This window comes from Pelobates fuscus, chromosome 4 (assembly GCF_036172605.1).
Source record: "Pelobates fuscus isolate aPelFus1 chromosome 4, aPelFus1.pri, whole genome shotgun sequence".
Taxonomy (NCBI): Eukaryota; Metazoa; Chordata; class Amphibia; order Anura; family Pelobatidae; genus Pelobates; species Pelobates fuscus.
The window spans coordinates 361,507,655-361,767,080 of record NC_086320.1 but is presented as its reverse complement, the minus strand read 5'-3'; the positions used below and the strand labels follow the sequence as shown (position 1 = coordinate 361,767,080).

The window sequence follows — 259,426 nt, the reverse complement described above, 5'->3', positions numbered from 1 at the left end:
TCCAGAGGGCGTGTGAAAGTGTATACTGAGGAAACCATGGTTAGAGAGCAGACGTCTTCCCAGAGGTCTGATAATTAAATTACTTGTCCGAGAACAAGCAATTCCTATTTTCACCACTAAGTGGCACTTTGTTTTCTCGGACTTTAATGCAGATAGTTATAATGGACTCTGAAAAAGTTCGTGCATCATTCAGAAAATTGATAAAGAGGATATTTGTCTCTTAATTAGGGCCTCCATCTTGTTAATTGTGGTTATTATATTTAAAGAGGCTCTGTCAGCCTATACTTACCCAGGATCTGGCCACATAAGTCGGCTACTAGTTGTGTTCTATAACGAAACGGAAGCCTCTGCCGCTCAGCTCCCACCTGGGGAGTTTTCGGGCTCTCACCTCCCCGGCCAGCAGCCTGTGCTGACCGCATCGATATTCTTTATACCTATGCCTAGAGGAGCCTGTCCATTCCGTGTGCCGGGACAAGAACAACTGGGGAACCTTGGAGGTACAGGGGTAATAAGGGAAGCGGCAGGCGGGATCTCAATTGAATATTTAAATTTTGGGGGGAGCTTCTTGTCCACTGGAGAAGATACAACCCACTTGCTACAGTACTGCCACTATACTAAGGAAAAGGGAATTTACTATAAGTACAATTACTGTTTTTTTAAATGTTTACATTCTTAGCTTAAAGGGACACCCCAAGCAACATAAATACGTGCAGAGGAGCTCTTCTGCATTCTGGGTATTATATGCAGATTAATTCAGGAGAAAAGAAGCAGCCTACTCTAGTTTACAGTGCTCGGTTAACTCCTTCATAACAAGCGTGTTGGCATATCAGACAAGTCAGTTTGTTTGTTCTCTCCCAAAAGAATACGACAATTTATTAAATGCATTTGTTTGACATATTTAGAGCACATTCGTTTTAATTTTGGAAGATAAGTAGCTTTAATTAGTGAGATAAAAATTATCAAACCACTTGAATCAAATTAAAATTCTGCAAAGAGTCAGGATATCCGAACTCTAGATGTCTGAATAACGTTCTTTCTTTTTTTTACTTTCATTTTTCAGGTTCACAGTAAAAAGAAAAAATGCACAGAAGAAAAGGCTGTAAGTATTTTACTTAAAGGGGGAACTGTGAAATGTGGGAGTTTAACACCCCGTTAGCTTGTTGCTAGGTTTGTATGCCACAATATACATTATTGAACCCTCGTTATGTTGTGCTCAATAAGGGCAATTGTTTATATTTGATGCTTTGGAAAGAATATTCAAGTGCACGTGCCCTCCTATAGCATCATGGGACAGAAGCTGCAACGGTAAGTATGTTTTTATAGTTCTGCTACACTGCTCACTCAAGTGCTTTTAGCAGTGTTTACTGGAATGTGTGAATGAGGAACTATTGTGATTAACAATTTACCGTTCCTGTTTATATTTTTATGATTCTTTATTTTATTTTTTTTACATTCCTGTTTTTAAAGTAAGGTTTTTTTTGTTTATTTTCTGTTTACATATTGTACCAGCCATACTGTGTGTATATGTATCTAAGTATGTGTGTATGGCATATGATATTGTTATGACATTACAACTCCGCAATGAGAGAGAGAAATATTCTGATTGGATCGTTAATTGGAATGTGTCATCCTTGTTGACATTTTGATTAGTTACTTTGACCACTATGACAACTCCTGCTTTTAGAAGTGGTTGTGCTGGTGGGAGTCTGCATCTTTTTTTTGCTTGATATGTGCACTGTTGTGCCGATGCCTGGTTATCCCATCGGAACACGTGACTTAGGCAGCTCAGAAGTCTGTTACGGGCAGCCTAATATCAATTCTATGCAAAAATACATCTAATGCTGTAAACTAATCTCCTTGCAAATCAGCTCTGGGAGAGTCCCTGTGCAAGGGGATGCTTGATCTGCCCTCCTTCCCTTAATTGTGCCCCCCCCCCCTCCCGCTGTCCCAACCTTCATATAGTACTTGATATTTATTTTTATTTTTTTCGGTTGCACCTATCCTCGATCATAGGAAGAATAGTTAATCAATTCCGTCACTCCATTAAATAATGCTCCTTCCCAATGGTGAGTGCATTTCCTTCTACTAGTATTGCTGGTAATATTATATCATTGACAAATAGAGTATATTTACATCTTGTTTCCAGTGGGGCTAAGCATTATTATACTGGAATATGTGTTCAGAAGACTTGACTACTGTGACTAAAACCAGTTCTAATAATCTATTGCCATCAGTTGTGCAGGATCTGTGTTGTGGTTTGTCTGCAGCTGCCCTGCTTGGCTGACAGGTTCCCTTTACATCTGACACCCGAGGGTCTTGCTCAATGTTTGCTCTGTTGGTTTTGTAGAATGAATTGCTGTAACATGCCGAGTATTATTTTACAACCTGTTTTTTTCTTTAATAATAGGATAAAGTAAAAAAGAAAAAGAAGCACAAGAAACATAACAAGAAGAAGAAGAAAAAGGGTATTAGCCCAAGCTCGGATTCTGGATAACACAATAATCGAACATGTGCATTGATTGAAACTGCGTATATACCAGGAGAGTGATGCAAAATGTTTATATACCCCACTAGGCACTAAAATCGTTAAAAGCTCAGACTGTGAAATGGGCTGGCATGCATTTTTTGTTAATGTTGTTCGGGATTTTATAGCGAACACTTGATTAACGTGCATATTATGGACTTTTTTTAATTTATTTTTTTTAAGGATCCACAAGGAATGTAGGTGATAGTTCACTACAAGTAGGTATATGCATAATCCGTACACAGTGCTGGCAAACGCATAGATTCAAAATGTTTGAGAATCACTTTTTCTTCTGACAAGATGCTCAAAAATGGAAAAGAAGTAGATGTGCATGCAGCCGCCTGTCCTCAAATGCCCTAATGCACAATATATCGGTCATTTGTGGACGAGGATGCTGCGTTGGCATCCATTTCTGGTGGCTATCTTTATACTGTTCTATTGCCAATAATCATGGCACCAGAAATGAACTGATTGGTGAGTTATTGCATTTAATTGTATATGTGTCTTAGCTTTTAGATGAACCAAACTCTTCATTACCTTACACTGCACCTGTCACATAAAGTAGAGAAACTTTGTACATAACCAGATTGCATCTACATATTGTGTTAGTCTAACGTAAGCAGTTGTATGAAATAGACATTATCCTGGGATTTGCTTAGGTTAATACCAATATGCTGTTCCCATAAATTTAAGGGATAAAAACACTGCCAAAGCCATGAACCAGAGAGCAAGGGTGAAGTACACAAGGTATGTAAAGTACCATAGACCTGCTATATCGGTCACACAATTCTATCCATGCATTGTGTAAGCCAATCTCCTAAACATAGCTTGAAGAAAAGGACCATTTCTGACCTGTTTTGGAGGTAAATGAGCCATATTTGTTGGAGGAAAGCAAAGTTCAGGTGAAGATGTCTGTATAATAATTTAATTTGTGCTTACAGCTGACCACGTCCTCCAAGCTTTATGTGAGACAGTGTTTGCTCTAATCTAAAATATAATCTGCTCCAATAGTAAAAATAATTGCTGCAGAAATTTACAAACTTGTAAACCAAATGTTAAATATGGTCAAGTCACTTGATATTGACTTTCACAGTTGAAGGTGGTTTATTTAATATTACTGCAGCTTTACTGTGCATTTATTTACTTGAGGGCAGGTCTTCGAAACATCCATTTGTTTTGAAATGCAATTGGGAAACTTCTTGTCACTGAAACACAATTAACAGATGCAATAATAAGCTTTTTGTTTGTTTACTCTTTTAGGGAGGGTGGGGGGTCGGTAAGTTATAAATTCTGCTGAAGTGAATTTTCTGGTATGAAGCCCAACATAATCTAATAGTAGGGTATTTCTGGTCTCTGGAGTGTGTGGGGAGACTGCAACCACTATATCTGTTAATATCATTGGTCTCTGATTCTTGTGCTGTTTTCTTCTGCAGGAGAGAGACAAAATGTAGACTCCCAACAGTACTAGAACTACAACTTCCATGATGCTTTGCTTGCTCCAATTCTGGCAAATTGTTAGATGTCAGTTTCATGTTGTAAGGGTTTGTTGGTTTTTTTTTTTGGGGGGGGAGGGGGGTGGAGGACCATCTAGCTCTTGCAGAAGTAAAGTTGCATCATGTGGTCATTGGTCATTTTAGTTTTACTTCGGATGTCACTCATTCTGTGTAGGCTTGAATGTTTAGTGTTTAATGTGCATTGTGTACTCTATGTACAGAGTAAACCAGTATTCATATTTTTAGGTGCTTATTCATAGGACTATTCTAGCTTTGATGTATAGCAAGTGAAAAGGCTAGTATGTAAAAAGCTGTTATTTTTTATTTTTTTCCCTTTGGTTTTTTTTTTTTTAAATATGTAAATAAATTGTATATTAAACAGCTTCATATTGAAGCTGACCTACTTCGATATGTTTCGTTACCAGGCCCACCACTCACAGAAGGTGTCCTGTTTTTATGACAGTGATTTATGACTATAAATAAAAATTGTCTAACTTGTTGGTTTATTGTGTTTTTGTGTATACACCTTGATGACAGTGTTAATTTCAATTTAGTTTTAGTCATAGCCTTTTGACTAAAAAGCTGTTTTAGTTTTAGTTGTATTTTAGTAATATGAATTGTTTTGAATCTCCAGTAGATTCAACATGACTAAAATCTAATGTGTTTAGTTAAAGCCTCTGTCTTTTTTGCCCCTTCCCTAGTCCTTCTGTGTTTTTTCTTCCCAGCGCCTCTACAGTGAGGGGGGAAAAGTATTTGATTCCCTGCTGATTTTGAACGTTTGCTCACTGACAAAGAAATGATGAGTCTATAATTTTAATGGTAGGTGTAACAGTGAGAGACAGAATAACAAAAAAAAATCCAGAAAAACACAGGTCAAAAAAGTTATACATTGATTTGCATGTCAATCGGTGAAATAAGTATTTGACCCCTTCGACTTATTACTAGGTGGCAAATCCCTTTTTGGCAATTAGAGGTCAGACGTTTCTTGTAGTTAGCCACTAGGTTTGCACACATCTCAGGAGGTATTTTGTCCCACTCCTCTTTGCAGATCCTCTTCAAGTTATTAGGGTTTTCGAGGCTAACGTTGGCAACTCAAACCTTCAGCTCCCTCTACAGATTTTCTATGGGATTAAGGTCTGGAGACTGGCTAGGCCACTCCAGGACCTTCATGTGCTGCTTCTTGAGCAACTCCTTTGTTGCGCTGGCTGTGCGTTTGGGTCATTGTCATGCTGGAATACCCATCCACGACCCATTTTCAATGCACCGGCTGAGGGAAGGAGGATCTCCCCCAAGATTTGGCGGTACATGGCACCGTCCATCATCCCTTTGATGCGGTGCAGATGTCCTGTCCCTTTAGCACAAAGACACACCCAAAGCATAATGTTTCCACCTCCATGTTTGACGGTGGGGATGGTGTTCTTGGTGTCATAGGCAGCATTCCTCCTCCTCCAAACACGGCGAGTTGAGTTGATGCCAAAGAGCCTGATTTTGGTCTAATCTGACCACAACACTTACCCAGTTCTCCTCTGAATCATTCAGATGTCTATTGGCAAACTTTAGACGGGACTGCACGTGTGCTTTCCTGAGCAGGGGGACCTTGCGGGCGCTGCAGGATTTCAGTCCTTCACGGTGTAGTGTGTTACCTATTGTTTTCTTGGTGACTATGGTCCCAGCTGCCTTGAGATCATTAACAATATACTCCCGTGTAGTTCTGGGCTCATTCCTCACCGTTCTCATAATCATTGAAACGAGGTGAGATCTTGCATGGAACACTGGACCGAGGGAGACTGACAGTTATTTTGTGTTTCTTCCATTTGCGAATAATTACATCGACTGTTGTCACCTTTTCACCAAGCTGCTTGGTGATGGTCTTGTAGCTCATTCCAGCCTTGTGTAGGTCTACAATCTTGTCCCCGACATCCTTGGACAGCTCTTTGGTCTTGGCCATGATGGAGAGTTTGGAATCTGATTGATTGCGTCTGTGGACAGGTGTCTTTTATACAGGTAACGAGCTGAGATTAGGAGCACTCCCCTTAAGACAGTGGTTCTAATCTCAGCTTGTTACCAGTATAAAGACACCTAGGAACCAGAAAGCTTGCTGATAGGGGATCAAATACTCATTGACATGCAAAAACACCTTTTACTTTGTCATATGTATTTATGGATTATTTTGTTCTTTTTCTCACTGTTAAAATACACCTACCATTAACATTTTTGACTGATCATTACTTTGTCAGTAGGCAAACGTTCAAAATTAGCAGTGGATCAAAACCTTTTTTCCCACACTGTAGGTGTCTCTCCTCTTTTGCCCCTTCCACAGCCTTTCTGTGCACTGTTCATTTTGGCAAACTATGACTAAAACTAGATTTCAATTTAGTTTTAATAATTCTTTTGGCTAAAATGCCATTTTAGTTTTGGTCATCTGAATTGTTTTTGGTTTTAGTCGAACTAAATTCCAAAACCTTTAATCGACAAAAATAACACTGCTTTATGATAAAAACTCAAACAGGGAATAAATATTCAGAGTATATAGTTCTTTTACAGAGTAAGACCTGGTCCACTCATCAAAGTAAAAACCATATTAAAAGGAGTTTTAAAGTAGACTGTTATGATTTGAAGAGAGAAAAGGGGGGGGGGGGGAGGAGGGGTGATAATGGTAAAATGTATATTTTAGTTTAAAGAAATGCTCCAAGCACCATAACTACTACAGTACACTGTAGTGTTGATTAGTAGCAGGATGCCACCAGGGTTTCTGCTTTTGATTACCATTTTTTTAATCAGGTGCTTCATTTGGAATAACCTTTAAAGGGCCCCAAGACTTGAGTCAATTTATTACTAATAAATCAAGGAAACTGAAAAAAAAACTGATTGTTGGATGACTGGGCTTTAGGCCTCGTTTAGTGGCAGGTTATACTTTATCATTTTAAAGACTTGAAGTAATCTAGCGGGGGTCAGAATTTAATGATCTGATTATCAAATTGGAAACTGGTTACAGGACATAAAAAATAAAATAAGCTAAATAACCAACACACAAAATTAGCACTAAAATCATACTAAACTTTACTGGAAATGAAGTTCAAATTGACTCCAAATATGGCTTTACTGCATATGGATATGATTAATAGAGAGTCTAGACCAGTTATCTTACACATCTAAATCGCTGTCAAAACGTCAATAGCCAGAAACTGGAAGTCTTCAAGGGTGGATAGCTGGCCCAAGATTCATTCTCAAAGCATCATACATTGTAAAATGGAACGGGCTATTACTAACTTTGCCCCAAAGAAGGGCCATTAATATAGCTGTTAGGATAGATGGATAAAATAATAAAAATTAGACCCTGGACAGTGAATTTATTTTTACACTCACTTTTAGTCGATTAATTCCTTTTCAAATTAGAAATTATGTGGACACCCCCCTGCCTCGAACCCTTCACCTGTTTTTTTTTTTTTTTAATATGGTTCCGGAGCACTGCGATCAAAACAAATGTTTGTCTAGGTTAGTCTATCTGTATTTGGTTGTTAAATAAAATTGTAGAAAGATTGGATAATTAAAACTGGGAGATAGGAAGGTATATACATCTGAAAGGAAAAGAGACAGAAACAAAACAAATGATGATTTGATATTGTCAATTCTGATGTTTACAAAGCATGAAACAACAAATACCATGTTCTGATGTCATTAAAAATAAAAAGGAAAAGAAAAAAAAAATCATACTTAACTACTAAAACCAAATTAGTAAATCACAGGTCCTGCAGAGTGTTCAGGAAGAATAAAGTTTAATCAGTAGTAATGGTAGTGTGTTTCCAATATCTGAATATGGAGTAACGGAATGTAAAGGCATGAGAGCAGCTACATCTGGAGCAATGGAAGATTATGCTAGCTTTTGTGTACTAATAGTCTTCATTTTAGTAAAGACTGGAGGCGAGTATATTGCATATCTTTCTTTAGTTATTCCATAGCAGGAAAGAAACCCTATAGAAAAAAAAAAAACAAGACCCGATCAGAAATAAGTATCTCATCTGTCTTTATGTCACAGGCAAAACATTGAACAGAAAAACAAGAACTTCTGGAATTAACATCCTGCAGAACAAGGATTCCAACCACATCAGAGCAGCAAATACGTCCCCAGAAGCAAGTTCAACATAAAAGAAAACGTGTGAGGCTTAGTCATGGAAATAAACTTGTGAAATAACGAAAAAAATGCAATCAACGAATCTCAAGCATACACGCATCATAGCAGGATCGAAGCATTACCACTTAAATAACCAACACACAAAATTAGGACTTAAATCATACTAACCTATTAAAACCAAATTAGTAAATCACAATAAATACACCCCACATGACAACAAACCGCGAAACACTCGCCTACTGTCAGCATATTCTTCAATTTCACAACATGAGAGGAGGTTTCATATTTAGCATTTTTCACACTAAGAGAAGAGAAAATACAGCATTAGAAGAGGAACGGAAATAGAAAGTTTGAGAAGTATCCTCCTGAGACCAATCTGCCTCACTTACAAATCCACAAGCGAAGCACCCACTGAAATAAACTAAAGAGGCCGCTTCCCCCTCCGAACGGAATGCACACCGATTGAGGAAAACGGCTGTAAATGGATCGATATCCCATTCCACACACCAATCCGTCATGAATTGCATGCGGAGTGGTAACACCGTCTTGTACTAGAGGCCAAGGAGCTGGCAGCTTGTGTTAGTTCACTAACCTGCCAGGGATCCCAGAAAGTACTCTTCTAGGAGCAACGGGTCCATGAGGAGCACCAGGTACGACTGTAGGAGGAGTGGGTCTTTGCAAGACAATTCCAGAAGGTCTGGGAACCGAGGTAGGTGTCTCAGAGTACCCAACGTTGAATCGCTCTCGAACCCTAGGAACTGAACTGTCTGTGAGGAAACCAGCGTGGATATGGACTGATTCACTATGAAACCTAGAGATTTCAGTAAATTCACCATATATCAGGTTTGGTGCCTCAGTCTCATCCTTCAGATAAATTAAGCAGCAAACCACGTAAGCCCGAAGATGGGTGACCACCGGCTTTAGGATCTTTGTGATGTAGCAAGGGGCTGAGCTAAGTCTGAAGGAATCGAAGGAGTCCATGGTTGTTGACATGAACTGGGACGGCAAGGTAGGCATGCTTTAAATCTAGGCGTGTAAACCAGTCACTGTCTTGGAGCAAATCCCGCTAGAGGTGTATACCCTTCATCTTGAAGTGAAAGTAAACAACGTGAGCTTCATCCAACAGGTTGATCATTGGTCGAAGACTATATTCCAGACCAAGAACATATAGCTGAAGAAGCCTCCATCCCCCAAGGTGGGTTAGATGGCAACTTACCCAAATCTTGAAGCTCCTGGTAGATAAGGTGGGTGTTAGCGATGCAAAACAGTTTGGGGCGGATGCCACTGCACAATGATGTCCTCAAACTCGATCACATATCCCCACATGGTCTGCAACACCCACATGTCTGCAGTGGCGGATCCAGAAGCTAATCTCGGGAGGGGCACTGGCAGATTATTTTAAGAAACAATCCAGGCACAATAACCACTACAGCTCTCTGTAGTGGTTTTGGTGCTAGGAGTTGCTGTGGCACCCTCACAGAGTAAGTCGTTGCCCCCCGCCCCCCCCCCCCTCCCCCTCCCCCTGGATTCGCCAATGCATGTCTGAGGATAAGTCTTCCTATTTCTGGAAAAAAATTGAAAGGTGGGCAGAAGTCAGAACAATAGAGATTACAGGGACCAAATGGGAATTACCTGAGGAGAATCTTTGCGTGAGCACGCCCACGTGTGCTACAACCTCTGTCCAAACCCCTAAAGTAGTTGAAACCTTGTCCACCACCCACTTCTGGGTAGAAGGATTGTGGTCAGGAAGAGCGGGGGCCTGATGGCCAGAAACAGCTGGCGGCAGAAACTCCTCTGATGACATTACCCCTGAAGACTTTTTTTTTTCTTTGTGGAAGATTGCGCCAGGGGCATGAAAATTTTCACATGTTCATTCAGCTCTTTAAAGGCTTCCCTAAGGAGCTTGCCCTTTTCCTGAGGACCAAGTTCTTTAGCCCCTAATATGCAAATATAGTATAAGTGGAGCTCTAATGTACCTAAATAATGGTATTGAGGATGGATGCACTTGGTGTAGCACTTCACAAAAATCTGTGAATAATATATAACACAATAATAGTGCAGATGGTTTGAACAATAATAATAAATAAATCTGGATGAGAAGATTTTCAACTCACAATGAAAGAGCCAATAAGTAACCTGGCTCTGGTGTATAACGCCCTTGGATCCTTATGGGGATCCACAGTCCTCTTTTAGATCTCTAAAACCCAAATAGAAGAGGGCAATGCTCCGTTCTCGCGAGAGTGAACTCTAGCCTGAGCTGCAGGATAGAGTTCACTCCCCCACTAGAACCACCAGGGACTGGAAGAGAAAGCAATGTCTCCCCCTCCCTCAATACCATTATTCAGGTATATTAGAGCTCCACTTATACTATATTTGCATGTCAGTTTGATTTTATTGTGGGGGTTAAGGGAATCCCTCTCACATGTGTTGAGCCTATCCCATCCATTGTATTCTTTTGTACACCTTTTTATACTTATATTGTCTTTATCCCCTAAGTCTACCAGTTTTCCATCAATGCAAAAGAGTTCTGCTTTGCGACTCTCCAAACAGAGTGATATATTTGTGTTTCCCGAGAAAAATAAGCACCTTTGTGCTTACTCTCTAATGTTGTGCACTCGTTCATGCCCAATGCCCACATTAAATGAGCCAGCTCTAGGATAGGCATCATCTGCCAGATACATTATGCATGTGAGGGGCTCACCAGCATCCAAGAGCTTGTCCTGCGCACCTTTGAAATCTTTTTTTAACCTCTTTATGTGTGTCTCGGCCTCCACAGCCTTGAAAGCCAACATCAGCTGGTGAAATTATGACATCAGGGCAACTTTGTACGGCAATGAAAGCCACACATATACAGTCTGTAAACTGTTGTGGACCTCCTTCTCCAATGGCTTCCTTAGCCACGTGTGTATACATTTCTAGAGGCAGTGTCCAATCCACAGGGGGGGGGGTGGCATATGGTGTGCGGGTTGAACATACATTGGCCCGTAGCATCTAGAATGACCTCCGCGTCTACCTGGGAAGGTGCCTCCTCCAGCACCTGGGGCTCACCCAGGAAGGTGTCTTACAAATATGGAATTCAACCTCATGGTGAAACCCCAAGCGTCAGCGTCTGATTCAGAGGTGTTGTAGCAGTACTCACCCGACCCGCGAGCCAGCCAGGGTCCTCCACAGGCTTGTGCAATCCCGCCTCCACACGAGCCGCATTCGGCTTGATAACATCTCCTCCTGAGCAGGCGTGGGCACCGGCACCAACCATAATGAACGGTTGTGCGGCCCACCTCGCATACCAAAGATCGTGTCCGGACGAACCAGTGGCCCAACACACAGAATTAAGTCAAACACGTAACAAATAACAACAGTAACAACGTATTACGGGGCCTTAGAATCGCTGGATTTAACGTAATAGAATAACCACGAGCCAAGACCAGGAATGCAGAAATGAACAAATATGGTAAGAACAAAACCAAAGGGTCAAGGATACCAAAAATACAGGAAGTCAAGCCAAGATCAATAACCAATAAACAGTATCAGGAATGCGCTCTTGGATAACCAACAGGATGGAAACCACGACAGGGCACTGACCAACTGCAGGTTTGGGTTTAAATAACTCAGTAAACCCTGCTATTTGCTAATTTGGGTCCCATGACCCCAGAACGTGCATGCTTGGCAAAAACGCACTAGTGATATCATTCTGGGCCGCTCTATCATATAACACCACCTTGCAGCGGCCTTCCTAATGCTGGACCCGGACGCTGTATTAGGAGCTGCATGGAGGAAGAGGCGATGGAGGTAAGGTGAGTAACCTCTCCCTCCTTTAGTGTGACCACATCGATCAGATGCGGTCAGATCGCTGCTCGCAAACATGAGCATGCTCTTAAATGGGCAAGGTGAGCCCCAAGTTATTTCCGGCTCCCATTGGTCTATGTCATTTCGGCCCCCTATGCATGCACATTTTGGGGGCGCAGGCATGAGGTGGAGCAATCAAATGTTACTTAAAGGTATTTAAACCTCCCTAGCCATGTATACTGTGCCCTATTTTGGTTTCTATCCCAGTACTTTTAGTGTGTTCTCTTGTATTAAATTCTGGTATTGACCCTGGCTTTGTTACTGACTCTGCATTTTTTCTTTAACCCTTTCCTGAGTTGTTTTCCTGTCTGATTACCGTGTACCTGACTCTGGCTAGTTCTCCTTTTTACTGTATCTCTGTTACCCTGACCTCGGCTTGTTACTGACTATGCTTTTTCTCTATCTAACATTAAGTCTGGCCATTCTAAGGCAAGATAATACTTTATTTACTTATTTTGTCCCTTGCTGTCCTGAACACTGCGTGTTGGGGTTTAACACTGTGCCACTCGTCAAGTATCAAGAGGGACTGGGGTAGGTCGTTGTCCTCATCCAAGGAGTGATCATGTGGCGAGAGCGAAACAGGTTGTGCTTTTTGCCCTTGGATGAAATAAGCAAGCTCCTTCACCCTTCTAGTGGTGTTTAGTGGGGTGCAAGTAGGAGTCAGAGCCATCAGATTCAGCCCTATAGTGGGCATACATGGTGGTATAGGCAGCTTTAGCAGGGTCAGAGCTCACCAAGAACACCTTTGAAGGTTTCTTTTCTACTGACGCAGCCACCGTTACATTGATCATGGCCTGGAAATCTACCACGTGGTTTGGGTGTCCTCCATATTCAAACACAATCACAGACTACTGGGGCTCACTCAGTGTACAAAAGTACCACAAGAGCAACAGTATGTAGGCAGATAGACCACAACACCAAAAACAGTATGGACCAAAGTGTATAGACAAACACACACAAAAACAAGTCCAGAAATAATCCCAGATCCAGCCAGATTTGCTCTAAAAAGCCAAAATGTAAAGGTATCACAATGCACATAACATATTTGAAATTAATATACATACTCACCAGTTAGTGAACAGTGCAGTGCAGTCCAGCATCCAAAGCAGGGGTAGTAAATCCCAGAATGAACTAATTCAGGGGAATCACAAGGCAGATGCCGGCTAACACCCAAAATCATGTAGAAAGCAGATGCAGTTCATGAGAAAATAAAACAAAACATTTATTGAAACAGTCTAGAAAAATGAACACATTTAAGGACATAGCAGCAAAAAACCAAAGCATTTTAACGCATTTAGTGCGACATGACTCGTAGTCTTTTTTTTTTCCGCTGTGCTCAGAATAGCAAACATTTCCGCTATGCCACAACATATTATAGCAACACAAACAATAATATTTAGTAATACAGTGTGTGGCAGTTGAAATCACAGCACAATGTTTTTAAAAAATTTTTAGTTAAAGTGTAAAAACAACATATGGTCTAAGATACATGAAGCAAATACAGGAAGGTACACATACTAATAGTCTAAGAACGGTCGATTATCAGACATAATTATCCCCCTAGGATGCCCCCCAAGTAGAGTAATAGAGACGTAATCATGTGAGAGCAGAGAAGTGCGTAGACCAGCATAAGTACAGAAAAGCTATAACGATATAATAGAAAAATTCCAGCAGGGGACACAGCAACAAAAGCAATGTGAGAAGAATCACTGTGTAAGCTATGCCACAGAGTAAGGTGAGTGACAATGAACACTTAGGAGTCCCGCCACACAGCCCATCTCAGCCTATGCCATTAAGAGACAGAGCTTGGTCCTACAGCACAGAGAGACTCCTGAGGCTTCCTCTCTAAACCAAAGGCTTCCTCTCTAAACCCAAGGAAGGCGAAATAGGATCTGCGGGGCTGTCCCGATTCTCTTTGACATCCCAACTTCCCGGAGAGTCTCAGTATTGAGTCACAGTGTGTCTCATCTTTGCTTCAGCCTGCACTTAGGCGGGGGAAGTCACTCTCTCCACCTCCATGTTCTGATCCCCCCTGAAGAGCTACGACGGGGATGTGAGAGCAGAGGGTGAGGTGATTGGTCGCTGTGTTCCCACGGAGCAGACTGTCTCATGTGGTGTCTCAGTTTCCACCAGAAGTCGTTGAAACGTGGTCAAAACTACCATGGATCACCCAGTTTAGGAGACAGCAACAGCAGGCTCCCCTTAACAGTTAAATTACATGTAAGTAATAAGGGGTCAACCTCTAAACCAGTAGGGCAAGCAGCACCTACCACTCAGGTAAAACCTTCCAGGGTCAATACACTGACTTTAAATTCAGTCCCCCACACCCAGGCAGGTAGCGTTGATTGCAAATAGGAACAAACTTGCTGAATACTCAGCAGGAGCGGTGTTACAGGCAGGCACTGTGTGAAGGACCAATCAGCCTGTCTCTCTCTCTCTCTCTCTCTCTCTCTATATATATATATATACCTAGAAAGAAAAAAAAAAAAGGAGAATTAAATGCATGTATGCGTTCATTGAGGGTATGTCTACTAAATAGAGGGGTTGTGTTTTTCGTGTCAATCTGTTTTTATTGAGGTAACGTTTATCAGAGATTCCGTAAGCATACGGTGTGTAAAACAATACAAGAGTACAGTACATACATGAGTAACAATATTTTTCAAAGGTAGACTTTGCTTAAGAAAAGTGAGTTCCGTCTGATTGCTAGTTAACACCCGTGGGGAAGGGAATTTGATAGGCCTGTGGATTAGTAAGAATGGGCCTTTGTGGCCGGGCGGCTTTCCCCTTTAGGGTCAGCGGACCATCTGGTGCGGTTATGGCTGGGTGTTGGCCATCCTTGTGTCACTGCCTAGTACCCTAAAGTATTCTCCTTGTGTTCACCCGTTATCTGTTAGGGTCTGTCTATAGTAGGTGTTGTGTTGGGCTCCCGTGCCCTCTTAGTGAGTTTTGGGTCAGTTCCCTTAATTAGGTGTGGGTAAGTATAGATGTCCAGCAACCCGGTGGCATTGTGTCATCGCGTATTTGTACGCCGCCCCTCGGCTTGTGTGCCGGGAAGGGCGAAGGCCTGCTTTGCCGGGCTAAGTCTGTCTGTGGCGGTCATTGTGGGTGTAGATGTATGTTGTGTGTGTGTGTGTACGCGGCTGAGTGTTGTGGCTGTCTATGTGTAGTTTGGCGAAAGCCGGTTTATCCTATGCATCTCGAACTAGGTACGAGTACCGAAATATACAGGAGAGAAAGAATGAAGGACAGAATAAGAGAGGAAAAGAGAGAAAAAAAAAATATATAATAAAAGTAAAATAAAAAAGGGGGGGTGGGGGGGAAGGTAGGGGAGGGAGGGACTGTGAGGTGGGGGGGACATGGTGTATAAGCTGCGTGGTCCATCCTCCCCGCGGTGGTGCGGGGTCTGTGTGGCCCTCAAGCCTCGGATCGGGTCATCTAACCCGTGCGGGGGCTCAGATCTCTGGGGACTCAAGCTACGCCTCTAGAGATGTATAGTCTCCATGGGTACCATGTCAAGGCGCACTTATCCGAGCGCTCTCGCAGGGAGGCAGTCAACGATTCCATGTCGTAGATACTCTCCACCCTATCTATCCATTGCCTGAACGTGGGTACCGAGGGGCCCTTCCAGTGTAGGGGTATGAGCGTTTTCGCGGCGTTAAGCAAGTGGATGGTCAGGGAGTTTTTGTATGCCTGCATGGGAATAGGTGTGTGGTGCAGGAGCATTGGTAGCGGCTGTAGGGGAACGTCATCGCCCGTGATCTCTTTGATCTTGGCCTTGATCATCTGCCAGTAAGGTTTGATACGGGAGCACGACCACCAGATATGTAAGCTAGTGCCCCTTTCGGTGCCACATCTCCAGCATTCGCCCGCGTCCGACCCGTATATGTGTCTGAGAGAGTCTGGTGTTCTGTACCATCGTGTTAACAGTTTGTATCCGGTTTCTTGAAACTTCGAGCTGATTGAACATTTATGGGTGAGGAGGAATATTTTGTTCCATTCTTCTTCAGTTAGCTGGGCTCCGGTCTCTCTCTCCCATTTGCTCGTGAAACCCAGAGGGAGGCTATCTCCTGACCTCTGGATCATAGCGTATAGGAGCGAAACCCCGTGGTCTATATGCCGTCTGTCCGTGCACAGTCGTTCGAATTCCGTGAGTTGGCGTTGGAGTTGCGTTCGCCCCTGTTGTTTGGCATAGTACGTCCTAACTTGGTGGTAGTGGAATTTGTCTAGTTGAGTAGGTTGTCGTTCCACCATCAGAGCCTCGAGTGGTAGGAGCGTTCCCCCCGGACTCCATTGGCGCATATAGAACCAGTCTGTCTGTCGGAAGTTGTGTAGGGCGGACGGTTGTAGGCCCCCCGCCAGACCTGGGTTGTGAGTAATGGGTGTAAGCGGGCTTGGGGAAGTGGTGAGTTGATGGGCATACCGCTGTCCGCACCAAACCCTGAGGGTGGCGTCTATCATCGGGTTCTTAGTTTGGAGATCCGAGAAAGTGGAGCCCCCGAGCCAGAGCCTGGATGGGATGGTGCCCCGGGACTGTTGTATTTCCATGGATACCCAACGTTTGGTGGTGGGACGCGCGTGCCAGTCCACTATTCGGTGCAGGTGCGTGGCCCTGTAGTACGTGAGCACTAAAGGAAGCCCCACCCCTCCAGCCATCTTCGGTCTCTCCAGGATCGACCTGCGAATGCGCGGCTGTCCCTGGTTCCAGACAAACCTGCGGATAGCTGTGGACACTGATTTAAAAAACGTCTGGGGGATGCTGGAGGGCAGCGCGGCAAAGAGATACAGCAGCCTAGGAAGGACATTCATTTTGACCGCATTAATGCGGCCAAACCAGGAGATGTATTTCTGTGTCCATCGCTGGAGGTCCCGTTGGATGGTCGCGAGGATAGGGAGAAAGTTCAACCTGTAGATCTGCGTCAGGTCAGCTGGGAGCCAGGTACCCAGGTAACGTATCTTTGTAGCGCACCATGAAAAGGCGAACTGAGTACTGAGCTGGCGGACATGCTCCTCCTCCTGCATTATCGGCATAGCTTCGGATTTTTCCACGTTTAGTTTCAGGTTGGATACCTGTTGATAGGTTTGAAATGCCTGTAGCAGGTTGGGCATGGAGATCCTAGGTTGTTCCAGGAAGAAGAGCATGTCGTCGGCATAGGCCGCCACTCTGTGCTCCTCAGCCCCCACCCTCACCCCCGTTATACCCCCGTCCTGTCTGACCGCCTCCAGGAATGGTTCTAGAGTGAGGGCAAACAGGAGGGGGGACAAGGGGCAACCCTGGCGAGTCCCATTGCATATCGGGAAAGACTGCGTCAGGGCTCCATTGATACGGATCCTGGCCGTCGGTGTGGTGTAAAGTGCTAACACCCATGTTCGCATGTGGTGTCCAAATCCCATGTGACGAAGTGTTTCGTCCAGGTAGACCCAATCCACCCTGTCGAACGCCTTTTCGGCGTCCGTGGAGAGGAGGACTGTGTCGCGTCCCGAGGTCCTCGCGCTATGTATGACGTTTAAGGCCCGTATCGTGTCGTCCCTAGCTTCTCGTCCTGGGATAAAGCCCACCTGATCTGGATGTATGAGATCCGGCAGGATCCGTGATATCCTCCGGGATAAGGCCTTTGTGAATAGCTTCAGGTCTGCATTTAGTAGGGAGATTGGTCTATAGCTCGAGCAATTGGAGGGGTCCTTTCCCTCTTTGGGTATGACCGTGACTGTAGCTGCTAAGGAGTCCGTGGGGAATCGTCCCCCTTCTTGTATGGAGTTTAAGCCCCTCAGGAGGCGGGGCAGTAGGTTGTCCTGGAATGTTCGAAGGTAGGCTATAGGAAGGCCGTCTGGGCCTGGAGCTCTGTGTGGTTTGGAGCATTTCATGGCAGCGGTCAGTTCCTCCAGTGTCAGGGGTTCGTCGAGTTCCTCAGCTAGTTCTGGAGTGAGTGTGCGGGACACGTGTCGCGTTAGGTATTCTGAAACTCTCCTGCGGTGGTTTTGGGCTGCAATCCCTTGTGTGAGCTTGGATTGGTTATATAGGTCCATATAGTAGGTCCTGAAGGCAGCCATAATGCCTTCAGGCATTCTGGTACTGTGACCGGGGCGTGTGTGTATCTGGTGGATATGTTGGGTTCTACGTTTCTCTCGGAGCACTTGTGCGAGAAGTCGACCGCTCTTATTTGAGTGTTCATAGAAGTGTCTGGTGGATTTCCGCATGGTGTGTAGTAAGCCCTGAGATAGGTGGTCTCGGAGTGCTCTGCGTGCCTCTGTAAGCCGTAGGTATGTGTCGTCTTCTAGGGTCCGTTTATGGGAGTTTTCTAGGTCGGCAATCTGTGTTGTTAGTTCTAAGATGTGACGGGCTCTGTCCTTCTTGCGTTGCGTGCTGATGGATAGGAAGTGACCTCGAATAACGCATTTATGTGCTTCCCATAGCGTCAGTGGCGGCATGTCGGGAGTGTCGTTGTTGTCAAAGTATTGTGTGATAGCCTGTAGTGCTGTGTTGCGAGTCTCCAGTTCGGTCAGTAGAGTTTCATTAAGTTTCCATTGGCGCTCGGCGGGTTTAAATAGCGGGGAGCTCAATATCACCGATATCGGGGCATGGTCCGAATGGTTTATAATCCCTATATCCGCATCCTGGAGTAGAGCTAAACTTTCTTGGGGCATAAATACATAGTCTATCCGACTGTAACGTTTGTGTACTGATGAGTAATATGAGAAATCTTTATCGTCCGGGTGGGCCACTCTCCAACAGTCGACCAGTCCCATTCCGTGCAGGGCTCGTCTTATTGAGCGTAGGCAGTGCGCTGGAATAGTGCTGGTCCCCCTGGAGGAGTCGACTCTCGGGTCCAGAGGAACATTGAGGTCCCCTGCCACTATGAGCAGGCCGGACCTGAATTTTTCTAATTTGGCTAGCGTTTTGGCTAGGAAGACATGCTGTCTGGTGTTAGGGCTGTATATACACGCGAATGTGTAGGTTTGGTGGGCAATGGTACCTTTCAGGAAGATATACCTCCCTCCAGGGTCCGACATCGTGTCTGTATGTTGGAATGGAACGGAGCTAGCAAAAAGAATCGCCACCCCTGTTTTCTTAGAGTCTGGGTGGTTGGCATAGAACCCCTGCGGGAAGCGACTGTTCTCCACCTTTGGCGAGTCTTGGCCCCTAAAGTGCGTCTCCTGCAAGAGCGCAATGGACGCTTTTTCCGCCCAGAGCTGGCGAAGAAGTTGGGACCGTTTCTCCGGTAGGTTTAGCCCCCGTACGTTGTTGGACCATACTTTAAGTTGTGCGGGGGTGAATCGTCCCATGTCTCTCAGGCGTGAGTCTCCCCCTCCGGGCCCTGTTGGGTGAGGCATGGAGCAGCAGCCCACACGTGGATTAGGAGAGGAAGGTGGGAGGGGAAGACGGGAGAGAGAGAAAGAGGAGGAGGAGAGTGAGATGAGAAGAAGAGAAAAAAAAAAAAAAAAAAAAAAGGGAAAAGTGAGCAACAATGAGCCTCGGTCGGATGTAGTCGTTCGGTAGCTGCTCTTCCGCAGTCCTGCCGAACTCCGACCAAAATATATACAGTGGGTCTGTTGCGTGGGGTGCGAGAAAGGTCACCTACGGTGTCTGTCGCACGAACGTGAGTGTTGAGTGTGTGGCTGTCCCCAGGGGCTCCCAACCCGCCGGTCGCAGCTATGTGATGAGTGTCGTAGTCTTCCCGTTATACCTCAGAGTATGGGGTGTCCCGGTCAGTTTGTCCGCGTCATCGTCACTCTATGTCTCTGGCCTGTCTCTCGTGGTATGTGGGCGGACCCTCTACTGTTTCTCTGGCCTATCCCTTGTTAGCAGCCCCCCGCCTCTCTACTAAATGGCTCGCCTGTGTCCTCTACTCACTAGGTCCTCCTCCCCTCTGGCCCATCTGTCAGTCAATCTAGTCAAGCTAGGTCCTGTGTTGGCCGCAGTCCCCATAACTCTCGTGGTCCAGGTCAAGTCTGGGCATCCAGCTTTATAAGTGACGGTTTGCAGTGGTGAATAAACAACTGAACCAATCAACCAGTAAAACAATTTAACCAATTGTAGCGTGCCTCCTGGGCATAAGTTTGTGCTCCCTCTCGGAGCCTCCCGGGACGCGGACCTCCCACCCCTCTCCAGCCCCCCACCCTAGCCAGGGTGGGGGAGAGGCTAAGGTGCCCTTGGGCCGTGAGGGGTGTGACGGGCGCATAACCATCTCTCCCTCCCCTCTCTCCCCTGCCATCCTGGCAGGCCACGGGCCCCCCCTCCCCAACCAACCCCCAATCTTTAAGGCCGCCTGCCAGCAAGCAATCCGTGAACCCATCCATCCCCCGTAGACCTTCAGCCCCCAGGGGACAGGTCATCAACAGCTAGCTGTAAACTCTGAGGCAGTCCGGATGATCCCCGCAAGTTCCCAAAAACATCTCCCCATGGCTGCCCTCCTCCTGGGTTTTCGGAGATTGACCTCTTCTGCTATATGAGCCCAGGCCCCCGGGAAGTGGTCACCACCTACCCCCCCTGGGGACGAGGCCCACCCTTGGGATCCATCGGGCTGCTGTGAGCTGGGGAGTGTGAGCCCGACCCCCGAGCCCCCCTCCCAAACAAGCTCATACCCCCCTGGGACTGCTTGAGGCATTGGTGGCCTACCCTTCCTTGCCTCTCTCTGTATGCTTCCCCTTCTCGGCCCATACCCCACCCAATTTGTGACTTCCAGGGGGTAAGGGAGTGTTCGTGCAGCGTTAGGGACCCTTGGCCTGGGGGGATCACAGTACATACCCAGGTCGATAAGTCTCAGTGTCTCTGTGTACAAACGCATTCCCAGGGAAGTTGGGTCACTTGCGGTATTCCGGTGTGATGGTCACAGGGGCCCCTGGGCCACCAGTCCGGCAGGAGCGCTCCGATGGGACCCGCGCCCGGGGAACCCCTACCTTCTACTCCTCTGAAGCATTGGGGCCACCTCGGCGCGTGGAAGAGCTAGGCGGATCCCCTTCAGCAAGGTTGTCAGCCGGGACAGTAGGGCCCGCGGGCCTAGCTGGCGTGTTGTCAAGTATCCAGTTAGGGATAGGAATCTCTGGGAGGCCCGCAGCGCGCAGGAATCGGGGAATGTCATTGGGCCATCTTACAATGAGCCAGTGGTTGTCTATTCTTGCTTGCAGACTGAAAGGGAATCCCCATTTGTACGGGATCCGCTTCTGCTGTAGGAGGCCAGTGAGTGGCCGTAGCGCCCTTCGGGCATCGAGGGTCAGGGTGGAGAGGTCGTGGAACAGAGATACTTGAGAGTCCATGAATCTAATGGAGCGACTAGCCCTGGCAGCTCTCATAATAGTCTCCTTTAACTGGAAAGATTGCAGGCAGCAGATCAAGTCTCTGGGTAATCCGTCCCTCCTCGGTGCTCTGAGAGCTCTATGGGCCCTTTCCAGGCAAAAGTCTGACGGTGCTTCTTCCCCCAGGAGTTGTGTGAACAGGCCCTCTAAAAGTTCCTTTGGGGATTCCCCATCGGATTCCGGCAGGCCTCTAACGCGGATGTTGTTGCGCCGGCCGCGGTTTTCGAGGTCTTCTACCTGGCGTCTTAGTTCTAGGAGGAGGTTACCCTGTCGTGAGGTCGCCATGTCGGTGGCCTGTTGGTGGTGGTCAGCTTGCATGCGTTGAACCTCCAGGTCATCCACCCTGTGTTCCAGCGTGGTCAGGTCTCTCCGAACCGCCGTTATTTCTTCCCTAATAGCCGTGCGGAGTTCGGCTACCAGCTCCCTCTTGTCCTGTCTGGTAAGCATATTTGCCGATATGGATGCCAGTTCTGCGGACATTCGCGTGAAGGCGTCTCTCTGTGGGGAGTCTTGTGTAGGGCTCGCCCGGCTGCTCGGGGACGCGGGCGCCATTTTGTCAGGGCCTCGAGCTCCGGTTATGCCTTGTGGGGTGGAAAGATATTCATCCATCGGCCCGGCTTGCTGGCTCATGGTGGTCTGTCGTTGACCAGGGGTAGCCCCCCTTTTCGGTTTGCCCATATAGACGGGGACAGTTGCTATGTTTAATGGGCTTTGGCGGGTTGGGGCCTAGGAGCTCTCACTGCCTGCGTCCTACTCCATCGGCAGCCTAGCCACGCCCCCGGGTTGTGTTTTTCAGTGGATTGTTCCTTTAGAGCAGTGGTAGTCAACCTTTTTCTAACTACCGCCCACTAATGCATCTTTTTGGTTGAAAAAATTTCCTTACCGCCCACCAGTTTTCGCGCAATTGCGGAATATTTTTTTCGAAAGGAGGGTGTTTTAAAAAAAAAATAAAAAATGTACGTACATTTATCTTTTTATTTCCAATTAATGCATGTTTATAATGTTTTTAACTTTATAAAGTTTAATGAGAAAACAATAAAGTAAATTGAAATTACCTTTACCAGTGATTAATGAGATCCTTGAGGCTGATGCTGCAAGACTAAATATTTGATATCTGGTTCGATTTTCGTAAGGAACAAACGAAGGTCTCCTCTTTTGGTGATATTCAGACGACTTCTCTGTTTGTGCATAATATGATTTCTCATCTGTGCATCAGCTCCCCTCTTCTCCCTCCTCAATTCCCCTCCCCACCTTTTTTTTTTCCCTTTTTTAAACCTTCCTTATAGCAATGCCCAGTAGGAAGGCTGAGCTAGGTATCCCACTATAACAGACTGGCACACATACATACATACATACATACAGACACACATACATACAGACAGACAGGCACACATACACACACACACACACACAACACATACAAACAGACAGGCACACATACATACAGACACACACATACAAAGACATATACACACATACAGACAGACACAAGAAACATATACATACAAAGACTAGACACACATATATACAGACAGACACACACACACACGACACATACAAAGACACACATACAGACACATACACACAAGACATACATACAAAGACAACAATAAATAGGAAGGTTCCACTTGTGAGGATGGGTCCAGAAAATTGGAACCACTACACTGGTGGAACAGCACCTTGGTGGACACTCCAGGGGTGTCCTGGGGCTTGACCCCTAGTAATAAAGATAGAAAAAGATACTCAAAAAGCTGGAGTAATCCAGACTGGCTGAGTATAGTACTGGAAAAAATGATAAATTAATGGGTAGATAGATAAATAACCATACGATATGGGTACTGAGTAATCTGAATTAAGTATATAAATAGATATTAAATAAACCTAGTGTAATCCAGCCTTAATGGCTCACCTCCAAATAGATCCAGTGATACCTTGGTACCTATTCGCTCCAGAAATCCCCACTGGGTACTGACTTTATTAGACAATTAGGTACGGTCAAGTCCAGTGGCTAGAGCGTGTGGAATAGGTGTCTGTCAGGCGGCTGACATAGGTATCTGGAATAGGTCACTGAAAAAGTCTGGGTAATAGTTAGCGCCGAATGGTTGCTGATTAACTCTACTATACACCACACCTATGTTAGTATGGTTGTAAGTGACTGGTTAAATCAGAAGCCTGTATCGGCGTCAGGGGTGGCATGCAGCTTCACCACTGTAGATTAACCATTAGCATCTAGGTACACATATAACACTAGAATTAACTGCTAAGTACCAGTAACGTTACTCTTGTAGTAGTCACAAGTTCTACTGGGATGTGTACTGCATGCTTGTCAAGATACCCCCATAGTACTTGAGGAAAAATCCTCTACAGACTATAATATGTAAAAAACTGTGACCCAGCAAAAGGAGGTGAAAGAAATAGTTAGAGTGACTCTATGTGCAGAACCATACTTAGAATGTTGGTTGCCTGACGAAGGTGCATCTAAGCAAGCACCGAAACGCGCGTCGGGCTCTATGGGCTCATTTTCACTCACTATTTCTTCTCACTAGGGCTATCTATCACTATGTGCAGGCAACCAACATTCTAAGTATGGTTCTGCACATAGAGTCACTCTAACTATTTCTTTCACCTCCTTTTGCTGGGTCACAGTTTTTTACATATTATAGTCTGTAGAGGATTTTTCCTCAAGTACTATGGGGGATGCTTTTTGAGCATCTTTTTCTATCATACATACAAAGACACATACACACACACACACACACACACAAGACATACATACAAAGACACATACACACACACACACAAGACATACATACAAAGACAAGACACACATATATACAGACACACACACACACAAGACACATACATAAGACACACATACAGACACACACAAGACATACATACAAAGACACATACACAAACAAACACACATTATATTTAAGTCACCCTCCTGTTTCCTGCCTTTAAGGTGCAAGAGGGTGACTTTCCCTGGGGTCCAGTGGTGGCTCAGGTGGATGGGAGTCAGAGTGCCCACTCTGACTCCCTCCTCCTCCTTCCTCCCGCGCGGGCTCTCAGTATGCTGGGAGGAGTGACCGGGGAATCACTTCCTCCCAGCAGAGATGATGTCATCACAGGGGGCCCGGTCGCGCTAACCGGGCCCCCTCACAATCCACATCCATCTGGTGGCCCTGACAGCATGGGCCACCTGATGGACCCCTCCATATGCGGCCCCGGCGGTTTGCCGCCGGGGCCGCAAGTGGTGATGGCGGTACCCAGTCGCAGGGGTACCGCCAGCTCGCACCCGCCCGCTCACCCAATCTGTAGAAAAATTAGAAAATCCCTACCGCCCACCTGGAATCCTGAAACGCCCACTAGTGGGCGGTAGGGACCAGGTTGACGACCCATGCTTTAGAGAGTTGGAAAGCAGGACATGCCTATATATTAAGATGTCTCCCAGCAGCATGGCTTGATTCCAAAATTACTTTTGGCCTATGTACAAATGTGTAAAACCAGAACTCAAAAAACTTCAGGATTCAAATCCTTTGATGATCTATGTAACCTGTCAAACCTGAAATAGCTGGAACGTTTTATATAATACGAGGATGACATGAGGCAAGCAAATACACATTGCATTGGTTGCCATGGAGAGGTACAACTGCATTGCTACAACAATCTGGTCTACAACCCAAAATCCCCCCCCCCCAATCTATGAAAGGGTAAAAAAAAACAACCTTTATTCACTTACCTGATAGCAACACTGATGTCCCTCTGCAGTGGCTTGTGCTCCTTTCCCCAACGTCAGCCGATGAGCAGCAAGCGCCGGACACTTGGTGCTGGATGTTTCACTGAGTCAGACTCCATGAAACTGCAGGAAGCGCCTGTAGTTGCAGTCTTAAACCTGCAATGTAAACACCACAGTTGCTCAATGAGATGAAGTGGTCTGAGTGCCTATAGCGTCTCTTTAATGTAATTGTCTTGCCTTAGAAATTTGCTGTCGTCAACCTGAGTCACTTCCTCTCTTTTTGCAAACCCAGCGATGTTGTAATTGGGCCCCACAGGCTAGAGACTCATTTATTTGAGTCTCTTGACTCTGCCAGCCTTCTAAATTAAGTATACAGAATTACAATAGAATTAGTCACAATTTCATGCATTTTATACCCAGTAACCTTCATCTCGAATCTGAATTTCCTTCGTTCTCCTTCTTTTGCCCTTACTCCTGTCAGTTCTCCATTTGCTCTCACAAACATTTTACCATCTTACCTCAAGCAAGGTTCTTCACTAATTAACCAGGCGCTGTAAATTTTAGGCGAAAATAACTGTCGTAGAAAAAAATTTAAAAAGTTAGGAATTTATTTTTTTGCAGTTTGACTTTGACTTCAAATTTACAATTTTCTGACCAATTACAGGTTTAATGAATCCAGTGAGGGAATTCATAGATTTTATCATGTTAATGTTTTTGAAAGGCGACATATTCCTTTTTGAAAATATAAATAAAAACAGAGCGAGTTTTGTCATCTTTATTCTCGGTTGCTTTTTGCTACGAATGGAGCTCTGCTGTGCTAGTCAGTATTCATGTTTGAAAGCAGTGATGTGTTTCATTGTATCTCAAAGGAAGTATAATTCTATTTGTACGCATTCAGAATGAATTCTCACTATAGCTTCATCTGCACAAAGAAATTAAACATCAACTTGCATAGAACAGTCGAAACATAAATAGAAGCAGACGTCCCAAATAAGAAACAAGTTTAACTACAGTGATAAGCACTCACATAACCAATGTAGGGTGCTTATACGGACCTAAGTCCGCTATCTAGTCAATGGAAAAAGGACATCCCAGAATGTTTCAACCAGTTCCCTGGTCTTTATCAAGTCATCACTTGACTTGAAAAAGACCATTCGGTTAGTCAAAACATTGTCACTGCAGATGTGTATCTGCAAAGAAAGGGTTGCCCCTGGCTCCTTGTTTGGCGCTATATAAATAATAATAGTAACATCCTCGTAAATCTCCATCTCTGTATTAATACTGTGTTTGACACTGTTCTGTATATTAACTACTGTTAATTTTAAAGGTGCAGTTCATTAAAAATTGAACTGGAAAACTATGCACAGCTGCTCTTATCAAGGCAGAATGAAGTTCCACCTGTAGATTTAGAAAAACAGATAATGGAAAAAACAAGGTGAAGAGAAGAATGTGTTGCAAAATGAGAAAATTGTAGAAGTGTCATATTTCTGCAACAATTCTTTCAGGGACACTACAGGCTGTAGTTGACCCCATTATTAAAGCATTTCAAAATATGCTAACAATTTAAAAGGTTTCTTACATTTACATTTGTTGAAGTCGTCAATCTTTGCCCAAACTAGCTTGACATCTCTGAGCCAAATCTAGCTTTCCGATTGTTTTCAATGGGTATTGAGCACATCCCACGAACATATACCCTGTCTATGCATAAGCAGGAATAGAAGCAGACATCCCAAATAAGGTCCAGAAACAAATTGAAATATAGTGATAATCACTCACATACCCAATGTAGCGTGCTTACCCCAAATCCACTATCTAGTCAATGTAAAAAGGACATGTTTTAACCAGTTCCCTGGTCTTTATCAAATTATCACTTGATGAAGACCATTGGGTTAGTCGAAACATTGTCACTGCAAATGTGTATCTACAAAGAAAGGTTTCTTGTGTATGGATTGTTCTTTTTAACAATTCAAAACATTTTTGAGAACAAATGCTAAATTACAAAACTTTATTTCTCTCCCATACCACATCCAGCCGTGAAATAATGCACTAGCTCTTATTATGGGGGAACCTAACTGCTAGAACTGCACAATTCGACTTAAAAAAAAAATAACAAAAAAAGTTATGGTATGTTAGAGGGATTGCGGTTCAATAGTCCCCCTGCACTTTCTTCATTATGGAATTATATATTTTTTTGTTTATTGAAGAACTCCCTTTATTTGCTCTGCCTTACACTACTATTACAAATATGCGATTTTCTAATAAAACGTCAAAAAAAATATTTATAAAAAAAAAAAAAATCCCACCGGAAAATGGTTTGTTTTCATTTCTTGGACACACGCTAGCCTGCAGCCTCCAGTAGCTTGGTTTTTGGAATTATTTTGTCTTTTGCAGTCTGCCAGCCCTTGTTTTCATAGTACTGGGAAGCCCTCGAGAACACGAGTAGAACAATGAGCTAAAGGAGAATCCTCCATTACACTTGGCATTAACCAGAATCTCTGGCAGAAGTGTAAGTAATGTTTAGAGTACGCATTGTGCTAATATGATAGTAGGTAGGCTATTTTGGATTTGTCTGAGACAATGAACGTGTGTATACTTTTAAGCTCCTCTCGATGCCTGGACACTATGATCATATTTCAAAATAATCCAACATCTATTATAAATATTTAGAACTTCCCTCAAAGCCGAATGCTATTTTATAATTTTAGCTATCATAACAAGTTTTATCCCTGTTTACGGTACTTGTTCCTTATCTAAAATGTCATCTTGCAGTTCATATTTCTATTGCGTATTTTACTTCCCAGATCTTGTTATTCAGTAAACTGGCACATTCCATCTTAGAATGAACGCAGAACACTAGATTAGCTGCTATTGTAGGAGATTTTAGAGTTTTATTATATTGGAAACGTTGACTTCACCATTATACCGATCCTTAAAGCAAAGTGCCAGGAGCGGTGAAATGCCTAAAACATGCAAGTATAGTCTAAAATGGGTCAAGGTTAATGGAGAACAGATAACCAACACTATGAGTAGACAAGTCAAGGTCAGGATAGCGGAAAACCGCAGAATCAGAGTAAAAGGCACAAGTAAGAAACCACAATAACCATAAACCGTTCAGCAGTTAGGGTCTATAGTGGGGGAATATTGGATGTAAAAGTGTAAAGGGGATGTTATTGGGGTCAGGGTTTTAATGTGTGTGGGGGTTAGGGTCTATAGAGGGGTAATATGGGCTGTAATGGGGTACAGGAGATGTAATTGGGATAAGGACTATATTGTGTGTATATTGGGGTATAGGGCTGTGGTTGGGAAGTAGGAGCTGTAATGGGGGTATAATGGCTGTAGTGTGGAAATAGGGATTGTAGTGGGGAAACAGGGCTGTAATGGGGTATATAAGATGTAATGGGGAGACAGGGGTTTTAATGTGGGATAAGAGCTGTAGTGAGGGTGTAGGGACTGTAGTGGTGGAAATGGGGGATGTAGTGTGCGAATAGGGGTTCTAGTAGGGGAATACAGCCTGAGCGGATTTTTTTTTTTTTTAAAGTTATACCACTCTCCCTGTGGCTTACCTTGGGCAGGGAGTGGGGAATCCTTGGTGGTTTGGTGATCCCTTGTGATTTGGTGGAAAGTACACTTCCTAGCTTCCTTGGTGGTCCAGTGTATCTGCTCTCGTGAGCTCCGGTGTTCGGCACATTAAACCATCGCAATGCACCAAACACTAGAGCACACAGGAGGAATGCTGGTTTCGACCTGTGTGCTGCTGGGGCCAAGCACTATCCAAATTTAAAGACGGCCACCGAGCAGGCATGGCGGCCATCATACGAAAAAGAGTGCTGTTGCTGGCCCAAAACCAGGGGCATAACTGGGCCTCTCGTTGATACTCTCTATGACCCATTTATATTGATTAAGATACAGAATTTCCAATGCAATTCTAGCTCACACAGAGTCTTTCTTTAGAAGACTTTATTGAACACAATTTAAAAAACTGAAGTTCTCCTTTATACACCACCATGACTGGGCCATCTGAAGTCTTATCCAGCAATTTGAAGGATCCATCCTAATGATGTGTGATTAACCAAAAGTGTACAATTGGCATTACCGTTCAGGCCTCTTTAAATGAATCGTGTTTTCAGCTAGATGCACTGTGCATAATTGCTGATTTACTGTGCTCTGACCTTGGGACATGAGCTGAGTTTTGATTGCTGCATGACTGCTGAAGTTGTGACTAGAATTTCAATACTTTTCTGTATGGACCTTTGCCTGTCACCGTGAACATCATTGTTTGCTGCCATAACCCCACTCTGCATGTGACCCTGGAGTGGTTGGTCACCCCATCGTTGCCAACCTAATGATCCTAGAACCAGTGCCTTCCAGAAACACCTGTGGATTCGGCCTAAAGGAAAACCTGATGACTCCTACACAACTAATGCGGTGGGAATATGTCATGACATACCTCTGCCATTTTGTGTTATGTTCCCACATCTCTTCCCATAAGAACTTGCTGCTAATGCTCTCTGAGATGAAAGCATAGCCAGAAACAAGCACATGATGCACAGACATGCATTCAATGTTAACCTGCCATTTTCCCTATCTAATAAAGGGGTTGCCTGATGTAAAATTAAAAATAAACAATAACTAATAATCTCTTCCTCTTTCTTGCTCCATCAGCGGTAAAGACCCAGGGCTAAAGAGCTCCACAGCCAGGGGTCCAGCCCCCAAAGCAACCCCAGCAATGCCTATGCCTTGAATACACAATGCACAGACAGAAGGAATGCCTCTCTGTACGCTCGCTGCACCTTTAACCTCAGCATAATATTTATCTTTATCCATTTTGCTGACAGTACTTCCAATCAAGTCTTTTGCCGTATGTTGCTTGTTAACAACAAGATAGTGCAGACCACATTTTCATCCTCTGCTGTGGAACCTCTTCATGACAATTCTACTCTTTTATAGAGTCCCAGTGGCCACCACAGTCATAGGGTCCAAAGTCAAACTGTGACTTCTGTGGAAGAGGCCCATGTAAACCATCATGTGGAGTGTTTTTACTCCCGATTACTTGATAGTAACACCAGTTGGGAACAGTTCCTTCATGTCTCCTGATATGGGACACCAGACTACCAACCTGGGACAGCAGGACAGGACCCTGAAACGGGGACGGTCGCATCAGAGGTATGATTTTTTTTGTGATGCTTATTTTGAGTCTCAGAGGAACTAGACTGCTAAGGGACTTGCAATCCAATGTTAGCAGTTTGAATATTGCCCCGGATTCTACAAAAAGTCAGCAGAGAGAATATTTATTGCGTGACAATCAACAAAGTGCAAGAGATAAGGTGATTCTGTGTTTCAAGTCCTGACAATTGCTTGTCATCTTCAGAACTGAATTCGCTACATTTTCTTGTGACCTTGAGTTTTCTTTCAGTCAATGTCTATCCACCTCTTGTCTAGATATAAAGATGACTGTGCTTTGTTTAGCTCTATGTACAAGAGAGCAGAGATCTGGCAGGATGCCAAGGTGTGAATCAGTGCGTTTAAATGCAATTCCTTTGACAGGACTTCTGTTGTAATGAGCAGTGTCACCCGTGAGAAGTCCTAATACAGTCATACCTACTGCAGTCACTCCCAGTGAGACGTAAAGGTGGACATCCATTTTTCTCCACTTCTCACAAAAAAAAAATCAAAAAGATCTATGTAACGTACACTTGGATACAAACTATATTTATTGAACAACCTTTAATTATCAGGTGGGTGACTGTGCATTATAGATACAGCTATAGTCTAAGCAACATAACCATTACAGAGGGGAGCTGTCCCCCATATTATTATTTTTTTGTCAAAATGTTTATCAATGCCCCCAGAGATCTTACTTAGAAATTAACATTGATAATATGGAAGTGTAAATGCTGCATTATCGAGTGCTCTGGAAAGGAGGGAGCAGTCTCGGGGTGCTAGTAAATGCACCTGTTTTTCTTTAAATCTCTTCCAAACAATTTGGAGAAAAACTGGGGGTTGGTAAAGGGTTTATATTGCTTAGACGGCCCATTTAATTTGTGACTAGGACTTCATGAATGAGGGCTGAGTGATATACTATAAAGATTTCAATCACATTTTTACCTCTGTGAATTGTAGTGATAAATATATAATTATTATCACGTGCTTAAATTCTTCGCAAGGAACAAGGTAGAAGTCTGGTATTTTATTATTAAAGAGTAATTACCTTGTGTTTATAGAAGACTTGCTATGAAGTTAATATCGCCTGTAAAATCACGTATATACTAGTTGTCAGTAAAATTTAGAATCCTGTTCAGTCAAAACGTTAAGACTAACTGCACGGTCAGAAAAGGCAGGAACTCATCTAGAATGGGCTAATGTGTTTTATGTGATTGTTTGATGTGTGTGTTGCTGCCCCTTTAAAGGCCCCTGAATTATAAATAAAGGATAATGAAAATCTCAACTTCCATTAATCCCCTCTCTCCTTCACTCACTTCATATTAATAGAAAAGCAAATTGCACCATTTTTCACAGAAAGGTCTACTGGTGAACGGATGTGTCCTGGTTACTTAAGCCCCAGATAAACACTTCTATTTACAATATTATAAAGAAAGATTAAAAGAACACCTTAGTTACTATAACCACTACTGTTTGCTAATGCTTTGCTTCTCTATCAGCAATATCAATTTGGTTCGTTTCTCACCTCTCCATTTCAGGTGATACAATTTCTCTGGAGTTCACTTTATTCACCATTAACCAAAATGAAAGGTAAATGAGCTGAAAGCGTTCAAGCTATTTTCAAATGGGTCCCGTGGCAACGGTGAGATTTGTTTGAAAATAGATCCAGTGGACATCAGCCTAATCAAATCTAATCACACATTAGCCGAACGTGCTCACTGTAATGAAAAAAAAAAGAGATGATGCTAAAGTAAAAGCAGGGCCGGGGGTGGATTCAAAGTTAGGCTATTGTTATGGGTTTGAAGGGATTCTCTACGCACCACAGTACATTATTATTATTATTTTATTATTTATATAGCGCCGTCAGATTCTGTAGCGCTGTACATGTATTGGTTGTGGTGTATAGGTGCTGCCTATTTGCTCAGACATTGTAAAACATTGCCATTCCTGAGAAATGTCAGTGTTTACATTACAGCTTGATAAAGACCTCATTTGAGGTAGAAACGTTGTTGCTGTTACTATATGAACTGGTCTTCATTAAATCTGCCATCTAATTATCCTTGAGTGCCCTGTTCATTTTTGCTTTCCTACTTATGTATTGGGGTTTGCTAGCCCCAGGTTGAGATTTTCACCCTCGATTGATACCTAAGAAGAGTGCAGTTGTCTTCTTGTTCCAACAGAATGTTTATACTTATAGGATCAGGGACACAAACATGTATTCCTGACCCTATAGTGTTAAAACTACCATCTAGCCCCCCTGGGCCCCTCATGCCTCCATAAATATAGCAAAATCTTACTGTATTCAAGCCTGAAGCTGTAACTATGCATGCTGCTTGCCTCAAAAAAAAAACAAGCAGTCTGCTTGCAATGATAATCAATAAGATGGCCAATTAAAATGGCAAAGATGTCTAAACTTGATAAAACGTTAAAATATTTATTTATTAAATGCTAATACAACACTGTTACTGTTTAGTAAACACAAATATCTAATACTAAACTCCAAATTGTTATGACAGTTTATGAAAATAAATGTTGAAAAGGTTGAGGCAATATCAAAGTTAACCAAATAGCATTCCCCTATCTCATGTATGATGGCATGGGAGTTCAATGTATGGAACAGGTGGATTCCCCACTTACCTGATCCTTCTTTAACCTTAATCCCCACATACCTTCATATAAAGGCAGGGAGGCAGCCCTTGGAACTATAATTAAATGCCTTTATTTATAACGCCGTAGTTTTTCAAAACACCATGTAGATTATTGCCCCCCATCCCACAATGCCCTAGTGTTAACCGACCTCTAATCTAGTGGTGAGATGGTCCCTCCTAACATCTACACCCTGCCTCTGGGAGATCATCACTGCTCATGGTGGGGGAATTTATCAAAGTGTTTTGTGCTAAAAAGTGACACATAAATGTAACAGAGGAGAAGTCATAGACTGAATGTTCCTGCTGGTTCCATTAGTTTCCATGGTGACTGACCTACGTTAAGACCATTTTCAGATGAGAACACTTTAGTTATTATTTATAAAGCACCAACAAATTTTGTGGCGCTGTATAACAGGTGGACTAACAGAAAAGTAGAGTTGGATGCACAAGAACAAAGGTTGTTGAGGGCCCCGTTCAAATGAATTTACATTCTGGAGGGAGTGGGGTAAAATAATACAAGAGGTAAGTTAAAGCAGTGCTCCCCAACCTTTTTATCGCCGCGGACCGGTAAACGTTTGATAATTTTTTCGTGGCCCGCTTGTTTTGATTTAATAAGACAAAAAAAAAAAACAGTCACATATATTAAAAAAAACACGCAGACACATACATAGTCAGAAAATCACAAACACAGTCACATAAAGACATAGACTCAAAATTGTGTGTATGTGTGTGTGAGCGGTGCAGTGTGTATGTGAGGGTGGCAGTGTATGTGAGGGTGGCAGTGTGTGTGAGGGTGGCAGTGTGTGTGAGAGTTGCGGTGTGTGTATGGGGGGCAGTGTGTGTAGTGTGTGTATGGGGCAGTGTTTGTGAGGCAGTGTGTGCAGTGTGTCTATGGGGGCAGTGTTTGCGGGGCAGTGTGTGTATGGGGGCAGTGTTTGTGGGGCAGTGTGTGCAGTGTGTCTATGGGGGCAGTGTGTGGAGTGTGTGTATGGGGGCAGTGTTTGTGGGGCAGTGTGTGTATGGGGCAGTGTGTGTATGGGGCAGTGTTTGTAGTGTGTGTATGGGGCAGTGTTTGTGGGGCAGTGTGGGCAGTGTTTGTGGGGCAGTGTGTGTAGTGTGTGTATGGGGGCAGTGTTTGTGGGGCTGTGTGTGTAGTGTGTGTATAGGGCAGTGTTTGTGGGGCAGTGTGTGTATGGGGCAATGTGTGTAGTGTGTGTATGGGGCAGTGTGTGTAGTGTGTGTATGGGGGCGTGTGTGTATGGGGTAGTGTGTGTATGGGGTAGTGTGTGTATGGGGGCAGTGTGTGTAGTGTGTGCTTGGGGGCAGTGTTTGTGGGGCGGTGTGTGTAGTGTGTGCATGGGGGCAGTGTTTGTGGGGCAGTGTGTGTAGTGTGTGTGTAGTGTGTAGTGTGTGCATGGGGGCAGTGTTTGTGGGGCAGTGTGTGTAGTGTGTGTATGGGGGCAGTGTTTGTCGGGCAGTGTGTGTAGTGTGTGTATGGGGCAGTGTTTGTGGGGCAGTGTGTGTAGTGTGTGTATGGGGGGTAAGGAGGGTAGGGAGGCTTTTTTTTTATCTATTTAATTAAAATTAATATATTCATGTCCCCCCTCCCTTCTTACCTTTACTGGGAGGAGGGGGGACATTTCTTAGTCCCTGGTGGTCCGGTGGGGAATCCCTGGTGGTCCCAGCGGTGGTGAGATGAACTCTAGCCCAGTTACAGGGCTAGAGTTCACTTTCGCGAGATTTGGAGCGTTGCCGTGGTTACCGCGGCGACGCTCCAAATCTCGCGAGAGGAGGACCCGGAGGAGCTGCAGGTAAGAGCTCCCGGGTCCTCTCTCACTCCCTCCCCTGCCGGCTGTCAGCACAGTGCCTGCGGACCGGGGAGGGAGATCTCTGATCTCCCCTCCGGTCCGCAGGCACATTGCAGGGCTGGCACTTGGGCAATGCCAGCCCTGCATGAGCCGGCAGGCTCGCACACCCCTGGGCGGCCCGGTACCGTTTGATCCACGGACCGGTACCGGTCCGCGGCCCGGGGGTTGGGGAACACTGAGTTAAAGGACCACTATAGGCACCCAGACCACTTCAGCTCATTGGAGTGGTCTGGGTGCCAGGTCCATCTAGTGTTAACCCTGCAACTGTAAACATAGCAGTTTCAGAGAAACTGCTATGATTACACTAGGGTTAATCCAGCCTCTAGTGGCTGTTTCCTATGGGCGGTTTGAATGCACGCGCGGCTCTTGCCGCACATGCGCATTCAGATCTGACGTCGGCAGGGGGTGGAGAGCTACGAAGCACAGAGGGAGCCCGGCGCTGGAGAAAGGTAAGTGTTTTAACCCCTTCAGCCTAGCAGGAGTGGGACCCTGAGGGTGGGGGGTACCTAAAGACCCTATAGTGCCAGGAAAACGAGTTTGTTTTCCTGGCACTATAGTGGTCCTTTAAGGATGTATGTCATGTACAGAAAAAGTAGTTTACTTGAATAGTTTACAGTGAAGTCTTATAGGACAGTTCCAGGAGAGGAAGCAGGCTGGGTTACCAAGGTTCGGAGAGGGATAAATCTCGCAGTGTTTGTTTGTTTCTTCTCCTCCAATGCAACAAGTGCCAAGCTGTGCCAGGACAGAACTGGATTGTGATGACAATTCCTAAATCTGCAATATAAAATAATATAAATAGGCATATCGTAGATAACACAGGATATAGGTGATTTTCATTGTTTGATTTGTGTGTTGCTGCCCCTTTAAAGGTCCCTGAATTATAAATAAAGGATAATGAAAATCTCAACTTCTATTAATCCCCTCTCTCCTTCACTCACTTGCACAGGGCAGGAGGGGTACAATGTGCCAAGCTAAAGCGCCCCACACCCTTGCCCAAAGTGTGAACCCTGAGTGATCACCACCCAACTCTAAATGTGACCCCTGAGTGATCCCCCCAGCTCTGAGTGTGACCCCTGAGTGATCCTCCCCCCAGCTCTGTGTGACCCCTGAGTAATCCTCCCCCCAGCTCTGAGTGTGACCCCTGAGTGATCCTCCCCCCCCCAGCTCTGAGTGTGACCCCTGAGTGATCCTCCCCCTTAGCTCTGAGTGTGACCCCTGAGTGATCCTCCCCCATAGCTCTGAGTGTGACCCTTGAGTGATCCTCCCCCCCAGCTCTAAGTGTGGCCCCTGAGTGATCCTTCCCCCCAGCTCTGAGTGTGACCCCTGAGTGATCCTCCCCCCAAGCTCTGAGAGTGACCCCTGAGTAATTCTCCCCCTCCCCAGCTCTGAGTGTGTCCCTTGAGTAATCCTCCCCCTCCCCAGCTCTGAGTGTGACCCCTGAGTTTCCTACCCCCTAGCTCTGAGTGTGACCCCTCAGTAATCCTCCCCCCCAGCTCTGAGTGTGACTCCTGAGTTTCCTACCCCCAGCTCTGAGTGTGTCCCCTGAGTGATCCCCCCAGCTTTGAGTGTGACCCCTGAGTGATCCCCCCCAGCTCTGAGTGTGACCACTGAGTGATCCTCCCCCCCAGCTCTGAGTGTGACCCCTGAGTAATCCTCCCCCTCCCCAGTTCTGAGTGTGTCCACTGAGTAATCCTCTCCCCCGCCCCCCCAGCTCTGAGTGTGACCCCTCAGTAATCCTCCCCCCCAGCTCTGAGTGTGGCCCCTGAGTTTCCTACCCCCCAGCTCTGAGTGCGACCACTGAGTAATCCTCCCCCCCAGCTCTGAGTGTGACCCATGAGTGATCCTCCCCCCAGCTCTGAGTGCGACCCCTGAGTGATCCTCCCCCATAGCTCTGAGTGTGGCCCCTGAGTGATCCTCCCCCCCCCCAGCTCTGAGTGTGACCCCTGAGTAACCCTCCCCCCAGCTCTGTGTGGCCCCTGAGTGATCCTCCACCCAGCTCCGAGTGTGACCCCTGAGTGATCCCCCCCCCCAGCTCTGAGTGTGACCACTTAGTGATCCTCCCCCCCCAGCTCTGAGTGTGACCCCTTAGTGATTCCCCCCCCCCAGCTCTGAGTGCGACCCCTGAGTTATCCTCCCCCCCAGCTCTGAGTGTGACCCCTGAGTGATCCTCTACCCAGCTCTGAGTGTGGCCCCTGAGTGATCCTCCACCCAGCTCTGAGTGTGACCCCTTAGTGATCCTCCCCCCAGCTCTGAGTGTGACCCCTGAGTAACCCTCCCCCAGCTCTGAGTGTGGCCCCTGAGTGATCCTCCCCCCCCCAGCTCTGAGTGTGACCCCTGAGTAACCCTCCCCCCAGCTCTGTGTGGCCCCTGAGTGATCCTCCACCCAGCTCCGAGTGTGACCCCTGAGTGATCCCCCCCCCCCCAGCTCTGAGTGTGACCACTTAGTGATCCTCCCCCCCAGCTCTGAGTGTGACCCCTTAGTGATTCCCCCCCCCCAGCTCTGAGTGCGACCCCTGAGTTATCCTCCCCCCCAGCTCTGAGTGTGACCCCTGAGTGATCCTCTACCCAGCTCTGAGTGTGGCCCCTGAGTGATCCTCCACCCAGCTCTGAGTGTGACCCCTTAGTGATCCTCCCCCCAGCTCTGAGTGTGACCCCTGAGTAACCCTCCCCCAGCTCTGAGTGTGGCCCCTGAGTGATCCTCCCCCCCCCAGCTCTGAGTGTGACCCCTGAGTAACCCTCCCCCCAGCTCTGTGTGACCCCTGAGTGATCCCCCCCCCCAGCTCTGAGTGTGACCACTTAGTGATCCTCCCCCCCCAGCTCTGAGTGTGACCCCTTAGTGATTCCCCCCCCCCAGCTCTGAGTGCGACCCCTGAGTTATCCTCCCCCCCAGCTCTGAGTGTGACCCCTGAGTGATCCTCTACCCAGCTCTGAGTGTGGCCCCTGAGTGATCCTCCACCCAGCTCTGAGTGTGACCCCTTAGTGATCCTCCCCCCAGCTCTGAGTGTGACCCCTGAGTAACCCTCCCCCAGCTCTGAGTGTGGCCCCTGAGTGATCCTCCACCCAGCTCTGAGTGTGGCCCCTGAGTGATCCTCCCCCCAGCTCTGAGTGTGACCCCCCCAGCTCTGAGTGTGACCTCTGAGTGATCCCCCCCCCCCCAGGTATGAGTGATCCCCCCCCCCCCAGGTATGAGTGATCCCCCCCCAGCTCCTCAATTACTCTCCATGTCTAGCCCACATGACAGCAGTGGATGGGCGGGGCAGGCCCCTGAGTGATCCTCCCCCCAGCTCTGAGTGTGGCCCCTGAGTGATCCTCCCCCCCAGCTCTGAGTGTGACCCCTGAGTGATCCCCCCCCCAGCTCTGAGTGTGGCCCCTGAGTGATCCTCCCCCCCCAGCTCTGAGTGATCCCCCCCCCCAGCTCCTCAATTACTCTCCATGTCTAGCCCACATGACAGCAGTGGATGGGCGGGGCAGGGTCTGTGTAGGAGAGCTTGACAGACGGCGCTCGCAGCCAATAGCAGTCACTGTGTTCGACAAGCTGGGCGTCCAATCAGCGCGGGCTCCAGCAGCTGTCTGTGACAGTCTAGGAATGGGGGAGGGGGAGGGACTTCCGTTGTCAAGGCAAATGTCCGGAGCTGCTGCTCGGTGTTCAGGGGAGTGAGGAGAAGGAGGAGGAGGCTGCCATCACTGAGGCTCTCACACAGGTCAGTGCAGTGCAGGGCCGGGCACAGCGGGGGATACCGGGGCTCACTAGCCATGGCTGTAGGGGGGCTGCTGGGGATGGGGCTCACTAGCCATGGCTGGAGGGGGGGCTGCTGGGGATGGGGCTCACTAGCCATGGCTGGAGGGGGGGCTGCTGGGGATGGGGCTCACTAGCCATGGCTGGAGGGGGGGCTGCTGGGGATGGGGCTCACTAGCCATGGCTGGAGGGGGGCTGCTGGGGATGGGGCTCACTAGCCATGGCTGAGGATGGGGCACACTAGCCATGGCTGGAGAGGGGCTGCTGGGGATGGGGCTCACTAGCCATGGCTGGGGATGGGGGCTGCTGGGGATGGGGCTCACTAGCCATGGCTGGGGATGGGGGCTGCTGGGGATGGGGCTCACTAGCCATGGCTGGAGGGGGGGCTGCTGGGGATGGGGCACACAGGAGCCATGGCTGGGGGGGGGGCTGTTGGGGATGGGGCACACAGGAGCCATGGCTGGGGGGGGGGGCTGTTGGGGATGGGGCACACAGGAGCCATGGCTGGGGGGGGGGGCTGTTGGGGATGGGGCACACAGGAGCCATGGCTGGGGGGGGGGGCTGTTGGGGATGGGGCACACAGGAGCCATGGCTGGGGGGGGGGGGCTGTTGGGGATGGGGCACACAGGAGCCATGGCTGGGGGGGGGGGGCTGTTGGGGATGGGGCACACAGGAGCCATGGCTGGAGGGGGGGGGGGGCTGTTGGGGATGGGGCACACAGGAGCCATGGCTGGAGGGGGGGGGGGGCTGTTGGGGATGGGGCACACAGGAGCCATGGCTGGAGGGGGGGGGGGCTGTTGGGGATGGGGCACACAGGAGCCATGGCTGGAGGGGGGGGGGGCTGTTGGGGATGGGGCACACAGGAGCCATGGCTGGAGGGGGGGGGGCTGTTGGGGATGGGGCGCTGTTGGGGATGGGGCACACAGGAGCCATGGCTGGAGGGGGGGGGCTGTTGGGGATGGGGCACACAGGAGCCATGGCTGGAGGGGGGGGGGCTGTTGGGGATGGGGCACACAGGAGCCATGGCTGGAGGGGGGGGGGCTGTTGGGGATGGGGCACACAGGAGCCATGGCTGGAGGGGGGGGGGGCTGTTGGGGATGGGGCACACAGGAGCCATGGCTGGAGGGGGGGGGGGGCTGTTGGGGATGGGGCACACAGGAGCCATGGCTGGAGGGGGGGGGGCTGTTGGGGATGGGGCACACAGGAGCCATGGCTGGAGGGGGGGGGGCTGTTGGGGATGGGGCACACAGGAGCCATGGCTGGAGGGGGGGGGGGCTGTTGGGGATGGGGCACACAGGAGCCATGGCTGGAGGGGGGGGGGGGCTGTTGGGGATGGGGCACACAGGAGCCATGGCTGGAGGGGGGGGGGGCTGTTGGGGATGGGGCACACAGGAGCCATAACTGGAGGGGGGCTGCTGAGGATGGGGCTCACTAACCATGGCTGGAGGGTGACTGCTGGGGATGGGGTAAACAGGAGCCGTGACTGGAGGGTGGCTGCTTAGGATTGGGCACACAGTAGCTGGAGGGTGGCTGCTGGGGATGGATCTGTCACCATCTTGGAGACTGTAATATATGGTGTCAGTGCAGAGCTGGCCACAAGTCACCTGCTGCTAGAACTAAGAATCCCATGATGCTCTGCCATCCTTAATATTAGCAAAGCATAATGACAGTTATTCCAGCTGTTGATCTACTCTGTGCATGTCCCTATGTTGCAGGGATGAGTGCTTTTAAGGCAGTGAAAGCTGACTCTTAGCCATCCAGGTATTGTGGAGCATGTTTCCAGCTGTGCTGCATCATGGGAAATGTAGTCTTACTAGAGCGGGAGTGACCAAGGTAGCTGTGCATTCTGGGTAACGTAGGGCTCACCAGCAGGTATGGCAACCTTTGAGTAGCATCATGGAAAAGGCAGTGCCCAAAAACCTATCACATTATTCCAGTGTACCATGGGAACACTGGTCCATCCATGGTGGCGGTGCCAAACCTGTCAAAACATCAAGGGAAATATAGGCCGCAACAGCTGTGCTATCAAGTCGTAGCTGAGCATTATGGGAAATGCATTTCTTAAAATATGGAATACTGATCTGGATGTCTTAATAAACATAGTGTACACCATCTGAAGTGCTGGTCAGCTATCATTAGGTTACAGGCACTCCAGATGCATGGATGTTGACTTCTATGATGCTGGCTATGCATCATGAGAGATATAGCTCACTGCATCCTTGTGGCCAGAGGTTGTTTACACTAGGCATTTTTTTTTTACGCAGCAGGAAGCAATGTTTTGTATAGTTGACTCATGAGAATTCACAGCCAGAGGTTGGCTTTGCTTGTAATATGGTTAATGACATGTTGGCACTGGCTGAGCCTTTTGGGAGTTGTGTAGCCTATTTTGAATGTGCTGATAACCTAGTGACCGATTAGATGTTATTGTTGGCAATGTTTGGGCTGTTTTTTAATTGTCCATATTATTGATTATCATATCTTTAACCGTTATACCTACATAATGTCTGCAGTGCAGCGGTGTGTTTACAAATATTTTTTACGCTAGTTGCATTAACCTTTTGATATTACTCCTGTTCAGTTGCATGCACTTGTACAGCTACGTGACTGCACTGGTTTGTGTGTTTGTGTTTTTTTGTTTGTTTGATTTATACATGATGCTTGTTACATGAGACTATTGCTTCTATTAGGCATGAGATTAAATTACAAGCATATTGCAGGAAGGTGTATACATGGTAATTTAATCCAAAGTATAGTTTAAATAATTGCAGGTGTGTGACAGTTTCCAAATATAGGTACATCCAGTATATGACACATTAATGGGATGTGTAAACATGTAGATTTGTAGACAGCAATTCCTTTATAGTTTATTTTAACCATATTATGGATTATAGAGAACTGAAAATGGATCAACAAATTGTGGCATAAAATAGCCAAGCTGTGAATATAGCCGAGTTGGGACATTTTTTTCCCAAATCCTGCATTTTTCCAGTATACCATATATTATATTGTATTACCCACTAATCTAGGAAAATGGAATTGGAATTTTGGCCAAAAAAGTCAAATTGGAAACATTCTCCAAACATTTTCTTTCCACTTCAGCTGTTATGTTGGGAAAACTCCAAATTCCGTTTGCAATTCACTGCAGTCATTGGATTAGTGCATAAGCCTCATAATATTTCTAGAGTAAAATAAATGGTGCATACAGGCAATGCAGGAAATATGACATGAGAGACATATATATTATTTATTCAATCTGGCTTGTGAATAGCTTGTGATTTTCTTTTTCTCAATAGGAGAAAAGGCAAGTGTCTACATAATGTTATATTTTTTTTACAAACGAATATTTGTATACTTGCCCCCTTACAGAAGGTACTTAAAATGTTCATGTCTTTTTAATGGAGAGATATAGCATACTCTTCATCGATTTTAGCAAATTGCAGTTTTTAAGTGTGACATTTTATATAATAAAATGAGCCATATTTCTGGTGAAATGATTTTGTAGAGAGTGTTCGAACTGTGTCACAATCATGCAGTCACACTCTGTTGCTAAAAAAGAAAGAAGGAAAGGGTGCGCCTTAAAGGAGTGATATTGTAAAAAACACTTTTTATATGAATAAATAATATAATATAGTCCAAGTAACTTAACACTAGTCTAGAATAGTGTGATCCACAGCAGTAGAGAGAGTTCTTTGTGGAACAGCAAATGGGATGGGTAATCACGATTGTAGGCTTGTAATTCAATGGAACATAAAAGAAAAGACTCCAATAGTACAGAATATAGATGCACTTGGATAATGCTGTGGATCACACTATTCTGGACTAGTGTTAAAAGTTACTTGGACTATATTATATTAGTTATTCATATAAAGTGGGTTTTTTTTTTTTCAATATCACTCCTTTTTAAGGTGCACCCTTTCCTTCTTTCTTTCTTTTTTATTACACTTATTTTGAGGGGACCCCTCTCCATTTAGGTGTGCTGCCTATACCCTTTAAACAAGATACTTCCTGTGTCGGAATAGTGCTTACCCTACTTTGATTATTTACACTCTGTTGCTACCATGGTCTGTCATTCTTCCAAGGTTGATTTTATGTATACCATTATAGGGACACTATTCACCAGAACAACTACAGCTTAATGAGTATAGTATGTCCCTGCAGGCTTTTTAATGTAAGCAGAGAAAAGGCAGTGTTTACTTTACTGCCTATGGACACCTCCAGTGGCAGTCAGTTAGACGGGCCTCTGGATGGAGCCGCTGAACTTTCTCCATATGCTTTATTGAAGCAGTGCTGTTTTGTCGCGCATGCACTATATCCTATATGAAATCATTGGATTGCCTGAGATCATAAAATTTGATGACCTCAGCCAAGACCGGACTCCTTCTGATGCTGGGAAAACAGCTGAGTAAATCACCTTTTTAACCGAAGGGAATAGGGGCCAGAACCTAAATAGCTATTTTAGAACTATAGTGTTGGGAATATACAGATTGTCACCTTTTTAAAATTCAATTTCAGATCAATTAATTGCTCATGGTGCTTTGAGTCAGCCTTTAAGTGGGGCTTTAGGTGAGTTTTTCTGTTTGTATGGCAGAATTCCTTGTGAGGATTACATTTTCATTTCCATTCCATTGAAGTCTGCTTTATGTGGTGATGGCATTTTCATATCACTCGTTCCTACCTGTAGCCAGTGAGATTATGTTGATGAGCTGTTATCTGCATCATAGGATTATCAGCTAAGGAAATATGATAGCATTGGTTTGAAAAGCATTATGATTGTTGACAGACTTTTACAATATTTACCAGCTTCCAGATTGACAAATAAAATCGAATTACACTGAAACTAAGCTGGAAATAAATTGGCTCCAAAATGCTCTAAATTATGCCTGAATTGGACATGAATAGCTCGTGAATGTTTTTTTTTTTTTTTTTTTTTTATTCCAGCAAAAATCCCAAACTTATCCATGAAACATTTTTTTTTTTTTTTCGGTTTCAATTTATTTCTGACTAAATTTGGAGGTCGTTTTTTAAATGGATGATAAAAGCTGACAATATTTATACCAAGTTCATAAATAAGACACTTTTCTGAATACTTTGATACATTGTCTCCTGTAGGTTTGGTCCTCACAGGCAGAAACGAGATCTTGTATGCTTTCTGGGGTATTGCTACTGAGTTCCAAGGTCCTTACAAGAGACGGTGGCCATGGCTGAAAGAGGACCCAGCAATTTTCTGTCTGTCGCACTTTAGTTAGGTGTGTTGGGATGTGGTCATGTGACAACTCTGGTGCATTAGGAGTATGCTGAAGCACATCAGTGTTCTATACACCTTTTTATATGGATACAACTCATGTGTAAAAGTAGTTTTACAACCAGTGTTTTTGACTGAAACAGTCTCTATAAACTTAATTCCAGAAATTGGATCAAAAAGTCTGTTAACAAGTAAAAGTGTATTTTTTGAGTAAATTATATTTGATTTATTTTAGCGAACAACATGGAAACCTGTCTACATGTTGTGCACCCCTTCCCCTCCGTCTACCTACCCTGTTTCCAGTTTTGTTCTGAATGCTGTGGCAGGCAGCCCTCAGTCAAGTTATACAGCCAGGCCGCGGAATCCAGTTAGCAGTGTAGTATTGTCAGCAGGTGAGATATTTGACATATATTATTTATTTTAATCAGGAAGCCATTGGGACAATGTATAGCCGGCCGCTTTAACCCTTGGTATTCTATCACCAGCCTCACATACTTGAAATACCAAGTGATTTTCGCAGCTATTTTTCTCTTAAACCATTTTTGAACAGGACACGGTCTTACAACATTCATGTCTTACGACAAAGATTCCTTATTAATTTAGTGTTTGTAGCTTCTTCTGGACCGTTATATTCCATACTGTGCAATGTCATTTGCAATATCTCTCCTAGATCCCACAGCCCAACCCCTCTCCTGACACTCAGTGCAGAAGTAAACTTCCTTGTTAGCCTATTCAATGTTTATTGTAAATAACGTAATGCTAACCTACCCCTGATGCGCTCAGCCAGGAGCTGCCAACCATATGCGTATTGGCTACTGCAGAAATCCACTTTAGCATTAGCCAAGTGTCGTGAACATTACACACACCATAACCTCTGAGTCAAACCATTTGGTAACGGTTTGACTGGTTACATGGCATCCACTGGATGCTATATTCAGCCTCCACTGCGCCCAGGAAGCTCTTTGCTTAAGTTGAGAAAGATGCGGGGACGACGATACGATGGCACTGCTTGCACCATAACACTACAGTGTGGTGGATACTAAAATGTTTAGAGAGCCCCTTTTAAGTCTTTCATCTTATCATAGCAAATAGGGTAAATTAACCACCTCTGATCATTTCTTGTAATTGAATGCACTGGGCAGACCACTGGCATTCAAAGGGTTAGTAATCTGTGTACTTGGTTAAGTATAAGTAAGCAACACGTCTATTGCTGGTGAAATCCTTTTGAACTAAACAGTACTTTTTGAGGAACATGTGCAGAGAGGGTGGTGGCTGCTTAAATGTTTCCCAGTCCAGTTTATTCTTGCCTTTGCATGTCCTCGAGTTTCCATTACGGTGATTGTAATGCTAATATATTGTTATTTTTTTATTCAGTCATTTTTGGGTTGGGATGGCCAGGATTGTTTGTTTTTTAAATGTTACAACGAACATAAATCTTCATAATGTGTATTCGGTAAGAAGGTTTTCATGTTAAAGGGGCACTATCACAAAATGTTCTTTGTTTAAAACTTTATTCTCATTAAGTAATTTTATTTTTATCAACCGATGTATAATACGCTACCCTCGAGTACCAATTGAAGATCTGTATATATGGGGTAGATGTCCATCTTGAAACCGCATCTCAGCCCCCAACCCTCCCCCTTGCTGTTTGAAAAAAAGTTGCTGAGAGTATGTGAAGTCATAGTCAAGTCAGTATTGGTTTTGCAGTAACTTCCAGCTTTCTACTGAGTCCGAAAGAGGAAAGTGCCTTTTAAATCTCTGATGCTGTAAGAAGAAATAGAAAGATATAGTAAGAAATGGCCTCCTCTTGTAGCATATCCTCATCCTTCTCCTCCAGTATCCACAGCATGATTCAGGAAGAAGTCTCTCTCTTTTTTTTTTTTTTTGTCAATCTTTGTTTTATTGAAGCATTGAGTGAGGGTTACAGAAAGGAAGAAAAGGAAATATACATGTCTGGTAATTGATGCAAATGTACAGTGAAGAAAAAACAACATTGTATATTCCCATGGGTGGCTGCTTCATTTTATAGGTTAATGTGAGTCGCCTAGTCTAGTGGGAATCCAATGATTAAATAAGAACATACAGGCTGAACTATACAGGCTAAAGCTGGCCTGTGGAGACTAAATAAAAACAAGGTAAACAAAAGTAATCAAAAGTATTCTAGCCCAACAGTGGGATGTACAGTAATAGCAATGAATGCAGTGTAAATATGCAGGAAATCCCGTGCAGTGTTTACAGTCTGACTGGTAGCGTGTTATCTCGTGAAATGACGTTGACCTCCGCCTAAGGCACCATTTATCATACTAGTCTTAAGACATATTATCAGTAACATATAAATGCGTTAAATCTAGAGCAGGCCCATCAAGTGGCTACTGCCTAACCTGTTACGCATGTACAAGAGCCTGTAGCTCAGTGTTTAAGGCGCTAGCCAAGCCGCACATATGTTATAGAATTGTGACATGGTTATAGTAGAGTAAATTAACACACAGCAGGGCTGAATTATCGTTCATGAAACCCGCTATGCTGTGGTATGAGGCCGTGCAAATGCGATAGGGTATGCGGATATGCTGTGCTCACGGGGTACAAGATCTGCATAAGTAAACTGGTTAGGCTAACTGGTTTAGGCAGTGTTATAGCATATTACTTGCGTGTCAAGAAACCCTATAGGGTCGTGCTGGGCTGGTCAATGGAGGCAATGTACAGGAACAAACTTAAGGAACTCAATAGGCATTGTTAAAAATTTACTTCCCAAGTCCTAGCTAAGCGCTAGTCATGTCGCCAGGCTGTAGCCGACATGTCCGTTAGTGTCTATCAATGGGCTCAGCCCACTCCGCAGGGTATGAGTGCTGTTCGGCTGCCGGGGGCTCGTCTGCTGTGCCTCGGGGTGGTAGCCTCGTGGAGCTCTGCCATGTCAGAGGTCCATTCCGGTCTGCAGATGTGTCTTCTCCGATGGTGAGGTCGGCTGATTTTCGTCGATGCTGCGGTGTCACTGTGCTCAGGGATCGCCTGTCTTCGGCCTGAGGCCTTGGTAGGTGCTCGAGCCCGTTTGCCATTGATCCCATCAACAGGATCGTGGGCCCAGGGTTCCGCCGGATTCCGATCTTTTCCCTGGGTATATGGCAGGCTATGGAGGAGTTCCTCCAGATGAGCGCCCAGCTCGGGTCGGTTATGGTGCTGTGACGGCGGGTGGCTGGAAGACCGTCCGTGCCTCCCATCCATGTGGTCCGCCATTCAGGTAGGCCGCTGTGAGTATTTCTGGTCGCGGATAGTGGACGGTGCTCCTCAGTCGCTTATAAGAGTTCCCCTTCAGTGTGCGATTTAGGTTTAAGTGCTTAAGCCTCAGTTTAGCGGTTTCTGAGCTGTCTTTTTGCAGATTTCGCTTTGATTGTGTGAGGAGCTCCCCTCAAACACGTCCGTCGGCCATGTTAGCTAGGCCCCGCCCCCCAAAAAACCGAAGTCTCTCTTTTAAACCCCCCTAGTGGTAACAACATCTTCCTATTGTGAGACTGAAAAATGGGCTGGGACTAAACTTGACAGGCAGAGGACATGGAAGCAATGCCTTTTTTACGTTCTACTCTTATCTCTGTAAAAACTCATTTTGAAACGTTTGAATTGCCTATTGCCAGGTCTGCATTCCCATAGATAATTTCTGGTCATGACTTTATAACCACTCCCAATGCTGCAGGAGTTGAGAATAAATAAACATGCACCCACATTTACCATCCACATTTGTAGAGAGTCGTGGTACGTTACAGCTTAAGTTATCAGATCGGTATTAAAGGACCACTATAGGCACCCAGACCACTTCAGCTTAATGAAGTGGTCTGGGTGCCAGGTCCAGCTAGGATTAACCCTTTCTGCTGTAAACATAGCAGTTTCAGAGAAACTGCTATGTCTACATATGGTTTAATCCAGCCTCTAGTGGCTGTCTCATTGACAGCCGCTAGAGGCGCTTCTCACTGTGATTTTCACAGTGAGAAGACGCCAGCGTCCATAGGAAAGCATAGGGAATGCTTTCCTATGGACTGGCTGAATGCGTGCACGGCTCATGCCTCGCATGCGCATTCAGCCGATGATGTTAAAAGGAGGTGGAGAGTCCCCACCGCCGAGGGAGCCCGACAGTGGAGAAAAGGTATGTGTTTAACCCCTTCCTCCCCCTAGAGCCCGGCGGGAGAGGGACCCTAAGGGTGGGGGGGGGGGACCTAGAGTCCCTATAGAGCCAGGAAAAACTAGTGTTTTCCTGGCACTACAGTGGTCCTTTAAATCGAACATGGCCAATTCTCCTGATTGCTAGATAAATACAGTCTTGTTTTTGTACGTGCGTTTTTTTTGTTGTTTTTTTTTGTCCTTCTTCAAAGTAATTCAATCATAATATATTTTTTGGCATTTGAAGCGACAGTACCACCCAGACAACTATCTATCTTGAACTTAGGCTGTCTATTGACAATCATCAAAAATAAATAAAGCGATCGATAACTGATAAGTCAATTCTGTGTTTTCTTTTTAATAATGACTTTCTATTGTAATTATAGTGCTTTCTATCTGTAGCCATCCTGGGAAATGGTACACAGAGGAAGATCCCACGAGACCACTTATGCCAGAGTAATCTTCTTGCACAACGGGATTGAATTTACATTGTTCATTGTTGAGAGCATTTTTATCCTCTGTACTATAAACTTAAAACAAGGAAAAAAAAAAAATACAACAGCTGGTAGCTGGTTTTTAATTATGAATGTATATGTCAGGTCTACTTTATTAACGCAGTGTCATGCTTTTAAGGCCTCTACGGGACTACAACGTTCAACATCCTCTCCTATAATATCATGGTTTATATAAAATGGTTAAAGGTCTTATTAGCAAAGCACTTACATCGTTTTACCAAAAATGGGCAAATTGGAATAATTCTCAAATTCAGCTGTATTTCCTGCTCAACTTTTTTATGAATTCAATTTAGAATTCCCGGTGAATTCCCCCCCAAAAAAGTTACATTTAATGAATAACCCTTGGGCAGCTCTATTGTGCTCCATAATATACCATTCTGTTTTAGGAATAGTCTCCCAACTCCATTCTATCTGTACAGTAGATTTTACTCTCTGCCGATGATTGCCATAGAAACCATAAAACCCAAGCAAGAATATTTAATACGTCTTTCAGTATCACAGCCATGTCTTCTGAAAAACTTTGCTCTGATGGTGTGTGACAGAGGCAGGCATTGAACTAAGAGAAGATAAGTATTTCTGTTTTGCTACGATACCGAGCTAAGCTACCTAAGGCCCTCTTTCTTTTTTAAAAATGATTTTCTTTCTTTTTTTTTTCTTTTAATCCCCGTGGCTAAAAGTCTTGAGTAGTTCAGTAGCTGATAACACCGGCTGCTTGCAGGAAGCAATGTCTTTATTGTATTTGTTTTTCCTTTTCTCAGTGGAATGATAGTCTGCTTAATGCCCAAGAGCTCTAAATGCATAAATGAGGAGAAATTAGTTTAAATGATTAAAGTGCTTAATGAAGATGCTGCCTGTTATAAATATTCTCTTTGGGACTGAGATTGAAACTCTGTGCATGTCAGACTGTGATTGTGATCTTTCTTGCAGGGGAGGTTAAAGTGCACCTCTCAGGGAAATATTTTGAGATGGCAAATTGTAGCTAATGCAGTTTTATCAACTGCAGAAAGTGTATAGTTCCAATGCTATCTAACACTTTAGATCCTAGCTCATTGTTGGCTGTGCTTGACACTTTCAAAGTTTGAACGAACTCGCATGACTCAGTCAGCCTTACGCTGGATAGGAACACACTGGTTCTAGCATACTCCAAAATGTCGTTTAACAGAATTCTGTGATGCTGCTGCTGCGTTCAGCTTTGGCACCCGTGTTAGTCATTTTATGTGATGAGTGGAACTGTTGCCAACGGCTAATCTACGTATCCCATAAACTCCAGAAGGGCAGGGGTGTAAGGTGCCCTGTCTATTATCTATAGTAAATTGTTAAACTTCTTGCCTGGTGTCCAGGTAAGTTCCTTTGTGTGGAGTTAAAAGTTTCTGATGGGAGCTTAGGACAGCCAGCTCCTTAGTGGAGAGTGTCAGCTGATCCCACTCAGCCAATAAGCAAAGCCATGCGCACTGCTGAGCATAGCTCAATGACGGAAGCTCCTGCTGTTAGAAAGGGAGTGATGGCTGCATAGTGGACCCCCATGTAAGAAGTCAACCTATTGGCACAGGGCTTGACAAATTTGTTTGGAATCTAGGAGCCAACTTAAAAGAAAAATGCAGTTCTTAAATTAACACTATAGTCACCAGAACCACTCCAGCTTAATGTAGTTGGTCTGGTGTCTATAGCCTGTCCCTGCAGGCTTTTCAATGTAAACACTGCCTTTAGGCTGGCTGGCTTTGCATGTATAGGACAGTAGATGGTGGAACAGACCGAATCAGTGCTACCGTATATACTTGTTTATAAGTTGAGAAATTTTAGTCGTAAACTTCATTTTAAAACCCAGTCGACTTATCCACGGTCAGTGCTAGTTTAGAATTCCGACTCCCGAACGCCATTCTCCTAGCTGTTCGGGAAGTCGAATGGGCAGGGGTACAAGTTTCAGCGGGGTTCGCGGGCTTGCGTAGCCGACTCAGAGATCCATGCCGTCAACGGCCTTGTACCGCTGCCTGCGTTCAGGAGTCAAGATTGTTTGAACACGTGCGTTCGTATATGCGAATGACGGCCACCCAGGGAATGCTTGTTTGTGGTTAACAAGGGTGGTTGGTGATTACGAGATGTTAACAAGGGGGGCCATACAGAGTCTGTTCGGTAACCGAACAGAAGGGGAACAATTCCATTTGAATGCAGAACCCTAGACCACGAGTCATAGCATATTTCACAATTGATGGTCAAAAACTGCACTCGACTTATAGACTCGTGTATACGGTAGGTAGAACAAAGAACTACTTGAATATCTCGAGGGCTTTGTGGTTCTATATTTGGAAGAGGGGCAATCCCGTTTCTCATGCCCTCAGAGGTGAATAGTGTTTACACCAGGGTTGTCCAACCTGCGGCCCCCAGGTGTTGCTGAACTACAACTCCCATGATTCCCTGGCTATCTGTTTCATTGAAAGAATCATGGGAGGTGTAGTCCAGCCACATCTGGGGGGGGGGGGGGGGGGGGATTGGGCGCAGGTTGGACAGCCCTGGTTTACACCATGATCCTGTAGACCTGTGCAGTTGTTTGGTAAGGAACTGTTGGACTCCACCCCCAGGGTCTCTCCTCTTTCCCACCATTTTTTCCCTCTCTGTCTCTCTTGTAGTACTGGTAGTACTCAACCAAGATTATGGTGTATATTTAACCAGCTGTAATCCTTGTCCTGCTTAGAGTACACATCATTTTCAAATGTGTGGACTATCTTTATTTTTATTTTTTTGTTTCTGGCGTTTAAACATTCTTAAATAAAGATTGTAAAAAAAAAAAAAAAGGAAAAGTAAATAAAACTGCGTAATAGATTGCAATAGGTTGGTCGTATTACAATCTATTATCACTTCTTCAGCCAAGAAAAGAAAACCTTGGCAGGCCTGTTGCTGCTAACAGAACTGTTCCAGCACTTAATTTCCTTTTGTGTTATTTTAAAATATAACTGCATGGTTTTAATCAAGTGCTTTTCTGTTCCACAGTGTAACATTTAACCCAGTGAGGAATTGCCATACTAACTAACTAGACTTTTTAAAAACAAGTTTGTGACCAATTGCTGCTTAACCTAACTTGCCTGACTCCTTGTCACCCAGAGCAGTCACAGCAGCAGGGAAGTTAGGTTGAGCAGCAGTTGGTCAGATAACCTCCCCCCCCCCCCCTTTTTTTTTGTTGTTGTTTTTTTGTCCATTTGGGTAGTGGAGGGTCTCTTTAAGCCAATACATTTTCTGTGAAATGTATAGCTTAAAGGTTTAGAAAATTACTTTTTCAGACAAGTTTTTTTTTAGATTGCATTACCATGGTCTAACCAATGTTAATTACCCATGGTTTTTTTTTTTTTTTTTTTCTCCCATCATTTTACTGTGTTCTAAGGACTTGGTGGTCCTTCCTGTCGGTGTTCTTAATACCATTTTTGAGCCTAAATCAATGTTTTGTTAAATCAGCTATGCAAACTGCACAGAGCAGGTTCACTAGTTAAAGGACATTGATATAGAATCAGAGAATTGGAGCATCCAATATAGAAACAGATGTGCATACGGTAATCACAAAGCGGTGCTCTGGTAGACGTAATGACACAGCCCGGTCTGGTACACAGACCGGGTACACAGCCCGGTCAGCTGTGTCTGACACAGCCCTGGTACACAGCCCGGTCAGCGGGAATGCTAAAAGGAAGAATAATACAAATTAGGGGAGTTGAAGCTTTTTTGAATCCATTTTGTGTGTTGAGTTGTTGACCCAGCCTGAAGGTTTGCAAAATAAGAGATACAATATATGTGCAACCTTTTTTTTTTTATTTATTTAAAAAAAAAATGAATGCCCAATTATTATTGTAAACAAAGGACGAATAACACTTGATAAAGTAAATAAGATTTACATTCGTTGTGTCCCTGTGAACAGCAGTCTATACCCTAAATAACTGTTTCATGCATTGTTTTGTGTGCTATTCTTCCTATGTTAAAATACCTTGCTGTAAGCACCATAACAACGACAGCATGTTGTAGTGATTATGGTGTCAGGGTATGTAGTTAAACCTTTTGAGAATGGATTAACAACTTACCTGGAGTCTGCTGAGCCCTGGTTGACTCCTCTACTGGAGCTGGAAGCTCCTGCAGGGAGTTTCCTTTAGCTCCGCCGATCTAAGCCTTGCTGTGCAGGACGACTCATTAGTGGAGGGTGTCTGCTGAGCGCTCTTAGCCAAGGAGCACCTTCATGCACTGCCAGACCTAACACAGTTCCTGGAGCTACTGGCTACAGAGGAGGTGGCAGTGGGTGCTTGGTGGACCGCAGGTAAGTTGTCAAAGCGTTCTATGAGAATTTGACTACTTACCATGGGAGGATATCGGGGCACGCCTGGCAACATAACCTTTACAGCTATTTGTGGTGAAGGGTGTAAACTTTACATTGGTGGTATTGTGTTTTTTTTCTTTCGTAAGGGGACGATCTTTAACATAATGGGATTTACTTACAAACAAACAATAAAATTAATTCATAATTGCACAGTTAATGCAAAAATAGTCACAAAGTGACTAGCTGAGTTGCAGAATTTTCAAATCTATAATTTCTTTGCCTAAACAATAATAATATAAAAGTATTTTGTTTCTAAATACTTTTATATTTTAAAAATATTTTATAATTTCTTGATTATTATTTATATGGCGCCATCAGATTCTGTAGCGCTGTACAATGGGATAATGGCCAATACATTGTGGATATCTTCCAGAGTGCACCATTAGAATTATTTCTCTCCATATTGTAAAAATAATTTCACCGATACCAGTCATGGGTAACCTCGGTACCTTTTTGATAATTTTGAACTCCATCCCCCATGATGCTCCGCCAGCCTTGGAAATGTGAATCAGAAACTTGAAAGTCAAAGTTAGCCATCATTGCTTTATACCCTGACTAAATCATTATCTAGCAGAATTTGGAGACTATTATGGTCATTAATATTACTATTAAGTGTGAATTGTAGGGAAATGAAAGTGAATTTTGATTTGAAATAGCCAAATCATTGTAACTTTTTTCAATTCACTTTTAGTTTCAGCCAATTCACACTTTAGTGAATAATCATGTATTTTGTATTCTGCTATATTCTTATTACAGTTATTCCTTTGAAAACAATAGAGCGTGGGTTCATGGAATTAAATCCAGTTTTAGTTTGTGCTCATTATTTTAAAATTACTCTATAGTGTTTCTGATCGGAAAAAAAAATTGGGCCTCACTTCCTGTAAAATAGAACAACACATTTCTAGTGCCAAAAGTCTCTTCCCTGAGTTCGCTTTCTCTGCCCTTGATACATTCCTGTTCTTCGAGTACGTATTATTTACCGCGTTCCACTGCTTTCCGATTGTTCCCAGGATACTCCTACGTCGGTGATTAAAATCATTCATAAACATTCAGCCCAATCTTGCGTAAAATTAGCTCAGTGGGTTGATTCAGTCCGTTAAGCCTTCTATAATTTCCAAGAAAGAGCACACTATTTTTTTTTTTTTTTTACGGCCCCCACTTTTCCTGGAATCAGTGAAAGCAGTGCAGCATTTAACACCTGAGAAACCATAATATATTATTCTGCCTTATTGTTTCACTACAAAGTAAACTTGCAAACACTTAAGAGGGAAAAAATTGTTTAGAAGTTTGAGTATTGGTGATCATTAAATGAATATTCCAGAACCGTTTAAAGTGTTATTTTATTTATTAGTTTTTTTTAAATCCTTTATTATGTTGCTTTTTGTCCGTATGGGCAGTTCAGCTCTTGTAATTTCATGCTTATCGTTCCTTGAAGTGCTAGCGTGTGGATTTTAGCCTATTGTGGTTCGTGAACAGTTGTGTTGGTGCCTTGTTCCCAGCGTGCCATGTATTTCGGGGGGCTCTCGGCGTGGAGGTAAGGAGCAGGAGGTATTGTAATTCTAGTATTGTGTGATGGGGGACTCTAACTCTTCTCTGTTTTCGTCTGTCAGGGACCTCTGGACGTGGCACCGCAGGTAATCTGCTATCGCGGTTGGACGGTGTTTGGTGTCGCAGAGGTCTGTGTAGTATTGATGGAATTCTTTCATTATCCTGTCTAGGAGCTGTTTGGTTTAGTTCTGATTTTTGTGATGTGGCACATGCACCTTTGTTTTTGGAGCATCCCGGCTAGTAAGTGGCCACGTTTGTTTGAGTGTTCATAGAAATGTTTCCATGACTTGCGGATAGTGTGTAGTAGGCCCTGTGATAAAATTTGACAGAGGTTCTGTCTGTTTTTTAGCAGTTCTCTGTATGTTTCATCACACAGGTTATCTTTGTGCTAGCGCTCCAGGAAGGCCACCGTCGGGCCAGTTCCACCGTCCTGCGTTGATGTTCTTTTTTTGCGCTGTGTGCAAGAGGTGGAGCGTAGTAGATGGGAACGACGTTCGGGTGCATTCAAGCCCCATACATTATTGGACCATAGGCGTAGCGGTGTCAGTGTATAGCCTGTGGCCATGGGTTCGATCCAGGTGTTGCCACTGAGGGTGCAGTTGCAGGTCTGTTAGAGGGTGTCTGTAGCGGGATCACTGTTAAACCGTAAAAGTATTAATTATATTTGCATATGTTCCCCGTGGATTAGTGATTTCTTCTGTGTTTGACCTGCTCCCCGTTCGGGAGACCACATTCGAACAAAGCCTGTTCGTCTCCCGAACAGGGACCAGACCAAAACTCCATTTAGAATGTTTAGTTAGAACTTCACACCTTGCTAACGAGGTGTGAACCATAAACCGCAAGGGAAGCCTCTGCGTGTGGCGGCCTGTTTGTTATACGAACGCCATCCAGGGGGAACATTCGCGGATTTCTTCCAATCGGGGACCTTCCTAGTGCCCTTTGAAATGCTCACACCAATCAGAACATTGGCAATTTGCAACATAAGTGTGAAACCGCAAGGGAAGTAATTGAGTGCTTCCCTGGGTGGCTGCTGTTCGTATAGGAGGTAAACATGGGTCTGATCCTTTATTAATAACGGAGGTAACCAATCCGTCCGTGGAGTCGGTGCTCCCTATTCGAGCTGGTGGTAGCTATGTATTTCCCTGCGTCAGGTTGTTAGATATAAGTGGTCTGGGTCCCGTGCTAGGTGAAGCTCGTGTGTGGTTAGGGAAGTGTGGTCAGACGTGGTCTTCTGGGGTCTGATTTGACTCCCGTGGGTCATCCGTCCACCCTGGGTGCGGGTTCCCGGGACTTTAGTTGCGCTTGTCACTATTGCTTCAGAGTCAAATCCACCCTCTTGGTATGTCTGTCTCTCGGATCATCGGGTTTGTGTCCACCTTGTGGGCCAATGTCACCTTCCATGGTCACCCCCACCTTCCACAGGCCAGCCCGCCACTTCCTGTGGTTCTTTTGGTCAGCCAGTCTGCGCATTGTATTGTGTCTCGCTGTCTGTGCAGCATAATTTGGCATGCACCGTCTTATAGTTTAGAAGCTTTATACAGTAATCAATTTTACAGCATTATACAGCGATCATTCCAGGCCTCTTGGCCACCCCCCGGCACCGCGTGAGATCACGGGATTGACTGGTATCTATTATAAACTAGAATCATATTTTTTTTTCTTTAATGCTCCCCATGTGTAACATGTAGCAGTTGACAGTTTTTTTTATTTTTTTTTTGGTTTATTTTTTTTTAACCAGCAAGCAAACACTTTTAAATAAATATACAGACCAAAATAATGACACCAAATTTTTGAAAAGTACATAATAAACATTTTATAGGCCTACAATAAACTTGATCAGATTGCTTTTATGGGCGCACCTCTCACCCAGGGGATTTTTCTTCAGCCTTCTCCCCTCGCCCTCCTGTTTACCCATCTCTGTTTCAGACCAGTCCTCTCATGTCAGAAACAGGGCATTATTGTGCAAGCAGCAGGATAAAGAAAACCAACACCAGTGCCCCTGGACACTCTTTCTTCTCCCCCTGTCCAGATGTTGCAAGGTGAAGAATGTTTCCAGCTGCACATGTATAAATTTGTCAGGCATGCCCAATGCATTTTCCCACCATTCCTAGGGATATGACACTCATTGGTTAGATCAGTATCCTTTCTGGATTGGGCATGGAAAGCATAAAAAGGAAGAAGCAGGTAAACATGAAAACATCCGATTTACCTACTTTTCCCCCCTCAGGCTGCAGAGTGAGGCATCTGTCTCATTTAAAGGGACACTATAGTCACCAGAACAACTACAGCTTATTGCAGGCTTTTTGCTGTAAACACTGTCTTTTCAGAGAAAATGCAGTGTTTACATTACAGCCTAGTGATAACGTCACTGGTCACTCCTCAGATGGCTGTTAGAGATCCTTCCTGGGTCATGGCTGCCTAAAATGCATCCAAAGATTCAGTGTCTCCTCCCTCTGCATGCAGACACTGAACTTTCCTCATAGAGATTAATTGATTCAATGAATCTCTATGAGGAGATGCTGATTGGCCAGGGCTGTGTTTGAATCATGCTGGCTCTGCCCCTGATCTGCCTCCTTGTCAGTCTCGGCCAATCCTGTGGGGAAGCATTGTGGATCAGGCTATCACTTCTGATGATGTCAGCACACTGCTTGTTTTTCCGAGTCTAACAGCATGCAGAGTTACAGCTTCAGGCTTGAATACAGTAAGATTTTTACTATATTTATGGAGGCATGAGGGGTCCAGGGGGGCTAGATGATGGTGTTAACACTATAGGGTCAGGAATACATGTTTGTGTTCCTGACCCTATAGTGATCCTTTAAAGTAAATGCAATGAAATAAGATGCATGTGCCTGACTGTTGTGTAGACACTGTACTTTGAGAATCCAAACATAAACATCCTCCTGTGAGTGAGGGGTTGGACTTGCAGTTGAAGATAAAAGCAACTGCCCGAGGTCTTTCATCCAGTGTTATGGAAGGAGATTGGGTTGATATTGTGAAAATGTTTATGTTGTGCCTTCTTTGTTCCTAGTATTATTCAAGACCTAAAATATCATCTTGGTAGAAATACTGTTTTATTTGCATTCTGAAAACATTACTTTCTCGTGTTAGAATAAAACCAATGTCTTTTCCTGACTGGATATTTCTGTACAAAATGTATAGCTGTATTGCAGCAGATTTGTCCTAGATTTCTTTAGCTTGAGGCTCTTCTAATTTGACCTTGGAGGCTGTGCTTTTCTGTAACATCTTTTGGATACTTTCAGAAATTAAAAATAGACATGAAGGTGCCTTTAGGCAATAAAGACACGTGTCTGTAAACAAGATGAGAAAAACAAGGGCTTACCTACCCAACAAAAAGGGCTTACTTTGCCATCTGATTCGTCTATGCTTGTATTGTTTACTGGAAACATTTGAAATGCCATGCTATTTTAAAATTAGAAAAATTTCGTTTTTTTTTTTTTGTCTGATATTTTAGATTTTATCACTGATATTGGAGTAGGAATATAATATCCTCCTTCCAATTAGTCAGGCTGGACAGCTAAGTGCTATCTCTCTATCTATATCACACGCTGATATTTGAAATATTGGCCTCATCTAGCCAAAATAAATTCCAATCATGCAAAGAATCCTCTTGGTTTGTACTTATAGGGGTTTATTTGCCATAGAGTTGCAAATATTACACTAAAACAGCATGAATTTGCAAAATATCCAATTCTGGGTTACTTTGGCAAACAAGAATTGGGACCAGGCAACCAAAATCCATAGCTGATCACCAGTTAGGCATTTTATGCTCTTGTTTGGTGTGCATCGGTACACGTTAGTTTTTAGTTCAGCATATTTTACCCTCTCCTTTCCTCACTGATAGAATGAGATGTCTCTCTCCCTCATCTTCTTATATTGTGGTGCTGGGTGAGATGGAGTCAGCCCCCCCAACTACCACCAGGCATTGGGGGCTGGTGAGGGAGCAAGGGGCAGTGGCTTTAGAGAGGTAGTATTATTCAGTGGGATGGCCGGCTTCTAACATTTGGCTTTGACCCCTAGATTTTAGTGAAATTTGTCAACCAGCTTTATTTGGTCATATTTGCTTTTGAATTTCTGAGCACTTGAATACTGCATTGAATAGATTTCCTGCAACTGCAAGTTGAGACATGTCTTTTCTTAAGGCAAACTATAATATTTATCATTTCATTCAGAATACACCAAGAACCTCACCAGCACAAAATGGATAAACACATATTTAAAGGGACACTGTAGGCACCCAGACCACTTCAGCTAATTGAAGTAGTCTCGGTGCTGTTACCCTATTGCAGTTCCGGAGAACAGCAATGTTTACATTGCAGCTCTAAGTCTGCCCTATGTGGCTGTCTAACAGACAGCCACTAGAGGGCTTCCGGAATCCAAACAGACTTTCGGTCCGTTATCTGACGCTGGACATCCTCACCAACCTCCAGTGTCACTTTCCCCATAGCAACGAATTGAATAATGCTTTCTCATGCAGAGGTCTAATGCGCGCATGGCCATTTCTGCGCATGCACATTAGGTCTCCCCTGCAGGCTGTTGTCGGTGGGGGAGGAGCGTGGGCGGATCCTGATCCCGGCGCTGGATTCAGGTAAGTGGCCTGAAGGTGTTTTAACCCCTTCAGCCCAGAGGGAGGGGGGCCCTGCAGGAGCCTATAGTGCAAGGAAAACTGGCTTGTTTTCCTGGCACTATAGAATTCCTTTAATTCAACTGATCCAAATCAATCTCACACAGTAGGTATTTATGATAGATACATTCTACTATTCCATTCATATCTGGTAAATAGTCATATTACAAAAGTAATTTTTTGCGTGCAGCTCAGGTATGTCCAAATAATCTTTGATAAGTTAGTTCACAGCATTGATGTGTGTCACTGCTTCGTTCCTTTAGTTTGCTCGGCACGGTATTCTAAAATAATTCACGCAATAACTATCAATGAGAAGATGTTCTATTGAAAAGTATAGCTTAATCCAGGGCTTGACAAATTTGCTTTGAATCTAAGAACCAGTTAAAAAAAAAAAAGTTGCTCAATGTAGAGGCTCTGGTGTCTATAGCCTGTTCCAGCAGACTATTCAGTGTAAACACTGCCTTTTCAAAGAAAAGGCATTATTTACATTACTGCCCAGTAACACCTCTCGTTGCGGCCACTAAAGTGTCTCTGCATGGAGGCGCTCAACGTTCCCCATTGGGATGCATTGATTTAATACATCTCTATGAGGAGATGCTGATTGGTGCAGCATTTTGCTGCGCATGCTCAATAGCTTTCTAATGTTTTCGTATGGGTTGATAATTGATCTTTGCTATGGAGTTGTGCGAGCCGCGGCGAGATAGGTAAGCTGTTGACCTAAACATACACATTCACAGACACACACATATACACAAACAGTCAGACACACTGACAGAGACACACACACACACACGCATATGTACACACACTCACTGACACACATTCTCTACCACACTCACAAAGTTTTATTTTTTTTATTTGATACACACATACTCACACACACATAATACATATTTTAGCCACCCTCCTGTATCCTACCTTGTGGGCGCTGGATGGTGGATTTCCTGGGGTCTAGTAGAACTGAGCAGCAGGTTACAGTGGGGCTGGATGTGGCTGATGGGAGTGGGCTGCTGGTGGTCCAAACTCCCCCTTCTGTCTATGTATCCCTGTGCAGCTCTGTGTACCTGAGGGAGTGAAGGGAACTGAACTACTTCCTCCCGGTGCCGAACCTGCTCGGGGCAATGGACAGGAAACTCTGCAGAATGGCCGTGCGGGGGCGGCGAGCAGAGACGTCTTTACCTGGTGTTCTGCCAGATTGTCATACCCTGCGCGTCCTTAATGCCGGGTGGAAGTAGTTACAGTTCCCTTCACTTCCTCCCGGCGTGCAGGGATAGAGAGATGAGAAACAGGAGAGGGAGGGAACAGGCTGACAAACCCCAGGCAAATGACAAAATTCTTAGTCGCCATGGTGACCGGGTGCCTGGGATTTGTTGAATGCTGGCTTAATATTTCATTACACAGAACTTTGCTGTTTTTTGTTTTTTTAAGACTTCTCTGCTGTATTCGTATTTCTCAGAGAGAAGCAAAGCTTGTACACCACGTATGTTTTAGGCCAGGTCTAAAATTACTTGTAGGAACACTATAGGTACCTATACCATTTTAATCTCAATGAAATGGTCTGGGTGCCATGTGCCCCTTCATCTCCCCCCTTTAACCCTGCAGTTGAAAACACAGGCGTTCTGCAGGAACAGTGTTACTTTGCAGGGTTAACTTGTCTCTTCTGGCTTTTACTATTACAGCCACTAGAGGCGCTTCCTTAAAATAGCAGAGTAAAACTATTTTATTCATATAGTCTCACAAAACCATCTGATCGGCACAGCACAGTGTTTTGCTGCTCATGCACACTAGCCTCCCAATGCTTTTTTGGGAAAAGCATTGGAGATCGACTTTTGATATTGGCCAAAGGGGTGGAGCATGAGCAGAGCACGACCGGCAAGGTAAAAAAGGTAAATCAAATCTTTTTTTTTTTTTTTTTTTTACATTGGCAGTTCAGGTCTGGTAACATATAAACGACGACTAAGGCACTATTGCGATATGAATACATATTTGTACTCCTAATGCTATAGTGTTTTTATTTTTGCTGGTTGTCTTTAAAAGTGAAAATTAAATTTGAGAGATGTTAGGTAGTGCATGGTAAAATAAGACACTTTAGAATATTGGAAAGGTGCACAATGTGTCTTAACCTCTGGATCGGGATTCAATTTTGTGTTCCCAGTGGTTGGAGTAGGGACATCATATTCATCATCCTCCAGACAACTGCCCACAAAAAAAAGGTCTACTGCAGGGGCACTGCCTTTCACTGTTCAGTGTGGAAGGAGTGTAATTAAACGAAACTTTGTGCACCATAACATCTTAATCCAGAAGCTATGCTGCTGGCTTTCCCCAAAGTGTTGTAATGCAGCGCCGTTTAGCTCAGCGCCTCTCCTTACACTGTGCTTTGAGTTTTTTGAATCAGGAATGCCTTGGCAGGGGCACCACTGATAGGCTAACTGATCACAGTGATGGGCATTCCATTTAACCCCCCCCCCCCCCACCCCAAAAAAAATCCAATGGCAGCATGAATCTATGACTATAATACTGATTAAAGGACCACTATAGGCACCCAGCCCACTTCAGCTTAATGAAGTGGTCTGGGTGCCAGGTCCAGCTAGGATTAACCCTTTCTTCTATAAACATAGCAGTTTCAGTGAACTGCTATGTTTATAATAGGGTTAATCCAGCCTCTAGTGGCTGTCTCATTGACAGCCGCTAGAGGGCTTCCGCGCTTCTCACTGATTTTTCACATTGAGAATGCTTTCCTATGGACTGACTGGCTGCGCGCGTGGCTCGTGCCGCACATGCGCATGCAACCGTTGACTGCAAGAAGGAGGAGAGTCCCCTGCCCGGTGCTGGAAAAATAGGTAAATTTAACCCCTTCCACCCCCTACAGCCCGGCGGGAGGGGTGCCCTGAGGGTGGGGACACCTTCAGGGCACTATAGTGCCAGGAAAACGAGTATGTTTTCCTGGCACTATAGTGGTCCTTTAAGTGTACCGTGTGGAACTTGATGGTTATCTATTTCTGCCTTCAAGCCAACCGTTCTTAGGGTAGACAGTCACTAATTTCATGTTACAGCTTGGAACCAAAAGCCTCATAAGTCTTTTGTTACGGTGGTACAGTCATGCCATAAAAGATACAAAACAAGAAATTACCTTTTCTTGCCTATCAAAAAAACTTCCATCGTTTATGTAAACGTGGGGGAGGGAAAGATACAATTACCAACCCATTATACATTGGGAGGTAAGAATTATTACTAACCGAACAAAGATCAGCTTGACATGTTTAAGGGACCTCCCATGTGTTTTATAAGGAACAACTTGCCAACTGAAAGTGAATCTCTGCACCCCTCCCCAGTCGATTTTATATTTTAAGCTGCAGCAAGCTGGGGAGCGTGTGAGCATAAGGTCAGCTTTCTTACAGAGGATCTTTAAATTTTCTCTCCAGCTCAGTGCTGTGAGTTTCTCTGCAATTAATCTTATTGAATTTTTTTTGATTGGGTAACTAAAATAATGGTGGTGCAGTAGACATTGCTTACCTAGAGTAAGGCTTTTGACACTGCTGCACATAGAAGGCTTATCAATAAATTGCAATCTTTAAGTTTGGAGGAAAGACGAGACGGGGGGGGGGGATATGATAGAAACATTTAAATACATAAAGGGAATCAACACAGTAAAGGAGGAGACTATATATTTAAAATAAGAAAAACTACCACAATAAGAGGGGCAAAGGTTTAAAAATAATTTCAGGAAGTATTACTTTACTGAGAGGGTAGTGGATGCATGGAATAGCCTTCCAGCTCAAGTGATAGAGGTTAACACAGTAAATGAGTTTAAAGGGACACTATAGTCACCTGAACAACTTTAGCTTAATGAAGCAGTTTTGGTGTATAGAACATGCCCCTGCAGCCTCACTGCTCAATCCTCTGCCATTTAGGAGTTAAATCCCTTTGTTTATGAACCCTAGTCACACCTCCCTAAATGCGACTTGCACAGCCTTCCATAAACACTTCCTGTAAAGAGAGCCCTGTTTAGGCTTTCTTTATTGCAAGTTCTGTTTAATTAAGATTTTCTTATCCCCTGCTATGTTAATAGCTTGCTAGACCCTGCAAGAGCCTCCTGTATGTGATTAAAGTTCAATTTAGAGATTGAGATACAATTATTTATGGTAAATTACATCTGTTTGAAAGTGAAACCAGTTTTTTGTTTCATGCAGGCTCTGTCAATCATAGCCAGGGGAGGTGTGGCTAGGGCTGCATAAACAGAAACAAAGTGATTTAACTCCTAAATGACAGCGAATTGAGCAGTGAAACTGCAGGGGAATGATCTATACACTAAAACTGCTTTATTTAGCTACAGTAATTTTTTTTTTTTTTAATTCTTTATTTTTCTTGTGCATTAGAAAACATAACAGATGGTCCTGTAGTGCCACGACAGCTAGTACAGGCATTTCAATAGCAATCATTGTCATAGCAGAATAATACAGCACATTTTTTATAGTTATGAGATTTAACAGACTAGGACTACATGAATAGGACTATATTAGCGTAGTTAGTCTACGTATGCATGCTTGTATATTAGTAACGGGTTCAATAGTATTTATAAAAGTTAAACGTGCACAGTTTTAAAAACAAAAATAGAACAGGCAAATCAGTATTTCACTTGTAGTTTTGAAATAGTGTGTTCAAGTTGTATAGGTTGTATAGTTGGGGTAAGAGGGTAAACATGAGGTACCTATGTCTAGGTGCAAGTTAAATTCTGACTAATGCCGCTAGATTATATCGTTAAAGGGGCCTTTTTTTTTTTTTTTCCCCCAAAGGGTTGTAGAGGAACTGCTTGGGGGTCATGCTCCCCTATAAGTAGGCATAAAGGTATTTCCGGCTGTAAGGCGATGTCACCGCAAGGTGCAAAGTGAAACATATATTTATACGGTGTTATAAAAGAAAGGGTATGTATTTAAGCTGGTGCATACATGGAAAGCCTGTCAGCGTGAGGGGAAGGCTATGTGTGTCTCACCCATCTGTGGTTATCAGCATCCGGCTGATCTTTGCAGGTCGTTGTGGGTCCCTTGAAGCCGTGGGTTAGCGGCGGGAATATGAGTAGTGAACTAAATATTTAAATAAAAACATCTAAGCACTTCATGAAAACATGTAGACATTAAACAACATATATGTTGAACTTTTGTCGGGCAGTCGGTATGCGGCTACCCTCCGATTGTCCTGACCGCGTTTTGGGAGCAAGTGGTGTGCGGTCTGTCCTCCGCTGCGGGCAGTCTGAAATCTCCGCCCTGTGCCTTCAGGTTGTGACCGAGGCATATGTAGTCCCCTGGATCCCCCGGGGTATAAAGGTGGTGACGGTCGCTGGGTCCCAGTTGTGTGGAGTGTTCTCCAGGTGGTGCTTGGCCTTGGAGAGTGCGTCGGGAGGGAGTCCCAGCTTCCCCAGGATCGCGGCTGCCTCTTCTAGCGTGTGGATCGTGTACGAAGCCCTCTCATGGGTGATCATCAGCTTTTGGGCCGGTCTCCACCGGTATGTGATGTTGTGTGTCCGAAGCTGCAGTGTGAGAGGCTGTAATGATTTTCGCCACTTCAGTGTGTCCCCTGACAAGTCTGCAAAGAAGGTGAGGGAGGAGTTCTCGAACTCGAAGGGTGAGTGTCCCCGTAAGGCGTTCGACACTGTAGTTTTGTCTTGTCTTGTCTGGAAGCATATAATTAAGTCCCTAGGCGCCTCGGCAGGGGCTCTGATGGGTTTGGTGACCCTGAAAGAGTTATCGATTATCATTGATTTTGCTTGCTTCGGGGGCAAGATTGTGCCCAGTAGGCGCCTCACAAAGTGCGGTAATTCCGCGTCAGGCACTGTCTCTGCTACCCCTCTAACCTTTAGGTTTGTGGCCCGTCTGGCGTCCTCCATAGATGTGACCTTTTGTTCCAGGTCGGCATGGTGTTTCTGCAACGATTGCAATTCCGTTTGCAAGTGAGTTACTTGTTGCCTTGTGTTGTGGGAGTCTGTTTCTAGGGCTCCCATGCGGCCTGTCAGGCCCTGGAGGTCGGTGCGGAGTGCAGTAACGTCCGCGTGTATATCCCGTCGGAGGCCCGCCAGCAGCTCTTGCATGTCGGCTTTAGTTACCGGCGATGAGGTCTGCTCGGTCTGGGATAATGTCGGGGTCACTCTTGGTCTGTGTGGTTCCTGCAAGAGGAGGTCACCATCCCCCAGGGTGTGATCATCCGAGAAATCGGAGCTGGTATCGGGGTAGGACGCCATCTTGTCTAGCGAGGCGCCATGCGCTTGCCGCCACATGTCTCCGATGGTCAGTCCCAGGGTAGGTTTGTCGGCCCTTTGTTTCTTGGTCTTGCGTCCCATTTCGGACCGGGGTGGTCGGGGGTCCCGCAGGGTTGATTTTAGCAGGTTTTGGGTGGGTTTTGCGCGTTTTTTGGGTTTGATTACCCGGAGCTCAAGGGAGATGCGACCGCTCAGGTTAGGTGCTAGGCTCCGCCCCCCCTTAGCTACAGTAATTTAGGTGACTATAGTGTTCCTTTAAGCATGCGTGGGATAGGCATAAGGCTATCCTAACTATAAGATAAGGCCAGAGACTAATTAAAGTATTTAGAAAATTGGGCAGACTAGATGGGCCGAATGGTTCTTATCTGCCGTCACATTCTATGTTTCTAAGGACTTTGGCATGGTAAACAGGAGCAAGATTTCAGCTAAAGTTAAATTGATTAAAATTTCAAATCTGAGTTCTGTTTTGTTAATATATACGTTGTCACTTGTGCTGTCCCTCTAGCAGGAATTATTTTTCATACAGATGATCCTGCAGTAAAGTGCAGGACACACCGTGAGCACACATTCAGTCTTTATGCCCAATAAAGCCACCTATACTTTAAGATACTTCACTGGCTTCTCTGTAGCTCCTGACCTCACAGATGCGCAGATCCTTCTCATTCAGAGATTATCGCTTCTACCTTTGTGTGAAAGAGAATCCATCAGTTTTGTTTGATGGATATAAAAGCTAAACAGTTTTTTGTTTTCCCCCCCATTTCTTAGTTGAAGTGCTGAGTGTATAAATATAGACAAAATTGCATAAAATGTGATGTCATCTATGCTATTGCCCCATCCTAAAAATTTAATTAGGAAAAGATAATAAATGGACTAGTGCTCTTTATATGAAGAACTTTTCTGTTTCTAAATGGAGTCTGTTATTTTAATCCTTTTAGAGCCTTATCAGCTGTTAACGGAATCCATGGTTGTTTGCAACATCTTTCCCTTTTAACAATGTTCTTGATATCCTGGCAATAAATAATGTATTGCTAATTTATGGTAATGATTTCTTTCTCCTGCCAAGCTTGTAGATACTCAGAAAAACAGAATTGTGCATATAGTGTGAGCTATATATTCTTTCACAATAGTGCAACCTAGGTTTCTTCTTTTAACAGGACAAGCCTATGACATACCTTAATTTGGCAATGCTGAAGGGGTTAAAACTGATTAGGTGTGGTAGAGCCAAGCCATGCCAATATTGGCCAAATTATGAAAAAGTTAAATGCCTCATTATCACACTGATGGCAGATGTCTTAACCAAAATATGGTTGGAGTTTCTACACTGTTGTTTTGTACAGGTACATGTTGTCATGGCAGCAAAGGCAATGCGCACTTGCATAAAACAACAATCTCAAATTCAACTGCCCGAGCATGAAACACATGTTTGATATCGAGCGTGGCAAGATTGGCAGGGCAGTCTCGAAAGCTTAACAACAACAGAACATGCAATAATTATTTTATATCATCAGTTTGGGGAAAGTTGAATGTCAATACAAAATATTATTTGTAAAACTTGAAGGGGCACTCCCAGGTGGAATTAACCATTTATTTTAATGCATTAAATGAATGCATAAAAAAAACTATTATTTGCAATGGCAAATTTGTTTAAATAATGAAAGATACCTTTCAGATGTTCCTGAATTTGATGCAAATCCAAAGGCATTTGCTTGTGAGGTGAGCTGTGCCCAGACCAGGAACGGTCTTAATATCCTTTAACAATTCTAATTTAATTCCGTACAATTTGCACAGCAGTGCTGTATGGGCATTGCATGGATTTCTGGGTGTTTTGCTTGCTTGTCAGCTTTCTGCAAATTTCTGAAATGTCAAAGTGTGAGTTTAGAGAAAAAGTGTACTTATGGAGCTTTTTAAATAATAATACTTTTTTTTTTTTTTTTTTAAATGTACTAAAAACTTACATTTCGAGATAAGTGAACACCTTTTTATGTATTTATAGTTGTTTGTTGATACGTTGTGATCTACTAAAACAGCGGATTAACAATCCATCCCCATGTGATGTTTTGACAAATAATGCTTTTACGAAAGTAAATAAAAGCGAACTCTTGTCTGGAGTTGGCCCAATTTCCTGCTATATCAAAGGGATTATGATAGTATAATTCCATATGCACATTTTGCTTTGTAAATTGAGGATTTTTTTTTATTTTTTCTGTAGCCAGGAGTTGTTCAGTTACAGGATGACTCTAAGTGCCTAAATAACTTTACTTCTGAGACATTGCTGAACACAAATATGTGTATGTATTGCAGTAAAAGCTAACCATGTTATAACATTCACAGTTAAAATGTTATGCCGAACTAAGAAAATAACATTTCCTAATTTCTCTCACACTTTTTTAGTTTTTATTCATGTTACATTATGTTTCATATACAAATATTTGATGTGTAATGAATGCCCTGTTTCTCCTGAAAACAGGGTGGGTGCACTTAAAGGACCACTCTAGTGCCAGGAAAACATTCTCGTTTTCCTGGCACTAGAGTGCCCTGAGGGTGCCCCCACCCTCAGGGACCCCCTCCCGCCCGGCTCTGGAAAGGGGTAAGGGGTTAAAACTTACCTTTTTCCAGCGGTGGGCGGAGAGCTCTCCTCCTCCGATCCTCCTCTTCTCCTCCCCGTCGGCTGAATGCGCACGCGCGGCAAGAGTTGCGCGCGCATTCAGCCGGTCACATACGAAAGCATTCATAATGCTTTCCTATGGACGCTTGCGTGCTCTCACTGTGATTTTTCACTGTGAGAATCACGCAAGCGCCTCTAGCGGCTGTCAATGAGCGCCACTAGAGGATTAGGGGGAAGGCTTAACCCATTCACAAACATAGCAGTTTCTCTGAAACTGCTATGTTTATGAAAAAATGGGTTAACCCTAGAAGGACCTGGCACCCAGACCACTTCATTAACCCCTTAAGGACCAAACTTCTGGAATAAAAGGGAATCATGACGTGTCAGGCACGTCGTGTCCTTAAGGGGTTAAGCTGAAGTGGTCTGGGTGCCTAGAGTGGTCCTTTAATATGAAAAAGGTAAATTATGGTTGAACAGACCTATCTCAAATTCTAGAATTTGTTTACATTACGTTTTGATGAGAACATGCACAATTGTGTACATCTTTAGGGGCACCCTAAGCAACATAGCCACTGCTGCCATGAGGACCTTGGTGATGTCCATTTTGTTTCCCAGCGCCAAGTGCTGCACCCATCTGATCCCATTCATAATGTCAGATTAAATATGAGCTGTCAAATGTAACCATTGATATACTATTGAATAGAACATTCAAAGTTGCCTAAAAGTTCTTTTAACCCTCTCCCCCATGATTAAAAAAAAATTACAGATCGATCGTAAAATAATGGCAATCTGCATGACAATCCCTTTTCAGTTCAGCCACTGTCAGGGCACACATTGCAAATGAGTAGCAGACCAATGATTTAATTCTGCTGTATGCTTTCTCAATGCTTCCTGCCAGGTGCAAAAACCAGAGACTATAAGCATAATTGACAGGGAGCTAAGAAGCCAAGTTCCAGGATAAAGTTGTGATCTTTCTATGTTAATATTATTTTACATACCTCGCAAACAAAACTTAAAAGTAAACGACAACTAAATATAATTTAAAAGAGTCCTGGGAAGTGGCAGCAACAATTATACATTATCAGTGTCAATACCTCTACGACATTGATTAACGCCCCTAGCACTCTCAGCCAATGATAGTTTCCCTCTGTGAACAAACAGCCTGGTTTTAGATGGGGTGAGTAGTGTCCACTTATTTGTGCCTCATCATCCAAGGCGATCATAGATGACTTTCATTGCTTTTTGCCCCTGAACAAAACTCTACACGTGTTAACAGGAGATTATTTTGTTCCAAACAGAGGGCTCTGCATATAGGCATGGCTCCTATGTAACATGGAAAAGCTATATCTAGCCCAACAATAATCCATACCTGTCTGTTATGCAATAAACCCTTTGCTGGTTTCTATATTAGAGAACTGTGAGATCAGATGCTGTCTGCTGCAATTAATTCTGGAAACAAGATGACGTCTTTGGGTGTTCATTGGAAAAACGTGCTGTTGCAGCAGCAATCAGAGGAAATGGGACAATGTTTCCTTTCTACAGTGTAATATACATGTTTGCATGTGTATATGTATGTAAAAACACATAATTCTTTTATTTTTTTCATAAATTTTATTGATTTTCTCTGGTGCACCATAAAGTGATATAACTCCTCCCCCAGCCTGTATTAAAAGAGTATTGATATTTGAATATATGCACAGAGGCAAAATGGTAGAAGTTACTCCCAGCCCATTGTTGTCGAACTGCATCTCCCATGAGGCTTCACTAACATTAAAGGACCACTCTAGTGCCAGGAAAGCATACTCGTTTTCCTGGCACTAGAGTGCCCTGAGGGTGCCCCCACCCTCAGGGACCCCCTCCCGCCCGGCTCTGGAAAGGGGAAAAGGGGTAAAACTTACCTTTTTCCAGCGCTGGGTGGGGAGCTCTCCTCCTCCTCTCCGCCTCCGTTCCTCCCCGTCGGCTGAATGCGCACGCGCGGCAAGAGCTGCGCGCGCATTCAGCCGGTCGCATAGGAAAGCATTCATAATGCTTTCCTATGGACGCTTGCGTGCTCTCACTGTGATTTTCACAGTGAGAATCACGCTAGCGGCTGTCAGTGAGACAGCCACTAGAGGAAAAAGGGGAAGGCTTAACTAATTGATAAACATAGCAGTTTCTCTGAAACTGCTATTGTGGCGGAACCAACCTCGCCACTGAGAACTGGAGAAGCCTGGTTGCTAGCCTCCTGCCCAGTGATTATGGTCCCTGGGAGATATTGCCCTTTAAGGGACTGAATTGGGGCTTATGGACTGCTACCATAATGTACTGACCCTTTAAGAACTACTTTTGGGCAGGTGGATTGTATTATACTGTCCCTAGCTCTTTAAATACTTTGGGGACAGATTGGTACTTTTGTATATGGCACTTTGGACACATCCGAAGTTGCCGGTATCGGACAAAGGACCACGTGGCGGCGGCCATTTTAACTTCGAACACTGCCGACCCTTAACATCAACTCCACTTCGACTAAAGTCGAAGTACAGGCACACTTCGAATGGGACTTAGCCGTTTTTATGCCAGGAATTGACCGACCGCACAGCCCAAATCTATGGAACTGTTTTGGGCAAGAAAATGTGCTTGCGGTCGGTCATAAAAGGACTTCCGTGTAACTTTTGATCCACTGGAGGGATTTGCCTGAATTTTGGAAGTGTTTATGTTTAAAGTATGCTGAGTCTGAATATGTGAATGTGATGTATGGTTTTGAAGTTATAGATATTGTGTAAAAGTTATGTTTTAAACTGTATAATAAGTGGATTATCTCTCAGGCTAAGGGGAGGGGATGTGTGGGTTGTACCATATCTCGGATTGGTTATTTTATGCCTCCCCCTGGGTGTGGCCTGTATGTGTGAAATGGAAATAAAAGCCAGGCTGGATGAGCCAGTCCAGAGTTCCTGTTTAACCCTCAAAATGAAGTGTCGTCTCGTTCTTGGGGGGAATTGGATTGTAAGCTGACTGCCAGGAGTGTAAGCGGATTGTATGCTTTTCTTGTTCAGCTGTTCCAGTTCGGAGTGTTATCTTGTATCCAGTTCGGGAGTTTGGTGTTCTGCAGTAGCTGTGCCTGTCTCTCAAAAAGGGGATTATCGCTTAAACGGATTTTATTCCCTTTTATGCTGAAACGGTCCGTTACAGCTATGTTTATAAAAAAAATTGTTAACCCTAGCTGGACCTGGCACCCATACCACTTCATTAAGCTGAAGTGGTCTGGGTGCCTAGAGTGGTCCTTTAAGGATTGTACCATAGGATTTGTAGGTCTGAAACCGCAGTAATCTAGCCTTTGGCCTGCTTTATAGGATATAGGATTTGTGCTTATTTAACTCTGTTGGGTCAAAGTGCTTTGGTTAATTTTATGAAACTGAACAAAAAATGCCATATGTTGTGGGGCTGAACAGCAGAATTACCTGAGAATAGTGCATGGGGGTGTATCTCCGTGTTCTGAGAAAAGAAAATCTCAGAAAATCTGCATTTGAAGAGATTAGTGTGGTTTTCGTTTGAAGGAATCCTGTTAACAACCACAGGTGATCAGTATGGATTGGCATAGACTCTGTAGGGGGTCTTCCCTGGATTAGTAAGAGAATTAGCAGGAATTGGCTTATGGCTGTGTATGCCAGAACTGCAGATGGGCACATTGCAAAGGTGTTAAAATATCAGTAGTAAGAATTAATCTTTTAACAGCATTGTTAGTGAGAGATATTGTGTGTCTAATATACATTCTATACTGATCTCTATGAATGTATCTGCTCTTGGCGTCTCTATTTCACATGGATTTGACCCTATAAATATGGACCTCTGCACATTGTGGGTGTTGGCTGACAGCTGTTTTGAGCACTTGGGTTGGAGTTCATGTGTTTTGATAAAGGCTGATTTTCTGCTAAAACATTGGAAGATTTTGAGGTTGAGTATCTTGGGACTTGTTAAGGAGGTACCTGCTACAATCTATTCTATTATTCCAGGCTTACGACCTTCCAGCTGCTGCTCTGTGACTGCTGGGCTCTGTTTGAAATGAGAAGCTTCAAATAACATACATGTGCAGAATTCCACACCAGAACCTGGACAATCTTACTACTGGCTGCTACAGGGCATTTTAACAATACCTGTAATACAATTAACGAATTGTGTTATGCAAAATAAAAATAAGACTCAATAATATGTAAGATTGTATTTCAATGTCGATAAAGCGTTTTACAATTCAGGCAAGCTTAAATTGTTGAAAAAAACAAAACAAGCTTAAATAACTAGTAGGCAAACTTCCAAAGCATGAGACAAAGACCAGACGTTTTATGCTTTTATTTTATTTGTACAATTCTTGGTAAATATACCTACAAAATATGGGATCACTTTGATACCACTTTTAATACAGAGCTTTACATGTGTTTTAGCTAAGAAAAGAATGCAATGTGCCATAACAACCATAACCAATGCAATGAGCAGCACTTGTTATGATGCTTGGAGAAACCACTTAACTGTATCCCGACACTATTGTATCCTTTAACCTTAAGTCAAACATGTATTCCTAATTCTATAGCGTTTAATGATTTAGGTGACTGCCCCTTCCTCCCCCCCCCCCCCGCGATCACATTTAAAAGGTGATTCTACTTGCCTTTTCTCCCTCGCTGCGGCTGGTAGGACCTCCATGGCTGAGATGATCAAACGTGATGATCTCTGCCAATCCAGTGCTTTCCCATTGGGAGGCTAAAAAGCTGCGCTGCGCCAGTTGGCATCTCCTCATAGAGATTCATTGAATCTGTGCATCTCTATGGGGAATGTTCAGCGTCTCCATTCAATGTGTTGAAACCCTGAAAGTACTGACCCAGGAGACACTGCATTTTCTTTGCAAATTACACATATACATAGATTACACATACAGTGATGTAGAAATGCTCCTACCTATTTTTAAAAGGTCACTGTAAGAACCATGGTTGAAAATTGATAGCATAGAGAACCCTGAGCTAATTCTGAGTGCGGCCTATATACACACTCTACACAGCTTGTACAGCTGTGTAGAGCTTTCAGTCAGGCAGCTGAATGCGTTTGTGCTGGGCTGCCAATATCAACTTTGTCCAATTTTTATGTGCGATAGACAACTTTGATTACGTGTGCACATTGCCTGGTTCATACCACAGAGACACATGAAACTGATGGAAGCCACAATATAGTTGCTTGAATACAGAGCATTTCGAGCATTACAAAGTGAGTGGAATTGTTCTTGGGGATGAATTACCTATCCTATAAACTGTTTAGAGTTAAGTCTCTTCACGTTGTGAGAGCCAACATGCCAACAACAACAGCCCATTGAAGTGGTCTGGGTGTATAGTCCCAGGTCCCTTAACCCTGCAAAGGTAATTATTGCCGTTTTTAATAAACGGCAATAATTACCTGTCTGATACACTGCCACTAGAGGTGGAGTCAACCCTGTCAGCCACTAGACAGACTTCCGGGTGGTTAGGTGAATTTTGGTCGCCTACCTGGCGCTGGACGTCCTCACGCTATGCAAAAGGATATCCAGCGTCACCCGAAACCGCCTAAGAAAGCATTGTATAAAAATATTTTATTTATTTTGACAGAGGGGTGAGGGGTGGGGGCGATATCACGGTTTTACTTCATGTGGTCTATACTTTTGGTGTAAAATGTTGATAGGCAAGAGCAATTATAAAGTAACAATGTAGGTTAGTATGTACTAAAGAAAAACTGAATATGGTAAAAATAAAACTACTTATGTAGCATTTTTTCCCCCAGATGTGTTTTATTTAATTTTTTTAGATGCTTAGCACACAATCTTTGCCTTGGAGATTAATAATACATCTCACCAGCTGCTTAATGGTAATTATTTAATTGAGCTCAGAAGTATTTTAAATGGTTACTTCAAGCATCATAACCATTATATCCCGTTTTGCAATAGTTTGCGCTCTTACCTGGGTCCCCACCATGCGCAAAGAACTCTCTGTAGGTGATGACGTGCATCCACTAGTCATTCATTGGCTGAGAGTGTGAGCTGAAAGCTCTCTGCCAATGAGCAACATTCTGTTTATAGAAATTTGCTAAGAATTGCCTCTTGTTCCGGGCTAGCTATCAGACTGCCGGAGGTGCCGTTACATCTCCTTACGCCATGACAACTCAAATCCCTGAAGTGGCCATGGTGTTTGGAGTAGCCCATTAAGGGTAGGTTGCCCCTGCGCTAGATAAACTTGCAATCCTGACGTTTGAACTCAACAGCTCATGCATTAAGAAGTGAATTATTCCCAATAAGGGACAACACTGATTCCTAGCGAAAATCCTTACGCAGTTAGAGAGGTTTCGAGAGGGAACCTTGGTCATGGCCGGTGATCTCAACATCCCGCTGGACCCCCGGATGGACTCATCCGCGGGCACCAGCACCATACCCCCACAATGTATACGGAAAGCCAAACAGGCACTGGTTAGGTAGGTCTAGTCGACTGCTGGAGGGTGGCGCATCCTGAAGCCAAAGACTACACATGCTACTCCGCAGTACACACCAGATATAGTAGGATAGACTATATCTTCCTGGCCCAAGAGTACCTTCCCTTCCTGATCACCTCCACCATAGGGATACAGCACGACTCAGACCACGCCCCAGTCCACGTCACACTTGAATCACCACTCTTCAGACCCCGTGAACGCCACTGGCGACTCAATGAAAGTATACTGATGGACACCAATATTGCCGCACAAATTGCACAAACACTGACCCAATATTTCAACGACAATGTCAGACCAGACATCGCCCCCCTTACGGTGTGGGAGGCGCACAAATGTGTGATACGGGGACAATTGATCAAACTTTGTACCCAACGGAAAAAGGAACACGCCACCAAGATCCAAGAACTGACGCACATGATAGCTGACCTAGAAACACGACACAAACTGGACCAAACAGACGACACCTATCGCCTCCTCACGGACCAACGCAGACAGCTCAGAGACCTACTGTCCCAGAATCTGCTACACACCATCCGCAAGTCCAATAGACATCTCTACGAGTTCTTCAACAAATGCGGTAGAACACTGGCCCGCACCCTGAAACAGAGACAGAGGCAGCACCATATCCATCAGATAATGGGGCGGCATGGGACAATGAAAAGGACCCCGACAGATATCCTCCAGACGTTTAGGTTCTTCTACTCGGAGCTGTACAACATAGACACTACCACGCGGCGTTCGGAGACGCCTCAACACCTACATAGAATAAACGCCTTCCTCTCGGAACACATTGGCCGTACGCTCCCAGAAGAACTGGCTGAGGAATTGGAACAACCTATTACTGAGGAAGAACTCGCCGCCGCACTCAAAACAAGGCCCCGGGCCCCGACGGTTTACCGGTTTCGGATCTGCGCAAGTTCAGAGACACATTGTTTCCACACCTGCTGGAGGGGGGCTGGTTCCCAGCAGACTCTCTACACGCAACAGTGACGGTCATACCGAAGGAGGGAAAGGACCCCACCAACTGCGGGAGTTATAGACCAATCTTGCTTCTCAATGCAGACCTCAAGACCTTAGCCTTGAGACTCTCCCGCGCACTCCCCACACTCGTCCACCTGGATCAGGTTGGATTCATCCCGGGGTGGGAGGCGCGGGACAACACCATACGAGCCCTGAACATGATCCATTCTGCCCGGTGGACGAACAAGAACCTAGTCCTGGTCTCCACAGACGCAGAAAAGGCTTTCGACCGGCTAGACTGGCAGTATCTCGAGGCCACCCTCCGCCATATGCAATTCGGACCCCACATCCGTTCATGGATACTTGCCCTATACACTACCCCGACGGCCCGCATTCGGATCAACGTCGCGCTCTCAGCACCCTTTTCCATCCGCAACGGGACCAGACAGGGCTGCCCCCTGTCCCCCCTCATGTTTGCCCTCACTCTGGAACCCTTCCTAGAGGCGGTCAGACGGGACGGGGGTATCACGGGGTACAGACTTCACCACACGGAACATAAGGTAGCCGCATACGCAGACGACATGCTATTTTTCCTTGACAACCCCGCGATCTCATTCCCCAACTCCTCCGCGCCTTTAGGGACTTTGGCGACATCTCTAACCTTAAGCTGAACATGAGCAAGTCAGAAGCCCTACCGATCTCGCTCACAGCGGAGAGAGTCACACATCTACGATCGCAGTTCCATTTCTCGTGGTGCGACTCCAAAATAAAATATCTCTTAGTATGGCTATCCAGTGACCTGACTCTACTATACCAGTTAAATTTCCTCACCATACTCTCGATCTTACAGTCGGACCTACAGCGCTGGAAGGGTCTCTACGTCTCCTGGTTCGGACGGATTAATAATATAAGTGAAAATGAGTATGCTCCCACGCCTCCTGTTTCTGTTTAACCCCTTAAGGACCAAACTTCTGGAATAAAAGGGAATCATGACATGTCACACATGTCATGTGTCCTTAAGGGGTTAAAACGATCCCCATTACCATACCTAGAACCTTCTTCCAAACACTAAACACGGCAATACGACAATTCGTATGGAACGGGAAAGCGAGCAGAGAGAGCAAGGTGCTGCTAGAACGCCCCAAAAACCGGGGGGGCGCTGGTCTCCCGTCCTTCCAGGGATACTATCACGCAGCGCACTTACTCAGGGTGGTAGATTGGAATGCACGTCCCACGGTCAAGCTATGGGTCCCCATGGAACACGCGCCGACAGGCGGCACACTCTCCTCCCGCCTATGGCTTAGCCCCCTCTCGTTGGGAACTCTACGAACGGGCAACCCAATGGTTGATGCCACGCTACGAGTCTGGTGCTCCCTACGATACTCACACCAACTCACCACCACAGACTGCCCCCTCACACCCATTATACACAACCCGAGGATCGGAGGGGGAATCACGCCCGCAGACCTGCACTCATATACCGACACCAACTGGCTCAGCTTCCATCAGCTACTGTAGGGGAACCGACTTAAGCCCTTGACGGATATCCTTGGTGACAAAACGCCCACAGGCCTAGATCACTTCCATTTTCTTCAAATACGGGCATACTATGCGACCTTCCCAAACAAACAATGCCTTCATAGACCCCCCACGCAGTTCGAAACTCTGTGCACAACCCGAACTCACCCTGAAAAGGGAGTCTCCATGCTATACGCAACTCTCCTTAACAGAGAACACCTGACGCACCCCAGATACGTAACTAGATGGGAGAAAGAGACAGGGTCCACGCTCACAGACCAGGAATGGGATAAGATCTTTATATTGACACATAAGTGCTCCATCAGCTCCAAAATCCAGGAGACATGCCTTAAGATTCTTACACACTGGTATAGAACCCCAGATGTTCTGCACCGTATAGATGCAGAGATACCAGGAGAATGCTGGAGATGCAGAGCCTCTGACGGTTCCTTTCTCCACATCTGGTGGAGCTGCCCCGATATCGCCACCTTTTGGACAACGATTAGAGAGTCCATCCGACACATAACAGACATTGCCCTGCCATTCCAGCCACTTACCATGCTACTACATCACACAGACATGACCATCTCAGCATACAAAAAATCCCTAATAAAACACCTACTGACACAATAATCCCAACTAGGTGGAAACAGAAGGATGCGCCCACGCTCTGGCAGTGGATGGACAAGGTGGGAGAGATATACAACATGGAATTACAGCACTGCATGACAGACAAGAGAAATGTACCCGGACCTGGACGCCTTGGCTGTGGTACCTCACGCGGGGCGGGGAACCAAGGGCCCCCACCTCACCCCCACCAGGAATATAGGCTGTAGACCATACCACCGCACTGGACTGTACTTCAATGCTGGAGTACACCGACCCTATCGCCGAGTCCCTACCCTGACACGACTTGTAACACGGCAGACAAAGACTAACGCCCAGAGTATATGCAGACGAGTGACTTGAAGATTCCCCACACTTTGCTATCGTTGAACTGACAACACCTTATCAGCGCAATTTATCCACGCATCCTGAAGTGCAGTGCTCGCACCAATTCTATCATATGCTACCAAGTCGACTAACTGTTTCCTACACCTGCTACTGCTCGTTCGCTGTTTGATATTGTATCACAGAAGGAATTACTACTATGTTCCCCTCTTGGTTCACTATACCCCGGCTCCTCCTAACATAGCAATGTATACGTATTCATCTGCGGAAGCTGATAATTGTATCTGAACTAGCATTCGTGATTACTTATTATATTTTCCAAGAGGTTCCTTGTGAATATTTGTCTACTGACATTCTTGATGTATAATCGCAATAACTTCTTTCGTTACTGATGTTATGTATCATTGCTCTCTAACATACATGTACAACGTAAAATAAAGATTGTCAAAAAAGAAGTGAATTATTTTAAATATGAACATTTTGAATCTATAAATTTGACCGTCTCTATTGACAAAATTTTAGAGTTGCAAATAGAAAAAAAACAATATTGCAGTTTATGGATTTGTTTACAAATCAAGCATGTTGGGCCTTTTTTAAAATAAGGCTTGAAGGGCCCTCACACCTCCACTTGCTCTCACAAGCATTCAAAGATTCGTCAGTCATACTCTCTTTATACTGTGAAGCTGACGATAATCTCTTGACCTTCCTCAATGTCAAGTACAGTTGCCGACTGAACGGAGAGGCAAATCATAGGTTCCGTTTCAGTTTTGCTATGCAAACCGCTTATGGATGTTGAGCTACGTTCCTCTTCTCCAATGCCAAAATGTTTTGTTTGTTTTGATTTTAATTCATTTATACATATTTTTTTTTGTTGGGATTTCTGGGGTTTATCACTGTATGCACAAGTCTGCCAAGTTCTGTGTTTACTCGGCTATGTTTGTTTAAGACAATCTGACAAAATAATCAATACAATGCACTTGATTAGCTTTGCTTACTGTGAATCTAAGAGGCAGGTTTATAATTGTCCTAACAAATAGAAATGAATGATGATGGCATTTGGCAGTTTTACAGAAGTCTGAGTGGATCATAGTACACTGTTTGGCTCAGACACGCATCCAACCCAAGATCAGTGTTATTGAATGTGCGCACTCTGCGGCTATTAGCCTGCTTACTGCGTTGTACACAAACTGCTTTAAATCTGTATGCTAAATTAGCTTGTGCTGGCCTTAATCACAAGGTCGTCTTCCAGAAATGGAGTTGGACAGTATTCATGCCGTTCCAGTTAATTAGCTATGTCCTACGTTGTTTTAAAGTCATCAAACTGGTTTTGGTTAATTAAAAGCATAATGACCTAGAAATCACAGGCAGCATAACCTGAGTTTGCTTGGTATTAATTAGCATTCATACCACTGCCAAATGCTGTCTTTTTCAATTACCATTCAAGAAAAACCACATACAAACTACTAAATACATATAGATATTTCTTATGATTTTTATGTACAGGCAGATGTTGTACATGATTGTATATATCTTGGGTTTGTGCTGGGCAGTGACACTGCACATACAGACTTCAGGCACCATGACCACGTCAAGTTACTGAAGTAGTCATGGTGCTTGGGGTAACCCTTAGCATGCGCTTGCAGTGGTTCAAGCTCTTTGTGTGGTATCTCGGACCTTTCAAGTACTTTTTTTGCTTTGCTTTGTGCATGTGTAGTTGAATGGATTATACCCTTATGCATGGTCAGTGTCTGAGTGGCACCCCTCCCTAATTCTGGTTTCAAGCCGTCTATATTTTAGGGGCTTATTGAATTTGGAACCACTGTGGACCATTTTGAGTTTCTAAGGATAGATAGAAGTCTTTGTGGTGTAGGTAAAATAAATATAAACAATCAAGGAGCCTTAATGGAATGTTTGTGGCACAAATCATTCTGCCCTGGTTCTTGGAATGTTTGGTACGTATGGGGGAATTCTAGAACTACATACTATACTTTTCTACAAACTCATTTGTTCATTAAAGGAACACAGAAATGTAAAAAAAAATATTCCTAAGTGTCCCTCTGCCCCTGTGTACCCCCACGGAACCTAATGTGCGTGTAAAGCTTTGACTCCGTGCTTTACTCTGGGGATTTAGAAGACTCTGGATGTCACTGTGCACAGCGTGAGGACATCAGCTGCATTTCAGAGTTAAACTCCATGAAAACGCAGGAAGCAACTCTAGGGGCTATCTGGTAGACAGCCACTCGAGGCATCCTTAGTACTACAATGTAAACATTGCTGTTTCTCTAAAAGTGCAATGTCTAACATTGCAGGGATAAGGGGGACAGAGACAGGGCCATTTTCAGGTCTTACCAGAGAACGTAAACTGGGTTCAAGTACGACCTGTGCCTGGCCCACTCCCACTCCCCCCCTCCCCTCCCCCCCCCCAAAGCTGATCCTGCACTGGCTGTTTAGTGTCTTGTTGGAGGGTGAACCCTGGGCCCAATCTGAGGTCCTGTTTTTTTGCTTTGACATTATGGGGTATTGAGTGTAAATTGATGTGATAAAAAGAGTAATTTAAAGAATTAAGGATGCAACATTAAAGTATGTGAAAAAATAAATGCTTCTGAATGCTCTGTATACCTATCTTTTAAAATATTTTCGAGACCTGCTCCTGGAATTTATTAATCCGTTTGGTATGTGTGTGTGTGTGTGTGTGTGTGTGTGTGTGTGTGTATATATATATATATATATATATATATATATATATATATATATATATATATATATATATATATATATTTCTATAAATGTACAATATACTATTTTATGTGTTCGCTCCCCCAATAAATACATATAGACTGGAATGAGTTGATAAAAAGATCATTCTAGATTTGGACCTGGATTGTGTGTGTGTTGCTTGGTCATTATTGAACCGTAAAATCAGCATTAGTCTAAACGCCCTAGGCAATTTAATCACGGCAGGCTTAGCAGTCGTTCTGGAAACTGCACGTAAAAAAAATAAAAAATCCATTATCACTTCGTAATAGTGAGAGAAGCAATACAGCCATCCATCTGAACACAGAGTTGCCAAAGTTTGAGTCCCCTGTCCTAGAATGGCCGTGTTGCCTCACAGAATGATTAATAACTCGGTGTAATCGGCTGTGTACAGTTTTCTTCCTTGTTGATTCCTTCTTGGTCCATCCATTCACAGAACATTTGTGGTATGTGAAATTAAATAGTTATTAATATAAACTTCTTAGAAATACAGCATGCATTGCTATGTGTATATCAATCTGATGGTTGTAGAAGAAAAGAATCCAACCAATTCGTTTTTTTAAGGGGCTTTATTTAGTATAAGTAAATATCTAATGGTATTTCTAGATATTTTTGCTCATAGCAATATCATCCATACAACGGCAGAAGATATTCTCTGCCCTGGTCAGTGCTGCAGTTTACGTCTGTCTGTACTTAATTAATCCCTCAAGGACACATGACATGTGTGACATGCCATGATTCCCTTTTATTCCAGAAGTTTGGTCATTAAGGGGTTAAATAATTATAGTAAAAGGGTGTAATTCAGGCTAATAGATCTGTTAGATCAGGTAAGATGGGCTAAAACATTTTACATTCTTTTACTGTTAAGTTATTTTTCACAGTATAGTGCAGTATTATTCGTGCATATTTTAATTGGCAATACTTTTTAACAAATGTTGCAAAATAGCCTTATGTTTGGAACTTTAGAATATATACATTTTGAATAAAAAAAAATTTCTTCAAACTGTATCCGATAACTGCCTCATCCAGACCTGCTGTTTGAAAATGTAATTGTTCTCTGTTCGAAATTGTGCATTAATTGTTTCAAGTGGATTTTTTTTTCCTACTGTGCTGCAATCTGTTTTTTTACTGTGAAACCTGAATAAGTGTAGAAATGTAATATCCGTTGTTCTTGATTTATTGGCATATTTTGTGTATCAACCAAAATTTTCTTGTGTGACTCATGGACTTTGATTTGGAAACTTCACACAGGAAGGTAGATTGCCTTACCCTTAATATGAGAGAGCAAAAAAACATATGCAAAATATATAACACAATCCAAATCCCATACACAAGACTGGACTAATTACACCCTGTAAATACATACATTTATTGCATAGCAATCCATTGCCAATGTTTCAGTCCTTATCAATAATTTTTTGTGAGAAAAGTCATTATACAGAATATAAATAAGACGATTAAACAAAGTCCGTGCGTGCGCTTTCCTACATCCTTTTTTTTTTTTTTTAAATCAAAAACAGCCAGTTGATATCAATAATAACTACAAGTCCATATTCATTTCTGTTTCATGCCTAAATAAAGCTTATAACCTAAGAGTGTCTGCCAGACATTCTAGGAATTGTAATTCGATAGGACCTGATAATCAGACTTTGGAGGCGTCTAGATCCAGTGGAAATTTGCGATGGATTTAAAATAAATTTTAATTATGAAAACCTTTCAAGTAAACAACCATGAAATGTTACCTAGAGGTATTTAAAGGTATTTGAACAATGTATTTGTGCCTTTGAATAGCCATGTCTCCAATGCCTTTTATGCATTTGTCAGTTCTTTTAGAAATGCAGCTCCTTATACAGAACTGTACTCTGTGTGCATGTTTTGTTAATGTAATCCGCCTTGAGGTCATTTAAAACTCAATAACCCTTTTAAAGGACAGGTGTAAAAAGGTAATGATTTAAACAGTTACTATAATCCTTTTGAGAGAGGGGACCTTTCTGTTGTAATATGCCATATTAGGTACTGTAGAGAAGGTTCTCCCTCTCAATTCGTAGTAAAATTTATAAATAAATTTGCCTGTCTGCTCAGCTCCTTCGCGCGCCGCAGAGTGAGGCTGGGAGCCGGAATATGACGTCATATTCCGACTCTCAGCCTCACTCTACGGCGCGCGAGGGAGCTGAGCAGACAGCTCAGAGGAAGTGCTCCCTCGCCAGCGCCGCCCGCCAGCCCAGTATGTCAGTTAGCCGCAAGGCTAACAAGGCATTTGCCCAAGGCATTTGGGGGCGGCTTTTTTTTGCCGCCCCCTGGAAAATGCCGCCCAAGGCAAATGCCTTATTTGCCTCGTGGCTAAAACGTCCCTGGTCACAGGGCCCGTGTGCGGTTCAATTACAGGCTTCTCCTAGAAAAGTCTGATTGGACCTTTTTGCCGGCTCAGAGCGCACGTGTCCATCCCTGGCTGGCAAGGGGGAAAAATGGAGTGGGGAAGCGCCTACAGGCAGGGAGGGGAGAGCTAGCTGCCCCTTGCAGGCAGAGCACCTGCAAGGGGAAGATGTTCAAGTCTGTCAATGTGCTTTGTGTGCTTAGACTTATTTTATGCACAGAATTGACATTGCCAGCACAGAACAGATTTCCATGCTGTCAAGTCCATGTGCGGCAGGACGAGGGTGGAGGGTGCAACTATCTCCCAGCATACAATTAAAAATATCTTAGTATGTGCAGTGTTTCAAGCTGAAACACTCCACATTCTGACTCCTACCACCATGACCACTTCAAATCACTGAACTGGTCATGGAGGTTGGAGTAACCCTTTAAGAAGGAGACATACTGCAGTTAGTGCACGTGTTTGAATCATTCCAAATGCACAACATTTAATTAGTTGGTGTATGACATGTAAAGGAAGCTTGCCACAACAACTTGCATAATAAGTTTAAACTATTTAACCTGGAACGATCTATTCAGTTATGTCCTGAAGTTTAGAGAATTTTTAGAGTGGGAATTCTGAACCCTGGTCCAAGCACATGTAAAACAAACTCGTTTTTCTGGCACTATAGCTTCCCCCATCCGTCAAGCACGCTCTCCCCCCTCCCCCTCCAGTGGTGCAGAAGGGGTTAAAAAAACTTTACTTACCTGGGTCCAGCGCCATTGGCACTGGCTTGGGTCCACCTTCTAGTGGCTGTCTGGTAGACAGCAACTAGAGGAGGAGATAACCCAAGCAGGTAATTATTGAAGTTTATTAAAAAACTGCAATAATTACATGCTTAGTGTTAAGGGTGATGAGACACTGCACCCAGACCACTTCAATGAGCTGAAGTGGCCTGGGTGCCTATAGTGTCCCTTTATTGTTTGTGAATGCACAGGAAGCTGTAAACTCTACAATATCTACATCTACTATTATCTGCTTGTTTACACACATACTAGCAGTGTTCATTATGTTTATCCTGAGTTCTGGAGAAGCAAGGCACTACAAGAATCATTTGGTACCAAGTCAGGTTATTCCAATTTGTTCAGGTATTTCAAGCAGCTTTGCCATTAAGATAAGAATTATTGTTTTTGTTTGTTTGTTTGTTTTTCTTCTATGTACGATTTTATGTAGTTTGGGAATCAATGGTATTCAAAACACTTGAGACATTTTTTTATGAAAATAGAGGGAATTATGTTTGTAGTTCTACATGCTGATAAGAATGATTCAATTGTTTTGAGATCAGTGTTAAGTAGAATACTTTTGCAGTGTCTGGCGTTGATTGCTTGTGTTGTTACCTGTGTAACCAGAGTATCCATTCTCTCCTTTTAGTTTGATAATTGTGTTCGGACCCACATAACGAAGAGCGATGCCCACGGAAAGTGGAAGCTGGGCATCTGCCAGGCAGACAAAGCAGAAACGTAAATCACACAGTCTCTCCATCAAGCGGACGAACAGCTCAGAGCAAGATCGTTCAGGTCTGCAGAGAGACATGCTGGAAGGACAGGTAAGCAGACCTCTCCTCTTCCATATTTCTTGCAAATAGTAGAGTTATGTTGATAGAACACAAATAAACCTTGCTGTACCAAGGAACCTACTGATAGCATGGATCCAAAGATCTTCAACTTTCTTAAGACCAAAAGTATACAGGTAGGATGTGTCTGGTACGACATGGCATTTCCCTGGAAAAGATGTAACCTACAGACCAGTCAATAAGTTGCCATGTCTACAAACAGGTTTCTAGGTACACGCAATGCAGTCATGCTAAATTTATCAAACATGGGAACGGCTTAGAAACGTTTTACATCTTTTTTGTGATTCTGGTGTTTTAGAATTGTTCCTATACAGGTACACAAGTTATATAATTTACTATTGTGTTTGTTTTAAATGGGGTGTGGGGGGTGTGTGTGTTTGCAAATACTTCTATGGAAGTCCTGACTCACATGCACTTCCACCATACATGTAACATGCAGCCTATATTCTATAACATCCCCAACACACGTCAGGAATTTGTGGCATCCTAGCATGTAATGACTGAGGTGTTCGATACCAGTGTGTGAACACCTTGTATTACATCTCCTGGAGTTGTCAGCACTACATGGGTCAAAATCATTATCTTGCCCCAGTCTGTCTCCTCCAATGTGATTACCTCCTCCCACTTGCACACACGAATGTGACATGGGGTATGTATATTACAGCGATGCATCTCTGTGGGAGGGTCTCTGTGTCACATAGTGTCTCAAATGGGGTTAGCTCACGTAGTGTTGTGCCTGTACCGGCAGACCTGCCTCTGAAGGAGGGTGTGCAGAAAGGTCTCCTGACCCTCCGGAAAAAGCCTGTGTTGGAGTTTTACTTTCCCAATTCCCACCAACACATGTTTCACTCTAGGGTGCATGATCGCCATGACCAATGGGTTCAGCCTGGAGAAATCCTGATGTGATGGGTGCAGAACAGCACCTTGCAGGACTCATATATGTGGTTAAACAGTGTTAAAAGACCAGGGAATTTCAAGCACCATAATCGCTTCAGTAAGTTGTTATGGTTCTTGGAGTGTCCCTTTAAAACAATGTTTTGTTTTTTCTTGTTAACCATGTATAGATAGATAGATATTAGTTTGTAAAATTTTATTTCTTGATTGTTATATTTTATTTAACGTGATACCTCTTAATGTAAAGTTATAGTATATTTGTAAACATTAGAGAACCTGTGCGTGGCTGTCCGTATCTCTGTAGAGATTTGTAGTGTGTGTAAGTCAGACATCAAGGAAAAATCTCTGCAGAGCAGTGACAGAAATTGAGAGTAACTTTTTCAATGAGAGGAAGCAGATGTCACATGAGTGAACGGTCAGATCAAAGATTAAAATATATTCCTATTTAAACTTTCATCAGCCCTCCTCCATGATGGCTACAGCAATGGGTAGCCGTTTATTTACATGTCTGCGGATGGTGGCCATTGTGGCTTTGTTTTTTTATTTTCTGTATAAAGCTAGCTTTACTATATATCATTTAAGTATGGCATTTTGTGGACATTAGCCACCACCCTAAATATAGATAAAATTGTTTTTTTTTTTTGGTTTGTTTGTTTTTTAATCAAATATTCGCTTGTATTCTGTATTAACGTGTACCCTTTAATGACATCCAGGTTGCGTCCACTGAAATACCTTTCTGTAAGCCGTGTCAGACTAAGACCCACTTGTTTCCTTCTATTGTCAGATGAATAAGTAAAACAGATTATGCTTGTGGATATTTACTTGCGCATTTTATTGCCTTAAAGGCATTTGGCTTTATTACCGTCTCCTTAAGTTGCATAATTATAAATAACAACAAATGAAACTTCCTTCTGCAATGTAAGCAATAAAAACGGTACAGGAAGGAGGATGACTCCTGTTGTAATGATTTACTTACTGTGATATTTTGTAATTCGTTCCGTGTATGGTTGGATTTTTATGCATTTATTGCGGTTTAGATCCATTAATATATCTGGTAATATTAATATTTTTACTGATATGTTCGACATTGCCTTTAGTTAGAGAAGAAAAGCTTTCGAATTGTATCCCTCCCAAGCATCCCTGTTTAGAAAGAGCAGTTACATTTTTAGGCCAAATTCCCACTGACCGTCTGTTCTTTCCCACTGTCCCTCTTTCCTAGGAAACACACGTGTGGAGTCTTTAGATATTTAGTTTTTTTTAAATAAACCAATTTACTATAATTTTAAAGTGCTTGTTCCAGAGATAGACCTGAAAACGTCAAAGCCCTTGCCAAGGTCACTGGACACTGACAGGGCTATTTGCTGAACTCTGAATTTTGACACATTAAATCTGAATGGAATAACAGAGGCAAAAATAGCTCATTTAAAAAAATAATCTATCTCTGCTATAGTTATAACGGCTATTTTTGCCATTTGGATTTATTTTGCAAAAATTCCAAATTTTATGAACTACCCTGGCGGTCTTACTCACTGTGGTAATCCCTTTGTCCTAGTGTGTGTGTTTGGTGTGTGCTGACTGTATGCCATGTGAGTGCTGACTGAGCTTCCTTCATGTTTGCTCGTTGTAATTTTTGTGTAGTATGTGCTTGCTGTATGTGGTGTGTGCAGGCTTTATGGGATGTGTTGTGATGTGTGCGGTGGTGGTGGTCTGTTTATCCCAACTCCTGCTTGGTTCTCTGCTTTATATTCTCTGTAAGATTCTATTATTTTTTTTTAGTTTATTTTTAAGCAATTTCTGTTACTAAGTTTTGTAAATTTATATTTAGAATTGATATTTTAGAGCAATTCAGTAGGAACACATAGTAATGTTCAGTAAAGGACACAGTGAAGATTAATTAGCTAACAATGTCAGCACATTCTTCATTACCCTACATGTATCTCTATTACTGTTTTTATTCTCAGTATGCACCTGGGCACTCTCACATTGCGGGATGCTTATTTTGTGCATAATTCCATTTTTTATCCTTTGTTTTCAAATTGTCAGTGGAGGTAGGTGAGAGGTGAATACCCTAATGATTTGTTAAAGGACCACTATAGGCACCCAGACCACTTCAGCTCAATGAAGTGGTCTGGGTGCCAGGTCCCTCTCGTTTTAACCCTGCAGCTGAAAACATAGCAGTTTCAGAGAAACTGCAGTGTTTCACTGAGGGTTAATCCTCAATGTCTCACTGACAGCTGCTAGAGGCGCTTCCATGATTTTCACTGTGAAAATCACAGTGAGAAGACGCTGGACGTCCATAGGAAAGCATTGAGCATTGAGTAATGCTTTCCTATGGACGGTTTGAAAGCGCGCACATTCAAATCTGACGTCGGCAGGGGCAGGAGAGGTTACTAGCGCCGAGGGTTTTAACTCCTTCAGCCCAGCGGGTGGGGGGAACCTAATGACCCTATAGTGCCAGGAAAACAAGTTAGTTTTCCTGGCACTATAGTGATCCTTTAAAATGTTTAATTCAAAATGTCTTTACCAACTGATGAACAGTTTAACCCCTTAAGGACACATGACATGTCATGATTCCCTTTTATTCCAGAAGTTTGGTCCTTAAGGGGTTAAAGGGATACTTAAGTGCCAGGAATACCAAGCTGTATTCCTAGCACCATAGCTCACTCTGCCTCCCCCCTCCCTTGCACCCCCTGCCCAGGTGAATAAATGGTTAAAAACCCTTTTATGTAATCACCTTTTTCCAGCGTCGATGTCCCTCGGTGCAGCGTTCAGGCTCCGCCCCCTCCGACAACACGTGATGTGCAGGCGCTAATGCGCATGCACAGCAAATGTATGCTTTAGACCTCTCCATAGGAATCAATTGAATCAATGCTTTCCTATGGGGAAAAATCTGACCAAAGGTCCGTTGCGATTCAGGAAGCGCTGCCAGTGGATTTCTGATAGACAGCCACTGTGGGCAGACTTAGTGCTGCATTGTAAACATTGCTGTTTCTCTGGAACTGAAATCTTTTATTTTGCAGCACTAGGTGCAAAAGGGACATTGCACCCAGACCACTTTAATGAGCTGAAGTGGTCTGGGTGCCTATAGTGTCCCTTTAAAATAATAGACATAGATTATGTGTATAGATCAGTTTGATAGTGATCAATATAAACCATTTTTGATAAGGGGTTTTCTGGAAATCGTGTGTGTGTGTGTGTGTGTGTGTGTGTGTGTGTGTGTGTGTGTGTGTGTGTGTGTGTGTGTGTGTGTGTGTGTGTGTGTGTGTGTGTGTGTGTGTGTGTGTGTGTGTGTGTGTGTGTGTGTGTGTGTGTGTGTGTGTGTGTGTGTGTGTGTGTGTGTGTGTGTGTGTGTGTGTGTGTGTGTGTGTGTGTGTGTGTGTGTGTGTGTGTGTGTGTGTTTCAAGAGCTTTATATTAAAATTTTATTTTTTTTCTTCTTTTCATATCGTTTGTAGCAACAAATAGACCAAACTTGGCAAGTAGCAAAAACAGCTGATTTGTTTTCCCTAAGCCACCAGTTTAAACTGTTTTCAGCTCTCTGCAATGTACTGTTTAGTAAAGCATCCCTTTAGTTTTCTGTTTTTTTTTGTCTTTATATTTCTGATTTCGCAAGCCCTTTACTTTCTCAATGTAAGATTCCACCATCACAACTGTTATTGATGTGAGCATTGAGAGATTATCTCCCTTGATCCGAGGCTTGCAAGCTGTCGCTGCTGTTTTCACGAAAGCTGTTGCACTTTTCCTTTTCTTGCGGGTATGCAAGGAATGGATAGCACATTAGATCTCCCTGTCTGACTGATCCTGTCCATTTTTAGTAGAAGTGCAGTTTGGAAAAATATGCTGAACAGCTGCCCACAAATGTGTTTCAAATCTACACTTTCCTCATGATTGGCAAGTATTTATAATCTGTTCGAATCACCATTTTCTAAATGCTTCTAAAAGTGACAGTGGAGTCTGTTATTGGAGTAGATTATTATTATTATTATTATTATCATTATCATTATCATCATCATCATCAAAACTTGTATAGCGCCAACATATTCTGAAGTGCTTTATAATTATAGAATGCAGATATTTGACAAGTAATTAATATACAAAAAAATAAAAGACAAGCGGTGTAGAAGGGCATGCTCAAACGAGCCAAACTAAATGCCCGATTTGCTTTTGCGTATTTGGCTTGTTGACTTAAGGCTCTATTCTCCTGCATTCAGTTGTTACAATTCCTCTGTGGTTAAATATGACACACACAATCAATCAATCAGGACTGGCCTGTAAGCAAAGCTGCTAAAGAAGAGAAAACCAACATATAATCTTCCCTTAGGTCTTTTAGTGACAGGCCTGGCAGATGATCTCCCAGTCTACTTCTGCAATTCAGCTGTACCAAGGAGGACATACATTTTAGGAAGACCAAAAATACCAGCAGCTATAACAAAACCTGTAGAAACCACACAGTCTCACCCTGTGCTACCCACTAGAGAGCGCTTGCTTGTCATTACACACTACGATCCCAAATGTTAACGTCATGTTTGCTAAGCAAGCCACGTGACCAGTGCAGACAACTAGACTGAAAATCCATGGAACGCCATGAAACGGCGATTCATTTTGGAATGCAGTTGTAACAACCCATCTTAAGCTTGAGGCTAAAAAAGCAAACAAGAGAGACTGCCACAGACCGTTACAATTGCTACAATAGGCTATTTAGCAAATTTTTAACTACCCCTCTTTGAGTGCCCATGAATCTTCTTATTTACAACCTCCCTGTGCCACCTGCTCTTGGATGTTTTTAGCTGCATAGTTTGGGTTCCCTGGGTTATTAGCAATAACTCAGTGAACCCAATTTAGTTGCAGTTTCGCCGTTTGTAAAAAGGTGTATTAGCCACGTTTTGCTAATTTCAACAGACAAAAGGAAGTGTAAATTTAGATGGAATACATAATAAATACATTTGCCGTTACCCAATGGGTTTAAAACAGTCGAAATATTGACATCCAAATGCATTTGTTGAATTGGTCTGGGTGCAGTGACCTTGTCCTCTTAACCCTGCAGTCTACAACATTGAAGTTTTAGAGGAACTGCAATGTTTGCATTGCAGGATTAAGGCTGCCTCTAGATTAAACTCTGACACGACGATGGACGTCCGCACACTCTGACAGAGGACATCCAGCAAACCCCCATGGCAAATCATTGATTCAATGCTTTCCTATAAGAGAGATCTAATGTACATGATGCGCTCACCGTACATTTGCATTAGGTCATATCTATCAACTGATGGGGCTGGAATCCGATAAGTGGTTTTTCCAACCCTTTCATGGACGGTGGTTACGGGGGCAGAGGGACACATTAGTGTTCCTTTTAAGCACTTTTTTTCCTCTTTATGTATGCATGTATGAGGGTCAGTGTGTGTTTATGCATGTTTACGGATTGTTTGTATGCATTAGCATATGGTGGCTGTGTGGGTGTGTTTAGGCATCTGCATATACATTCAACCAGTACTAAATTTGCAGAGAGAGTCCTATATTTTGTGGTACTGTTTTAGCAAATACAGGTCCTGGGTGCCTGTGCCACATATTGAGATCTGCCTGCAGATTTCAAAATGCAGAACGGACAGGGCACTAGGATCACGCACAAACCCGCCCCCTTGACAGGTGTATATTCCCTTTTTGCCAAGATGGCCCACCCCTTTTGAAGACTGGTAAACATGACCTGGAAGTTTACAGGCAGGGCATATATTTAACCATGAATTTAAAATTTACTGTAAGATGTTTCTGTAGCCATTAGCAAGTCTATCACCCCAATCGAGAATTTAGGAAATAAAAGGTTTCAAAAATACTTGGTAGATGAGTGATTGTTAAACACAATTAAATTGTTAAAGGAATACTATAAGTACAAGGAATACAAAGCTGTAATACAAAGCTGTATAACTTACTCTGCCTCCCCCCATCCCTCGCACCCCCTCACCAGCGTGAATAAAGGGTTAGAAACCCTTTATTTACTTACCTGATCCCATAGTGACCCAGTGTACAACACTGCGTAAAATGTTGGAAAATTGACTGTTAAACCATTTAGTGCTTGTAACGAAATAACAGTGGAAAGAGCTAGGAGCTGGTATGTTTCTCTATAATGCAACTGACTGTATCAGTGAAGTATGTCTGAATATGACAAACCAGGCATATGTTTAACCCCTTAAGGACCAAACTTCTGGTATAAAAGGGAATCATGACATGTCACACATGTCATGTGTCCTTAAGGGGTTAAGGGAACACTATTAGGTCAGGAACACAACCATGTATTCCTGACCCTATAATGTTTATCCCACCATTTAGGTGGCTTGCCCCCTTAAAAGCAATTTAAACTCACCTTATTTCCAGCACTGCGTGGGTCTGCTGGCGCTAGCTCCGCCCCCTTGGTGACATGGGGAAAGCATTGGATTGGCTAAAATCAACAAGGGGACGGGGCCAAACACCGTTTTGGTCAATCAGCACCTCCTCATAGAGATGCATTGAATCAATGCATCTGTATGAGGAAAATTCAGCGTTTCCATGCAGAGCATGGAGATGCTGAATGGCACTGCTGCATACTGTGCAGCACTGACCCAGGAGACGCCTCCAATGGCCATCTGAGGAGTGTCCCTAGGGGCAATGTAAACACTGCTTTTTCTCTGAAAAGGCAGTGTCTACATGAAAATGCCTGCAGGCAATGATTATATTCACCAAAACAACTACATTAAGCTATAGTTGTTCTGGTGACTATAGTGTCTCCTTAAACATTTTTTAATTTTTTATTATTTAGGTACATTTTTGTAGCATGATGATCCTCAAAATTAATTTTACTCATCATAAAATAATGATCCCTTCTGTGTGCTTCAACACTTCTGGCCATCTCCAATAGATTTTTATTTTTCAGATTCTAATTATTTTGGCTTGCCTCTCTTTCTTTCCATCTTATGTTTCTAACAACATTTTTGAAGCTAGTACGCGCAATCTTTAAGATTTGATTCTGGCCACAAAATCATGATTTATTAAAGAGGAAAGATCGCTTCCTCTGGCAGAATAAGATGTTCTAAAACACAATGTAATCTGCATGAAAGTAAGCTCTGAGTATGTCTGATTATCCATTTATTGCTAGGGAATAATACATAGAATCCTATTATGGTAAGTTCTGAATAGACTTGTGCATAGTGAGACATTTCAGTTCTGCCCAATAAGTTTTTCCAAAAATTCAGTCCTATGAATAATAAGAGCAAACGAAAATATTGCAACAACCTAATGGCGAACATCCAGGGCATCGGGAGAAGAGGTCTGCAATTAGCCATGAAATTGTTGTGGATTTAAGTCTTATACTTCCCTCTGGTCTTCTCACCCCTGAAATGCAGCAGTAATGTTTATTGGTTTGAGGGAATGAGGAATTGTGAAAGGTGACAGTGTCCTTTAACAAAAACAAAAAGTTTTTATCAAAAATATTTAGTTTTCTTTCTTCAGTAAGGATGAACCAGATCTGTAACCAAAACTGTTGTACATTTTTTTTTTTTTTTTTTAAAGACCAATTATTTATCACTTTCCTTTTTCGACCGCACTGCTAAGCCATTTCCCATCAGTTATTAGCGGCCGTGGATATTCAGGGATAAAGGAAATGGTTGCAAGTCTTATGGTAACTTCCATTTCCTGGTCCAATTCCATAACAGACTTCCCCAAGGACCATTACTTCTTAGCACTAAACTAGCATTGTACATTTTGTGTTACTGCTGGAAGTTTTTCTGGAGGGAAGAGGCCTTCATTTTAATTTTAATACGTTTTAAAAGTTGAGAAATGGTCCCTGTGTTAAATTTTGTAGCAGAAGTTCAGTGAGGTTATAAATTATAATCTAGACCATGGGTCGTCAACCTGGTCCCTCCCGCCCACTAGTGGGCGTTTCAGGATTCCAGGTGGGCGGTAGGGATTTTCTAATTTTGAGAGGCCGGGCGGGTGCGAGCCGGCGGGGTACCCCTGCGACCGGGTACCGCCATCACCATTTGCGGCCCCGGCCTGCGCGGCAAACCGCCGGGGCTGCATATGGAGGGTTCCATCGGGTGGCCCATGCTGTCAGGGCCAACCGATGGATGTGGATTGTAAGGGGGCCCGGTCAGCGCTGGGCGTTTTAACAGTGCGACCGGGCCCCCTGTGATTACATCACCGAGCTGGGAGGAAGTGACTGCACGTCACTCCTCCCAGCTAACACAGACCGCGCGGGAGGAAGGAGGAGGGAGTCAGAGTGGGAACTCTGACTCCCATCCACCTGAGCCACCACTGGACCCCAGGGAAAGTCACCCTCCTTCACCTAAAAGATAGGAAACAGGAGGGTGACTAAAATATTTTGTGTGTGTTTGTTTGTGTGTGTGTGTGTGTGTCTGTCTCTGTCTGTGTGTGTGTCTGTCTCTGTCTGTGTGTGTGTGTCTGTCTCTGTCTGTGTGTGTCTGTCTCTGTCTGTGTGTGTCTGTCTCTGTCTGTGTGTCTGTCTCTGTCTGTGTGTCTGTCTCTGTCTGTGTGTCTGTCTCTGTCTGTGTGTCTGTCTCTGTCTGTGTGTCTGTCTGTGTGTCTGTCTCTGTCTGTCTCTGTCTGTGTGTGTCTGTGTCTGTCTGTCTGTGTGTCTGTCTGTCTGTGTGTCTGTCTGTCTGTGTGTCTGTCTGTCTGTCTGTGTGTCTGTCTGTGTGTCTGTCTGTGTGTCTGTCTGTGTGTCTGTCTGTGTGTCTGTCTGTGTGTCTGTCTGTGTGTCTGTGTGTCTGTCTGTCTGTGTGTCTGTCTGTCTGTGTGTCTGTCTGTCTGTGTGTCTGTCTGTCTGTGTGTCTGTCTGTCTGTGTGTCTGTCTGTCTGTGTGTCTGTCTGTCTGTCTGTGTGTCTGTGTGTCTGTGTGTCTGTGTGTCTGTGTGTCTGTGTGTCTGTGTGTCTGTCTGTCTGTCTGTCTGTCTGTCTGTCTGTCTGTCTGTCTGTCTGTCTGTCTGTCTGTGTGTCTGTCTGTCTGTCTGTGTGTCTCGGTCTCTGTCTCTGTCTCTGTCTCTGTCTCTGTCTCTGTCTCTGGTGTGTGTATGTATGTGGGCTATAGTAAGTGGGATACCTAGCTCAGCCTTCCTACTGGGCATTGCTATAAGGAAGGTTACAAAAAATTTAGAAAAAAAAAAGGTGGGGAGGGGAATTGAGGAGGGAGAGGAGGGGAGCTGACGCACAGTTGAGAAATCATATTATGCGCAAACAGAGAAGTCGTCTGAATATCACCGAAAGAGGAGACCTTCGTTTGTTCCTTATGAAAATCAAACCAGATATCAAATATTTAGTCTTGCAGCATCAACCTCAAGGATCTCATTAATCACTGGTAAAGGTAATTTCAATTTACTTTATTGTTTTCTCATTAAACTTTATAAAGTTAAAAACAGTATAAACATGCATTAATTGGAAATAAAACACCCTCCTTTCTAAAAAATATTCCGCACTTGCGCGAAAACTGGTGGGCGGTAAGGAAATTTTTTCAACCAAAAAGATGGATTAGTGGGCGGTAGGTAGAAAAAGGTTGACTACCACTGATCTAGACAAATGTGCAATATCATTGCCTTCTTGGCTTTTATACTCAAACGTTCTGTTGCGAGTCTGCACACAGTAAACTGAATATAAAATGCTAAATGCAGTTAACGGGTAACTCACGTCAGATTTTTAATGTCTTCTTTACTTTACATTATATTTAACAAATACTGTACATATTTGTGAACTGGATTATGGTATAATTTGCCGGGTATTTATTAAATGGTGAAAGCAACAATCCATTGACTTAAAAAAATAAATAAAAAAAATTCTCATCAATTTAGTACATATCCCGCTAATGAAAACAATGCGTGTATTTTGTTTTGCATGTTTTCTTTGTGAAACTGCCTGCAAAAGCTGCAACCTGTGGTCTGCAGCCTTTGCAAGACCCTCCCCTCTTTCAGTCTGTGTTGGGGGAATGCACCAATTAAAGGCTTCTTAATGAGAAGTGTTTGTGCTGGAGCTATGAGTGCATCTGCATGTGATTGCAGCTTTCTAATGCTTCTCAATGAGCTGTAATATACTGTCCCTCCATTCAGTGTTAAACCGCAAGAGCAGTTTTACAATAAATAAGGTGTGCCTGGCCACCCACAGTCCGGCCCCTTTTGGAGGTGTGGCTAAGGCAGAGATTACACATTTCCTTGTAGTCATACGCATTCATAGCGTCCGTTGGAGCTCTGATAGGCTAAAGGCAGTCAGCTGACACTCTCAGACAATCACAGCTGCCCAATGCTGCTCAGGCTAATACTTTCTCATTAGCCAAAGCAGCACAGATGTGATGGGCTGCTGGAGACTCGTGTAGCATTAAAACATAAAAAAAAGTTTATTGCTGAATGAAATAACGGTACCAGGGCACTCCAGACACTAAAACCAGTTTAATGAGATGAAGCAGACACAATGACTACAGTGTCCCTTTAACAAAGACAGCAACACCAGTCTTTGGCTGCTCCTTATACACTAGCATCACACATGCACAGTTCTGCCATTTACATTGATGGAATAAAAATGGTGATATATCCATAGCTGCCGACATGGATAAATGAACGAGCACATCAAGGTGCAAGTGTACAGGATTTCCTTTCTTACATCAGACTCCTTCTCACCCTTCAGAATGTTGGCTGCTGATTGAGAATTCACTTATTCAAGGGAAGTCTATCAGCACTTTCTAGGATGTAAATTGAACCATTAAAACCCTATCAGCTGCAAGCTATCACAGGAATCTCGTCACATATTAATTCAATGCAGCGTTGATTGTATGCAAACCTGACTTACCGGTATGTTGCAAATTTTCACACTCTATTATCAAGAACCCACACACAGCGGGCAGGGCCGCTATGCTGTTTTATGTTCGGTTGTACTCTAGTCTCTAAGAGGTAGCAGGTTCTTCATGATTTGTACAAGGAATGCTAACTAAACCAACATTATTCTGTCTTAATGGAAAGCTCCTGCAAATTTTACACACACATATATATATATATATATATATATATATTTATGTCCATTTCCAATATATGAGAATTATATGGGATATTTTTTTAGAGAACACTCCCAGCCCTCATCCCTCCCCCTCTCAATACTGTGTAAATGATTTAAAACTCCGCAGCAAGCACATTTCCATCCATATTTCTCAGTCATTAACCGAAACAAGTCACAGCTTTTAAAATCTGCGAAAAGAGCGTGGGTGTCCACATCAAAGAATCTTATACCTTGGACACACAGTGTATCAGTGATGGCTAATGTGACAGTTCTCCGGCTGTTATATAATTATATTTATGATGTAGGCTATAAGCATCATGGGAGTTGTAGTTCCAGAAGACTAACTACTCTGTTTTATTCTCACAGAAACGCTATCCACTGCTGCTGTGTTTGGAGAAAACTTTAGTCTTATCATAAAACACACCTAACTGAAATAGATTTCTTCCTTATTGTTTGGAAACCTTGAACAGAAGTACACTGACCCATACCTCCCAAGTGTCCCTATTTAGGAGGGACATTCCCTATGTTGGGCTCAAATCACACCTGTCCCTCTTATTTCCTAATGTCCCTCTTTTCATAGCAGCCCCATATTGTTGTGTATGAATCCATAACAGATCCACAGCAACAATACCCGCAGTAATTGGTGTCTTTAAAGTACAATAAAGGTGAAACAGAATTCGGTCATTACCCTTGTTCTAAGTTAAATTTTAGTTGCATAAATTGTAATTGGAAAGTCACCCTAAATTTCTCAAAACAGCCCTGTACTGACCACTTCCCCAATCACACCCCTACTATTTAAGGGTCTCTCTTTATCCGTTTCAAATGTTGGGAGATATGCTGAATGCATGCTATGAGACGCCAATTGCTTTACACACTTGTTTACTTTGGCAATGGTGAGCTTTGTTAAAACTGCACGTCCTTTTAATATGTACGCTGGAAATCCAAACATGGCAGTTACTTAGAAGCGGTAACTGTGGAGGTTGCATTACAAGATGGGCCTTTTGAAAGAGGCACTTTGTTTTATATGTGTGTAACGTTTATTCCTGTTCTCCTAATACTGCATGGAAGCAGTGAATTGTGGGGAATTCAATTTAAATAGTAAACTAACAATTTGTGTTCCTCCCCTTCCTACAAACTATGCCCCTTTAAGGATAACACATCTCTGTGTGGGTCTAGATTTTTAGGAGGAGGGAGAATATTAATCTCTTATGTCTGAATGTTGTGATTTCTTCAGAGTAGATTTAAGAATCTAACTGTGTGTCTCTCCTGTCTTATAGTAGTGTTTATTTGCCAATAACTCTGCTGAGAGCACTGTTTAAAGGGCCACACCAGCCTGGTAATCACTGACTGTGGTCAGAATCCCTATACAACTGATTTTACATAAGAGAGCAGTTGAAGCTTTTGGAGCGTTGCACGGCATTGTCCTCCCTTCCTGCTTCTGAAAAAGGTTAACATGTTCGTTGCAAGTTGGAGTTTCTGCTTTTTTTTGCCTCTAAGCAGTTATAAAATTGCAACCACGTGCAGATAGCATTGAACATAAAATGTACACATCATGCTGCTACGAAATTCATCTTCCGTGCGTAACGTTTAACCATAAATAACTCCATTACAGATCCCACTACAGCCACTGTTATTTCGTAAAGTGCTTTGAGTCTCACAGGGAGAAAAGCGCTATAAAAATCACAAGTTATTCTTATTATATATTCTGTTCTGGTGCTCATAAGGGTAAAATGTATTATTATTATTATTGGGGGGGAGAGGCGGGGAACGTGGAATTGCTTGAAGGATATTTTAGGATAATAACCTTAGGCAGCATAAAGGTGTGTCCTTGATAAATTCATATTTCCACAAATTATTTCCTCTAGTTATCCCTTTCATCAACTCTACTGCATGGTGACCCCTAGTTTCCCAAAAATAAGAAATGTTCTCGCTAGGTGCATATGATTTTAAAGAAGGTAAAATATATCTGCTACGGTTTTAACAACAATGCTGGCAGTTGGTCAGATCCAGTTAATAGTGTCATATTTACATTAAAATAATGCTAAGTCGCCAAATACTGTGTAGTTTTGGGACGGTGTGGTCAGGGATTGTTTTTTCTTGTTTAGCTCTTGTTGTAGTGTGTTGTTTGGGGCTGGAGCATACCCATATACGTGCACCATCTGCTTTGCCATGTTTGTAGTAGTTTGTGAGACTGTACCTGGCTGCTGTTGGGGTTATCTGTATAGTGCTGAGCCCAGATGAGTGTTCCTTGCTTTGGGACAGTGTTTTTCAAATATCACAGCCTATCCGCGCATCCTAAGGTACTGTTAGAGTTGGCTGTGCTGCATGCTCTTTTTTTTTTTTCCCTTCCTTGTTTATAAATCTCCTTTATTTTTCGATAACATGTTGACGAATTCTGCAAAATGTGATATCCTTGGCTTACTCACAGTGGTGACGCACCAGTTGATCCAGCTATTATCTCAAACTGACCTTTTATTCCAGACCATATTTTTCATAGCCTCTCCTGATCCTTCTACCATTTTCTTTCTCTATTTTGCTTTCTGTCACAGTCTTCATATTTTGCCTTTAACCGAGACCAAAACCCCCCCCAACAAAACACTATTGTTCAGTCATGCTTGATATACTTTTAAATGTGCTTTTATTGACTTGTGTATGGTATTGTTCACATTTTGGATCTACTCTATATGTTATCTATACCGAAGAACAATGTTGTAAATGTTACATTGACTTCCTAATTCAACTGTTTCTAAGCCTCCATCCTATCCAATTCCAACCCTACTTCCTAACTTCAGCTCACTTAAATGTGTATATTAAACTACTTTTTATTTGTTTTATGTCACTAAGGATTCAAAGCTTCCATCGTCTGTCCGCAATACACTCATGGATCTTTTTGGGCAAATAGAAAGAGAATTTGAAAATCTGTATATTGAGAACTTAGAATGTAAGTATTTACATCAATTCTGACGATTGAACATCAATTACCTTATCATTTTAATGTTTAAATTGATCTCAGGTTCCCATTTTTCTTAGTTATTGAAATACTGTCAAAATTAAATTGTCAAAAATATTTCAGATGTATACGAGCCAGCTCCACCTTTTGCGAATGATGTCCTACATACTATGGGGGTAACAGATTTAAATTCCTGGCTAGCAGGGTTATCTTTCTAAAGTAAAGATTATTGTGACTGAGTTCAAAGTGAATTTAAAATTTTAAGTCAATGTAGCAGAACTATAGAATTTGACTTGAACAAATTTTCCAAAATGAGCTGTTTTGACGTTGCGTTTTAAATTCACTTTGAATTGACTGTGCCAACATTCACACCGACCACCATGTAAAAGCAGCATTAGATGCTCACATGTAAAGAAGTTATTTCAAAGCCTGTCGTAGGCTTGTATATATTTTCTCCTTGGTTTGCAATCAACCGGCTTTTTTTTCCCAGTCCTTTACATGTTAAGGCTGCTTCAGGCGTTTAATAAATGGTAGCTGGATGGGTAGTAGCTTGTAGCTTCCTTGCCAAGCTCAAATCCTATAGCTGCCCACTTAATGGCAAGACCACCCCCTTCCTAAAGCAACTTCTATTGGAATCCGATAATGGGACCTTTAATTTTATTTTATTTTTTTTGCATGGCCATCTTTTTATTTTACTATGTTCCCACTATTTAATCCAGTTTTGTAACTCACAGTATATTACTAAGGCAGATGTTACACAGTGGAGAGCTGATCAAGCTGGGTCTAAATTCTGTGATCAATGATTAAATCCAGCTGTTTATATACAAACCTTGCATTTGTTCTCTGTAAGTCATTGCACCTTAGTATTATATAGTGTGCAATCCCTTTTATGATCTTTTATGGCACTGTGTGCTGAACAAGTTAACTTTCACTTTATGCCCTTCTCGCATTGTGTGTATATAAAGCAAGTTTTCCATTGAGTTAAATGCATTTCAGAGATTTATCTAACTTTTCCTGCACGGATGTGTTTGCACAGGGTGAAAGCATGCAGGATAATAATGCTTTATAATGCTTATTAACTTAGATAACGTCAAAAGACAACTATGATATCGAGGGTAAAGCATACAAGATCAGACTGGGAAAATATGCAGCTTATTCTAGGGCCCCATGGTACAGTAAATGTCTGCGTGGTCTTTGGTCGCTGATATCTGAATGTGTGGAATGTTACAGCCTTGCTTCTGGAATTTCTATACAATCCCTATTCAATTCATCCTCGCCCATGATGAAGCTTGCAAATGACTGCCTTGTTATTCTTTGTGTGTTGCACACACGGGTGGGTGCTATACAAAGCTGCAATAAACAGTCACACAATACTTGGTGCTGTGTTTTATATACCGTATCTATTTATATCTTTCTCGCTCCATTCTTGTTGTTTTTTTTTTCCTTCTCCAGTCACTTCATATATATTGCCTTATTTATGCAAAAGTTCCCATCCAATCCAATCCACATTTCTTCCAACCTTAAAACACTAGTATATAGAAAAGGAAAGGGGAATAAATATGTTCAGAATATTGTCCCTGAATAGAGTACACTGGTCTCTTTCCTCCTAGAATTGCCTGATTCAATATTGTTTCTGATTTAGTCTTGTTTAACAGTACTGAGTAGCATTTATTGAATGAATGGCATGCCTACACATGGCTCTGTATTCACGCAGTACAGACCCACCACGCTCTGTCACAGTGATCTAACTCCACACAGAGAAACACTTGTATTGTTTTTCGAGACTGCCCGTAAACTTTCTCTCATGCTTACTTTTAATAAAAACTGCGACACTGGTGATCGTCCCTGTAATTAATTGACCATTCCATGTTTTGCCGCAAAGTACGCCGTGAAATAGATACACTGAATGAACGCCTGGCGGTGGAAGGACAAAGCATTGATGGAGCCGAGTTAAGCAAAGGACAAATGAAAACAAAAGGTAAGAGCGACCCAGAGTATTCCACGTTTTCTAAAACTGTTTGAAGTATTTATTTATTTATTTTACACATTCTTGAAATGGGTCTTTGATAGTAAAAGGACAACAATGCAGAAAAATTGTTGTGACTTTGTTTATGCTCTCTATTGATAGATGGGTACAGGCGAGTATAGTTTATATATTAAAAAAAAAAAAAAAATTGGTCTTGTGTGTCCATGGTGAATATTTGTTCTATGGAACATTCTGGCCCACAAATGTACACACTGATAGGTGTTGAAAAAAAATCTGTAATCGTATTTTCATGTTCCGGAGTTAAGCTTGTAACCTCCTCTTTCAAAGATTGCCTGCAGCAGGGAAGACTTTAAATCTATACTTTAATTATAGAATAATAATTCACAAAATAAACATAAGTGCCAAGTAATAAGCACAGTAAAATATGATGGCAAATGGGTGAACAGCTGACTTTGTAAAAAAAAAAAAAAAACAGAATGAAGAAAAACTTCAACAATGCTCTATATTAGAATGGTCTATTGAAGCAATTTACTACATTCAGAAATAATAATGAAAACGCATCATTAAAGTGAATATAAAAATTCAAGAAAAACGATCACCAAAAATTGGAAATCCTTAAATCAGAGCATGTTTTGACATATAGTTTTAAACTCCTCTACACCTAGAGAGTTAATGATCTCTTTAATTACTGAGAAGACTATTATATTTCTTTTAATTGTCAAATCATCTGTCAGAATCCGTGGGATAAGCTTTGTATTTGGTTATTACTTATTTAGTCTCCGTGTTAGAACATTATCAGGCTTGCATAGTGTATATTAGTATAAAGACCTCTTACAACACATCTGCTCTTTTATGTGTAACGTTCGACATATTTGTGTAAAAAAAAAAAAAATTGTTGACAATGGTAAAATGAATTATACAGCTTACTGGGTGCTAACGTGCTGCCAAGGATTGGGCAGAAACAGAGTTTCTCTTTGTATACTTTTTCAATATTTTGTTATTTGCTCTCAATGTCGTGAGGTTTGTGGGGTCATGCAGTTAATATGTTTAGAATCTGTTAAATTATGTCATGGGAAAATAAACCTTAATCATAATACTAAATAACCGTGATCCGGAGGGGGTGCTTGCATTGTCCGTCCCCATTGACAGTGGATGGAACTTTGTAACATTCCCTGCATGCATTTTCATTGCATTGTCTTGTTTGTATCATTTTTCTTGTCTTCACAGCCAGCCATAGTACAAGCCAACTGTCCCAAAAACTGAAGACCACATATAAAGCCTCTACCAGCAAGGTAAACTTATCTTTTCAGTATGAACCATTTATTAATGTTCGTGTTATGTGCTGTCACTTTAATGTTTCAGCTTTAAAATATCTTCAATATCTCATACTTCGGTTCTATTACACATAGATGTTTTTAGTTTTTTATTTTTCTTCCTTGTGTTTTCTACTTAACTTGGGGACATGTGACTATACATTTTTGACTTTCTTGTATGCTAACATCCCATGTTGTTTTAACATTTGACCAGGTATTAGTAGATGGAGCTATCTTTTCCCTCCATTGCTGCGGTAAATTAAATACATGTGACAATTGTAAAAATTGTACTCACAACCAGTTGGTTAAAAATCTGTTATGTCCTTTGCAGTGCACTCTTGTCTGCCTCCAGACATACCTCCGCCACTTAGAATCCACCATCTTTTTCCCTTCTCATCGTCTCACTGAAAGGCTGTTGCATGTCATTCAGAGTAGTGTGCACATTCCCATAATACATGGCTATCATACGTGCCATAAAACCTTCCTTGCTTTATGCATTTAAAATATCAGTATGACTCAAAGAGCAGCTATGTATTGATTCTGGTAACTATGCTTATTTGCAGCGTTGTTTGCACAGCCTACTAAAAAACCTCTAACAGAAGTCATTTTGATCAAATGTTATCTTGCCAAATGGCAGAAATATATAGAGGGTTCCATGTGACAAAAATATGTTGGGGGGGAAGTTGTTAAAGAGTAATTATTTAAAATAATTGATTTTTAAGGAAATCACGCTTAGTACACTCAGCTTGTAAAAACGTGCTCCAATCTTCTGGCGTTTACTGAATTTAAATGGAAGGAAGTCTGAAATGAATATATAGTGACTTTTATATATTTTTCAGTTTCTGGTCAGGTGCATGTAGCATACTTAAAGTGTTACTTGAATCACTGTGACCACTTATATTTTTTATTCTATTTGTATTTTATCCAACTTAGCAATGTTGGCCTAAAACTTGCAGTTTCTTTATCAATTCTTCAGAAATCCAAATTTAGGGACTGAACCCCATAGAGTTCAAATCTTATACCTCCGTTTCTTCAGCCCTGTAGGTTAAGGAGATTGAAAGCATCCCTTTATTGTCTGTGTACTCAAGTTGTGGTGATGCTGCAAGAGTCTGAAAACTCATACTGGAGTGTTCACTCAGATCTGGTGTTTGGGAAACATTTTAAATAGTTTTATGCTTTTTTGTAAGTATATATAATCTCACTATGTTAGCCTTTGGGGGTGGAGGTTCAGACTCCTGGATAAGGTTTGAATTTAAGACCACTATAGGCACCCAGACCACTTCATGTCATAGACATGGCTGTATAATTATAGTCCTGCAATGTAAAACTTTGCCGTTTTGAAGATAAAGCAATGTAGATTGCAGGACCATACACACCTCTAGTGGCTGTCTTCCTGACTGTCACTAGATCGTGCTTCAGCTGCTGTAACATACTATTCTTCAATCAGTGCTTCTCATGGAGAGCATTTGATTGAAGTGTGGCGTTTTGCCTCACATGCGCCTCTAGTTCAAAATACTTCTCTTTGAGAAGCGGAAGACTGATCGAGAAGACGAGAGACCTCCGAATGCTTGCTGATGAAGAAGGATGTGGAGTGGGCAGGTGCAGTAGCAGTATCTCGGCGCTGGCAATAAGGTGAGTGAAAAATATTACTGCTACATTTTTTTAATTACAAGAATGGGGACAGAGGGCACTGTAATGCCAGGGAAGACAGTCCACAAAATCTATAATTTTTGGGATGATGACAAAGATACCTCTCTCTTATATTTTATCTCTCTTGTATCATAAAGAAAATGTTGTTGATTGCTTCCTTTGTGTGAATTCCTATAGGGTGAGATATAATTAGCTATAATTTTACAAGACCTCTAAACCTCTTGTTTTCTTGTGATTGCTGTAGTGTTCAAATTTTTCCCCAATCAAGGCAGGCCGACCCTTCCACTTCAGAGTGAGGAGCTGGGAGATATGGGGTGGAGACTCCTGGGTAACTTTTTTCTGTGTGCCAGTGTGCATGTAAGCCAGAACTTGAAAGAAAGTAATTTTGTGTCCCAGAAATGTGTGTGGTATTACTCTCTGGCATGCAAAGATTGGAGGGTCATGTCTACCAACTGTTCCCTCGGAGAGCTCTCAAAGCGACTGCTCTTTAAATATTAGCATATGAGGAAACACATTATTTTAACATTGTAGGTTTATTTTGGATGTTTGCCTATCAACCATAGAGGTTCCCTGCATTTTAGTATGCTGTAGGTATCTTTTCCCAATGCTACTCTTCCAGAGAAAAGCAGGCATTCTTCTACATACTATGACTCGCTCAGTCAATAAGTGCTGTTAATAGTTACACAGAATTTGACTTTGCTAAAGTGCAGTGATAGCTGCTGCTGCATCATTAAGACTGGAAGGACCACTCTTGCCTAGTTGGGGGCTGGCAAATGTCAAGACGGTTGACCCCTTACCAGACAATTACTCCAGGGGACTCCATAACCACCAGAGTGGGCTGTATTTGGTATGAATCTTCCCCTTTAAATAATAAACCATCCTAGCTTTATGCATTTAAAATATTTATTTAGTTACATGGTAAAACACCAGCAATGTATATTTCCAACCTTAATTCCTATACAAAGTAACACAATGCCTCCTTGCAGAGATATTCATAAATTCAATTGAATAACAAAAATGAAAGTCTTTTTTAATGTGATATATATATATATATATATATATATATATATATATTTTATATAATTCTTTCTTTTAAACAGTCCTTACTTAGTATGAAAATCTTGTAGGACACCTGAAAAACTGCTTTAAAAACTACTTCCAATTAAAGTGCAAATTGGTAAGCTGTTGTATTATTCATGTACTGGTTAATACACTGGTATTAAGATATTCATAATAATATAAATGGACCTAGATCCACAATACATGTGTGCAAGGATTAAAAGCAACACTGCAAGATGAAAGCCCATATAAATAAGGTTACATATATTAATACGGTAATATGGAGTAGTGTGATCCACAATCTGAATAGGATATATCCAGACACAATTACCGTAAACATTAGTCTCTACTTAAAGAATCCACAGTTCCAAATATTCCATTGTAAAACACGCTCAGACTGGAGACCATGAAACTATATGTATACAAGTTTGAGACCTCGCTATTTGCGGTGTATCTCTTATTACTCTGTGGACCAATGGACTCTTTAAAACTCCCCCAGCACTATGCCTAGTGGAGTAGTAGATCTATTTTGTTGCTTTGTAGCATTAATGCTTCCAATAAACAGACCATTTAAGACTTTTTAATCCGGCTCTGGTCTATCAGACACCGTGTCAGATAGATGTGCAGTGTTTGTTTTACCAGAGGTGAGGTCAGATGGTCTGACTAATTTTTTCTAAAAAAAAAATAAAAAAAAAATCAGTTTCTCAAAGATCAAGACTGCAGTAGCCGAACATGTTCAAGAGTGTCATGTTAAAAAAAAATAAAAAAAAAAAAAAAAATTGTAGAGCGCATTCTATCTAAATTGAAAGACTTGCTTTTCATACAATCATTAAATGGACATTGATCCTAATTTTCTTAAAAGGGGGATATAAACCAGTTTCTATGATTTTTTAAAAATAATATTTTCTTACAAATTCTTACTAAATATGTATGTTAAAAAATGTCTTACAACTTATTTTTTTTTCTTTCTTCATCTAGGGATATATTATACTTACAATTTAATGAGACACTATAGTCACCAAAACAACTTTAGCTAAATAAAGCAGTTTTGGTAAAAAGATCATGCCTCTGTAGTGTCACTGCTAATTTTCTGCCGTTTAGAAGTTAAATCACATTGTTTGCAGCCCTAGTTACACCTCTCTGAATGTGACTTACACAGCCTTCCTAAACACTTCCTGTAAAGAGTCACCTAATATTTACACTTCCTTTATTGCAATTTCTTTTAAATTTAGATTTTTGTTTAAATTACATCAAATACAAACCTGTTATAGTGGGTGACTTAAAGTGTAACAAGTGTCCAGATGTACAAAAAAAAAATGCATTCTGATACCCTTTTTATTTGCAAGAGGACTGACAGCTACTCTGATTGAAATTTTTATGGTAGAATATAGATTTAGTGGGGGCTTATGAGTGCCATCTACTTTTTAACCTGATATCTAATTTCATAAACTAGGTAATCTGATTTAAAAAAAATTAACATCTAGAACGCTTGTCTTCTCCTGTCAAAATACATAGAAAATCCAGATTCAAATCCCACCTGACAGATTTGCAGTGAAATAAAGTTTTGGCTTAATCATCAATACCTGGGCTGCTTTATTGAGATGTTTCAAAAGTGTCTGTAATTTGAGAACAAAATTTCAAGTGTTGAGCATTCAGGGAGAAATTCGTGTTGGTAAATAATAAACTTTTTATTGCAAAATTGGTTCTTGTACTTAACCATCATTGTGTAATTTGGTTAAATAAATTCTATGTAATACAAGCCATAAAATGTGACCAATCAGTAGCAAGCAACAGAGAAGAAACACGCGTACCATGTGCTTAATGCACAAACTCTGTGTCTTTGCACAATTAAATAAATTTTCTTTATCGGTTAGAAGTTAGTGCTTTTCCCCCCAAGATGCATCATTCTTAAAATGTCTATTTTCAAACCTACAACTTTGATGGTGAAAGTGGTTCAACAGTTGGTGTATAATCTTTCTTTGCCGATTATGTTGGGGCATTATAGCAATAATAACCAACTGACCAATACAATTTTCATTACACAAAGGCATCAGGTATATGTATCTGTTGAATTTAATGTTGGGAGATGCAAAACCTCCCCTTCTAGACCCGCCCAGGCATTCTCCAAATGCAGCTCAGTGAGAAGTCTTTGCAAGGCAGGCGTCCTGAGTAATTGCTGCCTATTCTGCCTGAGTTTAGCTCTACTGAGTTAAGCAAACCAGGAAGTAAGAGGAACAGATGTCTGCTTGAAAGTTGAGGGGGGCGTAACCAGGTTAATTTATAAAAGTGTCAATTTCTATTGAAATCCATATTTTTTTCAAAATAGAAAAATAGGACACACGCTTTTCAGCAAGCCCAAAGTGCTTTAGGGGGCCTAGAGTTTCCCATTAATGTTAAAAGGTCACACTTTATACTGATCAGTTTCCCCCTACTCAGAGATCGTTTTATGACCGTCATTTTAAAATGACAACCTTGAAGACAACAACCTTGAAGACAAGTTGAAGATGAGAAAATTGATGGCAATATTGGGAATTACTACTCTGCATAAAGTTTAGTGTAAATACCTAGAATAGGTGGAAGTGGTGATAGTTGATGCAGTAAAGTTTACAATTATTACATTGTGTATAGGGCAGCCTTAAAGTAAAATTAATTAAATGACCCATCCGATGGGAGCAAGTCCATTTTCTTTTTCTGCATACACAATCTAAAATAAAAATCACACATCTTCGCATGTGTTCCAAATGCCCAGATCAGATGTATTTTTTTTTGTCTTCACCAAACTTTCTATAAATCACTGCTTAAATGAGAAGTTCGGTAATCGTAGAGCCACACTAAGGAATTGTGGGCATTGTAGTAAAGTTGTTTGCTTTATGCTTTTAGAAAACTAACCGATAAACTCTGAATTCCAATAGTAATGGCATTATGTGCAGCTGTCATTTTGGAGTCAAACCGGTACCATTGCAGCTTGAGTGGGGAAGAGGTAGAAAGAATAAAGGGTATGCTTACAGCGCAAAACGAATTATGTTAAAGTAAAAAACCCACTCAGCGTAATCAATTGTAATTAAATATTAACATTGCGGGGTAATGGTCAATAATAAAGGATCACAAAATCATTTTTGAGAAAAGCAGCGCCATTTTCTACTTTTTTTTTTTTTTCTTTTCTTCTAAATTTTTCCAATGTGTCCAATAAAAGCAAACTGTAAGCTTGATTTAGTGGTGCTAAAATTTGATACCTAGCCGACGCCAGACAAGTTTTAAGAAACATTTGTTTCATGATGACAGTTCTTTTTATTGCTGCTCTCTGAGATGCTTGCCCAAAGGTACTTGCTATCACAGAAATAAAGCAAGATGTGAGACATTCTTAACTGGGAACAAAGTGTGCAAACTGTACTGAGGGCGAGATCTCATCACTGCAGACATGAAGTAGACACACACAATTGCTTTCACTTTATTCACTGCTACCTTTATCCTGAAAACTGCTTTGGGAGGGGAAACAGTCCTACAGCGATATAAATCCCCTCCCACCCCACAAAAAACACTCAACACTCAACACTCAAACTTGGACAGAGCAGGTAGAAACATGGTTTTAGATTACAATAACCATGAATATCCTTTTGCATAGCTTTTCATTTCTAAAGAACGCAAAAGTTTAATTTTCGCTTTGATATTTTCCTGTATCTCAGCCATGGAAAATCTCTTCTTAATAGGAATGCAGTACAAAAAAAATTAAACAAAAAAAAAAAAAAATTGAGGGATCATTTATATCTTTGGACTGAGAATTATGTGAATTCTAGTCCAAACAGCTGGAGATCGAAAGCTGGGCATAGGATTTATATAAATCCCATAAAAAAAAAAAATGTATCGGAAAATTGATGATATATTTTTAGCTATCTGTGTTTTTTTTTTCTTCACCTTATTTTCCAATTACCACCAGGGAGGGAAGTGGTGCAAGTACAAACCTTCTGGAAGAGACTTGATTCCTACTGAATGGGAGCAAGATTGCTTTGGATATAATAATTTAGAGCGCAATCTGTGAAATTAGCAGGATTATTCACTAAAGAGAGAATTTGGCCTTAAATTTGAAATTCACTTCAAAGTATTTGAACTGGAAGTATAGGTGACTTAGAAAATGTTTGTTTCTCCTTTCACTTTGAATTCTCACTTTAGTGAATAAGCCTGTAGTGATTGCCTTAGTTTGGCTTGGGGATATTAACCGGTATTTGAACCTGTCCCATCTCCAAATGTCTTCCAGACACATTTGGCCCCCTCTCCGGTATCCTGGATTATTCCTCTAGTTTACAGTTTCTTTTACATTAAGAAGAAAAAAAATCCCCCAAACTTCAGTTATGAGCTATGAGGAGACCCATAGTACCAGGAAGTAATGTTCACTGCTTCTTCCTCCCAAATTCACCATGCAAGGGAAAAAAATATAGGACTTCCCTCCTGTTTCCCCTGCCCGCATATATGGATTTAAAGGGCTTTGAAATTGAGCGAATTATGAGATTTGTTTCACCCCTGCCTATAGTTTAGCTAATATGTCCCAAATAAAACAAACAACATTTTTATTGATTGAAACTAACCAGAATATTGTTTTTTATAAGATATGTTCTGAAACGTTCTAAATATTTTATTGAGTAATAAAGTGACCTATAATTAAACTGATGATATTGAAGTTTATTTTGATCTCAGGCCTACTCTCCCTTGTGAATCTGATTCTCATAAACATAAGGACATGACTTGCTGTTGTATCCCAAACACACACGGACCTTATTTTTTTCTATAGTATTTGGTTTAAAAGAGGAGCAGTTGAGAGATATGACAGCCATTTCAGTTGGATATGTTTGGTATTGTCTTTTTAAAATTAACTTTATTAATCAAACTTTTCTAAAAACTGTGCAGTTAATTTACTAACCATGGCGTGAAAATTCTGTGTGTGTTGAATATTAACCAGGAGTTTTGAGGATGGTTTTAACCAGTGATCTTTATATACATTTTGAATGCCTTTTTTTTAGGGTGGGCGGAGGTGTTATTTCGGTTTCCTGTAGAAACATTTATGGTTTAACTGAAATATATTGTACTACCTGATGACTTCTAAGCTGCTGTTAAAGAACAATTGGATGAGGGTAACCTTGAAGATAGTGGTTACCCGGCCAAACTTTAACCCAATTATCTTTGGATTTAGTTTAAAACGTTCATTTTAGGGTTAGTAAATTGAAAGATTTGTAAAATCTTTGTTTTCCTATTCTTCAAAAACACTGAGGTGGCTTTGTAGAAGCAACATATGTGAGTAATTGGGTAGTATGTGTAAAAAGTAGTTTTTAATTTTAAATATGCACATGTGCCATTTACTTATTTATAAAACGGTTACTGCATTTTTTATTCATTGGTGCCCTTTCATTTTGAATCTTTAATACACCAAACAAATGATCAGTTTGCCACTTGGTATTCTTTTTCTGATTCTTTTTTTTTCCTTTTCTTTATACTATTCATTTGCTCATTCTAATTAAAGAGTCTGAAAAAAGAAAAAAAAAAACTATTTGTATAACTTACAGGAGAAAAGCGTATAGTTTGTTATACGTAGTTTATCGTCCAAGAGCAATTCCACTCACCATGTAGGATGAGTGAAACTGTTATGTAAACTAATGGCTGTCTGGGAAGACGGAGTACTCAGTCAAACAGCATGCAAATATTATCTTCCTACCTGGAATACCAACTGCCCGTCTGATGGACTGTGGAGTGGAGCTGCGTCCTCCAAAGAATAATTCATTATGTCAGAATATAATGATAGGAAAGAGTGCACGGAGTTCTTGGATTAGAACTATGTAAGCAAACTGGAACAGGTCTGTTTAGACCTTTTAAATTCATAAATTCAGTGCAAAAATGAAGTGTATGCTTTCACATAGTTATTATACTCCAATTACTAGGAATCATGTGCTTGGTGTCCCTTTTAAAAACCAAAGGGAGAACCATTCTGTGTGTAGTTGGCTTTCTGACCTCTAGAAATGAATTGGAGCTAATTGCATATGCTTGGTGCAGTCATAGACTTGGACATTCACGTGAATGGAGTCCAAGGTGCACATCTATGTGTTGAGGTTTGTTCTTGGTTCATTCTTCATGCCCAATGTTAAAGTAAACCCGTTGTATGCAAACTATGAGGGAAAGAATAGAGTGTGCAAGTCTATGCATTGTGCAAATTCACCATCAAATTTATAGATAGAACATTTTTCCCCAAAGGTTGCTTCCTCTTTCTCCAACATGGACCCAGAAATAGTATGTGTACTTGCAAACAGTGTGTATGTATAGGTATATATTCCACTTTGGGGTGCTATGATTGCACGCTCAGTTGTACTGTGCACTATATATTTGGAGTTTTTACCACTGTAGCACTTGTAAAAAAATAAATTTGTGAAGATCATTTGATGTAGATCTAATTTAGCATTTTCACATAAAAAAAATAAAATAAGACGCGTCACTATGCAGAGTGTCAAACAGATTGCGATAAGTATAAAGAGTGAAATATCACAATGCAAAAGGGGTAAGAAAATAAGGTCCAATTTTTTTTTTTATCAGATGTTCTTGATTCTATAGTGACTTGAAAGCTCATCTCTAGGTACATGTAGAAAAAAGTGTAATCTATTCGGAGAAACGTAAGTGACCCAAACCTTTGTGCACAAATGCTCATTCACATGTGAAGGAGCTTAAAACAAGTTCTAAAAGTAGTATTACTATAATTCCATCTTGTAGATATGGGTGTCATCGATGATTCCTGTGAGTATGCAAAAAGGGAGAGAAACTTCAATAATGCGATATTGTAATTATCATAAAACTGTGTTCAGGCAAAAATAAGAACTAAGCTCACACTTGGTCCTCAACCAGGGATATATAGGTCACATCACACTCCGCAGCGCAGGCTGGTATTACATTTTTTTTACCCACTTTATAAAGAAATTAATAAAGTCCATAAGTGTGATATTTTTCTCTTTATATTAGTTGCAACCTGTGTGTGACACTGTATAGTTTAGATTATCATAATTATTGGCTTTGTGGTTTAAATGCACCCAGATCCCCCTTTCAGTGTTTGCTGCCTTAACCCCTTAAGGACCAAACTTCTGGAATAAAAGGGAATCATGACGTGTCAGACATGTCATGTGTCCTTAAGGGGTTAAAGGACCACTATAGGCACCCAGACCACTTCAGCTTAATGAAGTTGTCTGGGTGCCTGGTCCAGCTTCGATTAACCCTTTTTCTATAAACATAGCAGTTTCAGAGAAACTGCTATGTTTATATTTGGGTTAATCCAGCCTCTAGTGGCTGTCTCATTGACAGCCGCTAGAGGCGCTTGCGTGCTTCTCACTGTGAAAATCACAGTGAGAAGACGCCAGCGTCCATAGGAAAGCATTGTAAATGCTTTCCTATGAGACTGGCTGAATGCTCCCGCGCATGCGCATTCAGACGAGGAGGAGGAGAGCTCCCCGCCCGGCGATGGCGAAAGAGGTAAGTTTAACCCCTTGATCTCCATCCAGCCCGGCGGGAGGGGTACCCTGAGGGTGGGGGCACCCTCAGGGCACTATAGTGCCAGGAAAACGAGTGTTTTCCTGGCACTATAGTGGTCCTTTAAGTATTTCTATTTTTTGATCCTTCAACTAATTTCCCAATTTACTCCCCATTCTAATTTAGCATTTTTGCTAACTGAATATTTAAATGGCATCTTGTGCTCTTTAAATTGAAATCATCTTGTGCTTTACTATTTATATACTTTCATTTGCAGTTTGTGGTTTCGCAGTTGTGTACTTTATAGTGTGTATGCAATGTTTGTTTAATTGTTTAGAACACATGTGGTATATCAGAAGTTGATGATCTCATTGGTCTACTAAAATGAAGGCTGTAAGATTATCTCCAACACTCCTTGCCGGTTAGTTAGTGTCATATGGTCAATATGCAAAGATGAAAACGTTTCTGATTTGCACTGGGATGATTTTAGTATGCGTGACCCCCAAAACATAGTTTTATTCCCAAGATGTGTGTTTCATAGTGTTTACCTTCCGCTTCTGCCAAAACACATTGCACTGCTGCTTTTTATCTCTCTGTTTCTGGTCTGTTCCTCCTATATTCTACCTTGTTTTCTCTCAGGATCCATAGACAGGGAAATGGTAAATTCTCTCAGGTTGGTGATAAATCAATATTCGCAGGTATGAGAACGCGTGATATAATACTAGGAGCAATGCAGCGTTTACTAACTGCGTAAGGGGCATGCATTTTTAATGCAATTAGTGAGAAAGGTGAACATTTATATCCTTAATTTCTTATAGATTGTTTCTAGTTTCAAGACTACAACCTCTCGGGCAATCTGCCAGCTGGTAAAGGAGTATGTAGGGCACCGTGATGGACTCTGGGATGTCAGTGTGACCCGAACACAACCTGTGGTGATGGGAACAGCTTCAGCTGGTAAGATTATATTCTCACGCACTGCAATGTGAATAGACACGTTTACACCATTTCACCTTTCTGGACACCGTTTTGTAGCTTTGTAGTTCTATTATTACTATTTACTTTTTAGGTGCTGATTACATTGCTCAGCTGCCTGGCATTTGAAGGGTTAAAGTAATGTCTAGAAAGCCTTCCTCACCAGTAACCAGCTTACACTAATTTTATTCCTGCGTATGGTGAAAAACTGATTAAAACCCTACGAAGAAATGTTATTTGCCACGGATTAGCTTACACAGTGAATGCTAATTACAGAAGGGCATGCCAACCCTTAGGCTTTTCTTCAGGGATACATTCAGCTTCATAATCCCCAATAATCACACTGCGCTCTTTTGTTAGTTAGGCCTTTTATTTGCATCACATGATCTCGTCTAACAGGTGACTTGCGCGTGGGTAAAATAAACAAGCCCTTGTGTAAGGATAACACTTTAAATGATGTCAATGTTAGAATGTTCGATATAATATATCCTGGTACATGACAACTCGAAGAAAAACACTTGATGGAATTGCTTGCAGAAAATACATGAAGCGATTATCACTCATTTTCTATGGAGCAGTAATCTGCTCTGTCGGAAAAGTTCACAACAGTAAATATCCAAACTTGCATGTTGCTCCTTTTAGGCACTGGAAGAATAAAACGTGAGCAGAGCACTGCATTAAAAAAATAGATAAAATGTATGGTGAAAGCTACTTTGTAAGCTCAACATCATTGATCATATTCCTTAAGTCTTGCTGTCTCCAAATGAACTCCCTACTTCATATTGTACCAGTTTGTGTTGCCCATTTCCTCTCTAGGTATTGGGATATTGAAGGGTTTCTGGTTTCCCAATTGTGGAGCACCTGCAGTGCTGAAGGCATCAAAGGTTTTCCAAGACATTTAGAGTTAAAATAAAGTCAACTCCATTTTATTCCATCAGTGGGAGCGTATCATCAGTGCAGCTCGAGTCCGCCTCCTGTGAAGTCATTGTTACTGGTGATTTGTTCCGACTCACCAACAATGCTTCTTAAAGAGAAGTATTGAGACCAAGCACTCACTTTCAGCTACACTCTCACGGCTGTTTTTAAAAAGTCTCAGGTTTTCTTGATATCAACAATATTTTTGTTATAATAAGCCTTCAGAGACATATTGTTAATTCCTGAAGCACCTCATCTGGAGTATATATTTAAATGCTCTTGTTAAAACCAAGCAGCATAGCCTGCCAAAAATCTTATCCGTAAATAATTTGATTGCAAAATATTTTTATCTTGACACTTTTTTACTTCCTGGAAAAGATATGCTTTGTAGATTTGTATGTTTAGATTAAACATTTTCACAGGTTTTACTGTTAAGATTTGACCAATAAAGAATTCGCAAGTATGTGATTTGGTTATGTATTCCATTAAAGTACCGTATTTATCGGCGTATAACACGCACAGGCGTATAACACGCACCTCATTTTTAGAAAGAAATTCCAGGAAATTTCCCCCCTCATCCCATAGTATTCCCCCCCCTCATCCCATAGTATTCCCCCCTCATCCCATAGTGTCCCCCCTTTCCATAGTATTCTCCCCCCTTTCCATAGTATTCTCCCCCCTCCCATAGTATTCCCCCCTCCTCCCATAGTATTCCCCCCTCCTCCCATAGTATTCCCCCCCTCCTCCCATAGTATTCTCCCCCCTCCCCTCCCATAGTATTCTCCCCCCCTCCCCTCCCATAGTATTCTCCCCCCCTCCCCTCCCATAGTATATAGTATTCTCCCCCCTCCCCTCCCATAGTATTCTCCCCCCCCTCCCCTCCCATAGTATTCTCCCCCCCCTCCCCTCCCATAGTATTCTCCCCCCCTCCCCTCCCATAGTATTCTCCCCCCCTCCCCTCCCCTCCCATAGTATTCTCCCCTCTCCCCTCCCATAGTATTCTCCCCCCTCCCCTCCCATAGTATTCTCCCCCCCTCCCCTCCCATAGTATTCTCCCCCCCTCCCCTCCCATAGTATTCTCCCCCCTCCCCTCCCATAGTGTACTTTCCTCCCCCTCCCCTCCCATAGTGTACTTTCCTCCTCCTCCCCTCCCATAGTGTACTTCCCCTCCTCCCCTCCCATAGTGTACTTCCCCTCCTCCCCTCCCATAGTGTACTTTCCTCCCCCTCCCCTCCCATAGTGTACTTTCCTCCCCCTCCCCTCCCATAGTGTACTTTCCTCCTCCTCCCCTCCCATAGTGTACTTCCCCTCCTCCCCTCCCATAGTGTACTTTCCTCCCCCTCCCCTCCCATAGTGTACTTTCCTCCCCCTCCCCTCCCATAGTGTACTTTCCTCCCCCTCCCCTCCCCTCCCATAGTGTACTTTCCTCCCCTCCCATAATTACTTACCTGTCCTGAAGCGTGGGCCGGCTTCACACCGTGCACCGCGGAACAGGAACTTTAATTTAAGGTTCCGGTTTCCGGCGGGACTGAAAGGAAGTGTGCACACTATTGTGCACACTTCCTTTCAGTCCCGCCGGAAACCGGAACCTTAAATTAAAGTTCCTGTACCGCGGTGCGCGCTGTGAAGCCGGCCCACGCTTCAGGACAGGTAAGTAATTATGGGATATCGGCGTATAACACGCACCCACGATTTTTCCCCTATTTTCAGGGGAAAAAAGTGCGTGTTATACGCCGATAAATACGGTATTTATTTAACTTCCTAAAATTTCCTAATTTTTACATCTGATTTAAGATTTAGCCTTTAATAGACTGCACGCCAACCTTTACCATGTACAAGGAAAGATTTGAGTACCATGATATATAAAGTAAAAATATGTAACCTCAAAGAAGTGAATAGGGAAACATAATTAAATTCTAGACTTCGTGGTGATTGTGCTGCAAATCAGAATGTTAAAAAGCAGTAAAGTTAAGATAAAGCTCATTATCAATGTTGACACAGACACGGTCTATAGATATAGAAAATAATTAATTAAATCCACAGAAAATGTGCTTCCAAAATAAAGTCATAGTTTATTGAAAGTCCAACGTAACACAGCAAAATAGGGGTAAATTATCTACAGGAGAAAGATAACCCTGCAGGGGATTAGTTTTTATTTAATTGATAGGTTCATTTTCCTTGTCAGAAAACCAGCTGGACTTCATGCTTCAGAATGATACCAGCGAATCCACATCACTTTCCAGATTTCTAAAAGTATCCTGCAGGCATGTTTGAAGAACAGGCAAAATAAGGTCCTGAAAACCAGCGACTTTCAAATAACCAGAAATCAGATATTTTGTTTATCTTAACTAGAACTCTGCAATATATTAGTTTGAAAAGGGGGGGGGGAAGGATTGTGCTTCGATCCTCATTTGATGTGGAACATGAAATATCATTGGCATAAATAAGCTTTAAATACTATGTAGGCAAAGAAATAAGGTCATAATTCATTGTAATTCTCACAATACAGTTACTTTTCATCTTTAATTAAGTAAGTTAAAAGAAATGAGGTTGCAATGGAATCTTATCACATAAGAAACGTCTGAATTAAGTTTCCGATTACTGCCTATTTTAGGAAACCTTGTATTCATGGATATGAAGAAGAAATGTATGTTAATGCAGAATACTTTTTTTAACATTGAGGGTTATGAAATATAAGAAAACTATCCAATTTGTTTTTCTAGAATTATGTAGTTCTTTTGTCCTGCAGTTAGAAGATGATTATATTTTACAAGATAGCGTTACATTTGTTACTGCATACATCCACATTGTTGTCTGGGAATAGGAATCGATCCCACAAGAATTTTAAGCAATCCCTCCAGGATGGCCATTTATTTTAGAGTGTTCCTACAGGAGTTTTTTTGTTTTTTAACTAGCTCCATTTTCTCCACTAGATGCAGATAAATGCCATTTTGGTGCAAATTTTACCACACGCTAAAAACATTTTGGTGCAATCCACTAATAAATCGCAGGGTTAATGTGGGCACCAATTTGAGTGTATGTTCATTTTCTCACCCACCGCCCAAAAAACATGAGCAGACTGCAGCTTGTTATAGAAAATCTAGAAATGAAATTCACTAGTGGTAATAGTGGAGGGGTTTGTGTGTAGTAGGTGGTAAGTTTACAAGCGGTTTGCTGATTAAACAGATGGAAATGGCAGGTGGAGTTACTGATGGGATTATATGATTGTTAAAGAGAAGGGGAGGAATCTGTATTAACATCTGGGCTGCAAAGTTTAGCTGAGAGGAAATAGCGTGGGATCCATTATGATAGGATTGATACAGCTAAGGGAAGAGAGGGAAAGATTTGGATTTCATCTGTAAAGATGGTCTTTGAGGCCATCTGATTGAAATGCAAGACTTTCACTTGGCTATTTCTGTGCCTCTAGTATGACAGTCCCCTGAGGCATTTAAACCCTTCAACGTAGAAGTTTTGCAGAATGGTAATGTTTATATTGCATGGTTAAAACGGGGGGACGTGGCAGCCAGACCACTTAATTGAGCTGAATGGATCTGGATGCCTATAGTGTTCATTTAAGGACTGAAGACCCATGTGGAGCCAAGAATGCTGAAACAAACCAGCAGAATGCCATTAGAGTAGATTGTGGTGATGAAAATTGGTTCTCACAATTTTATTCCCTAAATCATCATCATCATATGTTGTATTTTTGGTTACTGATTTGGGAAACCCTGCTGTACATAGTTTTTTTTTTTTTTAAATTCTTTATTTTTGGTGCAAGTTGCATGAAAGGTATACACTGCTTCGAATCATTTGATACAAATATTATACACAGATAAGTACAGTGATAAACAATGTGTATAACATCACAAGTTGTGGTGTCTAGTTGGTATGTTGCACGTTTTGTGGTGTTTGGTGGTCTGTCGTGTTGTATCGATTTGAGCACTAGTTGGGTTTAAGTGTGTGTGCCCCCTCTATGTGAAATGTCTCGGGAGTTATAGACCAGTGAGGTATGCGGGTTCTGGATCACTTTAATAGTATGAGGAGGGTTGGTTGTTGATTCCCCAGTGAAGCCGGCCTTACGTGGTGGTCGCTATTGTGTGATCCTCGACTATGTGTATCCCTCTGACCTCTATTCAGTCCCTCCCTGGCGTGGCTAGTAGGGGGGGGGGGAGGGGGGGAGACGTCTCGAGCTCATTGTGTGCGCTGTGTGTGCCCTTTGGGTCACTCGGTTGAATTATGTGAATGTGTAACTATGGATTGATGTACATTAGAGTAAGTTGAAAGAGCAAACCATTAAATAGTAAACGTTAAACATTGCATAACTTTAGGTTAAGAAAAGTCTCAGAAATGTCTCTGCTGTTTGGGACACTTTGGTATGTTGGCCTGTTCAGGTCTTTGGTCTCCTTGCGCCCCTATTTTCCGAAGAAGACGTGTCAGAGTCAGTGTCTGTGAGGAGCTGTGTGTCCTGTGGGTCTTGAGCTGAGCCCCGTTGTGGTTGTAGGTCCAGGGCCGCCAGGAGCGCGGGAGTGTTCGCTGGGTCTGTGGCTTTATAGTACTTTCCCCCTATGGTAATCCATAGGGTTTGCGGTGTCGCCCATCTGTACGTTAGGCCTGCCTTCTGCAATACTTGTGTGAGGGGTTGCATGGCTTTGCGCCACTGTAATGTGGCTCTGCTGAGATCTTGAAAAAATGATATTTTACAGTTCTCAAAGTCATATGGTGTCTTCCCTTTCATAGCTGCCAGCAGGGTTAATTTGTTGGACATCGATTGACACCTAAGGATGATGTCTCGTGGTGCAGTTTCAGGGGCTTTAGGGGATTTGGCTATTCTGTATGCCCCATCAAAGGAGAAATATTTAGCCTCTCTGGCTGAGAGTAGTGATGCCACTAACCTCCTTATGAAGTGCGGTAGTTCTTCAAGGGGTACGGTTTCTGCTACCCCCCGCAGTTTTATGTTCTTCCTCCTGCATCTGTCGTCCAATATTAGTAATTGCTTATTCGTTTCAGTTTGTTGAGTCTGGATGTGTAGCACCCTGTCGCTCAATTCCTTGAGGCCTTTCTGCAAGTCTGTAACATTATGTTCGGTGGCTTGTGTGCGTCCCTTTACTGTTTGCACCTCCGTTTTGAGAACCGCCAGGTCCGCCTCCCACATCAACCTGAGGTTGTTTTGAAGTCCAGTGAGCATTTCTTGTAGCTCTCGTTTGGTCGCCGGTGCTTCTGCTAACATTGGGCTTGGTGCCCCTCTATCCGTCGGCATCGGGCTTTGACTTATGGTCCCGCAGTCTTCCCTTACTGGCGAGGGCTCTCGGGTGGATGTTGTCGCCCTTATCGTCGGAGTTTTCGCCGACGGCGGTTGTTGCAGCATGTGACTTATGTCTTGTTGCGGCTTGGCCGTGGATGCAGTCGGCCTTTGGGTTTTTCTCCCCATGCTGCCCGTTAACAGGTTCAGGTAGTCGGGGTCGTCCCAGTCTAGTGGGCCTCCGTAGGCTGCTGGAGCGTGCCGGATAGCGCGGTAGGCCTTAGTGCCGCGGGTCGGAGTTTTTTTGCCCGGGGTTAGTAAAAAAGGCACCGGCAGGTTCAGGGCAGTACGCTGCGGTAAGATCTGACCTTATTTCTTTAGTTGTCGTCAGGATGTTTGAGATATCGAATGGATTAATTTTTCAGCGCACGGAGCTGTAGAAATGGCGTCTATTCAGTTGTGCTGCCAGGCTCCGCCCCCCTGCTGTACACAGTTTTAACTGTAAATATCACATTATGTGCATGATTATTTTTTTTTATAGTCCTTAATACTAAAGCATTAAATTAAAATGTGGGTATACATGTTTATTGGGGGGGGTTGACAATTTTGACCATGGATTTTTCTTTTTCCTAGATCACACGGCATTACTCTGGAGCATAGAGACTGGAAAATGCCTTATAAAATATGTCGGCCATGCTGGATCAGGTAAAGTAAAGAACAGAGGCTCATTTAACGTGATTAGCTAGGTTTTGGGAGACATCAAACGGCTTTCATGACAATGCAATATTTTTCCGCTTACAGGATGTCCGTACATAATAATTACAAATGAAAGATGGAAAATTTCCAGTTTCCTTAAACTGAAAACAAACTGCTCCAGTTTTGTACTTTTCCCACCCAGCCCTAAAATATATATTGAATAAGATAGCTATGTGCTGTGTATAATGTTTACTTTTAGTGTACTTTATTCTCTAATCTATAAATTGCAGAATATTGACCAGACAAAGCAGCGGATCTGGAAAAATAGCCTGTTATAGAGGCGTTTTGTTACCCAGTTTAACAAAATAAAGGGTAGGATGAGTTCTCCAGCTCAGCTGTATGTTCTGCCCTGCTATTTTGAAACAAGGTTTTGTAACTCAGTGATTTTTATATGTTGGGGTTTATTAACTAAATAGTGACAGTCACAAATGGACATAAGGGATATAGAAGTTAGTCCCTCATCCAAATGTTGCATTTTATTTGTTTTAGTTGTGTTAGATGTGTGTCAAACCTTCTTTGGCGCCATATATCGGTAGTGTTTTGCAACAGCTTAGTAATGTCACTTTTTTTCAGATTTTTCCAATAATCAAGACTTATGTTTTGTTTGGGTTTTCTTTGGCAATGCTCGTTTTTAGGTTGGTTTTTTTTTTTTTTTTCCCCTCTATTATTCTTTTTGCTAATCTGTGCAACATATGTAAAACAGATTATCATGTCCAAAAGAAATTCAAGACCTGAGTGTTTATATCTAAAACCTTGGTGCTGGCTTGTTTTCAGCAAATGACAATTCTGCTCTATGGCAAACCTTTTTTTTTTTTTTTTTGCAGTGTGAGCAAAACGTGAACAGTGTTTCATGTCCAACTTGATCAGCAACATTGTAGATCTTTTGATGTGTGTCCCAGTTTGGCTAGCACAGCAAATGGGTTCCAGAAAGTCACAGAACAAAGAATAATGGATACCCTTAGTAAGAGATGATTCCCTCCAGAATCATTAGATTTTAAACAATAGAACAGACACATGGCCTGGTTTAGTTATGCAGTCTTTCCACATTCAGGTAGCAATGTTCTAGTCAGAGTGTAGACCTTGTTTGTTTATAACCTATCGATTAGTACTTCTGCACTAAACGAAGGTACTGCTCAGCCATACTTGGGACTTGTTAGATTTCAGGCAACTAAACGTCACCTTTCCTTTAATAATGGGGCAGTGAGGAGCAATTATTGGGAACATGGGAACCGCAATTATTGGGAACATGAGAACCGCTTTTGGCATTACAGCAGATAAATTAAAGATGGACAAGGTACTCCATGTTTAATGTACCTTTATTTTACATCACAAAGGTGACATTCTGGTAGTGTGGATAAAGATAACTTAAACCACTAACTAGTACTTGGTTTATCTGTACATTTAATTGTAGGTAGTGCTTCTGATGATTTGGCACCCAGTGAGTGTTATTATTGGGGTGTTTATCATTTCTGTTTGATTTCAACAGATAATGTCTGAGGAGCAAGAAAGTGTAAAGTGTGAACTCTCCTTGCTGTTTTTGGCAGAGGGGAGATATGTATTTTGTGTAATTGATTTAAGAAAAATGAACATTAGGAGTGTGATTGGATTCTTTAGAATTTCATTGGTCAGTGGAAGCTTTAATGTTTTATCATGATGTCTTATCTATAATAGCATGTTTTCACAGAACATTTTCAAAATGATCCACATCAATGATGCCAAAGCAGATCTTCAACTGTGGTAGAACTACAGGGTTCTTAAGACTGATATAACATCATAGTAATTGTTCTACAATAGTTGTGGATCTATATTTTGGCCTTTCCTTCTCTTGGCACTTGTATATAGAATATCCCCATACAAACCTTGAAATAAAGCGTTAATTAGATTATATACACATAATCAAATACAAATATTTCCTGCATCCCTATGAAATCCGTATCATCATTTAAAAAATTTGCCACAACATTGCATGAGTCTAGTGGTGCTTCCTGGGTCAGTGCTGCCTGAAGTTCAGCTTGACACTGAGCTTTCCCCATAGAGATACATTGATTCAATGCATCTCTATGAGGATATGCTGATTGGCCAGAGTGGCATTTGGCTCCGCCCTGCTTCCTTGGCTGAGATCATCAGCATTGACTGTCTATTCTAATGATATCCGCCAAGGAGGTGGATCTGAGGCAAGGCCAGCGCCGGCAGACCCGCAGGGCGCTGGAATAATACGTTTTTAACTTATTTAAGGGGACTAGGGACTTGCATAGTGTTTTAGCACTCTAGGGTCAGGAATACAAATGTATCCCTGTAGTGTTCCTTTAAGGTTAAGTCTCTAGACATTGAAATATAGCAAATTGAAATATAAATTGTAAAAATTCTCCAAGGTTTTACACTTCAATAAATCTCAATTAAAAAAAAAAAAAAAAAAAAAAAAATGATCTGCTACTAGAGTGTGGCACCTATTGAATTGTTTCATCAGGCCAAATAATGATACCTTGGTAATGCAGATCTTCGATTTATATATGAATTTCCAATGCCTTCCTCAGTTTTCAAGAATGGTTGTGTTCTATAGTAATATGCTCCATACCCTTTTTTTTTTTTTTAATTTTATTTTTCTCTCGTTCTTATTGCACAGTAAACTCCATAAAGTTTCACCCAACAGAGCAGATCGCACTAACAGGTAAGTTCATCTTATATTATTTCACTTGCTGTTTAGGTATTAGATTTTTGGTTTTTCCACGGTGACAGCTAATTCAGTGCCTTCAGCATTAGGTAAGCTATTTAGTCTGTTCCTGCTTGGTTTTCTTCCTGATAATTTGTATTTATAATGTATGTTGGTATGCAGTCTCTGTGTCCTAAAGGCAGAGCTCTGTCTGTCGTGTAGGCAAAGCTAAATTGGGCATTATTATATTACCCCTCTATAGACACTAATAGTGCATATTGTATAGTAAAACTCAAAGGCACACAAATTGTGAACATAACTTTTTACCTAGCATTTGTTACTTCTGTGGATTGAAAAAAAAAAATGCATTTTTCAACATTACCAGGATACTGGGAAGCGGTCATGCACATTTTCAGGTACAACAAATTTATCACTGACTGACTGGTATTGCGCATTGATGGCAGGAGCCTCCATTTAATAAAGAGCGGCTGTCAGTCTGTTGATGATAAATAAACATTGTATGATTAACTCCGTAATATGTAATAGACTCCTAATAATGGCCATTACTATGTAATAGACTCATAATAATGGCCACCTTTATACACACCCCATGAAAAGAACGGCTCTCCTTTCAGGAACACAGACTGTCATGTCTGCAAAACCGGATTCCAAGCAGAGGGGGAAAACTATGGTTTTATTTTTCATTTTAAATAAATCGTGGTAGTTTTTCTGATTACTGTAAAAGTGTTTTTTTGTTGTAAATTTTTGGGCTATAATATTATTTAATTATTCAATATATAGTGCACTTTGGAGCCTTTGTCAAGTAAATTTACTGTTGCTATATTTAGCAATTACAGTAGGGTTGCCACCTTTTTTGGGAATTTTTTTTTTAAATGCTAATTTGCATAATTAATTATATATGCGTGACATCACAGAAAGCAACATACGTAAGAGAATGAGACTATTTGGAAGGAGAAATTCCATAAATTACTTACAATGTGTGTACTTGGTCTGACTGTGTATTGTGTATGTGAGGCAGTGTGTCTATATACTGTCTGAATGAGTGTGTGTGTGTGTGTGTAGTAAAGTATGTATAGCATACACACACACACACACACAGACTGCTGAATACACACACACAGCTCAGGCACCATGAAGTCTTCATTGCATGTCCTGCAAACACCACGAACCACGGTGGCCAGTGCCGAAATTGCAGAACTTTTCCTAACCGAAAAATACCAGCGATTGTATTGTCAGTATTTTTGCAATACCGGCACCAGCCACACAGCATAAAATTCCGGCCAGGTGGCAACCCTAGATTACTGTGATAAATGCATTGTCGATGTTTCAGTCTATTCAGACTTTTATCAAAGACTTTTACACAGACTGAACTCCACAATTTCATATGCAGTTTCTCTGGTTTTATATTTTGTAATTATAGGCCCACTCAAACTTTTAGACTTTTTTTTTTTGTTTGGTTTTTGTTTTTTTTTGTTTTGTTTTTTATAATTATTTGCACTTTGCAAAATATTTTGCACTTCTCAGATTCTAAGACCAGGCATACAGTATTTAATTTCTGCATTTTTGTGCTGAATTTATAAATGCATACGTAGATATACTTTTTACGATTACAGTGGTGCATCTTGAGGTCTAAATTCATGTTACCGATCTTATCAGCCTCACAAGGATGTAAGGTTGAGTTGACATTGCTAGGAATTGAACCTGTGAGATAATGGCACTGGAGTTGTTTCCACTGAGCTATCTCACCGCAGTCTTTACACAAGATCATTGTTTATCTCCATTCTCCAAGCTTTATGGTATTTCAAGTACTATAAGTGATGCTGCACTTTTACACCAGCAAGATCAGCCTCTGAATGTTTTTGTGACATCAAGAGACTTGAAAAGTCCTTGGTAGTGAAACTGGTTTATCGTAATACAGTTTTATAGGCTCCTACCTGCTCTCTTTGCTTTGTGTAAATTTGTATTCGCTGGCACTGTAATACAATCTAATTAGAAGGTTAAATATGCATTAAACTTCTGAAATGCATTTTTATAATCTATTTTTTTTTCCTTCCCATTTCCAACAGCATCTGGAGACCAGACGGCTCACATCTGGCGGTATACAGTACAGTTACCCGCTCCTCAACCAACGGCAGACACCAGTGTAAGCAGTATACTAACTACAACTGAAAAGCAAAATGCTCAAGGCAACATTTTTGGGTGTTAGTAAGCATGCCTGTGTGTTTTGCTATACTTTTTACATTAATTAGATCAAAAAGCTTTTGTTTGCACTCAAAAGTACATAAAAAAATTAACTGTTTTGCTGCAGGTTAGATTTTCCCATTTCCGTGTCTTTTACTGTTTGTGTTAGGCTCGTTATGCGTAATCTGTTTTGTTCTATGGTGTTGGTTAAATGCATTCAGACTTGTGACTGTTATTTACAGATGTGGGTTTTTTTTTATTTTTATATATTTATCAATATATATTTATTGCATTATCCTTACAAATACAAAATGACAAGCATAGTTCCTCTCTCCCCTTTCATCTCCTTCATCTCCTTCCCTCCATTACTCTGTCTTTATTTATTTCTGTTCTCTATCTCTCTGCTCCTTCTCTTTGCTCACCCAACTGCCATAACTTTTTCGATTGCCCTGGGCATAAGGGTGAGAGAAAACAAGGCAATAATTTAGTAATGTATAGCAGTGAATGGTTAAAAAAACAAACAAACAAACCATGTAAATAAAATGGTGAATGACCCACCCCATGTGGTTGCGCCAGTTTGTGCTCACCCTATGTCACCTTTCCGGTTTTGGAAATGAAGGGAAATATCCACAGTACACAGGTAATAGTGTTATCAATGCAAGAAGTGCAACGAAAAAAATATAGATTTAAGGAGAGTTTTTTTTTTTTTTTTTACAATTCTTTATTTTTGAAATGACATATAATACATGCAGCACAATTGTGTCATATGCCTGCACTGATACTCGGGGATAAGACATCTATGAAACATCTCCTGCTATTTAAACAGAATGTGTCATTACTTTTATACGTTATGATTATAACTTTTAACATCAGCATGTTAACACAGTAGGCTGCCGTAAGTGTATGTCAGGATGAATAATAGCTTGTTTGAGCTCAGAGAGGAGGCTAGCTCTCATAACGCTCAGTCATCCATCGTTACTCAGTTTAGAGTGCCTCAGAGTTTTTAATCCTAAACTGTTGGAAATATTGTTGCTAGTGTACTGGCTATTGTTGTCAACGCAATAACCCAAATCCATTTGCGAATTCTTACCCTAATCACTGAGCCTCTCCATGTAGAAATCCTTTAGTGGGATAATTCTCACCTGGAGATCTGAATCCGGAGACCGGGCTTTCCGCAAGCTAATGATTTGTGGATTGACTGGCGGACACCAGGGTTTCACTGTTGAGTTAAACATAGACTGGTTAAAAAAGATAATTAATAGATGCACTCATGGAAGGTCTTATGAATACCAGTACTATGAACAAACGCTGTTGTATGGGGAACATTTTATTTTATCATGATTTAATACACCATTAATTTGGTAGTTCTATACTAGGGCGATGCAACAAAATGTGAATTGACAATAAAAACATTTTTTGTACTTCAGTTGTATTATCACATTGTTCTCCTCTCTCGGTTTATTTGTCTTTTAATTTGCCATTTACTATATATGCGGTTCTCTTCAGATGTTCGCAGACCGTACCGGTAACAACTGCGCTGCCTCTAAGACATGACAACCTATTATTTTAAAATCTCACGCCTATTAATGCTCATACAATCTAAATTGGTTACAGAAAGTGTATCTAGCTGCACTTATGGGGTCTCTTTTAGTCAGTTTCCCCAATATTGTGGCAGGTAAAACTTAGTACTGGTATCTAAACACTAGAATAATTGCATAGGGCTACTCATTAGCCACATGTCCCCATTTAAATTCTGTCCTGGAGGACATTGGTTGAGGTTGTGACTTTGCTGTGCTGAGCACATCAACAGATATTGATTCTCTTCCCACCTGCCTTATAGTAATCTCTCTGTTATATGAAATAGATTTTACAATTTGTTTTTAATTTTGAGATTTACAAAAACAAACAAAAAAAACAAAACAAGAAACCTGTCCATCTTGCAGAAGAAGAACCATCATTTCAATGAATTTTAACTTTAAACTCGGTTTGTCTGGTATTAAAAGAGGTAACACAGCACCCCCTAGTGAATGCTGGGATATACAGCAAGTATTTGTGACTATTCTTTGTGGTGAATACGGACATCTAGTGTCTATAAAGTGTAATTTAAACCAAAGAATGTATAGCCGAGAACCTTATTTTACTGACCAGGTCAACATGTGAGCCATAAACAGTGGTACGAATACTACTTGGACTTGTATCAAGATTCCTAATACATGGTGGTCTCACAGTAATTTAACTGTCCGTCTATAACTGTATTTGCCAGAATAACTTATCTTATAGTGAGCTGTGTGAACCAGTTAAAAATATATTGTGACTTTGAAGTAGGGATTGGTGGATATTCTTTTTCCAGAGCCGAAACACTTTATCGGTTGCCTTGTGGGACGATTGCCAATAATTGGTGCCGATATTCTGTACATTTAAAGTTTTTTGAAAAAGTAACACCATTTCTACACAAATCTGGCATTAACTAAACATGCTGATGGCAATCACACTCCGATCACTCTCAGGCGGCCAGTACATGCTGGAATCATTGAGATCAATGCAGTTACTGATAGGAGTGGGCTGACCGCAGTCACACACTCTGTCAGTCAGCCCAGTACTTTACAGTAGACTATTTACTGTTTCACCTCCCTGCCTTCAGCTAAGCTCCGCATGCAGAGACTTACAGAAAGGGGTGACGTGAGGTCACGTCGTGGCACTTCATTGTCTGGCATTTAGAACATAACTACTTGATCCAAGGATAAATCTGACTGCCATTCTGGGGTCAAGAAGGAATTTTTTTCCTAGCTTGTTGCAAAATTGGTAGTGCTTAAAACTTTTTTTTTTTTGTTTTTTTTTGCCTTCTTTTGTATCAACCGCAAAAAACAAATGTGAGGAAGGCTGAACTTGATGGACGCAAGTCTCTTTTCAGCTATGTAACTATATTGTGCCCGACTATAATATTATTTTATAAGCTTTTAAATTTCATATTTTTGGATAACCTTTTAAAATTATTTTCTCAGAATACTGAAATTTCTAAAATTGTATCCTATATTAAAAAGAAAATCTCTATCTATATAATTATAATTCGGTAATATTTGGAATTTTATATATATACAAATTTATTATAATATAATGTTTCATTTTAAAAGTGTATCCAAAATACTAAAGCCAGGCATATATTCTACTATAAAATCTTAAATTAAAGGGTTTTTAAATTCTATTTTAATTTGCAGATGACTGTTACATTGGTAGCAAAAACTCCTGTTAGTGTAAGGGACACTAGTCACCAGAACAACTACAGGTTATTGTATTTGTTCTGGTGAGTAGAATTTTTTTTTACTGCTTTTTGCACTGCAGTGTTTACATTATAGCCTAGAGATACCTCCACAGGCCACTACTCAGATGGCTGCTAGAGGTTCTTCCTGGGGCAGTGCTGCACACAGTGCAGCACTCACATTCAGTGTCTTCACCCTCTGCATGGAGACACTGAACTTTCCTCATAGAAATGCATATCTATGAGGAGATGCGTATTGGCCACGGCTGTGCTTGGCTTGTGCTGGCTCTACCCCTGATCTGCCTCCTTGACAAGCTTAGCCAATCCAATTCTTTCCTATTGTGATTGGCTCAGATCATCACTTCTGATGATGTCAGCCAAAAAGGCAGATCAGGGGCAGAGCCAACAGCAGCAGACTTGAATAAAGATAAGATTTGACTATATTTAGGAGAGTTCAAGGGGGGCTAGATAGTGTTTTTAACACTATACGGTCAGGAATACATGTTTGTGTTCCTGACCCTATAGTGTTCCTTTTAAGGGTTAGTGGTATTGGGGATTTTTTTTGTGCTGGTAACTAGTTTTGTTTTATAACCATGTTAAGTGATTTTTTTTGTTTTTAGAAAAAAAAACTGAGTGAACTACACTTTAAAGAATTTGAGCTGAAGTATGGATTGCAAAGTTTTAATCACGTTTGATGTTCAGCAGATATCTGGAGAGGAGGAAGTTGACTTCTCGGATAAAGATGAAGCAGAGGTAGATGGAGATGTGTCCAGTGACTGCCCCACCGTCAGAATTCCAATATCGTCCCTTAAAAGTCATCAAGGTGTAGTGATCGCTGCAGACTGGCTGGTCGGTGGGAAACAAGCAGTAACAGCCTCCTGGGATAGAACAGCTAATCTCTATGATGTAGAGACTTCAGAACTTGTCCATTCACTCACAGGTATATTGTCCAATGATGTCCTATTTGTAAATGACTCATCGCCAAATTATATATTACTACAAAGTAACAGACTTTGACAGGATATTCACAAAAGTGAGAATTGCTGGGAATTCAAAGTGGACTTCAAATTTAAGGCCAAAATTGCCAAACTTAAAAATTCCCTATGGGAAAGCATTGGATTGGCTGAAATCATCAATATTGATGATGTCAGCCAAGAAGGCGAATCAGAGACTGGGCCAGTGCCGGCAGACCGGTGTGGCACTGGAAATAAGGCAAGTTTTATTAGCTTATAAGGGGGCAAATGGGAGCAAGCCACCTACATGGTGGTTTTAACACTATGGTGTCAGGAATACATTTGTATAGGAACCCTATAGTGTTCCTTTGAATCTGAAATTCACTTAGAATTCTGACCATTTTCACTTGCTGGACCTTTCTTTCTTTTTTTTTTTTATCTTTATTATATCGTAAAAGAACACGTCATTCTGCAGACATAAGTAATTTCAGTGAATCAAATTATTATAACTATTTTAGTACTCTTTCCTTTTCAAAGAAATGTTTTTAAAAAAAATTAAATTAACTATCTACTAAAGTCATGAAGTTACCCATTATGTTTCATAACCCAACTTATTTACTTTGCACATTTTAAAAATACTGCACTATATTTTGTTTTTTTTGTTTCATTTGGTACAAGAACAAAGGGCCTTTATTTGCCAAAGCAATTTTTAAGCAAATATGTTTGCATATTTGATGATATGGGGTATATACAGGTGTGCTCAAAAGTTTGCATACCCTTGGAGAATTGGTAATATATGTAACATCAAAAAAAAAACGCGAGTGAGCAGGCAAAACACATTTCTTATGGGATTCATATTCAACTGTAGGTTATAACAGAATGGCACAATCATAAAACAAAACATGGCAACAAAGAAAAAAATTAAATGACCCTGTTCAAAAGGCTGCATACCCTTAGTTCTTAATACTGTGTATTGCCCCCTTTAGCATCAATGACCTCATGCAGTTGTCTATGCAGCATGCAATTGTCTAGGAGACCCCTAATTCTTGCAGGTGGTATAGCTACCCATTCCTCTTGGCAAAATGCCTCAAGGCCATGCAAAGTCTTGGTTGTCTTGCATGAACTGCATGTTTGTGATATCCCCAGTGTCTTGATGATATTAAGGTCAGGAGACTTGTCACTTTAAATTTCAGTGTGCCTGAAGCTGTGAGGCATGTCAAGGTGTTGTCGGGCATATTGTAACCGGGCTTTTTTGTGGCATTGGCGCAGTCAAGGCTTCTTTCTGGCAACTCGACCATGCAGCTCATTTTTGTTCAAGTATCGTATTATGCTCCTTGAAACAGCCACACAGTCTTTTTCCAGAGCAGCCTGTATTTCTCCTGAGGTAACCTGTGGGTTTTTCTTTGTATCCCGAGCAATTCTTCTGGCAGTTGTGGCTGAAATCTTTCTTGGTCTATCTGACCTTGGCTTGGTATTAAGAGATCCCCGAATTTTCCACTTCTTGATAAGTAATTGAACAGTACTGACTGGCATTTTCAAGGCTCTGAATATCTTTTTATATCCTTTTCCATCTTTATAAAGTTCCATTACCTTGTTACGCAGGTCTTTTGACAGTTCTTTTCTGCTCCACATGGCTCAGTATCTAGCCTGCTCAGTGCATCCCCATGAAGGCTAACAAACTATTTGACTATTTAAACACATACACTAATTACAATTTAAAAAGCCATAGGTGTGGGAAATTAACTTTTAATTGCCATTTTAACCTGTGTGTGTCACCTTGTGTGTCTGTAACAAGGCCAAACATTCAAGGGTATGTAAACGTTTGGGTGATTTCTGTCATCATTATGATTTTAAAAAGGAGCCAAACCACTATGTGATAATAAATGGCTTCATATGATTACTATTCTTCAATAAAATATTTTTTTTGTATGATTAGTCATTTTTTTTCACATTAAATGCCAAAATTTCAATTTCTGCCAGGGTATGCAAACGTTTGAGCCATGGTCGTAGGAACACAAAACAATCTGGGGGGCATAGCAATTTTACTCGCCGGTATATTCTTATTCCGTAAACTAGGAGTTGTTTATCCCATTGTACAGCGCTACGGAATTTGCAGTCGCTATATAAATGAATAAATAATAACATTAAAGGGTCACTACAGGGAAGGGGTTTTACTTACCCGGATACAGCGCCGGGATCCTCCTGATTAGAACCACCCCTACCCTTCCCATGAATATTAGAACCACCCCTAACCCTTCCATGCACAAAAGAACCCCACCTACCCCTTCCACGCATATTAACCCCCTTCCCCTTCCACGCATATTAACCCCCTACCCCTTCCACGCATATTAACCCCCTACCCCTTCCATGCATATTAGTACCCCCCTAACCCCTTACATGCATATTAGTACCCCCTAACCCCTTCCATGCATATTAGAACCCATCCTACCCATTCCATTCATATTAGTACTCCCCTAACCCCTTCCAATAATTTTTCTACCTCATTAGTAGCCCCCCTAAACCCTTCCAATTATTTTTCTACCTACCCCTCTCCCCCTATCCTTATTAGTAGCCCACCTAACCCTTTCCAATTATTTTTCTGCCATGTAGGGACAGGCTATAGACACCAGAACCACTACATGAAGCTGCAGTGGTTCTGGGGACTATAGTGTTTCTTTAATGTGAGGTAAATTAGAGATTAGTGCCACGAATAATATGCTAGATTGCCTACTTACAACCAGATGAGGATGATGATGGGCTCTAGCTGCAGTCTGGCTCCACTGGTCTGGTGTAGAACAGGCTCTCTGGAGGCCGTTTGTAACTGTGGTCACAAAAATCAATGTTCTGGGAGAACGGGAAGCAGCTCAATTTTTTGGGGGCTTTTTACACAGCTCAAGGTCTGGGTCCCAGGGTCCACCTTAATGTTCCACCAATGAGTTTGTTCACAGGGGGTAGAGAGTGTAGGGGATGTCCGGATATGTGTGTAAGGAATGCATTGTGTGAATCTGTGTTTGTATGTGTAAGGGCTGCAAGGTGTGTTTCTGTGTATGTACGGGATGCAGTGTGTGCGTCTGTAAGGGGTGCATTGTGTGTGTGTAAGGAATGCATTGTGTGTTTCTGTGTGTGTAAGGGTTGCATGATTGTGTGTGTGTGTGTGTGTGTGTGTGATGGATGTCAATCTCTCTCCCTCCATTGTCACTCTTTCTCCTCCTCCGTCCCCCCTTGTCACTCTTTCTCACCCCCCGTCCCCCCTTGTCACTCTCTTTCTCACCCCCCGTCCCCCCTTGTCACTCTCTTTCTCCCCCTCCTTCCCCCCCTTGTCACTCTCTTTCTCCCCCTCCTTCCCCCCCTTGTCACTCTCTTTCTCCCCCTCCCTCCCTTCCTTGTCACTCTTTCTCCCCCTCCCTCCCTTCCTTGTCACTCTTTCTCCCCCTCCCTCCCTTCCTTGTCACTCTTTCTCCCCCTCCCTTCCTTGTCACTCTTTCTCCCCCTCCCTCCCTTGTCACTCTTTCTCCCCCTCCCTCCCTCGTCACTCTTTCTCCCCCTCCCTCCCTCGTCACTTTCTCCCCCTCCCTCGTCACTCTTTCTCCCCCTCCCTCCCTTGTCACTCTTTCTCCCCCTCCCTCCCTTGTCACTCTTTCTCCCCCTCCCTCCCTTGTCACTCTTTCTCCCCCTCCCTCCCTTGTCACTCTTTCTCCCCCTCCCTCCCTTGTCACTCTTTCTCCCCCTCCCTCCCTTGTCACTCTTTCTCCCCCTCCCTCCCTTGTCACTCTTTCTCCCCCTCCCTCCCTTGTCACTCTTTGTCCCCCTCCCTCCCTTGTCACTCTTTGTCCCCCTCCCTCCCTTGTCACTCTTTGTCCCCCTCCCTCCCTTGTCACTCTTTGTCCCCCTCCCTCCCTTGTCACTCTTTGTCCCCCTCCCTCCCTTGTCACTCTTTGTCCCCCTCCCTCCCTTGTCACTCTTTGTCCCCCTCCCTCCCTTGTCACTCTTTGTCCCCCTCCCTCCCTTGTCACTCTTTGTCCCCCTCCCTCCCTTGTCACTCTTTGTCCCCCTCCCTCCCTTGTCACTTTGTCCCCCTCCCTCCCTTGTCACTCTTTGTCCCCCTCCCTCCCTTGTCACTCTTTCTCCCACTCCCTCCCTTGTCACTCTTTCTCCCCCTCTCTCCCTCCCTCCCCACTCTTTCTCCCCCTCCCTCCCTCGTCACTCTTTCTCCCCCTCCCCCCTTCCCTCCCTTGTCACTCTTTCTCCCCCTCCCCCCTTCCCTCCCTTGTCACTCTCTTTTTTTTCTCCCCCCCCTCCCATGTCATCCCTTTTTTCTCCACCCCCTCCCATGTCATCCCTTTTTTCTCCACCCCTCCCTCCCTCCCTCCCTACTCTCTTCCTCCCCCCCCCTCCCTTACCTCTGTTGTAGCGTGGCCGAGCCCTGTATGATCCGTGGGTACAGGGAGCTTTTGTTTCCTGTACCCGGCCGGACTAAAAGGAAGTGCACACTTCCTGTTAGTCCGGCCGGGTACAGGAGACAGATGCTCCCTGTACCCGCGGACCATACAGGGCTCGGCCACGCTACAGTGAGGGAGTGACAGGAGAGAGTGCTGAGCCCTTCCCTCCTGTCAGCCCCTCTCCTCATGCTGCGCCCGGGCGGTGCGCCCTCATGGATGCACCAGCCCGGGCAAAGCTGCAGCCGCCTGAGGCTCTCTACAGAGCGCTCGGGCGGCTGCATCATGGGGTGGGCCGGCGGAGCTGGGGGGGATTTCCCCATAACCTGTCCCCCCCGCATGATTTGCTGGGGGGGATGCGCCCCCCCCCATACCTCCCGGTTCCTACGCCCATGGTTTCAGCACAACTGTAAACCACTCAGTTTCTTTATATATCATTCTGTTTAGAAAGCAATAAATATATTATCTTAAAAAGACAACCATTATTTAGCAAATAAATGCCAGCACCATTGTATTAATAACAAATGAACATAACCCTTTGTTCTTGTACCAAATGAAACCCCCAAAAAATATAGTGCAGTATTTTTAAAATGTGCAAAGTTTATAAGTTGGGTAAATTCACATAGAACAGTGCCTTGTAAGAATAGCTTCAAATCACAAGGATCGATACGTCCTGAGGTGACACTATCCCTCTTTTTTGCTTCCAACCGGAATAAGCTCAAAGAAAACGGTAGAAATAGTGCAATAGGTCTGATAATAAACTTAATAGACTAGGTCACAGAGAGCTGCTTACTTTAGAAAGAGCCTTCCACAATGTTGCTTTAGGTACAAGAACCAGTGTATCTGTAAAAGATGGTGTAAAATTTTGCTTGGATGGCAGTTTCCCAGTCCCTGGGAGTTTCTCTTTCTGCTGGAGTTTGTGCCGTCAGCCATTTTGTTCTGGCCTCATGTCTCCTGCCGGTCGGCCCCTCTCCGTTGGTGAGTACCTACTTGCTGGGAGAGGACCGGGATAACCCCCATCGGTCCAGGGGGCAGGGGGGAGGGGGGGAACGAGAGCTCCGCTTTAGAAGCTCAGTCTGTCTTGGCGGCAGAGGAGCGACCGTCTCCTCTGCGCCCGCCATGTTACTAGGCCTCACCCTCAGGGAGATAATACTCGCTGTGTGTCGCGGGTGGTATCCACTTGTGCCGATGACTGTCACCTCTCTGTTGGTTGGTAAATCGCCTTTTGGTCAGTGGAAATCAGCTATATTCGTTTCAGGTAGAGAGAGCTGAGGAGGTTTGCTTCCTCTCAGCTCCCCGGCCAGGCCCCCACCCTTACTATATTTTTTTTATATATAAAAAAAAAAATCTATATATATATATATATATATATATATATATATATATATATTTTTTTTTTTTGCATAATTGCCTATTTATCACAGATCACTTTTTGATTTATATGTTTAATCCCATGAAGATTTTTTTTTTCTTTGCAGTTTATTATAACTTAATTTTTAATCAACTTTAGGAGGTAAAAGCAACTCTTTGTATGCAATCTTTTTTTTTTTTTTTTGGCTCCAATTAGACATACAAATTCAGCCATCAGGCCGAGCCTATACAAAAAACATTCTTAGTTTTATATATTATGTCAACTATTCATGTAACTAATTCCACCCATCTGCAGCATAATCTAGCTTTATAAAGGCATACAAGTAGTGAGGGGTGAACATTGTTGATTAGAGTAAGCCAAATAGACTGAACTAGCGTAGTGGGTAACTCAAGAGGAAATGGCTTTCAGGTTACAATCCCTAACCCTGGGATGCCAGGGGGAATACACAAGGATGGGGTAAACCATCCTAAAGAGGTCTGGGGCGGGTCCAAGCTAAATGAGCTGCACACAAGGTGAGAACCCAAAATGTAGACATGTTGAGAATAACTAACTAAAAATGAAATCGGATTCACGTTACACAATGGATACACATTAATATTAGCTTGTCAAATGTAGGCCTCAATTTAATATTGTTTGATAAGCTTTTCATGTGATTTAATATTTTGAGAGAGACTTTTAAAAATGTTTTTTTTTTTCCAATATAATAAAATATCAAAAATAGACAAATCTAGCCCTGAAAATCAAGCTTGTGACTAGTTACCGGCTGCATGTAGTTAATACTCATCAGATCATGAAATCACAATCCAAAGACACAAAGCAGTGGCCAAAACAACTTTGAAAAACAGAGGCCAACCATATACCGTATATACTCGAGTATAAGCCGAGTTTTTTAGCACATTTTTTGTGCTAAAAAAACCCAACTCGGCTTATACTCGAGTCAATAGTCTGTATTATGGCAATTTACATTGCCATAATACAGACAGGGGCTGTGGGGGCTGTACGAGAGTTTACTTACCTCTCCTGCAGCTCCTGTCAGCTCTCTCCTCCTCCGCGCCGTCCGTTCAGCACCTCGGTCAGCTCCCAGTGTAAGTCTCGCGAGAGCCGCGGCTCTCGCGAGACTTACACTGGGAGCTGACAGAGGGAGCTGCACGGACGGCGCGGAGGAGGAGAGAGCTGACAGGAGCTGCAGGAGAGGTAAGTAAACTCTCTCTTACAGCCCCCACAGCCCCCCACTGAACTGCCAATGCTGGACCACCAGGGAAGGAGAGCCCCCCTCCCTGCCATGTATCAAGCAGGGAGGGGGGACGAAAAAAAAATAATTAGTAGTAATAAAAAAAAAAATTAAATAATAATACAAAAATAATAAAAAATTAAATTAAATAAATAAAAATAATAAATAATAATAAAAAAATATTAAAATAATAATAAAAAAAATTGCCCATCCCCCACCAAGGCTCTGCAACACACACACACACACACACACACACACACACTGCACTCATACACACACACTGCATTCATACGCTCACACACTGCACTCATACACTCACGCTGCACTCATACACTCACGCTGCACTCCTATACACACGCTGCACTCCTATACACACGCTGCACTCCTATACACACGCTGCACTCATATACACACGCTGCACTCATACACACACGCTGCACTCATACACACACGCTGCACTCATACACACACGCTGCACTCATACACACACGCTGCACTCATACACACACGCTGCACTCATACACACACGCTGCACTCATACACACACGCTGCACTCATACACACACGCTGCACTCATACACACACGCTGCACTCATACACACACGCTGCACTCATACACACACGCTGCACTCATACACACACGCTGCACTCATACACACACGCTGCACTCATACACACACGCTGCACTCATACACACACGCTGCACTCATACACACACGCTGCACTCATACACACACGCTGCACTCATACACACACGCTGCACTCATACACACACGCTGCACTCATACACACACGCTGCACTCATACACACACGCTGCACTCATACACACACGCTGCACTCATACACACACGCTGCACTCATACACACACGCTGCACTCATACACACACGCTGCACTCATACACACACGCTGCACTCATACACACACGCTGCACTCATACACTCACACTGCATTCATTATACACACACTGTAAATAAATATTCAATTAATATTTTTTTTTAGGATCTAATTTTATTTAGAAATTTACCAGTAGCTGCTGCATTTCTCACCCTAGTCTTATACTCGAGTCAATACGTTTTCCCAGTTTTTTGGGGTAAAATTAGGGGCCTCGGCTTATATTCGGGTCGGCTTATACTCGAGTATATACGGTATATTATTTATTCAGTAAATAAGGAATTCTAAAGAATTGACAAGGGAACACAATGTAAGGCAAATACAGCCAAAATGCAAAATTCTCCATTAACGTTACAATTCTAGTTTAATGAGGAAAACTCCTACGTTGTAACAGTACTTAATTTTTTTGTGGTTTCAGGACATGACCAGGAGTTAACCCACTGCTGTACACACCCCACACAACGACTGGTAGTGACCTCATCCCGTGACACAACCTTCCGTCTGTGGGATTTCAGAGACCCGTCGATACATTCTGTGAATGTCTTCCAGGGCCACACAGAGTGAGTAGCATTTAATAGATTAACTATCCGTGAAAGATTACATTTTTGGTCATGGGGCAAATTATTTATGAGCTATTAAAAACAGATTTAGTTTATTTGTAGTACCATTTAATCAGTATGATGATTTATCTGAAAAATGCAGATTTCCCTGTGTATTTTGAATGTTACCCATATGCTTAATTTGATCTCCATTTATTTTTTTATTTTTTTTATTTATCTATTGTACAGCGCCACAGAATGTGTTGATGCTTCAGAAATAATGGCATTTCTCTAGACTTATTTAGCTCTCATATTTTTGTATTCCATTTAGCTCTCCCTGTATATATTCTGTATATTCTGTTACATACCAAGCTCTTTGTCTCCACACCTTTAATTATGTAAAGAATATCTTAGAACCTGCAATTTCCATTTTAAGTAGCTACTTACTGCACAATGAAGAAGGTAGCACAAAGTATTGATTTCAAAGAGATGTGAAGAGGGAAAATGCTGAGATAGACAAAATGTGGGGGTCATAGGAAGCTGCTTAAAGTAGACCCGTTCTAGTGTTTTGTGTAAAAGACTTGTGCAAGAAAAGCTCTTGTGCAAGTGATTAAGATACACGTTATGTATGCTATATAAATAAAATGTTTAGTCTAGTGAGTCTAAGCACCATAGTCACTACTGCCCTTTGTAGTGGTTATAGGGCTGCTACCCCCCCATCATTGATTAGTCTGACAAATCAGCGGTCCCTAAAATACCATGGCCGGGACACTCGCTTATTGTTTTGCTAATGTGAACACAGTAATTCTGTCCGTTTCGTAAATGGTTTAATGTCAGTGATAGAACCCACCATGGGATTTCCCCCTTTCTTAACAACTTTAATTGTACTTACATGCATTTTCTCTTTAATGTCTTATTTTCAGCATCACACATGTAAAAATATTACTGTGATATACCCTAAAAATGTTTCAATGTAAATACATTATAATTAAAATAATGTGTTTAATCTGTTGTGCAGGGTGTTTAAAAATATCCTTTTATGGTATCAATTTTTTTCTTGCTCTGGTACAATGGTATATGTGTAAATTAAACTTCTAGTGGTCAGTTACATGGAGAGGCAAGATCTTCTTAAAAACAATCATCCATTTATTGAGAACCGATTAAAATATCTCCCATTCAGTTAACCCAGTATACTCACAGGGTCCAAACGTTCTTTCAATGTTCTCGTCATCTGTTGCCGATACTCACAGCCCTACACTAATATCACTGACCCGTTTCACCCAAAGTTCTTATTAATGAATATCCAATTTGCGAAGTCATTAATTTTCACCTCAGCGCTATCTACTCTAGCAATAAATTTCCCATCTGTTTTGTTTTACTCTGTACACTTTGTATTCGAAGGTCTATGATAGGTTTTAATGTACCTTTAAATAATAAGCAGATTGTGTTATAATTACTCGGTTTGAAATGAATTATTTTTATACGTGTGCAGTTTTAACGACATTATAAATCTGCTTTCATATTCTGAATTTGACCATACCATTAACGCATATTAAAGAGCTTATCCAACCTACCTATTTACTTTTTTCCCTCATCCATCTAATAAATTTGGATTTAAAACTGTCCTGTAGAGATTCCAATTTAGAAACCCGTAAGCTTATTGCTTGGTTATAAGGAATACTTTCGAGTTGGAGTGGGCTATCTGAATTAAGATTTACTACTGAAATATGACTTCTGTGGACCATTTGAATGCTCTGCTTGCCTTTTCATAATTTCATTGCTGCTATATCTTAATAAAGTGCTTTTCTTAACAGCGCCTGCAGCTCTGCGATAAGCCTGGTCTTGGAAAGAGATGCAGACGTATGCACAAATTTTAACAAACCTACAATCTGTCTTGCGTTTGCCCATAAACAGGGCTTTTGATATATGATTTTGCACATTGTTTAGCTATGCAGCAAGTCCTTATTATATTCCTAATATTTTTTCCCTTGTGCTTGATTTTGATTCTTTGAAATAATGCATAAATATTTCTCTAGGAACTGAAAATTGCCTGTAAGCTAAGGTCCAGCAGGTGGCGCCCAAGCTCTTTCATAAGCTTCAATAGCTCTTTTAATAAATACCATTCCCTACGGCCATCGTAGGTTCAACTCCTATAGCGCAAGGGAAATAGTATTTGAGAACAAGCTGTCTAGCATGTCGGTCTTGTTTTGGAAGACGTGTAGTCTGCAGGTACCTATTAATAAGGTGGAAACTGCTGTGGATTTGGAGAGGATCAAGGCAGAGGTGTAAGCTCTGCTGGTTTGGTAGGCCATGCCTTATTTTGGTCATAGGTTAAGACCTGCGTTTCTAACAACGTTATTTATAGTCTAAGCTGTTTGTAGGTTTAACATCGCTGCGCTGGTGTAAGACAAATTGCCTCTTGTACACAGATCTTCGGCATTTAGTTCTGTATTCCCTGAACCCAGGTTTCTTGGTTTTACAGAGTTTTTTTTGTTTGTTTTTTTATCGAAGACTTTTGAAAATAACAAGACAATATTTTGAAAGGTGTTTTTTTTTTTTTTTTATTTTTTTTTTTTTATTATTTATTTAAATGAAGTTCCATAAGCTTTGTTTTCATAGAAACACCACTGGGGTATTGATGAACAGGAGAAGTTTGAAGCATTACATGCTGAATTAGCATAATCTGATTTCATCATAACTAATAACTGCATGTTCCTTTTGTATATGCTTCCTCTTGATACCTTGAAAGTTATTGTAGGGTTTTTGATCTAAGTGTATAGTTGAAAACAAAAGAAATGTCAGTGTATAAGTCCAGGTAAAATAATTTAGAAATTAGTTAAATTGCCACAGAAACTGCAGATATATTAATTAAGAATTAAACCTCTGTTTACGATCGTACTCTAAATGCCCACTGGTTCCAGGAAATCTCTCCAAATTCTGTATATCTCAGACAATCTCTATCCTTCCATAGGGAACGGATTGGAGGAATTTTATATTGTCAATAAACCTTGTGATCACAATCACACAAAAATAAATTCAGCGCGGAAGCAAAGTGATAATAGTCCAAAAGCAGCTGGAACACCTCTCTTTTCCGATCAGAAAATTGGATAAAAACAGGGGGGTAGGTGCAGCTCTTCAGTAATCCTTGACAAGGTATATGTGAAGAGAACCAGAGAAGGAATAATAGAGTAGTATTTAAAACTGTAGTGGTTATAAATAAAATAAAAGATGTGCACTCACACTTTCCTGGAGCTTCAATACAGCTCCAGTGTATGCGCCTGGGCGGAATAATCCCCGCCTATGGATCAAGTGCAGAGGCAATTCTTCAAGTTATAGATGTGGTAGGGGGTATCCTCATAAAAAACAAACAAATAAAAATTGTATATGGTGAAGTATGTAGAGCTATGAAGCAAGGGTAGGTAAAAACTATAAAATGTGCACTCACGTGTAATGGAGCCGTAAAACCTGGCTCCTCTGATAGCGCTTGAAGTGGTATGATCCCCACTCAAGGATACAGGTGTAAAAGCAAATTCTTTCCTCCGTGTTTATGTGGAGATAAATAAACAGAACCACAATAGTGTACACCGTAAAAAAAGGATTGTAAGCAGAAATAAATAATTTAAGCCTACTCACATGCTAATGAGCAAGTTCCAGTTTGCTCAATCCAAAGCGCTTGGGTGGTATGATCCCCACCAGGGATATAGCTCCAAACTCATCCGACAGTAGCAAAGTTAGGTCCAATTAAAAAAGTACTTTAATGTTAAAAAAAATATATAATAAAGGAAATACAATATATAATAAAATAGTGATAAAAGTTATAAACAGTACACTTAACGCCTTTCTCCTTGGATAGGCTTTATCAAAAGACTTTTACAGTGTTTTTACACTTTTGATAAAGCCTATACAAGGAGAAACATATTTGTAGCTAACCCTGATCCTCCTTGCTTAATCATGCAAAGTTTCAAAGCCGCATAGATAGACTTAAGTATGTCTCTATATTTAAGTTTTGTTCCACTCCTTAGGATATTCTGTAAAATAAAAGGGATGGACCATAACCTTTATTTTGTCTATGTATTAAAATGTAAAGACTTGCGCGAAAGTTAGTGGCATCTGCATAACATTTTAAATCCACAACAAGCACATATGTAGCATAAAGTGTTGTCCAATATATGTCTCTGGCTCACTACTTTCTCTATTTGTGGTAAAATCTATTCTTTATATAAAATGGAATAAAAGAAAACACACACTCTTCACACACAAAGCACTTCAACAAGATGAAGTGCTTTAGAGGTCTGACATGTCCCTTTAAATCATTTTGAAATATTTTGAAAACATTATTTAATAAGCTTATACAAAAATATGAAATCATTTAAAAAGCTAATCCAGCTATGTTAAATTGGGTCCTCTGTTAGTGAGAAGAGTGCAAATACACTATTAAGCTGGGAAATCATCAGAACCGGTTGGCACCCCTTTTTCTAGTACTTTTTGAGTATATATCTTGCTGCATTTTAATATTCTTCTATTACACGGCTAATGAGTTAACACCGATAAGCATTATTTAGTGAACTTTTGTTAATTAATGTTCTGCAAGGTGGCATCTTTAATTGTTTTTATAGGTGATATTTCTCTTCCTGTATCGAATAGAATCCTAATCGTTTTCATCTTACTTTTTACATCTGTTTGTTGGGTACTTTATCTCTTGTTCCCTGCTTTAATAGATTACAATATGATTCAAGTAACCTGTTTAGTTGCACAATTTTGCAGAGCTATATGGATTGATTTATCAATGTTAAATTACAAGTATGCATATGTAACTCAGACACAGTACTGATACTTGCTCCTCATCACCAGTCTCAAAAAGCTAACAAAGTAATTTTCTCTACATGTTGAGTCTGCTACTTTTTTTTCCTCAAAATTATTTGGAGGTATTTGGGCCTTAAATACTTAAAGCACAAGTATTTTTAGTTTGAAAGACCCCTCCCCCCCCCCCCCCCCCTACTCTGGTAGAACTACAGCTCGAGTGATGCTTTGCATACTTTAAGGCAACTGTCATAAAACTGCTATGGGTTACCTTTTTAATGTCGTGTGACCTTGAAAACCTGAAACTTGTATTATGTTATTATTTATATAGCGCCAACAAATTCTGCAGCGCTTTACAGTGGGTGGACTAACAAACATGTAGTTGTAACCAGACAAGTTGGACACACAGGAACAGAGGGGTTGAGGGCCCTGCTCAATGAGCTTACATGCTAGAGGGAGTGGGGTAAAGTGACACAAAAAGGTAAGGATAAAAGGTAAGGATAGTATTAGACTAATGACTAATGACTAAAGAGAGGATTTAGTCGGGAGCTATTAACAGTTTAATTACACTTTTATGAAGAAGTGTTTTTTTTTTTTTTTTTTTTTGTCTTTATTTTTGTAGTGCATAAGCTTACAACAGATGGTTCTGAGGTACCCCAAAGGCAATCCTCCACCGTATTATAGACATTTGGACATTGAGGTACAAGATAGGTCTAGCACAATTTTTATGTTTAAAGATAGTTTAAGTAGTAGGCAGCGAAAGTTTTAACAGCTAACTCTGATTCACGGCTGAAGGTAACATCGCTGGTGTATCTAGTCAGCTAATTTTGAGCATCATAGAGTATCTATCTACGAGATATAGGTTTAGTCTAGCTTCATATCAGAGAGTTATACAAGAGTGGTTTACGGATTGGTTCAAGGGTTTAACAGCGGGTTTAACCCCTGGTACGCCTCTGGATTCATGGTGTGATTATAGGCATATTCTGTTCTCTTACAGTATTAGACATACCAGCAAGGGTTATAGAGGGCATGAATATAAAGTAAAACTTAAAAGTAATAGCAAAACAATTAAAAGGTGCAGACAGCAGGCCAAAACATAACAAGATTGAAGGACATTAGGCATTTTTACAAGTCACATGAACTTATCAGGGCAGCTGCCGAACGTTCTCATTCAAGGCTTGGTTCTCAGCCATTTCCATGCTTGGCCTGCTTAGAAGATATTTTGAACTGACTATGCGTAAAAGATCAACTGGTAACCGACGTTTGTCGCAACAATAACTGAATGTCCCTGGGGAGGCAATTACACTGTAATTACACCGCAATGAAAAGAAAATGATGGTCTTCAGCAGTAATAATGCCCCTGAGGGTGCCAGGCATGTAAGCTGGGCCTTGCATCACAAGCCATCTAAACTCATCCCCCTCAGCCTATGCCCACCGGGTGTACAGACCTGTCCATCTTGAGGGAGTCCTGCCCGGGAATGTTGTTGGTCTGAATGTGGAGCTTCGTGTGAGCTTGGTCATGCGGCTGCCTTGGTGCCCCTAGAGGTAAGTTCTGTCGCGGGTGCGAGGCATGGGAGTGTGGATGATCCCTCTTGAGCTGTTGCACCGATCGCTCCTGGTTTCCAGCTGGATTTGGTGTTCGAGAGAAGTGTGGCTGGGGAGATTCCCGCGTTTGCTGTGAGGCTGGGTTAGGCTTTGGCACTCGGAGAGATGCCCCTGAGTGTCGGTGGGGTCGGGCTCTGGTTAGCCGGGGGCTTCTCTGGGCTTGAGGGCGTCGGGCTGGCCTCCGCATGGTGCAGGCCTTGCGCCAACCAATAATTTTATGCATACCTGGGGCCAGGTCTTTCTCCGGCGGGATTTGGCTGTGTCGCCAGGTTTGTCGCTGCTTGCAGTGATTCTTCCGCCTCTGTGGGTGATGCTTGGGGAGGTCAACCCCGTCGGCTCTTGGCCCAGGCGGGCTCAGTGCTGGGTATGTTTCCGCTTGACGGGCGTTTGGGCCCGAGGGTGACTCTCCGTTTTTCCCCCTTCCGCTTTCGCTTCGTTGGGTTGCTGCTTTGCTTCGTGCCTCTAGTTGCGCCCAGAAACGGGCGAATATTACGTCTAGTCGGAGCTTTGTTTGCTCGTGTGCCGTGCATCCAGCTGGCGCTTCATGCTGCCTCCTGAGCTCATAGCTAGGAGGCTCGTCCGCCATTTTGAGAGGGACCGCGTGGTTGGCGTCCCAGCGGAGGTTGTCGCGTTAGGTAGGCAGGCGGGATGCGTGGAGCCGATCAGTGGAGACCGGGATAACCCCCGCCGGTCCAGGGGGGGGGGTGGACGCTCAGGCTGGTTGTTGCCGCTGCTGGAACGGAGGCGGGTGATCGGCCGTCTCACCTAGGCTCGTTCAAGCGTAGGCCGCAAGCCTCGGGCTGGCTTGTTCAGGTTCCGGGGTGCTTATGTAGGGTATCACCAGGTAGTGCATCGACCCCTGGTCTCGAATATTGCTGTGTGTCGCTTGGGTTATGCGGGTAGTAGGGGTTTTTGTCCCGAAATCTGCTGCCAGTTGCAGGAGCTCCAGCCATGCACGTCTGCTCCGCTTGGCTGGCAAGCTCCGCCCCCCCGAAGAAGTGGGTTTTTAATGATTTTTTGAAGGAGTGGAGACTGAGTGAGCATCTAACGGAGGAGGGACGTTATGGACTGTAACGGCGCAAGTTGGGAGCATGTAAGACCAATGTACGGAAATGCAGAAGTTGAGAAACTCAAGTGAAATCTTGCAGATTTAAGGCCACAATAGTCAAATTTAAAAAAAAATCTGTTGGTCAGCTGTACGGAGTTTGACTATTTTGGCCTAAAATTTGAAATTTGAAAATTTGAAATTCACTTTGAATTATCACTTTAGCTAATAATTTCCCACGCTACAGTACAATGTTCCCAAATGATGGCACATATTATTGCACTTTTCCTTATCTTTTAATAAAGAATATTGAAAACATTTCTAGCTACTTTTTAGAAGGATTATATACAGTAGGCTATTATTTAGCCACCTATCTCTATTTTTGATGGTGGGTTATTCCTCTCAACTGACTATCTATTTAGATTGGTATTTATGTATACATTGTATTATATACCTTAATAAAGTTATTTATTATTTTCTTTCCTGTTAACATTTACTATTGGAATTGGACTGGGTAATTGTCCTCATGGTTGTCTCTTAGTTAGACCACCTTTGGATTTATTTTCTTTGTTTTGTTTCATTACCCTAGGGTTACCCCCTTTCTACCCAGTCTAGGTGACCATCCCTTACCTAAGAGACGGTAATAGGGTAGGGTTTTGTCCTCCCTGTTTTCTGGTCCCTTAAGGTTTCATCTATACTAACATTTCTAGCTAACCTTAACAGTGATTCAAATCAAAATCAAATAAATTAACCCAGAATGGTACTTTTAGATTATGCTCGCCTCAAAGGATGTTGTGGATTTTAGATTTTGTTATTGGCAATTAATGGTGTGTGTATTATTGGCCTTGGTATGATAAAAAGCTAAACTAGTCCTGCAGGCAATCAAACCGGTAGTTTGAACAGGTAACAGGGCAACAGGAGCACTAACCACTCAGCTAGAAGAGGACATGTCTCACAATGTTTAAGGTCAGCTGTTTTGGGAAATATTGTTCAAAAATCTGATGGCTGCCGCGGTCATCCCTACACTCAACGCTTCCAACATTTTAAAGAAAATCTTAGTTTAGTGCTAAGGGCTACTGCATTCATCTGTGTTTGGCTACTGGTGTTACACGCTCCCTTTTTTTTTTTTTTTTTTGCAATAGAGTTTTAAAAATCAGGGTACGATGATCCGCACATTCATACTGGAAACGTGTGGGGGTGGGGTATTTTTATTTTTATTTTTTTTTAGTGATGACTAAAGCTAAATTTTCCATAGCAGGGGGGAAATTCACATTTCTGGTATTTTAAACTGGCCTTTTTTAAAATGTTCTTCTGCATCAAACACGTTAAAGCCAAAGGCTAGCATGGGCCAAGTAAACAAGATGTACCGGTAAGTTTGTGGGTCGTATAAAAAAAAAAAAAAAAAAACTTTCATAGTTTTAAAATGTACATTGTAAGCAAAAAACAGCATCCCTCTATACTAAATCCCAGTCCCCCCTCTACACTAATTCCCAGTCTCCCTCCTTCCCCTCTACTAAACCCCAGCCCCCACCTCTATACTAAATCCCAGCCCCCCTCTATACTAAACCCCAGTCCCCCCTCTACTAAACCCCAGTCCCCCCTCTACTAAACCCCAGTCCCCCCCTCTACTAAACCCCAGTCCCCCCCTCTACTAAACCCCAGTCCCCCCCTCTACTAAACCCCAGTCCCCCCCTCTACTAAACCCCAGTCCGCCCCCTCTACTAAACCCCAGTCCCCCCTCTTCTAAACCCCAGTCCCCCCTCTACTAAACCCCAGTCCCCCCTCTACTAAACCCCAGTCCCCCCTCTACTAAACCCCAGTCCCCCCTCTACTAAACCCCAGTCCCCCCCTCTACTAAACCCCAGTCCCCCCTCTACTAAACCCCAGTCCCCCCCTCTACTAAACCCCAGTCCCCCCCTCTACTAAACCCCAGTCCCCCCTCTACTAAACCCCAGTCCGCCCCCTCTACTAAACCCCAGTCCCCCCTCTTCTAAACCCCAGTCCCCCCTCTTCTAAACCCCAGTCCCCCCCCTTCTAAACCCCAGTCCCCCCCCTTCTAAACCCCAGTCCCCCCCTTCTAAACCCCAGTCCCCCCCTCTTCTAAACCCCAGTCCCCCCCTCTTCTAAACCCCAGTCCCCCCCTCTTCTAAACCCCAGTCCCCCCTCTACTAAACCCCAGTCCCCCCCTCTACTAAACCCCAGTCCCCGTCCCCTCTACAAAACCCCAGTCCCCGTCCCCTCTACAAAACCCCAGTCCCCGTCCCCTCTACAAAACCCCAGTCCCCGTCCCCTCTACAAAACCCCAGTCGTCGTCCCCTCTACAAAACCCCAGTCGTCGTCCCCTCTACAAAACCCCAGTCGTCGTCGCCCCCTCTACAAAACCCCAGTCGTCGTCGGCCCCTCTACAAAACCCCAGTCGTCGTCGGCCCCTCTACAAAACCCCAGTCGTCGTCGGCCCCTCTACAAAACCCCAGTCGTCGTCGGCCCCTCTACAAAACCCCAGTCGTCGGCGGCCCCTCTACAAAACCCCAGTCGTCGGCGGCCCCTCTACAAAACCCCAGTCGTCGGCGGCCCCTCTACAAAACCCCAGTCGTCGGCGGCCCCTCTACAAAACCCCAGTCGTCGGCGGCCCCTCTACAAAACCCCAGTCGTCGGCGGCCCCTCTACAAAACCCCAGTCGTCGGCGGCCCCTCTACAAAACCCCAGTCGTCGGCGGCCCCTCTACAAAACCCCAGTCGTCGGCGGCCCCTCTACAAAACCCCAGTCGTCGGCGGCCCCTCTACAAAACCCCAGTCGTCGGCGGCCCCTCTACAAAACCCCAGTCGTCGGCGGCCCCTCTACAAAACCCCAGTCGTCGGCGGCCCCTCTACAAAACCCCAGTCGTCGGCGGCCCCTCTACAAAACCCCAGTCGTCGGCGGCCCCTCTACAAAACCCCAGTCGTCGGCGGCCCCTCTACAAAACCCCAGTCGTCGGCGGCCCCTCTACAAAACCCCAGTCGTCGGCGGCCCCTCTACAAAACCCCAGTCGTCGGCGGCCCCTCTACAAAACCCCAGTCGTCGGCGGCCCCTCTACAAAACCCCAGTCGTCGGCGGCCCCTCTACAAAACCCCAGTCGTCGGCGGCCCCTCTACAAAACCCCAGTCGTCGGCGGCCCCTCTACAAAACCCCAGTCGTCGGCGGCCCCTCTACAAAACCCCAGTCGTCGGCGGCCCCTCTACAAAACCCCAGTCGTCGGCGGCCCCTCTACAAAACCCCAGTCGTCGGCGGCCCCTCTACAAAACCCCAGTCGTCGGCGGCCCCTCTACAAAACCCCAGTCGTCGGCGGCCCCTCTACAAAACCCCAGTCGTCGGCGGCCCCTCTACAAAACCCCAGTCGTCGGCGGCCCCTCTACAAAACCCCAGTCGTCGGCGGCCCCTCTACAAAACCCCAGTCGTCGGCGGCCCCTCTACAAAACCCCAGTCGTCGGCGGCCCCTCTACAAAACCCCAGTCGTCGGCGGCCCCTCTACAAAACCCCAGTCGTCGGCGGCCCCTCTACAAAACCCCAGTCGTCGGCGGCCCCTCTACAAAACCCCAGTCGTCGGCGGCCCCTCTACAAAACCCCAGTCGTCGGCGGCCCCTCTACAAAACCCCAGTCGTCGGCGGCCCCTCTACAAAACCCCAGTCGTCGGCGGCCCCTCTACAAAACCCCAGTCGTCGGCGGCCCCTCTACAAAACCCCAGTCGTCGGCGGCCCCTCTACAAAACCCCAGTCGTCGGCGGCCCCTCTACAAAACCCCAGTCGTCGGCGGCCCCTCTACAAAACCCCAGTCGTCGGCGGCCCCTCTACAAAACCCCAGTCGTCGGCGGCCCCTCTACAAAACCCCAGTCGTCGGCGGCCCCTCTACAAAACCCCAGTCGTCGGCGGCCCCTCTACAAAACCCCAGTCGTCGGCGGCCCCTCTACAAAACCCCAGTCGTCGGCGGCCCCTCTACAAAACCCCAGTCGTCGGCGGCCCCTCTACAAAACCCCAGTCGTCGGCGGCCCCTCTACAAAACCCCAGTCGTCGTCGGCCCCTCTACAAAACCCCAGTCGTCGTCGGCCCCTCTACAAAACCCCAGTCGTCGTCGGCCCCTCTACAAAACCCCAGTCGTCGGCGGCCCCTCTACAAAACCCCAGTCGTCGGCGGCCCCTCTACAAAACCCCAGTCGTCGGCGGCCCCTCTACAAAACACCAGTCGTCGGCGGCCCCTCTACAAAACACCAGTCGTCGGCGGCGGCGGCCCCTCTACAAAACACCAGTCGTCGGCCCTCCCCTACTAAATTCCAGTCCCCACCCTCTCTGTACTAAATTCCAGTCCCCACCCTCTCTGTACTAAATTCCAGTCCCCACCCTCTCTGTACTAAATTCCAGTCCCCACCCTCTCTGTACTAAATTCCAGTCCCCACCCTCTCTGTACTAAATTCCAGTCCCCACCCTCTCTGTACTAAATTCCAGTCCCCACCCTCTCTGTACTAAATCCCAGTCCAACAGTGTGACCGACACACACATACACACACTCACATAATTTTCTTTATTGCTCCCTACCTTTGGGAGCTGGTGTGGGGTCTCTCCCTGTGGTCCAGTGTGGATTTTCCAGTGGTCCCTGTGGTCCAGTGTGTCTTCCCTCATGCTAGCAGTTTAGTGGTGCCGGAATGACGTCATATTCCAGCACCCGGCATCACTACAGAGTGCGCGTGGGATAAGTAGGAAGACTGAGCTTCTCTCGCTGCCGCCAGCAATCTCTCCCTCCCCAGCCGGGTACGTTTTAGCAGAGTAGGCACCTGCAATGTGGGGAGAGCAGGTGCCTACTCTGCCTTAGTAAGCATGTCAAACTCGCGGCTCGCCGGGCCGCAAAGATATTAATTGTGGCCCATGGGCTGTGAGTTTGACATGCTTGTTCTATATAATCAAATCTAAAATGGATATATATACTCGAGTTATTTCTGGCTAGCTTTAATTTTATACCAGTTTTATTCTTTCTTTATGCATTTTTTTCTTGTTAGCACTTTAGTGTGCTGTGTTCAATTTTCCATTTTTTTTCTATTCAAATTATTGTCACAATTCATTTTCTTTATGAGCCATTTTGGAGATCATACAGCTCTCTAAAATGGAATTGTCTGACATAGATGAGAAAAAATGTCATATTCTTAATCTTGATCATTCAAACAGGTACCTGGGTCAATCATGTGTAAGGTGCCTTTAGTGACATCTACCTAAAATGTCATACAAAGTAGAAAGGAGTTGAATCATTATGGAGATAATCTGATTAGTTTGAAAATTAGACTTTCGGCAAAGACATTACTGGTGTCAAAGTATTCAATCTGCATGTGTGAATACATATCCTCCATGGTCTTTGCAGTACTATGAAATACGTTTTGTTGGAGATCTTTCCCTGTACCATGGGGACAAATCCTTCTTAGTTTGATCACTGCAGACAGGCACAATGTAATGTAAGACAATATTATTTAAAGGAACAATTAAACGTTAGGAATACAAACCTCTCTCCCTAATGCTATAGTGCCCCTGTCCCAAGTTACAGTGAGGGGAACAAAGTAATTGATTCCCCTGCTGATTTTGAACGTTTACCCACTGACCAAGAATTGATCAATCTATAAATTTAATGGTAGGTGTGTTTTAACAGTGAGAGACAGAATAATAAAAAACTAAATCCAGAAAAACACATGATAAAAAAGTTAGAAATTGATTTGTATCTCGATGAGTGAAATAAGTATTTGATCCCTTCGGGTTAGTCCATATTTGTCCAATCCCTCCCATCTCATGTGTCAAACTTTATAGCCAATTGACTATCTCTAGTCTAGGCTGAGTGGAATTCTCTATTTAGTTAAATGGACACTCCAGGCACCCAGACCACTTCTGCCCATTGGAGTGGTCTGGGTGCCAACTCCCACTACCCTTAACCCTGCAAGTGTAATTATTGCAGTTTTTTTTATAAACTGCAGTAATTACCTTGCAGGGTTAACTCCTCCTCTAGTGGCTGTCTACTAGACAGCCACTAGAGGGCACTTCCGTGTCTATAGCACAGGTTTTCTGTGCTAGAGCGTCGCTGGACGTCCTCACACTGTGTGAGGACCTCCAGCGTCGCTCAATTCCCCATAGGGGAAAGCATTTTTAATGCTTTCCTATGGAGAGCTCTAATGCGCGTGCGCGGACATTGCTGCGCATGCGCATTAGGTCTCCCCGGCCGGCGGGCTGGATCAGTCTCGCCCACCGGCTGACGTAAGGAAGGGGAGGAGTGGCGGCGACCTGAAACCACCGCCGAGGGACATCGGCGGGGGTCTCAGGTAAGTGACTGAAGGGGTTTTCACCCCTTCAGCAACCGGGGATGGGAGGTGGGAGGGAGAGGGAACCTTCAGTGCCAGGAAAACAGATTGTTTTCCTGGCACTGGAGTGTCCCTTTAAGTCACTGGGGAGCATACGACCATAGGGAGCACAGGCCACATTCCATCTGTGTGCCACTATCCATCCAGTGCCAACTTCCAATAAGTGCCCTGAATCAGTCAGGTTTTTTCCCGAGTCACTGCACTACAACTGCCCTCTTAAAAGTTTGCAATGACATCCAAACTGGCATGGAACAAGGAGACCTAACTGAAGCTATTTTCCTTGATTTTGAAAAGGCCTTTGACACAGTAGACCACAACATTATACTGCACAAACTAAAAAACTTCCCCCAACTGTGTCCATTTCTGACAGCGACTCCCTCCCTCTCCCAGTCACGTGTGGTGTTCCCCAAGGTTTTATTCTCGGCTCCCTACTATTCACATTATTTATAAATAACCTGCCTAATGTCTGCAAATCCTCAAATGTACACATGTAGCAGACGACACAGTAATCTATTCAAGCAAATCCGATCTACCGCAGCTTGAGGCTTTGCTCCAAGACCAGTTCACAGAGGTAGAAAAGTGGATCAAAAAAAACAAACTCTTCCTAAACACTGACAAAACTGTCACAATGATCTTTGGAACAGTACCTAAATTACACAAATTACAAAATCCCCATCTATGCATAAAAGCAAAATCAAATCGCACACTGACCGCAGTCCACTCTTTCAAATACTTGCTTTTGTTAGACCCCAATCTATCTTTTGGCCCCCACATAAAAAAAACCTTGCATCTAAACTTTATCCAAAACTAGGTGCTCTGTACAGAAACAAATCCTTCCTAAGCCCTACATTAAAGGATAAGATTGTACAGCAAATGCTGATGCCAATCATTGATTATGGGGATGTAGTATATGCACCTGCACTGAAAACCCACCTTAATAAACTTAATACATTGTATAACTCGTTGTGCTAATTTGTGCTACAAGGTAATTACAGCACCCACCATTGTGACAGTCTAAAAGGACTAAACTGTCTGTCGCTGGAATCCAGACACACCCTTCATCTTTCCAGCCTTGTGTTTAAAAGCTTTTCTGGGAAGCTCCCACCCTACCTGAACACAATGCTTTCCCCGGCTTTTCCCACCTCCTATAACCTCCGATCCCGTACCAACACTTTACTTAGTCTATCTCAATACAAAAAGAAAGCAGCTCGATCCTCCTTCTCCTACAGAGCACCACAAAATTATGGAACGACCTCCCGCACAATTTCAAATCTTCCCTAAGCCTAAAGTCCTTTAAGGGATCCCTCTCTACATACCTCAAAACAGAATGCACCTGTCATGGTTGATTATATATTTCCTACCTGTTCTATGTTACATTTTGTATATATTGTGTATCAATATTGTTTTTGTATTTTTTTGTACCCTATTGTATCAATGCAATGTTTTGTGGACACAGGACATACTTGAAAACGAGAGAAATCTCAATGTATAATTCCTGGTAAAATATTTTATAAATAAAATAAATAGTACTTGGTGGCAAAACCCTTGTTGACAGTCACAGAGATCAGATGTTTCTTATAGTTGAAAGCAAAGAAAAAAAACACTATATACTTATTAACCCTTAATAGGGAACACATGGGATGGGCGGCAGCATTGTAACCTAGCTGTGTGCTACAAAAAGTGAATACAAAAAATAAGTCCTGCGCTCACTCCCATCATTCCTGAGCAGCAGCAACAACGTTGATATGTACTGTGGTCGTTGCTGCCGCCCAGGAGTGATGGGAGTGAGCGCAGGACTTATCTTTTTGTTTCTTGTAGTTGGCCACCAGGTTTGCACACATCTCAGTTGGAATTTTGTCCCACTTCTCTTTGCAGATCCTCTCCAAGTCATTAAGGTTTCTAGGCTGACGTTTGGCAACTCGAACCTTAAGCCCCCTCCACAGATTTTCTATGGGATTAATGTGTGGATACTGCCTAGGCCGCTTCAGGATCTTAATGTGTTTCTTCTCGAGCCACTCATTTGTTGTCTTGGCTGTGTGTTTTGAGTCATTGTCATGCTGGAATACCCATCCATGATCAATTTTCAATGCCCTGGCTGAGGGAAGGAGGTTCTCACCCAAGATTTGACGGTACATTGCCCTGTCCATCGACCTTTGATTGGGCGCAGTTGTCCTGTCCCCTTAGCTGAAAAACACCCCCAAAGCATAATGTTTCCACCTCCATGTTTGCCGGTGGGGATGCTGTTCTTGGGGTCATAGACAGCATTCCTCCTCTTCCAAACACAGCGAGTTGAATTGATGCCAAAGAGCTTGATTTTGGCGTCTTCTGACCACAACACTTTCACCCAGTTCTCCTCTGAATCATTCAGATGTTCATTGGCAAACTTCAGACGGGCCTGTACATGTGCTTTCTTGAGCAGGGGGACCTTGTGGGCGCTGCAGGATTTCAATGCTTCACGTAGTGTGTTACCAATTGTTTTCTTGGTGACTATGGTCCCAGTTGCCTTGAGATAATTTACAAAATCCTCCCGTGTATTTCTGGGCTCATTCCTCACCGTTCTCATGATCATTGAAACTCCATGAGGTGAGATCTTGCATGGAACACCAGTCCGAGGGAGACTGACCGTTATTTTGTGTTTCTTCCATTTGCGAATAATCGCACCAACTGTTGTCACCTTGTAGCCTATTCCAGCCTTGTGTAGGTCTGCAATCTTGTCCCTGACATCCTTGGACAGCTCTTTGGTCTTGGCCATGGTGGAGAGTTTGGAATCTGATTGCTTCTGTGGACAAGTGTCTTTTATACAGGTAACGAGCTGAGATTAGGAGCACTCCCTTTAAGAGAGTGCTCCTGATCTCGGCTTGTTACCTGTATAATAGACATCTGGGAGCCAGAAATGTTGCTGATTGAGGATCAAATACTTATTTCAATCACTTTTTATAAAAAGGTTTTTACTAATCTATTTCCAGCGCCGAGGCTTACCGCTCTGCCACCTGCGTCAACATGGGGGGGGGGGGGGGGGGGAGCCATGGACTCCTCATCGGTGGCCATATCTAATACTCCTCATAGCAGAGTAGTGTTATGAATGCAAACCTATATTCCCTACGCTAAGGGCTATTTTACACCACAACCTAGGCCTTTAAAAAAAAAAAAATATATATCATTATATGTAAAGAAAATGTTCAGGTGATGCCATCGCTTTAGGTGAGAGATTTGTGTGTGCACGTGCATCACTTAGTTACCTTCATACTATAGAAAATAAATAATGCATTCTGTGCGCCTTTAACATTGCGATCAAAGGTGGAGACCTGCCAATAGAAACTGTGTGTAGGATGACTTATGTTTTGTAACGAAAGGGGGAGAGGGAACAAATTATGATAGATATGGTCTTTTGAGGCCCAGGAAGAGCCATAATCATGTGTACATAATACTTTGAAGTGTGAATCTTAGTTGGCGGGGATACACCCCCTAGGATGGCCTGTAGCATTTGCTTGTGTCTGGTTATAACCTTTTGGTCCGCAGCCAGTAGAACTCCCAGGCTCCCTGTTAAACTAATTAAAAAACCTAACCACTGAAAACTAGCAGGCAGGCTCTGTTCTTCTTTATATAGATACCTAGGGAACAGCTCTCATCCATGGCTTGTCTGAAAATCATGTCAGCCTGCGGAGAAATCCAATGTCATCAACCCTTCCACTGTTGGAGATTGCAAGTTCTCAAGCCAGAAGCACAGCATGGAACAGCTGAACCCATCACATCCTTATCTGTAGGAATGCGCTCAACTGCTAGAGCAATCTGTGTAAACAATTCATATTAATTTTTGTTTTTTTTGAATGGGCGTGTGAAATATTAAATGTGGACAACAACTCCCATAGCTCTCTACCAGCCAATGTTAACCAATCACTTTTTTAGACTCTGGCCATGTTTGTTAAACATGGGGATGTTCTGGGATAGCCCAGCAGACAGTTCGAAACCTGTAGTGTACCAAACGCTATAGTGCTCCATTTCCCATTTATACACAGCCCCTTACCTCGTGCAATAAAAATTAAAGTCACATTTTTACTTACGTTTTGACAGCACCGAGATCCCTTAGTGCTGCTCTATTTTCTGCCTTCCGCAGCATTATCAAGGAGGCATGGTTTACAACAGTGAGGGTCCAATCCAATGTTCTTTATAGCGGAGCATTGAGGACCTGATGCCCATGCATGGCGAGTACTGCGCATGCATCCAATGCTAATCATAGGAAATCATTGAATCCAATGCTTTCTTATGAGCTTCCACATCACGTTACATAGTTACACTCCATACAGTGGAGGTGCCTTTAGTGGCTGTTAGTATGACAGACAGTAGTCTTATGTTTAACCCTTCAAGGTAAACTGCAATGTTTTGCATTGAAGGGTTAAACCTACACTGTATTGAGAGGTGGTCTGGATGAGCTTAGTGGTCCTTTAAATGGCTCTTTGTGAATGTTGTCTGTAAATCTGTATTGTAATGTGCCCAGAACACAGAGGTACAGCATGTCGAGTATGGACTGCTAAACATGTAAGCATATTTACTTACCCGTGCTGCTTTACTCGCCTCTTGAAATGCTGAAGTAGCATTTAGCATGCCGCAGCCGTTCTTTGAAGGGGGCAGTTCCTTTTTAAGCCAAAAGCCATAGGATGGTGTAAACTTGTAGTTTCCCTTTATTATACAGAGTTCAAACATAAAATAATTACATATTTTAAAATCTCTCCTCTCTAAATGTCACTCAATAACCAGCTCAAGCATTGCGGTTTCTTTAAGAAGAAATGAAGGTGGGGGGGGGGGGGGGGGAGGAAGGGGGAGCCTTTAATACAGCTTAAAGTATATCAGATGTTCTTTTAGAATTAGATTTTCTCATTTGTGAAATATACTTTTTAACAGGGAGGAAATTTAAATCTTCAGCCAGCCCCACCTACTGAGACAGCAGTGACATTTAATGAAAAGAGACACTAGGACCAAATGATCTAACCTTCCTTAGTCCTGAATGTTTGCTAGCATTACCGGTAGTTATTGAGTAGATAAGATGTTTACCCCCAGGCAGAGCTTATTTTTGCCCATTTTTTTATTTCTATATTTTCATGGTATTATATAGTTTGAAGCAGATTTATTTAAGGTTGTATTCTATCCCCGTGACAGCACCTCCTAAGATAGGCACTTATAAAGATAATTGGAATTCCGAGTTAATCTTGAGGTTTCTTACCTACTAAGATCTGACTGCATCAGCACTTCATGGTCCAGCATCCTTTGCATCACACATTTTTCAATGCGTGTGAAATTTCTGCAGATTGTTATGCAAAACACTTCCCAGTCTCTGTGTGACTGGGGAGACAGCTGTTCATCCTAATGAGGAGTGCTAGCATCACAGTATTTCCGTTGATTGAGACCCACCGAGGGAGCAGAATGTACCAGATCGGGCAGTGGTGTGTGGTGAAAAAAGTGCCACTCTGTCAGCTGGAGGTATATGCTCGGCTGCTCCCCACGACAAGATAAATGAGTTTTGCTGGGGTTTGGCAGAGTCTGAATTTTTTTTTTTACTTTTGCGGAGGATAGTGGCATCACACCAAACTCCCTGTGAGACCCCCAAGTCCAAGTATCTCTAGACTATGATCTTTGTACATGCAAGATTACATTCTTCTTTTTTTAATATATTTTTTAACTTCTTGCTTGATGATACCTGCTGTCATACCTTTGAGTTATTAAAATCTTAATGTTTTACAGCGTTTCATTAGCACATGGTCCAGTGGCTCCTATCGATGCACCTTCATTTTATTTTAAATCCGTCATTTAGTCAAAAGTAATTTAACCTCTGGTTAACCTGTAGGGATTTCACAGATTGACAGCTATAATGCTGAATGAAAGGATTTTGGCACATGCTGTTCTGTTCGTTTCCTTTTAGACTGACAGCACGCAATCCCTAGTGCTAGATGAACATGGTATTTAAATTATTTTTTCCCCCCCTTCTTTAGGAATTGACCATGTAATGGTCCATTCAGTAGAAGATATTGTTCAGTAAACATGTTTTTTGGTACCTCTTCATTTGACTTGGAATGTAATGTATTGATTTGTCTGCATCTGCAAGTTCATTTGAAACCCTAATGTTGCTTTACTTTATAAATATGATGATTTTTATTTTTGTTGTCTTTACTTTGCATAAGTAGACTTTGATAAATCACTTTGTATTTCACACAGAAAAATTAATTGTATTATGCAGTTAACTCCTATAGCATGCTATAATGTATATGAGGCACACGTACTCAAACGAAAATTAAATGACTAGTTTTTTATAATCAAGAATAATTCCATTCTCTCATAATGGCATTTCTGAGACTAATATCAAACCAGTTTATTTACTGAATACCAAATTGCAGTAAATTGAAAACTGAATTGCAAAATGTAAACTAAATAGCCAAATTCTGAATATAGCTGAATTGGAGCATATTTCTTGGATCGACTTCTCGGTCCTAAAATGTGCAATTCATTCTCATTTCACTAAAGTTCGGCATTTAATGAATAAACTGCATTATTTGTGTCATAGGTGGAAAGTTATTGGAGTGTATTAAAAGTCCTCTTCCTATATGATCTAAAGAGAAATGTATGTAGGGACCCTTCTTGCATAGGTCACGGGACTCCTTGCCCCGGTCGCTCTTCGTGTATTGTCTTAAAACTTCCTCAAATGTTAGACCTTACAAATATTATCATGTACGATGGGAATAATATTTCAGCTGACAATCTGAGTTACTGCTCCAGAAGCACCTTCAAAGTCTACTTTATGGGATTTGCATCACAGCGGGACCTGCAGGGCTACTTCCTGCTTTCAAGAGAACTCATTGCAGAAGCTGAAAACTCTTTGATATTGCAGGAGTTTAAACAACTTCAAATATCTGTACCTTACCAGTATACTGCATTATCAGACCAATGCGTCAACCCAGCCTCGTGTGTCCTTTTAAGCACCAAGTTTTAACACGTGCTAAACTTTGTGAATAACCAAATTCTCCTGACATCTACTCAAATAACCAATATTTCCCACACAGTGCCTAGTTCTGATAAGCCCAATTATTAAAGAAGGGAAATAGTTACATTACCAAGGGCGTAATGGTGATCATTAAGAGACCAAGGGTTTAAGCAACGTAAAACTGAAAGAAAACCCCATAATGGTGCTGTTTTATTTAGTCTCTTATTTATTTATTTTAAATGATAAAAAAGGTTTTTTATTTTTTTTATTATTATTTTAAAAGTTATACATATGGAAAACTACAGACTACATTTTATTATGTATAAGTTGCAGGTTGGCAAAAGTTGACAAAAAATGGCGCTTCAGTCAAACTCTAAAACCTTTGTCATTGGCTGACTGCTTGGTATTCACCTTCCTTGTATTAGACTGGCATTGTCTGATACAAGTACGGCAGCTTGAACTTCGCAAACCATAGTCTCTTCTTTCTGGCCGTAAGTGGATACTGTATAGGAAAGAGGGTGAAGGGAAGCAGCGCCTTCAGTGTCCTCAAATCTAAGTAGGCGTAGAACAATATGGAAGATAAGAGGCCAAAGTAACGGAATACAGTGTACTGCTACAGCACTGCACACTGAAGGAGATCACTCCCAAATCAGTTATCATCCGAAGCCATTCATTGGCCTTGGAACATCTTCCATCAAAGGACCAAGACCACAAGCGTATCCACAGGTGGTGATTGTACCATCCAGGCGCATATATCTAGAGCTGATTAGAATCTCCAGAAAATCCAAAGTGTTATTCTCTTATTTAATTCACCAGTAATCTAAATACTACACTATATTTCAGTTATACTTCAATATTGCTCTACTCCAACTTAGATCGTAGGTTTCCCTGCACCCCCTTCCTATACTGCAGACGATATTAGCCATAATCTTTTAAATTCTAATTCTTGTGTTGAATTCCTTAATTAATTTTTATGATTAAACCTTAGAAGACTTGTTAAAATTACACTTTCAAGAAAAGCATTTTCAGTCTCATTGTTAAAGAATAAAAAGTCCAGAAAAGAGTATCGAGTTAATTTGACAATCTCTTTATTTCTGTCCTATTATTAACAAAATAAAAACTTGATATACAAAAAAAAAGCCCAGAAAGGTTTAGCTTTCTTGTTTTGTAACTTTCCTTTAAGGAAGGTGTCATGTAAGCTAACTGTACATTGCAGACCTTTGTCGAGGCATTATGAAGGAGCAGAACCGTTTTAGTTGCCACATCATTTTCCTAGGAATGTTACCGCATTCTGAAATTACATTAAGCAACTTTGTCTCATTAATGCAGTATGGTCAGGTCCTAATTAGAACCTAATTTGATGTCAATTTAAATTAAGAGGGCTTGCGTAAATTGGGCCTTTGTGACCCGGATAGTGCTAATCTCTAATCAGCAGACAGAATGGAACATGAAATCAAATTCTAGCGCAACCGGGGAAATGACAGAAAGAACTGACATTTTAAATTAAAATTACTAAATCCTTAGAAATGGATGTACATGACCCCTTTCTAAGGCGTGTGTCAGGAAATCAAATGCACTGAAACGATAATCTGGCAAACCTGAATTGAGCGTGATGGTTTCGGACAGAAAACGTGCTTCTTTCCAGCCTTTCTCTATATAACGCAAGCTAAATTTAACTCTGCAATTCTGTGCCCATTTCCCATTTTGCTCTGGAATAAGGCTAACCCATTCAAAGTGGTTAACCCACAGCTTGCGAAATGAATACGGTTTTATATGAATTTTCCTCTTTCTGCAAATTTTTGCTTCCATCTAACATATATTAGGTTTTATTGACACCGGCCTTGGCTGTACACACAAAGAGCAACTGCTGGATGTGCAAATTTCTAAAGCGTCTCTTGTCTGCATGAATGCTCTTTACCCAAGGGGAATATTCACTAAATTATCATTCCACTGAATGGGCATTGGTGTATAATGAGGAGGTGATGGGAAGTGCAGTGGGAGACCTATAGCTGCAAAGCTTGCATGGTAATTATCTGCTTACAATCAGTGTCAATATTACTATGCCCAGCCTCATGTTCATTTATATTAATGGCCGTGGTGAAAGGCACAGACTCTCTGTGCACAAACTATTGAGAGAGCAAATTTTAGACTTAAGGGACAGTAGATGAAAATCTGTATTCTAAATCATTGGATGGCTTTACATTCTTAATAATAATGCTTTATTTTCTTGTGTATTTCTTGCCTGTACGACATGAGATACCTGTGCAACAGGTGAAAGTGTGGGTGTGGCCACATGCTAGCCCCATCCACATTCCAAGTTATCTGTATTTTATGCTTTGCCCCTGTTCTCTCAAATGAAAATCCTGTGATATTTTAAATATGATTGGATACCTGTAAGGATTTTTAATAATTCTGTTATTGTGCTTACTTCCTGTCCTCAGCACTGTTACGTCAGCTGTGTTCACAGTGGGTGACAATGTGGTATCTGGAAGTGACGACAGGACTGTGAAAGTTTGGGATCTAAAAAATATGAGGTCCCCTATCGCAACTATCCGTACGGATTCTGCCGTAAACAGGTAAAGTTCCCTGTAACTTGTATTTAATGAGTGTGGCGTGTCAAGAAACAAACTGTGTACACTTTCCAGGTAATCCCTCTTCAGTGGTGGATTTACCCTCTATGCTGCCCCAAGACCAGTGTCCTTATATTATACAGTATATGCCAGTCACTGATGAGCACATTTGAACCTCACAAGAACAATTGAAAAGTGGAAAGGAACAAAACCCCGCCTGCTATGTTTCAGCAATTGAAGAGTTTAATAAAATTCACACTAATGTTCAGTGCGTACAATTGTAACCGTGCTCCTCAGTAATAAGAGTTAAGAATGTTAAGAGTGCATGAATGTGGCACAGAGGTCATCTGTGTTTGAATGTGATATGTGTGGGATGTGTGCATTTGGTTGGCTAAGTGTTGTCTGAATTGCTACATGGTTGTTTGAATGTGATGTGCGTTGTTGTTGGATTGTGTATGGTGGTTGTGTGGCGGAGGCAGAGTGTTTTGGGTGGTTGCTGAGTGGGGTTGGTTTAGTGTGATTAGTCATGCAGGCACACATTTATATAAACACAGTAATGCAGACACACATATCTTATTACAAGCCTTGTTTGCCACCACAGCTAGCTATAAGAGGGATGGTTTAACACAATCAGCTCCTTAACCCCTTAAGGACACATGACGTGTGTGACACGTCATGATTCCATTTTATTCCAGAAGTTTGGTCCTTAAGGGGTTAAAGTGCGACAACCATTTACTTGTCCTGCATCTTTGTTGGATGTTTTATAAGAATTAGTTAGGAGGGCAGTATTGCCATTGCATGCCAGGATATTAACAATTAGGCTAGTATTCATTCTTTAAACTGGTGCTGGTTTTGCTTTGTCTGCTAGTATTGGCATTTAAAGCAACGTCCCCCTGTATGCAATGGCTTTTAAAGCATGGTAACCATGTTAGCCAGTTTTAGTTCTGAGGATGATGAGATCAGTACCATTGAGCTGCTTGAGAACATTGTTTCCCTTGGAGGTAGTTAGAAACTTGCAGAATCTGGCTGCATCCTTCAAATAAAAAGATTTCACTATTACAACCTTCCTTCTTCATCCAATTATGTATTGTGTATGAATCATTTTCTAAAATGTCACAATAACACTTGCCTGTTTATACTAGCAAAATCATATCAAGAGGTGAAAAAAATGTGACCTGGTAACCCTTTTTCTACCAGACCTTCCCCCAATGCCACAGAGAGTTAATAATGTGGCTCGTACCCAGTGTTCTCTCCCACCACTTTACAAAGAGAGAACTTGACCGGTGCACATGTCCCGTGCGTAGCATAGCTTGCCTGGTCAAGAGGAGAGGAGATACTTCCGATGACTTCTGTGTAGTGATGTTCCCCTGCGACACACATGGAAATTATGTAACTGCAATAACCCAATACGACCTCGATAGTTCTGCAGTCAGGGCCCCTCTTGTCAGTGCTGCCTACCTGAGAACATGGTATTTGGCATTCTTCAAGATCCAGAGCTTTTCTACACGGCTCTAATGTTCTTCCAGAGGATCACAATATTTGTTTTGAATGACAAAAGAACAGCAACAAAAACGTAATTATTGCAGTAAGAAGTAGAAATTCCAAGTAGTAATTCACCCAACTGTTACGTAGATGTAAATAAATGAATTGAATCAAATCAAAATTGATGAATTTCTTGTTTTAAATTGTTTGTTGCAAACCTCCCAGGTTCAGCAAAGACTAGGAGGTGGCTGGCTGAATTGTTCATCCCATAAATACATGTATTAAAGACCTAAAAGATTGACATCATCCCTAACCTTGTGGGTGGTATTACAACTAAAAGGATATTAAAGAAAATTGCAAAAACAATACATATTAAAACAGTTACTCACATTTGAAGTTCCTGTGTTCACTGGAAAACCCCAGTCTTTACAGTTCCTGTAGTAAGTGGTTTCCAGAGCAGAGAGTTACTGGCCAATCACGAGGCTTCTTTAACATTCTCTCGCAATGTTGAGCATATGAGCTGAACTTTCCATTTAACTTGCTGTGAATTACGTACAGCTATGTCGAAACTTAAAAGGAAATAAAGTAGGATGGGGATGGAGGTGCAGAAAGGGTGTGCTTCTGGATGAAGAGTTATAATTTTCTTAAACGAAAGAGAATTGCATGAAAAAAACTATGTTGGGCTACCTGGCATGACTATTATTATTATTCATATTTATATAGCGCCAGTTTATTGCGCAGCGCTTTACAATAAAATAGTTAGCCACCATGTCCCAAATTACAGTTGATGGAACACGTCCAGCAGTTGCCTATGGCATGTCAATGAGCATACACCAGACCTTCTGTAGAGGATTCCAGCTTCAGACAAGTACACCATGCAAATTGGCTTCTTATCTAGGGATGTGTTTGTCATAAAGGCAAAGAACCACACAAGTTGACAGCCTTACAAAATTCCAGAAAATACTGAATGAATAGGTTTGTCCCAACACTAGCCTAAATTTAATTTGCTTTTCAAATAATTCAATACTGTTAGAAAAACTTTCTAAATGTTTTACTTACAAAACCTCCCGTAGACGTTAATGGTGTTTTCTGTAGATAAATCATTTGGAACGTTTTTCTTCTAACCGAGGCCACTGTCATCAATATTTCATTGAGTACATGTTGAGTTTGTGCCAGGATTGTTAAAATAAGACCTTTATTGTATGTTTGTATCAAGGCTTCAAATGTTAATACGTTGATTTAAACTTCTGTGATAGAAATCTTTGTGGCACAAATTACAATTAGAAAAAGCATTTCCTAAATATAACTTGGTACTGACATTTACTTAACCTGTGAGTTACACAATGCCTGGTCCTTTTAATAGTGTGTTCATTATTTTTTTTACTGCCAGTTAAATGCTATAACGAATACGGGAGAGCATTACCCGTTAAGATTTAAATATATTTCAAACGTTCGCAAAGTTGTAAGGCATTTTATTTTATTGATCACTTTTTTAAAGTAATGAGGCGATCACCCCTGCTATAATGAAGGAATATATTGTGATATTCTTCTGCAGTCATCAATACTCTCTCCAATGGCTGCTGACAAACTGTAATTATATCCCGGCGCTGCAAGAGAAAGCAATATGGAATCAGTCAGAAGCTTTATTTGAATAAAATTTGAATATACTTCATTCTTTCTCCAGCCAAGAATTCACAAGTGTGAAATAAGACAAGTGAATGAGCTGAAACATTATGTAATGTGCTGGGCTTGCTGTTAGCAAACGCGTTTTCCATTTATCACTCGAGTCTGAGATCACTTGACTGATATGCATTTCTTAGCACAATTTCATTGTATTTATTACACAAACTGCAGTGTTGAATGGTTTACAAGTCTTATTTGTTTTGACAACACAATGATGGCGTTTTCGGGCCAAAACTGTATTCCTTAAAGGAACACTGCCGACATCGAACAGGCTTACTCACTAAAGGGAGACTTCAAAGTTCAATTTCAAATTTTAGACCCAAGTAGCTGAAATGGAAGCATCTCTGGCTTAGAGAGTATTTCCAATTTTGTTATTTTTACTTTAAATTTTCTTTTTAGTGAACAACCCTGTAAGATCTAACACTGCTCCACTTTAAAAGGCTCCATCTTTGTATTAATTTGTTCACCATAGCTCCTAACAGTAGCGTTTCAATCTGGATAGTCCCATTCTGAGCAGGAAGTAGCATGCCGTCTTTACATTGTGCTATCTGGGTTCTGCACAAAGTAGGCTCACGAGCAGGGCGTAGCAGGCAGCCTTTATGTAATATGAGCTCAGCAGCAGGAATGTAATAATCGATACTATTCAATAATCTAAACTCTGCAGCAGGAAGAAAAGTCCTTCTGTTGATCTTTGCCTGCTAGAGGTTGCGTAGGTTTAAGACACAATTTTAGGTTCGTTCACAGCTCTGCAAGTCAAACTGCTGCCCTTTGTGGAATATAGCTTGTCTATGAAAATAAGAATACATACCCTGTTGTCCGCGTTCCATATTGAAATATTTAATGCTCATATTTTACAGGATAAGCGTCTCTGTAGGCCAAAAAATCATCGCCCTGCCCCATGACAATCGACAAGTTCGACTATTTGACATGTCAGGAGTTCGATTAGCGCGGCTTCCACGCAGCAACAGACAGGTAAATGCAATGCCATCCTAAATATGAAGTTCCCCTTTTCAGTCTCCATGTCCGGTGTTGTCCAAAAAATAATAAACCTTTTGTACAGACATCTGGTTAATAGATACATATTTTGGGGAATTTAGGTTAATTGATGTGTTGGCTATAAACTTATTTTATTTTTTTATAGGTTACGAAATGTAACTTATGTGACTTAATCATGTTTGGTGTCAATGTACAGTAGATATAAAAAGTCTGCACAGCTTTATTAAATTGCATTGTGTCAGATTTTTTCCATCTGTAATGTAATATTTCAACAAACAAAAATCCAGAGAAAAAAAATCTAAATATAATTATTAGGAACATCTTAAACTAGCACTGTCGCCTCCCTACAAAATGAGTATTTCATAAGATAAAATCTTTATTAAATACTCATACTGACTCTTTTGGACTTTCACTGAAAGTCCAACCCAGTCAAAAGTTATAGGGACTACTTTGTCTAATCACTTGGTGGAGCTACTGCCTTCTTAGAGAGTCACTCTCCCAGCTGTGTATAGTGATTAGCTGTATCTATGGAGGGTTTCACTTGATGCGGAGTACAGACCTCAATGCTCTACTACTCCCCCCCACTAAGTCCCCAGATATTGCCACTTTAAATAAAACAGAAAAGCAGGCCACTGGCAAAAACAGGCAAACACTTTCATAATGGGAATTAACCAATCACTTTCTAAATCATTGCTGTAGACGAAAAACCTATACCTAGAAATCTGAGTGTCCCAATCAATTCTCTAGGTACATAGCATAGTAACAAACATCTGAGTGTGACAATTCCATTACTAAGTTCTGTTATGATTTTGTGATATTTCAGGGCCACCGTAGAATGGTTTGCTGTTCTGCTTGGAGTGAAGACCATCCAACTTGCAATCTCTTCACTTGTGGATTTGATCGACAGGCCATAGGATGGAACATAAACATCCCTGCTCTACTGCAAGAAAAATGAAGCGGATATTAGATGGCGTTGTATGTTCCCATTTGCCATGAACGCTTTTAGTTTTGGCAGGTGCCCATCTTTATCGGCCTGCCCTCATTGTGAGATGACCCAGAGTGCTTTGTAAACGTTGTTCTTGTTCCCAAATTTTGCATGACATATCTGGGAAGGAAATAAAGGCACTGGTCCCTTTTCTGAATAGTAGTGTGGATGGAATGTTAAATTCGGGATCCTATCCATCAAAAGAAAGGTGTAACTTACTCACCTGAAGCACATCCTGCTGTGGTGGCTAACCTGGGTAGAGCATCATGGAAAATGTAGTTCACAGACATCTGCCGTGTCATAATGCTCACCTCCTGTTAGCTGATTAGCTGAACAGTAGATGCATTACATTTCTGTGAAATTAATGTGAAATTCATATAACTGTTGTGAAGGATATATTAGTCTGTTGCATTTAAACGTAGGCATATCTGCCTTGTGTTAAAAACAAACAAAAAAAAAAAACAAAGCAAGAAAGAAAAGAAGAAAAAGTTCAAAAATGTAAACTGTTACAAAATAAACTATGAACCAGAGTGTATAGTTCACTTGCTGCATAGTTAAGCATTAAATTAATGCATCATAAAGCATTGCAGGTTTTGGTAGAATGTTTGATAAATATTACTCTTAGTTTTTTTGTTTTTTTTAATATATATTTTATTCATAACATCACAAAAATACGATCTTAATGCTGAGCTTTAAAAAGAAATTCTGCGTTCTCTTAAACCAAATTGTAGGTTTTCTTGTGAAAGCGCCTGTGGAAATGGTGATTGTGCCCTTTTATTTAGAAGGGAAAAATTGGCTCCTGATAATCTCACATCATCCTATTCGAGCAAAATTGAAATCAGGCGCTCAATGTCTGTCTGAAAATTAAAGCAGATTTATAGCACTTTAGCTCAGAAATGCAGTTATGGACAATTTGGAACAGTCTTAAATACCATTTGCGGTGAATGTAAGCTGACCCCTTTGATTGACATTGACAACATTTGGAAAGGTTTCTCTCCCCCCCCACCCCCAAAAAAGCAGGTATTATGTTGGGCTTTTTGAAGTAGCGATTTGTATGCCTATTACAAATATTTTCTATTTTCATTTCAATGTTAGACTTTAAAATGTGTTATTACATCTGTGGTTAGCGTGCAATTTTTTTTTTTTATATATATAATTTTTTTTATTTTATTTTTTTGAGTGGGAAATAGGTTTCCTAAAATGTATTTTGACTAAATGATGGTTAGATAATTCTCTGCAATAACTCCACCTTCTTTTGTGTTATTTTTATGCAAAAACAAAAATGAACACTCCATAAAAAATACAGAAGGAGCTTCCAGTTATTAATGGTGCTTTGTAAAAGAAAAAAATATATAAAGATAACATCAAAGTAATAAAGCCACATTATCTGTCTACATTGTGACTCAAAACAAGTGTGTTAAAATATTGTTATAGCTCTGTTAGGCCTCCTTCTGAGTACTCAGACAAGGAAAACTGATGGATTCTTTAATCTGCTTCCTGGTTGATATAGTGTAGTAGCATATTAAACAGTGTCTCTCTGCATTTGTTTTGTGTGTATTTTTTGGCAATGGGGCAGTAACTGTTCAATTTGCGTTAAGCAACATTCGTGAAATTGGAGAAAGATTGTGTACACGGAGCAGAGAGTTGGATAATTGCACTGATTGTCTCTTGTTTGCATATAACGACATGCACTAAAAGCGAATACATTCTATTCAAAAATTAACCTTATTTTGCTGCTTTTGCTGTGTAGCAAAACTGAAAATGATCACCCACTCCCAAAAATACTGAAAGAACTCAATGCATTCAAATAGCATTTCATTTTCCAGTAAGTGTACCTACCGGTATCTTTTCTAGCAGCTACGCAGGTCCTGCAAATGTAGTGGACCTCTTCAATTGGTTAATCTGTTAAAAGAAGACCACTACAGATGTACAATGCAAATTCCAGAGCATTTTAAGAGTATCTAGATCTGTTCTTTTGGGTTATCTGTATTCTGACAAAAAGGGGTTGCAAACAAAAATGAGGTGGGGAGGGTCTGTACATAGAGAAAATAAGGAAAATTATAATATTGATCATTTTATGGTTCAGATATACAAATACATTTTGTGTAAAAGAGCATTTTTCAGTTTATTTTTTATTTTTTGGTGTTTGAACAAGGGAGGGTGATTTGCTTTACAGACTCAAAATGGCCGTAGTTAAAAAAAAAAAAAAAAAAAAACAGAATTAAAAACAAAAGAAGCAACAAAATTAAGCATGATTGTAATGCATATATGATTTGTATCTTTACCTCCCTGAATATTGTATATTACATCAGAATTAATGGTTGGTAGATGCATAAAGTAAAAAGAAAGAAAAGATGACTACTAGTTTAAGATCTTTTTTCTCCCAAAATGGTTTAGTAGATACACAACACAGTGTGCTATCTTGATTTAATCTATTTGTATACATTTAGTATTGCTTCCTGATTTCTGGGTTAATAACCAAGACTATTGGACAGTGTAAGGCACTTAAGTTGGCGGAAGTAGCTTGTCAATGTGTCCATTCACCCCACTCTATTAAAGACGTAAATGTCTTGATATGGGAGTTTCTAAACGTCTCCTCACCGAGTTTACATGTTCTCTAATCCTGAATTTAAAGGGTCGAAAGGTCTTTCCTATGTACATAAGGCCACATGAACAGGTAAGTAGATGAACAACCCCAGTGGTACGACAGTTAATAAAAGAGCGTAGATTAAATGTCTCTGAGTTGGTAGAGTTGGCACAAACTTTAGAGTTCTTGTTGATGTAGGGACAGGCACTACAATGGCCACATTGGTATGTGCCAGCAGGTAAGTAGTTCTTAAAGGGTCCTGGTATGGACGGCGAGGAGAAGTGGCTAGGGACAAGTAAATCCCTTAAATTCCGCCCTCTACGTGCAGTTATGGAGGGATATGTAGTCACTACCTCTTTAAGATGTTTATCCGAGGATATGATGGGCCAGTATTTTTTAAAAATTCCCATACCCCTTTCCCAGCCTGCATCAAATGTTCCAATACATCTTATCATGTGCGTCTCCTGTTTTGCCACATTGTCATCAATGAGGACTTGGCGTTCAGTTGAGAGGGCCCTAGCTTAAGCCCTCTTCAACACCCTATTGGGGTACCCTTTTTCCCTAAATGACAGTCTCAATGTACTTGCTTTGGATTTAAAGTCATCTAGGGACGAACAGTTACGCCGTAGCCTAAGGTACTGGCCAATAGGGATTCCTGCTTTTAATGGGGTGGGATGATGACTAGACCAGTCCAAAAGGCTGTAGCCGTCTTCTTCCTGTAGAGAGTAGTGTGTACTTTATTTGTTGCCCCTATTGCCAGAGACACATCCAGGAAGCATAACTTAGAGCCACCCATCTTGCTTGTAAAGCGCCAGTTGTAGGTGTTGTCATTAAGGGCTACAACAAAGTCACCAAAGTGTTCAGTGGTGCCTAGCCAGACGACAAAAATTTCGTCAATGTACCTCTTCCAGTATAGGACATGGTCCATATACTGTTTGAGATTGGGCTCCTCCCTGATTACTCTCTCCCACCAGCCCAGGTGCAAGTTGGCATATGATGGTGCACACGGTGAGCCCATGGCAGTTCCTCTAATCTGCTGGTATAGTTTCCCATTAAAGAGAAATATATTGTGAGTCAGTACAAATTTTAGTAGGTCCGATATAAATCCAATATATGTCTCGGGTAACTTGGGATCAAGCAAGAGGAACCGTCTGCAGTGTTCAATTCCCAAATCATGAGGAATTGAACTGTACAATGCCTCCACGTCTAAGCTACACAGTTTAGCATAATTAGGAATCTCAGTCTGGGTCAAGAACCCAAGTAACTGTTTGGTATCCCTAAGGTGTGAGGGTAGTTCATGTACCATTGGGGATAAAACCTTATCGAGAAACACGCTCACATTCTGGGTGAGATTGCCACACCCAGATACAATTGGTCTACCTGTTAGATCCGACATAGACTTATGAATCTTGGGTAAGCAATAAAAGGTAGACAGAATAGGTTCTTTAGGGATCATAAACTCAAATTCATCTTTAGAGATGAATTGCATATCAATGGCACTCGTCAACAGAGTACGTAATTCGACTAGAAAGAGTGGGGTTGGCTCTTTCTTGATCACTCGGTATGTGTTGTCATCTAATAGAAGGCGTTCTGCCATCCTAACATAACTGTCCCTGTCCATAACAACCACATTCCCTCCCTTATCGGATGGCTTAATAACCAGGTCCCTCTTGGCTTGGAGCTGACTAATAGCCAGCTTCTCTTGTTTAGAGAGGTTGCCCCCTGGACGTGCTTGATAGTCATCACTCGGTAGGGAGGAAATTTCCCTGCAGACCATATCTAAGAAAACCTCCAAGTTTCTGTAGTCCTTAAATGGTGGGGTGAATCTGCTTTTGGATCTTAAATTAGTGTGAGGAACTTTGTTCCTAATGGAACCATCATTAGATTCCAACAGTTCAACAAGCATTTGGAGGCAATCTAAGTCTTTAGGAGCTAATCCCAAATTCTGAGCTTTAGCTTCTTTGCGTAGCTCATGGTATTTATATAGGGCTAGCTTCCGAACAAATAAATGGACATCCTTCGTCCATATAAATTTATTGAAAGTTGGTGTAGGGACATAAGATAGCCCTTTGGATAGTATGCTCATTTGGGCGTTAGAGAGGGAGGATTTGGACAAGTTAATAATTTGCAGGGATGGTTTAGGCACTACTTCCGGCGTCTCTGGCCTCTGTCTCTGTTCCTTGTCCGAGGGCCCTGAGACAACTCTGCCTGACGTAGGCCTAAAAAATCAACCCCTTTCTTTAGGATGCTTTTCGGTGGGTTAGACGATGCAGGCGTATGGGAGGTGGATGGTCTATCAGATTCTGTATCAGTGGATTCATATTCTGATGTGCTTACATAGTCAGAATCCACTCTATTCCTCCTTTTAAAGGGGTGATAGACCCTTCCACTCTCAAAATCTGATACGTCCCGAAGATATTTTTGATGCTTTCTGACCTTAACCTGATGTGAAAATTTATCCAAATTTAATTTTAGCTTCACTTCCAAAGGTTCAAATTGGGGGTCAGCTTTTACTTGTTGGACCTCCTCTATTTGTTTATCAAGCTCTTGTTGTACGGTCTCTAATCTCATAGATTCGTACTTACAGATTATATTCATAAAAGTGTTTGAACAGTTGGTAGCTGCTTCTTCCCACTCCTTATTAAACTCTTCCAAAACCATCTGTCTCGCAGGGGGTACCTGTACCCGTAACCCCCTAGGTATGATGTTTTTAGAGAGATATTTTTGGAGTGGGGATATCTCCCAACTCATCCTAATTTGTTGTCTGAACAATTTGTTCAGTTTATTGAAATAAGAATGGATATTAGGAGGGGATGAGTTTTGTATAGTAAGGTCATTGCTGAAAACTGAAAATTATTTGGGGGGAAATCAGGATGAAGGTGATTAGCTTACCTTTGTAGATTGATAATCCTCTATTTCTTTGAGCTAAAGAAAGAAGAACGTACACCCCACAAAATGAGATGGTAAGAGAACGCTGCTGAAATACTCAGAGCAATTGCATAGTAATGGTAAAGCTCAGCATATTGCCTCTGTGTATGTCTAGTATACCAAGGCTGTGTTGATGAGCCCCCAAAACAGCTGTGAAACTTGCCTTCATTTCAGCACAGAGTGTCCTTGCAGTCCTCACTTTGCCTTCTGTGAGAGTATCAAAACTAATGGTCTTGGGGGCGTGGCCAGCGACTGAACCGAGCGGACATCTCCATGCAGAGCTCTGCTTGGAAACATAGCCAAAACTAGCCAAAACACAAAGAAAATAACTGAGAATCCATCCGAAAAGACTACCACCCCCCAAGCAGAGACAATGGGGAGGAAACATAAAAAGAACCAGGGCACGGCTATGCCTCGACAACCCGATATCAGACAATCTTTTGCACACCCCCAGAGACCCAAGATGGCGCCTGAGGCCTGCCACGCATTAGAATCCTCGGCTGAGGAGGAGAAATTACCCTCACCCCGTTCGGAAGACCGATCCACCACACCGGACTCTGAAAATGACGGGACCCCAGCCACAGAGGGGGATATCAGGAGGCTGCTGGTTGAACTGCGGCAAATATGGAGAGAGGATCTGCAAAAGGTCCAAACAGAGGTGGAAGATGTGCGCCGCGCAGTCCATGGCCTAGAAATCCGAAAAACCTCCAGAGACAAAAAACTAAGTGCGGTGGAACAGACCCAAAAGGAACTTACAACACAGGTACAAGACCTGAGGCGCATAGTGACCACTATGGAGACAAGACACAGAATGAAAAACCTGCGCCTCAGAGGAGTACCTGAAACAGTAACAGACACACAGCTCCTGACCTACGTCCAAGAACTCACGGCGACCATGGGCACAAAATGGCACACTGGTCACCGCAGCATTTAGGGTGCGCAAATCTGCAGCAGCACCCAGAGACATTATCATAGTCACATGAGACATCTCCGCAAGAGCCGCCATACTGACCAGATCGAGAGAGCTGGGAGCGGTGCTTCATGCGGGACACCAAGTGGCAGTGTTCCCGGACACACCGTTCTCAGCCTTAATAGAAAAAAGAAAGCTGGCACCCATAGCCCGGAGACTGAGAGACGCCGACATTAAGTACCGATGGGGTATGGACGGGTCCCTCACTACTATCTTTAACGGTGAGAGCAACACACTTACCTCGAAGGGGGACCCTGACAGCTTCCTGCAGCTTATCGGCATGGGGAAACCGCAGCAACCAGAGACCCCACTGCCCACAGATACGAGGGCAGAAAAGGGGAACTCTACTCGCAACAAACGCAGCCTACACAGGATTGAATCCATCAAAAACTATTATGATGTAGAACGTGAAGACAATTGAGACCTTATCAGAAACAGCTTTAAAAAGTTTTTACATTGCAGACAAAAGGGACCGCATCTTTGTACCAAAACCACTACCTTAAGTTGAAGTAGTGTAGCGGTACTTACCCTTCCCAGGGGCCGGCCGGGGTCCTCTGTTCAAGCCGCGCTCGGTCCTGCTGCTGCAAGAGCCACGCGCGGCTCACCCGCTGTCTGTGACAGGAAGGCGGGCAGTGACCGCGAGAAGCGGTCACGTGTCCCGCCATACTCTAAGAGCGCGCCGCGGGTATCGGGCGCGCTCTTAAAGGGACAGTGGGAGCCTAAATTGGCAAAGGCCTCCCATTGGTCCCTGTCATGCCACACTCCCCATACACTTACCTTTTGGGGGCGTGGATATGACAGGGGCCAATCAAAATAGATGTTAAGGTATTGTTACGGACCGTTTCAGCAGACAAGGGGTTAAAATCGTTTAGGCGATATGCCCCTTTCTGAGAGACAGGCACAGCTACTGCAGAACACCAAACTCCCGAACTCCAAGCTACACGAATCTTCCAACTCCCGAACTGGAAATACACGAACACTGGAATAGCTGAACAGGAAAAGCATACAATCCGCTTACACTCCTGGTAGTCAGCATACAATCCAATTCCCCCAAAAACGAGACGACACATCGGTTTGAGGGTCAAGCAGAATCTCAGGTGCTGGCACACCCAGCTTGGTTTTTATTACAGTCTTTTCAAATACAGGACCGCCCACAGGGAGTTATAAAACAACCAATCACATATCAGTTACATCCCACATATTCCCTCCCCTTATCCTGAGAGGAAACTCCATTATACATACAGTTAAACATACTTTCTACCCAACTTTCATAACTCTAAAACCATACATCACATTCACATAAAAATTACATATTCACAACCAATCCATTCAGGGGAACAACATATTAAAAAGGGCATGAATCAGACCAGGGGTTCAAAAGTTAGTAAAATATCTTTTGGGCCCTGGCTGGCACATGTCTATCTGGCTCAGACCGGTTTTGCAGAGCCCTCTTTCCTGGAGACAATGGGAAAATAATCCAATTATATCCAGGGATAGAGGCAGACTCCATTGAGCACATGGTTGCAAAAAGACATAAAACTACACAATGACACAATTACTACATAAAACATATACATGCAACATATCCCCAGATAGCTTAGGTCTGAGCGCATATTATTGAATGTCGCTCAGACCACACACATACAGTTCAATTGCCATGGAGCTAAAGTCTTTCCCATAGTCTTTCATTATATGAATGGGCTCCATGGCATAGCTATCTGGGGGGTGTCACTGCTCACACAGGGCAAGTACCGAATAACCTCACTGTATTTAAAGGGCCAGAATGAGTGACATGCACTCTTAGGGCCGAATACGGTTTTTAAAGGGCCCAATCTCCCAGGGCCATAGTCCAAAGGCAGCAGGCGGGCAACCAAGCTTCTCCAATGCAATGTGGTGAGATTGCTCTCGTCACAGGAATATATACTCACCTTTTTCCCTTAGTTCCTTGCCCTATCGTGGTTTCTGTTTCAGTTCCTTTAACGCTTGTTGTGTTCAGTTGTGTTCCTTCGTACTTGACCTTGGCTTTGTTTCTGACTACGTTATCTCTTTATCCTTATCTGTTCTGTTTGCCGGCTTGCTGTTTACTGTGTACCAGACCCCGGCTAGTCTTAGTTTACGCTGTCTCTTTGTGCCCTTGACCTCGGATCGCTCCTGACTCTGTACTCCTCTCATATACGTCGAGTCCGGCCATTCTAAGGTCCGGTAGACGTATCTCCCCTCTGTGTTGTCTTCTGTTGAGTTGAATCCTGCGTGTTGGGGTATATTTTCGTTCCAAGTAGTCAAACTGTTGGTGCTAGGAGTCTTCCTTCAAAGGAACACCGACACAATAAATATGGTTGCTTATAAAATTGGAATCTTTCTCTCTGGCCTCCTTTTCAAGTTTAAAAAAAAAAAATGCTCCTAAAACTCAGAATTTATTCTACTTGTATGGCAACTGCAGTTATACTGTACGAAGAGCACCCTGACTGATGTTCATGGACAATCTGGAACTTCTCATACAGAAGCTTTATGTCAGTGTGTCACATCTCAGCCATTGTGCTGCTTCACTTAGAGAAACATTGAATGCAGTGTTCTATGAGAGAAGTAGTGTGATGTTGAACTTGAAGACTTTCAAGTATTGGATGTCTTCTTGAGGAAGTATCCCTGTGCTGTTTGTGAGAAGTGACTAATGAATATGCTGCCATTTCTCTCAAATTACAATGTTTACATTTGTCAAACTACACTACCGGGGTCTATGCACCAAACCAAAACATGAAGCTGTAGAGGTTTTAATGCCCAATAAGTCCCTTTAAGACTTGGTTAGGGGGCGGGGCCTGACTCCGTGGATGGACTCATTTCTCTGTCGCTACAGAGTAATGGAGCAAATTTGATGGAAAATACCCAATGAAATTCTAAGCAACCGACTATAAACTGCAGCAGAACAACCTCTACATAGTCTGTTACACCTCATAGGCAGATTACACCATCCTTCGGTGTGTGTGATTCAAGAGGTCCTGCAGCCTAGCAGGACTAGAGGCCTGGGAGAGGCGGCCGATCTCCTGGTATAAGCCCCACAAATACTCTGAGGACTCTTTGCTGCCACGTTCCTTCCCCTCTGGACCGGTGGGGGTCATCCCGTTCCCCACTAGCTCAAAGCACTCATCTCTATTGCTTCTAGACAAGCACACAAAAAATCAGAGACAAGGGTCTCCACAAAATGGTGGATGCGCCTCTCATTCCAAAGCACCCTCCTGTGCAATCCAGCGGAGATTACCTTGGTGAAGCAGTCTCTCAGGCGCCTAGACACTTCTGGGAGAAGCCCAAGGTCCCGACGCAGCATGAACCTCAGATGGAGGTATGGGGGCATCGGAGCACAGGGCAGAGCAGGCCCCCCTTGGGTGCAGCCTTTTCCCCAGCGCCAATTACCTCTGTTGCCCGCCTGCCTAGACCAAAGGCTATCAGGGGTCTATCCCTACAGCACCAACCACCTCGCTGGAAGATCACACGGAACTTCCGGGCCATCTGAGGCTTCCACTATGAGAGGGACTCTCTAAGCAGAGTCCACGTTATGAGGAGGCCGGCCTCCGTCAGGCCTGGAGCTGGAGCTCACCTTGCCCTCAGCGTGCCACTTCCCTCAGCTGCCTTCATGACCTGGCTGCTTGTCCGGGATCTGGAGGATCCGGCTCCTTGCAGTCACATCCCTAAGACCCCAAGCCGTGGAATTGTCCAAAAATGTTCTGGGCTACAGGGGCTAATAGCGTGTTTCTCTTAAGGGAGCACTATAGAGTCAGGAACACAAACCTATATTTCTGACCCTTTAGTGTTAAAACCACCATCTAGCCCCCCTGGCCCTCTCTTGCCTCCCTAAATATAGTAAAATCTTACTTGTATTCAAGCCTGAAGATGCTGGTTCGGCACCTGCTTGCCTGTGAAACTGTCTGCTGCCTGTTGAGATCATCAGAATTGTTGTTCTGAGCCAATCACAATACTTCCACATAGGGTTGGCTGAGACTGTCAAGGAGGCAAATTAACGGAAGAGCCAACACAATTCAAACACAGCCCTGGCCAATCAGCATCTCCTCATACAGACGAATTGAATCAATTAATCTCTATGAGGAAAGTTCAGTGTCTGCAAGCAGAGGGAGGAGATACTGAATGTTGTGATTCAAACTAGGCAAGACTGAGATAGGAAACAGCTCTATCAGCCATCTGAGGAGTGGCCAGTGGGGTTATCACTAGGCTGTAATGTAAACACTGCATTTTCTCTGAAAAGACAGTGTTTACAGCAAAAAGCCTGAAGGTAATGATTCTACTCACCAGAACAAATTTAATAAGCTGTAGTTGTTCTGGTGACTATAGTGTCCCTTTAAGTGACTCCAGTTTACTATCTGACATCTCCTTGTACCTGGTTGTCTCTTAAACAGAACTATATGCAATGATCATATTTCTTAAGTTTGACTTTTATTTTTGGTTTCCAGCTCTGCAATCCTAATCGAGAGTGCAGTACCGGTGGTTTTCCTGTTGTGTTTTGACTATATCATCCGTTATGCGGCATCTATGATATGCCAGTTGGTATACTATTGTCTTCCCTAGTCTGATACTCAAGGCATGTCTCTTCTTACCTCTCACTATGTCTAGTATTTTACTATAGATGTTATCTTGATGGTTTTAAGTACCTAGACAAGAATGTTAAGTCTGCTTACTTCTGACAAAAAGAAAACGCAGCAACTCTTCCTATACTTATAAGTCGTTTTATACTTTATGTCACCTGTCATATGTCATTACTTAAAGGACCACTATAGGCACCCAGACCACTTCAGCTTAATGAAGTGGTCTGGGTGCCTGGTCCAGCTAGGGTTAACCCTTTTTACTGAGGGTTAATCCAGCCTCTAGTGGATGTCTCATTGACAGCCGCTAGAGGCGCTTGCGTGCTTCTCACTGTGAAAATCACAGTAAGAAGACGCCATTGTCCATAGGAAAGCGTTGTAAAAAAAATAAAAAAGACTTGGTTAGGATTGTTCTAAACAATTAATACTTTTAAGATAAATTGAAAAGCCAGCACTTTTGGATTTATCTGTGTAACCCATGCCCCATCTGTAAACGTGGTTCCAGAGTCCAGTTGGAGCCGCTGCCTCCTGCGAAAGAGTGGTTCAGCTATTACTGACATTTTCTGTACTGCCTTGTCAAAATATTGTGATAATGTATGTGGAAATCAAATTGTTTTTGCAAATTTTCGAACATAACCTAATTTCCATTTGTAACGTGCAGATGCCAAACTGTAATTATGTGATGAAACAAATAGTTAGGTTTAGTATTCTGTAGAGAGAGATTATAAATATGATGTAGTTACCTCTATCAGTGATTTGACTACTCTATACTACTCTATAATACGTTCATTTAGTCCACAGTACTTTGGACTAAAAAAAGTAAAGTAATATGTGAGTATCATATATTGAACAGGAGTTAAAGTTTTGCTGGATCTGAGCAGTCTACTACCATTCTAAAACTTGCTACTGGTTAGTTTGCTTAAGATGCACTGAAACAAATCCTCTGTTAAATGCAGCAGTCAACCACTTTTCATCCCTGTAAAATCACCATGAAAAATATAATTAATATATACCCTTAATTATCTCTGCCATCGGTTTATAAAAACAACACATAGCCTTAGAGGAGGGTGGCCAGATTTCTCCTTCATGGGTGAATGCTTTTAAGGAATACACCCTGTTATGGCTATAGCCCCATAGCATACATTAGCTAGAACCATTGTAGCCTAAAGGATCTATCTGGCCAGCCTACCTTAGAGATTACAGTTTATTTTTACTATGCTGTGAATTCCAATTCTGCTATTTTCCCATTTTACACGCTTAAGGGGTCTGTTTACTAAGCAGTGAGCTGTGAAGAGTTGACAAATGAATGCACTTCATATTTAAGCCAATATGGAAAAGTCGTAAAAAGATTTCAAAAAATCTTGGTTGAGTACCATCTTGTCATCTAAAAGAACTGGCCATTTAGAGAATGGGTCAATGGTATCTTACTGTAGGGTTATATACTATACCTTTTTTTTCTTCATTAACACATTAATCATATGATTGTCAGGTTGGAGAAAAAACGTGTTACTCACCCCTTTCCTTCACTAAGAAATTTACTGTCAACCCAACCCTTATTTGGAAAATGACTCTGATTTGGTTTAGATATAACTAATGCCGAATGGATGTTTATCTACTCATGTGTAGTGATGTCCCGAACTGTTCACCGGGAACCGTTCGCCGGCGAACATAGCTTGTTCGTGGCGAACATAGCTTGTTCGTGGCGAACGCGGTGGGCGAACATATGCGATGGTCGGTCCGCCCCCTATTCGTCATGGAGGTGGGAGGGTCTGGGAGGGAGGGTCTGCTGCTGATTGGCTGGAATGTGTCTGCTGACTGTGAGGTACAGGGTCAAAGTTTACTCAATGATGACGAATAGGGGGCGGACCGACCATCGCATATGTTCGCCCACCGCGTTCGCCACGAACAAGCTATGTTCGCCGGCGAACGGTTCCTGGCGAACAGTTCGGGACATCACTACTCATGTGCCTTTAGCTTTTAACAGTATGTTTAAACTGATGCTTGTTTATTGAAGGTGCATTTCTTTATTAGAATACTTTTAGTAACTTATTTAAATACTTGTATGTTTATTACATTTAATGTATACATTTCTACACATATTTCCAAGCAGACATGTACAAGGCTGTCCAAATAATTAGCCTCTCTATATTTCGTCATTAATTGATATGAAATCATTTTCACCCAAGTATAATTCATAAAAAGACCTGCTATGGAAATCAACAAGAATTTAAATGTAGAGATTTTTGTAAAGTTGCAACTAAATGCATAAGAGTTCTTCTGAACCCCATTTAAGATTTAGGTACCAGGATTATTGCCTAAGATGTGTGATATATTAACCTTAGCGGATGAGGTATGGAAACTGACAAACATGTTTGTACAAACATCTAGCCATCACCTGCCACCACCTTGCAAACGCCCTCTCTGTTGAAGAAGTAATATATTAGGAACAGCATCAGGTAAATCTGCCAGTCATCGAGAAATCATTAATTAACCATTCTACCCAGTATGTGAAAGACTTCTCCTAAATAAAGCAATTAAGCTCTCTCACAACTGAGCAGGCGCAGAAAGATAAACAAGAGTTTAATAAAGCCCTTGTACCCAAATGAGAAAAACTCTAGACTCCACTCTAGAGTGTACTCTTAATAATTGAGAAAAGCTAAGCAGCCATGCTAACGAGTTCCCACGGACTGTATTTCTAAAAAGTAAAGTGCTAGATGTGGTATAGTTCTCATGGAAACCAAAATGATGTTCTTACGGATTGATGTGAGCTGTGGAGCGTTGACAACTGAATGCACGTTTAGCAATTTAATATATTTTTCCGCTCTTTCTATTGTGTTATCATTTCACATTGAAGTATTCCCTCTTTCTTTAGTAAGCGTATACACTTAGTTTTGGTATATTGGAAGGACACGTCTAGTATAGGATCAAACTAGTACTGCAAGATTGAAGCCATTAACAACTCTCAGTTACTAAGATAAGTGAACTATTTAAAACTGTATCTGAATTGATGGGTCCAAAACTACATAAAAGCTGCTTTGGTTTAGCCTAATTTCAGTAAAAGTTGACTCTGTAACTCATTGAGCTTTAAGGTTTGTTCAATTTTCTGTACAGTCTTGTATGCTTACATTGTGCTGAGCTTAATTTTCGTTTGATGCAGTTTTGGTTATATTTGTAAAATAAATATACATGTGAAACTCATGGTGTTTCTTGCCTGTAGTCTTGTTCTTGTCTCTAATGCTTTACATTTTGTTTTAATTATTAAATGACCCTATTTTCATTATCTGCGTGACATTTCCTATATTAACATGGTGGTTTTATATTTTATTTTTTAAACCCAAAAAGTTTTTAAACCCCAAAAAATAAATTTGTATTGTTTTTTTTTATAATTTTTTAAATAGATCTTTATACTAAAATGTTAAATTGTAAGGCTAATATTCAGTCATTACATTGATCAAAATATTGAAATACATTTAAAAAAATAATTTAAAGACCATAGCTTTAACTGTACAGCTTCCTCCCTTCCCAGGTTATTTTCTCATGTCTCTGTGTGTGGACTTCTCCTAGGCTGCCTATGATTAGGAGCCTTCTGTGAATTTATTATTCAATTTGACTTGGGAACTGAGCTAGAGGCAAACTAACCATACCCAAGCATTTAGTTGATAAGAAAATCATGGTGACAAGCAAAACAAATACAAGCACATTTTAGCATCTATCATGTTGAGATTGGTGAAATACTTCTTTATCCGGTTTTGTGTAGATCTAGTAAGACACTAGTTCTTTACCATTAATCCAATGTATTTGTAATTGTTTTTTTTTTACATTAAATCAAGTACAGTTATTTCCATTGGTTGAACTGACATTCAACAACCAGCCTCAAAGCTCTCTCCAATGCTTGTTCTTCTTTAATGCTCACACACTTAGATTCATCATTTAACATTCCATTTGCAAAATAATTTAAAAGATTTACTTGCTCCTTGAGAGAGTCCATCTGGTCTCTTCTCCATATACCTAGCCGAAGTCACAAGAGAATTCTGGATAAAAAAAAAAAAAAAAGTCTGCTTCCTCCACTAAAATCTGCCTGGAATTTCCATCTACATCAAGCTTCCAATGTCTTATTAGAAGATTGGCCAATTCAATATTCTTAAATGCGTGAACATGTTTTACTATATTTTATCCATGTCCTATGTCATCAAGATTCACAAAAATATCCAGATTAAAACCTTCAAATATTTATATAGTTTCCTCAAACTAAGTGTCCTGTACAAATTCATGGAAAAATGCAAACTCCACGAGATACTGAAACAAGGGATGGAGTCAGCGCTAATCAGGAAGGCAGCAGTCCAAGAGATACTGGATTCCTTCTGATTATGGAATTTTCTACAGTATTTGACTGATTGGTAAGCTTTCAACCCAAAAGAGAAAAGTTTGATCACAGCTCAAGATGTCTAAGCTGCAACATTGATATAAGTATTCCACATGTCCTAGAAATCTGGTCCTGGGAACTCAGAGCATGCCTCAGGAAGGGGACTTAATTGTCCTTAGTCAAAACATTACATCTTTCTTGACTGTCTGAGAGCAAGCACTTCTGCATGACGCATTCATTTACACTTGAGAGATACAAGGTCAATTAATGTGACATCAGAAGGCTCTCAAATTAGGCCATCATTTTTCTTCAAGCCCACTATTTAAAGAAGTTCTACTTAAAAATCAACAATGATTTATTAGAAACGTTCTGAAAAGTTGGAGCAAAATGCATAAGAGTTGTTCCCAACCCCAAATAAGTTTTAAGTAGGCTTAATACCTTAAAATGAGCAATCCGGTTTGGAAAGACAAGCATGTTAAGTTCTACAAACCTCTTGTCATCATTTGCCACCGCTAAAAGACCTGTCTGTTAAAGGAGTAATGGATTCAGATGGTAAGCAGTTAAATCTGTCAATCATAGCAAAGACATCAATTAACCATTATAAGTTCCAGAAGATCTTATTTGATGATGATGTCCAGTAAGTCACGCCTAGCACGTGAAAGACTTCTAATAGATAAAGGTGTTTGGAGTGTTCCTTTTGTCTACTATCCCTAGTTAATATTTGAAATCCCAAATTTACAATTAATTCAATAAGGGAAACAAAGGATAGGGAGATATGAAAATATTTCTTAGATTAGGTTTCTTTAGCAATAAAAATATTTTCCGTACCTTTCTAAAATGCTCTGTTGTGCACTTCATATCTCCTCAAATCGTAAAATCACTGAATCAATTTGGTCAATTTATAAAATTAATTGATTTTTTTTTTTAAATAAATCTCCAGCTAGTTTCTGACGCAAAGCTCTTCAAAATTAAAATAGTCTGTTTAAAATGATTAAAAATACGATGACTTTGTAGTCAATTTGTACATTTATTTATAGTCCCCACACAATTTAACATTTTTAGCCAAACCCACCACTTTCAAAATTTGGAACAATTTAGTTTGTTCAATTTTGCTAAATTGTACTCTGTTTATATTTACTGGACTAAAAAGCTCCGTGTTGAAGAAAAGAGGGAAAAGAAAAAATAAACAGGTAATTATTCTAATTCCGAGCTGACTAGTATAGAAGTTACTCATTCATTTATTCATATATATATATTACTTTTGTTATGTTAAATTTACTTAAAATATGATTTTCTTTTTATCAAAAGCAGCAAAACTGCTTTTTCAACGTATCTAAGGTAATGATATTGTCTTAATTTTCTATAGAGAGATTAATTGAAGTGTGCACGTCAGACATCCATATATTTTTTTTCTCCTACTTTCTTAAAGGATTGAAAACCACAAATCTAGATCTCTTTTTAAAACTATATTGCTGATTTTATCTTCTGTTTAAAATTGCTGGGAGTCGTGCAGGGCTTAATGAGACGTTAGAGACAATTGAAGCTATTCTTTTCCCTTATAACCTCTGCAAGGTCAGTTTTAAACCTGAGACATTAAGTCACAATATATATTTAGTTTTATAACCGCACATTATATTTCAGGCTTAAAAACCGCAATATTTGTGTTTTGAGATCACACCAGTGTTTAAAACAATACTATAGCGTTCGGAATACAAACCTAAACATTAAAGTTTCACTCACCCTTTTTTTATTGCCGAGGCTCCCTCTGTGCTGTTATCTCCCTGTCTCCTGCGAAGTCATGATTCTGTTACTTCCTGGTTTGGTTAGCTCAGTGGAGCTAAACTCAAGAGGCAACAATTGCTCAGAGCACCTGCCTTGCAAACACTTCTCATTGAGCCACACTGGGAAGTTTGTGATTGGACAGCCACAGAAGGTCTGGGCGGGGTTAGAAGGGGATGGCATGCAAAGGCTTCAGACAATAGATCTGCAGCTTTTGAGAAGTGTTTTTAGACATAACCCCAAAGAAGATATATATAATCAAATGCAGGCATGTTTTCATTACAGGTATATCTACTATATCTGCTAAGCAGAAGAATAAGATAAGCTCAAATGATGGATAAGAAATGGAAATCTGCACATTGAGTTGTATACGTAAAGGAATGTTAATTGTTAACACTAAATAATAGTACCAGACAGTTCTCCAGAAATACAATACTACTAAGTGATATAAATAATAGTAAAATAAATAAATTGAATAAGTAAGCAGAACTACTGTCAAGATAGTGACTCATTCCCCCCACCTCCAATCAGAAAAGTGAAACATGCGGAGATACCAAAAAATGAGGTGCTCTCAAAAAACGTATACTTATGAGCTGATATCCATGTAAGCGTTATGCATGAAAAATAAAAACAAATAATAGTGCAGATCAATAAAATAATTACGTAAAAAAATGTATAATAAATACATTGCGCTAAATACCAGGAGAAACTATGACACAAAAATAATAACAATGTGGGTATCAGTCGCTGGGGATCATCAAGTGAAGAGGAAAAAAAAAGGTTTGCACTTATGACACAACTTTTCATGTACAGAGCATAGTAAAATACAAAACAAGATGCACCGTATAAACACTGCAGCTATACCTACTAGCTGTAAAGCCCAAGATCAGCTCTAATATTTGCTCTCGATAATCAAGTCCCTTTAGATACACGATTCAGCGGGCTTGCTTCCCCACTGACTTCCCGATATAACAGAAACACCTCCCCAAATTGTCTCTATAAAATCAGGCCACTCTCCGACAAACTTCCTGACAGCAACAAAAGGAACAAATGCTGTGGATAAATAAAAAAAGGGATTTATGATACAAATCGAATTTCAAAATCAATAAAAAGTGTTGGAGGTAAAAATGTCAATCTTGCCATTTGATCCCTTTAGTTGATGTCAGGATGCTTCAGGATGACACAATCGGAGGAGGAGGCCACGGCAGCGCCAATGGAGAGTCGGTGCTGCAGAAAAGGTAAGTTATTAATTTAAATACTTTTTTTAAAAATTTTATTTTATTAAACATTTTATTTTATTTTGCACCTAACTGAAAAGGGGCAATAGGGCTGTAGTGTAAAAGAATGCAGATATGTATTCCGAACGCTACAGTATTCCTTTAAAGAGATGAAATCGGTCCAATTGTCATAGCAATCTCTTCATCTGCAGGCTTGGTCCTTCGACACGTAAATACCAAGCTACCATAGTAACAAAGTCAGGAGCTATTCTGGGAAAAGTTAAAAAGTAGATAGGAGAGGTGAGGATTATCATCAGTTCACGCCGACAGGTGGTCAGTTATGCGATTTCAGAAAAGATTTGTTAGCTAGACCTATCAAGAAACAGATTTTTAAATCTTAACAATAATCTGGTTAGTTGTAACAGCTGTGTGCTACATCACTGCGTGATTGTTCCAAATTGTAAGCTGCAATTTTCTATTATATTGTATATTTCGAAGTATAGTGGCACTTTTATCATTATTAGTGCTATTTTTATACATTTATTACATCTTGGTTACACTTTATATTTTTCTGCTGGGATCATTTAAAGGAAAAATGTCACTTCCAAAGAAATGTAGTATTATGTTTGCATATCTTGATATGTAACTAATATATTTCTGTGAGGTGTGAAAATGAATATTAATAAGATTAAGTGTAGAAATTCACTCCTCTTTATCCTGTAACTGGGCACCTCCATTTTAACTCCCTGTCAATCATTGTTAGAAGCTCTGTCTTTGCAGCTGGTAGTCAGCACAGAGAAAGCATAGAGAGAAGAGGAGAAATGAAACAATGGATCTATTTTCTTCTCTCTATCTGCGTTGTTTTGCTCTATTATATTCAGGCAAGACAGTTACACTCAGTGAGATTTCTGGGATATCCGTATTAGAACACACATTGTTCTTATCATTACTGTGGAGTAGAAGGAAGCACACAGTGTGGGAATACAAAGTATCGTGAATTCATGTTTTCGTTTTTTGCATTTTCTCAACTTTTTACCCCCCTAGACCTAACAATAATCAAAATGGCAAAATCTAGGCTAACGAGCTGTGACTGTGACTGCGTTGGAGAATTTTTGCAAATCGATTAGTTTATCTTAAATTTTGCAACCCAGAGTTCAATTAATTACAATTCACACCTTTGTGAATAATCTCTTAGTGAGCTTAGTAAACTGTTTTTAACATTCACTTAATGAAACTCCTGGTCCAGCGTAATAGAAAGTACTAAATAATTATAAAAATAATCAGGTAAATCTCACTAGCGATATTCACTAAACGGTGAATTAATGGTAAATTACCTGGGAAATTGAATACCAAAAAAACAGAAAAAATATAAATAAATCACCAATCAGTTATTATTATTATTATTACTGGCATTTATAAAGCGCCAACAAATTCCGCAGTGCTGTATAATGGGGGAAAAAGACAAACACAATAAGAACAGACCGAGACAACAGGCAGAGGGCCCTGCCCGTGAGCTTACAATCTAGAGGTTGAAATGGGGGTATGAGACAAGAGGTAGCAGAGGAATTTGTATGTGATGGCAGAGAGAGTTAATGGTATAACTGCAGCAGCTGATAACACGTGAAAGTAATAGGGAGGTGATTGGTGTGGTTCCAAACAGCTGGAGGTGCATGCTATATAGTTAGAAGGAACCAGGGTGGGCGGGTAGAGCCGAGTAAAATGAAATGGCCTTCATGTTGCAGGGATGGATGGTTTGGGTCTAAGGAAGATAGATAAGACAGTTACTTTACCTTAAAGGAATTTAGAACTGGGAGTGGCAAGCGGGGGGAGGAGGAATGGAGCAGGCCAGTTATGTGTCCAGCTCAGCTCTTTTGGCCTTCAATCTGCAGATATTTGGTGAATTCCAGGCAATTTCTTTACTGAATAACCCTGAAAATGTTCTCATAATCTTTCCCATTGGAAGCAACATGGTCAGTAGTTTCTCCCTAAATGGGGGAAAGGTTTTACTGGGTGGGATCATTTGCGAATTCATTCTTTTCCAAAGCTTTATTGCTTTATTTGTCAAAGCATTTGTCAGTATCTGTATTTGTGTGCCCATTTAAAAAAAAAAATAGATTAATAAATATATATATATATATATATATAGACAAAATCTGAATTCTGATAAACAAATCTTTGTGTGACTATTTACAAATAAAATATGCAACAATAAGAGTCCATATGTCATCTATAGGAGCAACGTGATAGATTCGTCAATATTGCTTCCTGGCAACAATGAAATAGCACAGAGACGCTCTCAGTAACCCGTCAGGAACACCGAAAAATGGAAAAAGAAGATTTTTTTGTTTTATGTAATCTTATTATTGTTATTATTAACAACTTCTCAGTAAGAAAAAAAAACACCTCACTTTAGAGTCCACTTTTTTTATCGCAGGTATGATCTAAATTTACCGTCTGTAACAAAGTTTCACATATATCTATAGATTCTATTTTTTATACTAGATTTACTTACCCAGTGCTCGAGTACTTTATTACTAAGAATAGATATTTAAAATCAGCCTCCAATTCTCCATGACCATCTCCCGTGTGTTTCACCTTTCACCCCCATTTACACTACTCCACCTAATCCACACTGTGATATGTCCTGCTTCTCCCCTACAAACACATTTGGGGTTATTTAGTAGAGTGAGAATTGTTAGAAATTCAATTAATTTTAAATTGAAAGGAACATTATAGCATAAGGAATACAAGCACATAAATTAACCTGTTTACAGTTTAGGTGTCTGATACCCTTCCAAGTGCATTTAATGAGTTTTATTTAACTTTTTTCCCTCGCCGCTCTGCTTCCTACATTGCCGCCTTCCTTGGCTGAGATCATTAATCTTGATGATCACAGCTAGCCCAATGCATTCCCATAGGCTTTCAGGTGGCCATTAAAGATGGCCATCGGGTAGCCCTAAGTGCATGGGCCACCCATTGGGCCAACCTGAGCTTGCGGGGCTCGGTGCAGTTACACCAGTATCACAGGCGGTAGTTCTGCCACTGGACACCAGAACCACTACATTAAGTTGTAGTGTTTCTGGTGACTATAGTGTCCCTTTAAGGCCAAAATAGCCAACCTGGAAATATCCTAACATTCAGCTATGCTTCCAGTTCGGCTACTTAGACCTTAAATTTTAAATTAACTTTGAATTCCTGACACTATAGTGAATAGCCGTGATTATCTTACTCAAAATCTACATTCCTTCTCTCATTCATAAAGCTGCATTCCCTTACTCAATAACAGAAGCTTCATGAATTCCCACCTGCTTCCCGTGCAGCCATATTTCATCCCTCAAACCCACAGCCATCTTGCTGTCCTCATACAGTGCAATGTGTGATGAGCCTGTCGAAAGAGATTGAAAGGTTGTGATATCAAGTCTCCACATTGATCCTCACGATTCCCATTACTCCCAACACATTACTTACAACACAAGTTGCATTGTCTTCCATTGACTCTGTCTTCAACATCCTAGCTCAACTACGTTTCTGCCTATATAAATATCATCATTAATCCCATCTTCCCTTCTTTAGAGAGCTTCATGTACACAGATGAAAAATAATAAAAAATAAGTTGATGTTTACACTTGAAAATCCTGCATTTGCTGTTAATTCTTGGTCTTTGCAGCTTCTGCAGTGAGCTCTGCACAAACCAGGAAGTGGCGTCTCTGATGACCACTCAACTCTCCATCGCATTGTTTTTCTGCATTTAGCAGGGCTTTTTGAGCACAGCAGGGATTTCTGTGAGCTGCAGAATACCTGTCACGACATCTTACTTCTCTGTTCCTTTCCTGACAATTTCCTGAGTGATCCAGAATTTACTGAAATTATACAGAAAAAAACAGATTATACTGTGATGTACACCTTGAGCTGCTGTGGGCTATTTCCATTTTCTGTGTAGAATAAAACACAGTTACGTTTTTATTTTAGTCTCTTTTCTCAAGAAAAACATTTTTTTGGTGGTTTTTTTTTGTGTTTGTGTGTTCTGGTCAAATTTTTCAGTTTTAAATGTGATATGAATGTTCTATACTGTTTAAAATTCTAATAAAGAACAAAAAAAAAAAACGGTTTACACAAACAGCATTCCAGATTCTTACCGTTGTTTCTGACGACAGAAACCAAAGGACACGTCTGCCTTCACAGGAGTCATGTGATTCAAACGACAATCAGGAAAAAGCCAGAGAATTTTTCTAGTGGTGAAATTTCAATTTGATTCTACAATATATAATTCTTAGTTTTCTTGAACGTATAGCAATGCAAACCATCGCCAACTTGATAGCATTAAAAAGAAAAATGTAAAAAAGGTGAGGGAGGGAAAGTAACCAGTACACAAAAATAATCCAAACTCTGGGAAATATTTGTGCCTGCCAGAAGCACGGTTAAATGTATTTGCCGCACATTATCCAACATGCTCCCTGTATATAAGAATTATAGAGAGTAAAACCACTATGGTTGGTGTGTCTGGGGGCAGTAACACATTTTCTATTTTTAAATAATTACTGATATCAGCACTCACACAGGAATCAAAGGTTATGATGTAAACATTTCTCTCACCTTTTAACCATTTACCATTTTTTATTGGTCTGTGTATATTGTACTGCTTGTCTATTTTCCCCTCTTAATTGTACAGCACTGCAGAATATATTTGCACTTTATAAATGTAAGAAGTGCCTGAAAACCCATCTCTTTAGGAAAGCTTATGGCCTCCCAGAGTAACCTCTACCTCACATACCTGTCTCTTGCTCTCTCCTAAAGGGCAACACTCTAATCTATCCTCCAGCTCTGCTTCAGCTTGATATTTCTGTCCTTATGTGCGTCCTACAGTGTCACGGCACGCACTGCAGACAGCAAGGTGTGGTCGCCGCTTTAAGAGACCTGGCTGGGTTTGAACTCACAGCTCCAGCATCCCAGGCAGGTTCTCTGCCATGATATCCACCAGGGGTCTTTGGTATCTGTCTGCCTTATTCTGCTTCCTGACCGCATGCCTGGATTAAGCAGCGCTGATCCACATGCAGCCCTTTTCCATTTAGGGTCAGCTGCATCTAATTAGCAGGCTGTAAAAGCCAGCCCTGCCTGAAACATTTTGCCTGTTTGGTGTTTCCTGCCGGATCTTTGCTACGCTACTGACTGATTTCCTGGACTCTGACCTCTGCCTGCTTTACCGACTACGTTACTCCGCTGCCAGCCCTGACTTATGCTTATCGTCTGACCCTGCCTTTGGATTTCCCCTTAATCTGTACTGCGCTTTAGGTTTTTGCCTCCTCCCTGTGCCATCTCCTGCAACTGGGCTACAACTCCTGTTAAACTGTTACATAAGTGCCCAGGTGACTGTTACATACAGACTGTAAGCTCGTTTGAGCAGGGTCCTCTTCAAACTATTGTTCCTGTAAGTTTTCTTGTAATTGTCCTATTTATAGTTAAATACCCCTCTCATATTATTATTATAGTAAAGCGCTACTGAATCTGTTGGCGCTATATAAATGGCAATAATAACAACCATAATAATAATAAATGCCAATAATAATAGTAATGATTAATTGAGCATGTCTGTTTTCCTATGTAACGCAGCATGCGAGCCCAGGTATTACTTTACACAAGACTCTAACTTTTGTCAACGAGAGTCCCTGATTGGATGCAAAAATAGAGAACCTTGTACCATGCTTCAGAGGTCGCGCCACCAGCATACTTTCTCGTGGTGACCATGGGGGGAATCTCTGTCATCAGATCCATTCTGGACAAAATATGTGTTTAATGATCCACCTTTACCTTGAGCAGCAAATTCTACCATGTGTGTCTTTGAGCAATTGTACTAATAAATGTAAATACTGGACATCTGTGTATTTGGAAGATCTCCAGGATCCATCAATGACCGTTTTTCTCCCAATAACAAATATTCCATTTGTCTGCATCTTTTATATTTCATAACCTATGTTGGCAGAGTATTGTGGAAGATGTCACTGGATTCCATGGCAGTGTTGTAGTAAACGTGACAGTAATCTCTATCTTCTATTTCCCATTCCCATTACATAAACACGGGCATAACAGACAAAGTGACCCATGCAGACAGTAACAGAGTCTGCTCCAATGTAGCCTGGTCACACGTTGGTGGACTGAGACGGAATCAGTTCTGTGAATTATAGGGTTTGGGACAGTGATGGTAGGAGCTGGGTGATCCATTCATCATATTGAGAATAAAAACATCTTAGTGACCCATTCTTAAAGTGCATTATAATTAATATTAAAATAAATGTAACAAAATGTCTTAGACTTATTCCAGTATAACCAGTATAATCTCCACTTCACTGGGGATGGGGTGCTACTGCAGAAAGCAACTTATGGTTGTCACTTACCTACAGCCTAATTAATATGGTGCGCCCCTGCCAATCAATGGTGACACTTGGAAATATCACTTGGAACCAATTTTGGATCCCAATTCTCAGGTGAGGAACTTCTAATTTGATGAAAAAAGCACATTTCCGCATCCCATATATGGTTACAAAAATTATCAAAAAAATCTTTGGACACATGTCATACATTGAAAGCATTGTATGTTCTTGTATTAATATAGAATGAAACTTAAACTTGTTATCTTCATTCTTCAGCATTTTATAGAACACTATTCAAAATGACCACTAGAGGGCATGCTGTAACTTTACTTTATAATAATAATAATAATAATACACATGATTTTGTCTATTTGAGTAGTCATTTGAAAATGTGTTGATTTTATAATTTATGTGCCTGTAAGGCATTGTGAGGTACTATAATTGGTATGTCATGGATGCAGCGCAGGTTTCTTTGAAATATGCCTATCAACAAACTATTTGTAAGGGAACAAAAATGTACGTCAAAAGTTTTGATGTAATGATCTAAGAAAATTCCTGAGGCTCTCCCGTTGCTGATTAATTTAGCTAAGTAAGCAGTATTAGGAGAGTAAAAGTAATCATGTAAATTTTACGGGCTTATAGGAAAAATATGTGCTTAGTAATTCTTGAGTGTACTCAGCTTTGATTATGATATTTTGTGAACTCACCAGGTTTTTTTATGTGTTTTATTATATATATATTTTTTTTACTTATCCGCGTCTCTCAAGGGATTTAGTACCAAGAAATAGAAGGACGTACTCCATTATTCTGCTGTTCCTATTGTTACAAATTATATTCTTTTTTTTTTTTCTTATTTCTTTCTTGTAGTCTACCGCAGAAACCATTTTTCATAAAGCCATTAAGCCCATTAATTTATTTATTAGGCTTGCATAGTATAAATGTAACTTTCAACACTCACAATTGCCTTTTGTATAATACATTTTTTTTTGTTGTTGTTGCCGTTGAACCCTACGGGCGACATCTTTCATCATTGCTGCGAACATTTTGTTTGGCTTTAGGATATGTTGTTTATATTCTATTGATCAGTACATAACGGGAATACGGTTATATTGTAGGACATTTGACAATGACTAAAGAGTGACACGTTTTAAGATGTAGATTGTGTAACACGCTGAGTACAGTATTTGTTATTGTCATCTAGAACAGAAGGCGAGGAAAGGAAATATTCAGCAACAACAATGTCATTCTAATTCGGAGATACTAATGGTTTTTATTTTAAAGGGACACTCACTCTTTGGTTCACGTGTTTGTTTGTTGTCTGGCTAAACATTATTAGAATTGCAGTTGTAATTATAGTATACATTTAACTCAGGTCCAGCCGAGTTAAAATGTTCATAACTTTATTTTACCCAATCCCCACGTCTACAGCTGTCAGAAAAAAATACTAATCGTGTTTAATATCACGGGGTACTGGGAAAAGTGATATGTGCTAAATGAGGTATAAAGCTCATTTTTTCCCTCTCTACATACCTCAAAACAGAATGCACGTGTTGTGGTTGATTATATATTTCCTACCTGTTTCTTGTTAAATTTTGTGTATACATTGTGTATTAATATTGTTTTTATATTTTATTGTACCCTAATGTATCAATGCAATGTTTTATGGACCCAAGACATACTTGAAACGAGAGAAATCTTAATGTAGCTTTCCTGGTAAAATATTTTATAAATAAATAAATTAGTTCAACAGTAATCATGGTGATTAATAGGGCTTGGTGTTGAATCACAGTGCCTTGGGGTCTTGTTGCATGTTGCCACCCACTGGAATCCTGTCTCACCCTACCTGCTAGAAGTCCAGAGAGAGGTATAATAGTTATCTACAGCCCTGTTTAGTCTCATTGAATTTATTAGCACAACATGATGATAGATGTCCTGGAGTAGTACTAACATTTTAGTCCTGTAATTGCTGAATCTGAAATACTATGTGTATATATATATATATAAAATCAAAATTCCGAAACAACAACAACAAAAAACAATAACCAACAAACAAACAAACAAACAAACAAACAGAATACAGCATATTCACCACATATAAAATTAAATCCAGCAACATCTGCAACTTTATCTAATGGAATGGACAGTGATTTGGGGTTTGTAAAAATAAGTAATACATAATATTATGTATAGTGATATAACAGATTAGCTGGATGCTAAATTACCTTAAATGTAGTGGCAAAACTACCCGGGTCACAAATGGTCAATATAGGACCAGACCCTGGAGTTCTGCCTGTAAAAGGGGGGCCCTCGGCAGGCTGGGGGCCCGCATATCAAAACCGATATTTAATATATTGCCTACATACTGAATAACAATTACAAGACTCAACGAGGAGAATGGGCAGACGAGCAGCTTAGTATGATTTGCAGATACAGTTGTGTCTGCTGATTGAGATTTGGAGGTGTAGGAATAGAACCAGTTTTGGTAACTTTAAAGGGACACTATGGCGTTAGGAATAGAAAACTGTATTCCTAACACTCTAGTGTCCCTCTCTCTATTACTTTAGACCTGCCCTTGATGAAAAAAGTGCTCAAAACACCTTTTTTTCACTTCTTTCCAGTTCCAAGGTCCTTCAGCTCTGGCCCGTCTCCTCCTCCCACAACGTTACGCTGATGGTGGAGCCTAATACTGATCCGCAGCACACACCATGCGCGCGTTAAAGCTCACCCTTAGGAAAGCATGGAATCAATGCTTTCCTCTGGGGAATTTGAAGACTTAATTTCCTCATGCAAAACATGAGGACATCTAACTTCGTTTCAATCCAGGAAGACAGCCACTAGAAGTTGTCTTAACCATGCCATGTAAACTTTGTGGTTTCTTGTATACTTTTTACATGGCAGTGTTAAAGGGAAACCATAGTGCCAGGAAAACAGTTGTAGAAGCCGCCTTGGATAAACTTCTCAAATGATTTATCATTGTTCGTTTATCATTGTTACTTTTTAGATAAAACATTTGTAAAGTCACTGATTGTGATCTTTAAAAAAACAAAAAAAACAAAAATATTACACCGCAGCCTTAGACAATATTTTCAGTTCAACCAAAAATGTTAAATTAATTTTGAATTCCTGATAGAATATGTATAAATGCAAACACCACCCCCTGTGGCATTCATAAGCAACTCTTATGGAGTCAAATATTTATATATGATCACCATAAGATAAAGACAGCCGATTGGCTGACAGATATTATTACATTAGATAATAGCAGCAGCCAGTAACTAGAGAATGATTTTACCTCTGTTAATCTCTGCGTAAAAGGTATTTTTTTTGTCCAATATATACTTTTTTAAAGGGATTATCTACAAAGTGAGTTTTAAAAAACAGTGCTAAATAAGCCCCGACATCTCTATTTAACACACGGAATTGAGTCTAAAAAAGTTCGATGCTTTGTAGCAAACCATACAAGTTTGTACTAATTAAATTCAGACAGTATGTCATGTTGATCCAGGAGGAAAAAAAAAACAATCCAATTTTAATCAAAGGAGAAATCCAATTACGTATTGAGTAGAGAAGGATTTTTTCCCCCCTTTTAGGATAAAATTGGAAATAGAGTCTTTTTTTCTCTACTAACTTCTGGATCAGCAAATACAGGATGGCTGGACTTGAATGTAATTGTGACTCCAGTCAGGACAGATAGGAACACAGGCTATGTTGACTAGAATCTGTCACATTGGAAACCGGAATTGACGGTCGAGTCACTAAAAGGTTAAAGTGTAGTGGGGCTCTCGGGAACAGAGCTGAGGTTCAGTTACTCCATGCAGGAAGCGCTGTTCTGTTTCTGCAGCACAGCATTGTTGACGCTAATGAGCCTCTAATGGGATTTAATTGCTCTGCCTTGGTAAAGGCGTGACTATTAATGTCAATGCTGTTAAAATCACCCTGTGACTTGGAGTGTTTAGTAATCGCTTCCAGGATCCCTTATCAGGAGCAGGGAGCCGTATGCGTCCCATCAGGACGATATTCTCCTCTGTATTCACAGGGACTTCTGTTAGAGGCATTGGAGACGAAATAAAATGCTGGCTTGTTCCTAAAAAGTGTTCCTACTACAATTCTAGATTTTTCACAGCTAGTAGCTGGAAGTTAATTATTATTTATTTGTTTCATTTATTTATGAATATATGTGCTTTGCTTTTATTTATATTATGCTCCGGGCTGTCTTGGCACAGCCAGAGGATACTGTGCAAATGTTTTTAACCACCAACGTTGCTGTGCATGGGGACAGTGTTATGTCCCATTCTGTACTATGGCACATGGCATGGTGCATGCTTTTACTGGGCACTATCCAAGAAGATGACTTAGAGTACATGACCTAGACTGATGGCATTTCCCCCTGAATTATTCTCTGAAACTGCTATGTTTATAAAAAAATGGGTTAACCCTTGCTGGACCTGGCACCCAGACCACTTCATTAAGCTGAAGTGGTCTGGGTGCCTAGAGTGGTCCTTTAAGAGAAATCTTTAAGAGTTATACTACAATCTAACCTTAAAAAAGCTAGCAACCAGAGAATGCTACAGAAAGATGAGGTTTTCCAAGCACGTTATAAGTGAATTCCAGGGTTTCAGATGAATCGTGAAAGCTTGGGGTAACTCTTATATAACTAACTTCAGGATGCGCATGCATAAAGTGATTTGCTACATCATTGTAATGAAAAAGGAGATCTCTCCATTGTGTCAATTTATGATCTTATTGACCTTTAGTAAAGTATATAACTTGTGTTGTTTGAGGAGAACATGTTACTTAGTATCACTACTTGCTGGTGGACAGGAGTGTGGTGTGTAGGTTTATGGACTACTTCATGGATCCTGCTGGTTCACATGTTCTTCTTTCTGATTGTGTCTACCAAGATTTTCTTTATTTAGCTGAAATCCAGTATTGTACACCAGAAATTGGGCCTTAAGGATCTTCAGTTATTCTTGACGTTTTGATCCCTGAGGCATATTAACTAAATTACCCAAGAACATAGAATCAATGAAATAAGTCATCAATGAAATGACTGGATTAAAGGAAAAAAAAAAAACATGTTACCTCTTCATTTTCCTAAAATGACAGCAGTCCCCTATCCCGTATTCCTGTTGTGGACTCGTCAGTTGAAGATGTCTCTCACTGTTGCATCTAAAAAACTAATTTCACTTTTCTGTTTATACGGTTATACATGAGGTGACATTTTACCACTGACAATGCACTGCAAAAAATAGGACACGACTTTAAATCCTCATCACAAACCACAGACCATCAATGGTCCGTTGAGTTTGATAAAACACAATGAACTGTTACATTCGAAAGAACATTGATGGCCATTTATCACTATAATTTTTGAAGAAAAATAAAATGCCCTTTGTGTTGTCACACCTTCTGCCAACATTACATTTTCTTCTGTAACCTGGAAGTATAGTCAACGAGGTCCTTTGAACTTTCTACAGTATATTACCTCCTCTGATGAGCGATGAACTCTTGTTAGCATTGAACATCTACTGACAACAACAGAAAAAGAACTCTGTACTTAAACCCCCTTGGTTAGCTTTTCTGACAGGTTAAAAGGTTTTTTACCCTTTAGAGTTTCTTTGTTCTTTTTCACCTCGGAATCCTGCCGAGATGAAGCTTCTAGTTTTTTAACATTTCTGTACTGAACAGGCAGACCATTAAATTGCACTTGCACATAAACAAAACACATTAGTCATATATAAGAAATCCCACTCCTCCACAAATAATGTTCAAATACGTTCAACATCGAGTGTTTAATAGCGTAATTTTTACAAGGAACAAAAATAGCATTGAGTTATGAATTAAACTGTGTTTTAAAATGGCAAAAATCTTTCTCAATAGGCTTCATAACCGTACCTACCCTGAATAATGTTACCAGCCGTAGTATTTTTGATGCCTTATTATAAAGTACTTATAAAGCAGACAAAAGATCTGCAGCTTTTACATGCTGTTTTTAGAGATACCTCGAATGAAAAAATGCACAATTAAATGCATGCAAGTTTTCATTGGGGGTGTATCTGTTAAATAGTGAAAATATTTATTTGTCTTATTAGAAATAATGTATTTCTTAATAGGTTAAAGACTGAATGTCTCACAACAAACTGCTTGGACAAAATACTGGTGTACACAGTACTTAGTCAAAATATTACGTTTGTTACTGTTGTGGTCTATCAAGTATTCCCAATAGGTAGAAACCGCTTAATTTTAGTGAAATTCTTGTGATCGGAGTGAAGGGTTTCTTGCAAATAACACAGAATGCTGCAGAATGCAGATACATTGGCAGAAATCGGCAGTCATATTTTATTTTAATTTGTTTTCAAACACAGCAATTTTGAAATAAATGTATGCATTAAAGTATTCAACGAACCACCATTTGCTGTTTAGTAAATAGACCACTGGAGCAATTAAGATTTCTTTAATTCATTTTTCTTTTATTATTGTCTATTATTAGTTCAAAAGAGGCGTTGGTACTGAGTACTATTGTGTAACAACAGGAAATAAAAGTCCCAATTCTCTAGGGTTTATCTACTAAGCTCTGAATTGTAGAAGAATAAAATTTGAATTGCAATATTGGGGCAAAAATAGCAGATTTAGAAACCGTAAAAATAATGACTGCTTTAGACACATTTTTGCAGTTTAGATTTTAATTCTGTATAACTTGGTTCTCAAAAGTTAGTCCTAGAACTTACCCGCAGGCAGTTTTGCTTGTTAGATGGGGCGATGGGGCTGAAAAATAAGCCGGATCATCCCCACTGTTTTAACCCTTCCCACAGCTCAGAGAATGACTAACAGGGCCAACATGACTTCCTCTCGATATAATTAACTCATGAAGATGGCTTGAAGGAAAAAATATGAGGACTTAACGGGTTAACATAAGGTCCTGGGGGCCTCCCTATTTATTTTTTCCAGAGTCATAGCCACCCGTCACTACACCTGTAGGGAGGATGAAGCAATATCAGCATCTAATTGTTTTTGATAATCTTTTGCTCGTTATATTAATTCTTTAATGTATGTGGGACAAGTCACAGCAGTGTTTCTTGATCTATTTATCTTCTTTTTTTTTTTTGCTTCTTTTTACATCTTTCTTTTACTTCAGCCGAATTCTTTACCATATAACCTCTCATCTGAATGAGTTATAATATTACGATGCATTGATTTTATTTTTGGTTTGTCCCAATGAATGTTAATAAAAATAATTTTTTTTTCAGCCAAAACAAATTTCAGCCATTAGTCGATTTGCTTCGGACAAAATTCGTCATAATGTTTTGTTGATAATTTCCATTTGGGTCAATGCAATGCCCCGAACGCTGGCAAATCTTCCACTGCTTTAGGAAGAAGATAGAAGATAGGACCATCATTTGGTGCTCTCATGTAAGATTGCTATATTAAAAGGTACCACATTAGGGAGGGAGCATTGTTTAGCAGATAGCTCCCTATTTTTGTATTCTTAATAATGGCAGATACCAAATATGGCAAATCTAATAATATATACCAAGAGAGAGATATCTACTTTTCTTAATTTTGATCTTTCAGGTGTTCGGTTCATAACTCCCTAAATAAAAATTGGGACCTTTATGTGGGATTGCCATCTTTAAGGTTACCAAATTAGGCAGTTTGGGAGTTTAGTAGATAGCTCCCCTATTTGGTATCAGCTAACAGCAGTTCTTTTTGTTAGTGGTACCCTTAAATATCGATTGGTAATACCATATAAGGGTAGCAAATAAATGAATTTACAAGAATGTACTAATAAACAAATGGAATGAAGATTTTTGCTTCGTACAATTAGTTCATTATTCCATTCTGCCATGCGGAATTCAGATGAATGGAAGAAATATGACGATTTTCACCCAAATTTTGATTCTCCTGAACACAAAGGAAGTCGCTCTCAGGGGGCATCAGCAGTTGCTTGTGTACTTCCCCGGCTCCTCTTGCTTTGTTCTGTCCTAAAAATTGATGGAGGACCAACCAGTATTGGGGTGCTGTGACATAGTGTTGGACTGAACACGGTATGGCTGAATGGTGTAACCGAATTCCCATATTTGTTTGCTAAGATAGGTAATTTTACATAGCCATGTAAAATGTAAAACTTAAAAAAAATTTTTTGTGGGTGCTGTTCTTTATTTTGTTTAACCCCTTAAGGACACATGACATGTGTGACATGTCATGATTCCCTTTTATTCCAGAAGTTTGGTCCTTAAGGGGATATACTTTGGTTATTACGGCAGCACCACTACTTGGAAATTCATATTTCGACTGTGACCCCAATTTCCCTTTTTCTGATGTCACATCCTCCCAGCCCTGTTGCAGAGTAAAGGGTGGGGGACTGGCAGAGCTCCCAAGTGAGGGGCCTGTGCTACAGGATATCATTAATACAGTCTGGCAATGGAGATATCTCCCAACCAGACCATTGTGACCCCTTGTTGAGAAAGCCCCTTACTAGAGTAATGCCTATAACCCCCCGACAGTGGCCCAAAACAGAAGTGGTCCTGCTTATAAAAACCCAATTTGGATGCCTTTCATGACTTCATGCCTATTTTAAGTATATGCATCTTTTAAGTTAATTTTCTACATATTTTGTTTTATATGTGTCTCCTGTACTCTTCATGCATTGGATGTAAATCTACCCTTGAACATGGCACCACATATATAAAAATGTTACAGTAGCGTTCAAACACGTGTAACACCAGCTCATACACTGCTTGCTATAACTTTGCCTTCTTTTCTGTGTTTTAGAATATTTATTAGTATATTCCATTTAGCAATCCTTCAGAGGGGCACTTAGCACATTACTCTCAAGGTATGTTAAAGGTTGACAAGACTTTGAATTTCTTGCCAAGTGACACTCTAGAAAACCAGCGACATTCTACACGCTCTACAAGAAAAGTTTCTCGGTCTGTACTCCTTCAATTAACCTTGAAGCAAGTCCGACTAATTACATATAATTGCGGCAAATGCATTAGGATTTTGAAATGTCGACCTAATTAATGTTATTAAACATATTTTATTTTTGTCATTCTTTGAAAAACAAGAATGTGCCAAAGATCACGGCATTACTGGAGATTCAGTACAATAGTATTAACCCTTTTACAGCAACATTTCTTAGTCCCCTATCCTATCGAGCTAACAACTATTGTCTCCTAATCTGAACAGGGCAGCACTTATGTAGACACATTATATGTTATTAGATGTAGCTATTTAAAACAATTACTAAAAGATTATTAAAAAAATATAAGTGCATACGCAAACTACTCAGAGTGATTAATGAATACAGTTCCATTAAGCATTTCTATGTTTATCTGTTAGAAACCCATGATGCTCTGATTTAAACGTTGCTGCTTGTGAAATATCGGGCTACTCACAATTAGAAGCCCCATCTGAAAGGCACAGTTGTGCTGTTTTTAAGTTTTTCTTAATGTCTTTATTTCTTTTATTTTCCAAACAATACAGTAACATATGACCATGTATACATCATATATAAGGTATGTCGAAAACAGTACATTAGCGTAACAAACCATAACATAGTTCTTTGCTTACAACAATAATAATCTTGCACATGTCTCAGCCACCTGGTTGTTCCATGATTGTGTGTGTGTGTGTCGGGGCTGTAGCGGATTGGTACCGGGCTGTCCCACGACATGTATGAGAATAAGTGTATTTGGTCATATGGCTGGTTTAATGTGTGTGAACATGTATAGAAATCATGGTATCCGGTTATAGTGACAGTTAAATGTATGTAAAGAATTGTATTCCTCTAGTTGTTCGGTAGAATCATTCAAATAAAACAAGGGAATGAAACTACCGAACAACCAGACCACCCCGTGTAAAGTGTGCCTTCAATTACCGTTTGCAACAATGTTGCAAACGGGTAATTACCTATTCCTGCAGTGTGGTCTTTGTTCTCTGGGTGGCCGCCATTCGGGATGCGAACACGTGGCGGCGGCCATCTTAAACTGCCGAACAGCGGTGTTTTGCCGTCGAGTGTCTGGAACCAAAATCGGACACTTGACTAGGCAAACACCGCTGAGACCTCCAGACTCCTAATACTTCGTGGGGAAACTACCGAACGGCCCGCCGTTCGGTAGAAAGAACCCCACAAACTAGGGGATTCATCCGAATCCCAGTCAGGCCACTTAGCAGTAATATTTCACCCCTTTGCATTCGCCAGTTTGTGACCGACCGCAGGGCCAGAATACATGGAACTGTTTTCGGATACTTTACCTCTGCGGTCGGTCCAAACTTCAAAGTCCCATAACTCCCGAACGCTTCATCCGAATGGGCTAATTTTTAAGTATGTTGGTCCCCCAGAATAGAGCTATCTGGGGATGTTGGATTTGTGGATGTACCCCAAGTATTTAGGGTACATCCACAACTCGGGGAAAACTGTATACACGATAAGGGGATTATGATGCTAGAGGAGGGGAGGAGATCTGTGGGAGGTTACTACTTAAAGATTGGATAATGTCTTAAGTGATAGAACCTCCTCCCTTGCATGGGAGAGGGCTTTATAAGGAACTGTGGAATAAAGCTTGTCAGTTCTACTCCTGAAACTGTGTGTCGTCCAGTTATTGGGATTGCGATGGGGATACTGCTGTATTACTTTACCTGCTGGAAACCTTGCCTGTGGACTTAACATCACCTTGTTCCTGAGCCTCACTGGGATCTCTAGTGGAGAATAGCTGTGCAAGATCGGCTCTCCGCTACATTGGTTGGCAGCGGTGGGATCCAAACTCACAGAGGAACAAGCGTAAATGGAGTACGGATGGAGATTGATTTTTCTGCGCTAAAACGCTCCACGCTAAAGGATCTCCTAGAGGCAAGGGGTATACAAGCCAGCAATAAGAAGAAAGCAGTACTTGTTACAGAACTCATGGCAGAGTACAGAATGGAGGGCGATTCCGTTCCGGCACAGAGGGAGCCGGGAGGAACACCACAAGGATCGGAATTCCAGAGGCAGGTTCAGTTCAGGCTATCCTTTTATGGGGAAAACCCCCCAACAGAAATTGTTACCAGGACAATGGCCGAGGTACAAGAATTCATCCTAAGGACACAGGCACCAGAACAAAGCTCTGCAATTAATGTGCCACAGGAAGGTAAGCCTAAAATACCATACCAGGCTTTTAAAACATATGTGGAGGCAGAGGAAGATATAGACGCTTTCCTGCAAGACTTTGAAAGACTGTGTGCACTGCATAAAATTAACGCAGAGGACTGGGTACCTATTTTGGCCGGAAGGTTAACCGGGAGGGCAGCAGAGGCATATCGGACTGTACCTAATGACGAAATAAGGAATTACAGTAAAGTGAAAGAAATTATACTCGCCAGGTATGCTATAACACCCGAGGCATACCGGCGGAGGTTCCGGGATCTAAAGAAAACAGAGAAGGACTCGCACGCAGAGTGGGCATGCCAATTACAGGGGGCAGCGCTCGGGTGGGTGCAAGCTAGCAAGGCACGTTCTATGGAGGATGTAATACAGATGTTGCTGATGGAGCAGTTCTATGAGGGAGTAACCAATGAGGTCCAGGAATGGGTAAGGGACAGAAACCCTACTTCCCTTACCGAGGCTGCTAGGAAAGCGGATGACTACCTGGATGCACGCAGGTCACAAAAACCTGCAGCTCCAAAAGCAACCTTTAAAACATTCGGGGGAAACACCTACACCCCAGCTCCACCGAGACCACTACCACCACCACCACCACCCGCTGCACAGCCCCGGTTCCGACAACCCACCGCTGGCCCCTGTCATCACTGCCAGAAGTGGGGACATTATAAAAGGGAATGCCCACAGCTACGGGACCGTTCCACCTGGATTCGTCCAGACCCACCTCCACCCAGGGCGGCCGCAGCCCACCACTACCAGGACCTAGTCACCACCCCGTATGGTTCCACAGTCCCCATTACTACTGTGGAACAATGGGAGGTACTGCACGAGGCAGATCCTGTCCAGGCCAATGTGGATAATCTACGGCACCATCGACAGACGGTATATCTGAATGGTACAGCAGTCCGGGGATTACGAGATTCGGGAGCCACCATCACTTTGGTACAGAGCCACCTGATTTCAGATCAGGCAAAACTGAACAAAACTGTTGCCGTCCGGGTAGCTGGGGGAGCAGTGTACCGGCTACCTACAGCAAGGGTACATTTACATTGGGGAGCGGGGGCAGGGGAAGTGGAGGTGGGGTTGATGCCGCATTTACCGGCGGAGGTTTTATTGGGGAACGATCTGGGGAGGCTCACTTCTGCTTTTGAGCCCCAGTCGCCCACCACAGGGGAGGTCAACCCTGTAGTCACCCGACAACAGGCCCGCACCCAGGACCACAACACACTGCCGGAGGTCCAGGTAAGCAACCCTACCCCCCCTCTAGAATGTGTCCCCTGGGCTCCACCTAATGAATTTGTAGCTGAAGTCGCAACAGACCCCACACTTCAGGTGTATTGGGACAAGGTTGGCACGGGTTCCCCCGGGGCGGAGGGAGAGAAGTTTATCTGGGACAAACAACTTTTGTACAGGGAAACAACCAAACAGATTACGGGGTTAGACCCGATAGCGAGGAGACAATTAGTGGTACCACAGCGGTACCGGGCTGAATTACTCCGGATAGCGCATGATATTCCGCTATCCGGACATCTAGGGGTTAGTCGCACCAGGTACAGACTAACCCAGAGTTTCTTCTGGCCAGGGATTAGCCAGGAAGTACGCAGATATTGCACGACTTGCGATACCTGCCAGAGAGTGGGGAAAAGGGGGGATCGCAGGAAGGCTAAACTTCACCCCTTACCCATAATAGAGGAACCTTTTAGCCGAATAGCGGTGGATCTGATAGGCCCCCTCAATAAAGTTAGCCCGTCAGGAAAACGGTATATTTTAACGGTCGTAGATTATGCCACCAGGTATCCAGAAGCAGTGGCTCTGACCAACATCCACGCTGAGACGGTCGCGGATGCCCTCATGCGGATATTCTCCCGGATGGGATTACCCAGGGAGATTATCTCGGATCAGGGTACCCAGTTTACCGCAGAATTCACCCAACACCTCTGGAGGATCTGTGGCATTAAGCCTATTATCAGTGCCCCTTACCACCCCCAGACGAACGGGCTCTGCGAACGATTCAATGGTACCTTGAAGCAGATGCTCCGAACCTTCGCAGAGACCCACAAGGACTGGGAACGATTCCTGCCGCACCTCCTATTCGCATACCGGGAGGTGCCGCAGGAATCCACAGGGTTCTCCCCGTTTGAATTATTGTTTGGAAGGAGGGTCCGAGGCCCATTGGATCTTATTAGAGAGCATTGGGAGGGAGACCGGAGCACAGATGGCACTCCCATCCTACCATATGTGTTGGCCTTTCGGGACCGCCTAGAAGCGTTGACCAAGACGGTAAGGGAAAACCTTCAGGAGGCCCAGACCCGCCAGCGTACATGGTATGATCGGGGAGCCAGGGACCGTAGCTTTCAGGTCGGGCAGAAGGTACTAATTTTAAAACCTGTCCGACATGATAAGTTACAGGCCGCCTGGCAGGGCCCATATAAGGTGGTGGAGCAAAGATGCGATACCACCTATATTATCGGCCCCTGCACAGGGACTGGGGGGCGACGCATGCTCCATGTGAACATGCTGAAGCCCTACCACGAGCGTACTGAGGAGGTAACCGCCATCTGTGCCCCTAACACGGAAGAGTTTGACAGCTTACCCCTCCCCGATTTGCTAGGGGATGGGCAGCTGTCCGGGGATTTAGGGGAGGTTGCGCTGGGAGATCGGCTGAGCCCACAGGAGCGGATCGAGGTACAGCAACTATTGGAAGAGAAACGCGACACGTTCTCTAATGTACCTGGATACACGCCTCTGGCAACTCACCGGGTCGAGACCCCAGGGCAACTACCCATGCGCCAGACGCCATACCGCATTCCAGAAGCGGTACGGGCAAACATGCGTAAGGAGATCGACGAAATGCTCCAACTGGGGGTGATTGAACCCTCAGATAGTCCTTGGGCATCTCCTGTAGTCCTCGTACCAAAGCGAGACGGTACGACCCGCTTCTGCGTGGACTATAGGAGATTGAACGAGAAGACTGTATCTGACGCCTATCCGATGCCCCGGATAGACGAGTTACTGGACAGAATGGCCAGGGGCCAATACCTCACCACTATTGACTTGTGTAAAGGGTATTGGCAAATCCCCCTGGCCCCAGACGCCATCCCGAAGTCGGCCTTTGTCACCCCATTTGGCTTGTACCAGTTTAAGGTCATGCCATTTGGGATGAAAAACGCCCCAGCCACCTTCCAAAGGATGGTGGATCGACTCCTGGATGGATTCCAGGACTATACATGTGCCTACCTGGACGATATTGCTATTTTTAGCAATACGTGGCAGGAACACTTAGCTCACATCGGAGCTGTACTAGATAGGATAAGGGAAGCAGGTCTGACCTTGAAGCCGGCCAAGTGTAGTATCGGCATGGCTGAGGTACAATACCTGGGACATAGAGTAGGGTGCGGTAAACAGAAACCCGAACCCGCCAAAGTAGAGGCTGTAGCCCAGTGGCCCACCCCTAGGACTAAGACCCAGGTTTTAGCGTTTCTAGGGACAGCAGGGTATTACAGGAAGTTTGTTCCCAATTATAGCGCCCTGGCCAAACCCCTCACTGACCTGACCCGTAAGAACCTTCCCCGCCAAGTAAACTGGACCCCGGAGTGTGAGCAGGCATTCCAACAATTGAAAAATGCACTGATAAATGCCCCTGTCTTGGCAGCTCCCAATCCAACTAAACGTTTTCTTGTTCACACAGACGCTTCTATGTTTGGATTGGGGGCAGTACTGAGTCAAGTCGGGGCCGATGGCGGAGAACATCCAGTGGCTTACATCAGTCGCAAACTGTTACCTCGAGAAGTAAGCTACGCCGCCATCGAAAAGGAATGCCTGGCTGTGGTGTGGGCCCTAAAGAAGCTACAACCCTATTTATATGGACAGCCCTTTTCCTTGCTCACGGATCACAACCCGTTAGTCTGGCTGAACCGGGTGGCTGGAGACAACGCCAGGCTGCTGCGCTGGAGTTTGGCGCTACAGCCTTTTGACTTTAATATCCAGTACCGGCCGGGTAAGCAGAATGGAAATGCTGACGGGTTGTCAAGACAAACTGACTTAGAGAAATGATCCGTGAGCCCCCGGACATCCCCAAGCCGATCCGTGTTGGATCAGACTGTGTATGCCGGCTTGTGGGCAAGGGGGAGCAGTGTAGCGGATTGGTACCGGGCTGTCCCACGACATGTATGAGAATAAGTGTATTTGGTCATATGGCTGGTTTAATGTGTGTGAACATGTATAGAAATCATGGTATCCGGTTATAGTGACAGTTAAATGTATGTAAAGAATTGTATTCCTCTAGTTGTTCGGTAGAATCATTCAAATAAAACAAGGGAATGAAACTACCGAACAACCAGACCACCCCGTGTAAAGTGTGCCTTCAATTACCGTTTGCAACAATGTTGCAAACGGGTAATTACCTATTCCTGCAGTGTGGTCTTTGTTCTCTGGGTGGCCGCCATTCGGGATGCGAACACGTGGCGGTGGCCATCTTAAACTGCCGAACAGCGGTGTTTTGCCGTCGAGTGTCTGGAACCAAAATCGGACACTTGACTAGGCAAACACCGCTGAGACCTCCAGACTCCTAATACTTCGTGGGGAAACTACCGAACGGCCCGCCGTTCGGTAGAAAGAACCCCACAAACTAGGGGATTCATCCGAATCCCAGTCAGGCCACTTAGCAGTAATATTTCACCCCTTTGCATTCGCCGGTTTGTGACCGACCGCAGGGCCAGAATACATGGAACTGTTTTCGGATACTTTACCTCTGCGGTCGGTCCAAACTTCAAAGTCCCATAACTCCCGAACGCTTCATCCGAATGGGCTAATTTTTAAGTATGTTGGTCCCCCAGAATAGAGCTATCTGGGGATGTTGGATTTGTGGATGTACCCCAAGTATTTAGGGTACATCCACAACTCGGGGAAAACTGTATACACGATAAGGGGATTATGATGCTAGAGGAGGGGAGGAGATCTGTGGGAGGTTACTACTTAAAGATTGGATAATGTCTTAAGTGATAGAACCTCCTCCCTTGCATGGGAGAGGGCTTTATAAGGAACTGTGGAATAAAGCTTGTCAGTTCTACTCCTGAAACTGTGTGTCGTCCAGTTATTGGGATTGCGATGGGGATACTGCTGTATTACTTTACCTGCTGGAAACCTTGCCTGTGGACTTAACATCACCTTGTTCCTGAGCCTCACTGGGATCTCTAGTGGAGAATAGCTGTGCAAGATCGGCTCTCCGCTACAGGGGCCACCTTGCATCTTGTATTAATGGTGCGTAGCCGTATCTAAGCTTAGTGGAGTTGCATTGGTGCATACAGTAGCTACAGCGTTGTTGTGTGTTGGTATATGGAGGACTTGTGACCCTTTAGTGGTGGTTAGCCCCTCTTCTCGTTACCTGTGTGGATGCTTTGTCTTTAGGGTAGTGGGTGTGGTTCTCTGGGCTCAGGGACTACCAATTATTTTTGAGGTACTTGTTGACTAGCGCTGAGGATACCTCTTTGGGCGACTGAGTCATAGAAAAAACATTTCAGTGGGGTATGTGGTGAAATTACAAGAAGAAAATAGGGTAAGAGAAAGAAAAAAAGAGAAAGCGTGAAATTTTGACAGATTTCCACCCCATAGCTATTAGTAAGTTCGCGGATACTAGGACATGGAATGCCAAGGTCTCTTGAGCCAAAGTGAGGTCGCCCGGGAACATAAAAAGCAAAAAGAATTGGATTGACCCTTGTATGGGTGTATTCAGTCAATCCGACAACAGTGTTGCTATCATGTCCCAGTATGGTGTGAGTACTGAGCATTGCCACCAAATGTGAGACATTGTTCCCCTACCCGCTCTACACATCCAACATGTGTCAGATATGGTAGTGTATATTTGAGCTAACCTTGTTGGCACTAAGTACCATCTTGTTAGTATTTTCCTGATCAGTTCAATCTGTGAAACACAGTGAGTATGGAGTTTGTGTGATCTGAAGGCTTTGATCCACATGGTTTGTGGGATATTGTAGCCTAGTTCTTTCTCCCATGCTGTGGTGTAGCTGGGCAGTTGCTTCAACATGTCTACCTTTAGTGGGTTGTAGCAAATCGCGATTGTTTTCTTTTTTGGCACCTTAGTGATACATATTTTCTCCAGTAGAGACATGTCAGGCAGGGGGGACAGGGATGTGGATTTTGTTTGTTTGAACTTATGCAGTACGGAATGTATTTGGAGGTAGGACATGTACATAGATGGGGGTAAATCATGAGTGGAGCAGAGCAGCGGAAATGGGGTTAGTTTGTCACCGTTCCAGATGTGGTGTAGGTGCATCAGGGCACGCCCCTCCCAGCCCTTACTGTCAAATGTAGGAGCCAAGTGTTTAAAATATCTGAGTGGCGTGGTGAGAGAGAAGGGGGTCCAAGTAAGAAGTTTTTGTTTATGGTCATCCCAGGTTTTTAACATGGGCAGTGGGTTATGCAATTTGGGATGCAAAGGTCTGGGTATCCAAAGGAGATAGTGGAGACCCTCTTTCAGGGACCAGTGGGACTCGATTTCTACCCACGGGGGGTTGTGTTCGCCATCGTGAGTGCTTACAGCTTGATTGAGTATGGTGGCTCTAAGGTATGCCTCAATGTTTGAGCTGTCCATCCCCTCTTTGAGGAGCTTTCTAGATGTCATGGTTTTGGAGATCCGGGCTTTGTGGTGCCCATTAATAAAGTGGTCGACATGACATTATATGTTGGTGAGAAAAGTTTTGGGGATGTCCATGGGAAGAGAGTGAAATAGGAATTGTAGTCTTGGGAGTAACATCATTTTAAATGCCACTATGTGGCCCATCCAGGACATGAATTTAGTTGGCCTTGAGAAGGTCCTGAGGGTTTTTGGTGAGTTTTATCCCTAGGTATGTTATTTGATCTTTACTCCAGTCAAAGTTATAGTGTTGTTTTAGTGATTGTATTGTGTCATGTTTTAAGTTTATTGGCATCACTTGTGTTTTTGTTGAGTTGAGTTTGTAGTAGGAGAATTTGCTGTATTCTCATAATATTTCAGTAAGAGCTGGGAGAGATGTTTCGGGGTTGGTAATGGTCAGGAGGACATCGTCCGCGAATAGGCTAAGTTTATGTTTAGTCTTGCCAATCCGGACCCCTTTAATTTTGTCACTGGCGCGGATCTGTGCTGCCAAGGATTCGAGTGCCAAGAGATAGAGTAAGGAGGAGAGAGGGCACCCCTGCCGTGTGCCATTTGTCATGGCGAATTGGTGGGACATGAAGCCCCCATACATCACATTGGCTGTCAGCAAGTTGTAGAGTGCCTTAAATGCCACTATGAATTGGGCCAGGAATTAGTATTTCGAGAAATCTCCAACTTTGCAGGTTGAATACTTTCTCTGCATCCACAGAAAGCAGAATACCTCCCATCCCCCGTCGTCTCAAGGACTCCATGATGTCAAGTACTCGTCTAGTGTTGTCAGTCCCTTGTCTACCCTGTACAGGTCTGGGTCTATTAGTTATTGCAGGATTTTTGACATTCTAATGGCAATAATTTTTGCAAAGAGCTTGGCATCCAAATAGAGGAGAGAAATGGGCCTAAAGTTTTTACACTGATTTGGGGGTTTACCTGATTTAGGTAATGCGATTACCTTTGCGGTGAGCATGTCTTGGGGTAGTTTGGAGAGGTGAATAGCATCACTGAAAAGTCTCAGTAGTTGGGATGTCAGTATTTTGCTAAAGGTTTTATAATAGTTGTTCGATAGACCGTCAGGTCGTCAGGGCCTGGTGTCTTGTTGGCTGGAAGGTGTTTTATGGCTGCTATTTCCTCTACATATATGGGGCGTTTGAGCGTCTCTTGCTGAGCGGGGGATAGGGTTGACGTGCGAATGTTGTCTAAGTATTCCCTAGCTTCTGTCACTGTTGCGTGGTGTTGGGTGTCATCGTCCTGAAGATTGTCTAACCCCCCTTACAATTTCGCAAATTCATTACCAATGTCTATTGGTGAAATCAGTTTTGTTTTTTTTGAGTCTGTGGTGATGTAGGGGATTCTGGTTTTCGCTTGGATGTTTTTAAGTGAGTTCGCTAGTCCTTTCCCTGCTCTGTTTCCTTGCGAGTAAAGCGTTTATTTTAATCTTTGGAGGAATAAGCTAGAGCATTTTATAGTTTCCTCACAGATTTTAGTTTTGATATGAGTTATTTCAGACTAGACTTGGTGGGAGGGTTTGTCCAGGTTCCTCTTATTGAGGCCTTTCAGGGCCACTTCCCATTCTCTCATTTGGTTTTGATAGGTCCGCTTGATGTGGGACACCTGTTTAATAAACAGACCCCTCACTACAGCCTTATGAGCAAGCCTTACGGTGTCTCTGGGTACGTCCTTTGTGTCATTTATGTCAAAGTAGTGCGTTATCTGGTCTGTCATGTATTCCACAAAGTAAGGGTTTCGTATCAACATTCAAGCAGGGGAGTATTTGGGAAATAGTGATCCCAATATGGTAACTTTTGAAATAAACTCAAAAAAGCAAAAGCAGGTGGGGTATATTGAAACGTATAATTTAAAAAAAGCCAATTTTAATAAGATTAGGGCAGCTCTACAACATATCGACTGGCATAAACGCCTTAGTGATAAAAACACTGAGGAAAAATGGAAACTATTCAAACAAATATTAGAAAGGTACATTTCACAGTATGTACCATTGGGTAATAAATATAAAAGAAACAAATTAAAACCAATGTGGCTTAGTGGAGAAGTAAAACAAGAGATTAAAAATAAGAAAAGGGCTTTTAAAGCATTTAAATCGGACCATCAGATGCATCCTATATAAGATATAAGGAAGCCAATAATACTTGCAAAAAGGCAATTAAAGTGGCTAAACTAGAAAATGAGAAATTGATAGCCAAAGAATGCAAAACCAACCGCAAACATTTTTTCAAGTACATTAATTCTAAAAAAACAAAAAAATGAAAGTGTAGGTACACTGAAAACAGAGATGGGTCTGTTAGTCAATGAAGACCAGGAAAAGGCAGAAATTTTAAATAACTATTTTTCTTCGGTATATATTAATGAGGATCCTATGGCAAGAGATATGCATATGATTGCTGCAACAAACTTGCAGATAACTTGTGATTGGATAACTCGAGACAAGGTGCTACAGCTATTAAAGAAAATTAATGTAACTAAAGCTCCAGGGCCTGACGGTATCCACCCACGAGTACTTAAGGAGCTAAGTGGGGAAATAAGTGAACCTCTGTATTTAATTTTTCAAGATTCTTTTGTTTCAGGTATTGTACCGGAGGATTGGAGGAAGGCAGATGTTGTTCCTATATTTAAAAAGGGTTCAAAAGCCTTGCCTGGAAATTATAGACCTGTGAGCTTAACTTCTGTGACAGGGAAATTATTTGAACGGCTATTAAGGGATAATATTCAGGAATTCATCGGGAAGAACTGTGTTATTAGCAATAATCAGCATGGTTTTATGAAACATAGGTCATGTCAAACTAACCTAATTGCATTCTACGAAGAAGTAAGTAGAAATATAGATCAGGGTGTTGCAGTGGATGTGATCTACTTGGATTTTGCCAAGGCATTTGATACGGTTCCTCACAATAGGTTAGTCTTCAAACTAAAAGAAATTGGTCTAGATGAATATTCTTGTTCTTGGGTAGAACAGTGGCTTCAGGATAGAGTACAGCGAGTTGTCATAAATGGTAAATTTTCAAGCTGGACAAAAGTGGTAAGTGGTGTCCCTCAGGGTTCTGTTTTGGGACCGCTTCTATTTAACATATTTATAAATGATCTTGAAATGGGCATTGAAAGCCATGTATCAGTGTTTGCAGATGACACAAAACTTTGTAAAGTAATAAAATGTGAGCAGGATATTGCCTTGCTGCAGAGGGATTTGGATAGATTGGGGGACTGGGCACTAAAATGGCAGATGAAATTTAACGTAGAAAAATGCAAAGTTATGCACTTCGGGGTTAAGAATGCACAAGCAATTTACACCCTAAATGGTAGTGAACTAGGGATAACCACACACGAGAAGGATTTGGGAATTGTTATAGACAACAAATTAGGTAGCAATATGCAATGTCAATCTGCCGTTGCTAAGGCCAGTAAGGTTTTGTCATGTATAAATAGGGGCATAAATTCTCGAGATGAAAATATAATTTTGCCTCTTTATAAATCGCTGGTAAGACCACACCTTGAATATGCTGTGCAATTTTGGGCACCTGTTCTAAAGAAGGATATCATGGCACTAGAAAAAGTGCAGAGACGAGCTACAAAATTGATAAAAGGAATGGAGCATTTTAGTTATGAAGAAAGGTTAAAAAATGTAAATCTCTTCAGTTTAGAAAAACGGCGCCTTAGAGGGGATATGATAACATTATACAAATATATTTGGGGCCAGTACAAACCATTATCTGGAAATCTATTCATAAACAGGGCTATACATAGGACACGAGGTCACACATTTAGGCTTGAAGAAAGGAGATTTCATCTAAGGCAAAGAAAAGGTTTTTTTACAGTAAGAGCAATACGGATATAGAATTCATTGCCGGAAGAGGTGGTTTTGTCAGAGTCTATACAGATGTTTAAATTGCAATTGGATAAATACTTGCAAAAACATAACATACAGGGATACAATTTCTAATTAGTGGGATAATAGCTGCTTGATCCAAGGAGACATCTGACTGCTATTTTGGGGTCAAGAAGGAATTTTTTCCTAGTTTGTTGCAAAATTGGAAGCGCTTCAGACTGGGTTTTTTTGCCTTCTTTTGGATCAACAGCAAAAGCATATGTGAGGAAGGCTGAACTTGATGGACGCAAGTCTCTTTTCAGCTATGTAACTATGTAACTATGTAACTATGTATGAGCGAGTCTTGTAGTTGCCAAGGGGGTTTGTGCTTAAAAATGAATTTGTCCGAGAGAGTCAGGATTATGGGGGCGTGGTATCTCGCAGTCTAGTGCTTGATCTAGGTGTGTGCCTGTGATGTAGAAACTGTCGAGATCGGAAGGGTTGTGTGTTCTCCACACATCGTACAGGTTGTGGGTGTTTAGTAGGGACTGTAGGCGTTTTGCTAATTTCGTCATCTGTGCTGCCCTTGTGGGTACCTTGTCAGACGATGAGTCTATTCTGGGGTCTTGGACGCAATTAAAGTCACCTCCTATGATAAGGATGCCCTGTTTCAATTTGTCATTTTTTGCTACGACATGCGATAGGAATTCTATTTGTTTGTCGTTTGGGGAGTATATATCAGAGCCGGACGGGATGCCAGTTGGGGCCTTCTCCTGTACCGTTGAGTTCTGCTCTGTGAATGAGGTGGCTGATTGTTGTGTGTAGGGGGAGGCTCTGAGTGTGACTGTGCATGGTGGCTAAATGTTGTGTATGGAGGATGTTGAATTTGGCAGTGTGTGGTGACTGAGATGTGTGTGGGGGAGGTTGTGTTGTGTGTGGAGTCTGAATTCTTGTGTTATGTGTGTGAAGGGAAGGTTAGATGTAACTGTGATTGCTGAGTATTGTTTGTGGGAGAGGTGGTTGAGTGTTTGCGGGCATTTTAATATATCTTTACCTTTTTCTTACAAAAATCTGCACCCCTCCTGCTTACCTTCTCTCAGGAGGGGAGTATAATGTGTCCCCTTAATGGTAGAGGTCTACTGCCTTTCTCTATAAGTTTTATTAGTGCCTGTTATGTATCTTGCAGACCCTCCTTCATTTTACTTTATCGTCTTGGTTCAATATGACCTTCTGCCATTTTATCCTGTGACCCCTGTGTCCCTAATTCAGGATGGCTTATACCGTGTGATGCAATATTTCAGCACCTACTATCATGGTAAAAACCTTTGCTAATATCATTAATATGTATTTTAATTTTGTGACCGACTTTCAGAGCTAGAGCAACACTCTCATCTCATTGTAGTCAGGGCCGGCGCGTCCATAAGGCGGCACAGGCGGCCGCCTTAGGGCGCACCGGCTCTGGGGGCGCAAAATTCCAGTGACCGGCAGGAGGGAAGTGCTCCCTCCTGCCTGGTCACCTCCTGGATCCCCGGAGCTGCTGGGAGGCATGCGGCTGCAGTTGATTAGGAGGAGGCGGTGAGGGAGCTCTCTGATCTCTCTGACCGGCTCCCTCGCGCGCCTTTTGCTGATGCCGCGGGAGCCGGAATATGACGTCATATTCCGGCTCCCGCGGCATCAGAAAACAGCCTGCGAGGGAGCCGGTCAGAGAGATCAGAGAGCTCCCTCGCCGCCTCCTCCTAATCAACTGCAGCCGCACGCCTCCCAGCAGCCTCACTTGACCACCAATGAGAGACCCACGCCAGCACTCCATGTAGGGAGGCTGGGTGGGAAATTTACATTTAATTTAGATAATTAATTACTGTGTGTCTATGTGTGTGTGCATGTGAGTGTGAGTGTGTGTGTCTGTCAGTGTGTGTGTGTTCGAGTATGTGTGTGTGTGAGTGAGTGTGTGTGTGTCTGTCAGTGAGTGTGTGTGTGTCTGTCAGTGTGTGTGTGTGTGTGTCTGTCAGTGTGTGTGTGTGTCTGTCAGTGAGTGTGTGTGTGTCTGTCAGTGTGTGTGTGTGTATGTGTGTCTGTCAGTGTATGTGTGTGTGTGTGTTCGAGTATGTGTCTGTGAGTTTGTGTGTTTGAGTATGTATTTTTCTGTAAGCCTGTCTGTATGTATGTATCTGTATGACGGTATGCCTCTGTATGTATGTATGTGTCTGTATGTCTTGTACGTATGTTTCTGTATGTCTCTGTATGCATGTATGTAACTGGATGTATGTTTGTCTCTGAATGTCTGTATATATGTCTCTGTATGCATGTATGTAACTGTATGCCTTTATGTCTCTGTATGTACGTATGTGTGTGTCTCTGTATGCCTGTATGTCTTTGTATGTATGTATGTGTCTGTATGACGGTATGCCTCTGTATGTATGTATGTGTCTGCATGCCTGTATGTCTCTGTATGTATGTTTCTTTATGCCTGTATGTCTGTATGTATGTGTCTGTATGACGGTATGCCTCTGTATGCATGTATGTCTTTATATGCAGGTCTTTATATGCCTGCATGTCTCTGTATGCATGTATATCTCTGCTTGTATGTGTCTGTATGTCTCTGTATGATTATTTCTGTCTTTGTATGACAGTGTACCTGTATGACTTTGACTGTGTGACTGAAAAATGATGCCTGTGTGCCTGTGGCTTGGGAGGAAAGACACACAGGTGAAGATGCATTTTTTTTTTTTAATGAGGGTTGGGGGCGCCAAAATACATCTTCGCCTGTGTAACTAAAAATCCTAGCACCGGCCCTGATTGTAGTTGATACACTGTCCAAATTTTCAGCATTCAGCATTAAACTGTTTTTTCAGTGGTTTAACAGTGAATGAGTGTTCCTGGCTGTCCACAGCTTGGCCACCGCTGGGGATATGGGTAAGGAGGACATTACACTTTTCCTTAGCCTGATTTATAGCAGAAATGGGCTCTGTGATACAAGACGATGCTCTCAAATACTACCACTCATCAATTCACAGATTAATGCGTTCCTATTATTCAAGGCAGCACAGAGGGGCAAGGTTGTGGGTACCTGGAGAATCTGATTCAGTGTTAAATCATTTGTGGGGACTCTAGATACTACAACCACATCAATGCGATGAAGGAGTTATAGCGTCCCTTTAATATTTACTATGAACCAGTTCTATGCTGTTGGAGGATTTACTAATAAACTGTTCTATGCTATTGAAGGCTTCATTCTGTGCCTGACATTTTGATCTATTGTGTAGAAGAGGTACCGGCTGAGCATTGGAGTAGGATAAAGTTGCATTTTGATGTCCTGCATTATAAAGGATTTGGTGCAGGATTTAACTCCTCTAACATATTTGACCTATTTGATTGCTTGTTAAATATATAGGATATTTATTATATTTCTATACACTGGTTTATTTTAATATGTGCTTGGTCTGGAAGACAGGGATTGTTTTTGGCAATTTTGCAGAGGTTCCAGTATTAGGGAATATCTCAAATTGCTATATTGAGCAAAGTACAAAGGAACTAATTAAAGTTTTGCAGTCGTATCTCTCCACCCATCATTCAATTGATGATAAGTTATTTGTAACTAACTCCATAATTCCAAAGTCATTCTAAAATTACAAAGATTTGAAACATATTTGCTTCTTAATTACTTCTATTTTGTTGTGGACTTTAATTTATATTGCTGATGAGTTTTATCAAAGTCACCCAAATGATCAAATGTGTGCTTGGGGAGATTATGGAACTATTTTGAAAAGAAATGTAATGACGTCTCAGGCTTAGATCTGATCAAACCCATCAGGATCACATTGAGGCAAATTGGAGTCCCTTAGTGTAGAGCTGGTCATGAATGGGTTTATTTAACCAAGAATGCCAGATTTCAGTGTCCAAAACTGTGGATTTTCATCAAGACATTCTAAAGGAAAGCAAACAGTGTTTACCCATGGGAACATTTCACTCGATCATCAGACTATCTTAATACTACCTGTTACATTTTTGTATGACATAGCTTAAGGTGTTCAGGAATGAAACTATATTCTCTACACCCATTCCCTTGTTCCCCTTTAGTTCATAAACCCAGGGGTATACCTAGAGCATTTAGCACCCGGGATGGGTCCTATTTTTGCCTCTCCTCCCCTTTAAAATGTAAAAAAACAACCACAGTTTTTAAACATGTATTTAGCACTGAACAGTGTTTGTGTGTTTGAATGTTAGCATGTTTTTGTATGGAGTATGTTTGAGTGAATGTAAAGGTGTGTTTCTATGTAGTGTTGGTGTTTAAATGCAGGCATGCATTTGTGTGTTGTGTGTTTTTTGAATGCAGTGATGTGGTTGTATATAATGGTGGGGTTTGTATAAAGTGTTGACATTGAAATGCAGGGGTGTATTTGTGTAGTGTTGGCGAGATTCTGAGATGTATGCACAAATACACACTGACACACATGCAGATAGATAGACACACACTGACACACATGCAGACACAGAGGCGACTCTAGGTACAATATGTGGGAGGGGGCACATAAGAAACCATAGTCAAAACTTGAGGGGGGAGGGCACTAAAACATTTCACTAGGGGATGGGGTAATATGCTTGACATCAGATTACTCCCCTATTTGCTATCCTTATGTGAGATTGCCATATTTAAGCTATCTGCTAAACAGCACCCTCATTTAGTATCTTTAAATATGGAAATCTCGCATAAGGTCACCATTTAGGGAATTATCTACTAAACAGCCAACAGATCAAAATTAAAAAAAGCCCTTTTCTTAATTTGAATCTTTCAATTGTTTAGTAGATAACTCACTTATTTGTTATCTTTATGTAAGATAGCAATATGTAAGGACACCAAATAAGGGATCTGTCTACTAAACACATACACATTTAGATAGACACACAATAACACAATAGATGTATGTCTGTGTGTGTTTAGATCTGTGGTTGTGTGTGTATATAGATCAGAGACATATACCTACATAACCACACACACACACACACACACACACAATCCCAAACCTACACACACAATCACATTCATAAACACACCTATTCACAACACACACGCTTAACCACAGAGATGCATACACAATCACACACATAATCACAGACATAAACAAACACAATCACAGACCCACACACATACAATTACAGACACACAATCACATACACATATAATTAGATGCACACACACAATCATCACATACATACACACATTTAATAAGAAGTCCACCCAACCTTCCTACCTTGCTCTAGGAGGGCTGGAGTGGAGGGCTGGTGATCAGTGGTTGCTGCTGGGATCTCGAGGATCTGTTATAACGTTGATGCCGGGATGACGTCATGTCCCAGCTGCCGGCTCACTGCAGGTACGAAGACAGTTAGACACAGTCAGATGCACACAGTTATACACATACACTGTCAAATACAGCCACATGCACACTGTCCGAGGCACATAGTCACTCGAACACAGTTACAGGCAGACAGTCACACACAGTTACGCACACACAGCTACATGCAGACAGTCACACACACACACACACACAGTTACAGGCAGTAGCACGCACAGTTGCAAGCAGACTGTAACACAGTTACAGGCAGCATCACATAGTCACAGGCAGATAGTCACACACACTCATTGGCATGCAGACAGTCACACACAGTCACACACACAGTTACAGGTAGACAGTCACACACCCAGTCACAGGCAGATAGTCACACACTTGCACAGGCAAAGAGTCGCACAGGCAGGCAGTCATACATGCCGTCATAGGCAGACAGTCACACACACAGTCATACACAGTCACACACAATAGCAGGCAGACAGTCACACATACAGTCACAGGCAGATAGTCACACACTACCACAGGCAAACAGTCGCAAAGGCAGCCAGTCATACATGCAGTCATAGGCAGACAGTCACACACACACAGTCAGACATTCACACACACGGTCAAAGGCAGTCACATACAGTCACAGGCAGACAGTCATACATGCAGTCACAGGCAGACAATCAAACACACAGTTACAGTCACAGGCAGACAGTCACACACACAGTCACAGGCAGACACTCACACACAGTCACAGGCAGACAGTTACACAAACAGTCACAGACAGTCACACACACAGTCACACACACCCACACACACACATACACACACACACACACACACACACACACACAAACACACACACCATAGTCTCTCTTACTTACTGGAGGAGGAGTGGAGTCACTGAAGTCCCTGTTGTGTTGTAGTTAGGGAAGCAGGGACTCCTTCCTGCTTCCCCTCTGTGTGCTGCAGTAAGAGCAGCGAGTGGAGGCTGCCTGTAGCTCCACCCCATGGGTGATTTGGCTGCACCTCCAACTCTCCGTGCTGTACTCCTGCTGTATTTCCTGACCAGCCCCTGCAGGTGTTAGCTGTGTCGGCTGCCCGGCGCCCCTACTGCCATGGCGCTCTGTGCAGCCACACAGCTCACACCTCCCCAAGCCTGGCCAGCCCTGGGGGCACCCCCTACCTTGTGACACCCTGGGTGGACCGCCCCCCACTCCCCTTAGTACGCCACTGCATACACCCTTAGTATTCAACATGAAAGTAGTATCTGTCAACTATTGCTTCCTCCTCCAATTGTCTTCAGTACAGTATATCTTACAGTGTTATAATATCATTATAACATTTTTCAGAAGTCTCTATGGTGGTAAATAAAAGGTTAAATTGAATTATCCATACAGATGAGCCCATTGATGTTTGTTACTGTAATTCTGTTCATGTTTGTATTACCTCTCAGTTGCTGATGGTCAATTGGTAGTTTGGTTTCATATATGTTGCTACCTGGAAATAACCCTTTGTAAAACAAACAAACAAACAAACAAACAAACAAAACCTTAAAGTGAACCTGTAAACATGTACATTTTCAGTTACCTCCGGGCCGTCCTCTGCTCCTCCTCCGCTCGTCTCTTCTTTGATTTGCCCTGGTTGGGACGCATCCCCAAGCAGGGCAAATCTTGTCAGTAAAGTCGGCACACTGGCTTTGTTGCCAGTGGGTCAATTTTGCAACTGAGTGGCTTCACGTCACTCTGTTCCTATACTCCCTAGAAGCATGCACTGTGGTTGCTGTGGGAGGAGAAAAGAAGGACCTTCTGTAAGAGGTCTTTTCTGCTCTCCCTTGTCAGTCAGTGGGCACACCGAGGCATTGGCTGAAAGTTGGGAGTAAAATCTAATTTTAAATAGGTTTTTCTCCAAATATATACATTTGCTATTAAAACTGCTAGCACAATGCATATATGTAAAAGAAAGGTGCTTAAAAAATGAATTCTCAATCAAAAAGTGCAACTGTGCATATATTACATTAGCTGCTTTTTGACTATTTAGTGTTACCTTCAAACACCGTAAATAAACCAAAAAATGTTAAATAGTTGTTAGAGCTTCGATAAGATTAGTTCACACATGTATAACACTCCTTTTCAACAACGTGCCAATGCAAAGGGATGACTGTGTTATTAGAAGTGATAAAGTGCTTTTAGTGTCACACAAAACATTGTACGTCTTATATAAAATATTGTGCCAATGATTAAACACACAAATCGATTTTTGATGTGAGAGTAAATTTTTTTAAAATACTCAGCATTAATAGGAAAATCCAGGGATATTACACCTCAAAAACAAAAGCAGATGAAATGTGTAGCGGAGTAGAGGTATGATCCAAGGTAGCTCCGCTGGTAGACAGGAACAGCAATCCAAGACAGGTATAAAACAGGTAGCGTAGTTACAATCCCTTCCCTCCAAGAACTAGACGACACATAGCTTGGAGGTCAACTGTCAGCTTTATTCACACATTTGCTTTTATGTCTTTTTCCCATGCAAGGGAGGTAACTTAAAATATCCAATCACATTGTGGTCACCTCCTCTCCCTCTCCTCCCCTTAGATTAACAGTTAAGCTCATTAGTGGGAACAAAGTTTTCCCCAGTTTCTGGATGTCCCCTAAATACAAGGGGGGACGGTGACAAATGAGGGGTCCCCTGGTAGGTCTGTTCTGGGTGAGCAACATACTCAAAATTCACCCAGATCAGACCAGGGGTTCGGGAGTTAAAGACATTTAAAGATTTGACCGACCGCAGGGATTCGGTAGCCGAAAACAGCTCCATGGATTCTGGCCCTGTGGTCGGTCTATTTCACTGAACAAAAAGTACCGAACATTTCAGCCATCCGGCTCTAATATTACGTTCAGATGAATCCCCTAGTCTGGGGGATTCATCCTACCGAACGGCGGGCCGTTCGGCAGTTTGAATCGTGCGTTTCTGTGGTCCTGGAGGTCTGAGCGGTGTCTGGGTAGTCGAGCGTCCGATTTTAGTTCCAGACGCTCGACAACCAAACACCGCTGTTCGGGAGTTAAGATGGGCGCCGCCACGTGGGTATTATGCGAATGGCGGCCACCCACGAACCCAATTACGGTTCTTGCAACATTGTTTCCTTCTATTAAGGGGAGGCACAAGACCACAGCAGGGTGGTCTTGCATTCGGTACTTTTAATCGGTTCCCGAACCGGCTAAGAGTTTCTGGTTCGGGAACCGATTACATTAACAGGCTGTTCAAATACAAGGTACATTCAGTGACATGTAGTTCAAATACAATATAACATTTCAGGTAACAGTCTCTTGTGGCTGCTTCTGCCACAATGCTCCCCCAGAACCAAGCCAGCATACACAGTCTGATCCCAACGGATCGGCTTGGGGATGTCTGGAGGAGTACCCACAGATCACTTGTCCAGTTCAGTTTGTCGAGATAACCCGTCGGCATTTCCATTGAGCTTCCCCGGGCGATATTGGATGTTGAAATCAAATGGCTGCAGCGCTAAGCTCCAGCGCAGCAGCCTGGCATTGTCCCCTGACACCCGGTTCAGCCAGACCAACGGGTTGTGATCTGTGAGCAGTGAGCAATGTTTGCCCATACAAATAGGGCTGCAGTTTCTTGAGGGCCCACACCACGGCAAGGCATTCCTTTTCGATGGCGGCGTAGCTTACTTCTCTGGGTAAAAGTTTTCTGCTGAGGTAAGCTACCGGATGTTCACCGCCATCGGCTCCGATCTGGCTCAGTACTGCTCCCAATCCAAACATTGAAGCGTCTGTATGGACGAGAAAGCGTTTAGTTGGATCGGGAGCAGCTAACACAGGGGCATTAACAAGAGCATTTTTTAGGAGTTGGAATGCCTGTTCACACTCTGGGGCCCATACTACTAATTTAGGGAGGTTCTTGCGGGTTAAGTCGGTAAGGGGCTTGGCTAGGGCGCTGTAGTTAGGTACGAACTTTCGGTAATACCCTGCGGTCCCCAAAAAGGCTAGTACCTGGGTTTTAGTGCGGGGGTTGGCCATTTAGCTACGGCCTCTATTTTGGCTGGCTTGGGTTTTTGGTGGCCGCTGCCTACTCGGTGTCCTAGGTATTGGACCTCTGCCATCCCTATATGACATTTACTGGATTTGAGGGTCAGTCCGGCTTCTCTGATGCGGTCTAGTACTGCCCCGATATGGTCCAGATGGTCTGCCCAGGAATAACTAAAGATGGCTATGTCGTCTAAATGTCGTCTAATAGTCGGTCCACCATCCTCTGGAATGTGGCCGGGGCGTTCTTCATCCCAAATGGCATGACCCTGAATTGGTACAAGCCAAATGGGGTGACGAAGGCCGATTTGGGAATAGCGTCCTCGGCTAGAGGAATTTGCCAATATCCCTTGCAAAGATCAATAGTGGCTAAGTATTTGCCCCTGGCTATTTTGTCTAATAGCTCGTCTATCCGGGGCATGGGATAGGCATCGGATACGGTTTTATCATTGAGCCTCCGGTAATCTACGCAGAAGCGGGTAGTTCCATCCCGCTTCGGCACGAGTACCACTGGGGATGCCCAGGGGCTATCCGAATGCTCAATTACCCCTAACTGCAGCATTTCCTTCAGCTCCTTGTACATGTTCCCCCTCACTGCTTCGGGAATGCGGTAGGGCGGTTGACGGAGCGGGGTCGGATCTAGGGTTTCTACTCGATGGGTAGCTAACGGGGTATATCCAGGGAGGTTGGAAAAAGTGGCTCCTTTTTCCCTAATTAGACTTTGGGCCTGAGCTCTTTCCTGAGGATTCAAGCGCTCTCCTAACTGTACAGCTTTTAGATCCTCTTGCAGGGTTCCTCGGGCTAGCATTCAGGGAGGGGTAGGTTATCTGCGTCCTCAGCAGCCGAGGCGCAGATGGCGGATACCTCCTCTGTGCGCTCGCAGTAGGGTTTCAGCATGTTCACATGGAACATGCGTCTGTCTCCGGTCCCGGCGCAGGGGCCAATTATATAGGTGGTATCGCAGACCTGCTCTACCACCTTGAATGGGCCCCGCCAGGAAGCCTGCAGCTTGTCAGTAGGGACGGGTCGTAGAACTAGCACCTTCTGGCCGACCTGAAAGCTGCGGTCCCTGGCTCCCCTATAATACCATCGGCGCTGGCGTGTCTGGGCCGCCTGGAGGTTGTTGCGCACAGCCCGGGTCAATTCCTCCAAGCGGTTCCGAAACTCCAACACATAGGGTACGATAGGGGTGCCGTCAATGGTCGTTCCCCCCTCCCAGTGTTCTCTGATTAGATCTAGGGGTCCCCTTACTCTCCTTCCGAACAACAATTCGAAAGGGGAGAACCCCGTGGACTCTTGGGGCACCTCTCGGTAGGCGAACAGGAGATGGGGTAAGAACCGCTCCCAGTCTTTCTGGGTTGCTACGAACGTGCGGATCATTTGTTTTAGTGTTCCATTGAAACGTTCGCAGAGGCCATTGGACTGGGGGTGGTATGGGGAGTTAAGGATAGCTCGGACCCCGCATACTTTCCAAAGCTGGTGAGTGACCTCGGCCGTGAATTGGGTACCCCTATCCGAAATAATCTCCCGGGGGATCCCCATACGGGTAAATATGCGCATAAGGGCATCTACTATGGTCTCAGCATGTACATTCGTCAGGGCTACTGCTTCGGGGTATCTAGTGGCGTAGTCTACTACGGTCAATATGTATTTCTTGCCAGACGGGCTTTTTTGTTTCAGTGGTCCGATGATGTCTACCGCTACCCGGCTAAAGGGTTCTTCGATTATGGGCAGGGTATGTAGTTTGGCCTTGTATCGGTCCCCCCGTTTTCCCACTCTCTGACAGGTATCGCAGGTATTACAGTACTGCTTAATATCCTGTGATATCCCTGGCCAGAAGAAATTCTGCAGCAGCCGATGTTTGGTTCGGCTGATCCCTAGGTGGCCTGACAGGGGAATGTCATGGGCGATTCGCATTAACTCTTGTCTATACTTTCAAGGCACAATTAACTGTTTGATGGGTACGGGAATCGATCCGGCTACTACCTTTTCTGCATACCGGTATAATAACCCCTTATCCCAAGCATATCTCTCCCCCTCTATGCCAGTCTGGTTTTTATCTACCCGGTCCTTGTAAACTTGTAGGGACGGGTCCAGGGCGACCTCGCTACCAAATTCTAATGGGGCAGCCCAGGGTAACACAGTGTGATCAGGGGGTTCGGGCTTACCTGAGCCTCAGAGTTGATGTGTGGTGCCGTGGTGCGAGCCTGTTGACGGGTTACGACCGGGTAAGCCTCCTGTGGAGGAGGTCGGGTAACAAAAGCGGAGGTTAGCTCCCCCAAATCGTTCCCCAAAATCACATCTGCAGGCAGATCCTGCATCATCCCCACTTCAATTTGCCCTGCCCCCGCTCCCCAGTCCAAATGTAGTTTAGCAGTGGGTACTTTGTAGATGGCCCCCCCTGCCACCCGAACTGCAATACAGTCTCCAGTGAGATGGTCCGGGGCCACTAGATGGTTCCGTACCAGAGTGATGGTGGCCCCGGAATCTCTTAATCCCTCCATCCGCTTTCCCTCCACATGGACCACTTGTCGGTGGCCTTGGCGGTTGTCTGATGCCGCCTGTACCGGGTTTACCTCATGGAGGGTGCCTAAGGGTTCCTCTATTTGGGTAGAGGTGAAAGGTTGAGCCAATGCTCTGGCCTGATAGCAGTGTACTGCGGCTCGAGGGGTGGGCGGTGGTCGTTGAGGGGTCCAGGCCGGCCTGGCCCGGTTTCGGGGACAGTCTCGTTGCATATGACCAAGCTGGTTACAGGTATGGCACCGGATGGATGCCCTGTTGTTGTACCGGGGGGGTGGTGACTGGTAGGTCCCCCCTGGTCGGGGCGAATCTACGGGGGTAAGTCGGGGAACATTTGGCGTGGATTGCACTCTAGTGGATGAGGGCTGTTCCCGCCGGGTGTCTTGATGCTCATCCGCTAGCTTAGCGGCCTCTTGCAGAGTACAGGGCTTACGATCTCTTACCCAGACCTGTAGCTCTCCGGACAAACATTTGTAGAACTGTTCCAGCACCATCAACTGCATGATCTCTTGGGACGTGACGGCTTTTGCTGCCTCAATCCACCCAGTAGCTGCCCGTTGTAGGCGGTGTGCAAATTCTGCATGCAAGTCTTTTCCCGGTTTGCTTAGTTCCCGGAACTGTATTCGGTATGCCTCAGGTGTAATGGCATACCGTGCGAGCAAGGTTTGTTTTACCTTCTGGTAGTCCCGGATATCCTCTGCCGGCATAGCTCGGTAGGCATCTGCTGCGCGGCCTGATAGGTTACCCGCTAGCAATGGCACTTGGTCTTCAGTGCCAATTGGCATGCAGCTGGCACAACCGTTCAAAGTCCTGTAAATAGCCATCAATGTCCCCCTCGGTATCAATAAATGCTTTAAATGCCTGGTACGGTATTTTAGCTTTCGCTGGCGGGGTGGGGACAGACGTTGCGATTCCTTCCCCCGCTTGTTGGTTCCTCTGCGTCACTCGCAGCATGAGGTATGCCTGTACATCGTTGTAAACCTGGTCTGCCTTCTGCTCTGCTATGGCTGGTGGGAATAGAGCCATCCTGCTCCTATATTCCCTGGCAAACTCGGATTCCTCCTCCTCCCTTGGAGGTGCTGCAGCAGCTGCGACTCTGTCTCCTTCCATGAGCTCTGCGATTAGGATAGCCTTTGTTTTGTTGCTTGCTATCCTCCCTCTCGCTTCTAGTAACTCTTTTAGCGTGTCCCGTTTCAAGAGGGTATAATCCGTTTCCATTCAGTCCTTTTTAATTCCTGCTGAACACTTCTTGCTGTGTAGTACGATCCCGTCGCTTGCCACCAATTGTAGCGGAGTAGAGGTATGATCCAAGGTAGCTCCGCTGGTAGACAGGAACAGCAATCCAAGACAGGTATAAAACAGGTAGCGTAGTTACAATCCCTTCCCTCCAAGAACTAGACGACACATAGCTTGGAGGTCAACTGTCAGCTTTATTCACACATTTGCTTTTATGTCTTTTTCCCATGCAAGGGAGGTAACTTAAAATATCCAATCACATTGTGGTCACCTCCTCTCCCTCTCCTCCCCTTAGATTAACAGTTAAGCTCATTAGTGGGAACAAAGTTTTCCCCAGTTTCTGGATGTCCCCTAAATACAAGGGGGGACGGTGACAAATGAGGGGTCCCCTGGTAGGTCTGTTCTGGGTGAGCAACATACTCAAAATTCACCCAGATCAGACCAGGGGTTCGGGAGTTAAAGACATTTAAAGATTTGACCGACCGCAGGGATTCGGTAGCCGAAAACAGCTCCATGGATTCTGGCCCTGTGGTCAGTCTATTTCACTGAACAAAAAGTACCGAACATTTCAGCCATCCGGCTCTAATCTTATGTTCGGATGAATCCCCTAGTCTGGGGGATTCATCCTACCGAACGGCGGGCCGTTCGGCAGTTTGAATCGTGCGTTTCTGTGGTCCTGGAGGTCTGAGCGGTGTCTGGGTAGTCGAGCGTCCGATTTTAGTTCCAGACGCTCGACGACCAAACACCGCTGTTCGGGAGTTAAGATGGCCGCCGCCACGTGGGTATTATGCGAACGGCGGCCACCCACGAACCCAATTACGGTTCTTGCAACATTGTTTCCTTCTATTAAGGGGAGGCACACGACCACAGCAGGGTGGTCTTGCATTCGGTACTTTTAATCGGTTCCCGAACTGGCTAAGAGTACCCGAACCGGCTAACCGATTAACAGGCTGTTCAAATACAAGGTACATTCAGTGACATGTAGTTCAAATACAATATAACATTTCAGGTAACAGTCTCTTGTGGCTGCTTCTGCCACAAAATGTTATAGTGCAATATTTAAAGTACGATACAGTGCACCCAAAGGTTTTAATAAATGCCCACTCACATTGACCAGAGCCTGAAATTGGTCTGGGTTACATTAGTGGTCCTCGGAGAGAATTTTGGGTAACAATATTTCTATACGTTTTTGACTCTGAACAAAGTCCAAATATATGAGTCAGCTCAATACATGCAGAAAAAAAACATCAAAATAAATATCTAAAAATAACAAACTAGAAAAACAATCAAATTTTTGTTCAACATATCTATTGCAATACTTCAATCATCATTTTTTAATCAGCACCAAGTAATGTCTAAATATATTTCTCAGTTTTGCAGAGCTGAGCCCACTTTGAATGTACCTGAGATATCTACAAGAACATTAGTCAGATGAAAAGCCAATGCATGTTGTAATACTCTCCATCGGAGAAATCTTTTAACACAGCGGGACTCGCCTTTCAGATCCTGTTATATTGGTAACATTTTTCTAAAATGTAATTTAACCTTATAATCTACTTTGAATGAATCATCCCACACTGTGCATAAAACGGTATATATATTACACTGCTGTTTGATGTGTTCCTTTGCTTTTTAAATCTCTGTCCTAGTTAACACTATGGGATTTGAATGTAATTAACTTAATATAAAATTTGTGTTTGGTTTAGCATTAAGAAGAGTCTCTGGTTTCTTCTTCCAAATTACGGAATTCCTGCATATCTTGAAATCACCCAGAGCGATTGGCTGCACTGACGCAGCCAATCACATTGCTCTTATTATTCCCATTGTAATGAACAGGGACATTTCCTCGAGCTACGCAAATATAACCACGTTCAGAAACATGCACAGAGCATTTCATTAGGGTGAACAATGGGCATATTTTCAAATTTTCTATAAAAGATGACGATTTATTGTATTAAATAAAGTTATGTATGAAATATTAATTCAACAAAAGAATTAAGTGTAAACACTTATTTAAGGTGCCTGCTAAATTTGACTTCAATAAAAATTTAAAATATAAGGCCTAAAACATCAAATGCTCTAGTGGAAACCAAATCTAGGCTTATTTTTGCAGAAGTATTTTTCGTGAACATGGTGAAATTGCACACAGTTAGTGTGAATACTTGTGTATGAAAAGTATCCAGCAAGAACTACATCAGCATATTCTAGCTGCGGCAAATATGAAAGTGATCTCATTGTTATTAAATTATTTTGTTGCAGATTACGTATAATAGGTGTAAAATTGCAACATTGAACTTCAATTTCAAATTGAACGTTTTCTGCTGGATAAAAAGTCCAAAACGAGACTAAAGACTCACAAATTGGCTCAATTTTGTTCTTATAGATTAAGGTTGTTCAAACACCTTTATATATACTGTGCAAAGGTAAATTTATAGCCAAATAGGTCATACTCATTGTTTGAGCTTACCATGTTATTTATACATAACCCCACATTGTCAATTTTAGTTTTGTTCAACTTCATTCAGAGCACACACAGTTAAATTAACACATATTATATTTATTAATGTATCATTATTGTTTACAGAAAATATATACATGGGGCAAATATTTTAGAGATTTCCAGGAATATTTGTGGCTATAAAACTTGACTCTTGTCTCTGACTTTAAGAATAATATGACCCATTGAAACTTCCCGTACTTCCTTTTTGAAATCAGACAAATCCGGGTGTTTGTAAATCAGTCTGTGTAAATAAGGTACATTATTCTTGTTATAGATTAAATTTAGCTCCATCTATTTGTATTAGTACAGCGCTGTGGAATTTGTTGGCACTTTATAATAATAATTATAAAAATAATAATAACAATAATTAGTAAATCACCTATAATTTCCCAGAACAGTCCAGCCCCTGGCCACACACCTCCACTCACACCTCTAAAATTAAAGAGTCCTTCTTCGTTCATTTAAAATGTTGAGAGGTTTGCTGATTTATCTCACCAGGTCGTAATATACATTTAACCCCTTCCCGCCGTTACGCCGTCACAAACACTGGGCCAATATAGTCGTTTTTTGCTTTTTTAGCACAAAAACAAATATGAACGCTAACTTTGGCCAGTGTTTGTGACTAAGTGGCTACTAAAAAAGACTGGACATACCCCACTTGCAATACCTTTGGTTGTCTACTTTTTCAAATGGTGTGCCATTATGGGGGTAATTCTCAATCCTGGGCTACCACACCGTCTCAAAGGTAACATTACCAATCTGGCAAATTTCTATTTGAAAATGGAACGTTCTATATTTGACCCTGTAACTTTCCAAAACACCATAAAACCTGTTAATGGGGGATACTGTTGTACTCGTGAGACATCGCTGATTACAAATATGTGCATTTCTGTGCAGTAAAACCTAACAGTATTATGACATTCACAGCTAAAATGTCAGACGGAAATACAAATTTAAAAAAAAATCTTATTTTCTCACATTTTTTTTTTATTTTATTCATAATGAATTATGTTCCATATATGAATAGTTAATGATAAATTAAAGCCCTGTTTCTCCTGAACAAAATGATATATAATAAGTGTGGGTGCATATAACATGAAAGAGGGGAACTACGGGTGAACAGACATATAGCGCAAATTCTAGTTTTTGTTTACGTTTTGTTTTGATCAGAACGTGCACTATTGACTCCGTCCTGAAGGGGTTAACAAGCTTGGCCATGGAATTAACACAAATAATTCCATAAAAAAAGAAAGAAAGAGAGAGTTCAAATCTCTCAAAAATGGAGGAAGTCTGATGTTGTGGGAGCAAATAACAAAGTTTCCATGAAATGCAGTAGTTGCAACTTAATAGCCATTTTTAGTTCAGAAAAGGTTAATCCTATTGCCATGTAGTCAGATTTATAGTAAATCTTGGGGGAATGGTGTGTATGCAGGCAGCGTAAGGGCCTATTGGCCTGCAGCCGAAAGTAGTGAAGGACTTAGGTTAATTAGGTACTCAGGGGGAAATCCAACCTTTATATGAATTGCTGCCATTGACCTCCAAACATATTTACAGAACTAGGTCTCTGACAAAGTGAAAACAGCTTATAGTCTTTATATTGTACTCTGTTGTTTTATTATTATTTTTAAAAAAAAAATTTTTTAAGATTATCGTGACATTTTGAATAACATCTAGACTAAACTTATAATATTCCAAATATTTTAGGTTCTATTAAATCCATTAAGACAATGTTCCTGAATTAGAGAGACATTCCAAGGAATCGGTGGAAAACATTTCTGGGACATATGCTATTCTGATATAAACACATAAAAGGGCTACTCCAACCAAAAGGCAGGACTTGATAAAAGCTCCAAATATTGCTTATGTGACAACAAATTGCCCTTTTCTAATACTTTATATGTGCTTGGCACAATCTGTACACAACCTACAAATGGTGATACACAAATTTAAGTGCTGCAGACAAGGTGAAAATGTTCATTAAAAGAATTTTACAATTGAATCTAAAATTTAGTTTTCAATCGGAGCTGAAGCTTGTTTTGAACAGATGCTCTAGCCCTTTATAAAAAAAGATTATTTTAATATTGAATTCGTAGTTGATTTAAAAACCCTACAAACTGTGGCAAACCTCACCAGAAATCCAGCACAGGTCAAAGGTCCCTTTGTTGTATCCCACCCTCTATTCCAGCATCATTGGAGTCTTCTAGTAGTCCAATCATATGCTTCTCACAGAGGAACAATTGATTGGACCATTCTCCGGGCTCAGAGCGGAAACACTGCACATATAGACTATTACCATCAGGTCTGCCATCAGAAATTTTGGGGCCCATTACAGAGCTCAAGGCCTGGGCCCCCAATGCCATTCCCCATTCCACCACGATCTTCCGAGCACTTAGAGATGTGGTCAGTGCCATCCCTGGCAGGGCCGTCTATAAAATTGATTTGGCCCTGGGCAAGAATTTGATGGGGCCCCCTGACCCCCACTCCCTGACATGCAATCACGCTCTCCACTTCCCAACGCAGTAGCAGAACCATTTTCCCATGCTTGCAGAGTCGTATTTAGCACTGAGTTGTGTTTGTGTGTTTGAATGGAAGCATGTTTGTGTATGGAGTATGTTTGTGTAAATGTAGGGGTGTGTTTGTATGCGGTGTTGGTGTTTGAATGCAAACATGCATCTATGTGTAGTTTTTTTTTTTGTTTTTTTTAAATACTGGGGTTTATTTATATATATTTTTGGTGTTTATGTATTGTTGACGTTTCAATGCAGGACTGTGTTTGTATGTCGTGTTGAAGGTTGAATGCAGGGGTGTACTTGCGTGTAGTGTTGGTGATTTGAATGATGAGATGTATGCACATGTACACATAGACTGCCACACACACACACACACTGTGATACACATACACACCCACACACACACACACACACACACTGAAACACATGCAGATACACAGACATAAACAATGACACTCACACTAACACACATGCAGATACAGACTAACACAGATACACACACTAACACATACAGACACACAGATACACAACCTGACACACACACAGAGACATATATACAAACACTGATACATATGGATACTCAGAACCACTGATGCATATACTGACACACATGCATACACAGATAAAAACACTGACTATATACAGATGCACACACAGATATACACAAGCAGGTACACACACTGACAACATACAAATACACAAATACATACAATGATAACATACAGATACACACACTGACACACATACAGACACGCAGATACACAACCTGACACACATGCAGATACACACAGACCACATGGAGAAACATAGATATACTAAATACAGATACACATATATACATACTGACAACAGAGATACACACTGACAGACATACTGACACACACTGACAGACATACTGACACACACACATATGCACACACAGACGCACACACACACAGAAATAGTGACACACAGACACCCTGACAGACATACTCACACACATACACAGACATACAGACACACACAAATACTGACACACTCATACATACTGACACACATGCAAAGTTTACATTTTTACACACTGACAGACATACTGACAGAGAAACTGACATGCACAGACAGACAAACTGACACACAGACAGACATACTGTCACGACTACTAGTGTGGTCCAGCACGCAGAAACTATGTAACCATATACATAAGAAAGGAAAGAAAAATGAAAGGACAGAGCGTAAACCGGACCTTAGAATGGCCGGACTAATACGCTAGAGACAGAGAATGGTCAAAGGGAAAGCCGAGGTCAAGGAAGCCAGAAAATACTCAATACTGTTTAAACAAGCCAAGTCAAGGAAACCAGAAAATCGGAATAACCAGGGAAAAGCCAAGATCAGGATACCAGGAAATCAGAAACACGAAAATAGCACTCTCAGGAAACCAGGAAACCAGGAAACGGAAACCACGACAGGGCAAAGTACTGGGGTGAATTAGGGGTTTAAATACCCCTCTCTATGCTATGATTGGTCAGAGGGCGACCTCTGACCCCAAAATGTGCGTGTGCGTTGACGTCGTGACGTCACGCACACGTTGGTATAATTCTCGGGGGCGGAGCTATCCATAGACGTGACCACGTGGTCGGCGCCATGTTGGATTCGGGCGTGATGCCCGGAAGAGAGCCCGGAAGTACAATGACCAAGAGTTCCCTATTCCCTATGTCAAAATTCTTCTCGGCAGGTGTGAGTTTGCGAGAGTAAAATCCACAGGGATGTAAAGGCGTATCAGGACTTTCTCTCTGAGACAGAATGGCTCCAACCCCTGTCTCTGACGCATCCACTTCTAGGATAAACGGTTTGGTTGGATCAGGATGGGTCAGTACAGGTGCTGAAGAAAATAAAGATTTTAATTGTTCAAATGCCTCTCTTGCTTCTTTGGGCCAAGATATACAATTTGCTCCTTTTTTGGTTAAATTGGTTATAGGAGAAATTACGGAAGAAAACCCCTTTATGAATTTGCGGTAGTAATTCGCAAAACCTATAAAGTGTTGAGTAGCTCTAAGGCCCTTGGGCAACGGCAACTGTAAGACTGCCTCCAGCTTGCAGGGATCCATCTGGAAACCAGACGGAGATATAATGTATCCAAGGAATTGTATCTCCGTTTGGTCAAACTGGCATTTCTCCAGTTTACAGTAAAGACCGTTCTGTAACAGGGTTTTAAGTACTACTCTCACATGTTCGTGATGTGTCTCTAGGTCTGGGGAATAGATGAGAATGTCGTCCAGGTACACTAGAACGAACATGTGAAGGTACTCTCTTAGGACATCGTTAATAAAATCCTGGAATACCGCTGGAGCGTTACATAATCCAAACGGCATAACCAGGTATTCGTAATGTCCCATTCTTGTGTTAAATGCGGTCATCCATTCGTGACCGTCCTTAATTCTGACTAGATTGTACGCACTTCGGAGATCGAGCTTAGTGAAGACTCGAGCTCCCTTCAATCTGTCAAACAGCTCTGATATAAGGGGAATAGGGTAGGCATTTTTTATAGTAATCCTATTCAAACCCCTATAATCGATACAGGGCCGTAGATCTCCCTCTTTTTTAGAGACAAAGAAGAACCCAGCCCCGGCTGGTGAGGAAGATCTACAGATATGACCCTTTCTGAGAGCATCCTTTATATATTCTTCCAAACAAAGATTTTCCTGGGGGGACAAATCATATACTCCTCCCTTGGGAGGCATAGTCCCTGGTAATAAATGTATGGTACAGTCATAAGGTCTATGTGGAGGTAACCCCTCTGACTGGGCCTTGTTAAATACCTCTTTTAAATCCATATACTGCGGCGGTATCTGTGTGGTCAAGGGAGGTGCAATAGGAACATTAATGGTACCAATAGGTTGTGGTATTTGCTTAAAGCAAACATCTTTGCATCTCTCACCCCAACTCACAATCTCTCCTTCAACCCAATATAAAACGTAGATTGTGTTTCAGGAGCCATGGGAAACCGAGTATTATCGGACATGTAGGTGAAGATATGATTTGAAAGGTCATCTCTTCAGAGTGGAGTATACCCACTGAGACAGTGATTGGCAGAGTTTTGTGTGTGATGAAAGGCTGGGTAAGAGGCCTTCCATCAATGGCCTCGACTGGTATAGGTTTCTCTTTCTGTCTTAAGGGCAGGAGATATTTTGCAGAGAACTCTTTGTCTAGGAAATTCTCCGCTGCCCCAGAGTCAATCATAGCCTCACACTGAACAGTGGTCCTGTTAAAAGACAAGGTAACTCTGACAAGGAAACGGTTCTTAGTCAATTTAGGGGACATATACATCACACCTAAGGTCGGTCCCCGTACGTGCCTTAGGTGTGCAAGTTTTCCGGCCGAACCGGGCATGAAATCTTTGATGCCCTTTCTTGCCACAATACATACATAGCCCTTCGTTACGTCTGTGTTGTCTCTCTGCCTCAGTGAGTTTTGCACTACCCAATTGCATGGGTTCAGGTTCTGGAGGAGGAGCTTGGCTACTCACCACTGGGTTAGAGAAACGAGGAGCTATGGACAAATTAGGACGTCTATTACGTTGTTTGTTTTTCTCTCTTTCTCTGAGCCGGTTATCAATGTCTATCATGTAGGCAATAAACTCATTAAGATTAACCGGAAGGTCTCTAGCTGCGGTCTCATCTTGTATACTCTCAGCTAGACCTTCAGAGAAAGCAGCCACCAGACCACTATTGGTCCAATCAACTTCGGACGCCAGTGTTCTGAATTCAATGGCGTAATCGGCTACAGAGCGACTGCCTTGTTTTATTCTCATAAGGGCTTTGGCAGCGTTCTTCTCCCTGCCTTTAGGTTCAAACGTAGCCTTAAAAGCTGTGAGAAAAGCACTGTAATCACGGGCTACGTCGTCTCCACTTTCCCATAAGGGGTTAGCCCAGGTTAAGGCTTTTCCAGTTAATTGGTTCATCAGATAGCCTATTTTTGATCTATCTGTAGGGAATGAACCTGGGGAAGCCTCAAAGTGGTATTCAATTTGGTTTAAAAAACCTCTGAATTCTTTAGAATCACCTCCATAACGAGGGGGAGGTGAAAGGGTTATGGATGGTGGTTTATGTGGTACGGGAACCACTACAGGTGGCGGAACCACAGGTTGTACAGGAGGGACCTCTAAATAGGCAGTCCTCTGGAGCAAGGTCTGAAATGCCTGGGCAAACTGGTCTAACCTGTGGTCCATATCCTCCTATTTTCACAGGCAATCATATGTTTGCATAGTTCTGCAGGATCCATGGCCCTGTCGTAATGTCACGACTACTAGTGTGGTCCAGCACGCAGAAACTATGTAACCATATACATAAGAAAGGAAAGAGAAATGAAAGGACAGAGCGTAAACCGGACCTTAGAATGGCCGGACTAATACGCTAGAGACAGAGAATGGTCAAAGGGAAAGCCGAGGTCAAGGAAGCCAGAAAATACTCAATACCGTTTAAACAAGCCAAGTCAAGGAAACCAGAAAATCGGAATAACCAGGGAAAAGCCAAGATCAGGATACCAGGAAATCAGAAACACGAAAATAGCACTCTCAGGAAACCAGGAAACGGAAACCACGACAGGGCAAAGTACTGGGGTGAATTAGGGGTTTAAATACCCCTCTCTATGCTATGATTGGTCAGAGGGCGACCTCTGACCCCAAAACGTGCGTGTGCGTTGACATCGTGACGTCACGCACACGTTGGTATAATTCTCTGGGGCGGAGCTATCCATAGACGCGACCACGTGGTCGGCGCCATGTTGGATTCGGGCGTGATGCCCGGAAGAACTGAGAGAGCGGTTCCCGGCTCGCAGACGAGCAGGTAAGCTCGTGTTGTCGGCGCGGTCGTGCCGGTCGGGCACGGCCGTGAGGCTCGGCGGGCCGGTGACCGCAACACATACTGACACACACAGACAGACATACTGACACACACAGAAAATACTTACACACACACATACGCCCTGGCAGACATACTGACACACACAGAAACATACTGACACACAGACATAGTGACACACACACAGACACCCTGACAGACATACTGACACACACAGACATACTAAGACAAACATACTGACACACACAGACATACTAAGACACACATACTGACACACACAGAGGCCCTGACAGACATACTCACACACATACTATGACACACACAGATATACTGACACACACAGACAGACATACTAAGACACACACAGACAGACATACTAAGACACACACAGAGACATACTGACACACAGACAAAGGCCCTGACAGACATACTGACACACACAGAGACATATTGACACACAGACATAGTGACACACACACAGACACCCTGACAGACATATGGACACAAACAGACATACTTAGACAAACATACTAAGACACACATACTGACACACACAGACACCTTGACAGACATACTCACACACTATGACACACACAGATATACTTACACACACAGACAGACATACTAAGACACACACAGACACCCTGACACACACACACACATAAATGGTCACACACACACACAGACACCCTGGCAGACATACTCACACACATACTAAGACACACAGACATGCTGACACACACAGACAACCTGACAGACATACTGACACACTGACAGACATACTGACACACACAGACACCCTGACAGACATACTGACACACACACACACACACTCAGAAATGGTGACATACACACACAGAAACCCTGACAGACATAGTAAGACACACACAGACATACTGACTCACACACACACACATGCAAAGTTTACATTTATAAAGTCACCCTCCAGCCTTCCTTATGGGTTCCCTGGGGTCCAGTGGCAGGCTGAGGTCGTTGGGAGTGTGAGGCTCCTGCAGTCCAGCTCCCTCCTGACGGCCTTCTCCTCCATCCCGCGCGGCTTCATTCTATCTGGGAGGAAGTGACTCACGGCAGTCACTTCCTCCCAGCCTGCTGCAGTAAAACAAGGCGGCCCGGGCCCTCTTAGTGTGTGGGCTCCCGGTGCAGAGTAACTTTATGTAACATTGATTAGCTGTATTGTTGTAACATTGTATGTTACTGTTTTTCTGTTACAGGTATAACGAATTGACTAACATGGAAATATATTTATTAAATGTGATAGTGCTCACTTTTGTGTTATCAAAACTGTAGGAATGACAGCAGTTTAGAGAATGTGTTTCATCTAGCAGCCTCTGTGTTACGCAACACTCTGCTGGCTGCTCACACACCTGGGTTTCTATGGCAACTCACTCTACAGCAAGGGCAGAGAAGTGCGGTTAAAAAAAAACTGCTCCAAATTGCTCACTTCACTGGCGGTTGCCATCTTCAAACATTCGTATTTTAGAAACTGTAAATCCTACAGCGAAGCGCTTTATATTGTGAGAATCACAAGACCCAGACCTACATTGATGCCTCTAGTATGTCTCTGAAATATTAAAAATGAAGGCACAGTCGCAGTTTAGAAATTGCCCTTCAAATTTGAGGTGGCTAGAGTGGAGTTTCAATGAATGTCAATGGACAGCGTCAGTTGCAAACAAATGTTCATATTGTGAAAACTATCAGGACTATGGCTTAGCCGTGGACATTTTTAGTGGCAGCAGGGATAGCTGAACGTTTTGATATAAGATTTGTGTAGGTGGGCCTGAAAATGAGGGAGTGGTGGCAGTTTAGAAATCATGTCCTGATTTTTCAGCTTTTGCCAGCTCCCACTCTAGCTTTGCCATTCATTCCTATGGGAAAAATTTTGCCACAAGAACGACGATATTCCGAGAACCATTCAGCGAAACGTTCCACAAAGTAATAGCAACGCGATCGGGAACAATCTGCACGTTTTGGTATATTTTTGTCTATGTAGTGTAAAAACTGTGGGAGGAGTTAGGGTGGCAAATTTGGCTATAATAAGAATAATAATAATAACTAGAAAAGCTACAATTTCTGGGGAAATTGTGAAGTGTTCTTGCCTCCACCAGTAGTCTACAACTGGAGTGGGCGGAGTAACTGTTATTATTTATTTATATAGCACATTTAATTGCAACGTTGTTGCCCAAAGTGCTTCACAGTTACATTAAAACATACAGTTATAGAAACCATTAGCAGGTGCAAAAGGCCCTGTCTATGACATCACTTGCTGCTGCAGCCTTGCACAGGTCAGAGTATTTTTGCGGTTGCCATCTTCAAACGGTCGTATTTTAAAAACTATAAATCCTACAGTGAAGAGCTTTATATTGTGAGAATCACAAGACCCAGACCTACATTTTGATGTATAGTATGTCTCTGAGATATTAACAATGAAGGCACAGTCGCAGTTTAGAAATTGCCCTTCAAATGTGAGCTTTGCAGAGTGGAGTTTCAATGAATGTCAATGGACTGCGTGAGTTGCAAACAAATGGTCATATTGTGAAAACTATAAGGAATACGACTTAGCTGTGGACATTTTTAGTGGCAGCAGGGATAGCTGAACGTTTTGATATAAGATTTGTGTAGGTGGGCCTGAAAATGAGGGAGTGGTGGCAGTTTAGAAATCATGTCCTGATTTTTCAGCTTTTGCCAGCTCCCACTCTAGCTTTGCCATTCATTCCTATGGGACAAATTTTGCCACAAGAACGACGATATTCCGAGAACCATTCAGCGAAACGTTCCACAAAGTAATAGCAACGCGATCGGGAACAATCTGCACGTTTTGGTAAATTTTTGTCTATGTAGTGTAAAAACTGTGGGAGGAGTTAGGGTGGCAAATTTGGCTATAATAAGAATAATAATAACTAGAAAAGCTACAATTTCTGGGGAAATTGTGTGAAGTGTTCTTGCCTCCATCAGTAGTCTACAACTAGAGTGGGCGGAGTAACTGTTAGTATTTATTTATATAGCACATTTAATTGCAATGTTGTTGCCCAAAGTGCTTCACAGTTACATTAAAACATACAGTTATAAAAAATTTGCAGGTGTAAAAGGCTTTGTCTATGACATCACTGGCTGCTGCAGCCTTGCACAGGTCAGAGTATTTTGGCGGTTGCCATCTTCAAACGGTCGTATTTTAAAAACTAAAAATCCTACAGTGAAGAGCTTTATATTGTGAGAATCACAAGACCCAGACCTACATTTTGATGTATAGTATGTCTCTGAGATATTAACAATGAAGGCACAGTCGCAGTTTAGAAATTGCCCTTCAAATGTGAGCTTTGCAGAGTGGAGTTTCAATGAATGTCAATGGAAGGCGTGAGTTGCAAACAAATGGTCATATTGTGAAAACTATCAGGACTATGGCTTAGCTGTGGACATTTTTAGTGGCAGCAGGGATAGCTGAACGTTTTGATATAAGATTTGTGTAGGTGGGCCTGAAAATTAGGGGGTGGTGGCAGTTTAGAAATCATGTCCTGATTTTTCAGCTTTTGCCAGCTCCCACTCTAGCTTTGCCATTCATTCCTATGGGACAAATTTAGCCACAAGAACGACGATATTCCGTGAACCATTCGGCGAAACGTTCCACAAAGTAATAGCAATCCGATCGGGAACAATCTGCACGTTTTGGTAAATTTTTGTCTATGTAGTGTAAAAACTGTGGGAGGAGTTAGGGTGGCAAATTTGGCTATAATAAGAATAATAACTAGAAAAGCTACAATTTCTGGGGAAATTGTGTGAAGTGTTCTTGCCTCCATCAGTAGTCTACAACTAGAGTGGGCGGAGTAACTGTTAGTATTTATTTATATAGCACATTTAATTGCAATGTTGTTGCCCAAAGTGCTTCACAGTTACATTAAAACATACAGTTATAGGGGGCGTGGTCTGACCGCCGACGGTGATGGCTGCCTAGGCGAAGAGCTCTGCGCCCTGCCAGACCCGAAACGCCGAGCAAAACGCTACTCACCCCTGCCAACGAACCACGAACCTGCCTACTGAAGGAGGAACACTCCAAGGAATGGCCACAAATAAAAAATCCGGCAAAAAGCCGAAGGAAGGGACCCCTTCCGTCGCCGAACTCCTCGCGACGCCCAGGCCGCATGGAATCAAAGATGGCGGCGGCCACATGCATGCGGGCTCTCCGGAATCCCCACATATCGGAAACAACGGGCACAGACCACTGCAGACGACAAATGCAGAAATCCTGCACTCAATTGCAGAGGTAAGACACTACCTGGCTGGGGAGATAGAGAGATCAGCAAGGGAGGTTAAGGAGGAGATTCAGGCAGTGGGCCAGCGCACAGAGGCCCTGGAATGGAGGATGGACCACGTGGTAGCAGCCCACAATGAAACAACCTCCACCACCAACCACTTACTCACTAGAGTGGCTGAACTAGAGGCAGAGCTAGAGGATGCCTCTAATAGGTCCCGCAGAAATAATTTGAGAATTAAAGGTATACCTGAAAGAATTAAAGATGCAGACCTAACAACTGTATTGCTGAGGCTGTTTAAAGACCAATTACCTGCCATACCGGAACATCTATGGACCATAGACAGGGCGCATAGAGCGCTGAGAGCCAAGGGCCCACCTGACAGCCCCCCTAGGGACGTGATAATGAGGTGGCATTTTTTCTCTACCAAAGAAGCGATTATTAAAAGCGCACGCCGCCACACTTACTCGCTGGATGGCTCCACACTCCACCTTTACCAGGACATCGCACCTGCCACTTTAGCCAGGAGACGGGAATGGAAGCCCGTTGCTGACCTAGTCAGGGCAAAGGGCCTCAACTTTGCATGGGGCCACCCCTTTAAAATGCTGGTGTTCAACGGCCCGCGACCAGCTGTACTCCTGCCCACGGCTGACCCAAAGGCCTTCCTCCGGGGACTAGGTATAGAAGTCCCAGAAGATTTCCGACTCCCCCATCGAGGGACCCAAGCGCTAGGCCTCTTGCCCAGGGATGGGGCAGGCTTGGATGGCGGTGCACAATAGGGGACCCAAAGGGGCCTTCCCTCTACCAAACATTACCAACTCCTAACCTAAATCACCTTAACGATATCCCCTCCCGCACTAAACAGCAAGAAGAGACTTAGACCCAAATCATAGGCTATAACACAAAAGTGGACTACCAAACTGAACACAGACGGCTACAGCTGCGGACCGCAAACTCACAGACGACACGAACACAAGAGACATTATCCAAAGATCCAATGTATGCAACACTCAAGTAATCAAGACAAGACCTGCGACAGAAGGATTACTACCACACATCACAGTACAACACCTAGGGGCTTGTGTAAGGACTCTGCGAAAACAAACGGAACGTAATATACCCTAGAAATTACATGAAACTCAAGGGACTGGCACTGGGTGAATGATTACGCAGCGCCCGTTAAAAACTTTACAACATCGCAAGAAGAAGAATGACGCAGAAAAAGAACGGCTACCACTCTAACCCGTGACCACAGACTCTGAGTAGAAACGGAAGCGGTGCAAGGACGAGAACACACTTATACAGAGGACCTACTCTTATACAGAGGACCCACTCTTGCCTGACCCGTCCACGATATCACCGTGCAGCACGGTTCAGAGACTCTTAAGACCCACCCATTTACAAACAGGACGGTGCCGGAGTCCACTACTGAATAAGACACTGGTTCCTCCCCAGGCATTAGGACACTGCTCAGGGTCTTTGAAAGTGTTGCATCCACGACCAGAAACGCAAGTGTATACTCCCTCTCCCCCCACCCCTCAGTATCACTCTGTTACTCTATTGTTTTATTATCTCATTATTATTTTGCTATCTTCTGCTTTTCTGTTTTGATGTGTAGTTCACAGTACTTAAGGGGACCTCAAGGGCTTTCTGATGATGACGGACCCTGGGGGTTATGACCTAGGCCACCAGGTGCATATGCGGTAGGGGATAATGCTTAGTACCCCATGGCTGATCCCACCCCCCCAGACCCGTCATCAGGACCACCCCCACAGAGGTGACTGAAACTTCTTATTCTCTCCGGACATCCCTGTTCTCCCCTGCCCCACCCCCACTAATACCCTACGGGACGGGTGACGGAGTAACACACCCCGGCAGCTCTGACACAGACGGGACGAAGCCCCCCCCCCCCCTTGCGGACCCTGAATGATATCCGGGTAAGGTGATTAGAACTTTAGAGGGAGGAACTAGGTGTGATAGTTCTAAATATATTCAATGTGGTAAATGTCACAGGTTTAATGTCTCACGCAACTTACATATGTATTGAATGTCTACTTAAGGTCAAATATGCTTGCTTCGTAACTGTATTGTAACTCTGTATACGTACAACTGATTTGGTATGAAATTACACACATCCCTTACCGAACTTGGCAGGGCACTGATGTTTATACGCTAAGATATCTAGATACTCGGGTCTTCGGCAGGGTGCTCGGCGATTGATTGTCCCCTCCGTGCTACTTTAAGTACTCGCGGAGCGGACAACCACCCCCCGATACACCCGCACAGATAAGACCGGAGTGATCCCCTACCCCCTGTACTGTACCACTACCCTTCCCCTTTTCCCTCACCTCACACACTAAGGCCGAGACAGCTGAGACAGCCCTTGGGCCTCAACAACCCTCCCGCAAATAGCCTCCAATAGCCCAACTCATAGGCCAAACGTACTCTCCCTAGTGGGGACTCCCTTCCCATCCCCATACCGGTCTCCAAAAGGAGCCCAATCTCTACCTCTCCTCCCTAGATCACAAGCACCGCTCCCTGGTGGGGGACGCGGCGGACGGACCTGACTACGACACTCACGGGACTGATAGGACCTTAACCAACCCGAAGCATGGCCACACTTAAAATTACTTCCCTTAACGTTAACGGCCTCAATACGCCGACCAAACGACGACTGCTCATGAGGGAACTAAAAAGACAAAAGACAGACATAGCCTTCGTGCAGGAGACTCATATGTTGCGCTCAGCCCGGATTCAACTAACCGACCACCTGTACACCAGGGCGTACTCTTCCAGAGCTCTGGTGAAAAAAAACGGAGTAGAAATACTCCTCCATAAAAACTGCCCTTTTATCGCTCATACGACACAATCCGACACCACGGGTAGGTATGTCATCCTTACTGGGACCATACACGCCACCACCTATCACCTGATCAATGTCTATGCGCCCAATCAACCAGACCCAGCCTTTTGGGACAACTTACACAGTATTGTGCAGTCCCTTTCGCATGGTATAATAGTATTGGGGGGCGACCTGAACGCCGCCCCCAGTCCACCAGTCGATCGTAGCACACCGATGGGAGGTCAGAGGACCACGAGGGTGGGGGGACAGGATAAATTGCTATTTCAATTCATGCAGAATACACAACTACTTGACCCATGGAGACTGCGACACCCGGGACAAAGAGACTACACTTTTTTTTCGGCGGCACACTCCACTTACTCCCGCATAGATTTATTTCTGGTCAATCAGGCTGGGATCCCGTGGATCCATTCCGCGCGGATCAACCTCATTACGTGGTCAGACCACGCAGACATAGAACTCTCACTACGAATCCCAGGCCCTAGGCCACCGTGGAAATGGAGGTTGAACAGCACACTCCTTAAAGACCCAGATGTTGCACAGCTAATTCAGAAAGACATTGTTTCCTACTTCGAAGAAAACGACACGCCGGACCTAACACAAACCAAAATATGGGCCGCCCATAAGGTGGTCATCCGGGGCTCCCTCATCAAATTGGCAACTAGGCGAAAAAAGCAGAAGGCGGAAACCCTCTTCGAGCTCCAGAAGGCGCTGAGGAGGGCCGAAGCCAGGCACAAACAATCCCCCACGACACAAGGCCTCCAAGACCTCCGGGAACTCCGTCACAAAGTTAGGGCCTTAGCGGTTGAGGAACTTGGTAGGGATCTAGTCCGCAAAAAACTACTTTATTATGAACGCTCTAATAAAATGGACACCCTCCTGGCCCGGGCACTCAACCCCAAACAACAGTTCAAATCCATAACGGCGATCCGAAATAAGACAGGGCAAATCACACACAACCCCGCGGAAATCAACCAGGTCTTTACGGAGCTCCTGGCAAACACATATAACCACTCCCCGGACTTAAACAGTAACAATGCGACATATGCGATCACGGTTGCAAATTACTTGAACAAAACTAAATTGCCACATCTCACACCAGAAAACATATTGACACTGAATGCCCCGATAGAGGAGGATGAGGTCGATAAGGCCCTCTCAGCACTTAAAGGTAATAAGGCCCCGGGACCGGACGGATACGACGGTTCCTACTATAAGATCCTTAGGGACGCCCTAATCCCACGATTGGTTAAGGTATATGCGGAATGGATGGACGGAGGACATCCCAACCCAGAAACACTAACGGCAGACATCACCCTCATTCCGAAACCTGGCAAAGATCCGTCGGAGGCTGGGAACTATAGGCCCATTTCGCTCATAAATTTCGACGTCAAGTTGTTCGCCAAAATCCTAGCGACCCGTCTAAACCCCTTGCTGGAAAAACTGGTCCACCCGGACCAGGTCGGCTTTGTGCCATCTCGACAATTATACGAGAACACTAGGAGAGGAGCAGATGTCATATGGTGGGCAGTGAGGACCCGGATGCCTTCTCTGATCCTTTCCCTAGACGCGGAGAAGGCGTTCGATAGGGTCCTATGGCACTACCTCTTCTCGCTTCTGGAGCACCTCCGAATGCCGGAGAGGTTCGTAAGGGGCATAAAGGCCCTGTACACAGCACCTAGGGCGCAGACAGCAGTCCCAGGGGCGGCTGCGACCCCATTCACGCCCGCCAACGGCACCAGGCAGGGCTGCCCCCTTTCCCCCTTATTGTTCGTCCTAGCGCTTGAACCACTTCTGCAACAGATAAGGGAAGACCGGAACATCCCAGGCATACAGGCAGGGGGGGAAGAGTACAAAGTTTCCGCGTATGCCGACGACATAATGGTCACCATCACCAACCCCCAGAGATCCCTACCACACCTTCTCTCCCTCCTAGATGAATACGGGCAGGTATCGGGCTATAAAATTAATTTAGAAAAATCAGTGGCAATGCCACTGGAATTGAATACAGCAGAGATTATAGACATACAAACCAACCACCCCCTTCACTTCTCAAGAACCGAAGTCAAATACTTAGGGATCAAACTAACCGCAGACCCAGAGAAGCTATACGACGCGAACTACACACCCACAATGCAAAAACTATGCAAGGACATAGACAAATGGCAGGAGAAGCCAATCTCATGGATTGGGCGGCTGCATGCCATAAAAATGACACTGCTCCCACGTCTATTATTCTTGTTTCAGGCCCTGCCGGTCAAAGTTAGTAAACAAGATCTCACCACACTACAAAGACACATAGATAACTTCATATGGGCACAAAAACGGCACAGGATGGCCAGACAGGTGTTATATCGTCCGAAGTTAAGAGGAGGGCTCGGACTCCCGAATTTACATCTTTACTACTTAGCGGCCCAATTAGCCCAAATAGTGGCGTGGCACACTCCAGAAGGCTCCCATAGGTGGGTCGACCTAGAAACTAAGCTCATGGGCACAGACCTGCCACAATACTGGATATGGGTCCCCAAACCAGACAGACCCGCCCTAAACACCACCTGCCCGGCCATCCTAAATTCGGTGAGAATTTGGGACAAGACGGCTATCAAATACGCACTCAAGCACACCCCCTCGCCACTGACACCATACTTGAGAAACAAGGCGTTTGAACCCGGGCTGAGCGCAAGGGACTTTAGGGGCCTGGAGAGCTCGGGGATGCAAAGATACCGACAAATGTACGAGGGCGACGCCTTTAGAACGTTTGACAGTCTTAAACTCCTGACGACCCTGACTACAAAGGACGTATTCCGCCATATGCAATTACGAGACTTCGCCAGATCTCCAGAAGTTAAAAAAGCAGCACACACCCCTATGACGTTTTACGAACAGCTATGTAATGCCGAAACTGTACAAAAAGGCCTAATAACTGCTATTTACTCACAACTCAGCGCCCCCGTCAAAGACGCCACAGACCCACGATACATTAGCCAATGGGAGACGGACCTGGGGGGGACGCTGGAGGGAGAGGATTGGGTTGACATATGGGAAGCGACAGCCAAAACCTCAATTTGCGTACTACACCAAGAACAATCATACAAAATGCTCATGAGATGGTACACCACACCAGTGCAACTACATAGAATGGGTAAAACCACGACCGATACATGCTGGAAGGGATGCGGGGGTAAGGGCACCTTCATACATATGTGGTGGGAATGTCCCGAAATGCACAAATACTGGACGCGCATACAGACGCTCTTGACAGACGTGCTTTTGCAACCTGTTGCTTTGGAACCCTGGTCGATCTTATTGTCCAAACCCATAGACGGCCTCCCCAGGAACGAACAACGACTCTTTGACAAAATCACACTAGCGGCCAGAAGGGCCATTGCCCAAGCATGGCTTAAACCTGACCTGCCCACAGACGCGGACGTAATCGTAAAAATCAAAGACACTTATCTGATGGACAAACTCACAGCCCAAATTAGGAACACAGAAAAGTCTTTCCACAAAATATGGCAACCCTGGGAAGACTATATTGACGAATAGGGACCTTTATAATAAGACGCTGTCAGACAGAGACTGCTTATCTGGCCTCACTCCGCCGCGCCCCCCCTCCCCCCCCCCCCCACGACCGGTGCCTCCCCCCCCCCCGCCCATCCCTCAGCTTCCTATCCTGACCCGCCCTCCCCACCACTGTTCTTATTTTTCGCCGTGCACAAACAACAAACAATTGGACATATTACGACAGAACCTTCGGCTTCTCCTGAACATAACATTGCATTACGTTGTCCTCTCTCTTTATACACGGCCTACAGGCACCCAAGACGATGAGCAATAATACGAAATAGTAAAATACCAAGGCCATAAAGGCTAATATACACCTAGCTTACTCTATAGGACACACGTCACACTATGGAGGTCGATCTCGGTGACAGCCGTAACATCCCAAAGAGCCACGCTCAGCACCGACGCGATCCACAGATGTCAAACCCTGTATAGCCACATGCAACACAGACCATATCTCACCATTGTGACTTATTACAGCGAGAAGCGATTTGTCTGCTGCACTGTTTATCTACATTGGAATGTTTTGTTTCATTCTAATGTTTTTCATTGTATTGTACAGTTTTATTTTTACGCTATTGTTTTTCCTGTTCCCCTGATTACAGGGCTAAAACGCCCTCCCCCCCCCCTTTTTTATATATTTCAAATAATGTGACACGGAGCGGCACAAAACAACATCTACTATGCTAAAACATCATCTGTCTACTGATGCATATCCTGTAAAACTGTTTGTACTCGTCCCCTGCGCGAGCCACTGTATATTGATATGCCGCACTCCGTGCCGACACAAAAATAAAGAAATTTAAAAAAAAATAAAACATACAGTTATAAAAAATTAGCAGGTGTAAAAGGCTTTGTCTATGACATCACTTGCTGCTGCAGCCTTGCACAGGTCAGAGTATTTTGGCGGTTGCCATCTTCAAACGGTCGTATTTTAAAAACTATAATTCCTACAGTGAAGAGCTTTATATTGTGAGAATCACAAGACCCAGACCTACATTTTGATGTATAGTATGTCTCTGAGATATTAACAATGAAGGCACAGTCGCAGTTTAGAAATTGCCCTTCAAATGTGAGCTTTGCAGAGTGGAGTTTCAATGAATGTCAATGGAAGGCGTGAGTTGCAAACAAATGGTCATATTGTGAAAACTATCAGGACTATGGCTTAGCCGTGGACATTTCTAGTGGCAGCAGGGATAGCTGAACGTTTTGATATAAGATTTGTGTAGGTGGGCCTGAAAATGAGGGAGTGGTGGCAGTTTAGAAATCATGTCCTGATTTTTCAGCTTTTGCCAGCTCCCACTCTAGCTTTGCCATTCATTCCTATGGGACAAATTTCGCCACAAGAACGACGATATTCCGTGAACCATTCGGCGAAACGTTCCACAAAGTAATAGCAATCCGATCGGGAACAATCTGCACGTTTTGGTATATTTTTGTCTATGTAGTGTAAAAACTGTGGGAGGAGTTAGGGTGGCAAATTTGGCTATAATAAGAATAATAAGAATAATAATAACTAGAAAAGCTACAATTTCTGGGGAAATTGTGTGAAGTGTTCTTGCCTCCACCAGTAGTCTACAACTGGAGTGGGCGCAGTAACTGTTATCATTTATATAGCACATTTAATTGCATCTTTGTTGCACAGTTACATTAAACCATACATTTATAAAAACTCTAGCAGGTGTACAAAAGGCTTTGTCTATGACATCACTTGCTGCTGCAGCCTTGCACAGGTCAGAGTATTTTGGCGGTTGCCATCTTCAAACGGTCGTATTTTAAAAACTATAAATGCTACAGTGAAGAGCTTTATATTGTGAGAATCACAAGACCCAGACCTACATTTTGATGTATAGTATGTCTCTGAGATATTAACAATGAAGGCACAGTCGCAGTTTAGAAATTGCCCTTCAAATGTGAGCTTTGCAGAGTGGAGTTTCAATGAATGTCAATGGACTGCATGAGTTGCAAACAAATGGTCATATTGTGAAAACTATAAGGAATACGACTTAGCTGTGGACATTTTTAGTGGCAGCAGGGATAGCTGAACGTTTTGATATAAGATTTGTGTAGGTGGGCCTGAAAATGAGGGAGTGGTGGCAGTTTAGAAATCATGTCCTGATTTTTCAGCTTTTGCCAGCTCCCACTCTAGCTTTGCCATTCATTCCTATGGGACAAATTTCGCCAGAAGAACGACGATATTCCGTGAACCATTCGGCGAAACGTTCCACAAAGTAATAGCAATCCGATCGGGAACAATCTGCACGTTTTGGTATATTTTTGTCTATGTAGTGTAAAAACTGTGGGAGGAGTTAGGGTGGCAAATTTGGCTATAATAAGAATAATAAGAATAATAATAATAATATATATGTGAGATAACATTAAGTGGTCTTGCTATGCAAGAACACTTAATAATATATATGTGAGATAACATTAAGTGGTCTTGCTATGCAAGAACACTTAATAACTAGAAAAGCTACAATTTCTGGGGAAATTGTGTGAAGTGTTCTTGCCTCCATCAGTAGTCTACAACTAGAGTGGGCGGAGTAACTGTTAGTATTTATTTATATAGCACATTTAATTGCAATGTTGTTGCCCAAAGTGCTTCACAGTTACATTAAAACATACAGTTATAAAAAATTTGCAGGTGTAAAAGGCTTTGTCTATGACATCGCTTGCTGCTGCAGCCTTGCACAGGTCAGAGTATTTTGGCGGTTGCCATATTCAAACGGTCGTATTTTAAAAACTATAAATCCTACAGTGAAGAGCTTTATATTGTGAGAATCACAAGACCCAGACCTACATTTTGATGTATATTATGTCTCTGAGATATTAACAATGAAGGAACAGTCGCAGTTTCGAAATTGCCCTTCAAATGTGAGCTTTGCAGAGTGGAGTTTCAATTAATGTCAATGGAAGGCGTGAGTTGCAAACAAATGGTCATATTGTGAAAACTATCAGGACTATGGCTTAGCCGTGGACATTTCTAGTGGCAGCAGGGATAGCTGAACGTTTTGATATAAGATTTGTGTAGGTGGGCCTGAAAATGAGGGAGTGGTGGCAGTTTAGAAATCATGTCCTGATTTTTCAGCTTTTGCCAGCTCCCACTCTAGCTTTGCCATTCATTCCTATGGGACAAATTTCGCCACAAGAACGACGATATTCCGTGAACCATTCGGCGAAACGTTCCACAAAGTAATAGCAATCCGATCGGGAACAATCTGCACGTTTTGGTATATTTTTGTCTATGTAGTGTAAAAACTGTGGGAGGAGTTAGGGTGGCAAATTTGGCTATAATAAGAATAATAAGAACTAGAAAAGCTACAATTTCTGGGGAAATTGTGTGAAGTGTTCTTGCCTCCATCAGTAGTCTACAACTAAGTGGGCGGAGTAACTGTTAGTATTTATTTATATAGCACATTTAATTGCAACGTTGTTGCCCAAAGTGCTTCACAGTTACATTAAAACATACAGTTATAGAAACCATTAGCAGGTGCAAAAGGCCCTGTCTATGACATCACTTGCTGCTGCAGCCTTGCACAGGTCAGAGTATTTTTGCGGTTGCCATCTTCAAACGGTCGTATTTTAAAAACTATAAATCCTACAGTGAAGAGCTTTATATTGTGAGAATCACAAGACCCAGACCTACATTTTGATGTATAGTATGTCTCTGAGATATTAACAATGAAGGCACAGTCGCAGTTTAGAAATTGCCCTTCAAATGTGAGCTTTGCAGAGTGGAGTTTCAATGAATGTCAATGGACTGCGTGAGTTGCAAACAAATGGTCATATTGTGAAAACTATAAGGAATACGACTTAGCTGTGGACATTTTTAGTGGCAGCAGGGATAGCTGAACGTTTTGATATAAGATTTGTGTAGGTGGGCCTGAAAATGAGGGAGTGGTGGCAGTTTAGAAATCATGTCCTGATTTTTCAGCTTTTGCCAGCTCCCACTCTAGCTTTGCCATTCATTCCTATGGGACAAATTTTGCCACAAGAACGACGATATTCCGTGAACCATTCGGCGAAATGTTCTACAAAGTAATAGCAATCCGATCGGGAACAATCTGCACGTTTTGGTAAATTTTCGGCTATGTAGTGTAAAAACTGTGGGAGGAGTTAGGGTGGCAAATTTGGCTATAATAAGAATAATAATAACTAGAAAAGCTACAATTTCTGGGGAAATTGTGTGAAGTGTTCTTGCCTCCACCAGTAGTCTACAACTGGAGTGGGCGGAGTAACTGTTATTATTTATATAGCACATTTAATTGCAATGTTGTTGCACAGTTACATTAAACCATACATTTATAAAAACATTAGCAGGTGTACAAAAGTCCCTGTCTATGACATCACTTGCTGCTGCAGCCTTGCACAGGCCAGAGTTTTTTTGCGGTTGCCATCTTCAAACGGTTGTATTTTAAAAACTATAAATTCTACAGCGAAGAGCTTTATATTGTGAGAATCACAAGACCAAGACCTACATTTTGATGCATAGTATGTCTCTGAGATATTAATAATGAAGGCACAGTCGCAGTTTAGAAATTGCCCTTCAAATGTGAGCTTTGCAGAGTGGAGTTTCAATGAATGTCAATGGACGGCGTGAGTTGCAAACAAATGGTCATATCTTGAAAACTATAAGGACTATGGCTTAGTCGTGGGCATTTTTTGTGGCAGCAGGGATAGCTGAACGTTTTGATATAAGATTTGTGTAGGTGGGCCTGAAAATGAGGGAGTGGTGGCAGTTTAGAAATCATGTCCTGATTTTTCAGCTTTTGCCAGCTCCCACTCTAGCTTTGCCATTCATTCCTATGGGACAAATTTCACCACAAGAACGACGATATTCCGAGAACCATTCGGCAAAACGTTCCACAAAGTAATAGCAATCCGATCGGGAACAATCTGCACGTTTTGGTATATTTTTGTCTATGTAGTGTAAAAACTGTGGGAGGAGTTAGGGTGGCAAATTTGGCTATAATAAGAATAATAAGAATAACTAGAAAAGCTACAATTTCTGGGGAAATTGTGTGAAGTGTTCTTGCCTCCATCAGTAGTCTACAACTAGAGTGGGCGGAGTAACTGTTAGTATTTATTTATATAGCACATTTAATTGCAATGTTGTTGCCCAAAGTGCTTCACAGTTACATTAAAACATACAGTTATAAAAAATTAGCAGGTGTAAAAGGCTTTGTCTATGACATCACTTGCTGCTGCAGCCTTGCACAGGTCAGAGTATTTTGGCGGTTGCCATCTTCAAATGTTCGTATTTTAAAAACTTTAATTCCTACAGTGAAGAGCTTTATATTGTGAGAATCGCAAGACCCAGACCTACATTTTGATGTATAGTATGTCTCTGAGATATTAACAATGAAGGCACAGTCGCAGTTTAGAAATTGCCCTTCAAATGTGAGCTTTGCAGAATGGAGTTTCAATGAATGTCAATGGAAGGCGTGAGTTGCAAACAAATGGTCATATTGTGAAAACTATCAGGACTATGGCTTAGCCGTGGACATTTCTAGTGGCAGCAGGGATAGCTGAACGTTTTGATATAAGATTTGTGTAGGTGGGCCTGAAAATGAGGGAGTGGTGGCAGTTTAGAAATCATGTCCTGATTTTTCAGCTTTTGCCAGCTCCCACTCTAGCTTTGCCATTCATTCCTATGGGACAAATTTCGCCACAAGAACGACGATATTCCGTGAACCATTCGGCGAAACGTTCCACAAAGTAATAGCAATCCGATCGGGAACAATCTGCACGTTTTGGTATATTTTTGTCTATGTAGTGTAAAAACTGTGGGAGGAGTTAGGGTGGCAAATTTGGCTATAATAAGAATAATAAGAATAATAATAATAATATATATGTGAGATAACATTAAGTGGTCTTGCTATGCAAGAACACTTAATAATAATAATATATATGTGAGATAACATTAAGTGGTCTTGCTATGCAAGAACACTTAATAATAATAATAATATATATGTGAGATAACATTAAGTGGTCTTGCTATGCAAGAACACTTAATAATATATATGTGAGATAACATTAAGTGGTCTTGCTATGCAAGAACACTTAATAATAATAATATATATGTGAGATAACATTAAGTGGTCTTGCTATGCAAGAACACTTAATAATAATATATATGTGAGATAACATTAAGTGGTCTTGCTATGCAAGAACACTTAATAATATATATGTGAGATAACATTAAGTGGTCTTGCTATGCAAGAACACTTAACTAGAAAAGCTACAATTTCTGGGGAAATTGTGAAGTGTTCTTGCCTCCACCAGTAGTCTACAACTGGAGTGGGCGGAGTAACTGTTATTATTTATTTATATAGCACATTTAATTGCAATGTTGTTGCCCAAAGTGCTTCACAGTTACATTAAAACATACAGTTATAAAAAAAATGAGCAGGTGTAAAATGCTTTGTCTATGACATCCTTGCTGCTGCAGCCTGGCACAGGTCAGAGTATTTTTGCGGTTGCCATCTTCAAACGGTCATATTTCTAAAACTATAAATCCTACAGTGAAGAGCTTTATATTGTGAGAATCACAAGACCCAGACCTACATTTTGATGTATAGTATGTCTCTGAGATATTAACAATGAAGGCACAGTCGCAGTTTAGAAAATGCCCTTCAAATGTGAGCTTTGCAGAGTAGAGTTTCAATGAATGTCAATGGAAGGCGTGAGTTGCAAACAAATGGTCATATTGTGAAAACTATCAGGACTATGGCTTAGCCGTGGACATTTCTAGTGGCAGCAGGGATAGCTGAACGTTTTGATATAAGATTTGTGTAGGTGGGCCTGAAAATGAGGGAGTGGTGGCAGTTTAGAAATCATGTCCTGATTTTTCAGCTTTTGCCAGCTCCCACTCTAGCTTTGCCATTCATTCCTATGGGAAAAATTTTGCCACAAGAACGACGATATTCCGAGAACCATTCGGCGAAACGTTCCACAAAGTAATAGCAATCCGATCGGGAACAATCTGCACGTTTTGGTATATTTTTGTCTATGTAGTGTAAAAACTGTGGGAGGAGTTAGGGTGGCAAATTTGGCTATAATAAGAATAATAATAACTAGAAAAGCTACAATTTCTGGGGAAATTGTGTGAAGTGTTCTTGCCTCCATCAGTAGTCTACAACTAGAGTGGGCGGAGTAACTTATTATTTATTTATATAGCACATTTAATTGCAATGTTGTTGCCCAAAGTGCTTCACAGTTACATTAAAACATACAGTTATAAAAAATTAGCAGGTGTAAAAGGCTTTGTCTATGACATCACTTGCTGCTGCAGCCTTGCACAGGTCAGAGTATTTTGGCGGTTGCCATCTTCAAACGGTCGTATTTTAAAAACTATAATTCCTACAGTGAAGAGCTTTATATTGTGAGAATCACAAGACCCAGACCTACATTTTGATGTATAGTATGTCTCTGAGATATTAACAATGAAGGCACAGTCGCAGTTTAGAAATTGCCCTTCAAATGTGAGCTTTGCAGAGTGGAGTTTCAATGAATGTCAATGGAAGGCGTGAGTTGCAAACAAATGGTTATATTGTGAAAACTATCAGGATTATGGCTTAGCTGTGGACATTTCTAGTGGCAGCAGGGATAGCTGAACGTTTTGATATAAGATTTGTGTAGGTGGGCCTGAAAATGAGGGAGTGGTGGCAGTTTAGAAATCATGTCCTGATTTTTCAGCTTTTGCCAGCTCCCACTCTAGCTTTGCCATTCATTCCTATGGGACAAATTTCGCCACAAGAACGACGATATTCCGTGAACCATTCGGCGAAACGTTCCACAAAGTAATAGCAATCCGATCGGGAACAATCTGCATGTTTTGGTATATTTTTGTCTATGTAGTGTAAAAACTGTGGGAGGAGTTAGGGTGGCAAATTTGGCTATAATAAGAATAATAAGAATAATAATAATAATATATATGTGAGATAACATTAAGTGGTCTTGCTTTGCAAGAACACTTAATAATATATATGTGAGATAACATTAAGTGGTCTTGCTATGCAAGAACACTTAATAATAATATATATGTGAGATAACATTAAGTGGTCTTGCTATGCAAGAACACTTAATAATAATATATATGTGAGATAACATTAAGTGGTCTTGCTATGCAAGAACACTTAATAATATATATGTGAGATAACAGTAAGTGGTCTTGCTATGCATGAACACTTAACTAGAAAAGCTACAATTTCTGGGGAAATTGTGTGAAGTGTTCTTGCCTCCATCAGTAGTCTACAACTAGAGTGGGGGAGTAACTGTTAGTATTTATTTATATAGCACATTTAATTGCAATGTTGTTGCCCAAAGTGCTTCACAGTTACATTAAAACATACAGTTATAAAAAATTAGCAGGTGTAAAAGGCTTTGTCTATGACATCACTTGCTGCTGCAGCCTTGCACAGGTCAGAGTATTTTGCCGGTTGCCATCTTCAAACGGTCGTATTTTAAAAACTATAAATCCTACAGTGAAGAGCTGAAGAGCACAAGAACGACGATATTCCGAGAACCATTTGGCGAAACGTTCCACAAAGTAATAGCAATCCGATCGGGAACAATCTGCACGTTTTGGTATATTTTTGTCTATGTAGTGTAAAAACTGTGGGAGGAGTTAGGGTGGCAAATTTGGCTATAATAATAATAATAATATATATGTGAGATAACAGTAAGTGGTCTTGCTATGCAAGAATACTTAATAATATATATGTGAGATAACAGTAAGTGGTCTTGCTATGCAAGAACACTTAATAATATATATGTGAGATAACATTAAGTGGTCTTGCTTTACAAGTGGACATATACCATAGGGCTGTAATTTTTATCACCTTATCTTTTACCATATAAAATATATGTATGGTTAACATTTATTGTATCATTAATATGCAAGTTTAGAACAAATAGGTATACTAGAGAAAGTAAAAACAATAACATTGATGTCATTTCCTGATACCATATACCAGTTTTAGAAATTGATTTGATCATTTTCAATTTTTCAATTCTTTAGAATTAATTTACCCAACATAATATTTTGGCATATATATATTTATTTATTTCATAAATGATGCTTCTGACCCATCTGACTTGACGATACTTTCTAGGCTTGCATGACAAGAAATTCTGATTCTGATGAAACATTGTTTCTGAAGTAACTGTTCCCTAACAATCTTTTTCCCATCAATAATCTCTTTTTTTTTGTGCCATTAGAATTCCTTAATTCAGAAGACTAAGATGATCATCTCCCGAACATGTTCGGCATTGTGCAGTTCCGTTCGGCCATAATTTTGTTGTATTTTATCTCCGAATTTGACAGAACATTGCAGAATTTCCCAGTCTAATACTTACCCACCCCCCACTCACGAATTTAGCTAGCCGAACTAGCAATTGTAGCTGCAACTCAACATTTGAGGCAGGCAGACATCGCCAAAAGGATTCATTCTGGTACTGTGCACTAATGTTCGGATGTATAATGTAGTGTGGTTTCATTGTCAATGTGTGTAAGTCTACATGGTGTCATTTGTCATTTGATCTTTTAACCATTTTGACCCAAACAGGGACACACTTTAAATCTAAGAGAATACAAATAAGAAATTGCAATTAAAAAAATATAATGATAATCTAGACACTTCTGTCATATAAAAAAATTGTTGTCAATAACATGCTCACAATCTTTACAAACTATGTATAAAATACATTAATAATTTCTTAAAACCAAGAAAATAGCCAGTAGTCCTTCCAGAATATTATTCAGATTTTAAACATGTAGATAGATTTTTGTAAGAATTTCTGCAAGTTGGAAGTGCTATTTTGATTTTCACACTCTTTTTGCAGGTGATATTGTCCCCCAAAAATAAAGATACAAACAAAAAAAAAAAAGCAAATAGCGAGGACATTTCATTTCACTGGGATTTTATTCACTGAACAGAAACATTCACTTATCAGATATCACTGAAGTGTGCAATTTACTGAACCTAGCAGCAAATCCACGTCTCATAAATTCAATCTTTTATTTTGTTTATTTATGTTTTTATTTTTTTACAAATCTTACAAATGTACATTTGGTTATACAATATTGCCATTATTTCCATGCTTCTTTTGTACAGATTTCGTGGTCAGTCATAGTTGTTTGCCCGACACCTACCCTTTAAAGACGTACATATTTGGTTCCTTCCCTTTTTGTTTCACGTGTTATCAATCCGAAATGACCTGGGTTACCCGGCTTAAAGATGGATGTCACAAAAGAGATTAGTCAATCTATGATTGAGTCCCATACCAGGAGCAAAATGCGTCAGATGATGTCAAGAACTTGCACCTAATTTGTTTTTTTACTGAGTCACTATGATTGATTATGGATGAACATTTTTTCGTGATTATCATTTTTGTAGTTATCTCTTTCAAGGGTTTTTGGGAGCTGCGGTGGACTTGGTCACTCGTGTAAGTAATGTGGTCCTGTTAAGTAATTCTTCTCTTTGTGCTATCAGTTGGAGCTTTCAAAGCTCTCTTCCCCATTTTTATGTTGTTTCTGCTGTTATAGTTAGAAATATGTATTTTTACAAAAGAGTAAAACATAAAGTTTAGTCTAAATCATAAAAAAAAAAACAATATATAAGCAGCTATTCCTTCAAGATTTAAATGTCCGCATTGACTTTTTTTGACAGGAACTATGTGCGATCTGGAGAATACAGATTATTTCAATTTAGTTAAATACCAGGAATATATCCTTGAAAAGATCAAAGATGAAATTTATCAGTTTATCATTTTTCTTGAATATTGGACAGGGTTTCCTTCTGGAGAGCATCATTCACTTTGGGCCAACCCCAACATACTCATTACACACTCCTTACACTTCAAGACATATACAGTGAAATAAAACATCAAAAAATATTGTGTAGATTGAATCATGTGCACCTGTTATACATGTAGTGTTATATTATTTGAGATTTTAAACCATGTTTACTTTGGTTGTACCATCATATCTAAAAAAAAAACAAAAAACAACCAACTAAAAACTACAGAATAATCATGAGCATTCTTTTAATTTTACATCTTTCAAACCACAATGAGGTGTTTCTGTAACCATAGCAACATAGACAGAGCTTTATTTTTGTATACAACTAATTATTTTAATTATCAAAGTGATAATAATATACCTTAGTGAGTAACCCATGAAAGTATATAATGTTTTGTTATGTGGCTGGTTGACATTCCATAACAGAGAGGCTAAACGTGGCACTCTGGCTGATGTAGATGACATTTCCCATTACGCACAGCAAATGGGTAGTCCAAAACAGCTGGACTACCCAGTGTTAGTCATCATAATTCTATAAATATCAATTCTTTACATCAATGACTACTTTGCAACAAATACTTTTTGTGTGTGTTCTGTGCGTTTTAATACACGGGTTACATTGTAACATTTATGCTGTTTGTCACTGGTCAAGTGCTGTCAATGAGCGTATTCTTTGTGTCAATAGCTCCTGCTTTGTATCCAATAGAAGGCTTAAACTAATGTAGATAGAAGTAATCTAAGCAAAGATCTTAACACTCCATAAAAGACAGAGGGGGGGGAAATGACCAATTTGTCTTGCAGGTATATTTAAAGTACAATAGCAAATCCAAACCAGCTGAGGCAAGAAAGGACGGAAAGATTAAAGGATTAATACATCCTTATCTCAATCCCCTTGAGTAGTCTAGTATTGTACAATGACCCTACTAATTTAGAGCGGACAGTTTGGCAGATGTGCGACTTCTATTGCCAAGAGATCTGAACAGAGAAATATCTTGTTTTGCCTTAAAGGAAATACTGTTTTGTCATCTTGAGTTTTACATTTATACAAAAGACACTACTCAAGTTGGTTTATAGTGGTTTAAGTATTGCAGAGGGCGGTGAGTGCATTGCTGCGAAATGCGTTGTACAATCCTTCAGCATAGGAGATAAGACAAACTGGGAGATTATGAAATGAATACAATATCACACAAATTAAATTAATATACCATTGAATTGGATTTGACTGCTACGGGGAGGATAATACCCACTACAATTAAATGCTTCTACTACGTACAAATATTAAGTCTATTCACTGAGCTAGCCATGTTTAAAGAAAATGCATAGATCAAAATATTTTTTTGTATAATATATAATATATAATATTAATAATATATATAATATTTGATTGCCAATACAGCATATCTTGTGCAGTTATAATTTAGCAAGATATTACACTTCCATCACAGTCTTTTCACTGGTAAAGCAGGTGCTGGTATAGGGATATACTCATACATTTTAAAACAGAATAACTTTTGATCTGTGTATTTGTTGGCTACTTGATTAACGGAACATATTGTATAGTGTATTTTTTATTTTTTAAAGTGCACCAGTATTACTAATGACATGCTTAAAATTTTATAGACTCCAATATCAGCCTCTTATTAATGGCACATGCAAAGGGGAATTTTACTTCCTAGGGTTTTTAATATTATGTTTGTTTATTTCCTGTAATTAAAGGGTTACTCCAAGCATCATAACCATTGCAGCCTTCTGTAGTGGGTTTGATCCCGGGAATATCCTGGCACCGCTCCTCTGTTACGTAGAAAAACCATTTTACAAAAGTTTGCCTTCTCACTTGGGTCCCCAATCGACTCTTGGGCTCTTCACTAGCCAGTGACGGAATCCAGAAGAGGCCAGAAGTTGTCCG

The 259,426-nt window shown here is 42.3% G+C and overlaps 2 protein-coding genes across 7 annotated transcripts in view; both read left to right on the top strand.

Moving 5' to 3' along the window:
- Nucleotides 1–2,507, top strand: part of FAM133B (family with sequence similarity 133 member B) — a 20,233-nt gene extending 17,726 nt beyond the window's left edge. Inside the window, exons 10-11 of the mRNA XM_063452648.1 lie at nucleotides 1,061–1,099; nucleotides 2,408–2,507. Of these exons, the coding sequence (XP_063308718.1) occupies nucleotides 1,061–1,099; nucleotides 2,408–2,494 (126 nt within the window). The 3' untranslated portion in view covers nucleotides 2,495–2,507. The remainder of the gene's footprint in view (nucleotides 1–1,060; nucleotides 1,100–2,407) is intronic.
- A 35,778-nt stretch (nucleotides 2,508–38,285) lies between these two features.
- WDR37 (WD repeat domain 37) lies at nucleotides 38,286–168,191 on the top strand. 6 transcript variants are annotated; one of them, XM_063452654.1, is made up of 15 exons: nucleotides 38,286–38,402; nucleotides 84,175–84,349; nucleotides 99,133–99,229; nucleotides 101,121–101,216; nucleotides 102,453–102,517; nucleotides 104,433–104,516; nucleotides 113,557–113,692; nucleotides 120,498–120,569; nucleotides 123,244–123,288; nucleotides 125,358–125,434; nucleotides 129,434–129,668; nucleotides 138,033–138,174; nucleotides 161,375–161,509; nucleotides 165,526–165,640; nucleotides 166,488–168,191. In XM_063452654.1, the coding sequence occupies exons 2-15, from the start codon at nucleotides 84,212–84,214 to the stop codon at nucleotides 166,617–166,619; spliced, it is 1,569 nt and encodes a 522-aa protein (XP_063308724.1). In that variant the 5' UTR covers nucleotides 38,286–38,402; nucleotides 84,175–84,211; the 3' UTR covers nucleotides 166,620–168,191. The 6 variants fall into 6 exon arrangements, with proteins under 6 accessions (XP_063308724.1, XP_063308721.1, XP_063308726.1 ...); XM_063452651.1 differs by having other exon boundaries at nucleotides 129,431–129,668; XM_063452653.1 differs by lacking the exon at nucleotides 38,286–38,402 and adding an exon at nucleotides 43,545–43,683 and having other exon boundaries at nucleotides 129,431–129,668.
- The last annotated feature ends 91,235 nt before the right edge of the window (nucleotides 168,192–259,426 follow it).

Coding starts and splice junctions, on each gene's coding strand:
- WDR37 (XM_063452651.1), top strand. CDS start 84,212: ATGCCCACGGAAAGTGGAAGCTGGGCATCTGCCAGGCAGACAAAGCAG. Junction 125,435..129,430: donor AACCAACGGCAGACACCAGT/GTAAGCAGTATA, acceptor TTTGATGTTCAG/CAGATATCTGGAGAGGAGGA. Junction 165,641..166,487: donor TTCCACGCAGCAACAGACAG/GTAAATGCAATG, acceptor GTGATATTTCAG/GGCCACCGTAGAATGGTTTG.